Raw genomic sequence first — 265,247 nt, 5'->3', positions numbered from 1 at the left:
TCTTGTAAACAACTTAACATACTAATGGAACCGTAAGTCTAACTCAGCCACGATAAAACGAGGGCAAAGTATCAATCAAAATGTAGATTGGTATGAAGACCTTGAAAAGGTAGAGGAGAATTAGACAAGATAGCCTAAAAATATGTAAAAGGGTTATCTGGTGAACCCAAAGTTCCCTAACCCTTACATTCCTCAAATGAACCGTGGAAAAAGTCTTGAATATATGTTTGAAACCGTTGATATCTATCTGGAACCTGTCGGACGTATAAAAACGATATGCCGAACACGGGCAGATTTCGGTTTAATCCTTAATATTTACGTATTAGCTTCATATCTTCGTTCGCGGTTCGATATTTCCCAATATTGTGGTATTTCCATTCTGACCTTTACTGCCGTTGAAAAACAACGTATTTTCTTTATATTTTAGACAAAACGGTGTTATAAATGTATGTATTCCAAATGTTATACAATGACTCTATACAGAACACACTCTTTGGATCCTTATAAGGAAGTATCTAAAGCATGCCAATATTGCTTTGTGCCCGCAGAGCTATTTATGGGAGTTGCTACATTGTCAAATTCGCTTTACATAGTACATTTAACAGCATTGAAATATTTGTTTCTTTGAGATATTTCAATATTCCTTGATTAAGACCACATATTCCCTGTGGCTTTTAGGATTGTCGCAGTCAAACACAGAGGTTAGTAATTATTTGTAAAAGTAATTAATTTCCTTACAGGCCAGGAGAGTTCTCGGCTTCCTCTTGTATGCTTAATCCTGTACTGCTTCCCTGTCATTGCCGCCAGATATCGTCAAATGGCATGCCATTGATAATTTTTACTGTTTATTTGTAACAGGATGTTGTCCTATTTTTCATTTTTATTGCTTCAAACCTTTCGCTTCATCAAGAAAATTTGAATAGGGGAAATTGGAAAACTTTTGATAAAGAATATTTTGAATATCAACCTTTGTGATCAGTTGTTATCTGGGATTTGTTTACTTATCAGACAGAACTTTTTGATTTTCTATGATACATTAAGCTGAATGTTTGCATGTTTGCTATTGCGGTTTTGAGCTTTAAGTACGAGTGTTTGAGGGGCACAAGCAGCAAGTGTAAAATCAGAACGGTGTCTCGAGGACACCGACAATCAGAGTCATTTGGAAGGGTGTCAAGGGGGACACCCGACAACCAGGGTCATAGGGAGGGTGTCAAGGGGAACACCTACAAACAGGGTCATAGGGGAGGGTGTCAAGGGGAAAACCGACAGTCATGGTCATAGGGGAGGGTGTCAAGGGGAACACCTACAAACAGGGTCATAGGGGAGGGTGTCAAGGGGAACACCGACAAACAGGGTCATAGGGGAGGGTGTCAAGGGGAACACCGACAACCAGGGTCATAGGGGAGGGTGTCAAGGGGAACACCGACAACCAGGGTCATAGGGGAGGGTGTCAAGGGGAACACCTACAAACAGGGTCATAGGGAGGGTGTCAAGGGGAAAACCGACAGTCATGGTCATAGGGGAGGGTGTCAAGGGGAACACCTACAAACAGGGTCATAGGGGAGGGTGTCAAGGGGAACACCGACAACCAGGGTCATAGGGGAGGGTGTCAAGGGGAACACCGACAAACAGGGTCATAGGGAGGGTGTCAAGGGGGGCATCGACAACCAGGGTCATAGGGAGGGTGTCAAGGGGAACACCGATAAACAGGGTCATAGGGGAGGGTGTCAAGGGGAACACCGACAAACAGGGTCATAGGGGAGGGTGTCAAGGGGAACACCGACAAACAGGGTCATAGGGGATGGTGTCAAGGGGAACACCGACAACCAGGGTCATAGGGGAGGGTGTCAAGGGGAACACCTACAAACAGGGTCATAGGGGAGGGTGTCAAGGGGAACACCGACAAACAGGGTCATAGGGGAGGGTGTCAAGGGGAACACCGACAACCAGGGTCATAGGGGAGGGTGTCAAGGGGAACACCTACAAACAGGGTCATAGGGGAGGGTGTCAAGGGGAACACCGACAAACAGGGTCATAGGGGAGGGTGTCAAGGGGAACACAGACAAACAGGGTTATAGGGGAGGGTGTCAAGGGGGGCATCGACAACCAGGGTCATAGGGAGGGTGTCAAGGGGGGGGGGGGGGGGGGGGGGGGGGGGGGGGCACCGATAACCAGGGTCATAGGGGATCGTGTCAGGGGACACCGATAGTCAGGGTTTTAGGGGAGGGTGTCAAGGAGACATCAACAGTCAGGGTCATATAGGCCTGGTGCCAAGAGGTACGCCTCCAACAAAGATAAAAGAAAGACCATACGTGACAGAGCAAATCACACACACAGATATCCCGATTGTAATGATTTGGGGCAGAGAAAAATGGCCCCTTTTGTGGCCCCTGAACAGAACACAAGGACAACAATATCCGTGCCAGCAACCGATCTAGCCATGATGTGTGTATAAAAGAAAACTCTCGTCATTGACAGGATGAGATGATTTAATCTTAATTTAATAAATGTTAAAATTATATTCTGAATATGAATTGGATTTGTTAGGATACAAAACAGTATTAATTTGGAATCGGGCATCGGATCATAATCATCGCAAAACAACCTCTATTATACAACTCCTTGTTATAATTGAACTGTAATTAAAATCACCCCGTATTAGAGTGAATCGTCTATGTGATTTGTAAGAATATTGGGAAACGATTTGTACTTTCACTTCATCTCTGCAGCACTGTTTACCAAAGATTTATATTTCAGACCTAGTAATGAACTTTGTTCGGAAACAAAGTCAATTTAATCAACAACAAATCTTTGAAAGCACTATAGACTCAATTTCTAATTTTATGTGCCTTCTAAATTTAACTTTTCACAGAAAAACAACATTTACTCTAAACTGGTTTCAAATTTACGATACTTACTTTGAAATACAATATATGTGTTTCAACAAAACAAATTAGAATACCAATTTCTCTTTAGATCCAACACGGAAAATAATCGCTTCAAATTGTCTCGAGCACGACTCAAACGTGTTAATGAAGTTTTCGCCGACATTTGTACTTCTGTAAGGCAGTGGGATTTGTCCAAATGCCTATCAGGCGTTTACATGATACGTTTAATTCAACTGAATAAAAGAGCCGGTAACACTTCTCATTGTTAGCTGTGAATTTATTGACATTCCGAGTGATTTTCGGTCCTTGAGGCTTCGTTAGTTTCATTTGATAAAGAAGCATACGATATATTTCACACGTGACATAAACAGAAGTTTGTTGTGTCACACCACATGGTGCTCCTGTAATGTGTTGTAATTTACTGAGTACCAAAACTAGCACGTAACAAACCTTTCTGGTATGAAACCACTCACTATTTCAGAGGACTACATTTGACGGGCAATATCGCGTCTACAATAATCAGTTCTATTTATTTATTTATTATAATTCTTTTAATAGTAGAATAAAAAAATAATAATATCCGTGATCATTTAAAAACTCTATTCTTTTAATTTGAACTCATGAATGCCAAAACATAGAAAACCATTTGCTTCTTAAGATGTTATTTAAGCGTCAACAGACGATGGTGTAAATCGGAGCGTCATGTAAAAACAAATACAGATCCACAGATTTATTATGACAATCTACATAAACCATGAACAGTATTATAATTATAATTGAAGTGTCAAAGTTTATAGAACTTTTTTCCGCTTTATAACAGTATTATTGCGGTTGAGATTTCTAGTGTTCATCTAGTTCTTCTTCAAATTGTCTGACTGACATTGCCGTTTGCGTTCACTACCTTCGAAAGGAAGACTGTTCCAAATGTCAACTGTTCTCAGTTATATATCATTTTAGTTTGGTTTATTCTATTTAACGTCCTATTAACAGACAGGGTCATTTAAGAATGTACCAGGTTTTGGAGGTGGAGGAAAGCCGGAGTACCCGAAGAAAAGCCATCGACCTATGGTCAGTACCATACAACTGCCCCGCCTGAGTTTCGAACTCGCGACCCAGAGGTGGAGGGCTAGTGATAAAGTGTCGGAACACTTTAACCAGGCAGTCCGATCGGTTCTAAGGCCAACGACAATGATACAATGGAATGCCCCAGGGAACCGTGGTTAGTTAGGGAAATTCTAATTTTTGTTTTCTTAACAACAATTTTGTTTTTGTTGAAAATAAACGTCAGAATGTAATAAATTGTAAATAAATAAGTACAGATAGGAGAAATATGATATATTAGATAAACATTCACTTCGGTAAGTAGTATCCTAGTTAAAGGTGAGATGAATTTAAAAAAAGAATTAATAACATGCAAAATGAAAAGAAGGATAATGCCAAAACGTCTTATTTGCTATGAAGCAAACTCTCGATTTGAATAGTTTCTCGTACCAATACACTAAAACTGATATTGACTCCTTTTATGATATCATAGTTAAAACACCGTTCCTACCTGTCTTATTACCGAATGGCAAGCTATCAAATTTAAACATTATTTTCAGAACGAAATTTTCATCAAAATCAAACATAAAGGACATAGTGCTAAAATAATGCTACATTGGAACAGAGACATACAGTGAAACGGACCGTAACACTGACGATGACGATGACGAACCACAACATATTCCGAGCAGAACAGAGGCAAAAGCCGCTATAGAAACGGTAATGCGATAGACTCTTGCAGAATGATTTCAAAAAAAATTATCGGAAATTATCACAGACAATATGCGACAAAAGCATATCAGTGATTTTTTTTACCAAACTACAAAAACAATAACCATGTTTAGACACTTTAACTGTTCAGTACCTGAAATTGAAATGTTTGTGTTTTCTGATTTGATCACCATCAAAGACATTGGATTCCTACATTTTTGTTTTTGTCAAATTCGATACTACCGCCACCCTCTTTATACCGCCAATTACAACAAGAACAAAAGGTGGTGGTATAACGAGGGTAGACTGTATATCTATATATGTCCCTGTTTTATATCTATATATGTCTCTGATTTATATCTATATATGTCTCTGATTTATATCTATATATGTCTCTGATTTATATCTATATATGTCTCTGATTGGAACGCTTACATCAAATGACTCTGTAAGGAAATGCAGGCTTACTTTGATTTCAAGATACTAGATAATATTCAGAAATGTATATTAAAAATCATGCAGAGAAAGTAAAGCCGCCTCTTTATTTGTCATGGTATAAAACAGAGATGTTTACAACTGATCACACACGACAATCCTCGCACACTTTACCAAGCGTCTGGTAAAACAGAAGCAGCATGACGGAGTCGTTAAAACTCTTTGATTGAAGGGGCATGTGATGAAATTTCCGCTTGGTGGAGTCGTTAGTTGTGAGTTAGTTATTTTAGGTGACAGGGATTCTGGCTTCGTCGATGTTAGAGTGACTTTAGACCGAAGTGATTTGCAAATGAATAGAGCTCTGTATAAAACAATCAATCATTGAAGCTCGGGACGGAAGCTTTGCTGTTTAGCGTCGACATCAGCAGTTAGGAACCATCAGCACATAACCAAAACGCTTGCGATTCACCTAGCTATGTAGCCTTTTCGTATAACGTTTATCATGTTTACGGGAAATTCGAACGTGATTCATATGACGAGACCCTTGCTGGTGGATATGGAAACACAATTGAGAACATAAGCGTGTAAATATTTCTAATAAATTATTGATTTGGAATCATTAATAGTCACATTATAATTCCATGGTGAAAGTTGATTATCCTGGCTTTTGTTTTTAACTCGGATACACGATATTATAATTATCCGTGATAATCTTAATTGACGCAAAAATCATTCAGAACAAAACCACGGAATGAAACTCGATACAATTTTAACCACAACGACAGGCGACGATAATAATTGTGAAAAAAAAATGAAAAAACTAATTCAAAGATATATTACATCGTGAATCTCAACACAAAAAGTCCAACATGTTCATGGAATTTTATACCGAACGTCGAAATAACTAGGGTCAAGTAGATTTTGTCGTCTATTAGTCCATTCGGATACATTAGTTATATAATACCGTAACACGTGATGTTTGTTCATGAGGAATCTATATTTAAATGATTTTTGTTTATGGGAATTCTATATTTACACGGTGTTTGTTTATAAGGATTCTATCTTTATGTGATGTTAATTGTATATTCATGATTTGAATACATGTCCCTTAACGTCTGTGACTGACTTGGCCACCTGATTTAAAACAATGATCGTTGTATTTCTGACTACCGCTGTCAACGATAAACGGGATCATAGTGATCCCATTCAAATGTAATTACTGGAGGCCGAGAGTATGGCGGATCGCTTGTCCCGGAATACACACTAGGGATCCGATGTGATACTGGTTACTGGTATTAAATGCCCGATATGGATGACTCCATCAATTCCACAACCTACATTATTACAGTATATGATGAGGTGACCTTACTTGCGCTGGGATATTATCTCGACATTTCCCCTAACCTGCTCTTTCATAATGTCAAATTATGTTCATATGTTGATATATTTTTTTTTTTTCTTTCTTTTTCGGGGGGGATTCACGTTTCAATGTTTTGATATTTGTTTCGTTATGTCAAATCCGTCTTTTTGAGTCGGCCAGAGACGAGGAGGAACATTTTCAAAACCTAATTTCCTAGCAATTATCGAAAGCTGATCAATTTTATTATTTTAGTTATATTTTTGAGAAAACTGGTTTGAAATATCACCAGTCTTCACTGGAAGACAAGTGAATGACTCTTCGGCTCAATAACCTATGGTGGCATATTTCTGCCATCGTGTTATTTTAGGTCGCGTAACGGTAACACGTCTTGTCGAGATAATAACGTGGACAAGTCGTGTTATTAACACGGCAAGTCGTGTTATTATGACGACCTGTTGCGATAATTTATCACGACCGGTCAAGTTAGGTTATCGCGGATCTCGACCTAAAATGTGCTTTTGCCCAGATATGCCATCTACTTACGTTGTCGAGATAGGTTATAAATGGACACCCAGCCGTTTCGGAACGTCTCGTGCTTTACACTGAGACATGGGTATATCAGCTCAATTATTTGGTTTAAAAGTATTAATAATAATACTTCAGATCTGAATATTGTCAAAAACAACATTGGACAGAGCACACATTATGTTTAATAAACATTAAAAATTCTAAAACGTATTCAATCATAACTAAATTATCCATCAATTTTATTTCCTTACTGTACAGTACCTCAATAATACTCAGTCTGATTATTTATCCAAAATGGTGACCAGTATGATTTAATTTTTTTTTAAAGCAAATCTAAAAGGTATGGAAAGAAATTACAAAACACATTGGAATAAAATTAAAACAAAAGTTAATGTTCAATGAAATTTTAATTCCAATCAAAATCTGAAGAAACAGAATTTAAACCCAAAAATGAACCATATAATGTGTTCTACAAAGGAATGTTATCAATGATCAAATGTTGCATACCAAGCTATATAGGTATATATATATATAGTTAAATGCCTGTGGAAATCAATAACTTGTTAATAGTTTTGAAAACACCTGAAAGCCATCAGTATCAATTCAAAGCTATTTTTAACCATTAAAATATATATGGAGTATCTGCAAATCAATCACACAAATTTGTTTGTGTCGGTTATATTTAAAATATGTTAAGCCCGAGACGGCTGGGTGTCCATTTATAACCTATCTCGACAACATAAGTAGATGGTATATCTGGGCAAAAGCACATTTTAGGTCGAGATCCGCGATAACCTAACTTGACCGGTCGTGATAAATTATCGCGACAGGTCGTCATAATAACAGGACTTACCGTGTTAATAACACGACTTGTCGACATAATTATCTCGACAAGTCGTGTTACCGTAACGCGACCTAAAATAACACGATGGCAGAAATATGCCACCATAATAACCAGACAATGCTTACACATCAAGAGCGAGGATTAGACCTCACGTGGAAGAGAGTTCCAATCAGGGGAGGTTACTCCCAGATTTTCACTAAAATATTGACTTCAAATCCGCAATTCCAACGTTTAACAAAAAGAAGTCAAAATATGAACGAAATACATATTTGGATTTTGCCAGAGACCGTTGGATAAGTACAGTGAGGATAGGACCAAGCAATCATCACGGTGTAAGTAATAAAGCCGATATTCGTGTCAGATCTACTACCGAACAAGTAAGTAGATTATGCCTCGTGTAGCTCTAAAACTTCAGTAAAACTGTTTATTTTTCTTTAGTCTTCATTTGATTTACATATCTAAAAAATCGGGGTATTTTAAAACATCACAACTATATATCTGAGAGGTATGTGGGAGGAAACCGGAGTCCCCGGGGAAAACCCGTGTAGTGATGCATGTGACCCCATATGATTATAAGGCAACCATAACTAGAAATGAACTTTAAACGCAAATTGTAGAATACTAAGAGAGTCCAGTGTAGAGAAACTTATTCTGTTCCTGTACTGGAAAATAACTATAACTATAACTATGACTATACCTTTTCACGTCTGATCGGCGGAATCGAACCCTAGCCGCCTAGACAAAAGTGTGTTGTTACTGTGCCACCCGGGTATTAACGTTCGCGCAACCACACCTTGTCAAAATTATGCCGAAAACATTTATTTGCTGGGTATTTATTACCATGCTCTATGTAATGACCGCGAACAATAACATAATTATGTCCACCACGAATACTACCAACTGTATAATTATAATGACTAGTTGGAAACTAGCAATACATGTACAGAGCAATGCAATATATATTACGTTATTACATACACGTTTTATCAAATCCATTATATTTGACGTACGTTTGGGTTGAGTTACAACGTTATTTACAATTTCAAACGTGAATCATTCAAAATTTTGTAATTATTTTAGCTAAATTGTAATTCCCGATGGAACATTTGTTATAGACATTATCAAAACTCTTTTTTTTATATTTAGATCCTAAAACAAAAGAGTTTGATAGCATGATATGAATATTGTCATCGTTAATCGGTTGATACCATTGTCTTTGATTTAGTACCTAACATGATGTGTGTTTTTTGTGATTTTATTTGGCGTTTTTGTTTTCGTTTTTTTGTTTCCTGCTCTCTGTTTTATGCACAAAATTATATTTTGCGTTTTAAAATTGTAACCACCCAGACGGAAACTTTCGATAGTGTGATATGCGTGTTGACAGCGTAAATCAGTGGTGGTTTGGTGTAACATTACAATGCCCACTCTGATGTATCATTTTTATGATGCAGTGCTGTACCACAGAGAACAAAAAAGGGACATAATTCACGCCGAGAAATAGATTGAGTGAATTTAAGTAATTTCCCTGCGCTGAGAACTTAACAAATCTCGCAAATACAACTTAAATTAATAGATGATGATTTTAAAACGAATTTGCATTTTTATTGTTCCAACTATCTAAACTTGACACTTTAAAAGGGAATAAAAGATGAACTTTCACACGGATTTGACTGTTCCGTTAAACATGTCAGATAAAATGTCTTGTGGTGCAGTTTAATAGCCTTTTACAAGCCTGTAACAATCAGTAATCTATCTCCTGAGCGTGCGTTAATAGAGTATTCCGGTTTATGAGCGATCGAGTAATTCTATCTAAAACAGGCACAGATTTGGGACTTAGGTTAAACGATCGATACATCCAGATCAAATTTCAATTATCATTTAAAAGTTTTGAAAAAAAAACCTTGAATGAGCTGATATTGTGTTTTCAATGGTAAACTCTCATTTACTCGAGGTTTCGTCTGGGAATTTATCGCTTGTTGTAGATTATTTATACTTTTTTTCCTGTCAGCAGGCCATATCTTATATCTTCATATATACTGTAAATGTTGATACTTATACTGACTTGAAGGTTTTATAACTTGCAATATGAATTACGAAAAGCCATTCTGCTGTGTTTGATGAAATCGCAATGATTTCGTGAGCTTTTGTTCCTTTGATGTCATATCGAGGATGTTTTTGTTTTATAGGGTTTAACAGCCAAGGTCGTATGAGGACGGAGACGAGAAGTGTGGAAAATAAATCACAGAAACAGAGAACACATAGATACATAGATACCCATACAGGGAAGAAATCAGACACCGTTATAGCGTAATCACACTGCAATATCATGTCTGAATACAATAGCATAACACATAATCCGATCGTCAACAGGCAGGCCAACTGTCCTTACCGCTAACGTTAATTATCGTTCATTATTCATTTTGAGTTGATCTTCATTTAATTACCGTCGAATCTGCTCAGTTGAATCAACACTTCATAAGTGAAGTAAGCAGTAAACAACTAACATCACTGACGAGTCATAGAAGGAAAAACTGTTGTATGATATTCATGACCTCGCTGACGAGTCATAAAAGGAAAAAAACTGCTGTATGATGTCCCTAACATTACTGACGAGTCTTAGCAGAAAAAACTGTTGTATGATGTCCCTAACATTACTGACGAGTCATAGAAGGAAAAACTGTTGTATGATGTCCCTAACATCACTGACGAGTCATAGAAGGAAAAACAGCTGTATGATGTCCCTAACATCACTGACGAGTCATAGAAGGAAGAAACTGTTGTATGATATCCCTAACATTACTGACGAGTCCAAGATGAACGGAACAGCTGAATGGTGTCCAATAAATCACTGACGAACACTAGAAGGACCAAAAGGCTGTTTGATATCCGGTACATTTCAAACTAGCCCTAGAAGGACGGAATAGCTGTTTTTTTGCCCCTAACATCACTGACAAGTCCCAAAAGGACAAAACAGCTGTTTGGTGTCCCTAACATCACTGACGAGTTCTAAAAGGACAACACAGCTGTATGATGTCCCTATATGTAACATTACTTACGAGTCCTAAAAGGACAAAACAGCTGTATGATGACTCTATAGCATTACTGACGAGTCTTGGGAGGACGAGATAGCTGTATAATGTCCCCAACCCACTGAGGAGCCATGTCATGAGGAAGCAGATGTATGATGCTACCGTCATTAATGACGAGGCCTAAACCGGCAAAACAGCTGTATGATGTCCTTAACATTACTGACGAGGTCTAAAAGGACAAAACAGCTGTATGATGTCCCTAACATCACTGACGAGGTCTAAAAGGACAAAACAGCTGTATGATGTCCCTAACATTACTGACGAGTCCTAGAAATTAAATTCATTTTGGCTCTTCTAAATCTAACACTCAATTGTTTTGAATTGTTTTATTTTCTTATTTATCGTGTATAAAGTAGAACAAGTTAGCAACACCAATATACATACACACCTTCGTTTTAATATAAAAGTCATAATGTCACAAGGCCATACACTAATTATATAACAGATCGTTCATCATTAACCGGTGTTTTGTTAATTCATACGTCCACATCAAATATAAGTGTGTACAATGCTAATTGACAATACGACGATCGATGGCTTTATCAACGCCACGCGCCACAGACAACCCTCTCCTGTAGGGGGCCCTTAGATCTTAACAGTGAAATGTTGTGTTAATCAATAAGTACTCAACTCCTACTCAAAGGAAGGCAATATTGTACACTCTCTGTTAACTTATTCAATCAACACAGCACTTAAAGATATACTTAATCCACAGACTAAATTGAAACATGCTCAAAACGTTTAATTTTAGTAATAGATGGCGAAATTATCATTTGAATTAAGAATGTACAGATAAAATACGAATATTTCAGTAAAATCATTATTTCGATCCTTTGTTTTACTCAAGCGTTCACGGATGTGAAATCGTCAGCTGGTATCAGCATTGTGTTCGATTTTGTGTTTATCGACTAACATCATCATAAGACGCCGCTAATCAATACAATAATACTGAACGATTTTTTTTGTTCTTTCTCGAACTCAACTAAGTTAGTCTGCCTTCCGCATTATTGTAACGTTATAAGATTACAAAAAAAATAAAATAAAAAAATAAATAAATAAATAAAACCTCTCCTAATCTTCGGGGCGACAACAATATTTGATCTTCGATGTACTGTACACTGTACTGTATACACAAGCTCGAATTCCCGTATACGATTCGTAAGAGCTAATTTCATTTTAAAATCTGATCTCTCCTCGTCTTTCCAAATGACTTCTTTCCTTTATCTCTCTTGACGTGGATGCACACTTTTACATTTGAACTCTAAATAGTCACACAAAGAATAAGTCTTGGAGATAACATCACAAGGGAAGTAAATGCATTTGTCTGCACTCCACTTAATAAGGTGCGGAATGATAGACGCAAGCCTTCCCGATAGGAGACAGTACTTTAATATATATATATTACACATGCCTTTAGGAAAGACATTACTTTGATCAAGTATCAGTGCATACATACTATGATAATTTCATTTAATGTAAATGACAAATTGTAAGTAAATGTATTGAATTCAGCTATTATTTAATGAAATACCATGCAATGCGATATTCTGTAGAACGAGATATATATATACATGTATATATAGCTTGTTGATTGATAAGATGATATGATTGTCAAATACTATCAGTATTATTATATAGTTGTGTTATAAACATACAATGTACACAAGAAAATAAAATAATCGAAATCTGAATCATTTATCGTAATAACAATGCACGGTCAGAGTTTAACATTAGACCAATACTACCTTATTGTAACCACCCTAACACCCATTTTGAGAATATAATTTAACTCGGATTTGATCTAGTTTTGTATGGCGGGTGTCGTCCATTTAATCAGATTTGTATGGCGGGTGTCGTAGTGACCTAGATTTGTATGGCGGGTGTCGCAGTGACCTAGATTTGTATGACGGGTGTCGTAGTGACCTAGATTTGTATGGCGGGTGTCGCAATGACCTAGATTTATATGGCGGGTGTCGCAGTGACCTAGATTTGTATGACATGTGTCGTCCATTTGATCAGATTTGTATGACGAGAGCTGTCGATTTGATCAGATTTGTATGGCGGGTGTCTTCAATGAAATAGAAGACGCTCACACCATGTGACACATGGTCTTGTAATCCTTGTTTTTTTAGATAACTTTTACAACACCTTCATTTTCTGTCATATTAAGTATCGGGATCGGTATTATGGTTTCGTTATTATGTCAGTATTCTTTGATGTTCTTATCCACACTGGATCAAAGGAAATCATATCTGTTTCAGAAAAAAAAAGCGAACAGCATTAGGCAGTTGAGTGGGAGCATTTTGGGAGTAGTTGTTTGGTTTGCCCGTATGATTTGATCCTGTTTGACATCTTAACCAGTGAAATGATGAAGTACTGTAGAGACGGCATCATTTCCCCGCTATCACAAGGAAACACACACAAACATGCCATGGCAGCTCACACACGTTTGAGGCAGTCCTTTCCCTCCTCCATCTCATCAGTCTCGTGATCACAAAACCCAGACTGATGTACCCCGTATGTTGGGGTTATCTACCTTACAAAGGGCCAATGAGATCGATATCCTCGACACAACACATAACTTAGTGACGCACCTTTTAACACCAACACCGGAAGCTGACACTAATTCGAAAGGCTGAAAAATGATTACACAGTGTAATTGAGTTTGTTAAAATCAATAATGATGTTTTTATGTAATGAGAATCAAGCATCTAACATAACACTCTCTCTAACAAAACCACGTCAATTATCCCGTGGTAATGAAACAGGAAGATAGAAAAAAAACGTCACACTCGTCAAGGTAGAAAGTGTTAAAATAGTCTAGTTTTCCCTCGTGCTGTACACGCGGAGAAACTCCATTTTGTACTGTTGGTTTGGAGCCTGGTTTTGTCGCGTGAAACTCTATTTTGGTAATGTTGGTTTGAAGTGTGGTTTTGAAACGTGAAACTCCATTTTGGTTCTGTTGGTTCGGAGTCTGGTTTTGTAACGTAAACTTTCATTTTGGTACTGTTGGTTTTGAGTCTGGTTTTGTCACGTGAAACTCTAAACAGTAATTTTTATTTAAGAACGACCTTCCCGTGTATGCCAAGTGAGTGGCTGTGTCATACGTTCTTATTAGTACAAAAATAAGCACTTTATAGTGCTATCTCACTGAATTAAACCGCCAAATTCTGCCGCAACTGTTACGATCAAAGCATTGTTTCCCAACAGAGTCCAGATCTTATGTCATATAAGAGATATTGTAGTTTTCTCAGCAATATCAATATCCATTCATCCCTTACCTACGGTGTCTGTCCCAGTTTACTAGTATTCTAGCACTTGTACCAATTATCACGATTTCTATCAATGTCTTAATTCTATACATGAAGCTTGATTAATACCACGTGGACATTTTATGATCGACATTATTTATAAATAGTCTATTTCCTGATGCGGAAGTCGGACGTATTCGATACTAGTTGATATACCCAGTGGTTCATTTGATCCCATCCTGTCTCTCATTTGAGTCTGAGATGTAACCCGTATTTGACCTGGCTTAGTGTGACTGGTGTTCTCGATGAATCAGAGGACGCTCACTCCTCCGGAGCACCCGGTTCTTTTCTCCAAGTACTTTATAAAAAAATCTTCATAACAAATAGTATTTTAAAAATATATTATCCCCGTTTAATAAATTTTATGTTAGAGTCATGGTTTGTATTTATATTGCCATTTAGACTTGTTTGTCTCCCTTTGATACACCTGTTAGTCCCATAGTTACCATAGGCTCTCATTTTATAAAGGGGAAATAACCCGGATCTGACCTGGATTTACATGGCGAGTGTTGTCGAAAGAACTAAGAACATCTACTCTTCCGGAGCACCTGGTCGTCCGTGTAATTTTTTTTCATGTTTTGCATTCGTTGTATTGACAATGACTTAGAAAAAGGTACCAGTGTCAGAGTTGGTTTGGTTGGTTTATTTCGCTTTACCCCCTATTAACAGCCAGGGCCATTTAAGGATATGCAAGGTTTTGGAGATGGAGTGAAGCCGGAGTACCCGTCTGGCAATTGGGTTTCGAACTCGCGACCCAACGATTATAGACTAGTGATAAAGTGTCGGGACACCTTAACCACTCGGCCAACGCGGCCCTAGTATCAAAGTAACTTAATATAAACATATTGCTACCATTTTTAATCCGATAGTATGTCTGTACATCAAGGATACATAATGTGCCAAATGTACCGAACCCGACAGACAGATTTTCTGGGGAAATTTGGAAAGAAAAAAAATGTTACTGACGTGAAATTCATGTTCCGTGTATTGTTGATATATCTGCAGGGTAATTTGCAAAGAACACTTTCTCGTTGCACGTTAGACCATCAATTTTAACTTACTCTGATATTCCCAAAAGATACATCTTAATCAAACGCACCAATGTCATTGATGTATGTGTCTTGTAAACGCTTGTAACAGACTATTTCGTTAGACACAGGAATGACTAGTTTGGGGATCTATACTGTAGCACCAATAAGGAAAAGGTTTTGATCCCAATCTTTTTTTTTCACTTGAAGACTCGAAAAGAAATAGACAATGCCCATTGCTATTGATCTCAAACTGTTTGATGTAAGTTGCGCGCGTTCTTTAATTCTATTTTGACTGAACGTAATGGATGGTAGTAAAACGGCCGATACGGGAACGTCTCGATGGTTACCGTAACTAGATCTTGTGGAAAACCAACACTGGGATCCATTTATACGTTTCCCTTATATAGCTTTATTGTAATTGATTACCAATCAGGCTTTTAAACCACACTTGCTTTTATTTGAAAAGGGGACAATATAACAAGCTATCGCCGTCTTTATACAATAGAAAACATCTCGGAACACGTAGATAGAATTACCGAAACCAATATTATCTTTAAGACTTCTGTAGTGTCCTTCCTGCAGATAATTTAGAAGATCGTTTCAATTTTCGGGGAAAATTGTCCATCAGAGAAAAAGAAAATAAACACCGCGAGAACATCAATAGTCAAAGTCAAAGACAAAAATAAACATTAATGGTGACACGATACCATAACGAAATAACAGGGTGAGTATTTAATGTTTCAATCAAAAGTGAGAAATCAGAGGAAATAACATGGTCAGTATTTAATGTTTCAATCAAAAGTCAGAAATAACATGGCCAGTTATATTACTAATGGTCGATATTTCACCAGGTAAAAAAAATGATGAAACAATAAGAATCATGAATACATTAATTGCTTAGATCAAGGATGACGTCACAAAAGGACAAAGTTTGGATGACAATAAAGTGAAAACCATTGCAGATATCAAAACTAAAATGTTTTTGACTTTTAAAGTTCCTTGAAGTTAATTCGAATATTGACACATACAATGTAGGACAGCATTTTCCTGTAATCTGTCCACGTCACCACACATAAGACAACAGTTTCCTGTAATCTGTCCCCGTCACCACACATAAGACAACAGTTCCCTGTAATCTGTCCCCGTCACCACACATCAGACAACAGTTTCCTGTAATCTGTCCCCGTCACCACACATAAGACAACAGTTCCCTGTAATCTGTCCACGTCACCACACATAAGACAACAGTTTCCTGTAATCTGTCCCCGTCACGACACATAAGACAACAGTTTCCTGTAATCTGACCCCGTCACCACACATCATACAACAGTTTAGTGTAATCTGACCTCGTCACCACACATAAGACAACAGTTTCCTGTAATCTGACCCCGTCACCACACATAAGACAACAGTTTCCTGTAATCTGACCCCGTCACCACACATAAGACAACAGTTTCCTGTAATCTGTCCACGTCACCACACATAAGGCAACAGTTTCCTGTAACATGACCTCGTCACCACACATAAGACAACAGTTAACTGTAATCTGACCCCGTCACCAAACATAAGACAACTGTTTCCTGTAACCTGACCCCGTCACCACACATAAGACAACAGTTTCCGGTAATCTGTCCACGTCACCACACATAAGACAACAGTTTACTGTAATCCGACCCCGTCACCACACATAAGACAACAGTTTCCTGTAATCTGACCCCGTCACCACACATAAGACAACAGTTTACTGTAATCTGACCCCGTCACCACACATAAGTCAACAGTTTCCTGTAATATGACCCCGTCACCACACATAAGACAACAGTTCCCTGTAATCTGTCCCCGTCACCACACATAAGACAACAGTTCCCTGTAATCTGTCCCCGTCACCACACATAAGTCAATAGTTTACTGTAATCTGACCCCGTCACCACACATCAGACAACAGTTCCCTGTAATCTGACGCCGTCACCACACATCAGACAACAGTTTCCTGTAATCTGACCCCGTCACCACACATAAGACAACAGTTTCCTGTAATCTGACCCCGTCACCACACATAAGACAACAGTTGCCTGTAATCTGACCCCGTCACCACACATAAAACAACAGTTCCCTGTAATCTGTCCACGTCACCACACATAAGACAACAGTTGCCTGTAATCTGACCCCGTCACCACACCTAAAACAACAGTTCCCTGTAATCTGACCCGTCACCACACATAAGACAACAGTTTCCTGTAATCTGACCCCGTCACCACACATAAGGCAACAGTTCCCTGTAATCTGACCCCGTCACCACACATAAGACAACAGTTTCCTGTAATCTGACCCGTCACCACACATAAGACAACAGTTTCCTGTAATCTGACCCCGTCACCACACATAAGACAACAGTTTCCTGTAATCTGTCCACGTCACCACACATAAGTCAACTGTTTCCTGTAATTTGACCCCGTCACCACACATCAGACAACAGTTCCCTGTAATCTATCCCGTCACCACACATAAGACAACAGTTCCCTGTAATCTGTCCACGTCACCACACATAAGACAACAGTTTCCTGTAATCTGACCCCGTCACCACACATAAGACAACAGTTTCCTTTAATCTGACCCCGTCACCACACATAAGACAACAGTTTCCTGTAATCTGACCCCGTCACCACACATCAGACAACAGTTTCCTGTAATCTGACCCCGTCACCACACATAAGACAACAGCTTCCTGTAATCTATCCCCGTCACCACACATAAGACAACAGCTTCCTGTAATCTGACCCCGTCACCACACATAAGACAACAGTTCCCTGTAATCTGACTCCGTCACCACACATAAGACAACAGTTCCCTGTAATCTGACCCCGTCACCACACATAAGACAACAGTTTCCTGTAATCTGACCCCGTCACCACACATAAGACAACAGTTCCCTGTAATCTGACTCCGTCACCACACATAAGACAACAGTTCCCTGTAATCTGACCCCGTCAACACACATAAGACAACTGTTTCCTGTAATCTGACCCCGTCACCACACATAAGACAACAGTTCCCTGTAATCTGACCCCGTCACCACACATCAGACAACAGTTTCCTGTAATCTGACCCCGTCACCACACATCAGACAACAGTTCCCTGTAATCTGACCCCGTCACCACACATAAGACAACAGTTCCCTGTAATCTGACCCCGTCACCACACATCAGACAACAGTTCCCTGTAATCTGCCCCATCACCACACATAAGACAACAGTTTCCTGTAATCTGTCCCCGTCACCACACATAAGACAACAGTTCCCTGTAATCTGACCCCGTCACCACACATAAGACAACAGTTTCCTGTAATCTGACCCCGTCACCACACATCAGACAACAGTTTCCTGTAATCTGTCCCCGTCACCACACATAAGACAACCGTTCCCTGTAATCTGTCCCCTCACCACACATAGTCGACAATGTTACGTATTGACTCACGGTCAAAAAATGATGAACATTAAGTAATCTGATATCACCAACTGATAGATCAACAGTGACGTCCACAACAAAGGACAAAGTTTGGATCGAACCAGTCACAAATAAAACCATTGTCAGTATTAAATAAACAATGTTTGACTTTTAAAGGTCCTTGAAGTTAATTCGAATATTGACAACACATAAGACAACAGTTCCCTGTAATCTGATCCCGTCAACACACATCATACAACTGTTTCCTGTAATCTGACCCCGTCACCACACATAAGACAACAGTTCCCTGTAATCTGACCCGTCACAACACATAAGACAACAGTTTCCTGTAATCTGACCCCGTCACCACACATCAGACAACAGTTTACTGTAATCTGTCCCGTCACCACACATAAGACAACTGTTTCCTGTAATCTGACCCCGTCACCAAACATAAGACAACTGTTTCCTGTAATCTGACCCGTCACCACACATAAGACAACAGTTCCCTGTAATCTGACCCCGTCACCACACATAAGACAACAGTTTCCTGTAATCTGACCCCGTCACCACACATAAGACAACAGTTCCCTGTAATCTGACCCCGTCACCACACATAAGACAACAGTTTCCTGTAATCTGACCCCGTCACCACACATAAGACAACAGTTTCCCTGTAATCTGACCCCGTCACCACACATAAGACAACAGTTTCCTGTAATCTGACCCCGTCACCACACATAAGACAACAGTTCCTGTAATCTGACCCCGTCACCACACATAAGTACAACAGTTTCCTGTAATCTGACCCCGTCACCACACATAAGACAACAGTTTCCTGTAATCTGTCCCCGTCACCACACATAAGACAACAGTTTACTGTAATCTGACCCCGTCACCACACATAAGACAACAGTTTACTGTAATCTGACCCCGTCACCACACATAAGACAACAGTTTCCTGTAATCTGACCCCGTCACCACACATAAGACAACAGTTTCCTGTAATCTGACCCCGTCACCACACATAAGACAACAGTTTACTGTAATCTGACCCCGTCACCACACACAAGACAATAGTTTCCTGTAATCTGTCCCGTCACCACACATCAGACAACTGTTTCCTGTAATCTGACCCCGTCACCACACATAAGACAACAGTTTCCTGTAATCTGACCCCGTCACCACACATAAGACAACAGTTTCCTGTAATCTGACCTCGTCACCACACATCAGACAACAGTTTACTGTAATCTGACCCCGTCACCACACATAAGACAACAGTTCCCTGTAATCTAACCCCGTCACCACACATAATACAACAGTTTACTGTAATCTGACCCCGTCACCACACACAAGACAATAGTTTCCTGTAATCTGTCCCGTCACCACACATCAGACAACTGTTTCCTGTAATCTGACCTCGTCACCACACATCAGACAACAGTTTACTGTAATCTGACCTCGTCACCACACATAAGACAACAGTTCCCTGTAATCTGTCCACGTCACCACACATAAGACAACAGTTCCCTGTAATCTAACCCCGTCACCACACATAAGACAACAGTTCCCTGTAATCTGTCCCCGTCACCACACATAAGACAACAGTTTCCCTGTAATCTGTCCAGTCACCACACATAAGACAACAGTTTACTGTAATCTGACCCCGTCACCACACATAAGACAACAGTTTCCTGTAATCTGACCCCGTCACCACACATCAGACAACAGTTTCCTGTAATCTGACCCCGTCACCACACATAAGACAACAGTTCCCTGTAATCTGACCCCGTCACCACACATAAGACAACAGTTCCCTGTAATCTGACCCCGTCACCACACATAAGTCAACAGTTTCCTGTAATCTGACCTCGTCACCACACATAAGACAACAGTTTCCTGTAATCTGTTCCCGTCACCACACATAAGACAACAGTTTCCTGTAATCTGACCCCGTCACCACACATAAGTCAACACTTCCCTGTAATATGACCCCGTCACCACACATCAGACAACAGTTTCCTGTAATCTGACCCCGTCACCACCCATAAGACAACAGTTTACTGTAATCTGACCCCGTCACCACACAAAAGTCAACAGTTTCCTGTAATCTGACCTCGTCACCACACATAAGACAACAGTTTCCGGTAATCTGTCCCCGTCACCACACATAAGACAACAATTTCCTGTAATCTGTCCACGTCACCACACATAAGACAACAGTTTCCTGTAATCTGACCCCGTCACCACACATAAGACAACAGTTCCCTGTAATCTGTCCCCGTCACCACACATAAGACAACAGTTTCCTGTAATCTCTCCCGTCACCACACATCATACAACAGTTTCCTGTAATCTGACCCCGTCACCACACATAAGACAACAGTTTCCTGTAATCTGACCCCGTCACCACACATCAGACAACAGTTTCCTGTAATCTGACCCCGTCACCACACATAAGACAACAGTTCCCTGTAATCTGACCCCGTCACCACACATAAGACAACAGTTCCCTGTAATCTGACCCCGTCACCACACATAAGTCAACAGTTTCCTGTAATCTGACCTCGTCACCACACATAAGACAACAGTTTCCGGTAATCTGTCCCCGTCACCACACATAAGACAACAGTTCCCTGTAATCTGACCCCGTCACCACACATAAGACAACAGTTCCCTGTAATCTGACCCCGTCACCACATATAAGACAACAGTTCCCTGTAATCTGTCCCCGTCACCACACATAAGACAACTGTTTCCTGTAATCTGACCCCGTCACCACACATAAGACAACAGTTTCCTGTAATCTGACCCCGTCACCACACATAAGACAACAGTTTACTGTAATCTGACCCCGTCACCACACAAAAGTCAACAGTTTCCTGTAATCTGACCTCGTCACCACACATAAGACAACAGTTTCCGGTAATCTGTCCCCGTCACCACACATAAGACAACAATTTCCTGTAATCTGTCCACGTCACCACACATAAGACAACAGTTTCCTGTAATCTGACCCCGTCACCACACATAAGACAACAGTTCCCTGTAATCTGTCCCCGTCACCACACATAAGACAACAGTTTCCTGTAATCTCTCCCGTCACCACACATCATACAACAGTTTCCTGTAATCTGACCCCGTCACCACACATAAGACAACAGTTTCCTGTAATCTGACCCCGTCACCACACATCAGACAACAGTTTCCTGTAATCTGACCCCGTCACCACACATAAGACAACAGTTCCCTGTAATCTGACCCCGTCACCACACATAAGACAACAGTTCCCTGTAATCTGACCCCGTCACCACACATAAGTCAACAGTTTCCTGTAATCTGACCTCGTCACCACACATAAGACAACAGTTTCCGGTAATCTGTCCCCGTCACCACACATAAGACAACAGTTCCCTGTAATCTGACCCCGTCACCACACATAAGACAACAGTTCCCTGTAATCTGACCCCGTCACCACATATAAGACAACAGTTCCCTGTAATCTGTCCCCGTCACCACACATAAGACAACTGTTTCCTGTAATCTGACCCCGTCACCACACATAAGACAACTGTTTCCTGTAATCTGACCCCGTCACCACACATAAGACAACAGTTTCCTGTAATCTATCCCTGTCACCACACATAAGTCAACAGTTTCCTGTAATCTGACCCCGTCACCACACATAAGACAACAGTTTCTTGTAATCTGACCCTGTCACCACACATCAGTCAACAGTTTACTGTAATCTGACCCCGTCACCACACATAAGACAACAGTTTCCTGTAATCTGTCCACGTCACCACACATAAGACAACAGTTTCCTGTAATCTGTCTACGTCACCACACATATTGATAAGGCATCCGTTTCCTGTAGAGGTTTAAAGTTAATTAGAAATATTTTTCTAAATATGATAATTCTGTTTTGACGACACCGTTTCCGTTTTGACAATATGACAGTACATGATCTAGATTGGTGTGTCGTTTACGGTCGATAGGCCGAATCCTCCCGATTGCATTGTATTTCTGTGCTGAAACTTTTAAGGGTCTATTATATAAAGACATAATTCGTTCAAAGTTTGCTCTGTTTTATTGATTTCGAGTTTTGGGTTCATATGTCAATATTCATTCTTTGTCTTTGTCCAGCACGCTGAACGAATGAACTTTCTAAAGTACAGAATCAGACGATGGAAGTGTTGACTTATAAAAAAAATACCATTTTTGTGTGAATATTTTTAACTTGACAATTTTGCCTAGACTGCCACTCAGGCTGTATGTATAATAAATCTGCAGTAAAGATGTCGTCATAGTAACACGTACAGTACATTGGTCTGCGTGGAAATGGCATGTCGATCTACTCTACAGGCGGTCGTAACCCCTCGTAACGATACACTGTATATACGTACATGGTGTAAATAACAGTTATAGAAACAGGGATCTGATTGTCATCGCATTCATCAAACATATCAGAAGTGCACGTCCCCGTCTACTGTAAATCTACATTTCGCAAACCTACCTCTGCAGGCATATTCGCGAATGGACGATTTCGCGAACACTAATGTAGATATCAATTTAATATTCACGAATGCTGAGTTTCTAGAGTCAGGGACTCCTATTTCGGAAGACTAAAGGTTCCAAAAGTTGTTTTTTTTCGTATAAATATTTTAAATAAAATTGAAAAAAAAAAAAAAAAAAAAAATCGCGATTGACTCTACTAAAGTTGATTTATGTAAAGGGTTAAAGTTATTTTAACTGGTTATTTTTTCTATCTTCGGGAATATTATCATGTTGTAATACATGCATCTATACTTCAGCTGATTGTATAAGTCTAAGATAACTAGATAAGCAAGCGAAAAATTCCCACCTACTTCCCCAAGCTTTATGTGATGGATTGAAATGTGGGGGGTCATTAACCAACAATAACGATTTATTTACCTATGTTTCAATAATTACTTAATTAATTGATTTTAATTGATATTAAAACCAAATCACATTATACCATTATACATAGAGACAAGGAAGCCGCGGTAGCTCTGTCGGTTAGAATGCCGGCCACGAAATACCAGGTGAAGATCCGAGGTGTGTTGTTAGACGATCCCTACCCGTAACGATTTGTGTTTCTCGAGAAGTTGAGAAACGGGCTTGGGCAAGATATTTTACTCTAAATGCTCTGGATGGCATGGGAGGACGGACTTCCCGTATGCTAGTTAGTGAGGTAGTCACCAGCTACTACAATGAGAATGTGCCTCAGTATGAAACTGGCTGCCCACGGGGTGATAAACCTAGCACACACACAAACAAAGAGAAACATACAGACGATTCCTGGAAATATGTTTGACTCCTGTTTGTTGTTGACTAAACCGTATCATTGTCCAGTCTTTTGCTCCCCAATTTATTTCGTGTACACGTCAAATTAATTATACGTGACTATAACGAATCAGGGATGTTGAACACCAGTCTAAATATCCAATATTTGTAAGAACACGTGTAGTAAAGCCTGAAGCACGCCGCAGGTCTCCTCTGACACTCCTTACGTCTAAACTTAAATCACCATTGGTCCGTCTGTTTGTAACGAATGGCCTTTTTATTGTATGTTATGGCACAATTGAGGGTTTTTCTCTAAAGACAAGTATTAAAACTGCGCCTTACTTAAATGTCTTTTACAGACACGTGGTAAACATGAAAGGCGAATTGCTCATAGACATCACATTAAGCTCAAGTTTCGTTACTGAATGTCAAGGCCAAACATCGCCAAAGTTTACTTAGCTTGGAATACTATCCTTAAAACTCTCAAATGATCCATACTAGTTATATCGTTAAATACTAATACCTAAATGAACCACGATTTCAAAATCATCCTTTTATATTTTAATTGATGCAAGTTTGGCTGTGCCGAATTGCGATGGATATTTAATGGTTGTTTGAGAGTTATTTGTTGATAAGCTAACAAATGTTCTAACAAACAGACTGGGGATCTCAATAGAAAATACAAAGGGAGCATGGATACGTTCGTCGGTAAGAATAATAAGAGTAAGTGAGATTGTCTACAGGGAGAGGTCACAAATGGTAAGGACGGCCCTGGGACTACTTAGGCCAAAGAACATGATTGATTTGAAATGTTACCTTTGAAACACCGGCTCGAGTAGAGTCGACGAGAGTGTAGGTAGGCCAAGTACCTCATACGTTTTCTCCATTAGGAGACGGCTAAGCGGTAAAATGGAGGATGACTTTTTTTCTTTAACACAAATAACGCACCTTTCTTGTGTTGTTATAATACCTGCAAACTCGGCCGGGACCTTTGGCCCTCTTGTTATTATAACTACTTTTTAACCCAAACAGATTTTGCCCTAGACTTCAAAATACTTTTTTTAACGATAACCTCTTTTTTTTAGAGACTTTACCTCCTAACTTTAAAAAAAACAACCTTTGCCCCGTTTAAAACTTATCTAAAATCATCATTGTTCTTTCAATTTTAACAGTGTAAATTTAGCTACATTGTCGGCTTCTCCTCTCTTCTTATACTTGATTGTTTCAGATATTAGTGGTGGGATGATTACATGTTACATTCCTGACAACATCTACACTGCTTCTCACAGAAATACATTTAAAGCCATTCAAGGAGTTTATCTAAGTAACATCAACAAATGGCACCACAAGGTATAGAAATATATCTAATTAACACTAACATATGAACTCAAATTAAAAGCAAGTTATAATAAAACATAAGATTAGAAGTTCAGAATTTGGAAAAATGGTAATATATGTAGTGTACATCATTTTACTTTTGGTTTTATATAAAATATATAACAACCTATCATTGTTTTCAATCGATCATATTTGATCTTTGCCAGAACTTTCGCATGTTTAATAAATGTATCCATATCATTTTTGTCCGTCCCAAGTACACGTGTCATGACTTATATCCATATATGGAGTCTTCCACTGAGCCAACCAATCACGTTTAAATAATCAAAAGAAATATATTGATATTTACCTGTAAACGGAATTAAAGAAAACAACATACAAAGGTAAAGCAAGTACGGCATGAAATGAAGGCAGGTAATGACATATTGGTTTGGCCGAAACAAAATTCAACTTAACACGCCACGCTATTATTTTAAAAACTGATTCTTTTTCTCAGAACTTGTGTTCCTGAAATACTTCGCACTGGTTGTTCTGTACTTAATGTCCCCGCTATCGACATTCATCAGGAAGTTTAAACCCGAGGACAGTCACATGGCAAATTGGAAGACAGTTATCGTTTTTGTATTCTATCAAGAAAAGTCATTACTTGTCCTTTCTACAGCGTAATAAGCGTTCCATGAAACCAGTTATACACCACACGTGAGGTTTAGCTTGTACGGCAACATGTCGTCTGTGGCCCGAAGACATGCAATGCAAACGTTTATCGTCGTACTAAGTACACAGGGAGGGGAACACGTGTTCACAGAACGCGCAAGTCGTGTCTTGTATTCGCTTTGGCTTATTAAAGAGCATAACCGCTTAATCATCAAATTATGTTTTTTGAAAGTATTCAGATTCAGATTCTTTATTTGCTTAAGTTTTACAACTTATCACAATAACACAAGACATGATACGTTACATACAAAGGCAAACATAACAGCACGAGTATCTACCTGGCACACAACTTTCACCATACGCTTCTCGCCCATTCAATCTATTTGAAATTAGATGTAATTAGTGTGTTTGATGGAAACTTAATTACACATAACTTCAATCAGATTATGCCCATACTCACCATTCATACAATCTCACATGTATCCCCTACCCCTCCCCAGCCACATACAAACCCAATATGCACATATGAGATAGAGTGAGAGTACAAAAAATACACCTGGTCTTAAATCAAATTTGACTTTCTTCTTTCAAGGCTACACCGATATATTTCCCTAACTTACACAATTCTTTTACATTTTCTGTAGTTAATAACTGAACAAACTTGAACATACTCGGGTTCCTTCTGTAATATGGTTTCAAATATTTGTATCTAAGTAGGAAACACGTTAACATAGCTAAAGACTTGTTCAGGCGTGAAGCCGATTTTTCAGAACACTGTCGCAAAGATATTTTTATGATCTCAATTTTCTTCTCTCATGAAGAAACAAAAAAAGACTAGGAAGCACCCTGGTGGGTATGTACTCAAAAGTGAGGTTTATATAATACCCGTTTTACTGGCATCAACGTAACATCCGAAAATAGAAACGCTTCATACATTTAACAACAAATAGTGAGAAAGATCCTTGCAAGTTACAAGAAATTGTGCCAAATCTCTTTGCTACCAGTGCCAATAAAATATGTTTTCATGAACATATCTTTTCATACTTTTGTATTTTTCCGGCGCCTTTAACAATTTATAGAAATCATGATAATAGTGTTTATGTTGAAAACAAAGTTATATCCCTCTTTTTGGTAAGTTTCTCTTCCGCTTACGCAGAATACGCTATTGATGTCACTGTACACAGAAGACTGTTTTGATGTCACTGTACACAGAAGACTGTTTTGATGTCACTGTACACAGAAGACTTTTTTGATGTCACTGTACACAGAAGACTTTTTGATGTCACTGTACACAGAAGACGTCTTTGATGTCAGTTTACCCAGAAGACGTCTTTGATGTCAGTTTACACAGAAGATTGTTTTGATGTCCGTTTACACAGAAGACAATTTTGATGTCAGTATGCCTAGAATACCTCTTTGATGTCAGTAAACAGAAGACTGTTTTTATATCAGTATACACAGAAGACGTCTTTGTTGTCACTGTACACAGAAGACTGTTTTGATGTCAGTATACAAAGAAGATAATTTTGATGTCAGTATGCCTAGAATACCTCTTTGGTGTCAGTAAACAGAAGACTGTTTTTATATCAGTATACACAGAAGACGTCTTTATTGTTACTGTACACAGAAGACTGTTTTGATGTCAGTATACAAAGAAGATAATTTTGATGTCAGTATACACAGAAGACGTCTTTGTTGTCACTGTACACAGAAGACTGTTTTGATGTCAGTATACAAAGAAGATAATTTTGATGTCAGTATACACAGAAGACGTCTTTGTTGTCACTGTACACAGAAGACGTCTTTGATGTCAGTTTACCCAGAAGACGTATTTGATGTCAGTTTACACAGAAGACTGTTTTGATGTCAGTATACAAAGAAGATCATTTTGATGTCAGTATACACAGAAGACGTCTTTGATGTCAGTAGACAGAAGACTGTTTTTATATCAGTATACACCGAAGACAATTTTGATGTCAGTTTACACAGAAGACTCAATTAATGTCAGTATTCACAAAAGACGCCTTTGAAGTCAGTATACACAGAATACGTCTGTGATGTCAGAAGACAGAAAACTGTTTTGATGTCAGTATACATAGGGAAGGATTTGCTGACAATGCTTTTTTACCACTGTTTTTTACAACATGCTTGTTTCATATGCGTGTCTCTGTCTCCGGGCTGTATTACCATTGTAAGGTTGGGTTGGTTGCCTTGTGCAGACAAATGCGCAGCATCATGCAATTAAAACGCCAGCGTGAATACCATGCCAAGAAAGAAAGTAGAATGCAAAAGAATGCACGTTTTGTGTGTAAATTTAATATCTTACATCAATTCTCGAACTGTTTAACTATATTTCTGTATATATATTTAACTGGTCGCACTCAAATTTTACCGCAAAACCAAATTAAAACAGATTAGCGCGGAATGATGAAGTAACGCACCAACAATGATTGCCATAGAAACCAATGTAGATAGATTATAATTAACGCTATCATAATCCAGCGGAATGTTTCCAGCCCGTAACCTTAAAATAGCATTACCGCTAAAATAAGATAACCACTTAAATACATACAGTATCGTCGTTACTTTCCTCGTCTGCTGCCATTCATATGTGTAGTCCATCGGTACTGTTTGACGGGAGAAGACGGCTACATTTTAACCCTAACTTATTTTGTTTGTTTTATTTAACATGCAAAAGGCGCTGTATTTGGCAATGATAATAAGTTGTTTAATCGTGCGAACGATTTTAATGAAAGGAGCGGGTTCTTTGCCAAAGAATACCGAAATAATAAAGAAAAAACATATTTCAAACTCAAAGTGAAAAGAGGGCAATATATATATATATACAAAAAGATTTTCAAGGAGAAAATGAAGAAAATTACATGGGGACTAAGACCAGGTGTTCTGGAGGAGTAAGCGTCACCAAACATATCAATCAACACCAAAAACATCTGAGTTCATATCGCACAGAGGGAAATAGAATATTTCACAAATGAGAAATTGAGGTCGACGGACCAAATCTCAAAGTCTTAGTCAACATGCATCTCTCATGAAAGCCTTGTGTTATTAATTCTCAGTCAGAAGTCAATACTTGGGGGTCAAGTAATTTAGTGGTAATGCGAGCGGGGTGTTTGGCATAGGCGTTTTTTTAAGGCTATACAAAATTTCCTCCTCCGAAAAAAGGGGGGCCTGGGGGATCAAATAAGTCAAAAAAATAAAAGCAATATTCATAATGCAGATCTACGTTTTTTTTTTTATTTCCTCTGTTTTATCAGGATGCACTTACTTAGGAAATATATAAGCAGACCCCAAGGGAGACAGTAGCTAAAACGAAGAAATGAGATAAATATCGCAAATGTTGCGATTGGAGCACAGGGATATTTTCACTTTCTTCAAAGTACCCTTAGATAAAGACACAAGCTGAATAATCCGAGTCTGTAGAGACTTCCAGCTAGGTCATCTCTAAAACATGGCGGTAAAGATAATACATACATGTACTTCCTACTTGGACCGGAAGTAGTTAGCTCCAGTTCAACCTCGGTGATGTCATAATGATCTAGTTTGATACCAGCTTTTCAGACGGAAACGAAACGTGATTGGTTGGCGCAGTGGAAGACTCCATTTCTGGATATAAGTCATGACACATGTACTTGGGACGGACAAATGTTATATGGATACATTCATTAAAGATGCGAAAGTTCTGGCAAAGATCGAGCATGATCGATTGAAAACAATAATAGGTTGTTGTATATTTTATATAAAAGGTTGTAACATTTAATAAATATAGACGATAACCAGCTAAAAAATAATATTATTAATCTATTTTTAGAAACACCCAGTCAACCAGTAATTTTAACAGCCTTTTGGCAAGGCCGGTCATTGACCAATCAGAAATTGTGAACAACATGATTTTATAATAATATCTCATAAATATTGACGATAACCGAAATGTCTTTAGTAAAAAAACTACAAAAACATAATGTATTTATGCCGCCTCGACTTTTGTAAATATATTACCAAACGTCTTTTCTAAATCCCCGGATACGCCATCATATGTCTCTAGGTGTATCAGACGTTTTGTTCATTACGCGTGATTTGGCGCCATTATGTCTATAGTAAGTTGATGTAGGTATTATTCTCGGGCCATTTCACTTACAATGATAACTATACACTGACAATACGTACACAAATGGCTAACACTTACTGACTTAAACTACAAATATCTATCATTTGACATCAATGAAAAAATAGTAATATCTTATATGCATGTCTGACGAAATCAACCTCGGTTTTTTGCATTTAGAAGTGCATTGCTTGGTTAGATTTGTCAACACCCAGAAAAAAATCTCAGGGGAGTGTCGAGCTGTTAAGACAGATAACCATATCAGTAGATGTGTTTTTGGGCCTCGATTACGACGTGAGTAGCGAAAATTTGACGCCGCGCATGTAGACTGATTATATTGTGTTTGTCAACACCATCGGCCTAATCACTCACGCGGAGCTGTATACGCGGATCTCTGTGAGTGTCTCGAGAACATCACACTTAATTAGGTATCGGTAGTATCACTGTCGCCACCTCAACTCTCGCGGACTGTACTCTACCGAGAACTTAGCCTCGATCTGACAGGAAACGCAGTAGAATTGTTCATTTCAGTCACGCGTTTCATCACACCAATGGTAACGAAATCAATAAATGTTTCCATGTAAAATTAACTACAATTATCAATACAGAATCGTCGTGGTATATACATCTTGAATATGCTGGTTCCGAATGAAATCGGTTTGATCATAGGAATGTAAATTGGAAAATGAAAGATTTTACAAAAAGATAACAAACAACCAACATGCTTAGTTCAAGCAGAAAAGGCGTGAAAAATGAAAGTGTCAAAATGAAGGATTTTACAAAATGATCAATGAACAGAACGTTTTGATATGAATTTAGTAAAATATGTTTTCAACGCATATATATATAATGGACATACACCTCGCCTCTATGTCTTCTAAGCGAGAAGTTTTGTATCCATTCACCTTACATAGACGAGCTTAAACTATTGAATAGCTGGCAGAATGTCCTGGCACCGTCTGAAAAAACACAACCCTTTTATGTACTCAATTCATGTTAGTACAAAGAATTCAAGACACTTTCTTTTAAACAGTCATCAACAGTTTCCGCGCGGCGTGACAGTCTGTCGCCAACACATCTCGCGCCCATAACCACGTGACTTAGATAGATAGGTATAACAGGGTTCGCTTTGTTCCTACACAAATGGTCGATATAGAATCATATAAGGTGTCACGTGGCCGGGAGCTAAGGGAAGTCGTCAGACCGTCTAAAGTACACTCGCAACGATTTTCGTCTCGAAAAACTGTTTTTCATGAATTACAATTTGCCTTGAAAAAAAAATAAATAAAAATAAAATAAAAAAAAATACACTGTACACTTAATTAAATTGACTATGTCGATATTCAAGTAGACAGATATAAACGATAAAATAAATGTTGATTACTTTCTTACATACGCTTTTATTTTATAGGATTTAAGCAAATGACAATAAGAATGATTTGATGAATTCCATGAGACATACAAGTTGGTAGAGTGAACTGTCAGTAGTTTCTATGGAAACGACCGTAAACGAACTAAGCTATTCTGGTTTACCACTTACGTTCATAATGAGGGTTTGGCGGTTTGGCGGTTTGGCAAAGTGTACCAGAATCTTACATTTGCATTTTCGCGATACGCAAAAAATCACCATCGAAGAAATCTTTACTAGAAGTACATATACGAAGAAACCACCAAGCAGAATTCATAATAAGATACGTTTTTTTACTTTGCGATGAACCGTTCTGAGGCATTTTTATAATTATGAGGTCATGTGAATGTCATCGGGTTATCATTTACTAATGGTACATGTATATCACAAGGAGAGAATTTGTAGAGAAGGACATCATAAGATTCAAAATTTCATTTCAAAACATTGAAGCGGTGGTTCCCTCAGTCTATTATGATTCGCTGTCTTCAATAACAAAATGGTTAAATTTGAACGAAAAAGGGCAATCTTTAATCACGATAATCAGATTTTGGCAAATGCATTGATTCTTTTTATTGACGAGGTTACAAAAATGTTACAAAACGTAGCTTTTATTTCTCATTAAAACACATGTTTTCTCTTTAACTCGTAACTGATCATGATGATTGTATTCTTTAAAAGAATCAAAATATTTCATTAAATACAAACTTAAACACATCAGAATTTGAAAATAAAAATGTTAAAGTGTTTCGCATAATATATGTAGGTTCTAATCTGTTTGTGAAAAACTACTTGATATAATTCTACGGAACACACACAGGAATAGTTTCTGAAGTCAAACTCACCTTGATACCGGATAAGGAAATTGATACAGTAAATCACAAATCTGCGACTGAATTTAATCTCCGGAATCGATAGAGCATATGTAACCCTGAGTTAGGTCAAACCATGTCGACAGACCCAATACGAGTGGAATGCTCGATAAAACGTAACCCCGTTTTCGAAGTTGCTGTTATTTGTCAAAGCACGAAAAACGGTTCTCAAGTGGCTACTTCGTATCATCAAAATATTCCGACTACATGTACTTATGGAGTTTGTGACGGTAGAAAATGGGACATCGCGACCTCAAATTGGTAAAATACTGGGAAACCATGTCATCGTACGCTCAGCATTCTTCTTTATTTAATCAATACGTGGATGCCTTTCTTTGAAGGAACTACAAATGTTAAGTGGTAGTAGTATATTGGAACACATATCGTAATTAAACATTTGGTTTGGTTAGTTTTGTTTAGCGTCCTATAAGGAGCTAGGGTCATTTAGGACGTGCCAGGTTTTGGAGGTGGAGGAAAGCCGGACTACCCGGAGAAAACCCACCGACATACGGTCAGTACCAGGCTACTGCCCCGCTTGGTTTCGAACTCAGATAATTAAACATCTTCTGTTCTGAAATAATTGTGGATTTAGTATATATATATAATTTGTTTAAAGTTGACTAATACAAAATTAATTGAAATATAGGAATATAATTGAAAGTTAAGAATTCAATAACTTTTTAACGGGTCGATATAAACCCGACGTAGTTCACACACAAATACATCTATATAGATTTACAGAGTTATGAAAATATCGGAAAACCAGTAACGATCGTGTAAATAATGTTCTAAGACACTGTTGACTTTTAATGATCAATGGAGTTCAATGTTTCATAGTGAGTGTTTAACTAAATTAATTGTTTACTTAAACTAAGGAACGCTTACACCTGTTTGAATTTCGTCACTGTGGGTGGTCGGGCTAAACGTAAAAAACCTTTCACAAGCAAACTCTGGGTTCGATTGCCCGTCTGAATGTGAAAATTATGGGATATTTTATCGATACTATTCTTTAGTTCATACTACAGATTAAACACAAACATGTCTGCTTCACGTTTTTGTTTATATAAGTACATTGTACAATCATATCTTGGCGCCCCTAAGACAAACTAGATAATACCGTCGAGTAACCAATCAAACTCAAAAATGTCATAAGAAGTAGTTCATTAACAACACCCACCATGAAAATCTGGATCAAATCCAGGTAATAACAATTCCTATTTTTTTTACACTGAAATGACATACAATGTGTTACTGTAAAGCCTCAAACAGCATATTTTTGCCTTCCTCGCCATCCCACACCAGCATTTTTTTTTGCCTTCCTCGCCACCTCCCAACAGCATATTTTTGACTTCCTCGCCACCTCCCAACAGCATATTTTTGCCTTCCTCGCCATCTCCCAACAGCATATGTTTACCTTCCTCGCCATCTCCCAACACCATATTTTTGCCTTCCTCGCAATCTCCCAACACCATATTTTTGCATTCCTCGCCATCCCCCATCAACATCTTTTTGTCTTCCTCACCATCTGCCTACAGCCCATTTTTGCCTTCCTCGCCATCTCCCAACAGCCCAGTTTTGCCTTCCTCGCCATCTCCCAACAGCCCATTTTTGCCTTCCTCGCCATCTCCCAACACCATATTTTTGCCTTCCTCGCCATCTCACAACACCATATTTTTGCCTTCCTCGCCATCTCACAACAGCCCAGTTTTGCCTTCCTCGCCATCTCCCAACAGCCCATTTTTGCCTTCCTCGCCATCTCCCAACACCATATTTTTGCCTTCCTCGCCATCTCACAACACCATATTTTTGCCTTCCTCGCCATCTCACAACAGCCCGGTTTTGCCTTCCTCGCCATCTCACAACAGCCCAGTTTTGCCTTCCTCGCCATCTCCCACCAACACATTTTTACCTTCCTCGCCATCTCCCACCAACACATTTTTGCCTTCCTCGCCATCTCCCAACAACACATTTTTGCCTTCCTCGCCATCTCCCAACAACACATTTTTGCATTCCTCGCCATCCCCCACCAACACATGTTTGCCTTCCTCGCCATCTCCCACCAACACATTTTTACCTTCCTCGCCATCTCCCACCAACACATTTTTGCCTTCCTCGCCATCTCCCAACAACACATTTTTGCCTTCCTCGCCATCTCCCAACAACACATTTTTGCATTCCTCGCCATCCCCAACCAACACATGTTTGCCTTCCTCGCCATCTCCCACCAACACATGTTTGCCTTCCTCGCCATCCCCCAACAGCATATTTTTGCCTTCCTCGCCATCTCCCACCAACACATTTTTACCTTCCTCGCCATCTCCCATCAACACATTTTTGCCTTCCTCGCCATCCCCCAACAACACATTTTTGCCTTCCTCGCCATCTCCCATCAACACATTTTTGCCTTCCTCGCCATCTCCCAACAGCATATTTTTGCCTTCCTCGCCATCTCCCAACAACACATTTTTGCCTTCCTCGCCATCCCCCAACAACACATTTTTGCCTTCCTCGCCATCTCCCATCAACACATTTTTGCCTTCCTCGCCATCTCCCAACAGCATATTTTTGCCTTCCTCGCCATCTCCCAACAACACATTTTTGCATTCCTCGCCATCTCCCAACAACACATTTTTGCATTCCTCGCCATCCCCCATCAACATATTTTTGCCTTCCTCGCCATCTCCCAACAACACATTTTTGCCTTCCTCGCCATCTCCCAACAACACATTTTTGCCTTCCTCGCCATCTCCCAACAACACATTTTTGCATTCCTCGCCATCCCCCATCAACACATTTTTGCCTTCCTCGCCATCTCCCAACAACACATTTTTGCATTCCTCGCCATCCCCCACCAACACATGTTTGCCTTCCTCGCCATCTCCCAACAACACATTTTTGCCTTCCTCGCCATCTCCCAACAACACATTTTTGCCTTCCTCGCCATCTCCCAACAACACATTTTTGCATTCCTCGCCATCCCCCATCAACATATTTTTGCTTTTCTCGCCATCTCCCAACAACACATTTTTGCATTCCTCGCCATCTCCCAACAACACATTTTTGCCTTCCTCGCCATCTCCCAACACCATATTTTTGCCTTCCTCGCCATCTCACAACACCATATTTTTGCCTTCCTCGCCATCTCACAACAGCCCGGTTTTGCCTTCCTCGCCATCTCACAACAGCCCAGTTTTGCCTTCCTCGCCATCTCCCACCAACACATTTTTACCTTCCTCGCCATCTCCCACCAACACATTTTTGCCTTCCTCGCCATCTCCCAACAACACATTTTTGCCTTCCTCGCCATCTCCCAACAACACATTTTTGCATTCCTCGCCATCCCCCACCAACACATGTTTGCCTTCCTCGCCATCTCCCACCAACACATTTTTACCTTCCTCGCCATCTCCCACCAACACATTTTTGCCTTCCTCGCCATCTCCCAACAACACATTTTTGCCTTCCTCGCCATCTCCCAACAACACATTTTTGCATTCCTCGCCATCCCCCACCAACACATGTTTGCCTTCCTCGCCATCTCCCACCAACACATGTTTGCCTTCCTCGCCATCCCCCAACAGCATATTTTTGCCTTCCTCGCCATCTCCCACCAACACATTTTTACCTTCCTCGCCATCTCCCATCAACACATTTTTGCCTTCCTCGCCATCCCCCAACAACACATTTTTGCCTTCCTCGCCATCTCCCATCAACACATTTTTGCCTTCCTCGCCATCTCCCAACAGCATATTTTTGCCTTCCTCGCCATCTCCCAACAACACATTTTTGCCTTCCTCGCCATCCCCCAACAACACATTTTTGCCTTCCTCGCCATCTCCCATCAACACATTTTTGCCTTCCTCGCCATCTCCCAACAGCATATTTTTGCCTTCCTCGCCATCTCCCAACAACACATTTTTGCATTCCTCGCCATCTCCCAACAACACATTTTTGCATTCCTCGCCATCCCCCATCAACATATTTTTGCCTTCCTCGCCATCTCCCAACAACACATTTTTGCCTTCCTCGCCATCTCCCAACAACACATTTTTGCCTTCCTCGCCATCTCCCAACAACACATTTTTGCATTCCTCGCCATCCCCCATCAACACATTTTTGCCTTCCTCGCCATCTCCCAACAACACATTTTTGCATTCCTCGCCATCCCCCACCAACACATGTTTGCCTTCCTCGCCATCTCCCAACAACACATTTTTGCCTTTCTCGCCATCTCCCAACAACACATTTTTGCCTTCCTCGCCATCTCCCAACAACACATTTTTGCATTCCTCGCCATCCCCCATCAACATATTTTTGCTTTTCTCGCCATCTCCCAACAACACATTTTTGCATTCCTCGCCATCTCCCAACAACACATTTTTGCATTCCTCGCCATCCCCCATTAACATATTTTTGCATTCCTCGCCATCCCCCAACAGCATATTTTTCCCTTCCTCGCCATCCCCCAACAACACATTTTTGCATTCCTCGCCATCTCCCAACAACACATTTTTGCCTTCCTCGCCATCTCCCAACAACACATTTTTGCCTTCCTCGCCATCTCCTAACAACACATTTTTGCATTCCTCGCCATCCCCCATCAACATATTTTTGCTTTTCTCGCCATCTCCCACCAACACATTTTTGCATTCCTCGCCATCTCCCAACAACACATTTTTGCCTTCCTCGCCATCTCCCAACAACACATTTTTGCATTCCTCGCCATCCCCCATCAACATATTTTTGCTTTTCTCGCCATCTCCCACCAACACATTTTTGCATTCCTCGCCATCTCCCAACAACTCATTTTTGCATTCCTCGCCATCCCCCATCAACATATTTTTGCCTTCCTCGCCATCTCCCAACAACACATTTTTGCCTTCCTCGCCATCTCCCAACAACACATTTTTGCATTCCTCGCCATCCCCCATCAACATATTTTTGCTTTTCTCGCCATCTCCCACCAACACATTTTTGCATTCCTCGATATCTACCAACAACACATTTTTACCTTCCTCGCCATCCCCCACCAACACATTTTTACCTTCCTCGCCATCCCCCATCAACATATTTTTGCCTTCCTCGCCATCTCCCAACACCATATTTTGGCCTTCCTCGATATCTACCAACAGCAAATTTTGCCTTCCTTGCCATCCCCGATCAGCTCGCTTGTACCTATTACAAAATATCTGGCGACTCCGTGTGACCGGACTGGTTGTCATGCTGCCGTATCTAGTATATGATATTTCAGTATGGTGACACTATTTAAGGACTAAAGACCCAAAAACCCTGGTCAGTCCCCAGTGACATTAACAGTTATGATGACCAAAATCTACTTTTAAGTGTCTAGAAGTAACAATATGTTTAATAGTAAAACTGTGATCACAATCGCCCAGTGTGTACCTTATTGGTAGATATAGCACAATCATGGAAAAGACTAGTTCTGAAATGTCAGTTTTTTTCAGATTGAAATTGTTTTAAGTCGTCGTTTAATGAACTAAATATTGAGTACATATCGTATTCTATTGAAATGGACATTCCTTCGTTCGGACATCAGAATCATGCACAATTTCTATTTATGAAATATATGTCCGGGCGATGATTATATGAGTGTTTGTGCATACAAGTAATAAAATTAACGCCGAAATGAACAGGAAAAAGGCGTATCGTATACAAATACCGTATGTCTTTGCAGTAATTAGTGATACTTTGGGTCGAATTAAGAATTTTCAGGACTTCATACTCGAAGAACTTTGGTTTAACTTGAGAGTAAAACTGCCATAGTAATGTAAGAATTATAACTTTTTTCTACTTGTAAAGAATACATGTTTTCAAATAAATTTAAATTTGACGACCGAATCTTTACTCAAACGAAGGAATGCCCATTTAAGATGAAAAAAGTGATGTTTGGCTTGTTTTGCGTCGATACAGAACATAAGAATGCAATATTAACACACCTACATTGTACATGTATACATATTGAACGAATACATCACTAAACAAAAAAACAAAACAAAAAGAGAGAAAAAAAAGAAAGAAAAAAAAGTCCTCCCTACCGCCACGTGACCTGTATCTGAACGATAGAGAGCCACAGAGTGATCTCCCTTCCTCAAAACCTTTAAGGAGCCGAAAGCTGAAAAAACAGCTATAATTATTAAATGATTATCTGTCATTGATCTTAACGCCAAATGACTCGCACCAGGTATGTTTAATAGCCCATTTTCACTTTCCCTGCGTATTCAATAAAATAGCATATGGAGCTAGTAGTTACAAAGGCTTACCCGCAGACGGACCGGTAAACGGCACATCTCCGATCACTAAATAAACTTCAGTACACGTTTCTATGTGACAAAATTAGAGGCTTTCCGACTTTATTTCTTGAAAACAATTACAGAATATGTATTTAAAAGACGTTTTAAAACTCAACCTGAGAGGGAAATGTATGGACTATAACGGCAAATCTTCTTTGTAAATCGCCGCTGCCTTTGAAGTTATCACTGTGCGGCACTGTGCACGTGCTTGAATAATATTTAAAAATGAGGTTTTAATATCACTTTTCAGCGTTTTATAAGGAAAATAAAATGAAAAACTCAACAATTCCAACAATCTGTCATGTGTAAAAAATCTTTTTCTATTAGCCAATTTTTTTCTGATCTCTCTGCGGGCAAGCATCTTTAAGTGTGTCTAATTAACGAGTTCCACCTTTACACGAGACGGTGTTGTGTATATTAAGTAAACCAACATATTACTGAACCTTTGACGTTTTGATAAGGGCCGCGGTAATATGAATCAATTACGTCTCCCTAAATTGATATTTGTCTAGACTTGTATTAACATAACGGGTGTTTACGACTATAATATGTTTACTCTTGTTTCATACTCTACTGGCCATTAACCCGGAAGGAACAACATACGTCTACAAACGGATTTATCATTCCAAAGAGAATTCAATTACGTGGCGAAACACAAGTCCAGTCTAATAGAAACAATAGCGAGGTCAACGGTTAAATAAAAGTCTGATAGGATTTTGTTTGTTTGTTGGATAATGTCCGTACAATAAACAGGGACACACAGGGACTTGTGTCTAGGCCAACAACATCCATAGTTTTACCAGGACGGATGTCTAGATCAACAACATTCAGGGTTATAATAGGACGGATGTCTAGGTCAACAACATCCAGGGTTATAATAGGACAGATGTTTAAGTCAACAACTTTCAAGGTTATACTAGGACGAATATCTTGGTGAACAACCAGGTACATATGAGGACGGTCTTCAAAGGGTCATCAAATTCAGTGGAATAGAGAACAAATAGCATCGGGACTCCTACAGAAGCACGGAGACTACAGACGGTTTGGTTGTCTGTTATTGTTAGACGTCCAGGTCATTTTGGAAAATGTCTTCCTAGACAAACAACTAAATTGTCGAGCCATCTTCCGTTTCCAATTTAATGGTAGAATCACACCTGCCTGACACATCTTTCTGATGGTGACAATGGGCTTGGCCAGTTGTAGATTATCTACTTCTTTGTTGAGGTATAGTTTTAATATACGTGGTATTAACCAGTTTGGATTGAAAAAAATAGTCATTCATACAGGGGTAAACCTTAAACACTTCATTGAGACATTAGGACAAATCAACTCACCCTCAACCCTTCATTGTGACATTAGGACAAATAAACTCACCCTCAACTCTTCATTGTGAGATAAGGACAAAATAACTCACCATCAACACGTCATTGTGACATTAGGACAAATAAACTCACCCTCAACTCTTCATTGAGACATTAGGACAAATAAACTCACCCTCAACTCTTCATTGAGAGATTAGGACAAATAAACTCACCCTCATCACTTCATTGTGACATTAGGACAAATAAACTCACCCTCAACGCTTCATTGTGACATTAGGACAAATAAACTCACCCTCAACACGTCATTGTGACATTAGGACAAATAAACTCGCCCTCAACTCTTTATGTGACATCAGGACAAATAAACTCACCCTCAACACGTCATTGTGACATTAAGACAAATAAACTCACCCTCAACTCTTCATTGAGACATTAGGACAAATAAACTCACCCTCATCACTTCATTGAGACATTAGGACAAATAAACTCACCCTCAACATTTCATTGTGAGATTAGGACAAATAAACTCACCCTCAACACTTCATTGTGAGATTAGGACAAATAAACTCACCCTCAACACGTCATTGAGACATTAGGACAAATAAACTCACCCTCAACTCTTCATTGTGAGATAAGGACAAAATAAACTCACCCTCAACACGTCATTGTGACATTAGGACAAATAAACTCACCCTCAACCTCTTCATTGAGACATTAGGACAAATAAACTCACCCTCAACACTTCATTGTGACATTAGGACAAATAAACTCACCCTCACACTTCATTGTGGACATTAGGACAAAGAAACTCACCTCAACGCTTCATTGTGACATTAGGACAAAATAAACTCACCCTCAACCTCTTCAATTGGGACATTAGACAAATAAACTCACCCTCAACTCTTCATTGAGACATTAGGACAAATAAACTCACCCTCAACCCTTCATTGTGACATTAGGACAAATAAACTCACCCTCAACTCTTAATTGTGAGATTAGGACAAATAAACTCACCCTCAACACGTCATTGTGACATGAGGACAAATAAACTCACCCTCAACTCTTCATTGTGACATTAGGACAAATAAACTCACCCTCAACCTCTTCATTGAGACATTAGAACAAATAAACTCACCCTCAACTCTTCATTGTGACATTAGGACAAATAAACTCACCCTCAACACTTCATTGTGACATTAGGACAAATAAACTCACCCTCAACACTTCATGGATACACTAGGACAAATAAACTCACCCTCAACACGTCATTGTGACATTAGGACAAATAAACTCACCCTCAACACTTCATTGTGACATTAGGACAAATAAACTCACCCTCAACTCTTCATTGAGACATTAAGGACAAATAAACTCACCCTCAACTCTTCATTGTGACATTAGGACAAATAAACTCACCCTCAACTCTTATTTGAGACATTAGGACAAATAAACTCACCCTCTACACTTGATTGAGACATCAGGACAAATAAACTCACCCTCAGCACTTCATTGTGACATTAGGACAAATAAACTCATCCTCAACACTTCATTGTGACATTAGGACAAATAAACTCGCCCTCAATACTTCATTGTGACATTAGGACAAATAAACACACCCTCAACACGTCATTGAGACATTAGGACAAATAAACTCACCCTCAACACTTCATTGTGACATTAGGACGAATAAACTCAACCTCAACTCTTCATTGAGACATTAGGACAAATAAACTCACCCTCGACACTTCATTGTGACATTAGGACAAATTAACTCACCCTCAACACTTCATTGAGACATTAGCACAAATAAACTCACCCTCAACACTTCATTGTGACATTAGGACAAATAAACTCACCCTCAACAGTTCATTGAGACATTAGGACAAATAAACTCACCCTCAACACTTCATTGAGACATTAGGACAAATAAACTCACCCTCAACACTTCATTGTGACATAAGGACAAATAAACTCACCTTCAACACTTCATTGTGACATTAGGACAAATAAACTCATCATCAACTCTTCATTGTGACATTAGGACAAATAACCTCATCCTCAACACTGCATTGAGACATAAGGACGAATAAACTCACCCTCAACACGTCATTGAGACATTAGGACAAATAAACTCACCCTCAACTCTTCATTGAGACATTAGGACAGATAAACTCACCCTCAACACTTCATTGTGACATTAGGACAAATAAACTCACCCCCAACACGTCATTGTGAGATAAGGACAAATAAACTCACCCTCAACACGTGATTGTGACATTAGGACGAATAAACTCACCCTCAACTCTTCATTGTGACATTAGGACAAATAAACTCACCCTCAACACTTCATTGTGACATTAGCACAAATAAACTCACCCTCAACTCTTCATTGTGACAGTAGAACAAATAAACTCACCCTCAACACGTCATGGAGACATTAAGACGAATAAACTCACCCTCATCACTTCATTGAGACATTAGGACAAATAATCTCACCCTCAACACTTCATTGAGACATTAGGACAAATAAACTCATCCCCAACACGTCATTGTGACATTAGGACAAATAAACTCACCCTCAACACGTCATTGAGACATTAGGACAGATAAACTCACCCTCGACACTTCATTGTGACATTAGGACAAATAAACTTACCCTCAACACGTCATTGTGACATTAGGACAAATAAACTCACCCTCAACTCTTCATTGTGACATTAGGACAAATAAACTCACCCTCAACCCTTCATTGTGACATCAGGACAAATAAACTCACCCTCAACTCTTCATTGTGACATTAGGACAAATAAACTCACCCTCAACCCTTCATTGAGACATAAGGACAAATAAACTCACCCTCAACACTTCATTGTGACATCAGGACAAATAAACTCACCCTCAACACGTCATTGAGACATTAGGACAAATAAACTCACCCTCGACACTTCATTGAGACATAAGGACAAATAAACTCCCCCTCAACACGGCATTGAGACATAAGGACAAATAAACTCCCCCTCAACACGGCATTGAGACATTAGAACAAATAAACTCACCCTCGACACTTCATTGTGACATTAGGACAAATAAACTCACCCTCAACACGTCATTGTGAGATTAGGACAAATAAACTCACCCTCAACTCTTCATTGTGACATCAGGACAAATTAACTCATCCTTAACTCTTCATTGTGACATTAGAACAAATAAACTCACCCTCGACACTCCATTGTGACATTAGGACAAATAAACTCACCCTCAACACGTCATTGTGACATTAGAACAAATAAACTCACCCTCAACACGTCATTGTGAGATTAGGACAAATAAACTCACCCTCTACACTTCATTGTGACATTAGGACAAATAAACTCACCCTCAACACGTCATGGAGACATTAGGACAAATAAACTCACCCTCAACTCTTCATTGAGACATTAGGACAAATAACCTCACCCTCAACACGTCATTGAGACATTAGAACAAATAAACTCACCCTCAACACGTCATTGTGACATTAGAACAAATAAACTCACCCTCAACACGTCATTGTGACATTAGAACAAATAAACTCACCCTCAACTCTGCATTGTGACATTAGGACAAATAAACTCACCCTCAACACGTCATTGTGACATTAGGACAAATAAACTCACCCTCAACTCTTCATTGAGACATTAGGACAAATAAACTCACCCTCAACTCTTCATTGTGACATTAGGACAAATAAACTCACCCTCAACACGTCATTGTGAGATTAGGACAAATAAACTCACCCTCAACACTTCATGGAGACATTAAGACGAATAAATTCAACCTCAACACTTCACTGAGTCATTAGGACGAATAAGCTCATGTATTCGCCTCTAACATTTTAAGCACCTTTTTCTCTCCGAGGACATAGGCCAAAGCCTATGTTAGAAAGCAACTTAATAAAAAAGTAGTGGTTTTCGTCGCTTTATACTCCACAGACAATAAAACAAACATTTAGATAGCCTTTACAATCACATAATAGAGGGGAGGTCATTGTGTTGTGTTTTATTGTTCTAAAACCAATCGACAATTCGAGTAATCTAGGGCCAAACAACGCCAGATTGGAAGGATGTTCACAGAAAGACACGAATCAAACTTAACATTAAATGTGAAAACATAAAAATCTATAAATCACCGATTTCAAACATACTAGATGTACGACTAATAGAATCTTTCGACCTTTTTGGGTGAGATAGGGGATCACAACCTGAGGGGGGAGCTTGTTAAATTCCCAAACACGAGGCTTGCCGAGTGTTCGGGAACTAAACAATCTCCCCCACAGGGTTGAGATCCCCCTATCTCATCCCAAAAAGGGGTGAATGATTATTTTTCTCTTACCCTGTTTCCAATCCTAGTGTGAACCAAATCCAAACGTATGATAACACCAACACGTGGGCGGTGGATGGCCGTTATGATGAGGCTGCAGCGGACGCTTTACACCTTACGATGTTGATAGTTTATTTGACCCAACAGTTACCAAATCACAGATTTTGAACATTTTCACTACGTTTTAAATCTTTCTCAAATAGTATGCACAAAGGTAAACAAGCTGACGAACAAATATCCATGAGTGTTATCCCGTAAAAGTAGTTCCGGGTCAGGTCATAGTGACGTCACCCTATCGAGAACAAGAGCACGTTCAAAGAGCACGTGTACATGTATCTTGTCTTTTCCCAAGGGTGAGATAAGAAAATCTCATCCCGGTAAAACTGCGAATATCCCTGTCCAGGGTCAGAAAAATTATGTTCTACGGTGTAGCTCTTTGGTAAATAAAAAAATAATATAAGCGATGTATACGTTTTATCGAATCAGCATTTCAAAGATTTAAAAAGACGGTTCATATGGTGACTGGTGTTCAAATTCGGGGCATCCAAACCATTCGTGATATTTCGTCACCGGATGTCATCCAGCCGAAACCCGTTAAATGTCCAATCGAATCATCGATCTATCAATCTCTAGCAGAACGGAAACGCTACCGATTTGGCTCTTGAGTTAGCCGGGCAACGCGATTACGATCGCTTTGAAATTGATGCGTGTACTAATTAGCTCGACATTTAAAAGCCACGCCCCCTACGAACCGACCACGTGACTCTGCTATTGACGATCGCTGACAGCCTTGTAATGCATCCCGATGCAACTGAAACGCCTTTCGCAGATTTTTTTCTGTTCGAGACGAAGAGAAAGTGACAACTTTTCACCATTACCATGTCACACACGACTTAATACACTGTCAGTCATTTACCACACCCTGGGACAATATACATAGTCTTGTCACTCTCGACCCCAAACCTCAACTGATCACATCCTGAGACCTTGTATACATGTTACTCACGATGTTAAGATTCCACTTCAAAATACCTGATACATTGTCAGTCACACCCTTGGACAATATAAATGTTCTTGTTACACTCTACCCAAATAATCAACTCACGTATCACACCCTGAGACCTTGTACGAGTTCTTATCACACTCGACCCCAAGCCTCAACTTATCACTCCCTGAGACCTTGTATACAAGTTTTGTCACACTCGACCCTAATCCTCAACTCATGTATCACACCCTGAGACCTTGTACGAGTTCTTGTCACACTCGACCCCAAGCCTCAACGTATCACTCCCTGAGACCTTGTATACAAGTTTTGTCACACTCGACCCCAAGCCTCAACGTATCACTCCCTGAGACCTTGTACACGTTCCTTACCTTGTCACTCCCTGTTTTAAGATTCCACTCCATAGGACCTTATACATTGGCAACACTTTATAATACACCTGGACAGTTTACATGTTCCTGTAATACTTGTCTCTAAACTTCCACTCTTTAGGACCTTTAACACTGTCAACCCTTTATTTCATCCTGGGACAATATATATGTTTATGTCATACCCAACTTCAAGACTCAACTCCATAGAACATTGTACAGTGTCAATTCTTAATCACACCCTGGGGCGTTATACATTTTTTTTTATTACCTTGTCACTCCCGATATTGAGCTTCCACTCTTTAGGACCTAATACACTGTCAACCCTTTAGCACATCCTCAGACGATATAAATGTTTATGTCATTCCTGACTCCAAGCCTCAACTCCATAGAAATTAAATACTCGCAATTCTTATTCACATCCTTGGACCTTGTACACGTTCATAACTTGTTACAGACGACTAAACGTTATAGGACCGTATTCAATGACCCTGGCTGTTAATAGGACGTTAAACAAAAACAAACCAAACCAAACCAAGTATTCAACGTCACTCCTTCATCACACCCCGGGACGTTGTGCATCTTAAAACACATTATACGACCCATAAAGGATTATTTATGATGATTCATTTCAGGTAAAGTTTAATTTTATAAACTATTAATACAATATCTAAATCAATGATCTTTGTCGTTTATGGTTAATTGGTTCCTAACATACATATTTTGTGTATTAAAATCTGAACTGATGTCTGATTGAAAATTTACAATAACGTATTTGAATACTTTATATTTGCGGTTAGCTGTAACATGTTGGCGATCAATCAAGTTTCAGAGTTTAGACATTTACATATCACATAGCTTTGTTCGTACTCCTCGTCAAAATAAGTACCTTGAAGCAAATCATCTAAAACAATACTTATCGCGCGTAATCACAATTCTACTGGCCACGAGAAATCGTAATTTTCCACTTAGCGTTTTTCTCACTTTTGTTTTTTGCTATAGATACTAACAAAGTTATGATGACCCCCTTTCACATTTTGTTATTTATACCCATGGTTAGGCAATATAAGGTTAACGTCTCGCGATTAATTATATTTAGTGTTTCCCGGGGGAGGACAGATAATGGGAACGAGGATGGTCCATTAGCGATATGCAATCTGCGGAAAGGGACAGTGTGCGAGGTTGGCTGACAGGGCAATGATTTAAACCAAGACGGAGAAAATCAGTTCAGTCTTATTAGCTTGGAGACCGTGTGGGGTGAGTAAAGAGAATTCACAAGAAATCATTTAAGCAATGCCTATAAAAACATAAAGTAACACCTGATTGAAGTTATAGATCGAACCACCAGATAATTTTTTTTTTATGAATAACAATTATTATTTATCAAAATGATTTCATTAAAAAATAAAGGATACAATAGAATGAGTGGTTAAGCTAATGATGTTTTGGCACATAGGACCAGACAGTTAAATATGTTATTTCCCTACAGACCACTTTAGATCCGTCCAGATCAGAGGATTAGGATGTCTGATATTGCTTTTGAGGGGTTGGAGGTTAATGTCCGTAAGATGCAATCCAGGCAACTTTGGAAGAAAAACAAGACTTTGATCGATGTACAGGGGAGACTATAAACTTACAGGAGACAGTCTCGCGAACAACGAGATCTTGTAGAGATACGGCTCCAGTGTACAAGTGGTGATGTTTTGTAGTGACAACGATTGGTCCATCAAAATAATCGAAGCGGAAGTTTAGGATACGATGGACGAGAAGAGATTTGTTTATGATTAGAAGGACGGCAGATCTCGTCTGCGATACTACAGTATGGTAACATTGAGCAAGATAGAAAAACACACTTTCTTGCTCAACTGGAAACGTATAAAAAAGGGATAGTGTCAATCTTTTTTTTTTTTTTTATATTTGCTTTCATCCAAAAATGAATTCTAAAAGTTCGAGGGAATGACCTTTTTTCGAATGAAAGAAAAATTGTTTTAAAGTTTTCATTTTAAATGGAGACCTGTATAGAAATTCGTCAGGTGCTAAATTTGAAATACATGTAGTTATACATTAATTCCTTAAAATTATGAAAAAAGGTGGAAAAGTACAATTTTCTACCGTACGAGATAAAAGACCTCTCTGAACAAATTCAGTATATTAAGTGGGCGATCTGTTAGCTCTGAATGGAATATACATTTATAATAACGGTGAATTCGTCTAGAAGTTTTTTTTTATGTATATTTTATACCGTTATACTTCAATTCTTATCAATATCGAAACTGAAAAAACTCCGATAATGATAACGCGATCAAAGACAAACGTTTCTGAGAGTGCGGGTGTTACTATAGAATTATCACACCCTGACTTATCCAGGTTCCGGAGATACGGGATTCGACTGAGGAATCAAATTAATGGTGACGTTTCCACATATTGTTTCCAAGTAGGTAAAGCAGTTTACAAAGACCTTAACAGTTGATGATGTATTTACGGATCACTGATGTACTCTTCTCGTCATTGTGCTTTGTTCAAATTGCTTCAAAATTAGAAAAGACATTTTATACATTTTTATTTAGGTAAGGATATATTAATTCTCTTCTCACCATTATGCTCAGATGTCTTTTTCAAATATAAGGCATTTGATTTTATATACACTGTAGGTGACACACCATTTCAATGAAAGAAAAGGAAAACTTAACTTACTGTATCTAACTACAGTTATCTGCTGTTTTACGTTGCGCCCTACGAGAATATGTTTCTGATGTTTGCAGTTTTTTTTTCTTGGGTAATGAACATGTGGACTACGTAATTCCAATATATGAAAATAAAGAGTAATATTTTATGACTTGAAAAAAAAAATAACATCCTTCAGAAAAAAATGACGTAGTACTACAAATAACATTATTTGCCATTAAACTGATACAATAACTTTTTTTTGTTCAGGTAGCGAAAACCTGAATCTTTAATCTGATGTAAATTTAACATAATTTGAACTTCATGTGAGCGATTGAGCGGATGAGGTCACTAGTAATAACATATATACCTATACGGATAAATGTCTGTATTGACTTTACTAGATTAACAAAAAAAAAATCTAAATGCAAGTAACTAAGTCAACAGCGAGATGTTCCCTTGTACACAAATTGACGTCAGCGTCGTCCTGATTAGGAGAGACAGTTTGGTGTCACGTGGAAGCCGTCCTGTCCTTGATTACACCAGGAACACTATAATCTTGTCGTAATCTGGGTCCACGTTCTTGCAAATGTTATTTAGATTCTACTGCGCGATGTAAGTACTATCCGATGGTGATTGAGATGCGAGACGTGTGATTGAAGGCCGAATACGTAAACGCGTGTGAAGTACTATACTAACACACGGCTATGTGTTGCTGGTTATGGTATTGTTCCACGTCCTTTCAACACCTGTGGTCATTAAGAGTAAAATGAAGGACACCATAGAAAAGCAAACGTAGAAAATAGATTTACTGGAGGGCACTGACGATCAATTCCGTTCCCCATCTCAGAGATACAGGGTGGCACAGTGGTAACACGGGCCTTTCACTAAGGCGGCCGGGGTTCGATTCACCGATCGTAAGTGAAAAGGTATGAAGTCAACATGAGCAATTGATATATGTTTATATAGCTTGTTTCGCTATTGTTGTAAAATAAATAAAGTTGATGGTTACATTTTACTGAAACACTAAAAGCCTCCTCGAATCTGCAAACTTTCAGTTATAGTCATCAGGGGGGATAAAATCATATTATTTTCCCGAACTTGTATAGACAAATCTTAAACCATGGTATGGGGACAGAGGTTTTCATAATCTACTATCCAAATCCTGCAGTATGGGAAAAAAATCCTGACGTCGAATAACTGCCAGTCACTTGAATCTGGAACGTACGAAATCGTTAAATAAAGATTATTATATATAAAAAAAAAATGTAAGGGAACGACCCTACTAAGTATTTGAACGTACTAAGGCCTAAATTAGGGTCCGCAGAATGTACTGCCAGTTTGGAAAAGTAAACGAACTTTGGTTTTCATTTAATACTCGTCATCCAAGCGACTATTTTGATGAAATATGTGTTTTACATATGTTATCAAACTGTCTTTTGTACAATCCCTGGTAACGAAGATCCAACACGGACCCGACGATAACGCACGTAATTCATTATCGGTAAAACCCTGTAATGGGCGTGCACTTTGAACAGTTAGAAGTCGATTGTACTTTGTGTTAAAACAACACGCGAGTAATTATACATGTTCATTTAATAACTATTAGCATTAAAATTCCCCGTAATTTGCAAAAATTAAGTAAATTACATTTAACTATAGGGTTTGGTAGTCGATTTTTCCGTCAAGCTGAAATAAATTAAAATTTCAGTCTATAATTGAGAACGTAATGACATCTGCGCTAGCATTCTGTTGTGAAGTACAATGAACGGATTTATCAACCAAGTATGAGATGCATTAACCGCGGATGAGGTCATTCGCCGACAAATATTTTTGAATCAATAGTCCACAAATCAATAAAAGTCATCAAAACATCAAACGGAAAATGTAAATAGAAGGACGAGAGTTGATGGAAGCTGGCGAGAGCTGGCGAGAGCTGACGAGAGCTTACGAGAGCTGATGGAAGCTGGCGAGAGCTAACGAGAGCTGACGAGAGCTGATGGTAGCTGGCGAGAGCTGGCGAGAACTGTCGAGAGCTGATGGAAGCTGGCGAGAGCTGACGAGAGCTGATGGAAGCTGGCGAGAGCTAACGAGAGCTGACGAGAGCTGATGGAAGCTGACGAGAGCTGACGAGAGCTGATGGAAGCTGGCGAGAGCTGCTTCAGTCAGTATTCAGTAGATATCCGGTATATCAATGTGATTGATATCAGAACGTTGCTATCCGAAGGGGAGTCGTGCTTCCGTTCAAACCAAACTCTATACTTATTCAACCAAATGAAATCATACCATTACGGTCTAGTAGTTACCTGACAATATTACGGCATCATCGAATTAGCATTGAAGAACTCGTCTGGGTTTGTTTGTTTACCTTTTCATGTTTTTTTTCAACAGCTAAGGTCATTTCTGGAATACTTCCCACCTGTGCGATATGCATGCGGATGTTTAGATGTTGCGGTGCATTCGAGTGAGTATCCTTGTGATAGCATGGGGCTGATGTCTTTATAGTGCTACCTCAATGATACATACTGTCGGAGAAAACCGGCAGGGCACGTCATCCGGTCACATTATTCTGATAATGGGCGAACTAGTAGTCCCATTTCCAAAAATGCTACGCTCTAAGCAGGTTTGGCAACTGCCATTTTATTGGGAGAATTAAATCCGACTTACATATACATATACCACATTGTATTCGTTATATACAATGTACACCACAGAGAGGTATCTGGATTCATAATTACCTTCCGAAATAATTCTGATGCTACATGTATATTGTTACTATTGGAATACTTACAAAGCATCAGCGTATTATTTTTTGATCTTCTTGTCATTTAATATTATAGAACCTGATAAAACCTGAAACTATCAGAGACTTATCGTGATACATTGTAATGCTAATTTTAAATTAGTAATTATTTTTGTGTTTATTTGCCCACAAATTACAATAATTTAGCTTCTTATAAATAACTGTAGAATGTAGAAGGTCAACATGGCAACATATTTATTTCAGTATGTTCCTAGGTAGATACTATCACATTAAGCATTTAGAAATGTGTATATTCTGCGCATGCACAGGTTTACATCATCATTTAAGGATCGCTATGATATAACTATTATGATATTACCGTAGACACGTGCCGTTCATTCGTCATTGAGATCAGATTGAACCTAAACAATCAGGCACATTTCAAGCGTTGTAGGGACGTAGATTAATGATAAGGCGTATTAATACACTAACACGTGACCACGCGAGAATCAATCCCAGCAGATAACTATATAATTTGCATATCAACGTGACAGGACACTTCATCATTTAGGGCCGTATCAACAAACTTGCGCGACCCCTTCCGCAATCACGTGACCTTTCTCTACATCCAAACGACACCAAATCGATCATTTTCCCGCGCAAATCGACAGGCGATGGAGATACAGCAGACGATATGAAACACATGATGTTGGGAATGTTATAAGTATAGAAGATTTTACCTCGTCATCTATTACTGAAAAGACGTATTCCGTGATGTGTGGGTTTATGACAAGTATTCCATCAGAGAGCGGCGGAATCCACTTCAAATGGTCGGCGCGTTCGATATATATTACGTTCAAGTAGGTGGCGATGCGTGCATGTTGGTGACTACAAACACAACACAAGAATTGAGCAGAGATTAGTTAGACTTGAGTATTCTAGTACATTGAGTAACGAGTTGTTTATGGTTTCATGAGCCCAAAAACAGCCCTTTTGATTCGTGTATTCGTTTGGACCTCATTGTGGGTTAATACAACTTTTTTGATTTGTATATATGCACAGACCTCATTGTGGGTTAATGCAACTCCTTTGATCTATGGGTTAAGGCGACACTTGAAAAGTCTTACTGATGTATATTAAAACAGGCACATGTAGTAATAAAATACGTGTGGAGTGTCTCCGTTTGTTACCGAAATAATCGCGGAGAAATCCCATCTGGTCAGGCAGGTGACTTTTACGTGCGATCGAGAAATCAAACCCCGAGCTTCTAGTCGAAAGGCAAATGCGTAACGACTCGGCCATGTACAAGTCTGCTACTTGTAGAAAGTACTTTAACCACGAAAAACCGTATTTCTTTTTCAAATTATATAACACAACCACTGTTCGGTGGCAGAGGCTCATAGATTTCTCCACTCGAAACAGCGTGAAATCTTAACTTATACAGCGGATGTCTAACGTCACATGATTTCCCATAATTCATTGTGAGACTCTATCCAGTTCGATACCGAGACACTCGGTGTTATAAAACACCCACAGGACATGTTTATTACGTAAGTCATCCGCCATGACTAACCCCCGTCTGATAGTAACAATGTTTGGTGATCAGGTCATAGACGTACAGTCATAGAGGAACAAAATACGACATAAACAGATACCCACAATGCATTGGGAGTTAAAAGCTCTGAAGCATTAGCTTGACTCACATTACTTATGGAAACTAGCTGTGAAATACCCCCAGTATTATAGATATACTCATTGTATTAGTATGTGTAAGTTCTCGCTTGTTAACGACAAGGAATTATGTCATTATTTATACCAAAACAAATATAATTCTTCACTTGAAAAAACCCACTGTATAAGTAAGAGACAAAATGCCGTGCAATTTGATAAGTGATTTGGGTGTAGGTTCCATTATTTATCTACATGATTCACCAGCTTTTTATCTAACTAATAGTTTGTTGATATGTACATTTAACTATGAAATGTCAAACGAAGAATATTTCAGATTCAAAAATTCAAGATTCCTGTATCTGATGTCTGTCTGTCGACCGCAAATGTTGTCTGGAGAGCTCCCATTAACTTGTGAACCGATTTCAATCAAACTTCACAAATATATCGGACAATTAAGCATTGAACGGCTTTCAGTTGGCATTCATATTGACTATGAATGCCAACTGAAAGCCGTTCAATACTTATTTTATTTTTTTTATTTGTCGTGCGGTTTTTTTGTTGTTGAAATTTTCAACTTCAAATTTCAGTTGGCAGTTCATAAGCTGGTGAACTCGCAACTGAATTGGTAGGGTTATATAATGGCAGTGCCATACAATGGTAAATATTATGTAAATGAACATGCGATTAGTTAACCTCAGGATGAGCGTTCTAGTGTGAACGTGTTCTGCATATTCCGTATATGTCGTGTGTACTTTAGAAATCTGTTCGTGAAAACTGAAGGAAATAAAGAGACTAATAAAAGTCAGTTTTAAAGGCGTACACAAATTTGTGTGACGTTTACACCGATAAATCATACGTCAGCGGTAATGGCGAATGCACATTTGTGTGACGTTTACACCGATGTCCACACTCTATAGAATTATATAAACTGGTGGCCATTTTATGTTCAACAAGTGTCTTTTCCAAGCACATTTATCTCGCAATAGTAAATTGTATCGCAGACGTTTTATCGTATTATTTAACCAACGTGATTTATCATCTGATGTAGATATAAACAGCCGAGGCCATGGTTGCCATTTCTCAGAGAGTTAATGATAAGGAATCGAGTGTTGTAGAGGCAGATATTTCTGTTGCTGTCTGTGATGCTATACTGAAAGAATGATTGATATAATTTGTACAGACAAAACCCATAGTTTTAGATAGTTTTTGAATATATGTTTTCTTTTCTTTCTTTTTTTTTTATGTTAGTTACGTTCGTATTGCATGGGCTCTTTGTTAAGAAAAAGAGACTTTGATGGCGGATAAATCGATAAGACTGACTTGGTTTGTTTACTTGTTTGCTGGGTTTATCGCCCATTGAACAGCCAGGGTCGTTTAGAGGCGGTTTCTACTTGTAGTAGTTAGTGACCACCTCACTGAACAACATACGTGAAGCCCATCAAATGTTATCCAGAGCAATAAGGATAAATCGTCATGTACAAGGACACAACCACAATAGCACATGCCGGTCCATTTCTCAGCTTCAGGAAACACACAAACCTCCACGGGGAGGGAACTCTGTATTAACACTTCTGTTGATGTATTCTCAATAAACATGATAAACGGTTTAGGTATTACAGAGACTTATTAAAACTTCTGTCGATGTATTCTCTATACACATGATAAACGGTTTAGGTATTACAGAGACTTATTAAAACTTCTGTCGATGTATTCTCTATACACATGATAAACGGTTTCGGTATTACAGAGACTTATTAAAACTTCTGTCGATGTATTCTCTATACACATGATAAACGGTTTCGGTATTACAGAAAGTGTATCAAAACATGTTAAATGGTCTATGTATTACAGAAAGTGTATCAAAACATGTTAAATGGTCTATGTATTACAGAAAGTGTATCAAAACATGTTAAATGGTCTATGTATTACAGAAAGTGTATCAAAACATGTTAAATGGTCTATGTATTACAGAAAGTGTATCAAAACATGTTAAATGGTCTATGTATTACAGAAAGTGTATCAAAACATGTTAAATGGTCTATGTATTACAGAGAGTGTATCAACACATGTTAACTGGTCTATGTATTACATATACTGTATCAAAACATGTTAAATTGTCTATGTATTACAGAGTGTATCAAAACATGTTAAATGGTCTATGTATTACAGAGTGTATCAAAACATGTTAAATGGTCTATGTATTACAGAGTGTGTATCAAAACATGTTAAATGGTCTATGTATTACAGAGAGTGTATCAAAACATGTTAAATGGTCTATGTATTACAGAGAGTGTATCAAAACACGATAAACGTTATAGGTATTACAGAGACTTTATCAAAACCTCTGTTGATGTAGTCTTCATACACATGATACACGGTCTAGATATTACAGAGACTTATTAAAAATTGTGATGATGTATTATCCATACACAAGATACATTGTCTTGGTATTACAGAGACCGTATTTAAACCTCTGTCGATGTATTCTCCGTACACATGATAAACGGTCCTTGTATTACAGAGAGTGTATTAAAACCTCGACTATAATTATGGTAATTTCACCAGTGGCGTATCAATCGATTCTCCTTTTATTTCCAAAAAAAGCGAGTTATGATATTTTTGTACCATATTTTATAAGAATCCATACGTGTATGAAAATTATAGTGATTTTATTGTTCTTTTACGTCGCAAAAACTGAGCATTTTGAGAAGTAATGTACAATCAATACAAACTACACCTTGGAGAGTTTCCATATTTCAAAACCATTCAAGGCTTTCATATCTCAATGAACTATTACTTATCCATATGGGTTGTAGTTTTCAATTTCGACATTGAGGTTTTAAAGTGAGAAAAATGATGTCAAACTGAATCTTATTATTGTGTAAAATTTCCTATGGAGTTAATAACATTACTAATAACCTGGCAATAACCTATAGTCTGGGCATAAACATATACAAAACAGTAAATTAAGTATATATTTATGGTATATTTGTATACATTTTAGTGCATTTCAGTCCCATAACATCAACAGCATTGTTGTGGTTATAAGTACTGTAAACACCATCCAGCGCGGGGCTGCGGTGGCTGAGTTGTTAAGTTGTCCCGACACTTAATCACTAGTCCTCAACCTTTGATTTGCGAGTTCGAAACCTACGTGGGGCAGTTGCCTGATACTGACCGTAGGTCGGTGGTTTTTTCTCCGGGTACTTCGGCTTTCCTCCACCTCCAAAACCTTGCGCGTCCTTAAATGACACTGGCTGTCAATAGGACGTTAATCAAAATAAACCAATAAACCAAGAAATCAAGCGCGTGTCATATCACCTTAAAAATGACTGCTCTGTCTGAAGGGACAATGTCTTTGTTATTAATATCTGATCTAATTTTATCGAAATGGAATCTTTATAGCATGAGATATAACGTCGTGGCGCAGTGTAAACAAAATCGCCTTTTATCTAGGCTTGGAGATGATAAAAATATAAGTTGATATACCTTGATTGGCAATTGTAGAAAATGTAAAATAAATAAAGTTTAAATTACAATTTAGCTACATTTTCAACAAAACGCAGGAACAAGGAAGAAGAAACAAATAAATAAAGTTTAAATTGTAATTTAGCTACATTTTCAACATAACGCAGGAACAAGGAAGTAGAAACAAAGAACTGTCTGATCTGATCGGACATGCCTGCTACATATAACGTCCTCGCAACAGCCAAACTCAAGTTGGAGTTAGAGGATAACGTCACTAATCCTACAGCCAACATGCGCTGACACAAAACAGGCATTATTCCTAGGTTCAAACATCACACAAAACCGACGTAATACAGAAACCATAATTCTAACACGGACAAATCGAACGTAAAATATAGATTTACGACGTCAATGCTTAAATCCACTGATTATTGCGGCCCCCTTGTCTGAGGCTACGTACTAAGACGAAGCTCTATTCCACTGACTATTGCGGCCCCCTTGTCTGAGGCTACGTACTAATATTGCGGCCCCCTTGTCTGAGGCTACGTACTAAGACGACCCTCTAACCGACTGAGCTATCGCGGCCCCTCAAAAGAGGTTATGTGACAAATCGAACGTAAAAAATAGATTTTTATGGTAAACGTGCTGAGGAAATAAGACCAGGTGTTTTGGAACAGGCACAGTATATTGCTTCAAGGACTTCAAAAAGGTCCTTAATTAAACAGACGACAGCGGGGATCCCAAATAATTTCGCAAGATCACAATTCGTCGACTGGAACGTCATGATATACAACAGATATATTCCATTCCCGCTCCACTACGTGTTTGAATATCATCGGAAGTTTGGTTAAGCCAGCGGACGGGGTCATTGTCTGGTATAACAATGCCTCACAGTACTAGATTATTAAACTGTAGGATCTGTCTCTCGGATACAAACTTGATGCGAAATTAAATGCGATTGTCAGGTGTTCGCAATTTCAACGACATTCAGTTTTTTCGAAACCATTACTTAACATGACAGATTTGCCGTGGATCTTACTTTTTTTCTTGAAAATTTAAGGTTTGAAGGAGCACGAGCTTCACAATATATAAATATATACCTGTCACTCAGTTCGCCTGACGGCGTTGCGTCGTGCGTGAAGTAATACCGAGAAGCCCAGACGACATCATTAAGCAAGATGGATGACGGAAGGATTTATAAAACCATATATCACGTGATTAAATCGTAGGTTTCTACTCGCTCAATATGTCATAAGGGCGGATGTGAAAACATTCAAGGAAATAATTCATGTTCAGAGACCTTCAGTTTGACAAGCGAAGTATTATGGCGACGATGTATATGACTGTTCAACATCAAAGTCGTCCACCAAACGGACAATTAATGTTTGCATAATTATGTTATTTGGTCGTCTGATTTATGACTTAATCATACTTAAAAGACTTGCCCTCGTGAATTTTTAACTGATATGGCGGGTGTTGTTTCACTTACTGCGATAAATGTAGGAAATTTGAACACACTGTTTTTTTTATTTACGTACATTATTTACGAGTGTACGTCTTTCTCTGTCAGAGGTTTCAGGGTACCATGGTCCCCTCCACAGCAAGGTATTCGCGAAATCAATTGCTGAGCGAGAAAAGTTTGAAATGAAATAGAAGAAATCGTGAAACCTTAAAGTTGATTTCGTGTTTTGGCAGATATACAGTGTAGCGAAGCAATGCCCAATGGCTGACGGGGCCGAAGATGGTTACTATTAACTTAACAACCACTACTGACGAAATCTTTAATACAATAGCTTATAGTCTTTGTAAAAATACAATATATTGTTTCAAAATTCAAAAAACGTCTTCTGATGTTCCTCGCGCAGTCAGGGCTAGCCATTTGATGTCTTACCAAAAGGGGAACATGGTATAAAAACATGTATCTATACTTATATTAAAGCTTTATTACTTTTTTTGGTAAACTTTGCAATTTTGATACTTTTTAAGTAAAACTATGAATATTTTTGAAAACAATGTTATTTATTTCTGGACTAAGATTATAACACCTAATCAATTTTGCTAAGACAGTCTATGCTTTGAACGCTGTGGTGAATTTGTGTGTATCGTACCGAAGAGAAGCAAGATAGTTTTTTTTGTTTACTTTTCGATTCAATCTTCCAACGCTATACAGAATCTCCCTTGATCGTTTACAACTGGAAACATTCGAGGTCAAATGTTTAAACCCGATGCTGTCAAAATGTTATCAGCTTTTTCAATAGAAGCGAAACAGACATTCTAATTGAAACTCGATAGAGTCTTTAGGGTGGAATATTGTGTCTTAATGTTGTAAAAACACGGACAGAGAGAAAGCCAACACGTAATCGGCCCGCCCTCTACATATTCCCAAGTGTTCAGTTACGACACCACAGAAACAAGTCGTGGGGAACGGCATGAACGATAGAATGACAGACGGAGGGATCAAAAGATGAAAACTAAGATTTGATGGAATCATCTATATTGTTATTGGCTCCGAATTAATTATTAATTCGTCGATATATAACATATAAATCTGATTGATATCTGTGTTGTCAGGGCTGGATCTTAATTGTTATGTTTTCTATGGCGATGTTATTTTAATTTTTTTATTGTATTTTCGTTCTGTCCCAGGGTTGTGCTACTTGGTTGTGAATAACATATTGTGGATATGGATTATAACAATATCGAATCTACATGTATTTCTACAGAATCAATAAAAAACATATCTTATTATGAACGATGTAGAGAACAGTAAGGGTACCTAGCAGCATATGAAACACCAGGGTTTCCTAAAGTATATCCGTCCCTTATGTTTTCGAGGATAACAACCACGTTAGTTTTTTATGGATTATGAATATGTTAAATATAAACAATAATATTTTTCGTTTTATTAGACAAAAAAACATGTAGAATAAATTATATCACATACTCATACGTTCTTTACAATGGTATTTCTGCGATTATACTATTGACTTCTTTATAATCGAGAACTTTATTTCGTCCCAATGTTCCTTGTAAATGTCTTTTTTTTTTTTTTTTTTTTAAGGTACAAGAAATTTTAATGCCCCAGAACATTTAACAATTTGGACTGCTTGTTTTAGTTTACCTCTGGAATCTTATAAGCTCGAGTGACCTCGGAACAGATATGACTTATCATTTTTCTTTGAATCAGAGAACATATTTATTATGCATTGTTTCCTACTGCGAAGGACGTCTTGTCAGGTCATTACGCCTTCATCGAGGTAAAGAGATGTACATTGTCTTCACTGGTTGCAGAAAAAAAGAGAAATCGATTGGAACTGGTTAGCCTGCAGTAGGTCTAGGACAAAATTCAGAGCGACACGCTCCCTGTATTTTTATCGTCTAGGAGTGTCATCTTGAATCATTGTATTGGTTGAATTCTGGTAACAAAGGAACGAATAATGTGTCTAGAAAGTAATGAAATCTTTAAAATTTAGAAACAACTTAGAATTCCTTGACTGGATCACGAAAATTTATAAGGATGAATGATACAACATATATAGTATACAAGTCAATATGCCCCCGATGCATGTCTAGTCATGTTTGTCCTTCCATTAAAACAGGAAGAAAAATCAAGTAACCTTGTGTATTGGTATGGTATAAGAATGATTGTGATGAGGACTATTGACCGCCCTGACCATGTCATGTAATAGTATTTAGGATGTTACCCCTGCTCTGGAGAGGAGAGACATGTCTGCTGTGTATCATTGTATATCGTTAGCGGCGACTTCAAGTGTCATTCGCAGACTCTAGGATCTCTTTCCACGAGGGACACTCAATATACTTAAGTCTTTCCCCTTATTACAACACATAAGATATTTTTCTTTCATGTCTGTGGTTTGACACTCGTCAATATATAACCCTGTTTGTGATTGGTTGACACCCGTTCTGTTTGTGATTGGTTGACATTCGTCCAGATATAATCATGTTTGTGGTTGGTTGACACTTGTCGTGTTTGTGATCGGTTGACAACCGTTCTGTTTGTGATTGGTTGACACCCGTCTTTATATAACCCTGTTTGTGGTTGTTGACACCCGTCCATATATAACCCTGTTTGTGATTGGTTGATACCCGTTCAGATATAACCCTGTTTGTGGTTGATTGACATCTGTCCTGTTTGTGATTGGTTGATACCCGTCCTTATATTACCCAGGGTGATGATAGCATGTTAAACTTTGTATCCTAGACTCGGTTATAACCGGAACATGGACGTTAAACCCCATCAATCAATCAACAAGCATGTTAAACCTTTCAGAACATAACAGCACAAAGAAAAACCTCGACGATTCCGGTGTCAGTATAATAGACAGGAGAAGATGCTACTTCAGAACAATGACATTACATTGTGTCCCTTAAGTTCATCACTTATTTTATAACAACAACAGCCAGTCAAACTATTCCATTACTAACCTATTTTACTTACATTTCTTCCACTGTTCAATTTATTTTCAGTCTTATATAATATCTACATTTAAAAATATGGACATTTCATGCTAACATTACTTAAACATAATGTATGCTCTGTTGAATATCACGACAGTGCAATGGCTATTGGCATCTGGTAATAGCGCTACGCCAGGGCCCAACACACGATTATTAAACGGTGATATGTACAATTTTATATCTCATTAATGTACCATAATGATGAGATAACGAACTTGGTCTGTTCCGACTTGATGAGTGTCGTAACACTTGGTGGTATTTTGTCTTAATTACGGATATGATATACCGTTATTGTGCCAGAGTATGACACAAATTGAGATAAACTGGTCAGTAAAAACAGTTTGATATTAACACATGAAGGCCGTCGTCTCTATACGCAATACACACTGGGTTTACGGCGCGTACATATATATAACAACTGTAACACCAGAACGTCAGCCCTCCTCAACATGAGTATAATCAAAACATTTCTGTGTAATGTTAAATGATATATTATAAAACATAGACATGTAAGCATCCATATACTGTATTTAATGTGCAGGCCTTATAACTCCGGAATTATTACATCATTTTCTTAAAAACTTTTTTTTTCGATTTCTATGAATATGCGACAAACATTTTAAAGAAATTATTCCACATTCTGTCTTTTATGTTTGCGCCATCGTTACATAAAAGTACATTTGTACTCGCGTTCACTAAGCACAAGTTCTCTAACAGCTTAACGAAATATCTAATAGTGAGAGAAAAATGTCTACGTTTTAACGTCATAATTATCTACCAAAATGGTACTACTGGTGAACTGGAAATGCTGTCTTTCTAAAGAGGCTCTATTTCTCTTAAGGTTCAATAATAAAACTCCCATACACTGGAGATAAATGCGGAGGTGAAATTAAATCCTTTTTATGATATTCCCTATATCGACTATTTGAATAAAATGTTTGATAAAATAACTTAAGTTTTCCATCGAAAAAACAGAACAATCTACAGAACTTCATTACATGGATTACTTCACATGAATATAATATGACTTGTACTCAGGTTCTGTGATATCCCGTAACGTAAAATCGTCATTATGTGACAGTAACACACAGCGGGGTAACAGCTATCACCAGTCTGTCAATATTAGATTCCCTTTGATATGCGAGGGTGTTACGTTTTTGTTTGAGATGATTGCAGTTGTCGAGATTTTGAAAGTCGTAGTGTCCCATGTGATCTGGTTTACCATTCATGGTAAAATCGATTTGTAATAGTATGACCGAGTTATTCTGTACGTACACCACAAATAATATTTGGCGTTTGAATTGAAGTAACGTCAGGTAAGGATGGCGAAATTATGTCATACGTTTTCATATTCTTATAACGGAGATTACATAAAGTATCAAAGATAATCATACACAGAATATCAGGGGTTTTTGTTTTTGTTTTGTTTTTGTTTTTTTTGTTTTACGATATTTACACAAAATATGTGCATACGAGAAAGATATTATCAAACTCGTCCTCTTTATATTTGCTTGGTTAATGCGTTTAATAAAAATCAAATGAATTTTATTATTTGTTTCGTTTCTCTGCAAAACTAAAATTTAGAGACGGAAAACAAAATGTAACGATGGTAGCTCGGGGACCATCTATGAATACAATAACCGTGTTGGTATCAAGTTTTATGTTACTGACGAAACTCCTTATATCAGAATTTTGTCCTGCAATTAAACTTTATAACCGTACAATTTACTGCACTTTAACACGAAAATATTAGTCAATATCTGATTGAATTTGTCCATTACAGATAAGTCTGGAAATTACGGTCGGCGTCATGCAGGGTTCATTCAGTGCTGTTGAGGCCATGCCTTACAAACATTACGGTGATTTAGATTGATAAGGTTGTAAAACAGCCGCACAATACAAACACGTCAGTGACACAGATTGATAAAGCTGCAGAATGACCCTGCCATGCGTATAAAATACAGTCAAGATCATTTCTCTTATGCGAATCTTTGGTTCGAAAAGTTCATACAAGGCAAACATTTTCGTGACATAAGTTGATAAATCTGGTAAGAACTCTCCAGGGAATCATATCAGTTTAAACAACAGTAAAAGACAAGAATGGTATGGGCATTAACTCAATGCGTAATCTTCAAGCAGGAGGTCCAGAATCTTCCACTGGGAATTCAGACTTGTTAACCACTGAAACCTTTCGATTAGGATTAAAAATCTCTAAAATCGTACATTCCCAAAAAACAGAGCAATGCAGAAAAAAATGTTCCGATCACGAATAGAATCGAGGTAGGGAAAGCCTTTTACACAATTTGTCTTGTTCAACCCTTCGAATAACAACATATAAAAGAGAAAGAAAGAATGGCATGTTGACTAGATAGGGCTGTTGGTGGAATGGAGAAAGCATTGATGACACGAAACTCTAATATAGGAAATAGTATTAAAATGGTATTTTAATATTCAAACTTGTCTCTGAGTGTGTATCAGATACATCAATATTCAGAATCACTAATGCGTATGCCCTTTGTATAACAATCTATGTATAGAAAATCGTCAATATTACTGTAGGTAGTCGGATATTTTCTACACGTAATCTACATTGTCAAATGGCGTTAAATAGGACCATCAATAACGATGTAATGTATTCAGCAGGAGATCCATTTGTATTAGTGTAGGATAAATGTAGGTCAAAGAGACTCGTCCTAGATCCGTTTGTGTCAATAAGCTATAAATAACCCATTAAGTATCGTCTGTATTTGAAAGGTCTGACACATGACCTAAATACTTTGGTTTGTTTGGTTTATTTTGTTTAACGTCCTATTAACAGCCAGGGTCATTTAAGGACGTGCCAGGTTTTGGAGGTGGAGGAAAGCCGGAGGACCCCGGAAAAAAACCACCGGCCTACGGTCAGTACCTGGCAACTGCCCCACGTAGGTTTCGAACTCGCAACCCAGAGGTGGAGGGCTAGTGTTAAAGTGTCGGGACACCTTAACCACTCGGCCACCGCGGCCCCTAAAGACCTAAATACACATGAAGGTATAAGTAAAAGGACTTGATAATATGCACATATCTTACCCAGGGTGAATGACCTTGAAAGAGACAGAAACTAACGATGGCGGTTGATTAGAAGGAAAAGCGGAAAGAAGGAAGTAGTTCAACGGTATCATCATACGGTGTACATTGTCTTTGGCAAGCATCATTATATTATAATCAGATATTGTCTTTGAGCGTTTGTCGTCTAGAAAGAAACAAAAGTAATAAACAACAGCAGACTTTTATTCGGCCTCGTTTTGGTTCTTGCACAAAAATATAAATATTGCGTTTGGTAAAATACTGTATCAGGTGAAATATTGGTTTCTTATTTTTGTCTCCTCAAAACATTAATTTAGATATTAATGAGTACCATATGTTTAAACTATGTAATTTTTATAATTGTTTTCGTAGTTCTCCACTATCCCTGGAACCCGTAAAAATCTACTCAATACAAATTCAAGTAATAAACTGCAAATAATTATCGGATTTATGGATGCAATTGAATGCACGTATTCTGTCTTCGCATATTGTTTTTTTACTAATACCAAACATTCCGGGAAGCTTCTAGATCAGAGCATGTCTTTCGGATTAATGGTTTGTATGGTTTTACAATAACTTTCCGAATGAACAGAGAGTTCAAGAATTCAGATTTGACACTATGGCTGATCCCGAATAAAGAGAGACTTCAAGAATTAAGATTTGACACAATGGCTGATCCCGAATAAAGAGAGACTTCAGGAATTAAGATTTGACACAATGGCTGATCACGAATAAAGAGAGACTTCAATAATTCAGATTTGACACAATGGTTGATCCCGAATAAAGAGAGACTTCAAGAAATCAGTTTGACACTATGGTTGATCCCAAATAAAGGGAGACTTCAAGAATTCAGATTTGACAATATGGCTGATCCCGAATAAAGAGAGACTTCAAGAATTCAGTTTGACACTATGGTTGATTCCGAACAAAGTGAGACGTCAAGAATTCAAATTTGACACTATGGCTGATCCCGAATAAAGAGAGACTTCAAGAATTAAGATTTGACACAATGGCTGATACCGGATAAAGAGAGACTTCAAGAATTAATACTTGACACTATGGTTGATCCCGAATAAAGAGAGACTTCAAGAAATCAGTTTGACACTATGGTTGATCCCAAATAAAGGGAGGCTTCAAGAATTCAGATTTGACAATATGGCTGATCCCGAATAAAGAGAGACTTCAAGAATTCAGTTTGACACTATTGTTGATCCCGAATAAAGTGAAACTTCAAGAATTCAGATTTGACACAATGGCTGACGTATGTAGACAAGCAGTACCAGTCGTAACAGTAGCGGGGCCTTTTGAGTCTTGACGGTATCAGTCGGAACTAATCGGCTCACAAATAACAAAATACACTAGACAATATATCATGAATATCGGTGTAATTTCTTTGACAGCGAGCCAAGGGCATACAACAAATTTGAATTCCAATTCTTAAAACTTCACGAGAAATTATATTATGACAGGACCAATCCTGTGTTTTGCAATAGAAATTTGCATATTCGTTTGATTTCCATGGTGATCGTGACAAGAGAACATCTCTGAACGATCAGCGCTCCCCCTATGGGAGATAAAAATGTGTCGGTTGTCAGATTTCAATTTTCGGGCTGTCAGATAATGGGGATGTAATCGCTTTGTGATACATGTTCTATACAGCTTAACGCTAAGCTTGAGTAAAAGGCGAGTCAACCTGACATAAACGGGATATACCGTCAGGAATACAAAACACTTGGATACTTAGCTTTTCATTGGCAATCGAGAATGGAAGCACAAAAGGAAATTCTAAGCAAACAGCGAACAAGATATGTCATTATTAAGAAAATAGCCCTGCTTATACAGAAAAGCGATCGCCAGGTTAACGAAATATGTTTCTCAATATTCCTCCTATACTTCAAAGGTGAAACTCCTTTTTTGTTAGTTAAAACATAACTGTTTTTGACTTATAACGGCAGTATATGTAATACTCGAATATATTCAAGATTTGTGGCAGTATTTCGTGTTTTAGAAACCAGAAATATTGATATTACACTGCTTTTGTTTCTTTTTTGTTGTTGTTGTTTCATATAGGAACTTGCGTTATTCTTCCCCAAGAAATACACAAAGACAATAGCTTTGAAATCAAATACAGAAGAAGATATTAATCCTTGGAATGGCTGTTCAAACAGTAAAATCTAGAAGTCAAAAAGGCACTTTCACTTTAAACCTCGCCACTGTACAACCGTTCACTCTCTCTCTCTACAAGATGTCGCTACTATCCTTAGTCTTCTGCTAGATATTGGCAATACCGCCGCAGTAAGGTTTAATTATGTCCTGTGTTTACATGTATATTGAATAGAAACGGGTCACAATTGTCTTTGTGACTTTAAATTTGGTTGTATGAACTCTTGTCGGACCGGATAGAACGATGTCGTGTCGGCACTTAGTTACGACGTTCAAAATTCATTTGAATGTTTGTCGAGCGTGATGCATATTAATGATGGAAGTACATCAGCGTCCTGGGGAGGCTTTATCGATGTTGGCGGCGCGTTCTATTAAGTATTGACAGCTCGTGCGCGTTCGATTCAGGTTGACCAAACCAAAAACTTGAGAAAGGGCGAAGGAACTATCATTGACATTCATATTTCTCGTAAATCAGCTAGCTTAACATCTAGTCTACAGTCGGATGTCTGGGGCGCTCGGGGCAGGACATTGTCGGGAGCATTTCCGCATTTTATTATTACATTATAACAAACTCTATAGCGCAGGTCGTCTTTGGCCTGTAAAATAGCCAGATATTGACGAGGATTGTGTATCTCATATTGCCGCTACATCGTAAAACCTCGTCCTTTAAGATTACGTAATGGCTATTGAACCGAAGAATTGCTTTGGTCATCGACCAGTGTCTCCTAACTGTAAACCATAATTACCGGAAACACAAGATATCACAAATATATATATATACCAAACTTCACACCAACTCCGGAAGAGAAGCTCAGTCGGTATAAGGTTTCCGGATCACATGAATCGAACGTATATTTTATAATGTATATAAAATCAAACAAGAAATAAAAAAATAAAAAAAATATGTTATGTCAGTTTGGATGTGTATGGTAGCCGGATACACTGTTTATTGAAAAATCAAATATATGGTTATTTATATTTTATCAAATTTCGCTCGATTTTGATAACATTGATATTTGTGGTGTTATCGGGAGTGTCAGTAAAGAATTTTATCATGAAAGGAACATTTTCGATTCTGATCTTCAATAATTACATGTACCGTGGATGTTCAACAGGAAACTTTGTGGTATATGTAGAGTAACACCACGTGGCGTTGTTGAATATGTAGTGTTATACCACGCAACAATGTTAGATATAAAGTGTTACACTATAGGACACTGTTGACTATATGGATGATGTCTAACAGCGTCTTCCTACGGAAGATACTGGTTGATATTCTGTTTATTCCATTTTATAGCAAAATATACCGAGGCAGCTCAATCTCTCCCAGAATTCATTCCGGTCCCCTGTCAACGGATCACAAATGTACGCCAAATCTTGACGTTATGTATTTTATCTTGCATTATGACCCCCATATAACATGACGAATAATTACATGTTTATGCAAATCTTAATTTTCCCCATTGTTGTTTGTAAGCAGTGTTCTGATTGATTAAATCAGAAAAAGTGATATATTTCAAAAATATCACTTTGTAGAATGAATAATTTTTGATATTTCACTTGTGAAAACGTAATAAATAGAGGTTACACAACGAGTGGTTGTTGGATATGGAATTTATTTCACACAAGTAAGTTATTTTTTAAAAGTTACAACAGACACGAGCTTTAGCGAGTGTTTTTTGCAACTTTTAAAAAATAACTTACGAGTGTGAAATAAATTCCATATCCAACAATCACGAGTCGTGTGACCTGTTTCTACCACAATAATATCGGCTTGAATCAAAGGGAAACGTGGCCAAGTATAATTTCGCGTATGCAAATAAAGTGTACCGGTGACGTCCGGGACCCGGTGATGTGACGTCATTAGATTATTGATGACGTCAATAACACTTGCAGCTTGGGTCAAAGTTCACCGTGTTAGCCAATCAAAATGCGTACAGAGTTTATACCACGTGTGGTATAAACATATTGTTAATCAACAGCTGTAATGATTAACTGATGGTCTGAGAGTTGAATAACACAGGGTATTGTGGTAGAAATAGAGGTTACACAACGAGTGACTGTTGGATATGGAATTTATTTCACACGAGTAAGTTATTTTTTAAAAGTTACAAAAGACACGAGCTTTAGCGAGTGTTTTTTGCAACTTTTAAAAAATAACTAACGAGTGTGAAATAAATTCCATATCCAACAATCACGAGTCGTGTGACCTGTTTCTACCACAATAATATCGGCTTGAATCAAAGGGAAACGTGGCCACGTATAATTTCGCGTATGCAAATAAAGTGTACTGCGGTGACGTCCGGGACCCGGTGATGTGACGTCATTAGATTATTGATGACGTCAATAACAATTGCAGCTTGGGTCAAAGTTCACCGTGTTAGCCAATCGAAATGCGTACAGAGTTTATACCACGTGTGGTATAAACAGATTGTTAATCAGCGGCTGTAATGATTAACTGATGGTCTGAGAGTTGAATAACACAGGGTATTGTGGTAGAAAGAGTGTTACACCACGAGACGGTGTTGACTGTTAAGAGGAGTCCAAAATGATAATCCAATATGGAGCCATATGATGTCACGAATGGATAAAATGGACAATAAGGACCGTTTTCTATTGAGCCATCACACTGCAATGCGAAGTCTGAAGTACCATATGGCATCCAATCCGGTTCCATCTCATTTAACGCTTAATACTCACACGACTGAATGACAGGTACTAACTTGATTGATAATGACGGTTCGTCCCTCAGATCACATCCCGTCCCTGAACTCCGACTATCACTTTCCTCTCTCTCTCTCTCTCTCTCTCTCTCTCTCTCTCTCTCTCTCTCTCTCTCTCTCTCTCTCTCTCTCTCTCTCTCTCAAAAGCTAAACAAATAAAGAGTCCAATTCTGTTTCCCATCACCTTTTGCCCGCTCTCAGATCACTTCTTGTCATGAACTCTGACATTTAACCTTGAGTGTACCTCTCAATGAAAAAGTAACGCCCACTCTCAAAAGAAAACAAACAGTTCCGTCCACTTTCTCCCTTGCCCTTTATTCAATATCACTCATCGTTCTCCGAGTCTCCCAGTCACTGGCGTACCCTACAGGTAAGACGTCATAATTGTACCTGTTGCCCCCATTGCATGATCGTACATGTAAAATGCAACTGAATTTATGATGTTATCTTTTCTGTTCTCTCTAGAAGATTTTTTCCCTCCTAATATATCCCACATGTTCTCATTCAAGGCAAGCGAAGCAACCACTCAAGAAAAGTACCGCCCCCCCCCCCCCCCCCCCCCCCCGCCCTTCCCCTTGACTGGTCGTGTACTTAGTCAAAACGACTACTGTTTTTCTTCTTGTTTTTTCGAAGGCTCGTTGTGCGGGTTTTACACTGCGGTCTTTTGTGATTCACGTTACAATTTAAATTAAATTCGGTTAAGTAGGTTTTTCCAAAGCATGCACACAGCTACAAAACCCATATTGTTATACACCGGGCGACCATTACCAAAAATACAAAGCATCGATCATGGAGTTCTAGATCAATTTTTAGATAATTCTGCTGCACATCTCATTTTACGCATGCTCAGAGTTCGCGTGATTTCGGTTGTTTATTTGAAGTTGGAGCATTTTATTGGAAATTTGACAGGAACATATTCCACTGTTTCTTAAAACGATCAAATGTTGATATGCATAGTTGTAACTGTCACAAGGCAACGAAAAACAAATGCTCACTTCGCCTACCCCGTTAAACTGTACATACACTCTAACGACACTCGACTTATTCGACAGGGCATTTATGATTGTCAACTCTGGCAACTATTTCATATTTCAATTATACCTGTAAACAAGTGTTACTCCAACTGTAAACCTGTAATTGTACTTCAACCAATCGTAGTAGTAAATTTGTACACTATTCTACAAATATTTATTATTATTCCAAAGAAGAGCAACTTTTCGCGAGACAGCTTGACGATCATTCCATAGTCATGCCATGTTATTCTCGGAAGGACAGATTTAAGACAATAGAAATATTACATAGACAACAATGCTTGTTGTACGACTAAACATTTCTGTTATAACAAAACGGTGGCCATATATCAACTATGACACCGTTCGATATTTTATATAAGTATGTTAATTAAACCCTTAGCATTGCACACGTACGGTTAAAACAATGGTAAATTAATTTTAAGAGAATGCCAAAATTTGTTGCACTAGAAAAGTTACTTTGTGTTAAAGGAAGACTTCCGGGATTGTTACGTACATAACCATTCCCGTGAACATAATTGTTATTAACATGATTTAGCGGTGATGATTACCCTTTTCTTTACCTGTTCTTGAGAGATGCTATATTTAGCTACACTATTGATACACTTCTTTAAATATATATTAACACACACCATTCAATGTTTGTATGCAGAAATCCATCGCGATTTAATCATTAATAAGATTTACTGCAATATTTAAAGATATATCTTTGCAAGAAAAATATATCTACAAAAGAGTTATACACAAGTTTTCACAACTTATCATCGCGTCTCAATATCTCCTTAATTTGCCTGCTGTTACATAATCAAAACCGTGTGTATTTGTATCATTACTGTTGGATACGATAATGGGTAGCATATGTTGTTTGGGGGAATGGCCTAACTCGGGAACAAATCACTGCAATTACTAAAATTCAAAAACGAGCACTTAGGATTATTTTAAAAAAGTCAACAATGACTCCAAGCAAAGAGCTGTTTAATGATACCGATACTCTTCCCTTTGAATATAGAATTATGTACCACACATGTGTGCTAGTGTATAGGTCATTAAATAATATGGCACCAGAATACTTGAAAACTTGTTTTACTTCTTGCAATGAAATGTATCATTATGGGTTAAGATCAACAACACAAAATAACTTAATCTTACCTAGAGCACACTCTGAGCTGTTCAAAAAGTCCCTTCATTATAATGGAGTTAAGCTATGGAACAACTTACCAACTAGTTTAAAAACTGTGACATCACTATTTGTCTTCAAAAAGAACGTTAAAAAACACTTTTTAACAATGTATCTAACAAATTGATTTTTAATTTATTTACATGATCAAACTAGAATATATTGTCAACATTCCACATGCTACTGTCGCTCTAGTATTTTTGTAAATGATTAACAAATAATTGTTAATATGTTTTGATTTTTAATTAGACGTGTTTGTGTGAGTGAGTGAATGTGTGAAGGAAATATTGACAAAAAAGTTACGATGTTTGTATTGCTGTCAAAATGAATGTTTTTGTTTTCTTCATGTTTTATGTGAGGGCCATATGTAAGATTAGTTCTGTACTAAATGTGAAACCCTCGTGAAATAAAGTTTTATTATTATTATTATTATTATTATTATTAAAGCCGCCCTCTGATTCACACACTTTTTCGTTCTTGAATTTCCGATTCTATGCGTCTCAACATTAATGGTTGTATATTCGATATCATCAGATACATAAATGTATGGACTCTTCTGCTGTTTTTATTGTTGGCTCCAAGACTAGGACACGTTATCCAGACGCTTGTATGTATGCTACCTTAACAGACGTATGTCAAACGTTCTATCGACCAAAACAGATATCAAGGGCGTCGCCCATGTATCTATATATATTTAGTGACTTCCTCCCCAGGGAATGATTTTGTGGTTTTCTCTTATGTTTAACGTAAGGAAGTGATTTGAGACATAGCTTTTAGGAGAGTACACACTATCGATTGTAGTGTTTAAAGTTCCTGCTCCGCTACCATCCACTGCAGGCATGGCAGTCTTAACCTGGCAGGGTGTTCTTAGACCTGGCAAAAACGGATAAAATACATTCAGTATTTTAAAGACGAAAACTAATCTAACGTGGACACGAGTTTGTACTATATAGTCGTGTTAGACGGGGCATCTTATTGCTTTTCGGTTTCTATACCCATTATTATCAGGGAACTCCGCGGTATAGGGGAACAGATTGATGGCGCTGATTTGATACTAAGCCCCCTTTTTAACTATATCCGTATATATAGGTATACCCACATATAAACTATCGTTTATAATGTCATCCATTGCATCCATATCGTAATACAGTCATTCTGTACATCCTGGATTATTGACAAATACAATAGCGATATTGAACATACTGTAGCTCAAATATATCACCGCGTGACCTTGGAAGAGTACCGCGCGCAGCAGCCTTTTCTATGAAATCTAGCACAAAGTCATAAGCTCCGTACATACAATACATCTTGTTATACAATTATATACATATTATATAATCATATTTATTATACAATTTATATTCTAGCAAACTCTTTTTACTAGTTTACCCCACAGTTTTCTAAAACTCCATTGTAATCATCGGCGTTATTGGTATGTCACGTGATGTTTGCTTAGCCAATAGAAAATACTGTATTATTTCAATCAAATTACTTATCATAATTTCAAATAGGCAGTCTATCTATTAATAACCGACCGAATTATACATAATTTACTACATTCTGGTTAAGGAGTGTGGCATGCCATCTATTTTTATCTTACATTCATTAAGCTTCCGTCATTCTTGGTTTATCGTTCAGTTCGCGTCGCTCTGGGTTAATTTCACGGTTCAGAGATAATATCAAAATATTGACAGGGTCTCAGCAAACGTCTTCTGCTTTGTTATTTAACCAGATATGGTACACATGGCCTTTCTTTGCTTATCGTAGAAAACTCAATCAGGTTAAATGGCTATACAAAAGACACACGCGGTATGTCTCACTCTTCTATAAAAAATGCAATAAGCTGCACAATGTATCAGTTTCATTCTTCTTGGGATCTCAGTGATGACTTAGGGTCTGGAGTGTTGATACCTAGGCGTGGTTTAGGGCCTGGAGTGTTGATACCTAGGAGTGGTTTAGGGCCTGGAGAGTTGTTACCTAGGAGTGGTTTAGGGCCTGGAGTGTTGATACCTAGGCGTGGTTTAGGGCCTGGAGTGTTGATACCTAGGAGTGGTTTAGAGTCTGGGGTGTTGTTACCTAGGAGTGGTTTAGGGCCTGGAGTGTTGATACCTAGGAGTGGTTTAGGGCCTGGAGTGTTGATACCTAGGAGTGGTTTAGGGCCTGGAGAGTTGATAACTCGGAGTGGTTTATGGCCTGTAGTGTTGATACCAAAGAGTGGTTTAGGGCCTGTAGTGTTGGTACATAGGAGTGGTTTAGGGCCTGGAGTGTTGATACCTAGGAGTGGTTTAGGGCCTGGAGTGTTGATACCTAGGAGTGGTTTAGGGCCTGGAGTGTTGATACCTAGGAGTGGTTTAGGGCCTGGAGTGTTGATACCTAGGAGTGGTTTAGGGCCTGGAGTGTTGATACCTAGGAGTGGTTTAGGGCCTGGAGTGTTGATACCTAGGAGTGGTTTAGGGCCTGGAGTGTTGATACCTAGGAGTGGTTTAGGGCCTGGAGTGTTGGTACCTAGGAGTGGTTTAGGGCCTGGAGTGTTGATACCTAGGAGTGGTTTAGGGCCTGGAGTGTTGATACCTAGGAGTGGTTTAGGGCCTGGAGTGTTGGTACCTAGGAGTGGTTTAGGGCCTGGAGTGTTGATACCTAGGAGTGGTTTAGGGCCTGGAGTGTTGATACCTAGGAGTGGTTTAGGGCCTGGAGTGTTGGTACCTAGGAGAGGTTTAGGGCCTGGATAGTTGGTACCTAGGAGTGGTTTAGGGCCTGGAGTGTTGGTACTTAGGTGGCAGCTCAAAAACGAAAAATAGGACAAAATAAGTGTCAAAAAGAGAAATTAAAACTTCAATGACCATTAGCATCGATTTTAAATCTCGTTTTACATTTAAAAAAAAGCAAAGAAAATAAATATACAAATTGCCTGTATAAATAACTTTGGCAATAAATGGAATAATTTATTGAACTATTCGGATATCCGCACAAACTGATAGAAAGATCATTTACTTAGTAGTTTCAAAATAAGACGAGCACCATATGTGAAAAAGATCACGATTCTATAGAATATATTACTGTATCGGGCAGTGTTTTCGTGTGTAGACCCCAGACATGGCGTGTCAGACCTGGCCAAACGTCTTTATATACAATGGCAGCGTGTCCGACCCAAGTCTACCATGGCCAATATTACTTGTAAAACTACCACTTGGAAAATTGTCATGATTATGTTTGAGAAGGGATAATTCGATATGAAAAGAACCAAACCGTTTGAATTTACTCGCAATGGATGGCTGTCTATGGCTACTGTAGTCATGTTGAATACATTTGTATAACTGTACATGGTTGTCTATGGCTACTGTAGTAGTGTTGAATACATTTGTATAACTGTACATGGTTGTCTATGGCTAAGTGTAGTCGTGTTGAATACATTTGTATATTTACATTTTGGTGGTAAAACCAAGGTATAAACTAAGTAAAAAGATTTGCAGTCTGTGTAATTGTAACTAACGTAAAAAATAATGGCTCTATTAAAAAAAAGCCTATGACTACGTTGTTTTTTTATGTTAATCAAAATATATCACAAAGAAATTTTATACAATATTGTTACACAAATAATAAAAATAATTGAACATGGTGTTTTTTCCGTATTATTTGATGCACTTTTTTGTTTGCCAATCTGCACGTGACAAATGAATTTTGAATAAACAGGCTGTTCCATTTGTCGAACCCCATTGACGAAGCCGCTGAATATTTGCAATTTTAATTTTCAAAGATAGCCAAAAATAATATATCGAGAATGTAAATATAAGCATTAAACTGTCTTTGTTGGTGTCTATGGTCGATATATACCATAGACAATAAAAACGACAGTTTAATCCTTAAATAACTGTACATGGGAGTCTATCCTGGTCATCTTTGCTACTACTGGTGATTTATCCCTTTAATTTACAATTGTTATCTGAAACATTTTATTTGATTTCGTTTTCAAAACTATGAATGTTTAGTACAGTGTTCGAGAAAGAATAAAAAACCAACTTCTAGGTTACTGATATTATGTATAATTTTTTATTGATAAATTAATAACCATTTTTACTCATTTGCCTAGAATACAGGCGTAAGTACTGACGTAACAATTTGTATTATTTAAAGAACCCCCCCCCCTAACACTCTGTTTTATGACACCCCCCTCCTCGCTCACTCCCTCCCTCCCTTCCCCTCCCCTCCTCCTCGGCGACAATCCAAGTCACTAAGGGCAAAACATCACTAAACAAATGCTAAAAAGAAACATATTACACTCTAGTTTATCATAGTAATCACAAAACCATCCATACTCTCCATCACATACGAAATGGTTTAATTCATTATCGCTCTACTGTATCTAACATATCTTTTACAAGGTGGTAACTCCTTATGTCTTACGTCACTAAATAATCTAATGTAAACGACACATTAATTGTTTTCAACCACCTTTGCATCAACAGTGTAATAATTACTATAACCATTCGCAGATACGTTTAATCATCGCGTTGCGGGACGACTGGTTATCCCCAGTTTACAAATGTAGTCATCGTGTAAATTATATAAAGTAAAAAAGGATATGTGGTATGTATTCATAACGTATTTATTATTGATGAACACAACTACTTTAACACAAAATCTTACGAAAATATGAAATTAAAATAAACAAAACATTGAAGGCGTTGGGTTTGGTTTTGTTTAGTATTGTTTAACGTCCTATCAACAGGCATGGATGCGCTTGTACAAAATATATAAACTGATATTCCTGAAGCCTTCTGCTTTGCAAACCGGCATATGAACCAGGTAAAAATCACAATCTTCCCAAATAAAGACTAGGGTTAATCAGAATGACAACTTAACAATGGGAAAGACTGGTGTCCATAAATCGTGTAGGTTCCTCAGTAACCTACATTCCTCAGTTTTTCTATGTCATGACCTAGCATGCAGCCGATAAGAGTAGATTTACATCCTATAATGGACTAAAGCAATAGGGAACTTAATGATCCTAGTGATATTAAAAGGAGTTTGAACGAGCAACTTTGTGATGTAATTAGATCTTAGGAACATTATGTCATTCACGTAAAATAAGAATAATATTAAACGCTCATAAATAATAAATCATATTGATTTTTGCTATGGCAATACTTTGTTTGAAGAATAAACTGCATTAATTATTTCAGGTAATCAAATGGATACGAAACCTTAATCAATTATCACTGTTTATATATATACGTGACGTCAGTCAATTATCACTGTTTATATGCAATCTCAATCAGTGTCTATATATACATCATATATATCCTTAGCATCCTTAGATCTTATCTTAAGGAAGAACGGTCGTAAGCTGAACCCATTAATTAACTTATCAATTTAATGTCGCTATTTTGAGTGACCGGAATTTCTAAATAATTGTGAAAAATAATGCAAAAAAAACCATTGTGTCTGAAAATTGATTCAAATTTCGTATGTGTAACATATTAATATAGTCAGAACTATACGCATCTCCTTTTAATATTGTTCTCAAGATAAGATAAATGTGTTGTGATAAAAGTGTTCTTAGATTTTTCATTGATAGCTGCTATCAACTACCTCGGCATTACCATATTCGTTTGATCTGATTGCCTCGATGAATTAGCATGGTAAAGCCGTTTCCTTTCCGAATAATATCAGTCAAGAAAACGTATCGCACCAATTTATGGTGAGCTGTCTGGCTAAACACTGAAGCCTCCTGGGAGACATTATTTAACAGACAATAGTTTAAAACAAGTCATATTTCCTCAATGGTCATTTTATTTGTTCAAAGGAGGATGTAATGATATAGAGTTTATTACGGATGCACCAGAAGTTCAGCCCTAACGATTGAATGCAAATCCTGAATATTAATTTTAACCTTTCAATGGTGTATTGATATAAGACATTACTCATCGCAGTCATCGGTGTATAACGCTGGATTATTGTACGTAACAAGGACAAACATATCAATCTACATATAATTAAGCATTGAACTGCTTTCAGTTGGAAGTAATGGGCTGATGAATGCCAACTGGACAAAGGCAAATTCAACATGAAGCGCGTAACTTCCAACTGAAAGCAGTTCATTGCTTATATTTACATTTGACAACGATTTTTAAAGACTATATCCAGGAATTTTGCTCCGACGATGAATGAACAAATTATTATCGTCAAAGACGAAACAGCCTTTTCAACAGCCATCTTAAATATTGATAGATAACCCACGACAGCTTAAATACATTTAGTACGGAACTGTGTTGGTCAATTATATTGTTTATCGCCTTAATTATCTTAAGAAAAACATATGCATATAACAAACAACAAACCAACAACATATGTGCAATGTTTGGTGTCGGAAAAGACATCGAGACTCGATGAAGTAAATAAACATCACTACTACTTACGGTTAGCGCTGACACTTCCGACAGATGATCCGGTCAAGTTGGTTTGCTGATTTACGTAAATTAATAGGTTTGAATCCGTTTCCATGGTAATATCCGCCATTAATGAAAGGTGTCCAATGCTGCGTTATATATGCCAACACTCTTGACATAGGGCGTTATAAGCTATCTGTCTGACAAGTGTCTTTAAGATCCGGATTTGTCAGCTAAATCCCAAAACGAGGTCAGAGCAATCACTGCATCACTTTTTCAATTTATAAACGAACATAACTCTTCATATATATGTGCTGTGATATATTTCGAGTCATATCAATTTCAGTTTAAAATTGGATAGTATGATTACAACCTTAGTCATGTTCTTCCCAATTTCTCTTTCCTTCAATTTCAATTAGAAATTTAATAAAAAAGGTCCCTATGAAATCTTACTTCTCGTTCTCACTGAAATTGAATGCATGACATTTGAATTTGATATTGATGTATATGTAATGGTGACACACAGCTTAGAGTTAGTGTAGGGAATCTGCCGAAATCTTAATTTAAAATGTATCAACTTGAGCATTTACCTGAAATATTGCTATCGCAATTGCATGCCATAATGTATGAGCGATCGTCTTCAATGCAAATCTTTACTGAGTATAGAATACTAACAAATCTGTAGAGTAGCTGATATGGTGATTACCTAATAGTCAGTACATATACTTACGTTATTCTAATACTACAATATGTACATTATAGTCAAATTTGACCCTCTATGAATACTCGTCCGAAATATCGAGCTTGTCTAACGTTGTTATTTAATCCACGTAAATGATTTATGACACATAATCCATTCCCCGTTACGTGACCTTTCTACTCCAGCGAAACATCTCTTATGCACAAGATCAAATCACTCGGAAAGGCTACAGTATATCTCCAGATTTTGCCTGGCTATAGTTATTCGTCATCAAAGACCTACCCGCAGTGGAATCCTGGCGTCTGAGTTGAAATCATCAAATAAAAAATGTATTTTGGAGACGTCATATTTAAGGCTCAGTTTGACTCCTTATAGAAGTCAGATCGACCAGCTAGTGGTCGGAGAACTATGTAGAGAAGTAATGTATTGGAAGCGGACTCGCACTGAAGGTTCCGGCTCAAAACGTTAGTATGCATTGGTATTGGCATGTACTAATAGGGTAAACTAGAATCGTACATCTTATTCCGGACCGGATATGCAGATTACTTACATAGTTTTCATAAACAATTATAGTTTCTAGATCTGATATGTTGATGGGAATTCAAATGGAATGGAGATTTAATAACGTTAATGAACACTTTTTGCTTTAAGTCGATACCATCAAGTTGTTTCATGTTATTGCAGACTATTATGGGATATAAACAGAAACAAGTGCTGTATCATATATATCTGTACACTGATCTGTAGTTTTGTCTTGGTAAGTAATGTCTGCTTAGATGTACACTAACGTTTACCGAGGTACACAGGCAAATGACATGTGACAAGGAATGTGGAATTTTGATGGGGATATTGACAAAGGAAAATCACATAGAATATCTAGAAACATTACAGATATCGTAATTTCTCTATATAAGTCAACCAAGTATTCGTCGATTGTTTCACTAGCGCACGTTATGTAGATGCAATATTAACGATTACAACACGGAGGAGTCACCGGTTCTCAGTTTTGATATTGATGTACATTGTGTAAGTCGTACCGGACCAATCGTTTGACAAGTGATTCAACAGTAAGGGATAACTAGATCCTCGGGATGGCCTTACAATGAGCTATTATATATATATGTAAATGAGACAGGGACACACAGATAGACAATGTCGTTGACCCTCAGACTTACGAAGACAATTCCCGTCTATGATGGGTTTGGTCTCACCAAGTATTTTACCCAGGATACTCTTAAATTATACCCAACTAGCTAAAATCGGTCTCGGAATATAAACAAAATACATGATTATAACTAGTATAATATATAAGTATACCCAGTTTAATCTATATTTTTCCGAGCATAATAATATAACTATACACAATATAATCTAAATTATACCCAACTCGCTAAAATCGGTTACGGAATATAAATACTGACTTCGAATATGATGATTATTGTTATTCCTAGTGGTTCGATTACAACCGCTCTTACTCTTATATAAGACCTATTTGAATTTGACCTAGATTTCAATTAGGAGGTATTGTTGATGAAACGAAAGACGCTAACTCTTCCGGAACATAAAGCTCTTAATGCTATTTAGTCCTTGTTTAGTCGGTTTTCAGTTTCAGAATTATACAGTGTAGTTTCGTTATCATGTCAGTTATCTTCGTTTGTTCTGAATTGTTTAATTTCCAAATTTTATATCACCCAGATCGTGTGACACTAAGGTATGGATTCAAATGTTTAAATACAGTTAACACGCATTGTCGAGAAGTCAACATAATCGGGACCACAGAATGGTTACAATAAACGAAAGAAAATCCAAATATATTTGATATAAAACATCGCAATTACATGTTACCTATTTCTTGCATTTTATGTTCAGGTTTCAGCAACAATTTTCCCCTCCTTCCCTCCGTATGTCCACGCTTTCGTTCCCTTGTCATAGGCCATGAACATATGTATCAGTTGTATTCATTATTTGGTGTATTGTTGTAATATCTTAATGAACATTATGCCGTTTCCATCCAAATCTTTAAGTTTTAAAGAAATAGGCAAAACAAAAACAAAAAACAAAAAACAAAAACAAACAAAAACACCAATAGGCCAGCAGACAATTTAAATAGTTCCGTTTAATTCTCCACTCCGTCAATTATATCGACCACTGATGTGGAGGTAGGTTAAGAAAAGCAGGTCAGTGCTCATTGATTAAGAGGGGTCAGTAAGCTTAATCACTGACCACCAAGTAATGTGTGATTTACGGCATCATCAATAAGGTAGAGCCCAGAGCCTATTGGCGAGTGGCGGTCAGTTAATTGAAGCGGCAGACTCAGGTGGTTAGCGAGCTTGCGCCAACTCTCTGGCTCATTAAGAAAACATGGGTTATATGTACAATGTATTATTGTTGACAGGGTTTGTAGACACGTCTGATGTTATCAGTGAGAATAAACCATAACAACAAACACAAAGAACATCCTACACATATGACGTGGACAACCCATAACAACAAACACCCAAAGAACTTCCTACACATATGACGTTGACAACCCATAACAACAAACACCCAAAGAACTCCCGACACATATAACGTGAACTGGTGCACTAAGTATAGACAATTATGAAAATGCTACAAAACGCTTGTACAAATCAGATGTATTAAATATGAAAAAACCGTGTCACAATTCGATGAATATAAGCTTTACATACAGGACACAGCCCAGGGATTGGAATTCGATAGCAGTGTCTACCATCTGCAATCTCAAAGGAATGTACAAAAGGCACAAAAGTAAGATATTAGAATCTTTCAAAACATATTTCAGATACAGTGAAGGCAAATATGAATTAAACTGCAACATGTAGCAATTTCGTCCATATATGAACGCATTATCAAGTACCCTCGGGTGTTTAAAACTTTGGCCGTTATTGAGCAATTAGATGGATATACATGTCAAAATCTGTGGTGGGTGCGTTTTACATTTGTTATTTTGCAATATTGGATTTGAAACAAACATCAAGCACATAATCGCGTGCTAATCTAAACCTTTAAGAAGGAGATCTGCAGAGATTAGTCACTATGATGAAACATGGATCCATAATTTTATCCAAGAGGCCAAACAACAATCTAAACCATGGAAGCACCCTTGCTCTACCCTGCCAAAGAAGGCAAAGACTGTTCCAACAGCTGGGAAGGTTATGGCCTCGGCTTTCTAGGATGTAGATGGTAGAAAGAACATTTTTGAGTACTTCCGTCAATATGAGACTCACAACATATCAATCATACCTCGTATTTTCAATAACGTTTTAACCAAAATATGTTTTTCGGTCACTTTAATTAAATATTCTAAGAATTCTTATTAAACAATAGCATCCGTACTGTACTACTGTATCGAGTTTTGTAAGAAATATGATGTTTTAAAATAGGAAAATACTATCTGATCGAAGAATGATCTTTATTCGAGACTTAATGACTAACTGTGATCAAACGATTAACCCTTATCCTAGACTCATTGGGACACTGTGTCAATATAAAATTATTACGTCTTACTTTATCGGTAATGTTTAACTGTGGCAAGATCCAATAATTTAAACTTACTCTAGACTAAATGACTAACTTTGCCAAGATACAATAATTTAAACTTACTCTAGACTTAATAACTACCTGCTCCAAGATCCAATGATATGAACTTACTCTAGACTAAATGCCTACCTGCTCCAAGATCCAATGATTTGAACTTACTCTAGACTAAATGACTAACTTTGCCAAGATCCAATAATTTAAACTTACTCTAGACTAAATGACTAACTTTGCCAAGATACAATAATTTAAACTTACTCTAGACTTAATAACTACCTGCTACAAGATCCAATGATATGAACTTACTCTAGACTAAATGACTACCTGCTCCAAGATCCAATGATTTCAACTTACTCTAGACTAAATGACTACCTGCTCCAAGATCCAATGCTTTCAACTTACTCTAGACTAAATGACTACCTGCTCCAAGATCCAATGATTTGAACTTACTCTAGACTAAATGACTAACTTTGCCAATATACAATACTTTAAAATTACTATAGGCTAATTGATTAACTGTTCAAAGACCAAATGATTTCAACTAACCTAGACCCAATGAGAAACTGTGCCAAGATTCGAAGATTTTGATGTGACTTTGTTATAATGACGAGTAAAACACATGTGTACAATTTCTCAAGGCACTATTTACAATGTGTTTCTTTTGTATCGGGCTTTCGTATTGGTGAGTTTTATACATTGAGTGTTTTAATTGGCCGTTGACAACAAGAAAGATAACATGTCTTATATTATATTTAACAAGTGAAAATAAACATAAGTGTGACAACTTGTAAAAGCTCATTTTATAAATGTAAACAAATTCAATATCAGGTTCAGTAAACTGGAACCCTTTTGATGCCTTAGGTTTACATACATTATCTTAAATCACGACATCAAAGAATATAGGAATATATACTCTCTTATATGGCGGCACACAATGTCATGGGACTTATCTTACTTATGGCAAATGTATGATATGAAACATGATTTAACCAAAATGAAGACAAGCGATTGAAATATAAATATTCTTCCTTATTAATAAGATATTTATTTTGTGTTTTATAAGTTGTTTACGATTAAGCTGTCTCAATTGTATAAGGCCTGATACCGTAAAGCTATTCTTCTCTAATATATTACAAATCAGAAAAAGGAAAATTTCAATTTCGAAGCGCCGAATATATTATACGCACAAATACGTAATTCCCATCAATATTCACGAATTCTGTTTCCCCAAGGAATACGATTTTAAGGTAGAAATTCAATATGAAATCTCAGAACGAAGCGCAAGATGGCATTTTGCTGTTAAAAGCATTGTTAGCTTCTTTCGTTCGAACAGATGTTAGTTTTCAAACAAAATTATAAGGATTGAAAACAAAATTCACTGAGATGTAAAACCGTCTCATATTTTCAGAGTACAAGACCGAAGCTTAAGGATGATTTTTGACAATGTTTAGGGGCAAAGTATATAAATTAACACTCAATAAACAGCTTTATAAAGCTAACAAAACTCGTTGTTTCTGGTAACGATAGTTTCCCCAGACATATTTCGTCATTTCCAGTCCTTCTCTACGAGAATATCGACTCGCGTTCCAGGATGCCGTGAATAAATTGACAAAAAAACTTTCTGAATATTAATGTGTTCCTTGAAGCTAGACCTCCTCGAACGCGCCTTTTGTTCGGAAGCGTTTGCCTTTATCAATAACCTTACCGAAGGGACATTCTAGTTTTGTCCGCGACCTGCACCCTGTATCCAGAACGACTTGTCCTATTGTTGTCGGACATTTCATTAATCACGGACTTTTGTGGAGCGTCCGTTTGAATCTTGACATCAGATTTCTTTGTTTGTCTCATTCAATGGTTCAATGTACTACCGACCAAAACCCTGCTAACATGTACACAGCTTGTGCTGAATCAGGGAGCCGCCAATTAATCACAACACAATGGAGGTATAGAGGGAGCCACGATCAGACCCGAGTAAACATGTATGTACTTTATCAACTTACAGAACAAAATTACCATGGCAAAACTTAGGTACAAGTCCCCGTTCGAACAAGAATTCTGTCTTGTTAACCGTAATCAGAAACATAGGGTAACACGGGACTAAATATCAACTTACAGAACAAAATTACCATGGTACTGAAACCTAGGTACAAGTCACCGTTCGAACAAGAATTCTGTCTTGTTACTGTAACCAGAAACACCAAATAAAACGGGACTAAATAGCAACTTACAGAACAAAATTACCATGGTCAATGGTGAACAAGAATTCTATTTTGTTAACCGTAACCAGAAACACAGGATAAAACGGGACTAAATACGATTCAACTAATAATGATAATGATGATATACAACATTTATAAAGCGCTACATATTTTGTTCATTTTAAATATATCGCTTCACATTACATAATATAATAATAGATTTTATTCCAAGTGTAACGCAATGTACAAAACATTATATAAACAACATGTCGACACGAGTAGTTAGATGATACTGTGTACTTGACCTCTGGACGAGGTTCCTGTATGAAATGTAACACATAAAGTTAGTGATATTTGATATGTTCATCCCTTGTTTCTTAAATAATGAGTAACTGTTTAATACTATTCTTAAGAGGAGTAGGTGAACTGTTCCTATTACATATAGATCTGTGCGATTTCGAGACAGATATCGACAAACATTTACATTATTAGTCAATAGGGCCAAATGTGGTTGCTGAAGTTGATGTCTTGTTTCCGTCGAACATACAGAAGCCTGATACTTGTTTATAAAATAATTGTCGAGGTGCTCAATTACGCTTGTTTTCTATGAAGGTGCCCGTATTTTCTATTATCTCCCCAATTCAAAACTGAATTTAAAGGTATTTTAAACAGACTACCCCCTTCTGTATTTTTAGCCATATTTTCTATATTACTTAAATCGATATTCTTTGACAGAAGACAAGTTCCTGCAGCGAAAAACTAAAAATAGGATGACGTGATTTTGGTTAAACATCGTGCTGTATTACCCCTGGTATTTATATATGGATATATTGATTTTGATGTTTAACATGCAGTCTTAAACATCATTAATTCTGCGATTCCAATGTGTTTCTTATCTCTAATACCATACATTAACTTCCTACGGAATGAGTGACTTAATGGATTTGATTACTGTGACAATAATAGGTTTATACGAACCCGGTACCAAAGAATAATGCTGCCAGTGACAGACACCATCGTAGTGCCATCAAAATGACACATGGCCACTGTAGTATGACCACATGACCACGGAAGTATGACCACCTGACCAGGGTAGTATGACCGCCTGGCCACGGTAGTATGACCACCTGACCATGGAAGTATGACCGCCTGGCCACGGTAGTATGACCACCTGACCACGGTAGTATGACCACCTGACCAGGGTAGTATGACCGCCTGGCCACGGTAGTATGACCGCCTGGTCACGGTAGTATGACCACCTGGTCACGGTAGTATGACCACCTGACCGCGGTAGTATGACCGCCTGGTCACGGTAATATGACCACCTGGTCACGGTAATATGACCACCTGACCACGGTAGTATGACCACCTGGCCACGGTAATATGACCACCTGGCCAGGGTAGTATGATCGCCTGGCCACGGTAGTATGACCACCTGACCATGAAAGTATGACCGCCTGGCCACGGTAGTATGACCACCTGACCACGGTAGTATGACCACCTGACCAGGGTAGTATGACCGCCTGGCCACGGTAGTATGACCGCCTGGTCACGGTAGTATGACCACCTGGTCACGGTAGTATGACCACCTGACCGCGGTAGTATGACCGCCTGGTCACGGTAATATGACCACCTGGTCACGGTAATATGACCACCTGGTCACGGTAATATGACCACCTGACCACGGTAGTATGACCACCTGGCCACGGTAATATGACCACCTGACCACGGTAGTATGACCACCTGGCCACGGTAGTATGACCACCTGGTCACGGTAGTATGACCACCTGACCACGGTAGTATGACCACCTGACCACGGTAGTATGACCACCTGACCACGGGTAGTAAGTCCACCTGGCCACGGTAGTATGACCACCTGACCACGGAAGTATGACCACCTGACCACGGTAGTATGACCACCTGACCACGGTAGTATGACCACCTTGCCACGGAAGTATGACCATCTGACCACGGTAGTATTGATGTTTAACATGCAGTCTTAAACACCATTAATTCTGCGATTCCAATGTGTTTCTTATCTCTAATACCATACATTAACTTCCTACGGAATGAGTGACTTAATGGATTTGATTACTGTGACAAAAATAGGTTAATACGAACCCGGTACCAATGAATAATGCTGTCAGTGACAGACACCATCGTACTGCCATCACAATGACACATGACCACGGTAGTATGACCACCTGGTCACGGTAATATGACCACCTGGTCACGGTAGCATGACCACCTTGCCACCGTAATATGACCACCTGGTCATGGTAATATGACCACCTAGTCAGGGTAGTATGACCAACTGGTCTTATTCTACAAACAACGGGCTAACCAAACCTAATTGTATGAAGTATTATTGTTACTTTGGTAACTCTAAATCAGTGTTATTACTTCAGATGGGAAACACTTATATTTAAAATCCGACTATTATCTATTCTATTTTGTCAGCAGGTAAACATAGACGTTCCATAAAATTTGAAGTAGTCATCACAAGTGACTCCGATCAGAACTAAACACACAGGATACTGACTAAGTGATCATAGTACCCTACTTGTTAAATATTTATCAATTTATAGATAGTATCGAATCACTCTGTTTCTTTTGGATTCAAACATTCCTTTTCGAGATACATGAAGAAACGAAAGTATGGCGGACGTAACCACAGGCCTACTGCTGTTCAAAGTTTTCCCTGTGAATAGTTATCGACACAGTCTCGATACAAAACAAAGAGAAAAATTCAAGATTGCTATATTACGACTGTAACATCAATTCTAAAAGCGAATCTATTTTGGTGGATAAAGAAACAACAAAGGTAACACAATTATGTATTAAACTAAGTAAATCTTGAAAAGAAACAATTTTAAACGGTATACATGTATTTGACAAATACAGATGTCCTAAGTAAAGTGACGTATTCAATGTACCGGACAAAATACTGTTTATTTTCCGGTGAACTACATGTATTAACGTCACATCAAATATAGTGTAAATGTTGCGCCCTCTGGCGGGAACAGAGTTGGCTATAAACATATCCTCGCGATCGAAGCACAGAGTAATCTGTTTTCGCGTATACTTATTTCTTTGGATTTTAATTTAACAACATGCGTGGCAACACCTTAAATTTTAAACCATAGAAATAATTAATATCCGTACATGGTTTACATTGCAGAAAGTCCTTCTTCCAAGACAAAACGCATCATGAATGGACGTTTTGGTCGATTTACGAAAAATCTAAAATTACCCCCTCTACATAATTTGATGGGACTGTCTCAATGTGATGAATGGAATTGGAGATATCTGTTTAAAATGGCGATGGATCAAATGCAGTCGGATTTCAGAAACAAACCTAATATGTTTGATAAGGATAGCTGGGACCCACTTGTCTTGTATGTTCAAAGCGCCAAAGGGAGTTGATATTTCTATGAGACACCTATCAGTGAGTATCTGTTTTAAACATTTGAGAGACCTTGATGGTTCTAACAAAAATGTGCCAGGGGCTACTCAGCGTATTAGTGATACAGATGAAAACTAAAGCGCATCTAGATTTCAGACGATGATTACCCCAGTTGTCGACAGGTCTTTCCGGGAATCAGATTTCGACGCAGACGAATCGAATTCGATGAATGTGTCGTTTTTTTCATCAAAGAGATTGTTTGGCTATTTCAACAGTCAGCACACGCCTTTTATGCAATGCACATGTATGTCTACTCTATAATAACTAGTTTTGTTTTGACGGGTGGACAGCTTTACAGAAGATAAACGTCAATGAAAAAGACAAATTCAAAACACAGACTATTGATAATCTCAAGGACTAAACTATCACTTGTGACACTACTCTATATGTGTTACGTCACAGGACTAAATATTTCGCTGTTATCCTCCTCGTCTGTGGCTGCATTTCGATCGAACACAACTCTTAAGATTACATAGATGTATACGTAATGTAATCAATACACATATTATACATATTTGCTAGATATTCATTTTCGAGCTATCTTTAATGACCAGGAAAATAACGAAATATATCTCCCATGAGTATCAACATCTATACAGTTTAACTACTTAAAGTTATATTTCTGCGGTCATGTGATACTGTAACTACCATTGAGGATGATAATTATATCATTGTTGACATAGAAAACAACATGCAGACACATGTTTGAAATATAAATATATATATAACATAATAACACAATTGACGCAAAAAGACAACATTATGACCTGACCGGGCCTCGAACTCACGATCTACGGCACCAAATCGCCCAGCCAGAAATACCCACAGCTTATATCACTGCACCACATCGGCGTTCTTAAAAAAGAACGTTTCAATGGCGCAGTGATGGTCGGCCCGATACCCTGACATGATCATTGTGGAAGTCGTCTATTAGATGATATGAATACCTGGATCGCAATGTATTTATATAAATGGATGCGAATTGTACACATATTACAAATATTCATCGGGTACAACTACGACAGGAAATATATAAATCTTACATGAATAATTGACCAGATACATACAATGTAAGCATATATAGGGAATATAGCAAGGTGAGCATGCGAGTTAAAAAATATAGAAAACAAATATCACTTACCTTGATAATCAAAGATGAGCATGAAAAAGTAAAAACGTAGTTATAATATAGAAAAATCTTATAGAAAAAGAATACACCCAAAGGGCGTCATTTTCACATCATTTGTAGAATAAATAAAAACTTTTCTGATTAAATCGATGACTGATATGGATGATGTTAGCATGCTCGAAAATATGCTCATTCTGTTGTGTTGGTTTCTATAGTTAAGCCGTTTGCGACTGCTATAACAATTGTTATATGATATGAGTAGTCAATCCTGTCATATGTGACTTTTCAATGGTGGCAATAAAAAGTGGTCTCTAATCAATGTCTATAGTATTAGTATAGTAAACAACACTGGGACATGTTTGACTGTAATTGGGTCAATTTTAAAACGAAGAATGACATATATAGCCATGATTCTGTCGAGGGATACCGATTATGCTTCAATGGAAGATTTATCTTCACAGCTTGATGATTTTATCGTATATCCAATCAATTGTGTGTGAATCGGACAGAAAAAAAATCCTTCGGGAATGGAACAGATGTTCAGGAACTACGCTTTTTCGGAATTCCCACGCTTTTTCGGAATTCCCACGCTTTTTTCTTCTAGTGTGGAGAGTTCCTTGTTTCTAGGTATCATTATGTCACCTCACACATCCAACGTATCCAATATTTGTCTCTATCTGAACCTGGAGGGTTCATGCATTATTGAGAGTAATATGCCACCATGCATTTATTAAAGGTGCGATGCTGTCTAAATGTGAAAGGCAGAAACCAGTAAACAGTGGTTCAACACCTAGATAATTTACTTTATTAGCATCGGGAATATTAGCCATAGAACATCGCAGCTTTCAAAGCTGATTGTGGTATCAGGGACTAATGAAGTTGTGCATTGGCCTTACAATCAAACTCTTACACTCTCGTTGAGATATCCCTGTTCACGAGACAGACCCATGATTATTTTTAACATCCTTCATAAAATCATATTAAAATTTAAGGTGTTGTGAAACCTATTAATGGCGTCATCATCAATGTCCCATGGAATGAGCGCATAATTTGATGACGTTATCAATTTGCGACATGATTACGCTACATAAAAATGATGACGTTACGATATTGGGAGTAGCGTCATAGAGCATGTCTTTTGTCTTTCCCTACCCTAGATATCGGTGTATCCCGTCTATAGCAACAACGTGATAAGACTGTTAAATGTGAGACTATTTGTTGTTGACTAACAACATGAACCTTTCTAAGGCAAAAGGTAGCAACATTCATTACATTAACGTAATGTTACCTCCCATCTTGGTACCAAAGTAATGACGCATGTACATGTATGTAAAGCTTTAATTACCACTGAAAAGCGTAATTTAAAATCACGTCCCTACGATTAGTGAAAAAAAGATATTTTACAGAGTCCAGTTGTTCAAAAGTCTAGTAATACTAACTTGATACAATTTTATGAAACTCTATAGCGCTATTTAGTCTCTTCCTACCTGTTTATATCAGAGAATGCACACCCACAGTTTTTAAATAAAAGAAAAATGAAATGAACAACCAAGTGATTAAACCAATCATCTTTTGGACAACTCGGCCGAGGTCAGAATCTAGCTCTAATTAGTTCACAATATAACTCAACTCTGGATTTTGTGTCACGAGACACCACGATGGCATGCAATTATTTAATTTTCTGGCATCGAAATTACCTCTGTTATCAATGTGAAGATCTGATGTACGTATCACACACAATCCAGTGATCATTTATCACTTCGCCATTCGTCTTTACATTAAACAATGTTAAGACGTGCAGCAGCGAAACCAAATAGTGTTAAGGATGGTTGGGTGGTACAGTTGAAACACACTTGCCTTTCACCTAGGCGGTCGAGGTTCGAATGTCCAATCGGATGTTAAAATGTATGGGGTCACCTGCCCGACCCTGTGGGGTTTCCCCGGGTACTCCGGTTTTCTCCCACAGTACGACCCCTCGCGCGCTTCTATCCGGGCCAACAAGTGTGATTAATATAAATTGATATAACTTGTTTCGAAATTGTTGTAAAATAAATAAAGTTTAGATTTTCAAATAGTGGAATAGTACAGAGCCGTTGAGCAGCTAAGAAGGAAACGTAGGCCAGCTGTTACCTTCAGAATGATCCTCAGTATAAGCGATTCAGCATGTGCCTATGTAGAATAAGTTTTTTCCCTACATGTAGGGCGTGAGAATTGCATGTAGAATAATTTTTTTCCTACATGTAAGGCTCAATAATCATATATAGAGTTAGCTAGTTTTTCTACATGTAAAGCGTGAGAATCGCGTTCAAATAGAGAGATTAGGACGACCGCGACCTATATAGTGAAATAGAATACCGTATTGGGAGTAAATGGATGTTTTTTGGGTAAATTGATATCTTATCTACCTATATATGTTAGGTAGGTGTTAAGTCAAGCCTGATTTATTTTTATCTGCACCAAAAACTAAGCGAAACAAAACGATGTTGGAGAATTCCAAGTGTTCGTATAGTAGAGAGCTGTGGCCTAACATCAGACATGATGTCAGGGCCAGGAGAAACTCGGGTTGAAATCTGTACTGCTCTCTTGTTAGCGTTTATAGTTGATAGTGAGGACGTGTACGGCCGTTATCTCTGTAATGTTACCGGTGGAGTGGCATACTGCCGTCTCCAGGTGTCATTACGGTATGATAAAACTATAATCGCGTCTTTTAGATGTATAATGTGTTATTACGATATAAACTAATATGAATACTACATATAGACATGGAGTAGTTAAATTCCACATTATAACATATAAAGGCGGTTCATGTTATAGAACTTGCTGTATGAGACAAATTGCATATATTATTATAAAGTCTATCAGTGTAGTCTTAATCAAAGGTAATTCCGAAACAGAAATATGTCTCGAAAGAACAAACAAAATCATCGCAATACGTTTTAGCCATGCTTTAAATGTGGCTTGCTGATCAAATTAATTTACTTTCTACACGATACGGGTTCATTGCTCTTTTTCCAATCCCAGTTAAAATTTTCATTACATTTAAAAATTGGAGACACGAAACAATCAGTTCAATTACTTGTCCGGGCGGCCTCTTAAGAGAAATCTCGATTCGACCTTCAGATGTGATGATGTCATACGAAATTTCATTAGATTCGTGTTCATTTCAGTAATTGTGGGTCAAGGACATTTGAGTACAAGCGTAATAATGATATCTAAGTGTCACCAAGATAATCAGTGTAGATTACTACCCGCTCACTACAAGCGCTCAAATGAATCAGATCGCTGCGCCAGCGCAATAATTACCTTCAATGCAGTTTGCTTCTGTATTGTTATCTGATTGTTAAAATGTAGCACATATATCTCGATACGCTGTTACACATAAAACCAGGGAAAGGAAAATGTGATTTGATGTTAAACATTTCACATATGTAATGACTGCCGTCAATACAAATGAATAAAAACAATAGATTTATTTTCGATCTTTTTTTTAACTTACCCTACTACTCAAGTTAAAGTATACATATCTTATGTTACATTTCTAATTAAGTTTTATGTTATTTCGTTTTATGCCCATGTTTTCCCCTTGAACAATGATCACCTTTTTGTAGGACAAGTATTTTTAATCTTTAAACAGACACAGAATTACTCCGATTTCCTAGATAGACAAATGTGTTAAATTTATTCTACCCATAGCAGAAGCCATGTACTGTTTTTCTCTTCCAGGTTGCAAATATACAAACATTCCAACTGAAGTTCTATTTTCGACTTGTTCGTTCATTTTTTTTTTCTTTATGTAAACGTTGTCTACAATATCTGGTTGTAACGTTTTAGTTTTATCGCAATTTTTCAAACAGTACTCCGAATTTGTAGATAGAAAACTAATGGATCTTTTTACGAACAGCTTTTTTTTTTTTTTTTTTTAGCAAGGAACGCTTTTCAACTATGCATGCCATATGCATGTTAGCTCATTACGAGTGACAATTTGACTTCAGTGGATCAATGGACAGATGTCTTCATGTTCTACACAGGGAACTAGTTTAGTTACACAACATTAGTGATACGTATGGTCACTTGAACAATGGTTTTAAGATATAAACTTGTCAAATATTCAAACAAAGTGTCTTATGTCCTACAATCGACTAGGATGTTAGTCACCAGTATTACAGTACCATGTATGGTATTCCGTGTGTAAGTAAAACTAAAATAGATTTCTTCCTAATTTGTAACACAGATAAGCACCAATTATGATGAACAGTTGGCATAGATTGTTTTGTTAGTATTTTTTTTTACCTGTGCAGCGTACATGTATATGTTTATGGTTTTATTTTGTTGCAAATGACGATTTGGCTAGACAAATATGTTCTGAGGCTACTTACCCCATGGATTACTACAGCAACTAGACATTACGGATACAAGACCTCAATAAAGTATATGTTTAACTGCAAAGAAAAGTCAGTTAAACATATCTGTTGACGTATTCGTTGTACACTAAGCACGTTTAGTTTATTTGTGTCGATCGGGACGCATTCGGTAAATGTACATGGGTAAATCTGATATTATTATATTTAGCTTGGAATTGTCCTGTTTGGTGACTGATTGCATTCTATGTTAATTACTGATATGTCTAATGGATGGTGGTAAATCTTGTTTCGTAGTTGACGCTGTGAAAGGTTCGCCATAGTATGTGTGATAGCAGTTGGTTGATAGGACATCCTTCGTCAAGTGCAGTCATTATCAAAGAACCAGTCTTTAATTATCTATACAAAACAAGTGATAATCTGAATTTCTTTGTGGCTCATTACGTTCTTAAAATACAAACTTAATGCTCCGTGGTGAGGATTCGTTTAAGAAGCGGTAAGATAATGACGAAATCAGTATTGCATGGTAAAGTCATCATTTTCGCAAGTCAAGCAAACGTGTAACGGCATCTGAGCTGTGTCGATACGATGATTGCATATTTATGAAAAAGGGATTTCGTTTCAAATCAATAATAGCGACCCACTGATAACCCTGGTTCTGTATTCGGTCACATGTTCAGTGTTCTACGTAAGCATGACGTAATTATTGAGCAAGCTTGTAATGACCAGGATCAGTTTCATTCACGTATTAATTTCGGAAATTTTCGAAAGTTTTGTGAAATTACTGTAGATAGGATAGATATTTTTGTTTGGTTTTAATTTGTACAGTGACGCATCTTTTTTTGTAAGAAATGATTAAACATAACTGCATCATTCAGCTGTTTACTCTTTTTAAGAATCCTCAGTAATGTTTCGGAGACACCATTTAGATGTTTCCTCCTCTAAGACTCATCAGTGATGTTAGGAACATCGAGGACTCCTCGGAGATGGTTGGGATATCATAGAGATATTTGTCTCTTCCGGGACTCGTTAGTGATGTTTGGGGTATCATAGAGATATCTGTTTCTTCCAAGACTCCTAAGTAATGTTAGGGATATCATACAGATGTTTGTCTCGACTCCTAAGTGATGTTTGGTATATCATACAGATGTTTGTCTCGACTCCTAAGTGATGTTTGGTATATCATACAGATGTTTGTCTCGACTCCTAAGTGATGTTTGGTATATCATACAGATGTTTGTCTCGACTCCTAAGTGATGTTTGGTATATCAGACAGATGTTTGTCTCGACTCCTAAGTGATGTTTGGTATATCATACATATGTTTGTCTCGACTCCTAAGTGATGTTTGGGATATCATACAGATGTTTGTCTCGACTCCTAAGTGATGTTTGGTATATCATACATATGTTTGTCCAGGACCCGTTAGTGATTTTTGGGATATTATACAGATATTTGTGTCTTCCGGGACTCGTTAGTGATGTTTGGGATATCAGACAGATGTTTGTCTCGACTCCTAAGTGATGTTTGGTATATCATACATATGTTTGTCCAGGACCCGTTAGTGATTTTTGGGATATTATACAGATATTTGTGTCTTCCGGGACTCGTTAGTGATGTTTGGGATATCAGACAGATGTTTGTCTCGACTCCTAAGTGATGTTTGGTATATCATACATATGTTTGTCCAGGACCCGTTAGTGATTTTTGGGATATCATACAGATATTTGTGTCTTCCGGGACTCGTTAGTGATGTTTGGGATATCAGACAGATGTTTGTCTCGACTCCTAAGTGATGTTTGGTATATCATACATATGTTTGTCCACGACCCGTTAGTGATGTTCGGGATATCAGACAGATGTTTGTCTCGACTCCTAAGTGATGTTTGGTATATCATACATATGTTTGTCCAGGACCCGTTAGTGATGATTGGGATATCATACAGATATTTGTGTCTTCCGTAACTCGTTAGTGATGTTTGGGATATCAGACAGATGTTTGTCTCGACTCCTAAGTGATGTTTGGTATATCATACATATGTTTGTCCAGGACCCGTTAGTGATGATTGGGATATCATACAGATATTTGTGTCTTCCGTAACTCGTTAGTGATGTTTGGGATATCAGACAGATGTTTGTCTCGACTCCTAAGTGATGTTTGGTATATCATACATATGTTTGTCCAGGACCCGTTAGTGATGTTTGGGATATCATACAGATATTTGTGTCTTCCGTAACTCGTTAGTGATGTTTGGGATATCAGACAGATGTTTGTCTCGACTCCTAAGTGATGTTTGGTATATCATACATATGTTTGTCCAGGACCCGTTAGTGATGATTGGGATATCATACAGATATTTGTGTCTTCCGTAACTCGTTAGTGATGTTTGGGATATCAGACAGATGTTTGTCTCGACTCCTAAGTGATGTTTGGTATATCATACATATGTTTGTCAAGGACCCGTAAGGGATTTTTGGGATATCATAAAGATATTTGTGTCTTCCGGGACTCGTTAGTGATGTTTGGGATATCAGACAGATGTTTGTCTCGACTCCTAAGTGATGTTTGGTATATCATACTTATGTTTGTCCACGACCCGTTAGTGATGTTTGGGATATCAGACAGACATGTGTCTCTTCCAGAACTCCTAAGTGATGTTTCGAAGACATCATACAGATGACAGCTGGTTCCTTCCTTTTACAGAGTATATTACACACCTTTCGTCCATCTAGGATTAGCCAATGATGCGAGGAACCAAAAGTGTGGAATTGGAGAAAAAAATCAAGTGAAATCAAATATAAAGAAAAAGAATTGTAAATGAACCGCAGAATGCCCTTTAAAACAATCAAAAATGAATTGGTTACGTCATCCAATTGACTTCGATGAAATATTTCAAATAAACAGAGTAACAGATTGGTTTCCAATTTTAAAATCAGACTAAAATGTATTTCCTGAAAACCAAGGATCTCTCTCCTAGCGCCTCTCTGAGAAGCAATATGACTGTAAGATACGATCTCTCGTGCTTAGGATGCCGTCATAAGCCAACAGTGTGGCTTGAAGGCAGGATATTGGAACATTAGGATGTTCCCGCCAGGAATAAGGAATCGTCTGCTTCCACTCTTCCGGTCGGTTGCATCACGCATGCCTCGCATTCGTTCTAGCTTAAGATGGAAAGGAAGAAAGGCAAACGGATTTGGAACTCTTCTTAGGGTATTGATTTTATATCTCAGACGGTTTTCTTTTATTTGAACTTGCTCTCGACCAAGTAAATACTTTTTTTCACGAAGTTATTTATTTAACAAAGATGGCAGAGGTTTATCGAGGCGCCTCACTGTGTAAAGTTAATTAATATCGTGGACACATTTCGTTCCCCATCGGAGAACAAAGTCGTGGTACAATATCAGCTTACATTCTCTATATGTTCTATGAAAAAAATCTTCGAAGAAGAATTATGATCGATAGATGAATCTATATTGAGTACGATTTGGCCGGATATAATATTTGTATAACTTCTTTATCTAAAGATAATATCATAAAAAAAATATATTGCAGGTCATATGGCTCCTTAATTAAATATCCCTTAATTTCCTTTCCTTGCTACCGATTTATTTGCCTGAGGTTTGGTTTATTTGGTTAATTTCCTTTTAACAGTCAGGGCCATTCAAGGACGTGCAAGGTTTTGGAGGTGGAGGAAAGCCGGAGTACCGGGAGAAAAACAACACCGGCCTACGGTCAGTACCTGACAACTGCCCCACGTAGGTTTCGAACTCGCAACCCAGAGGTGGAGGGCTAGTGATAAAGTGTCGGGACACCTTAACTACAAAGCGCATGGTGTATCGATGGATGGTTTAGGGACATTTTAAATGAGTCTGGTGGTTTATCATTGTTTAATAAGCATACAATATAATGTGGTGAATGTAAAGTTTTGTTAAATAAAAGATCATTTGTTGAATGTTAACATGTGATTAATAAGTTTATAAAACATTTTTGAGGATATACATTTGTGTTAAATAAGTTTACGATATCATTTGTTGAATCTAATGTATTTGTTAAAAGCTGGAATTTCGAAATTTGGTTGGATTTGTTTAACGTCCTCCCTTGAGTGCGAAATGCATGTGTGGTGATTGTGTGTGTGTGTGTTTTGAGAGGCTGCATTATGTTACTCTTTTTCTCCATGTGAAAGTGCGGAAATGACTTTATAGTGCTACCTCACTGAAGCATATTGGACACACGAGAAGACATCCCACGTTATACTGACAACGGGCGAACCAGTCGTCCTACTCTCAAAAATGGTGACCGTTTAGCAGAATTAACAACGATCGTTTTATCGACTCTGGTATGTCTCGGCCAGGGGACAGAAGCTTTTACGATCATGCAATGGGGCAGCAGGTACAATATTTACGCCCGATCTGCAGGGAAAGTGTATGTTTTGCGATCCTAATATGGAATATATATGTAGGCTATGGAACAGGATAACTGAAATTGTGCTATATTTGGTTTAAACAGTATTTATTTGTTCAAAATGATAATAAGGCAATACATAAACAGTGAATAACAGAGAATTCGGAAAGAAGTACTTAGGTCAACCAGGTTTATGAAAAGTGCATTTTCGGCGGCTCAACAAATCACTTCCTCTAAAGGACATAATTTCCCAATTTCAGCACATAAAAACCTTATAGTCCCCGAAAAGTTAATATTTCATCAATCTAGAATAATTTTCTAATAAAAAAAAAAGAAAAGAAAAAAAATGAAAAAAAAAAAAAAAAAAAAAAAAAAGCATTATACATAACAACACTCTCCTTGTATCCCTTTTCAGATTAAAAGACATTGGCAATTTAACAATTACAGTGATATACATTAGAAATCTTACATTTTATGTATATATGGGCGATGTATACTATTGTTTTTGATATACAGTGTATACAAAAGAAGTTAAGACGGGCATGTTTGTTAAATTATTATATCCACGACAAGTAGTCAACAGAGAGGATACTGTTTCTGTGAGCCGGCGTTACACCCGACACCATGAACCTAACTGTAGTACACCTTCAGTCTGCGTCTCGCCACCTTAACAGAGCAGCAGGCAGGTCCAGCCGTTTACTTGCAGACACTAAATCTACAGACTTTTTCCCTAGGGGCACCTCAGTTACAATCAGAGCAATTCTCTGCTGACATTTCTGACCCCTGTTTTTCTTGGATGACTGACAATTGACGGTTGCCATCACCTATTCCATGTTTTATGCATGCATGCATTTCGTCAGCAATATTTCTTTCTGATTCAGTGTCTGTGAAACGTTTTGTTGGGACAAAAACCGAGTCCGTAATTACCCTTTTCCTAAACAGCTCCCCCTCCACCGCGACCAGCTGATCGATAGCATGTCCTGAGATATCAATTGAAACGCTATTTTATGTCTTACATCACAAACAGATAACCGTTTATGGAACTCTTCTTTGTGGAGGTAAATTGTGTTTCAGAGATCACGTGACCCGAACAAGCCTTCCCGGGTCTAGGATCGATAGATCGCTATCTTGTTGATATCATGAAATATCTTGAAAGGCATAGAGGAACTGTTGAAGTCAAGCGTTTCTTAGACGTCGAGTAACATTAGAAGGCAATATCTCATTCAGACTTCTGTCGTATTAATCAAAAGCACTGGATGGAAATTCCAGATGGGTTTTCTTTCCTTGTGCCTTTGCAGAATAATGATAATGGCCAAGACTTTTTACATAATTGACTGACACGAGCGTTCCCGTTCAATATCGGCACTATGCATATCAACATGCAAACGAAAATATCAGGCGAATCAGTAATGTGTCGTAAGCGAATTCAAAAATACGCTTCATGGATTTCCGAAAATTTGATTGATTAGAAAATTATTCCAGGCCAGAAATTTTATTATTCTTACATCACTACTCCATACGGGAATACGTTACTATGTGGGTAGGTCGATTTCCTGGGGTTCTTATAAAAAAATGTAGAACAATTTTGAACCATTGTATTGAAACGAATTGGATAGGAAACAAATTCAAAATTTTCGAATCACTTTCCTTTGCATTTTGTTCAAACTCAGAATAATAGTATATATAGATTGTATTCCATATACATACCAAGTAGCATTAAAAAAAACCAATTACTGGGGACTCGCTATTTTCCAAACGCGTCAATTTCGTTCAATTTGGATGCAAGTTGTACACCCGTCACCCTTGAAGTGAATTAACGTCAGAGGAGAATCCTTTGTACGATGTTTTTTTGTTTTTGTTTTTTAATTTCCTTTTTTCTAGATAAACATATTTCAATATATCGGAGTTCTATTCCCTATGGGACGCCCGAGACGATGGCTAATCAACTGAGTTCAGGAAATTAGTTATAGACGATAACCTTGAAGGCGCTTGAATAGCTTATCAGCATGATCACGTTGCAGCTTGAATGCTGACATAAGAGGCCATATTAAACAAGCTTCGTGTTGATGGCCCATTCAGGGACTAATATCTTTTCATTTCCGGTCATATTTTCGATAAAGATTCAATCATAATTAACGACCACAACCTTCAGTTCGAATCTTAATTGTTTATTTATATCTCTCTTGAATTACGTAAATCGAGCGTTATTCTGCTTAGATTGTATAATGAGAAAAATGTCATACGCAAAAAAAATAAATAATAATAAAAAAAATAGCGAAAAAAAATATATAAGCAAGGATATCAAAACATTTATAGCAAAAACAAAAAGCATATCTAAATTCCATGGCTGGGAATTGTCTACTCTGGGAATAAACTATTTTATCTCTACGGACCGCAGTTTCAAGAACGCCTGCTTTCTTTTTTAAACAGCCAACAAAACAATCAAAGAATACCGACATGATAACGTTACCGAAACTCCAAATTGGTTAAGGTATTATCATGATCAGTAATGAGACACCATATCAATACAAGTTGGAAAAGACCAGTAACTCTGAAAGGTATGTGTCATCTTCATCGACGGTACTCGCCTTACAAAGGTATTAAAATTATGATTTTAGGTATTTATCCTTAATTCTGGAGCGCTGTATGAAGGTACGTTTGGTGAGATGTGATTCAATATTTTAATTTTATCTTTCTCCTCATTCTAAACAATTTTCTTTTTTCTAACGCTTCACTAAAAACTACCTTGTCATAAGTTGGGAGTTCGGCACTGTTTGAAAGGATTTTCCCGCCATTTCCGAGCCGTACGAGGGTCTCGGAAAAGGTCGCTTAATATTCAGAAGTTTGGGAGTGTAAATTCTCGTTTACTCGCTGCCAGTTAAACACGTCCCCATTGGTATGATTCAGTGAGATAGCAATATAAGATGAGTTCTGAAATATCACAAGGTGACTCACACGAACAGCCTCCAGAAACGACACGCATTCAACACGTAACCTCTAACTATTTTCGACTGCTATCCAAATAACCTTTTGAAAAAAAAATATTTCCAATTTCACCTCATTTGAAGTTGTAATGTTTGACATTTTCCTATGTTCAGTCTTAATTTATGACCATATTGTATGTTTTATACGAAGCCCGGATGACCAATGTTGGCAGAATAAGAACGTCGACTGACTCAGCTGAAACAGGAAATATAGCATCGCTTTGTTACTACATTGTACTGTGGTTAGACATGCTCTGTTTTGATGTATCTAGTTATCTTTTTACACTGAAACGGAGACAATGTTTCTAGGTATCTGTAAACAATTCACGTTTCCCCCCATTTTAGATTAACTTCAATATACTTAATTGGTCAAATTCTAACTGATGTTTTCAGATTAGACTCTGATGTCATTATGATATGATGTCCGGTTTTATCATGTCTAAGCTGTAATGTAACGTCAATCTATATATATATCAGATTTATATAAGTGTGTGCTTCCTTTATGTGTACACTATATATATTGTACAGTATATTGTTAAATGGAAATTGTCAAATAAAATACTCTTTAAACTAAATGAAAAACGAAAATCCTGACAAAATAATAGTCATGATAAAAAAAAAAATTAAAATTAAAAAAAAAATCAATAAATAGAAAAAACACCAATAAAACATTGATGCACATTATTGAAACATCCACAATGTTAGCATATTTTTTTTTTCTCTGTAAACATTTGAGTTTATCTACCTTGGTTGCTGAGTATAATTGGCGATCAAATTTGGTTTAACGTTGCAGTGTTCCAAAATAGGTACATTCACAGTTTTTAATTCCTAGCTGATTTATGAATCAAAATAAATAAATAATGATGTGAGTTGTTAAAAAGTGGTGGTTACTTACGACAAAATATACTAGCGTCACATTTACTAAAAGACTTGTACAAATGTACGTTTTTCTTTGATGTGGAATGTCACTGGCCTCTAGTTGAGTGTTCGCGCCTGTAGGGAAGACTTTGGGTTCTGTCCCCTGACCTCTAGTTGAGTGTTCGCCCCTGTAGGGAAGACTTTGGATTCTGTCCCCTGGCCTCTAGTCGAGTGTTCGCCCCTGTAGGGAAGACTTTGAGTTCTGTCCCCTGACCTCTAGTTGAGTGTTCGCCCCTGTAGGGAAGACTTTGAGTTCTGTCCCCTGACCTCTAGTTGAGTGTTCGCCCCTGTAGGGAAGACTTTGGGTTCTGTCCCCTGGTCTCTAGTTGAGCGTTCGCCCCGGGGCCCTGTAGGGAAGACTTTGGGTTCTGACCTCTGACCTCTAGTTGATTGTTCGCCCCTGTAGGAAAGACTTTGGGTTCTGACCTCTGACCTCTAGTTGAGTGTTCGCCCCTGTAGGGAAGACTTTGGGTTCTGACCTCTGACCTCTAGTTGAGTGTTCGTCCCTGTAGGGAAGACTTTGGGTTCTGCCCCCTGGTCTCTAGTTGAGTGTTCGCCCCTGTAGGGAAGACTTTGGGCTCTGACCTCTGACCTCTAGTTGAGTGTTCGTCCCTGTAGGGAAGACTTTGGGTTCTGACCTCTGACCTCTAGTTGAGTGTTCGTCCCTGTAGGGAAGACTTTGGGTTCTGCCCCCTGGTCTCTAGTTGAGTGTTCGCTCCTGTAGGGAATACTTTGGGTTCTGCCCCCTGGTCTTTAGTTGAGTGTTCGCCCCTATAGGGAAGACTTTGGGTTCTGACCTCTGACCTCTAGTTGAGTGTTCGCCCCTATAGGGAAGACTTTGGGTTCTGTCCCCTGGTCGTGAAATACCACAGTCTCGATCAATCAACTGTCTTCCGCAGTATACTTCAGCGCGGTAGAACTATCACAAGGATACAATTTGTACACTAGCATCACAATACACATGGTTCCTGCACACAGGGAATGCAGTCCTTAAGCTGTTGATAGGACGTTAAACGATATGCGATTAAACCAAACACACACTAGGGGAGGTAATCCCTAAATGACAATGGCTGTTGACAGGACGTTAAACAATACATATAAAACATTTGAAACCACAACTAATTGGTGTTATGGTGATTTTAGGGCAACGCAATTGTATGTCACCATGTTGTTTTTCCCAGTTGATGTTAATTGTTTTCTTTGTTAATTTATTGTTGCCAGAGTATGCATGATTGCTCTAATTGTTTTATAAATGAAAAAGAGACCGTCCAATATCGCTTTCCAGCCAGACGCCTATCAGAGACAACACACATCGTCATGCAATCAATATTTTTTCTAGATCAAGAATCAAAATAGTCCCTTTGCAAGTGAAAACGGTTAATTTTATACTTTATCTAAATTCCAGTCAATCTTCTAAAGCATTAAATTGCCTGGAGAACAGCAGATTCAGCAGAAGGGAGGAAACTCCTGTTCATTCACGCCACTTGTAAAAGTTATTGATTTACCCGGGAAACCGCCACTGCAACATTTCATAGATGTATATCTCAGTTATAACTTAATTTCACCTCCAATTACTTCATATACCCAGACATTAAAGTAAATAAAATATTTCATGTTGACAAACACGATTGACTTCCTCCTATACGTAATAGCTATTTGTGACAACAGATACGGCGCGTTTAGTAAATTGGCGGTTGTAATCCTCTTTTACTTAATTTTTCTTTTCATACAAAAAGACATGAATCGAGAAGAACAAACGATTCTCAAAAATACAGCAATAACTGAAGAAGATGTTGCCTTGATAAGAGTGAGACAGCGAAAAACACTATTTTATGTTAGTAATTTTTAACGACCAATCAACTGCGAAAGGGGCCAGTATGGTTAGCAAATGGCAAACACGTGGTTTTAGGGGCAACAGCGTAAAATATAATCACAATCTTATAGATGCATTTCAAGAAATATCAGAATATAACAAAAGAGGTCATGCGTTGCCTTTGTCTTGTAGGTCGATAACTGATATTAAGTCCAATATTTTGTATATATCTCTGACATAACTTCTGGGAGTTTGAAGACGAAACGTCAAATGATGAATTATTAGATTCAAAGAGCGCAATTAACTTATACACATTCTAATGTTTACTACATCAACCATTACATTTATGATTATTCATCCTTTGACAAGCAACGCTGTGATTTTATAGTAACAAATCAATAAAGCGATTCAGTGACTAACATTACGAAGGTTTATATATAAATGATTATGTTTTGGATTGTATTGTTATTTCAATGAACCTGCTTGCAATAACTGACAACTCATCAGTAAATCGCTAGCTTGAATAATCTTACGAAGGTATCATATTTACTTAACTCATCAAAAGAGACATTTTCTCTTTGTTTATCGAAAGGGAATTATTCAAATGTAAGTGACTGACTGTCGTTTTTCTATTTAGATATTATAGTATACACTTTCTCCAAGGGGAGGTAGTACGTGGCAATTGCACAAAATAAATTGCCATGGTCAGGGCACTCAAAATATAGCGTACCAGGAAGAACACGGGCTTTACAAAGAAGAGGAAAAATAAGATTCCAAAGTTCGTTGTCTCTGACTATCGTCATATCCTTAAAGGGGCATTCCTTCGTTTGAATAAAGGTTAGGTCATCAAAATTAAACTTACTGGAAATTAAATGTTTTTCCAAGTAGTAAAAGTTATAATATTTACGTTAATACAGCAGTTTTATTCTCAAGATAAACCAAAGTTCTTCGAGTACTAAGTCCTGAAAATTCTTAATTCGACCCGAAGTATCACCAATTACTGCGAAGGCATAGTTATTTGTCTACAATACGCTTTTCCCCGGTATATTTCGGCGTTAAGTTTATTAGTTGTAGTCACAAACACTCGTATAATCATCGTTCGGACAGAGACATTGTGCATGTTCCTGATGTCCAAAAGAAGAAATGCCCCTTTAAGGAGAAATGGTTACTTCTCCATGCGTGATTACATACCGGTTGCACATTGATTCAGATTATTTCAATAATTATTTCGCAATTATAATATAACACCTCTTGGTTGTGGATAAAACAACTCATTGATTTATACTGCCGACGAAACCTAGCAGGACCCCCACCCATCCTCCCCAACTGGTCAATGAATTGTGTACACAAGTTGTCTATACAATTCTTAATTAAATGTATACAGAAATTGTCTATATATCGTTTTGTTAGAGTAAATAATATGGTACTTCAAATTAAATTCCCGCTTAGCTCATATATCGTTCTAAAAAGTACAAGTTATTATGATCCTCGAATAATGCCTTACAATATACATGTAGTTGCCATGAAAACCTATTCTCAAGTTAATCTTCTAAAGCGTCAGTTTGCCTGGAGAACAGCAGATTCAGCAGAAGGGAGGCAACTCCTGTTCATTCACGCCACTTGTAAGAGTTATTGATTTACCCGGGAAACCACCACTGCAACATTTCATAGATGTATATCTCAGTTATAACTTAATATCACCTCCAATTACTTCCTATACGCGGACATTAAAGTAAATAAAATATGTCATGTTGACAAACACGATTGACTTCCTCCTATACGTACAGTAATAGCTATTTGTGACAACAGATACGGCGCGTTTAGTAAATTGGTGGTTGTAATTCTCTATTACTTATTTTTTTTAAACAAAAAGACATGAATCGAGAAGAACAAACGATTCTCAAAAATACAGCAATAACTGAAGAAGATGTTGCCTTGCTAAGAGTGAGACAGTGAAAAACACTATTTTATGTTAGTAATTTTTAACGACCAATCAACTGCGAAAGGGGTCAGTACGGTTAGCAAATGGCAAACACGTGGTTTCAAGGGCAACAGCATCAAATATAATCACAATCTTATAGATGCATTTCAAGAAATATTATAATATAACAAAATAAGTCATACGTTGCTTTTTTCAATCTTTCGGTGCATGTATATATCTCTGGCATACCAACTTCTGGAAGCAGGTTCCTCCATCCGGTCAATGAATTGTCAATAAAAGTTTTCATTAAAAATATACAGAAGATTTCTATTGATATCTTCATTTAATGTATATACATGTACAAGTCCTAATTAACTGTAAGTATACCGAAGTTGTATATACAAGTCCTTATTAAATGTATACAGAAATTGTCTATAAAAGTCCGAATTAGATGTATACAGAAATTGTATATAAAAGTCCGAATTAAATATACACAGAAATTGTATATCTATCGTTTTGCTAAATGATATGGCAATTCAAATCCAATTCCCGCTTCGCTGATGTATCGTTCTAAAATGTCATTATGATTCTCGAATAATGCCTCAAAATATGGTTGTTATGGAAACATATTCTACGTCTCTTGTATATAAGTAGGAAAGCGTAATAGTCATTTCCTGTGAACCATTTTCTAATAGGAATATGATGTCAAATCGCTGTTATTTCAGTTGTTTATCAAGTTATCTTTACTTATAAAGCGATATTCATTGAGTTTCCATTTAATGTAATCACAACAAATAACTTCATCAATACAAGACAGATTGGTTTAAACTGTAGGTATTCAATGTATAGAAGTGTTGATTAATACATAAACAATGATGATTTGAAAACAAGTACGGAGTAATTATACCAAGTCGCCTCCCTACATGACAGGTTGTTGCGAGATTAAAGTCGCCAATAGTTGCCCGACTTTTAGCAATCAATATGTTCAAGTGTTGTGTTTGTAGTGTACGGGAGGTAACTCCTGTTCACGGCGGGATTCCTTTTTCCTAGAACATTACATGCTGTTACTCCAAAACGAACATGATTATAACGCCATCGTAAATTGTCCTAGTCTGTCGACAAATAACATACAACATAATAAACAGATGTCTCAATTGTCGGAACTTTTAGGCTTAAACTTCACTCAGCGTGAATTGAAAGCAATTAACAGGAAAATCACGAACATGTCTTACTCATAGTGCAAGCAAGAACGGCAGGGGGCAGCTCTGACGTACCATCAGGACTGACTACGTATACTTAGACCAGCAGGATCCTTCCTGTGCCTTGTCCTATTACGTCTCACGAGAGAAACACGAACATGCGATAGTTTAAATATTAATAATTAGTTCATCACATGATAGAATACTGACATCTCATTGGCTATGCACATGGTTGTTTTATTTCTTTGGCAGTATATTAATAAAGCATGAGCGGTAGAGATAGGTTCATACAAGGACGGGTGTCACGGGGTCAACAATTAAGGAAATAACGGTCAAGCAAGTATATATATTATAGAAAAATATATGATTTTCTGCTAAAAAATTTATCAATCATGAAGTACATCTACAAATATCCAAATCTAAAAAGAAAAGTGTAGTAGTTTTAAGATATTATAGATCAACACACTTTTACGTAGAAAACTTTTATTATGAAATTTCAAGAATTGCAATGGAATCATATCGTCAATGTTGCCCAACAAATCCAAGCCTTATCGATAGAAGATACAAACAGAAAACCTCGCGATTTAGAAGAACTATGTTTGTGTTTGTTTGTGTTTTACGGCCCGTCGACAATATATGTATGATAGGAGACATTTAAACGCAATTTTCCGAAAAGAAATATGTCGAATTTAAACTAAAAACTTAAAACGTATATTTCTGGGTAAATTCACGTAAAGCTAATTGACTGGTTGGACAACACATTCTTTCAATACATTACATACAAAGGTCTATTGCACGCGAATCATAAAATATACAGATTTCATAGAGCAGCGTACAAGTATGTGTCACTAGCTCGAGTTTAAGTCAGAGCTATCGATCATATAATGTTTGACAGTAAAAGGTGTTCGCAGTCATGACAAAAGGGGACGTCTTTGCTGTGTAGGATAAAACGCTGTGGTGGAAATGTAAGCATGGACGATGACCAATGGTGGGGTTGAAATAACAAAGTTACTTAACCAGTTTTCTGGAAACTGAAACAAACAGAAATGCTTGTTTCTACATCATGTACAGGAACTGCAACAGGTGCAATTATAAATCATTATAAGAACTAGTTTGAGTGCGATATTTAATTAGTAACACAGCAAACATAAACATACTCAGACCTAACTTGCTTTGCGGTAAGATAAGTAATATTTAAGTAAATTTTAGTGAATTGTGCTTATGAAAATACAAATACATAAAAATACAACTATGAAGCTTGGCATTATCATAAACCAGAAACTCTTGCCAAAGGACTAAAACGTTCTCTCACGAGAAAAAGATCCTACGTGGGAACACAGCTTGTAAGGGTTATCCCCCCTTATACACGCTGAGATACATATTAGAGTCGGTCAAGAGGTATTGGCAGAGCAACGTCATGAAACATAAGGGGAGATAGCTCCCCCTTATAGGATACAAATCACAATAGTGTAATAATTTTTCTTCCGTGGAAAGGTCGTGTTTTTATTCTTGCATAATGTAATCTCCATCATAATGTATTGCTAAAGAATAAGTTATATGATTCCATACAAGACCAACATTTTGGAAAAAAACAATGCACCTAAAGCATCGTCTATTAAACCTCAAAAAGTCTACAATATCAAAACTTTTGAATACTGTATATATTTTAACGTATACTGTAGCATTTGACACTGTTTTGTGCTCTATAATGAAAACTATCTTATCTTGCAGTCAAATTGTTCTATATGTATTCTACAAATGTACTAACATTTAATATATATGCAAAGAATGAATAGAAATATTTCAAAACCGAAAATATCTAGATTTTGAGAAAATAAGCCTCGAAAGGTATAGTCTCATTTTTTACAACAAAACAAATGATTATTTTACTTGATATCTATGAATGACTATTTCCTGATTGTGTCGTATCCCGTTCAGGAAAATAACCCCCGGGAGGATAATGATAGCTAAACCTGAAACCGAATATCTTTCTTCTCCGGAACATTTCCATTAAGATCTCCAGTAGAGAAAAATATATATCAGGTTTAGGGTTAATAATTTTTCATTGCTCATAACGTAAAAAAAATGACTCCATAGGTTTTACTATGATGTATTCAAAATGCCAGAAAAATAGATACGTCAAGGGTTTGTATGTTTGTTTGGTTGTGTGCTGGGGTTACCGCCCCGTGGACAGGCAGGGTCATTTTGAGGCGGGGTCTCCTTGTAGCAGTTGGTTACTAGCTCACTGAACAACACACGGGATGCATGTCGTATATCATCCAGAGTATTTAGGGTAGAGTATCTTTCCCAAGGACACAACTACAACTGCACTGTCCGGTCCGTCTCTCAGCTTCCCGAGAAAGACAACCAGGTAGGGGTATGGAGCGTCGAATCACACGTACCCGGGACTCAACCTGACTGAGCTATCGCGGCCCCCTGAATGTTGAAGCTTTCTGATGATAGCAATACACACCATGATGGCATTATCTGTTTTTTTTTTGTAATTTACGAACGTGTTTTTTATCATCTTATGTATAAATAAACATACCGAGGATTAATATTTTGTTGATGTGGCGACAAACATACATTTGTATGTTGTTTTTACTCTTTAAAAGACACCACATTTGTCACAATTCCGGAATTTATATCACGGATTACAGAAATAAATTAGAACAGCCGACTGTTTTCAGTGACACTAAATTGAATGAATCGCATGTTTATTGCGAGGCTGATGATAATATCGGGACAAATATAGCCTATGTAATGCTATAAATCGCTGTTCCAAGATAAGAAAAGATCAGAGTTTTCGCTTTCACGGAGCACAACAAGCTAATCACGATGGCAATGACACGCACGAGCTCTCCGCGCGCGCACGAGATATATCTATAACACAGTGACATATATACGAGAGTTAGTTTTGTTCTGCAAACTAACGTCAAGCTTCAAGTTGAACTCGTGAGCTTTTGACATGCATCATGTATTGTTAAACGCAAAATCTCATTAAATCTCGCGTTTTTCGTGACTACAATGAACATTTGTAGCGTGATAGTGACTTGTATTAACAAACAGTATCCTTCTATTATGACGATAAAGTAAGATCCGCAGGGAAACAAATTAGATGTCTATACGATGATCACATTTATAACACAAGAACATGCCAAGGAAACGATCAACAAAAGCTCAAAGCCCTGCTGGCCAAAACAGGTGTTAGTGAAATCGTTTGATGGAATATTTTCTTGTATTTTTTAACCGTCAAAAAATTTGAGTTTGTTTTCCCCAAAATCTAATGAAACCCATTTTTATACATGTTACCATATTTTTACAAACAATGCCTGATGCTGTCCTCTAAACATTTCAAAACTATCTTTACAATTAATTGAATTTAGAATAACATGAAACATAATCAATCGAAGTGAATGGAATACTCCTGATGTAACGAAAAAGATTGCAAAGCATGAAACCCCACCGCAACCTTCACCCGTACCCCTATATCTATACTTGGATATGGGTTTTAATGTTGATATTGAGTACAGGAATAAATCCAGACTTAGTCAACCAGAGATGGTACTTGCTACACTCTACTCGACACTTGTATCGGCAGTATGAAAATCCGTTGTCAATATCTTATGTAGCGCCACCCTAGCATGTTTAGGTATGGCTTTTGGGTGTGTAATCATTATAAAATTGTCCAATAATTGTCTGAACATTCCTTAATACTGTCAACGGATGACATATTTGTGCTAATACGACTTAGAATAACTACAATCCAAACCAACCATCTGTAGCCTCCCTCCCGTCAAAAACATTTTTCATATCAATATAATATCCATGAGCGTAAAATCAAAGACAAACGTATCCTCAATCAATGGGCGGAGCCAGGGTTATCCACCGGTCTTTCGAAATTCAGAAAGCATTGGGAATTCTGGTAGTATTTGATTGCTGTCTCCGAATTCGTCTAAGTAAACAAAGATAGACAATAATTCCAGACATATGTCGAGTTAAAAAGTAGCATCACTTTCGGATAAAGCTTATTTCGAGAATAAATTTGATCAAAACTGAATTTTCCTACACGTTTTTAAAATCAGTTTGAATCACTACTATATCTTATCGGAAGTGCATTTTTTCATTTCTACGATATTTCAGATTTCCTTTCAGAATAAACTAGATTTGATATCAATGCATGCTTTTGTTTGTTTTTCTCACTCACCATTAAAATGATGGCTAGAATCCTTTCTTCTTAATTAAACACATGATGTATGATATTCCAAACGCAAAGCTATAAAAGGTCCACTTCATTGAATGGTGGAGTATCACTTCCAAAGGCGGACATGCTGATTGTTTAAATGAATACATTGTGAAAATATTGATCTACAGAGCATTTATACAAATATATATAGGTCAAGCTGTAATATATAACTTTAACCCTAGTGATGGTCAAAGGCCAGGTTAAGTGTTAGACATCACGTGATTAAATTGGTTATCTGGGAAGAACTGAAAGATATGGAGGTAATACAAGGTATATCTAAAATGGCGCCTTGGCAGAGACAAAGGTCATCCGGGTTACTTCAATTACCGAGATTAATGGCATCAATTTTGCAAAATGCCGGGGATTCGACAAAATGATACCAGACATGATGGAATTGGTCTTTACACTATTCATAGAGGCTAACTTGTATGAATTCTACAAAATACGAAGTCTGTCCTTCTGAACAGGGGCCGCGGTGGCCGAGTGGTCAAGCAAAGGTGTCCCGATACTTTATCACCTCTGGATCGCGAGTTCGAAACCCACGCGAGACAGTTGCCTGGTACGGACTTTAGGCCGATGGTTTTTTTCTCCGGGAACTCCAGCTTTGCTTCACCTCCAAAATCTGGCATGTCCTTAAATGACTCTGGCTGTTCATAGGACGTTAAACAAAAAAACCAAACCTAGCATACAATGCAAAGTACCTGTAGAATACCGGCATACTGTAAATGTACAGTTGCCCCCCTCCCCCTTCCCTTTTAAAAGTGTTTCGTGATGACGATAGCACTGACGGAAACCATTATAGTGTAATCACTGTGAAATGCCACACTCTAACAGCAGGTTCGGGTGTCATCCTACACTTTGTCTCGTTACACTAATGGCGACCTAATCAGTACTTGTGCCAGATTTAATGCTGGACGATAACCATAATGACAAGGTCAAATAAAGGTCACCAGCAAACAGTGTCACGCGCGATATACAGAAAAAACATAGAAAATAACAAAAAATATCCAAAAATTTTAGTATCATACCACAATGGATGTCAAGGGTGTTTGGTTTTGTATTGATTAACGTCCTATCAACAACTAAGATCCTGTAAGGATGACCTCCCATTTGTGCGAGATGCATGTGCGTAGTGAATATGTATGATGTGTTTGCGCGTTGTGAATATGTATGATGTGTTTGTGTGTGTCTCTGTATGATAGCGTGAATCAGATGTCGACTTTATAGTACTATATCAATGGAGGATACTGCCGAAGACACCCAGCAGGATACTCCACCCGGTCACATTATATGACAAGTTGAAACAGGTATATAATTCTAACGCCCTTCCTGTCGGACATCCTTTTATATAATACAAATGCCATGGTTACATAAAGTGAACGTAAAATGCACCGTACAGCTACATGGGAAGAGAGTCCATGATAGGTTTTAAGTTTTATTTAGAGAAAAAAACAATAAATCAGTTTTGTTCCTCTTGTACTCAGAGTGTGCTCCGGAATAAAGGAGAAAGGATTTGATTGATCTGTTTTTGCCCTAGCTATTGTTCCGATACTCTTATCAGAAAGTCTCTACAATGGGAATCTCCTTTTTTCTCCATGTTCAATAATTGTATTTCTCCATCATGAAAAGGATCTCCTTTAATTGTATTTCGCAAAAAATAATATAACATACATTGAAACCCCGCTAACTCGAACTGATACGGACCATGTTGATAGTTCATCATTTATCAGAGGTTAACCGTAGACCATTATACAGGTAATTATTGTACGTATGTTACCATACTCACTAAATGTCTTCTTAAGCGAGCAACTAGTGAACATGTTTTATCAATTTTATTCACAACCCAGATCTGAACGACTACATGCACTTGCATGCTATTTCTCGCGCATAGGCACATATTATAGATCTAGACGATATTTAACCTTGGTCAAATTTACATCTCGATGCAATCTCGTCGACACGGGATCTACATGAAAGGTGATGTTCCTCGCGCATACATAGCTACAATTTGTATATAACCGCATCACTACGAGATCTAGACGAGACTTGAACTTGGTCAAATTTACATTGTACATTGTGGTGTAATCTCGACGACAAGGGATCTAGACGCAAGCTAGGTGATATTTCTCAAGTGTACACAGTGGTAAAGTCTCACCGCTCCGAGATCTAGGCGAGATTTAAACTAGGTCAAATTTACATTTGGGTGTAATCTCGGCGACATGGGATCTAGACACAAGGTGCCTTTAAATACACGTTCTGATATACGTTTAGCAATAAAGTCGATTTCAAATACATAATTGTCTGGCGGAGGTAACCTTATCACTAACGGAAGTGTCGTGTCTGGTGTAGGACTGCAGTAAATGCTTTACATTTTGATAGAGCTATCTCCATCGTCCTGATACGAGTTGGGAACACAATTTTATTGAATCACTGTGTCGTCGTTTCTCTTATCGATGTAATAGATCTAGCCACGATGATATAACATAAAGGAAAGCATGGCCTGCACGTGCTTTTCACCGAATGTCGGACAAGTACTCAATCCATTTTTGATACATGATTACAAGGCAGACATTATATTGTGGGTAGCAAATTGAATAAGAAAAATATAAAGACCGAAGGCATGATCCAATATAATATAAGATTTTTTTATTGTAACATGTGTTACGCAGGAAGTGCAAATGGAAATCCATAAGAGTTGTTAAAGGGAGAGAACTCCGATGTATCTAGTGTGTTAGCCTGTGATGATGAGTGATATATTTTGCAGAAGCAGAGGAGGAATATCTCTTCTGTATCTCACAGCAACAGTATTGAGCTCCACGTTGTGAAAACACCGATTAGTCCAGAAATACGGCCAGTTTTTACTGAATGTTAACTAAACATTCCTGCTCATTTCTCCTCTCTCCTAATTAAATCTGTTCTATCGATATGTGGTATTCAGAGAATACAGTTTTTGGTTTGGTCCAAATTTCCAAAGGTCTAGACGGGATAACAGCCTTCATCTGTTTGATCCAAGATGGTTACCTGTCTTTTTTCTGATCTGTTTCAAGAACGAAAGATCTACAGATTCTGTCTTAGGAGGGAGATGATGATCAAGATGGTCGTCAGTCGGCCAATTAGTTTACAAAGTTAGCCTCAAAATAAGAAATCACAACTAAAGGTTTCGGAAAAGTTTATATCAAATTTGAGAAATATAAAAGCGATACCAAAACAAAAAGAAATTAATGATTGTCTTTAGAATCGGGGAAGAGAAAAAAGTTTCCTTCATGCTTTTTTGTTTTCTCTGACCTTTTTTCCCCATTTCTGTCCTGTCTGCTCTTTCTTTTCCTGGTGATGTCTCCTTGACAATCTTCTCTGTTGCGGTTGTGAGGACATTGTAAGCCGTAAAATCCAACAAAACATACTATAAATTGGAGATATCGCCTTGTTTAAATTGCATCAATGAAGTTGCCGTCATTTTGAATATCTTTCCCCATAAAATATTAACTGTAAAACATCTTCTGACGTAAATCTGATTAGAATTGCTACATAAATTCATCAAACATTTCAAAAAGATCCCATTAACTCAGTACGGTTACCAGAATCGTCGCTGTGTTGCCTATCCTAAACTCTAAACCTGGTGTTATATAACACTTGTACTTCCAGAAAAGAGTATCCTGTCTCAGAAATTTCTAATTGATGGTCTTCGTGTGGGTTTTAAATCAATATTCAAGATTTTATCCCACAATGTACTAATGAGCACTAGCGTGATAGATTCGCCTGGAGCAACGTCATGACGACGAATACTTCCGGTTTTTTCAAATGATCTAAAGCAATCCATGAATAAACGCCTTATAGAGTACAATTCAAAAGATAGAACAGCAAATAGATTTGTGCTGTTACGATATGGCGATAAGGATTCACCTAAAAGACTGACAGGGTGTGACTCTTATCACCAAACTTTATCGGGCCTGTGTAATACGTCTCACACCATTTTTATACCGCGTACTCAATCCCTATAATGGCCCATGTTATCTGGAATCTATCGGCATTGTCCTGTATTTCTCTGTATCCTTCCCGTATCTCAGTAACCAAAACAAGTACGTCGACCTTGACCTACTACACGTTCCCACGCATGATACTTTTCCATGATCGTGCCTATTTCGGACAAATTGACCAACGCCAATTCAAAGGAATGTGTCAACTTTGCGACTCTAAACGAACACTTACCAGACATTGAAAACAAGACCACATCACCTTTAGACAGGAGGATGGGTTACGGTTCAGCTCAGACACTGGACCGAGACCATGGCAAATGAACTTCATGTCCGTTCTTGAGTTTAGCAGGACATACATCCTATTGTAAGACTGTATATGCTTATATGTATATACATGTATATAGATATAATATAGATATAAACAGCATGTTTATATTTTCGTGGTTGCTGTGGAACCAAGAATATAAACAGTGCGAATGAAGTTGTTATATCAAGACGGATACAAATGAAATAAGTAACGCATATATACAATGTAGAATGATATAAATGTTTGCATTGGTGGCTAGAAAATACAAGATGTGTTTGCCGCAATGAATTCCCTGGTATCTACCTCGAGTTTATAGACCAATTTTTATTTCATTTACTGCAGGCTCCAAAATTGGTCCAGATGATGACGTTCCGCCATTTGTGGGGCGCCGAAAAGTTCACACACACAAAACAGCTGCTGCAGTTTTATTGAAATTCGAATATTTTCTTTATTCATTACCAGCTATCTAACTTTTATTTTAAACTAAATTTGTACAGCCAACATATAGAAACGATACGCCTTTTTCCTTTTTTTTCTTTTTCTTTTTGTAAACGAGGGAGTATATTGATTTCCGGTCTGACGGATGATAGAACACATCCCGGATGTATGCCAATTATACATGATCTGCGCATGCGTGATAGACAACGACTGTATTGATTAGGTTAAATTATAGTTTCTCCAGCATCAGATGGGTAATTCGATGCAACATTATTGGTTTACGTTATTGGAACCATCATTCTTATTTGAAATATAATTTGATTTGATATTGGAAAGTTAGTGAAGAAGGTTGCAAACAGAGCGACTATTATCTGTACATGAACTATTTCGTTTTACGCAATGATGCAATTTATCTGATAAATTGTCACATGTAGGGTATGCCGAGGAGCAGATGTCTTGCTGTCTTACATCATTAAAGCTGGGTGACGTTGGTTTAGAAGGGACCGGAGATCAATGCCTTGACTTATCCCAGCGGACTTTAACTTCCGTGTGTTTCTGTAAAACTCTTATTGCTAGGACAAACACGTGTAAACATAGAATGTTTCTGAGTTACAAGAAACCCAGATAGAACAGCCAGTCTGAATTACAGAAAAAAAGACACGGACAGCACGGACAGAATGGTAATTGCATGTTATCTGCCTAAAAATAATATTTTTGTTTGATTCTAATTTATCATCGTAGAAATAAGCATTGCCACTTGGGAACTGGTGCCAAAGAGACACAATAAGCTAGGGTCATAATATTATGATTGCTTGGGTCAAGGAGACACAATAGCCAAGGTCACATGACGACGGGTGTCAAGGAGACACAACAGCCGAGGTCACATGACGACGGGTGTCAAGGAGACACAACAGCCGAGGTCACATGACGACGGGTGTCAAGGAGACACAACAGGCAAGGTCACATGACGACGGGTGTCAAGGAGACACAAATAACCAGGGTCATGAAAAGGACGGTTATCAGGGAAATAACACTATCCATGGTCTTATACAGAGATACCAACAGCCAGGCTAAGGTGAGGACGGATGTCAAGGAGACACCAACAGCCAGGGTTTTATGTGGTCCGGCAATTAAGAGATGGCAAAAGAGCACAGAGAGAATGTGTACATATCGTTCATCTTTTTTTACTCGGATCTTTTGTGTGACAAGTCGCTCTTAAGGCAAATATAAATGAATTGCAGTTCATTAAATGTGTCTCTAGACAACTCAATTCATCACCCATGGAATCGACCAAAGCAGGCTTCAGTCAACACATTCCTGTTACTGATTTGAAGACGTTCAGGTCCACAGCTACAAGAACATGTGCAAATCTAATGACTTGTTTAAAATAGCCAACCGTGACAATCAGCATAATTCAGGCAAAAATACAATTATGTAACTCATTGTAAAATTGTTGTACAAATAAACAAGACTTAATAAGGTATCTTTCTTTGAGTCAAACTTGAGCATTAATTGAAATATATGTGTATAGATATTGATTAAGAAAAATCAAAATTTGACTCTACATTTGTTTTTTTTGTCATTCCTTAAAATGAAATTTCCTTTCTACAAGAATGCACCTCATTTAATTTTAAAATGACGACCAGTATGCTGTGTTTTGAATGTCTATACAGGAACAGTAAAGCCATTGCTACAGTATTTTACACCAAGTCATAAACTAATTGCAATATGTAAAACACCTCTACAGTGCCAACATTTATTTGCATTAGTATTGCGATGTCTCTGGAGTGGAGACAGCGCTACATAACAAAATCACAAACTGATGAAAATCACAATATATAGCGCTGCGTCTGAACGTCACGTGGTACGTAAAATTCCCTGAACTGGCTATTTTGACTTTTAATTTGATAGAAAATCCCAGATAAAGAAATGAAATATGTGGTCTGAAGTCTCTTGACACACGTTTGATAAAAATACGGTGCCATACAACTGTATAGATATGGAATAAAGATATCTACTCTCGCTGTCAATTTCCCATGAAATGTTTTACAAATGAGAAAATATACATCAAATTCACATTTTTCACTTCAGAATCTTCGAATTCCAAAATGTCTTTTAACAGCTATTATGTCGTACGTAATTCACTTTAAATTTGAATAGCACTTCCGATATTTTAAATTCATGCTTCCAATACCATCACAGGCACTTTCTGCCGATAAATGATGCTGATAGAAACATGTACTTTAAGGTTTCCACCACCCTGGATACTACGGTGTTGGTTCATATTACGGAATGAGTGATTGAGACGAAAACGGTTTTGTGAACCAGATTTCTGATCTAAGTCGGTTGTTAAATGATAGTCTGGCGTTAAACTAAAACAATGCAACTCCGAGATTTGCATAAGGATTTTATATTCCTCAACGTCCAATCGAAACTATGATATTTGAAGAACTGTATTAGTCAGAATCCCTAAATCATTATAAGGCCTATTTAGAATATAGCAGAGAGCACAAAGCTATGGCCTGAGCTCAAATTTGATAAAAAAATGGAAACCTGCTCAATATAGGACGAAACTCTATGACTTCAGACCAGGAACAATTTTCTCCAACCAGCGGATTTTTTCATCAATTAAAAGTACTCGCTAGACAAGAATTTAGGGAGACGAAAATAACTCCAAGGTCATAACAGAAAAAAAAGAAAATCGTAGTTCTTTAAACGACTGATACGCATTTTTTTTCCACACACTTCACAAGGTTATCCCACGGTTGTGAGAGATACATCGATCTAACACAGGGGGTAAAGACAGTTGGTACGCGCCGACGTCATGGTTTTACGTTAAGTTATCATGTCGTAAATGCTGACGTCATCAATTTTGAAAGAAAAACAAAGAAATTTTAGATGACGCTGGTCCCGTCAGTGTCGTCTTGCATTGATATAACGGCGATATATATACGAGGGTAGACAGGGTAAGAGGAAAATAAAATATCCCCGTTCAGAGTGAGGAATCTCAACACTCGTCGGTAGGATTCAGCAACTTCGGAATCCCCACTCACGGTATGATCCCCAGTTTCAACCCCGAGTAGGTGAAAGAATCTACTGTTTTTTTTTTGTTTTTTTTTTAAATCTTCCTCCAGAGAAGAAACAGGTAAACGCTGGGATATGTAGTCGGTCCCCTCCATTTGTTCCATGACAAAAGAAACAGCTTTGTCATCCACATTAACTGTTGTTAATTTCAACTTTATTACCTTTTTTAGCCAGCCATGTTTTCAGTGCGGTGCCTTCCGAATGCATGGGTGCCCGAGTAATGTAAAATGACATTTCACTCAACAACATTTGTCCTGTATCTCTTTGGTCCTATGATAGTGTTATGTGGTCCTGATTAGTACGAGGCGCCAAAAATGGATAATGGATCACGTGTACATCAAGGCTTGTTCTTTGAACCTTTAGCTTCCTTAAAGGGAAAATTGCTAACTTAGACTCTGAACCAATCCTAATGTTACAACGGCTGAGACGGCATAGTAATGACTGGGACGGATGTACATGTAGCAACGGCTTGGACGGACAAACAAAGACTTAAACGGACATAACAACGGCTAAGATGGACATAACAACGACTTGGATGTGCGTTGCAACGACATAGACGGACAAACAAAGACTTAAACGGACGTAAAAACGGCTGATACGGACGTAGTGACGGCTTTGACAAAGATGTGTATTTAGAAATTACAAGATGTAATGGATTTGTTGTTAATTATTTACAAAATATTCTAAAATTGCTGAATCTCGTGCATTCACTAATTAATCATATAACACGTCGATATTTCCTTTATAATGTTCAAGGATAATGTCGTTATAGTCATGTACAAGATTGCATGTTTATCGCTCTTCATGGAAGAGAAATGTCATGGGTTATTTCCCTTTAACAGTCCTCCGCGAGAAAGCGCATGGTGATTATTGCGTTATAGTTTCCGCTGGAGCTCCCGAGGTAGTAAACAGGCTATAATATGTCAAATAACGGAGGGAACGCCATTAAAACATCTCGTTATGGAGTATTCATTCGCGGTCTTCGTTAAGAGTCTGTCCATTCTTTAAATGGCAGCTCTATATAAATTTGCATATATTTTACTGAAATAAAAACCCATTAACAAATTTAATCATGAACTATTTTAACTGATTTAGAATGCCGTCTTTTAAATGACAAAACAGTCTGATACCCTTCGGAATTTCATTGAACATTTTGTTTTTTGTTGTTGTCTTTTTTCTTGCACAGTCTGGGTCTTGGACTTTTAGTACCATCACTGTTGAGTACAAGTGCGTCATTTAAGGAAGGAAATCCCTAAATTTAACGAAAATCTGTCGTGGATGTACAGAGGATAAGTTAACAAAAATCTGTCGTGAATGTACAGTGGATAAGTTAACCAAAATCTGTCGTGGATGTACAGTGAATGAGTTAACAAAAATCTGTCGTGGATTGACAATGGATAAGTTAAAAAAATCTGTCGTGGCTTGACAGGGAATGAGTTAACAAAAATCTGTCGTGGCTTGACAGGGAATGAGTTAACAAAAATCTGTCGTGGATTGACAGTGGACAAGTTAACAAAAATCTGTCGTGGATTGACAGAGGATAAGTTAACCAAAAATCTGTCGTGGATTGACAGAGGATAAGTTAACAAAAATCTGTCGTGGATTGACAGAGGATAAGTTAACAAAAATCTGTCGTGGATTGACAGAGGATAAGTTAACAAAAATCTGTCGTGGATTTACCATGGACAAGTTAACAAAAATCTGTCGTGGCTTGACAGGGAATGAGTTAACAAAAATCTGTCGTGGATTGACAGTGAATGAGTTAACAAAAATCTGTCGTGGATTGACAGTGAATGAGTTAACAAAAATCTGTCGTGGATTGACAGTGAATGAGTTAACAAAAATCTGTCGTGGATTGACATTGGACAAGTTAACAAAAATCTGTCGTGGATTGACAGAGGATAAGTTAACAAAAATCTGTCGTGGATTGACAGAGGATAAGTTAACAAAAATCTGTTGTGGATTGACAGAGGATAAGTTAACAAAAATCTGTCGTGGATTGACAGAGGATAAGTTAACAAAAAGCTGTCGTGGATTTACAGTGGATAAGTTAACAAAAATCTGTCGTGGATTTACCATGGACAAGTTAACAAAAATCTGTCGTGGCTTGACAGGGAATGAGTTAACAAAAATCTGTCGTGGATTGACAGTGAATGAGTTAACAAAAATCTGTCGTGGATTGACAGTGAATGAGTTAACAAAAATCTGTCGTGGATGTACAATGGACAAGTTAACAAAAATCTGTCGTGGATTTACAGTAGATCAGTAATCATCGTCATAGTATAATTTTCACATCTGATCAAATAAACAAGAAACAATCTTAAACACTTTGTCAGAGGCCATGTGTTACATTGTCTTTACTGGCGCCATCATGAACAATAAGTGAAGTCAAGGCTGTTTGTGTTTATGAGTATCGCTACAAAGCTCGTTCTACTTGATAAAATATGGGATCAAATTTCTCTAGGAAACATTGCTGAATTACTGCTTTCACGCAAGTTATTCTACACGAGCTCATGTAAGGATGGATTATTTCTGTGTATGGTAGTTCAAGACAATGTTGTTTTCGTATGCAGATTTCTTTATGTTTCAAGTAAAGAAAAGAAAATGTTGTGATTTATAAATCTTTGGATTTAATTAAATAAAGAAAAAGGGAAAATCAAATTATTCATTTTCATTATGCTGAAATCGATAGAAGGTAATGGAATCATTTCTAGTAGGATGCGCATTGCATTTTGTTAAAAATACATAAATATGACATCAATATCGGTGTTTTCCCTATTAATCTTGATCGTTTTATAGTTATAGATAAAGGTACAAAAGAAAGTCTGTTTCAAAATGACCAATCAGTTATGCTCTTTTATTTTTTGCTTAGGTATTGTGTTATGTACAAATAAAATTGTAGTAAGATGGTAACGTTTGGAAAGTGCAAAATCGCACTTTTGATTCAAGTATCTCCTCGACCTAATTTGTACCCCATGAAAGGATTAGGATTGGTAAAATCGCAATATCCTGTTTTCAATGTTTTTTGACACTGATACCAGACCATATTAAGCTAACACCTTTGTGAGACACGCTAAGTGTGACGTTTTTTAACCAGGTCAACCATCTTTATGGAATTGCATTCATGACTTATTGCTAGCGCACACGAAATTGATAACGAGGCTTTTTATATATGATGACATCCTATTTGGATCTGGTTGGATCTAGGAAACGAACAAAACCAAAAACAAATTAGTCCACAACCCAACCACCATTTGGATAGGGCGCGGTTTACTTTAGAGCACTGTTGTATCCATAGCAATGAGTAAGATGCGATATAATGGAAAATAGACTTGCATGTGCTTGGGTGATAATCCTCAAAACACACTTTCATTATATCAATATGCCTGTCTGACAGCTTGTTCCTGAGATATAAAGATTTAAAAAAAAGTTACACCGCAACGCAAAATGTTTTTTATATCCTAAATGGTTTATTTTTTAATCATTTTTTGTTTCATTTAAGGAAACGGTTCTTATGTACAAGCTGCATTTGAGTGGATATTGTGTGTGTAATACTAAAAGATGCATTTTCATTCAAACTGCTCAATCCTTATACTCAGAATGCTTAGAACTGTAACTAAGAATAAAGACAAAACACTATAGAACACATGCAACATTCTGTCAGAGCTTTAATAATGGCTCTCTATCAACCTAATCCAATAAAGTCATACCCACGGGAAGCTGAATACACTAACAGCTTGGGCCTTGTTTCCGACAAACATTTTATACTAGAAAGACATCCCGAGTCAAAAGGCCAAGGAAGACAGATCGTGTTAATGCAGCCAGTCTTTTCATTTACGTCTTTTCTACAGAGCTTGACAAGGATCAGATGATGGTTTATCATACTGTATTTACTCCCGCGGTCAAACAGTTAAGTATGGTCATCTATCTTCTGCCTTTGACATCAATACGATATTCATTGAACAATGCTTTACTCCTAGAACGGTGATGTATGGATAGCCGACACTGTAAATAATGTGATTCATATTGTAGAAGGTGCCCTCCATTTTATGTCTTAATCTATTGAATAATTGTACGAAAGACACACTAGAATTTTACCAAATCTAAATACGAATTAAGTGATCAATACAGTATGTGTCGGATAATGAATAGTATAAACCATGTGTGATTAATTTTCGCGTATTTCGCGGGCAATCAAAAATCGCAAAAATCAATCACCACGCCATAGTTTCGATCACAGGTACATTAGCCCTTTTATGAAAGAAACTTGCAAGGATGAGATGAAATGATTCTGATAAACTGTTTCAACGTCAGACGTGTTTGCTGCGGGCGCGGATTATTATGAAAAAATATTAAACTTATTCAGTTCTACCACTAGGATTAAATTGAATCCTACCAGGCATGAGATGGTCTTGTGTAAGTGTTTCAGGTCGGATTTAAATCAAAGATGAAGCATACAGGGACTCTTCCTGAAATATTTTTACCAAATTTACCAAATTGGACATACGACAGCCATTTAAGCATTGGACGGCTTTCAGTTGGCATTCATATTGGCTATGAATGCCAACTGAAAGCCGTTCAATGCTTATATTTACCATCTGCGATTTTTTATTTGTCGTAACTCGTAACGGAATTGGTAGGGTTATATAGTGGCAGTGCCATACAATGGTAAATATACTGTAATGTGATTGTGTTATCAATAGACTCTTGCACCCCCTTGGGGATGAAACAAGAAGATCTCAACCCGAAGGGAATATTCTTAAGTTATCAAACACGAGGCTTGCCGAGTGTTTGGCAGTTGAAGTATCTTACCCCGAGAGTGAGATTCCCTGGTCGCATCCCCATTATTTTTCTCTTACCATGTTTACCCTCTTACGTAATTATTATGGACGTTATATCAATACAAGGAAATGTTGGAATTACGAGGTTGAATCGTCAACGAGACGTCATGAAATTGTTGACGTGACGAAATGCAATTGTTGACGTGACGTCATGAAATTGTTGACGTGACGTCATGAAATTGTTGACGTGACGAAATGCAATTGTTGTAGCTTGTCTCAACATAAAGTGAGACATACAAACCTCACACCGATACAAATGTGGATATCCCTGACCAGGGTAAGTGAACATGCTTTACATCAGGTTGCCGATTAGCCAAGTTGTCACACATCCCTTTTACTTGGGCCAGGCCAACAACTGTGATACATATTAGTTGATACAATTGTTGGTACATCCAATTGTTGTAAAATAAATGTAGTTTACATTTTATTTCGGATTTGGGAGGAGGAGAACTTTTCACCAATGCTCCTATTACCAATATACGTAATAAGACGTGTCTATATCCGTACTACACCAGTATCACATATCTACATACTCAGAAGACCATTAACGAGCTTATGAGTCTCTTATCCGTGTTAACATACTAAACAGAATACTTATATACCGTTTACAGTATGAACAAAGGCATTTCACCCGTAAGCCACCTTCAGCGTCGTTACAACACGTGCCTCCTCACGTGTTATGTTGTAAAGCCGTGTATTTGGCATTGGCTACTCGTAAACAAGGTCTAACTATTAAACCGTATTGTGTCGTATTCAAATGATGTTTCTAGCACATAATGACTCTATGTTATGGCCTAAGCTTAAAAATTCAACGTGAAATGTTTCAGTTTTATGACCGGGATCTTGAGAAGGGAAATGGATTTGCCATGTTCTGGAGTGCCACGTTCCATTATAGAACACATTTATTAGTAATTCAACTGGCATCTCCTCTTACACAGCGAACAGAGTGCTGTTAGTCTGTCATTTAAAGAGTTATGTTACATTTTTGCAAAATGCATCTTCTTTCCGAGCTATTTTCATATTGAATGCAAACTTGTTTATCTATTTGGCCTCCAGGTTGTTGTGTTCTGTACGACATGGAAAAGTCAAGGTATTGGCTTAAGGTTTACATTGATTTTCTCATTTTGACATGAATCTATACGACCAGACTCAGTGAATCTGATGTTTTGGTGATAATTAATGATCTAATAAACTGAAATATATCAATTATCAGAACCTATTTGTGCTGTCCTGATGATTTTATTGTAAACAACTTTCTACGTGTAATTATTTTCGCAACCGCTCCAAGTGAGCTTTATATGTCAACCAATCAAAACGCTTTGAACCACGTGATCAAAAAGTAGGTCTGGTCAAAGTTCATCGTATCAGCCCATCAAAACACATTTGCATTTATACCATGTGTGGTCTAAGCTGTATGTGTATAGAACAGTCATACACTGGATTCATTACTTCCTAAATAATTTCACTCGCCATATATATATATTTAATTATTACGTCACTCACTTGGTAGAGACATTATTAATTATGAGAAAATACATGTATAACACAATGCAGACGTGTCAATGTGATCGTAATTCAAATTCGAATTGAAAAAACAATGACGATTCCAAGAAGGTGCATCACTGGCTTCCTAGGAATTTTCAACAATTGATGCCCTTAGCATTATTGATGAGTTATAGCTGGACAAAACAACTGGATGATGCATGTTTGATACATTTTTGTCATTGTTTTGTCTAACTCTCAATTTGTTTTGTGTATTTTTATACGATCCTTCATCAACATCGATCTCGAAAATCTGATTTGTTAGGTTTTCTGTCAGCAGGTTTTAGCGTTGCTATGATATGAAATCAACTTTTTACTGAAATGAATAAAAACATTTAAAAGATTTGACACACTTTAGAATAAAAAGGAACAACAAGACAAAAATACATTATTGTGAAATTATGTCATATTTCATGCAGAAATAATGACATTTTTTTGTCAAACAAACAGGGTTAATGGAACGAGAACGAGATATTATTTGAGTTATTTTTAATAACTGCCTCTTTTCGCTACATCAAGACGACAGAACACATGTGGAAATGCATTTGATGCCGACAATTACCATTAATTCTGAACGTTATCATGCAATACGACCGTAAAAAGATAATATTTTTTCAAACAAAAATATAAATTATTGCCTCTTGGATCCGTCAATACTTTAGATGCGGACTATCTTGCGTGATGAATGGTTAACATGTAAATCGTTCATTCGCCAGTTATATTTGGATGGTTTGATCCGAGCTTAATATTCCCAGTAGACTCTATGATTAGTTATTGTACATACTCTGTTGTTTCCTAGCTTGAACTCAACCATTATACCAGAATCTATAAAAAAAAAATAGCAGTTCCTACTTCTGATCAGCGCTCGGCATTTTTCGGTGCGGGACGACTGTTTTACCCCTTGTCAGTGTCACGTGACCAGGTGGATGAGGCTCCTGCTGGATGTCTCCGCATTATGCGTCATTAGGTAACACTGTGAAGTTGACATCATTATGCGTCATTAAGGTAACACTGTGAAGTAGACATCAGTATGTGTCAATTAGGTAACACTGTGAAGTTGACATCAGTATGTGTCAATTAGGTAACACTGTGAAGTTGACATCATTATGTGTCAATTAGGTAACACTGTGAAGTTGACATCATTATGTGTCAATTAGGTAACACTGTGAAGTTGACATCATTATGTGTCAATTAGGTAACACTGTGAAGTTGACATCATTATGTGTCAATTAGGTAACACTGTGAAGTAGACATCAGTATGTGTCAATTAGGTAACACTGTGAAGTTGACATCATTATGTGTCAATTAGGTAACACTGTGAAGTTGACATCATTATGTGTCAATTAGGTAACACTGTAAAGTTGACATCATTATGTGTCAATTAGGTTACACTGTGAAGTTGACATCATTATGTGTCAATTAGGTAACACTGTGAAGTTGACATCATTATGTGTCAATTAGGTAACACTGTGAAGTTGACATCATTATGTGTCAATTAGGTAACACTGTGAAGTAGACATCAGTATGTGTCAATTAGGTAACACTGTGAAGTTGACATCATTATGTGTCAATTAGGTTACACTGTGAAGTTGACATCATTATGTGTCAATTAGGTAACACTGTAAAGTTGACATCAGTATGTGTCAATTAGGTAACACTGGAAAGTAGACATCAGTATGTGTCAATTAGGTAACACTGTAATGTAGACATCAGTATGCGTCAATTAGGTAACATTGTGAAGTAGACATCATTATGTGTCAATTAGGTAACACTGTAACGCAGAAATCATTATGTGTCAATTAGGTAACACTGTGAAGTTGACATCAGTATGTGTCAATTAGGTAACACTCTGAAGTTGACATCATTATGTGTCAATTAGGTAACACTGTGAAGTTGACATCATTATGTGTCAATTAGGTAACACTGTAATGTAGACATCAGTATGTGTCAATTAGGTAACACTGGAAAGTAGACATCATTATGTGTCAATTAGGTAACACTGTGAAGTAGACATCATTATGTGTCAATTAGGTAACACTGTGAAGTAGACATCAGTATGTGTCAATTAGGTAACACTGTGAAGCTGACATCAGTATGTGTCAATTAGGTAACACTGTAAAGTAAATATTATTATGTGTCAATTAGGTAACACTGGAAAGTAGACATCATTATGTGTCAATTAGGTAACACTGTGAAGTTGACTTCAGTATGTGTCAATTAGGTAACACTGTAAAGTTGACATCAGTATGTGTCAATTAGGTAACACTGTGAAGTTGACATCATTATGTGTCAATTAGGTAACACTGGAAAGTAGACATCAGTATGTGTCAATTAGGTAACACTGTGAAGTAGACATCAGTATGTGTCAATTAGGTAACACTGTGAAGTAGACTTCATTATGTGTCAATTAGGTAACACTGTGAAGTTGATATCATTATGTGTCAATTAGGTAACACTGTAATGTAGACATCAGTATGTGTCAATTAGGTAACACTGGAAAGTAGACATCATTATGTGTCAATTAGGTAACACTGTAACGTAGAAATCATTATGTGTCAATTAGGTAACACTGTGAAGTTGACATCAGTATGTGTCAATTAGGTAACACTGTGAAGTTGACATCATTATGTGTCAATTAGGTAACACTGTGAAGTTGACATCAGTATGTGTCAATTAGGTAACACTGTAATGTAGACATCAGTATGTGTCAATTAGGTAACACTGGAAAGTAGACATCATTATGTGTCAATTAGGTAACACTGTGAAGTAGACATCATTATGTGTCAATTAGGTAACACTGGAAAGTAGACATCATTATGTGTCAATTAGGTAACACTGTGAAGTAGACATCATTATGTGTCAATTAGGTAACACTGTGAAGTAGACATCATTATGTGTCAATTGGGTAACACTGTGAAGTAGACATCAGTATGTGTCAATTAGGTAACACTGTGAAGCTGACATCAGTATGTGTCAATTAGGTAACACTGTAAAGTAAATATTATTTTGTGTCAATTAGGTAACACTGGAAAGTAGACATCAGTATGTGTCAATTAGGTAACACTGTAAAGTAAATATGATTATGTGTCAATTAGGTAACACTGGAAAGTAGACATCAGTATGTGTCAATTAGGTAACACTGTAAAGTTGACATCAGTATGTGTCAATTAGGTAACACTGTGAAGTTGACATCAGTATGTGTCAATTAGGTAACACTGTGAAGTTGACATCATTATGTGTCAATTAGGTAACACTGTGAAGTTGACATCAGTTTGTGTCAATTAGGTAACACTGTGAAGTTGACATCAGTATGTGTCAATTAGGTAACACTGTAAAGCAGACATCAGTATGTGTCAATTATGTAACACTGTGAAGTAGACATCATTATGTGTCAATTAGGTAACACTGTGAAGTAGACATCATTATGTGTCAATTAGGTAACACTGTGAAGTTGACATCATTGTTTGTCAATTAGGTAACACTGTGAAGTTGACATCATTATGTGTCAATTAGGTAACACTGTAAAGTAGACATCATTATGTGTCAATTAGGTAACACTGTGAAGTAGACATCATTATGTGTCAATTAGGTAACATTGTGAAGTAGACATCATTATGTGTCAATTAGGTAACACTGTAATGTAGACATCAGTATGTGTCAATTAGGTAACACTGGAAAGTAGACATCATTATGTGTCAATTAGGTAACACTGTGAAGTTGACATCATTATGTGTCAATTAGGTAACACTGTAAAGCAGACATCAGTATGTGTCAATTAGGTAACACTGTGAAGTTGACATCAGTATGTGTCAATTAGGTAACACTGTAAAGTAGACATCAGTATGTGTCAATTAGGTAACACTGTGAAGTAGACATCAGTGTGTGTCAATTAGGTAACACTGTGAAGTTGACTTCAGTATGTGTCAATTAGGTAACACTGTAAAGTAGACATCAGTATGTGTCAATTAGGTAACACTGTAATGTAGACATTAGTATGCGTCAATTAGGTAACACTGGAAAGTAGACATCAGTATGTGTCAATTAGGTAACACTGTAAAGCAGACATCAGTATGTGTCAATTAGGTAACACTGTAAAGCAGACATCAGTATGTGTCAATTAGGTAACACTATGAGGTAGACATCATTATGTGTCAATTAGGTAACACTGTGAAGTAGACATCAGTATGTGTCAATTAGGTAACACTGTGAAGTAGACATCATTATGTGTCAATTAGGTAACACTGTAAAGTAGACATCATTATGTGTCAATTAGGTAACACTGTGAAGTTGACATCAGTATGTGTCAATTAGGTAACACTGTGAAGTTGACATCATTATGTGTCAATTAGGTAACACTGTGAAGTTGACATCATTATGTGTCAATTAGGTAACACTGTGAAGTTGACATCATTATGTGTCAATTAGGTAACACTGTAGAGTTGACATCATTATGTGTCAATTAGGTAACACTGTGAAGTAGACATCAGTATGTGTCAATTAGGTAACACTGTAAAGTAGACATCATTATGTGTCAATTAGGTAACACTGTGAAGTAGACATCAGTATGTGTCAATTAGGTAACACTGTGAAGTTGACATCAGTATGTGTCAATTAGGTAACACTGTGAAGTTGACATCATTATGTGTCAATTATGTAACACTGTGAAGTTGACATCATTATGTGTCAATTAGGTAACACTGGAAAGTTGACATCAGTATGTGTCAATTAGGTAACACTGTAAAGTAGACATCATTATGTGTCAATTAGGTAACACTGTGAAGTTGACATCAGTATGTGTCAATGAGGTAACACTGGAAAGTTGACATCATTATGTGTCAATTAGGTAACACTTGAAAGTTGACAACATTGTGTGTCAATGAGGTAACACTGGAAAGTTGACATCATTATGTGTCAATTAGGTAACACTGTAAAGTAGACATCATTATGTGTCAATTAGGTAACACTGTAAAGTTGACATCATTATGTGTCAATTAGGTAACACTGTAAAGTTGACATCATTATGTGTCAATTAGGTAACACTGTGAAGTAGACATCAGTATGTGTCAATTAGGTAACACTGTGAAGTAGACATCAGTATGTGTCAATTAGGTAACACTGTTAAGTTGACATCAGTATGTGTCAATTAGGTAACACTGTGAAGTAGACATCATTATGTGTCAATTAGGTAACACTGTAAAGTTGACATCAATATGTGTCAATTAGGTAACACTGTGAAGTTGACATAATAATGTGTCAATTAGGTAACACTGTAAAGTTGACAACATTATGTGTCAATTAGGTAGCACTGTAAAGTTGACATCATTATGTGTCAATTAGGTAACACTGTGAAGTAGACATCAGTATGTGTCAATTAGGTAACACTGTGGAGTAGACATCAGTATGTGTCAATTAGGTAACACTGTAAAGTAGACATCATTATGTGTCAATTAGGTAACACTGTGAAGTTGACATCATTATGTGTCAATTAGGTAACACTGTAAAGTTGACATCAGTATGTGTCAATTAGGTAACACTGTAAAGTTGACATCAGTATGTGTCAATTAGGTAACACAGTAAAGTAGACATCATTATGTGTCAATTAGGTAACACTGGAAAGTAGACATCATTATGTGTCAATTAGGTAACACTGGAAAGTAGACATCATTATGTGTCAATTAGGTAACACTGCAAAGTAGACATCATTAGACGTCCTTAAATTACCATAATTGTTGAAAAGACGTTAAACAATGTTAAACCAAACCAAACTATCATCTGTTGGATGGAAGACAATTATTTCAATTCATTAGAGCCAACCATCGTATAGAACGTTGTCTTGTTCAAGCTATGCTATCTGATTACAGTTAATGTGCTGAACACAATCGTAACCTTTAACAAACAACCGTCCAACAAACACGAAAAGTTGATTCATTATTTAGACTGTTTATTTATGTATTGGGGAGTTACGAACAATACACATAGAAAATTAACCAGATACATATTTGTCTAAATACTAAAATATATTTGAAAAGTTCTTAAACTTTAATTTGTTTTATTCACAAAAAAATAACGGCAGCATCACATGACAGCGGCTGTCTAAATCAATGCTGGAAAACAGAGTTGGCAGGATGGGATGTCCCAAATGTTAGTCAATCCATGGTTTGTATCTTAACATTAAGACCCTTCTCTACATAATCATAACATCTTCGAATGTGCAAGGCACCGCATACGATCAGTTATTTTTTGAGAATTTTGAAATTCATCGGCCTTTCACATCATACCAACTCTTTCTTTTCGCCATTTTTGCTGCACTTTCACTGAAATTTGATGTTCTGAAAACGGACGAAGGTGTCAATATCAAACAGCGGTAAATGCTGTTTCTATAGGTGCTGTTTTGTCAGGTACTAGTACCGAATCCATAACGGTCCGCTCCTCATGATCAGGACGTTACAATTAAAGGTCGAAGAATAATCAAGGGAAGATATAATGTATTGTCTGCGAAGAAGAAGAAAACGATCCCAGTCGGGACATCGTAATTGCTTTGGTAAATATCATGTATTTAAATAGAATAAAAAGTATTCCGAACTCTATATTACTTACCCTAATTTCAAACCTTACATGCGATGGCTATCAGTAGTTGACATTCTTATACATTTCTCGACCTGAAGGGTTTACATGCACTGTTAAATGTCGATACAAAACACTCAAATCTTAGTCACATTAAAATGCGGTTAACCCATTTTTAAACCAATGTTTTTATATCGTGTAGCTCCCCCGTTTCGTCTGTGTCCTGTACGGGGAGGCAAGTCATTGTGTTTGATTGATGCTCTTCGGAACTCCTTTTGTTTTATGCAAATCACCTTAGCTGCTGAACGACCATTTATCAGTTTTGATAATAGGGCATATCTCAAAATGTATCTTAATAAAACGCGTTATGTCCACTGGCCTAATGGTGGTGTTTAGAGAACCTATTCTATGTAATATTGATCACGCGCCTATTCATCCTGGCGTTAATAGCCGTAATTTCGTTGCTCAGTAAAATATGAACTCTTTACGTAGTGAGGGTAGTATGACGAATGAGCATCGTTATGGTTCTTGTAAGGATAACGAAGCCGTGTTTCGCTGTTCTGAGACACGCCGTAAATTTTCATTTATGGCAAAACCAGTGTTAGCCTTGCCACACCGACGTTTCTGTACCGAATCATACATAACCATCATATCTAAAGAGGTACTCCTACACCATTACTTTTCTCTCCTCGATATATATCTGGGATTATATTCTTGTCCATCTGAGTTATATGACCTTAGCAACCCAGCTCTAGAACAAAAGGAAAGTATACTATATAATTATATACTCTACGAGGGCTTAAGAGTGCACCTTTATATCTGTAGATCTGGCTAAATATGACCTGAGCGACCCAGCTCTAGAACAAAAACGTATAATATCTAACTATATAATCTAGCAGGGTTTCAGAGTGTCATTATATCTTTGATTATATCTCTGTAGATCTGACTGAATATGACATGAGCGACCCAGCTCTAGAACAAAAACGTATAATATCTAACTATATAATCTAGCAGGGTTTCAGAGTGTCATTATATCTTTGATTATATCTCTGTAGATCTGACTGAATATGACACGAGCGACCCAGCTCTAGAACAAAAACGTATAATATCTAACTATATAATCTAGCAGGGTTACAGAGTGTCATTATATCTTTGATTATATCTCTGTAGATCTGACTGAATATGACCTGAGCGACCCAGCTCTAGAACAAACAAGTATAATATCTAACTATATAATCTAGCAGGGTTTCAGAGTGTCATTATATCTTTGATTATATCTCTGTAGATCTGACTGAATATGACACGAGCGACCCAGCTCTAGAACAAAAACGTATAATATCTAACTATATAATCTAGCAGGGTTTCAGAGTGTCATTATATCTTTGATTATATCTCTGTAGATCTGACTGAATATGACATGAGCGACCCAGCTCTAGAACAAAAACGTATAATATCTAACTATATAATCTAGCAGGGTTTCAGAGTGTCATTATATCTTTGATTATATCTCTGTAGATCTGACTGAATATGACATGAACGACCCAGCTCTAGAACAGAAAACGTAACAATATATCTTCGATTGTATAACTGCATGTTTAACTACGTATTACCTGAGTGACCCAGCCTTAGTACAACGAAAAGTATAGTATATACATTATATTTTCATTTTGTGTTGCATTTGTCCATATGTCGTACATAAACCAAATTCTAGTTATGGTACTATTTATTACAATTGACAGTGAATCGGTCAACGTAGGATTACAGTTTTTGGTGGTGTAGATTAAACAAATAATGGTTGCCAGTTACTTTCGGCCTAGATAGCTTACTATTGTTAGCATTTAGTCACATCAGCCAACACAAAAAGTAAAGCAACTTCACATATTATGAGGCTAAACTTTTATCATAAAAATGCAGTTATCACAAACTTATTGTTAGCGACGCATCAATTCTAAATGATAACGGTGTATTATCGCGGAAAAAAAATGCTACAATTTTAAATAATCAGAAATTATGCGATTGTCAATCATTTTAATATATCTACACACCGTGAATAAAATATGTTATGTACGGATTGGGGGACTATATTATGCCTTCTGGAAATATCGGCTGTTCCGGTTGCAGTAAATAAAAAAAATCTTTATCGATATAAATTTAAGCAATCAACTGTTACCAACATGTAGTATACAAACGATATAATTAAAATTTTGGTGATAGATAAATATTTTTGAGGTTTACCTAAATGTGGCCTGAGCGACCAAGCTCTAGAAAAAAGGTGTAAAATATATAATAACCATTTTTACTATAAATTCGGTCAATTGAACAACCCTATCAAACGTATATATAAAAAAACTATCATGTAACTGGTAATCGCAACACTACGTCGGGTTATGATAGTGTGAAGAATGTAGATGCACACCGAAAAGAATTTTTATTTCAGAGATAAAAACTACATGTATTCTTCCTTGATATACATTGCATATGAAAAATTATCATTGAATTTTTAACGCATATTGATTAATCAAGTAACTCTTTACGATGTATGCCATGAGACCCACAAAATCAATCTGACGTTTTTAATCATTTTGCAGGAAAAAAAACGGAAAAAACCCCGCTCACATACCTGATAAAACTAAATGGGTAACTGTAGACCAGTACACATGTTTTTTGATTGTTCAGTTTTATGATGACACTGCCTTATCTTTACGTAGTTTTTAACTTCAGAATCATACATATGCAAGAGATCACAGTTATACAGCCCTATTTTGTTGCAATATTCTAGTGACAGTGGTCAATTTAATGAAAATGACAATGAAGAACTAATGTCTGTTTATTTTGTGTAGTTTTGTGTAGTACTGCGGTGTGTTCGTGATTGTCTCCTTGTGGTAGCGCGGAATATATAATGTCACCTCACTGAAGCATAATAGGAAACGTTTTTTTTTTTAATTTGGAAGACAAATAAAATAAATCAGTTATAATCTAGATGTATTCCAGAAGGTAAAATGAACAGCCGTTCCCACATCAATATTGAGAGCCTTTTATTCATTTGCAGTTTGATGGTCGTACACGAAACTTATCAGGCCGTTAAATTGTTATTCCATGTCCCCCTCCCCATCTTGTTCTTTCTGGTGTAAGTTTAATGAACCAAAAGACGTTATGTTTTTCCTTTTGATGTCAATTTAATGAACCGGGAGACGTAAAGTCCGAGTCATTGATTTATTACACATGGCTTGACGTTGGTCCCTGTACGTAGGCGCTGTCTTTAATTGACCTCAGTGTAATGATAAGGGATTTTCATGTTTTAACCGGCCAATCGAAAGCAGCAGAGAATTGTCTGTATCTATATAAGTATGACTGTATTCTGATTAACAAACACGTCCATATCAACTCTCGGAAAACTTCACAATGATTCCAGACCTGGTGTTTCAGAGGGTAAGCGCTTCCTCTTCGGTAAATCAGTGTGGATCAATCTCTAAGAGATCACCACGAACATATACCCCACCCCGAAAGCATGAATGGTGTTGATAGAGCATCATACAAAATAAAAACAGAACAATCCAAACTGAATGTTTAATCACAAACAACGCGGTACGTCATCCAAACTGTCGTAATAATTCTCTCTACATCTGTCTCCGATATTTGTCCAAACCCGACAGAACTGACAAAAATATACCCTTACTCATACTTCATGATCATGACAACATAAATTGAATACTTTCCACTTTTCAACACTCAACTGTTAAGCTATCGATTGCAAGAACTGAACCAGGTTGCACAGCTATCGACAAATCAACATACATGAATGTTTCCGTGCTTTGCTCTCTACTCTACGGTGAAATAAGTTCCAAAGTCTGACCTTAGAGTTGCTAAATCATCCCCTTACACAAGGGTAAGTAAATAATGAAAAGGGAAACGAAGAAATAAATGCATGCTATTGTTTCTGTTTTACATTTAGTGTACCCAGACGTCCCCAACCCTACAAACAAATCCGTAGGATCCCAGCTATCACATAACCAGCTGTGGTATGCTGTATAGGGTTGTTCTCAGCCTAACACTTTGAAAACCACGACGATCAGAACTGTTTGTCGTTTACTGTCTTCACTTCAGGCCAGATATGCCGACGGAGACTGTTACCCTTGTAGATGTATGTCATAGTTGATAAATAAGCTGTCTGAGGAATACACGTCCTTTGTGCCATAAATATCATATGAGTGACGGAAGGAAAATAATTAGACCCCGATTCTCAAAAACCGCATGTGTAAAGGTTTGACACGATTTCCGGCTCCAGTCGTCAAAACATACGTGTTCAAATTACACGCACACACATCGCCACCCATTATAAATAGCTATACAGATTTACATACATACCATTTATACAGGATTTAAACCTTTTGACAGAAAATTACGAGGGCTGATTGAAATGTTGTAAGCCTCATATTAAAGAATTTCAATTATCCTGATCAATACCTAAACGTACTAGCGTTTACATCATTCTAATTTTATATCTTTATTTTGTCATTGAATATTTTGGTACTTGGCGTTTTAAGTGTTAATCTAATTCAGTTTCAATTTGCTAAGCTGTCATTGTGTTCACCACTTTCGATAGGAGGTTATTCCACGCTATTTAACAATTCATAGTGTGTGAAGGAATATTTTCTGATGAATCACGCTCATTTGAACACGGCAAAACTAAGTATGTTTTTAAAGCTGAAACGACCCTGAAGTAAGTACATCGACTAGTGTTAGTGTTTTAATGTTAGTTCATTTTAGCTATTTAAGCTTAGATAAGAGTTGAACTAGGTTTGCATGACCGGTATCGTCAATCAAACAAAAGACGTTTACTCTTCCATAAAACATCGTTTTATTATTCTCGTACTTTTTCGGGAGTGTCTTTGCAAATCGATAATTTTTTTATATTTTGTTCTCGTTTAATATATTTAAAGACTGAAAAATGACCTCAAGATTCGTTTTTGTTGTGTTATCTTCATTTGTTGTCATTCTGTACAATGACGTTAATTAACCGTGTTTGTGTTAACATTCTTTCATCAAGGCATACCTGAGCCAGATGTAAGATATTCTGAAGCACCTGGCTTTATTCTCCTTGTGAGTTAGATAAGGATTCTAAACGGCCCAACAACACCATTAAGGTCATAAATGGTAGGTACAATGGGCAAAAAAGAAACATGTAAAAATAAAAATACATATTGATATAGTCACAGTTTAAACTGAAGTCATTGTACTTTTCAATGGGTCTCCCTACAATTCTATAATTTTGTTTATCATTTGCCCACGTTTATGGATTTTTTTCGATGTTTGTTGTTGTTCTGAATTTTTGATCGGGGTCTTTATGTACAAAGACATTAATAAACTGTATGTGTTGTGTTTGTGCATGGTGTCTTTAATCAAGGCATACCCGAACCAGAGGTTACATGTTTCCCTGCAACCTGTTAACAAATGAAACAAATTTACTTGTGAGTTCCAACAGTACAACTTTGATTGCTTTGTCTTCAGATGTACATTCTCCTGAAAATTCGATCGCAATGAGAAAAACTGTTGTATATGTACATTAAGTTGGAGCATTTTACGAGAATTCCTAATGAATATTTAAGACTAGTCTAACGCCAGTTAGCTGTTCGGGGCACGTGAATTACGTTACGTAGACATACCGACTAAACAACCACATTTGTTTCACCAAATAGGCAAAAAGTCGAAACTTGTTACCCAAAACGAAATAGAATTTTACGAGCAGCTGTAAGTAAAAATTAGCGTTACTATCGGATTATTTGTAAGTAAGGTTTTTTTTCCAATTCATCGGTCACTGTATATGTCGTTTACACATGCACACGTTAAGAGCAATACCAGACAATCACGAGCACCGAGCTTAAATAAATAATTGAACATGTACATGAGATAATGTAGGTTAAAACGAACCCTATTGTTTTAAGGACAACGCACTTACAGAAATCTTCGATCTAGTGTATTAACTTACGTATTAATCGGCCAATAATGTAGACTAGATCAAATGATCTAATGATAGTGAGTTGGTCTCCTAACGAAACGAAATTTGAACTTTAATGTCCTGCAAAAGATGTTTATCAGGTAATCGTCCAGAGTCCGATACTCTCGTAACATCATACGATGTAAACAGAGAGTGGGGTGGAGATGTTTAGGTTTGGTCAGTTTAAGCATTGTTAAAGGTCATAACATCATTTAAGGTAATTTAAGAACCGCGTCCCCTGTGTGCGATATGCTACGCGAGGTGTATGCCTGTTTATTTTTGGAGGTTGCGGTATGTTTGTGGTTGTCTCCTCGATATAGCACACGAAATGTCCGGTGTTCGCTAATGGTCGCGACATTGACGGATACATTTATAGTTGTAACATACTGCAATGAACAGACAGTCATGTATGGATGTCTTTCTAATACATCCCACTAAAGTGCAGTACCTAGATAAAGTTTAATCCCGACATTATCTTGTAACATAATACTGAGAAAGGGCAGGCACAATAGATTGTCACGACCAGGGGACAGTTTGTTTGTTTTAGGGGTTCAACTTCCTAGTGATAGCCAGTGTCATATAAGGACGGATGTCCGGGAAGCACCCAGAATCAGAAAACAAAGCACAATACAGAAGTGAGGAAAGTAAGTAATACGTTCAGAATCAGAAGTTTGGTCCCTTTAATGGTCGCCTCGTACGACATGCAGTCAGTTACAACAGGTAAATTCTTTCCCTGCTACTGTACGGGTCTTAAAAGACAGAACACAATTCTCGTCATGTGTTACTAGGTGTTAGGATGGCATCATTCACGAACACTGTGGCTATGGCGGGACGTTCGACCTTCCATTTGTAGGCCTGCTTCTAATGAACGCAAATATGTTTAAGCTAGTAATCGTAAAAATGTGTTTAACTCGTACTAATGTGACACTGTTTACCATAAATTTGTTCTAAAGTAGTTCAAAATGAATAATACTTGAAATTATTGATATGATCAACTCATTGATGTGATGAATCATATTGAAGCGATTGCGTTATGGGAATATTTATTTCATTTATTTCCGATATTTTGTTACAAATTTCACGAACAAAACAACCCAAATCATCAAAATTCAAGCATGCGTCAGGATTTAGAGATAGTATTTGATTGTGGTTTATTCAGGCTGGAGAAAGTGGTTTGTTTTACGGTACAATTTTAATTACACAGTCATTAAATGCAGGCAGATGGAAAGTGACAGATAATTTTAATGACTTTATTAGGAGTTGCAGGCATTTATCCGTCAATCGTTTACTCGACACTCCTAAATCCTGTCGAGTGCGATGATAAAGGGGGCCATACATTCTGTACAATAAGGTGATGTCATCTGTATTTCCAAGGGATGGAGAAAACCGATAATAAGTTTTGATTAAAATGATTTCCGGATTTAGACACCACTCACCAAAATCATATTACATAATCACCTTCTTTGTTTTGAGGGGTTAACTGTCCCCAAAGCAGTCAGTGTCATATGTGGACGGGTGTCAGGGAAACCCTTACAGAGGAAATCAAAGCACAAAAAGAAAGAAAATAATACAAATGCTTTTGCTTATTTAAACCGTTTTTACATAAGCATATGGATGTTAACTGTACACATCCTCCTCCTCCTCCTCCTCCTCCTCCTCCTCCTCCTCCTCCTCATCATCATCATCATCATCATCATCATCATCATCAACATCATCATCACTATCACCATCATCATCATCATCATCATCATCATCTTTTTCTTCTTCATCATCATCATCATCATCATCATCATCATCATCATCATCATCATCATCATCATCTTCTTCTTCTTCTTCATCATCATCATCATCATCATCATCATCATGACTTATTCTTATAGGTTGCTGGATTTTTCCTGTCGGAGGAAACCTGAGCAGTTTGACAAAACCCATGCAATCGTCCATGTAACCCAATGCCTTTTCGCTTTCAAACAGGAAATCAAACCCATATGCCAACCACTGTTTAACTAGTCCACCCTATATTCTAGTTATTTAATTGATAATTACGAAAACATGGCATTGGCCTGTTCTATATTTACATGCAGATCAGTACTTATTGAGTAGAGGACAATACCCTTCCCTTTTCTTTATTTGTGTACAAGGCTTTCCATTGTTCATATAAAGATTTCATTTTCGTTTTACAATAGTTTGTGGTTTGTTCCAGACGACTACAATTCCCTTATAAGGTATAACCGAGATGATCAAATGACCATAAAATAGAATTCCAGAAAAAGTGCAAATCATGGTAAGTTGAAGGTTAGTATGTTACAATGGACTTCTTTATAAAATGCTTTATACAGAATGCAGTCTGACGATAAAACAAATACTTCAGAAGGATATTTTGTATGCTAAATCAATTTTCTTTTTTTACAACAAGCATATCAACATTAGCGTATCAGGATGATTTCTATAGGCCTTTTGACGTGTTTTGACTAACTCACTCCTCTGAGATAATAAGTAATCATGGAGTGCGATCGAACGTGTTCAGCAGCCATGGTTTTGATTAATACCGATAATAGCCCTGCTGTTGATAGACATGTCCGAAACCAGGCATGCTAAAACGATCAAGCTAGTACTGGCCGGGCCAATAAGTGACCAACACAAGAGACGACCGGATCTCGAAAATTGGCCATGAAAAGGCTAGTTATGGGCCGGCTGGTCAAGTGCAGTTGACCATACAATAGCCACAAACCAGATAGGATCTTCTACGTAATGTGATTTTCGTATGGAAAGTAGTTGGCGGGAAGTGGAATATTCCATGCCTACCATGGACACAATGCACTGTTAGTTTACATTGGAGCTCAATGTTTTAATAGAGTTACTGTTTTCTTCTTCAAGAGTTACACTTAACAAAAAACCAATATATTCGTGTCGCCAACAACCTCATCACCAACAACTTCTCTACATTTAGAAGCATAACAAAAAACGCAAATTTGACTCACAACATTGAAGCAAGGGAGATTTGACTGAGATTACAATGTCATATTTTCTGGGATTTTCAGAAGACGTGAGATAAAGTTAAATACTTAATTTTGATTATGACGGTACCATAAGTGACAAACAACTTTTGAAAATCAGAACAAAAAGAAAAAGAAGAAGAAAAAGGGAAAAGATACTTGCTTTAAAATTGTCTAAAATTTACAGAATATTTTGTTAAGTGTGACTTATAACGCAATCAAAGTCTACATTTATCCATGTTGACTAACAAGACTTTGTGAAACATAAAATGTCGGTCGCGCCTACCCCTTAGTAGTCACCCCGCTAATTTGATTGCACATGTAATCTGATTTGGTCGAACACACTAGGTTGATGACCAAGGGAGAGAATTAGGTTATTGTCCCTGCTGTATATAAGTGGTCTTATAAACCAAATGGCTAGGCCTTTCTTACACATTAACACAGATGCTGTATATATGCATAAATATAACGGCTGATCAAAGCATGGTCCAGACTTTCTGACATTGGAATCCGATATCATGTCGACGCTAAGAGAACTTGTTAGGAGGCCGGCTTTATATCCTGCTTGGCCACATTGAGAAAGACCTCGGGAAGGATTTAACGCCAGATGAATTCATTATGATATTACCGGACTAACACAAAATCATTATCGAAAGATTTTAGTCTATTTCTTTGGGTATTTTCTAACCTTTGAAGAAAAAAAAACTACGTTTACGAAAGTAATGTTACCGCTTGGATGGAAACGGAAGTAATCATTGCAATAATTCTACAATAGATTAACTATAAAAAAATACCAATCATATCACATGTCGATCCAGAGTTAATACGTTCTTGCAACATGCAAGTTCAAAGCAATGCAAATAATAGAAAACTCAGTAAAGCCTATTAACCAAACTGCATGTTGGTTAATAAAACATCATATTACAGACTATTGGACATGAGTAATTCAAGTATTATTGATTAGATCAACACAAACCAGTACTAGAACAATATGGCTCCCTTCATTAAAGGTAATAAACATGTTCTTTTGGGTCTGTTGCTTTCAGTCCCTCACGATAGTTTTTTCGGAGAAAAACATTAGCAAACGGAATACATAAGAAGTATTGAAAATGTCTTAATGAACAAAGACTTATCACCAATAGTAAGATAGTCATCTTTGTATATAGGCCAAATAATAATCAAGCCTTCCATTATATTAGAGTGTGTATTAAAAGTGTGAAAAAAACACCGTGATTGCAGAAGTTGACGTTACTTGTGATTAAGGATTAGCTGCGATATTTGTTTTTATTAACATGGAGATATGACACAAAAAATGGAGTGTACTGTAAATAAACTGCGATGCGAAAGACAAATTAAAATTCCTCATTATAATTCAATATATTATACACGATCCCTATACCACTTTTACTAACGGACACCTTTCTCTTGTCTTTTCCTATAGCGCCGCGGTATCAGCCTTTCAAAAGCGTCGTTACAAATTAAGACGTCCTTTCGTACGTATTTGGCTTATAACATAAAATGTTTAGCCAATGAAAGTGATTGTTATCGGAATGATGAAATTATTGAAATAACAGCTGAAATAGCTGCTATAATTATTTGATTATAAACCGTCTATCAACACGAAGAATATGTCTTTATAGTCAATACATAGTCAATACATTGAACACAAACTAAGACGTTATATGAAAACATCAAATGAGTTAAAAACCTACATGTAAATCCGGATATTCGCACAAACGAATACCTAATTCAATTTAACATGATTAATAATATGTCCAGATTTTTTTCGATCTTTTCAAAAAAAAAATAATGACATTTTCGTTTTATGTTGAAATACCAAATGTGGGTCTATTAAGTGCACATTCCCTGCAATATCATGCCATGAGCACGGTGTCACAAAAATCACTCTGGCTATAGCAGAATTTGATAGAACTGACACCATGTTAAGTATTATGGCAGGATGTAATGGTACCGGAGTCATGTCTGTTAGCTTGGTGACACTATGTAAAAGTCTATCGGTGGCCCCATTAGCCGTAGACAAAGTCCTCACATAACCTTGTTAAGAAGACGTGGAACCGTCCCCAAACTCTGACATCACATCCCCTAAACATGTTCAACACGATCGTGCATGCATTAAGGCGCACGAGGTTGGGTCTATCCTCCATTCTAAGGGTTCAACTTGGATGTGAATTATTAGCAGTTCGCAGGCCAATTACGATGCATGGAATAACTCGGGTGTGTTTTATCCAAATCGAATTACCAAAATGTTCAAAACCTAGAGCGCAAGTTATAAAGTATTGTCAGTTCTATTTTAACTACACAGCGAACATCAAGCTTCAAATGACGAAAAATTGAAATCCATTGATTATGAATTCTGCGACGTTTATTTAAAAATATGCAATCGTTAACAGTAGGCAAACCTGCTGAAAACAATGATACTGATATTGTTTATTTCTAAATGATTGTGTACCTAAAGTGACTTTTAGGAAATAATTCTGATGTTGCACCAGCATGTTTTACAGAGGGTCAATTAATTACCAGATTTGTGAGCTTGACTGCCGTGGAGCAAACAATTCATCATTAATAATTCCCTCTGTACTGCTTTAGAAGGCAGAATCTCACAGCGAATAGAAAACAGAAGTCACAAGGGACTAACAGAATGGCACAGGCATTTTAAAGAAGATCAATCGTTCTAAAATATTCCATTAATCATTCTTTTTTTTACCAATGCCAGAAAGGTTAAGTTTTGCTTTGGATTAGATTAACACATACCGGTATGGAAACAAACAGCAGGTCACATGTAATACAATATTCTACAGCAGGATTTTTCATCAGCAATTATTCGTTCCCAAACAATCGCGTCAAATATGCTTGGTTGTTTTCTAGGACATTTGTCATCCTTGCAAAACATAAGATCTGGAATGACGTGGCCGCTGATGGACGCCCTTATAGTGCCTACACAAGGTGGATAGGATATCCCGACAGCCTGAAAGTAATACCTTACTGAAGAGAAGCTTATCGGTATTTACAGCCAACTTTGAATATCTCGTTTTTCTTGATCTTAGGTTTATGTTGAGAAGCAAGAATGTTCTCGAGCGACGGAAGCAGATTATAATCTTTAACGACCCATTAACACGAAACAACTATACTAACACAATTGCAGCCGTTAAAGGAAATACATAAAAAAGTTAATCTTACTAAAACAAACAGTTTAAATAATCACGTGTTGGACAGCAGGTCGTTAGTATTACTGTTGTTTACAATCTAGTTAACGGTTCAGGAGACATATACGACTTATGATACATGTTAACTGGTGTTGGTTGGAAGTCAGGAGATATATAAGGCTGATTATACAAGATATCTGTGTTAGTTTAAGGTCAGGAGATATAAAAGACTTATGATACATGTTAACTGGTGTTGGTTGGAAGTCAGGAGATATCTTTGACTGATGATACAAGATAGCTGGTGTCGATTGAATGTCAGTAGATATATAAGGCTGATGAGACCAGATAACTCGTGCTGGAGGAAGGTCAGGGACTAACTAAGACCTGTAATACAAGATAACTTGTGTTGGTTGAAGGTCATTGACATCCTACACTTGTGTTTTACTATTGCTCACCCTGACCATTATGAAGTCACTTGGACAATTTGAACGTCCTCTTTTGTTCTCCGTTATGAAATTGCATGACTTGAACTTGACCATTACTATATATTTAAAGATACTCTGATATCAGGATTCATTTTACAACTGGTTCGGTAATTCTGAATGGAATTTGTGACTACGTATCGACGTATTAATTTTAGGTCATAGGCATGTTGATATGTACCTAGTGGTCCTGCATATCTCGATTTGTTAATTTGCCTAAAGACCCGAACAGAAAAATCCGAAAGCATCAAACTAACAACAACGTATATCCAATTAAACAATGTACAGATTGCGCACTAGGCCGCAATGTGTATATTATAGTAGTTTGTAGAAATCAATTAAACATGTTGCGGACGGAACCACACTAATAACATAATCTCAGAAAATGCGTTTCAGGGACCAAAACAATGCTGCGCTACTGAGTGGTTGGCGGTAATAGACACAATGTCAGGTAATTAGAACGGATATTTAAATTTGTTCTACGTAATAAATATGAATAGGAACATTGTAATTTCTTGAAAGCAACCAATTCATTAAATGGAAAATATTAGACAAATATATTATAATGGATTTTTTTGTTTCAATTATGGCAGCAAAATGTTGTTTAATGTCTGTAGTGGTTCTGTAGATTACAGCAATACATTGAAGTTACCATACATGGGATGTTTGAATTGTTTTATTTCGTTCAAATCGCATACTTTTTATTGACTCAACAAAAAAATATATCTGTATAGAAATCTTCATCATTCAATAATATATCAACTGTCCGCATGTTACATTATTTAGTCTGATCAATCTCAAAAGACAAAACGTCCACAAGTCAAATAAAAAAAAATCCATTAACTTCACTACAATGCTAACATTATACTATGCAATGGTTAGATGTTCCAATAGAGCATTCGATTAACAGATTAAGGTAATTTACGAAGGGTTTCTTCTTTACGACAGGCAGTTGGTGAACCGTTGTATGGTGACATTCCAATGAGATTGATAAAGACCACGTTTGTACAGCGTTTATTCCTATACGGAGAGCATACCGGGTCAATATTGTAATAAATATCAACTAGCATTAAATTGCTTGGGGGTACGTTCATCTTGAAATAAAAATTGATGAAAATTTGGTAGGACATGCAAGTATAGTGTTATTTGCAATAGGGCAAAATTAGATTACAACACTGGCTTAATTTTGAAGGAGAATGGATATTTTAGTGTCGAAGCTAAGCCTGCTCCTAAAACCCATTTTCGATCTTTAGTTGTCACTCCCGCTTTCGTTTATAGACCTCGCAAGTAAATAATCGATGATAAATTGACCAGAGATTCAAGGACGAGTGAGCAGCCCGGACATTAATCCGACGGAAAAGAGGTTTATAGTGACGTAGTTTACAATAATGTCTTATTAAAACCAGAGTGACTGACGATAATATTGCAGTTGTTAATCTGTAAGGAGATAAAATCCCAATTTTATGTTGACTTTTCCCATACAGAGAATGGGTAGCACATCAAGCGTAATTCATATTATTACAAAAACTAAAATGTAATATTATTTCCACAATCATAATGATACCAAGATATTTGCTGATGTGTGTAATTTGATTTCAATGTGCTCATCAAATAACACAGTCGTTGTGGTGAGTTTGTATTGTACATCGATAACAAGGGTTGTCGTTTTCATAGCCGAGTGTAGTGTCAGAGAGAGAGAGAGAGAGAGAGACAGAGACAGAGACTGTGCTTGGAATGTGTGCTTGGAATTCACTTTAAATCACCTAGCAAATGAAGGCCAAGACAAATCACCAACTGAACAAAGTGTTATTTAAATTAAATGACTACATATATATGCCAACAGAAAAGAAATAAATTTGTCGTTCTTGAAACAAACGTGGAATATTTGACTGATTTGTCATCAGTAATTGGTGAAGGGAGACTTATAAGGGGCGATGTTTTTACGACTCGGCAGTCTAGCGGCCTTGATCAGTGTCGTACAAGACACTCCTGTAGATAAATACCAGCAGGCCTATATGTGTTTGATTGATAGTCTCGAACCATCGTCACTAGAGAGAGACAACGTTTTGGTCTGCTCTATACAATTCATCACAATAGTGTTCACTAGGTACGCGTACGTTTGGTATAAAACGAGAAAATACTGTAAGTCCCCTGTTTGTGAATTTGAAATCTGTATATCTCTTTCATAATATCAAAAATATATGACTCCTTGTCAACGGCTGGTATTTGTCATTAAGCGTTTGACATGTAAGTGCGCTGTCCCCAATCCTGGGCATGGCAGGGAAAATCATCTTAAACAAATTTGTGTTTTAATTGTATATTGTCCAAAGGCACGGACATGCCAAAAAGAAAAAAACAACAAAAACAAAAACATAAACACATATGTGTTTTGATAGTATACTGTCCCAAGGCTGGGCGAGCCAGGGGAAAACATCTTAAAACATATAGCTGTGTTGTACTGTCTCCAGGCCGAGGCATGCCAGAGAAAACAACCATCAACATATATGTGTTATTTTAGTGTGCTATCTCTCAGGCCGGGGTATGCCAGGGAAATTCATTTTAAATCATATGTTTTTATTGTACTTTCCCTTGACCGAGGCAAGCCAGGAAAAACCATCTTTAACATATATGTTTTATTGTTTTTCATTCCTGATGACGCAAGTATTTTGGCTCAACGTTGGAAACAAAGGCCGTCCAATTTTGTCTACTATGATCTGCGTTTTATCTCAGCAAATGACAAAACTGCATGTATTACTTTCTATTCACCACATGTAGAGGTAGCGACTTGATTTTCAATTCCATCCACATCGAGATGTCATTTATTTATTCTGGTTTTTTTTCCGTGCTGTGCGTTTCGCTGCAAAGTTCATTTTCGAGTGTACATTCTACATCCTATTAATTTAATACTTGTTTTATATAAACCTTATTCAAATTGGATAACCAATAACATCAATTCATTCTGAAACAAATCAAACGGTAAGCTTCCTCGACGGGTGTCAATTACCCTTGTTGTTTTATTTTTGCTACATTAAATAAACAATTAATCGGGAAATGTACACTCTTAACTTAAATACTATTAACAAGAGTCCTGTGGTATGACTATTTACGTTAACATTATTTCAATATATGTTGATATAACATATTCAAATGTACTGCGACCGTCTGATGAAGCTGACGGTGCCGTCTGCCTTCCCAGTCCTTCAGTACATTACATAGAAAATCAATCACCCTATTCCGTATTACCATACGTTACAGAGTTAGAACAAGCGGGAGTTTATATACTACCCGTATGTCTGAACAGTTCATCAGGTACAGAAGCACATGGATAACCACTTGATTTAATGACAAAATACATGTACAAGGGGAAAATCGAAGCCGAACTGCCACCATCCGACATTTTCAAAGCTTCATTAGCCTAAATGATGTTGCACTACGAGCTTTTCTCGTGATCATATAGCACATGGTTTGACTGATTTCAAACTTTTTTTTTCAATGACGAATACATGACAATCATAATATCTATACAACAGCGTAATAGTCTGTGTTAGCTTAAACAAGATACCTCAGGGGAGCTGGGTCGAAAGAGTTGTCCTAGCAAATGTAGATTAAGTATGAACTCGGATCATTGGCATGTCAACAAAAATAACAGAGAATCGCTCAGAAAACCGACAGAATAACGAAACCATTAAGTTGACAAACGAGAGCTGAATATATTGGCATGGGAACCCTAAACAAAACTTCATTGAGGCTGGTACCAGGTGTTCAGGAAGATGGGCCGTCTCCTGACTGGTTAATTACAATCTGACTAAATAAGTACAACACGTAATTCTGACTCAAAATCGATCAAACGACGAAATATATTAATTAGATATAGATTTTCATCAATAACCTACAAACGGTAATGTGTAACTATTGCCTGTACCTGCCTCAATCCTAAGAATCATTTATTAGGTATAAATAAACGTCTGGATTGCCAGTGTATTTCTCCCTTTCTGACATCTATGACAATATCAACACGAAAGGATCGAGACATAAATACCTAAATCCTAGACGACGACAAACGAATCAGATTGATATCCTATATTTACAATCACCAGACGTAATAAATCGATACAGAGGTCTGTTGTAAATGGTGACGTGACAGGAAGTGTCGATGAAACACGGGTATCAGGCAGAACATTATACAGAGGAATTAACGTGACGGCGGATTACATCAAAATCCTATAGACTGACCAATGAGATTTGACACTGAATCAGTAGATGGTGTAACAGGTAGTTTGTAGGTTACGGCTATGCTGTCAAAGAACGCAATATTAGCAACATCGAGGATAGTTACAGTGGGTTTGTTGTGTAACTTCTGCGTGATGGACATTGAACACATCCCCTACTGTATCAATGGGACCGGGTGAGGTATCATGCTTGGTAAAATAAAAGTAAACCAAGCACTACCCACACAGAGAAGGCCGTCCTTAAGTGACCTTATCTGTTGATAGGACGTAAAGCAATTCTGAACCAAACCATACCCAAATAGAGGAGGCCTTTCTTAAATGACCTCAGCTGTTGATAGGACGTTAAAAAATACAAAACCAAACCAGTCCCACATAAAAAAAAAAAAAAAACACGGTAAATGTATTCGTTATTATGTGTAATAACAGATATGGAGTATAAATTATGAATACAGTCATAATTCAAGGTGAAACAACGTTGAATATTATATAGAGATATCTTTAGGATATCTATCAGGTCAATTTCATATTAATTGTGATGTAAGTAATTAAATAAGTATTTATATAATAATCCGAATTTTTATGTTAATAACCGTAGCGACTAAACAACAACTGTTCTGAATACGTATTGAAAAAACTAGATGATCTGACCACACGGGAACATTGTACGATGCTTACTTGCCGAAATATACGCAATTTAATTCCAATCCAAACCGCCTGACAGCTTCAGGTCGCCATCTTTGTTCAAATCAAAGCATCTGTGCGTTTGAAACAGTTAGTACTGCAAAGCTTCTAAATGATATTGTGATCATAAATTTTAGGATTATCAAAGAAACGAAAAGTGAATTTTAAATCATTTTAATTTGATTTGTTAAGATTTAGGTGAGCAAATTGAAATAATTATTTACAAAGGGAATTAATTTTCTACTCAAAACTGATAACTTTTCTTTTATTTAGATAATCTTTATTTCTTTCATTTCATTTCATTTTAAAAGGAAAATTAGATTCCCAGATATATTCGCGGGAAATGAATTTGATGACGTAACCGGAAGCGCATGCTTTCAGAACGTGACCCGGAAGATATGTTCACCTGTAAACGACAGAAACTTGACGATAATAAAAATAGAAGATTATCGAATATGACTGGATTTTTTCGGTATTTGTTGAGACACCAATGTGCTAGAATACAACGACAGGTAACACTTATTTAATTCATAGCTATCGTATCAAATAAAACGAACAGTCATTGCGAAATAGCAGTGTCCGCTTGCTGAGCTAGACCTACTTTCGTTTTACAGTTTACGCACACAGTCATTTAAATACTTCATCTTCACAACCATTGTCTATATAAATGCTTGTCCACGACATTGTTCTATGTAGGAATATTTGTAGTTCTGTACATTACAGTGTAATTACTTTTTTTAATTGACTGGTCTGGTAATTAATTACCCCGACCACAGGGCCACGTACATGTAACTACATTCACGTTTTGAACACTTGTCTATTTAGTGTTTACCATACGACTCATAAGCTGGCTTCCGCAGGTTATGAGTTATTATAGGTTAAAGAGACATATCAAGTGTGGCTCAGGCTAATCATGATTGATAGGGTAAACATTGAGATGTAAATGTATATCAAAATGCTTCAGGTGTTTACAAAACGAAAAGATTGTGACGAGGCCCTGTGCCCGACTGACATTGCTTAAGGCACTAAGCCCAGGGGTTGGTGTTGATAACACATAGCTCTATTGGGAAAAGTTATTTTTTATTACAAGATCAATTAAATTTATTTCAATGCCTCCACTGTAAGTACGGATTGAAGTTGGGACCTTAGGAAAATTACTGTTACAGGCTAGGAGAAGGAGAAAATGTAGCAGCCAGATTAGGGTTCGAACCCGGGACCCTCCGAACTAAAGACAGACACTCTACCACTGAGTCAAAATAAATGTCTGGTTATTAATACATGTTTTTGGGAGTCTGCAGTGTTCATGTTTGTCTCCTTTTGGTAGTGTGGAACTGTGGATCTGATGCCAACTTTAAGGTTAACTCACTAAAGCGAACCTAAATTGCTGAAGACACCCAGCAAAAGAAAAGAAAAGACACATTACAGTTTATTATCGAACCTCTGTATCTAACCGTCTTTTCTAACCAAAGGTTGATTATTTTGTATTCAACCTTGGCAGATTTAGCCTTGCATTTAATTCCCCTCATCCGCCACATAATAGTGTAACTTTTTACTATAAAAAACTTTGGAACTTATGATTGTTTCAGCACTGGCCAACTAGTCTTTTCCTTTGTTGCCATTTACATTAAGAATATAGTCAATTTAATCTTTCCCAATTGATATACATACAGAAAATTTTCCCCGAATAATTTCAGCAAAAAATCTGACATGTTGCACAAATCACCTCAGTACTGTGTGCTGTCATTACTATTTACACTTCCAGGGACTTGCCATGAATTCGAACCCATGGTCTACCTATATGTAATACACAATTTCATTAGATACTCTTAAAAAAGACACACACTAATTGGAAAGCTTGTTTGTTTCTATGACCAGGTAAATGGAAAAGAGGGTAACCAGTTAATGGTGGGTAGGATATTTTTTTTAAATCTCGCAAAAACAATTCAGCACAGGAAAATTTGAAATAGTGAAACAATTCAACACAGGAAAATCTGAAATAGAACAATGTAACAGTTCATTGAACTGTTTAAGCAACAGATATAACCAATGGATGGAAAACCTGGAGATATATATATTTTAAGTGTAATTCATCTACATATACATTGTAAATTTGTATTACTGACAGTTAAACAGGAATCAACTACACAAAGGTAACAAATATTTGCAATTTAGGAAAAAAAAATGGTTTGGGTGAAATCTTTTTAAGGTTATGATGGGTTAGTAGAAACAAAGATTTTATTCTATTTGGCCTATCAAGTCTAAGTCATGAAAATATGGTTTTAGAAATAAAACTTTGGCCTATCAAGTCTAAGTCATGAAGATGAGGTGTTACATACTGGACACAACAGGGAATGACAACAGTAAAAGCAGAAGAAAACATATGTATGTATGGAATGTTTTTCTCTGTCAATTCTGACAGACTGTAAATTTAACACATTATGAAGATGTAAAATTAAGATCATTTTACACAAATCACCAGATTGTATTGTCTACATTTTTTAATTTAGTTCATCTTTATTTCCACACTATTCTCTGTGGAATTTTTTTTTCTTTGTTATAAATCCTCACTACAACTATTAAAGTCAAATATGTATATATATATACATTGTATGTAAAAGGATATGATTCTTGACAACTTGACTACAGAGCAGGAATTAAGCTTTCAACATCCAATGTACTCCACATCATATTGTGTGTTGACATTTTTCTGTGACAATTATGATTCATACACCTATTTTTTTTAGAATACTGTGTTATATCTCTTGGATCAACTTAAACATAAGCATTTCCTTCAATTCTGAAATCTGTAATGAAAATAATTACAGAAAATATATAAGTTTGCTTTAATAATACGAAAACAATTTTGTTTTAAACATTGGTGGATCCATCCAAAAACACTGCAATACTTTTTTTATCAGATTTTCTTATTCGATCTGGCAATCTCACCTTCTAACACGTCAAAGACCCTTGATGAGAATGAGTAGCCAGAGTTTCCTCTGGCCCAAACACCGAAAGTTAGACACATACAAGCTCTCTTGACTTTGGTTTAGGAACACATTCTCAAAAGACAATCATCACATATTAAATTCAGGGCTGGATTTCCACTAACTTGAAGAGTTGTGTCCCTTTATTTTCTTTCCTATATATGTCTTATAGGGTTCTAGCTATTCTAGCAGTTTATAGTTCATTTTTCCCCATTGTTTTGCACTTCATAATTAATATACATCTGATGATACATATGCAGCTGGAAGTGTTTATTTTGTTTAGTGTCATTGACTTCATTTCTCAAATTTATCAAGTTCAAGAAGTCTTAAAGTTACAGAAGATTCAAAACTTTACAAAGTCATTTCTGTTTCCATGATTTAATTATGGTTGTTTTACTTTCCATTGTGGGATAGGGGACTTATTCATATCAATCAGATATAACTTTTATATAGTAAGGTTCCCACTTTCTTATTTGTATATTTCTGATTATTTTTTTTTCATAATATCTCTTTAGTTAAAGTCCCCCAAAAGATTCTTTATATTTCTTTCTGTTAAATATTTTCTTCTCATTTCTATATCTTCCCAGTTTCCTTTGGGTAAAATATGGTCATATTTAGGTGAATTTTGAGAATTGGTTGTTTTGCAGAATTCCTTTTTGTTTTGCAATACATCAATATTTTGCATGGCTATAATAAATATAGACATGCTCTGTCACTTCCTTTTATGTTGAATGTTTGAGTTTCTTTAAAAATTCCCATACTGATGGTGTTGGACATCTTGAATTTGCTGATTTGTCAGATCACAATGTTTTCAAACTTGTTCTGGAGCATTTCCTATTATAGGGCACAGGGGCCAAACATGCAAACATTTGAAAATCTTCTACTCAATAACCCAGAGGCCAAGTGACCTGATATGGGGCCTGTAGTATGCTGTGGTAAAGTGATGAAAAGTTTGTTAAAATGAATGACCTTGACATACATTCACAGTCACAGAAGTCAAACATGCTAAAATATTGAAACACTTTTTTCTCAAATAGGCAAGAGGTCCAGAGAAGCAGGTCATTGATACAGGTGCATAGGGCATCTTGTTTGGTTGCTGCACAATAACTTAATTACTCTTTCAGGTCTGCAGGTCAATGGTACTATTTCTATAAATTGAAAATCAGTTGAAGTACAATATATTATGAATTCAGCTGAGCTGATTATGCTTATTAGAAGTTAAAATTATCAAGTTCTATCTTGTGCCTGCTTTCAAGGATAACTTATAAGGGCCCGATGGTCAAGATCACTGCTACTATAGAAAGTATGTGCTTAGAATACTACATGTAGCTTCAGGCTTGAAAGTCAAAGATCAAGGATAATGTTACTATAAATAGAATTTTTTTTTTTTTAAATCATGTACATCACTTTTTTGTTGGATTCTATGCACTCAGACTTTGTCGAGTGCTTTATCGCAGAAAGACTTTATTTTCCATGATTACACAGATTGTTTTATTCTTCAATGAACACAGGTGATATATACAGTAGTTTTTTTTAAATATATAAATACTTATTACCGGTTAGCTTGTAGTCATTATAATAATAATAGTAATTCAACATAACCAGTATTTCCTGTTAATGTCTGAGGAGAGGATATCTAGAGGCTTTGCATGTTTCCAGATTCATTTTGCTAAGATATAAGCAAAGAATTATTTCGGTAATGAAATATTACATTTTTTTTATATTATACGTGCATATTAATAAAGCGTAGGTCTCGTTACACTGTTGTATGTTGTATGAAACTTTATAACAATATCAATATCTGAGTTTGACTTTGGTAATATCTAAAGCACGTTTGCTTCTTGATCATCTGTGATATTTTACAGGATTCCTAAGCGTCGTTGTTTGTATGATGACGAACTGATGTTTCCCGAGTTCTAAAACACTATAAAACATGTGATTTAGAGTTGTTGCTTCTTATTTCAATTTCGCTGTTTTATTTGAAACACGCCAAATACCCGTTTGTCTCTCTTACGCTATGTACATTTGTCATTGTTTCTGCTTCTTGGTGGCAAGACGTCAGTAACACGTTGAGTTTGTTTAACGTTGAAAAAGTCAGAACAATTATACTCAAAATAAACGTGAGCCACAGAAAGGAACAATGGCAAATACACGTGAATATCTAATACTGAATGTAAGGACCTTCTGACTTGAATGTCCCGAAGGTGTCTTTATACACCGACGTCAAGAAAGACATCACCTTTGCCATACATCACTGTATGTAAGTAAGACATACGTTATCCCCGGTATCGTTCGGCTGTAAGGCCGTGACCAGCGGCCATTAGCGAAGAGACGCGGTAGTCAGTCGTTACCGTTAAATACCATCGAATGAGACATAGGCTTTACATCTTATTGCTGACTTGGAATGGGATCGTGGTCTCAAGTGTCCAGCGCTCCGACAGTATGGTCAGCTGGGATAGTCAAGATATACATTTGGAGATGACTCAATATTGGATGCAATGTGTTATCTTGGCCGGTACTGCTTTAAATGCATTAGGGTGGGAAGTCCTGGCAACTGCTTAGATTACAAAATCAAAAACCAGTGTCATAGAAATACTGCATATCAAAAAAGTTATATAACATATACAAATAGCCCAAACAACAACGATTGCTTCAGATGAATGAGATACAAAGTGCATTTTCATCCTCCAGATATCTGGAATTGATTAAGAAAATGATTAACTAGTGTTTTGTTAGATCAGATAATCAATCGTGTTTTGAACATGCAGGATAATTAAACGGGGTTATTAAGTCCTAAAATTTGCACAGCGGACATGGTAGGTTTCACCATCTACAAGCGATAAAATGTCTATATAAACCAGGAAGAATATGTTAACGAAAAACAAAACATCAAAATCAAACAAACATAAAAGCAAATTTTAAGTCATTTAAGCTCGTAAAAAGAAAAGGTGTTACGTATATCTTAGTGTCTTTTGGTATGTGTAATATCCAGGTTACTTCACATACTAAAGATGGGAACGAGGCTGTTGACAATAAAATCGTCAGGGATAGCAATACGACATTACTTTAAGTATCGAAAATCTTTCTGAGTTTTTTTCCTTCTGAGAAACAGGTAGCATCTATATAACCATTGTTACCTTGTGTTGTCAAAGAATTGGCAAGCTAATTTTTCTTAATTTTAGCTCTGTTTATGTATTGCTGTAGGAACCGTTAACAGTGATATTCTACCAAAACACCACTTTTTCATATCATACCAAAAGCGTGGGCACAAAAAGGTTTTGATAGAATTAAAACTAACAATCGGACAAATACATTTTTTAAAGTACGAAATTATATCCTGATTTTTTCATTATTTTTTTTCCACCTAACATTTGATATTTTGAACGGGCTACTGCGGTATCACGCGTACATAGCGTTTCAAAACGAAAGCTGACCATACATGTGTAGGTTCATGTATCAAGTATGTCTGTCCATAGCCCATGTCGGATTTAATGGAACAATTCGTACCCTTACATTAGCAATACAATCAGATTTAGCCACCGTTTCGTATCTTCATTGCAACCATACGTCACTATTGAATAGTTGTTTCTCTCGTATCGCTTGATGAAAGTGTTAGTTTCGTATGAAAAGCTAAAACCTTTATCACGTCTGAGAGTGATAATGGAAATGAGAGAGGAATCTTTGTTGCTACTAGAGACAAAGTCCTCACTTTTTTGCTATCGACAGATATCCGTTTATCATACTAAATACAAGGTCAGGCAATGTGGACTAAGATGAGGCATTTTGACGGCTCCTTGAACACGTGCAACCTATGTATTGCTACTGTATATCAAATTTGATTAGATACCATGTATATTATCTGGATAATTTTATTCTGCAAACGCTGATTTCACCTAAACTTTAACAGAACTTTAATAAGATAAAAATCAAGTATTTTGTTAACTATTCTCCAACAGAATACGAAAGCAAAATAATGAAATTGTACTTAAACATGCTTAGCCTAAATCATTCCAGTTATTTCCGGTTACACAGGTTCCGACTCTTTATATTATAATAGACATGCGATGAGAGGACGGAACACATTTAACCCATTTCCGACCTGACAACATGCTCTTGTGACGACTTCTAATCGTCACGATTACTCTAAAGAGCAGATACAGTCGGTTAATGCATTTCCCAACCCGTTCTTGTTCCTTTGTAATCGTTTTAGTGGTAGCCCTCTTCTTCACGAAACATTGAAACGAATGAAGTTTTATCACACAGATGTTTTTAAATCCATTCGACAAGCATGCAAGTGAATAATCCTGTGTCTCGTAAACTCTTGCAATCATCAACAGTGTCTGTTCGTGCATATTGCACCGATAATCAATCACGTACAAATAGTTCATATAATTTATGTGTACTTTTAACATTTTATCTTCTGCTTTCAGGTTGTGCTACGGTTTGTATTTCGAATGAGAACGTACATAAATAATTCGACTGAGTGTTTAATTTCTCCGTTACGACAGCTAAATCTAAACTATTACTACTGAAGTAGCCGACTTCAGCCACAAACTAAGGTTTTTTTTGGCATACAAGTCAAAGACAAGACCTTGCGCAAATCTCGCGAATGTCCTTATTCATTATTTTCCCTTAAACAACGTACCCTGACTTAAAACCGCTATGTTTCTCCTTAAACATCATCTCTTGTCTTAAACATTGGTGACTTTTATTTTTCTCTAATGAATTCATACCAAGTTCAGGCGAAAGGTCTAGAAATATATGTTTCATTCGTTCAGGATAGTATTGTTATAGATGGCTTGGTTCATCTGGATGATTTTGAGTTTCTTATGCCTTAGCGTACCACTTAAATCCCGGATTTGTTAGAGCCAGTAAAGCCGAAATTTTTCACATAAACGACAACACACAGTAGCATAGATCATACACAACATTTTCGTTTGTTTAATTAAGTTAGCCCTAAATGACGACAAGATGCTGTATAGTAATTGCTAATTAGAACTGCTCTCTCATATATATTCGGATAATGACCGCACCAAAAACAGTATTGGCTTTGTTCGTTTTTAAAAGTATAACGTCAACAGCGTCCTATGATGACGGGTGTCAAGGTGACACCTGGTATATGACGATAAAGTACAGATAAACAGAGAAGTAAGGAAAGAAAGGAAAGGTTTTCAAGTGTTGCAATAGAGACAGAGGATCTATTTTAGTTTCTTTAATGTCGACTCAATAGAAGACATGCACGGAAATGCCCGATTATCTTCGGAGGAACCTAGGGTCCGCCATGGCCGAGTGGTTAAGGTGTCTCGACACTTATCACTAGCCCTCAACCTCTGGGTTTCGAGTTTGAAACCTACAGGGGCAGTTGCCAAGTACTGACCGTAGGTCGGTGGTGTTTTTCTGGGTACTGCGGCTTTCCTCCACCTCACAACCTGGCACGTCCTTAAATTACCCTGGCTGTTAATATGGCGTTAAGCAAAATAAACCAAGTTAACCAAAATTCGGAGGAACCAGATTTAGCCGCCTTCTGCATAAAGTGGGATACAGTGACTCTCATTCTAGATGTCACCAATATCCCCGGGATATAAGACTTTGTACAATATTGACCCGTCCGGGAAATGTCGCAGACCTATTTGATTGCCGTACTAGAAACAACTTCACAGGTAAGGTAGTCGTATGGAAACTGAGATAACGCCGTGACATGGACAACCTGTACTAATCATTGCCTGTTTAGGAAATAAAGCGTGCAACAGTTCGGAAGATCAAACGATCGCATCAAATCAAACAGCTCGAAAGGGCAAATAAAAACGTTTCAGAGAAAATACATTTATGCTGATGAAACGTAAAATAATATATATTCAGGTAGACGACTCGAATCCCGAATGGAAATTAAACTGACGCAGCTAATGGTTATAGGGATAATTTTTGGCGGAATCCTGTTATTTTATTCGATGAAATACCTAGCTATTTCAGGAATTAGATTTATTTTTCAACATGCATGAGGTCATAGTGATATTAGCTTTCCGGACATATCTACAATGAATCGAGTATACATTATGGTAACATTTGATTGTAACTATTAAGGCATCCGATAAGAAAAAACAAATGCATATTTATGTTAAGTATGGAACGTATCAGACAGTCCTTGGCCCGGTCTAAGTAACCATCATAACAACAACACAAACAAAATGAAGTTCAAACTACATAATTTGTTCTGTAAGTTTTTTTTTAGTTATTCTTATGTTTTAACATTTACGAGACCGTAACAAAATTGGAGTTATTTAAATATTACATGGCAAGTGATTGTTTAAAAGAATACAAGAAGACAAAAAGTCAGCGACGGAGAGCTACCTGTGGTAACGCGGTCCCCAATATTACGACACATCGTGATGAGGCTAATATTGTTATCAGAAACGAATTCAATTTTCGTCAATGCCTTCAAGCATACTGATTGTATACCAAGGAGATTCCAACAGCAAGTGACATATGATGATTGGTGTCAAGAACGCACCAACATCCAATGTCACATGAGGACGGGGTTCATGAAGCACCCACAACCAGTGTCACATGAGGACGGGTGTCAAGAAGCCACCCGCAACCAGTGTCACATGAGGACGGGTGTCAAGAAGCCACCCGCAACAAGTGTCACATGAGGACGGGTGTCAAGAAGCCACCCGCAACCAGTGTCACATGAGGACGGGTGTCAAGAAGCCACCCGCAACCAGTGTCACATGAGGACGGGTGTCAAGAAGCCACCCGCAACCAGTGTCACATGAGGACGGGTGTCAAGAAGCCACCCACAACCAGTGTCACAGTAGGAAGGTTTTCATGGAGCACCCACAACCAGTGTCACATGAGGACGGGTGTCAAGAAGCCACCCGCAACCAGTGTCACATGAGGACGGGTGTCAAGAAGGCACCCGCAACCAGTGTCACATGAGGACGGGTGTCAAGTTTACAGCTATATAAGAAAAAAACAAACAAGGCAAAGAAAGACAGACCTATGACAACAGAAATAAGAAAAACAAACAAGGCAAAGAAAGGCAGACCTATGACAACAGAAATAAGAAAAACAAACTAGGCAAAGAAAGACAGACCTATGACAACAGAAATGAAAACACAAGAGTAAAGGAGGAGACACTTCCATTTGGTACTGGGACCACTATAACATCGTTAGGTATCTTGAATGTGTCATTAACAGAGGAAATGTTGATTAAAGCAAATATATTGTTCTGTTATCCCTTGAAAATATAAGGATAAATTGTGATGAAATTTGATTTTCCCGTTCTGTTATGATGTTTTATTCAATGCATTTTTGACAAAATAACACTTGGCAGTCATAACAATTATTAACATAATACACATATGTAGGTATATGAGGTTTCCTTATCTTAATTGGGTGTAAATGCAGTTTTGCTTCTTTTCCGTTATTGTGATATTTAATACCGGGATATATATATATGTTATACAGTCGTTTTTGTTATCACTTCATATCTTTCATGTCTTATTAACAATATTAAATATTAGTTCTATGATTTGATTTCTTATCATACTTTGAAATCACAGACGAGTTGCCGTACTTCCGAAATCCATAAATGGTACCGTTGTTATGTGGTATTCTCGCTATTGAACCACGACTACCGCCGGCTAATGTAATGCCCTAATTGGTACCTGTCGGTGGACCTGATGTGTTTTAATTACAACTGTTCTGTTATACAAGACAAGATTATCGACAGGACATCACCATATTAATGACATTTTAAGTGCCTGGTAAATGTAAGGGGTTGAACGTCCTCGAACAGCGAAGGTCACGGGGAGACGCAGACTGGCTGCCAGATCCTCAGTTCTTTTTGTTAAGAATTACCAAGCTAAGTTCTGATACTAGATTATCTGCCCCTAGTGTCAAACTTCAGACGTGTCCTAGGGACCAAAATCATGAAGCTCAATTTCATTTATAATTTCAATATTCTACAGACAGGGGGCCAGTCTAGGGGACACGAGGAGATGGTGCTCACCAATGGCATTACGTTAGAATGTATGTGTGAAAGCAAGCAAATGTACAAAACATATAATCTCGTCATGTTCTGCCTAAGATGTTTATCACAGGCATATGTTATAAGAAATGAAAAAAGGGTGTTTTTTCGTCAAGTTAATGATATATGAACAATTATCAGGAACTCTGGCGTATACGTGAAAAATGTATTTTATCAAGACACTCTGAAACGGCATTAAAGATCACGTTATTGGAAACTTATCAATGTCAGTATCATAAAATACAAAAAGCACCTTTGGTAAACTTACATTACATAAGTTAAAAGTAACAGACGCATATATACCCATTCTTTTGTAGTTAATATAAAGTGATCAATTTCAACCTGACAATGGATAATAGAAGAGACACAGGTTGACCATTCTTGCTCAATGAACAGGTGCTTCTCCCGTCATTCATAGACGATATGCCATCTATCGTTCCTTGAACAGGTGTTTCTCCCATCATTTATTTGCGAAATAAATTGACATTTCGCATTCCACGGAAAGGTGTTCCTCCCATTATTCCATGGCGAGATAAGTATATATTTCTTGTTCCATGGACAGGTGTTTCGCCCATCTTTTATTAATTTGTCTCCCGTGTAACATCTTAGATTCTTTAAACCATTCAATTATGAGAGATAGAACGTACAAATGACAATGCAATAACGTCACAATAGCAATACAATGAGGTACGGACGAAAATATAATCACTTCCAAGAGAGTGAAAATAAATATTATTCCGAATTCTGTTTTGATCGTCATAACTATACCAGTCTTGGATTATACCTCGTTCAACACTCGCAGCAATAATTGTCATATGAGGACAAGTGACAAGGACAACAGCAGAGGAAAGCAAACATAGACAGAAAAATGAATTGATTAAATTACTGCTTTTAAAGCACATCAATCTGCAACATCAACACAAACGCATGATTTCAATAGTCCTATTTTAACGGAAAACAGCTGAAGGGCCGTAAAATATAGCTATCATGTGCAAACTACGTATTTCGATTGTTTTGAATGTCCTCAAAACAGCAATAACAGCGAGATTCGATCCCCAAGTTGATATCGTATTGATTGCGTACTACAATTCATAGCAGACAAGGGTATTACTCAAAATTACTATTTGAATAGATACAGGTAACATTGACTGAAAAGGGAATATTCAGGCTAAAAGTGCTTTTTGTATGATTGGAAGGGGTCTTGTGTGTACTGTAAAATTAAATGCAGCGGAAAACATACTTGAGCGAGTTTCGCTTTTTGCTTGTTTAGGTTTCATCGTACACGCATTTAGGCGTTCAAAAGAAAAAAATAATTAATGTATCCAATTGGAATGCAAAGCAATACTAAATTACACGCGGCTAATTAAATAAGCGAATAATAGTACAGACCATTGGACGATCTCAAGTACATTTAAGCCAGACGGAGGTCATTTCACTAAGTAAAGCGACGTCCTAGCGAAGGCTTGTTTCTATTGTTACAACTAAAAGGACAGATATGAAGTATTGGCAAGTGTATGTTGAAATGTGCGACACAATTCTAGTCTCATTTTCTTTGAAAGCTAGACGAACACAGCAGACATGATAGTAAATAAGTGGCGTTATCAACGCCATCTATTGGATTTAGAAAGTCAGCGCCATCTATAGGATTTATGAAGTCAGGCAAGGGCGCTTCCGGCCCGAGTCGTGCGGCCATTAATGGAATCAATATGATCTGTAGACAGTGTTTATCTGGTAGATTTAGAAAGCTGACGGACCCGTCGTGACTGTACGAGGACATAACAACATATGTGTTCTTATCGTTAGTCGAGACCCCCAAAGGATTGAAAACATACCTTAATTACCATGAAAAAACAAGATATGAAGTATCGATGCCCCATGGTAATGTCGGGGAGATTTATAAAACTGACGACGATATTTTTCTTTGCTACCGACAAGAACAGTATGCTTATCTCATGTAGTGGTCTCACGTGTATCGTTATCGGAATTTCAAATTGAAGGTCAACCATTCCATCTCGCCAATATAAAAACACATATACGATAAAAAATATTATTATTAAGCTATAATTGTTCTTGTGAATAAACAAAATAGCTAGCAATATTGCGTTACTATTTCGGGGGATGCCATGCAAAGTTAAGGTTCCATTTACTCTAGAGAAAATGTTAAGTCTAAAATGATAGATCCTCTGTCCAAAAGATTATTGGTAGGTGTAGAGGAAAATGCTCTCGTTCTTGGTCGGAGCTTGAATGAGGTTTTTGTATTGTTCAGCTTATATCGTCATTAAAAGGGATGTCTGTCGTATGTGCGAAATGCATGCGTGGTGTCGTCGTGCCGCCCGAATACCACCAGAACTATAGTGTTATCTCACTGAAATATACCGCCAGCATACCACCAGACCTATAGTGTTTCCTCACTAAAATATACCGCCCGCATACCACCAGACCTATAGTGTTATATCACTGAAATATACCGTCCGCATACCACCACCACACCTAGTGTTATATCACTGAAATATACCGCCCGCATACCACTAGACCTATAGTGTTATATCACTGAAATATACCGTCCGCATAACACCAGACATATAGTGTTATATCACTGAAATATACCGCCAGCATACCACCAGACCTATAGTGTTATATCACTGAAATATACCGTCCGCATACCACCAGACCTATAGTGTTTCCTCATTGAAATATACCGCCAGCATACCACCAGACATATAGTTCTTCCTCACTGAAATATACCGCTTGCTACCACCAGACCGTGCTATCTAACTGAAATATACCGCCTACATGACTCCGCCTATTGCTATGCTTTCAGCCTCACCGATTTTAGTCAGTGTTCTATCATCTATATATGCATCAATGTTAGTAACGTATGTCCCGCCTACATGACTCTATAGGTAGTATTCGCCTCACTGATTATAATCCGTGTTCTGTCGGCATTACATGTAGTTAGTTACTAGACTTATCGCCAACATGACCCTGACTCACCGACTATAATAAGTGTTTGTCGCCTATATATATATATTGGTAGTTTAACAATATTGTATTAAATATTCATTTAAGTATATATACATACTTATTTATTTGTTTGTTAGTTACCTATGCCCCGCCTGCATGCCTCCGCCTATTTCTAGGATTCACCTCACCGGCTATAATTAGTGTTCTGTCGGCGTTACAGGAGAGATTAGCTAGAATCACCAGACGTTATATTATTTAATGTAACACAACTATATTAACGTTGAACGGTAAAACGATCATGTATATCATATATCAAACTTAATATAAACAATTTGACAAAATATGCAAGTAACATCATTACGTTTGTAATTTCAAACGGGAAATAGCGGGTCAACCAATTTTCTGCAGGGCAATGATAAATGAATATGTTTATAAATGTCGCTATTTTCTAGAAAACGTGATGAATAAAACAAGATTGTAATGTACATGTCGGGCATTTAAACCAATGACGCGTGAAATTAAAAACATTCTTTTATCAGAGAAGTATTTCGTAATGCCAATAGAGAAGAAACATATCATCACAATATACATAATGTATCTTAGGTCCGGCTGACAAATATTTCATATTACATTTTTTCCTGAGAAAGAGAGAAAAAAGGTTATAATATTAACCGTCAAATCAACAGCTGTAGTCAATTAAGGACGGCTTTCCTGTGTTTGTCTCCTTCTGAGAGAGTTGAACTAATGTAGAATTTAAAGTGATACCTTACTAAATCATACTGCCGAAGACACTCAACAGGACAGCCCACTCGGTCACATTATACTGACAACGGAAGAAGAAGTCGTTCCACTCCTATGAGGCTGAGAGCTAACTAGCAGTAACATTTTTGTAGACTCTGATATGTCTACTGCGGAGACTTTATTATTTACCTATACTAAACACGTATCAAATGAAATTTATTATGTATACTAATATTCATACATACCTATTACAACACTGATATGATTCTCAATTTTAAGAATCGGAACGAATAAAAGTACCTTTCAAAAAAACAGCACCTTTACGACGACTCATTGTCAGTACTATGTGACCGAATGTGGTGTCCTGTTGTGTGTCTTTGGCAGTATGTTTCAGTGAGATCGCACTATAAAGTCGACATCAGTTCAGCGCTATCAATCTGACATATAACAGCCATCTGGAACACACACACATAAACTACACACATACATTTCGTCCCCAGGGAGGCCTTAGTTGTTGATACAGTACTAAACCGACCCCCTCCCTCTTCCTACCACCCTAATTCCAACACCACGATTTGAGTGACACTTTTATTCGAGGAACATGAAAAAGCTTACTGACTTATCACCACAGTACGACATCAACACATGGACAATTTCAGAAACCGCAAAACAAAAAAGTAAGAGAGCTTGTTGATGATATAGACGTTTGGAGGTAGGTAATGTGTATATGTATTGGCGAGTGGGTAGGTTTTTTGTCTAGAGTTAACGGTGCCTTTAATTGGTAAACAATATTCTGTAGTAATAAAGTCAATCTTACTGAACTTGAGTACGACAGTGCTGTTTGTTGATACCAGACAGATAAGAACGTCAGCAACGTTACCATATTTAGAAGTTTGAGTCAAAAGTATGACTACCACTCCTTTATATACTAACACATAGAAGGAAAACCAATCCTTATTGTGACACGGAGTACAATGCCTCAAATACTTAAAAAGAAATAACTGACTTTCACTACCAATGGGATCCTTTAATGTACAATTTATGTTTCACATTCTGCTCCGACGTTTTGCTCAAACGCATATAACGAGAAATATATATAGGTTTGATCTTCACTTAAATATGGATGTGAGGGATTGGCGACCTTGCGTTTCACAGCAAGTGGTTGTTGAAAGCGTACATATTTTCGAAGCGAGTTAATTTCGTACCGTGCCACTCGAAAACCGTGAGGCAAAATTCAACGAAATTTTACATGAGTGTTCATGTATGACCGGCGGTGCGGAAGAATATTTTTGTATTTTTCGATCGGTCATCCGACCGGTCAGCTTGTTTTAATTTAGGTATCGTCCGATGATAATGAATTTTGATGTATAGGTGTTGTAATAGAGTAGAAACGCTGTTGTAATATCAAACACTTTATTCACGACTGAAGGGTCGTTTGATGGTCACATGATAAAGGACCCGTTACAACAAGCACCTGTGGTTTCTATAGATGGCATTTCTACAGTAACCTTGTCAGAAGCCCTAGTTCCTGATGTTGCGTATCTGTTTTACTTTGGTTTTGCGCTTAACTGAAGACCAAAATAGGTACTTAAACAGTTGATAAAAGATATCCAGATGTTATAACCGCCATGAAACCAATTTGGGGACATCACACCGAACTACCATGGCCTAGACATCATGTCATTAAAATACCCTAACGAGACATTACGTTGGTTAAGTTATCTCTGTCTTAGTTACAGTCAGCTTGATATGGACACGTGATACGGCGTCTTTAATTTCGTTGGTTTAGATCGGGTTCAAGATACACTACAACTTTGAAGTTACTGGGAAATATATTTTAAATGTTTCTGTGATTTTATAAGCAGCAGGAGGATTTACACATTTTTGCTCTGAAGTACTTGATATACAGACTGGTATGGTTTAATCAATGCAACCGGGACTTCAACCCAGAACCTCCTGACTCTAGCCAGCTCTCAAACCAGTTGAACTACCATGCCCCGACGTTTAGTCTGGTCCAGGTTTGCCAAATTCCTCCCTCCTTCAACAAAGTCTTCGACCCCTACAACACACACGTTCGGCGCCAAATGTAACAACAATGGTCATTCTAGGACGGTCGACTTTCGGTGTTCGCCGATGGCTGGACTGCTACCGAAGGTCTGTATGGTTCCGTCACAGTGCACTGTCTTACCTGGACATAGTAATATCACACTAAGACCGGCCTTATCGTACAGACAACGACATAGTCTGTCATTACTGTCACCGAAAATACCGAATGCCAAGCAGTGAGCACCAATCTTATTGACTTCCGTTTGTCTCGGTCAGGAAACCATTCACGCGTAAACAGTCTAAGGCCAAAAGGCGAGCAATTGTCCAGTGAAGCATTAGTAAGGGAAAATGATGACGTATTGTTCGGACAGGGGGCTAATTGGTCCTAAATGGGATTGTCTATGGTGAGATCAGATACATAATGATGTAAGACAGATTGTCTCATAGGATATATGGTCAGGTAAGATCTATGACCAGATACGATCTACTGTCAGATAAGATATTTGGTCAGATAAGATATATGACCAGATATAATATGTTGTCAGATAAGATATTTGGTAAGATTTATAATATCGATGGACATATACTATATATGTTCAAATGAGATCTTTAGTCAGATAATATATATGGTCAGATAGTATATATGGTCAAATGACATGTATATGGTCAGATAAGGTATATGGTCAAATAATCTCTTCGGTCAGATGATATCCATGGTGCAAAAAGATCTGTAGTTAGATACATGATCAGATAATATACATGATCAGATAATATACATGATCAGATACTATACATGATCAGAGCATATCTATAATCAGTTATGATATAATTATGATCTGATAGGATGTATAGTCAGTTTGGTTTGTTTGGTTTGGTTTGTTTAACGTCCTATTAACAGACAGGGTCATTTAAGGACGTGCCAGGTTTTGGAGGTGGAGGAAAGCCGGAGTACCCGGAGAAAAACCACCGGCCTACAGTCAGTACCTGGCAACTGCCCCACGTCACAGGCGCTTGCATAGGAAATATGACTTTCAATTATTTTTTTTTGATATGACAGTGGTATGTGTAATCTGTTAAGCTGAAGGTTGGAAACTAAGCCACGAGCGAAACGGCACCCCATCTCGCTTCAATCGACTAAAAAACACATTTATTCAAACTGACACGGTGCACACTATATGCCACCGTCATCAGGAAACATTCTTCTTTAACCTACGGTGTCACTCAATACGAATTGTTACATCCAAAACACAATAATCCGTCAAAACATCGCCGACTTCCTCGCTCTGAACGCCATTTTTCAAACGGCTCCCTCAGCCTGTCCAGATTCTTCATTTACATGAGAAGTTGAAAGGTTATGCGATTATATAATCGTCAGTCGTCGGGTACACATTTCGGAGTCATCTCCGCATGCATTTTGTCCGGAAAACGGCTCGCTGAAGAGTTTCGTCTAATTTACGATTATATAATTTAATTTTGTATGAAACACGCATTTCATTGGCTGAAATAAATTTGTTATACCTCCATAACAAAACTTTTGACGTTGCGAAATGTAACGTCATTTTTGATTGGCTGATGACGTTGCGTATTATTTTTTCTGTTATACAGTCATAACACAAAAAACTGGGGTGTACTCTTTTCATAAACCGCTTCGCGGTTTATTTAGAGTACACTCCAGTTTTTTCTGTTATGACTGTATAACAGAAAAATAATTGATGTTAATCCTTCATTGAAAAGTTTCGTCAATGAAACTCTCGCTCGTGGCGTTGTTCCCAACCTTCAGCTTAACAGATTACACATACCACTGTTATATCAAAAAAAAATGAAAGTCATATTTCCTATGCAAGCACCTGTGCCCCACGTAGGTTTCGAACTCGCAACCCAGAGGTGGAGGGCTAGTGATAAAGTGTCGGGACACCTTAACCACTCGGCCACGGCCACCGCGGCCCCTTTGTATAGTCGGATAGTTATCTATGGTAAAATAATCAAATACATGTGTATTGAGCAATAACACAAAAAACTGGGGTGTACTCTTTTCATAAACCGCTTCGCGGTTTATTCAGAGTACACCTCAGTTTTTTTGTGTTATTGCTCAATGACGTAAAAAAAATATTATAGTTAACCCTTAAATAAACAGCTAAGGTCATCTAAGTTTGAAAATAGATATATGAATTGACACTTTAAATGTAGTAGGGCATGTATTAAAGGTTTCATTTCCTAGCAGATCAGTGCTTAGTGCTCATTATTTTTGAATATGATGACTGGTACGCACGTTGTCAGTATAATGTACCCGGATGTTGTGTCCCGCTTGGTAATTTCAACAGTATGCTTCAGTGAGGTAGCATTAAAAGATTTTCCCGAAGAGGTATTTTATCTATCTATTTATTTATTTATCTATATTTTTTTTTCCATCGAACCAGTAGGTGTAAGATTTTACACGGTGCACAAATAACCATCATATATGCTAATTATACAAAATATTGGAACTGGCAGGGATGTAAACTAATTAACGTCAGTCTGTACAAAACATGTATATGATTGACAGGATAATGAGGAACGTAGCGAGAATTATCGTTAAAATTCCTAGAAACACGGAAATAGAAATGCTTAAGGGGTTTTACGTATAATCACGCTGAGTGAGTCATTTCTAGAGAACTATAATTCACACATTCGTGTCGTAAGTTAGTTTCCCAGTATGGCGTAAAACTTGTTTTTGACAACACGCTGAAGCCACCTACTGCTGGTCTTGAATTAAATTTATACATAACCAAATTAAGACGTTGTAATCATACGATCACGGCAGATAGAGTACGAAACAGCCTCTGTATCGGTAGAGTGGACTGTGGCATGATATGATAGTACAATGATAGGAAAGCGCATCATTATTATGGCGTTGTTATTTAGAAACAGTATTTCGCATTTAAAATTAATTTAATGGTAAAATCAATGTAATTCAAATCAAATTTTGATCTACGCTCCCGTTCCGTTAACTACACTTTGAGTAATCAGATTTTGGCAAAATATGCTTTAAAACACTCACATCAAGAGCTGTCGTCAATTTCTCCTTCTGCTTTTTGTTTTTGTTTTTTGTTTTTTATTTTTTTGTGGGGGGTTTGGTTTCAACGTTTTCGCAACAGCAAGGGTCATATGAGGACAGTTCTGACATTTTAAGAACACTAACGAAGATGTGTGATAAGTTCCCATAGTTAATAATCAAGTTGTAGATATGCATTGCAAGTCCATTAACATGTCGTAATTGATTCGATATCGGACTGATGTTGCCGATGCCACGATCTCCGTGTTAGTACGATACAAACGTTCTAGCACCAAGGATCACATGGTACATGAAAACGGGTTTCAACAGACTTGGTAGGTTAGTACGGAACGGTTTTACGTCATATAAAAGTATTTGGATATTTAAAGACAACTTTCAAGAATGAGGCTACTGACATTAACATTTAAAGTGTCATCACTCCGAAATGTAACAATGCCCATACTACTGACAGCAGGCGTAGTAGTGCTTATCAAAAGACTTCGCCATAAACCAGAAGCACTGTATATATTCTGCATTGGTTATTGGACCTTTGATATACAGTTATAGTGTCATCATAATGAAATGTCATACCCTGTCGCACTGACTTACATATTATCACGCCACCCCAACCTATCACATTATACTGTCAGCGCTCGGCTGTTTATCACACGTCAAATTAGAACTAGGAATCAACTAGGAATCAACCACATGAGAAGCCATATAAATCGTGCAATGTAAAGATTGAACGAAGGCAATAATCGACAAGGTTTCTCATCATTCCAACACCCCGCATGCATTTATTGATGACGTTGGGGCAATTTCCTCTATTTTTTTTTTACACATTTCGTCTTATACACAATGCATCCATATAAATAAGCCTCATTAAGCAACACAATTTATTTCCAAATTAAAGATTTTTATTTATCAAACTAAATTAGGAATCCATCGATTAAATATTCATTACCGTCGCGTGAAGTTTGCGACACCACATTCATTGGCAGATATGCATTAGAATTGATTCCTTTTTTTACTTAATTGATATTTTTTGTAACTGTAATTAATTCTCGAATCTAAAATCACAGGGGGAATAAAGTTGTTTGGTTCCAATCACAATATAGACAGTTAGAGGTTTATAACCATCAGCCTGTCAATATCGTAACCTTGCTTTAGAATTAAGATATCACAGCGACACAATTAATTCCAGTGTTCCCTCAGAAACACTCGGATATTTTGTTTTAGCAGAATGTTTCCCTAAAACCAATGGTTTTTTCACCATAAATGTCAAAGTGCAGAGAAAGATTTTGGTTTCTGTCCCTTGGCCTCTACTTGAGTTATCGCCCCTTTGAGGAAGGTTTTAGTTTTTGTCCCCTGACCTCTACTTGAGTTATCGCCCGTGTTAGGAAGGTTTTGGTTTCGGTCCCCGGCCTCTTCTTGAGTTAACGCCCCTTTGAGGTAGATTTTGGTTTCTGTCCCCTGGTCCCTACTTGAGTTATCGCCCGTGTTAGGAAGGTTTTGCTTTCTGTACCCGGCCTCGTCTTGAGTTAACGCCCCTGTGAGGTAGATTTTGGTTTCTGTCCCTGGTCCCTACTTGAGTTATCGCCCCTGTAAAGAAGGTATTGGTTTCTGTCCCCCAGCCTCTACTTGAAGGGTCCGCCCATGTGAGGAAGATTTTGGTTTCTGTCCTCTAACCTTTTGCTGGGTTTTCGCCCATCTGAGGCAGGTGTTATATTATGTCCTCTGACCTTTTAGAATCATATAAAGTCATCGGGCGCTAGAATTAATTAGTTACCCTGTTTTACCCAAATCATCAGATTCCATGATTTCCGTTTATACAACACAAATAAAATCTAAACATTTTTGGGGTGTTTTCGCTGTTAAATGACGTTGTTTGAGTAATATTATGTTAACATTTGTTCAAACTATGGACGAAATAGTTCAGACCCCCTTTTCTAACCTCTGATACTACTCGCACAGCATTTCGTCTAAGGCAGTATGTTGGCCTATATTAGACAAGATAACCTCAATAGACGGATGGGCATCCTGTGTGGCGTCCGCCCCAACTACATCACCGACCTTTGCTTGTGAATAAAAACAGTAAACAGCATACCATCCATCTCGTGGATAGATATTCAAAAGTATCGAATGCTAAAATGAAAAGGTTGGCAATGTCTCCCCCGCCGACAATAAAAGAATGATGACAATTTCTGCGACTAATGAAATGAAAAATGATGGCAAGGTTCCCCGCTTTTACAAATAAAAAAAGATGGCATGGTTTTCGACTTATAAAAAAAAGGATGATGATGATAATGATGGCAAGATCCCACGCTTTTAAACATGATGGCACAGTTTTCGGCTGATAAAGTAAAAAAGGATGTCAAAGCTTCGAAGGGTAAACTAGGAATGATGATAATGTTCACCGTTCTTGAAAATGAAAAGATAATTGCAAAGTCATCGACTTCTACAAATCACAATAGACAAACTAGTCATCGAGATGTTATAAAAAAACGCAATCATAATTAAATGGGTACTCCGATCATCTTATCACGGAAAAATCGATAACAAACAAAATGCACAAGACCCTTTAGCAGAAATACAAAAGTTAAAAATTCGAACGAAATTGATCGAAAATTGATTAAACTAGAATATGAAACGAAGATAGCAGTAAAGTGTAGCGCTGAATTATGTTTAAATTCCCGTACAATTTACGTCCCAATAAATCTGGCGCCGCTATATTTGAAGCCCGTGTGTAGAATCTCAGCGCTTCTTGATTGTCACAGTTGTACAATTCCAGGTTCCGGAAATACTGGTCTCTGGTGAGCTCTTCCTCTGTATTGCACTATAAATTGATCACCAAGGCTACGTAATGGAAACAGATATGTGAGCACCATATTAATCGCAAATTGTTCGACAGTTTTTTCATTAGGAAATCAAGTGTTAGATGCGATGGGAATTGAAACCAACATTTGCATAATATTTGGCTTAAACCGCGTTGATTATTAGAATGAAATTCATTTTACCAGAAATTTAACGATGCCTTTTTAAAACTTTGTTATCTCTTTCTGTAACTAGCGAGAGGTGTAATTATTCAGATTTATTAGTCGAGAAAAAAAGTCCGCAAGAAATAAAATCAAACGTATGACAATCCCGTGTCAAATTAAGTTAATACGTCGCAGGCACGTCCTAAACAAGGACGAGAGAGGGCAGCACTAGAATAATGAGACAAATCCTGTGATCAACTGCTACTTCATTTAGAAAGTCCATTTGTTTAAATCATGTCTTCATGAAACCCATACTCAAAAACGTTTTTTGTACTCGAAGTCTTTTGGTGTTAAATCTGATATGATAATTAATATTTTGTTATTGATTTAAATAAAATTCCAAAAGAATTAAAATTGATATTATTTTCAGCGTTAAGGTTTTTACTTTTAGACAGTTATTTCATGATTTAAGCTCGTTATGAGGAAATTGAGTTGAGTAGAGATCGCATACATTGGGATAAAATGATTTAGGAATAGAGACGCTGACGTCACACTGACGTCACACTGACGATAACACGGTGATAAAACAACGATAAAGCAACACGTATCACTATGAAATCTGTCATAACAGGAAGTACTGAAACCCCAAATTAACGAATATTTATAATTGGTATACATTACCGTCTCAGATGTGAATACGTGAACATTAACCAATCATTTCTCACACTGATTCAGATGGTCCTACATGGGGGGCCGCGGTGGCCGAGTGGTTAAGGTGGCCCGACACTTTAACACTAGCCCTCCACCTCTGGGTTGCGAGTTCGAAACCTACGTGGGGCAGTTGCCAGGTACTGACCATAGGCCGGTGTTTTTTCTCTGGGTACTCCGGCTTTCCTCCACCTCCAAAACCTGGCACGTCCTTAAATGACCCTGGCTGTTAATAGGACGTTAAACAAAAACAAACAAACCAAATCCCTACATGGGCGCAAATGTAACATAGCGCATGACTGATTAAATTTGAATCACTGCCGCCGCTAGGTTTCCAACCCGGGACCTCTGGCTTACTAGTCCCAGTCGACTGATTGAGCTAAAGAGATATCTTTACTCGAGCGGTATTATTTTGCGGCTAGTATTTACCAGGGCTACTCTATGTGCTGAAAAATATGGACTAAATAAATAGGCAAAATATATCATATGAGTATTCTAAGGGATATTAACTATATGAGTAAACGTTTATTGTTCGAGTTTATGATAATACAAAAAATCAAGTATATACAGCTAGTAATATCACAGCAATATAGCCAAAGTGGAAAAAAATAGCTGTTTCTAGTCTTAATTAAAAAAATTAGCTTGTTTGTAATTTAATATCCTGTGACAATCACAAGTTTCTGAAAAAATCTTAGTCTTAATGGAAAACAATTCAGTTTTTTCCTAGTAAGTTAACATCTTCATACATGTCTAAATAACAAATAAAACAGGGTCTGTAACGACAGATGAATAAGACACAATCGGTACATAGGGAAAAACGGAAATAAAACTACAATAACAGAAAGAAAGGAAGAGGGAAGAAAAGAAAAAGATAATTATGTTCACCGCTTATTGTTTGGAGACATATTGTTTTTGCTCCGTTTCATATTAGTATCATTATTCCTAATTCTTTTACTTTCTTCCGCCGTCCAGGCTTCCGACACTTTCCTCGAAACCTTCTATAGGGCGGAATTCATCGATACATTGAGATTTGTGTATGACAAGCCGTGCCGAAGGGTATCTTTTGCTATTTTTGACCGGTCAGCCAGAGTAGACCGAGGCTTTTGATTGGTCAAAATTTAGTTATTGTCTGTTTTTGAAGATATTTTGTATATTGTAGTATGACACTACAAAGACTGCTGCGATGTCGGCTACATTTTACTTTACGAATGCGTGGATGGTTTGGAGGGACATATAACGGTTACCCAAAATACTATTGGACATCCGACAGGTCAATTTTTGTATGTTTTGATCGTGGTTTAATCGATGACATTAAGGAACGTCCCCAATACACCGAAGTTATTTTAGGGTAACGTTACCTTGGTAAGAGACAAGAAAGAAACATTTAATGCCAATTCAATGTGATAAATGCGTTATAGATTCGATAAAAATATGATGCATTATTTTATATACTTTTATCAAACAGATAATCAAAATGCCGCTGACGTATGTATTTCTAATAAATGATTCCAAGGGGAATGTTAGGATTGTGTGTTAGCTTTGTAGAGGATTTAGGCCCTAATATCAGTCACACCATGATAGGGGAAGGTTCACAAACACACAGACGTCTTCTATATAGACAATGCATCAAATACGGCTATGTCTAACCTGATTAGACTTTTCCTTTGTCAAAACTATAAGACAAATGCTCCCTTACAAAGTAACCTCTGTGGATATGACAATAAAACGGACCACATAGTATGGTTGGTATGATGGAACCATTTAACAATCGATTATAATCTGAGACTACATTCTACTAGGCTACACTAACATGGCATGAGAACGATATATAAAGAGATGGTATGGAACCCGATAAAGGGATTTATGACATATATAAGGCACCAAAAGGACGTGGCAATTCGTGCATACACATCAATTATTACCATAGTTGGCCTTGGGTGACTTCTTGCTCTCTGTAGCACTACACATTTAAACGTTAGATATACAACTGTATTGTTGGTTAATTCATTTTTGAAATAGAGACAAACTTTTTACATGGTTTCTGGTGATATTAAGACAACCATGTTTTTACATTTTTAAATCATTGTTTTATGATTAATTTTTCTTTGTTTTCATGGTAAATACTCAAATGTTTTTGGTCGAAATATTCTTTTCATTCTTCTGTGAAAGAAATTCCGAGAATGGCGCGAAAAATGTGACGTCACAATACGACAATTGCCGTTGCGTATTGATTTGAGAAAAAGAATCCCATTTAAAACAAATAAAATTGTACATAAAACATGTTTTAAATTAGAAAATCATTTTCAAAAATTAATTATAAGCGTTGATGTCATTTTTTTTTAGTTTCATCGCGATATGAAACAGATTTTGTTCGCAAACTTCTGTAAGAATCCGCTACGCGGATTCATACAGTTTGCAAACAAAATTTGTTTCATACCCCGATGAAACTAAAAAAAAAATAACATAAATGCTTAAGAAGTTAATAAGTATGTGCGATTATTGTCTATTCTAAGAGAAATCTATATTTGATTAAACTAGCCAGCTTTTTACACCTGCACATGCGTTTCACTGGTTAATGATAGTACTATATATTATATTATTGTATATACACACGTGCTATGTATCAATGTAATCATTAACACATTCAGTCAACATATTCTTAATGAGACAATAAAGAAAAAATGAAAACCTGATTTCCAAGATATCGTAAAATCATGTAAATTAAACTAAATGATTTTCAGTGATGATGTTACAAATTCTGATTACAGAAAGCTATTTTTCCAACATTCCTGAACGGTTTCGTATTGATTTGTGACGTGATATGCCGACGACAATCCATCGAAATAAAAACCAAGATTTCTACTCCAAACGTTCAAGTGATATTGATCAAGCAGGCAAATAATCCCTGGACCGGCGTCAAAATTTTATCCGGAATGTCGCAGTTTTTAAAAGCTGTTGAACTTGGCTGCAGACTTTCATATCTTCTCTTTTCATTAATACAAAATGTGTAGAGTGTGTTCTAATTTCTTTTAAAGTCAATCGCACGAGAGCAGTTGCACTTATATTACTGAAAATAGTAACCGATTTTAAGTATGCAAACCTTATAAGCTAATCAAGTTCAGCTGATGACGTGTCTGGGAGGACGACTTGGTTTCAAATGGTATCGGGTTCTCAAGAATTTTACACGTTTCGCTGAGCAATCATATCTTTAACCCTTTCAACCCTAAAAAACTTAAGTGGACTCTTCTATACAATCATCATTTTAAGTCCAATATGGTTAGAAGGGGTGAAAGGGTTATTAGTGATATGTACCGTGCATCCGTCGAGACGACTGTCCTTTATCAAAGATATCACTGTCCTATCTGGCCAGATATCATAGGTAACATAATACATGTTATCTTCGCAGACCTAGGTAATTATACTTGTAATATCATGATTTTTATTTTATCATTGTACGGCACATTGGCAATTAAAGGCATTCAGCTACAAGGATTTAAAGAGGACACAGAGTCTACTTGTATCTGCCAATACAAAATAGAGTTTGATGCAGAAAAAAATTAAATAAATCAAACTGCACCGAGATGCAAACAACGTCATAACATAATAATTAAAAAAGGGGTACAATCATACGAAACAGGGAAACATCCACATCAAGGTATCAATAAATAAGGGGGTCATAAATTACATCGACACCGAATTGTTGTTGTGTTTGATTTGAAATGTCCTCAAACATCAGAAAAGCCTATATTAAATTCTAGACAGGCTTGAAAAATCAAGATATTGACATGTAACGAAGCCGTATAGGGGATTTACAGAACTGGTGCCGTCTCTGTATTCGCTGTTCTTACTAGTGGGGTGACACCTAAAGGAGTGTCACAGAAAGAATGAAGTGTAGTTAGGGAAGATAACTCTGGATGAGCACGAAAGACAGAAAAAAATAAATGCTGAGGGTGATACAGAAATGTCCGTCTTGAGTTCAGAGGTTCCATGCACGAGTCCTGGTTTACATCAAATCGTTCAATGTCAATATTTCGACCAATAAGAAGCATCAGCGTGGTTATATGGCAAGAAAATCCGTGAGGTTGAATTTGCATCTAAAATTTGACCGATTGCATTCCTCAATATGGTTGCTATGGCAATGAATCCCATGTGGCTGAATTCGAATTCCCCTATTTACAAAAATGTACCATTTTGCATCCAAATCCATTGTCTAAACTTCGACAAATCAGAAGCCTTGATATGGCAATGATACCCATGCAATGGAATTCGCAGTCCCCTGATACCAATATATACCATATACCAATGGTAATCGAAATCAAACAATATCTAAATTTTCACCAGTCAGGCAAATAAGTCTGTGGCGGCCATCTTGGCTGACCGATTGGAAAATAAAATATCAGTTGCAAACCCCATGACATTGAAGAACATTTGTGTCAATTTTTTTTTTAAGTTGAGCACTTAATAGATTATTGGTTATCTTATAACACTGGTAGCCCCAAAAACCTTTATTTCCTTTCCTTTAGCATAAATACCTTCACTTGCTCTTAATTTCCTCACTTTCACTTAATTTTCTCACTTGCACTTAATTTATTCGCGCGACATTTAAAACTTTCAAATACGTTTAAATATTAATACTGGCGCGAGGAAATTGAAGGTTTGAGGGTTACCACTGTAATAATTTTCATAATTCTTCAGTTTTCTGGAATATGACACATTAATTGATTATGAGACATCAATTGGCATCTATGCAAGCATACGTTAGGGTCTCTCGTGTGTTGTTGTTCAGTGAGGTAGTCACCCACTACTATAAGGAGACCCAGCCTCAAAACGATCCTGATTGCAATATATATACACGTGGTGATAAAACAACCAAACAATCAACCCTAAGTTCATCTTAGTAACAGATGTACTCGCGGTATTCTAATCGATAAATAATTACATATACGATCAAAGATAAAAACAAATGTCATGTATATCATTATGATGTCAAAATCAGGGCTTCTAGGGACCACAGCACCAAATCAAAAAATAGATTGTGGGTTTTTTCCCGTTTGGGCAGAAGAATTAATAGGAAGGTGAATGCATCCGGGCCTACTGATTGGATATTTAGGTGACTGGTGACGTACCATCCGCCACCTCTCGATAAAATACGACCCTTTTTCAAAACCCTATTGTGGCCGTTCTATGAAAGATATAGAAAAACTAAAGATACGCTTTTCTTCAGAACTATCTCTTCTTGTTATGTTTGGAGTTTTAGATTTTTGGATTGAAACGCTGATTTTTAAGGACCGGTTAAACAGAAGCTACCGGTCAAAGTGACGATTTTGGCATGTTTGACCCAAAATATCTCATAAATACGAATTTCCACAGGGATACCAAATACATCCAGACCTAGATCGAGCCGAGTTTTACAATGGTTCAAAAGACCATCAAAATTGTATGTGCCATTTTTTCCGCTCCCAAATCGCTACAATAGCCGGCAAAATAGGCGAATTAGCTCATACTATCATTACGTTCCGTAAGGAACGATAACGAGTTATCGTCCCTTACTACATTTCATTCTTTACATTGGGGAGTTCACATCAGCTTCTAGTCATAGAAATACTCGACGCTCGAGTCTGTCGTTAGGGGATATTGTCGTTATATGACCTTGGCTGTATTGACAACAAACCACAAAAAAGGCTGAACTCAGGGTCTGGCATATATGTACGAATACTTGTTCAGCAACTCTCGCAATGAAACAGTCGCCTTTTACATATATAACCGATATACAAGACTTTCAAATGGAATCATGATGACCTGGTAGTCATGCACATAAGCGTTTCCACCACGTGTAGCAAACATCATTGTCTAGCAAACTGTTTTGTATAGCAAAACATTTTTCTGTGGCAAGCATTTATGTATAGCAAATGTTATTGTGTAGAAAACTTTATTTTGTAGAAAACATTAATGTGTGGCAATAATCCCTGTGTAGCAAAACATCATTGGCTAGCAAACATTATTGTGTAGCAAACATCATTGTCTAGCAAACGTTATTATGCAGCAAATATCATTGTCTAGCAAACTTTATTATGTAGCAAAACATATTTCTGTGACAAACATTTATGCATAGCAAATTTTATTCTGTAGAAAGCATTATTGTGTGGCAATAATCCCTGTGTAGTAAAACATCATTGTCTAGCAAACGTTATTGTGTAGGAAACTGTGTTGCAATAATATCTTTATGTAACAAACTTGATTATGCAGCAAACATTACTGTTTAGCAAACACCATTATTTTGCTTACTTCATTGTGTAGCAAATCTTATTGTGTAACAAATAGTTTAGATTCGACTTCTGGCCTTATCTCGGCCTAAGTTTGAATATAAAATGAAATAATAATAAAGTTCATGCTCCTCCTCAACTTAAGTGTATTTAGGTCCATTTTGATTGACAGCTTTCTTCCTACATTTTAACAATTTGGACTCATGTATTGCCTTCACCAAAGGACACCTCACAAATATAGTCCACGTTTTAATTCATTATACAGTATTTGTTTTTACTAACTGCGTATTAAAATTGGTATTTTTTGATGTACACTCCTGAATCATGTAGTTCCCATGTTAGGTTGTAACGTTATCCAGCCGTCGTTCTGGTCCACTTTACGTGGCGAATAATGGATGACTTTAAGTAGTAACGCTAAAAGCTGTTGAAATATTACACTACATCGACATCTTCAAAACAGCGGAACTGTGAGTCATCAGAATGTCGTTATGTCAACGTTCAATGAGCGGGAATATAGTCATTCCCAAAAAAACATGTTTTGGCAGTGCCATTCACTAAATACAAAACCCAGAAGGGTTTGAGTTTGATATACAGACTTGGCAGCTTTTACGATTAAACAACACTCACTGTCCCATTTAATAACATTATCGGCAGCACCTGTTTTACATTAAACTGTCTTTATTTGACCTTGTTTTTTCGAATACAGATGGTTTACAAGGGAGAAAAGGTGGCATTGTCAACACCAACCTTGGGTAACCTTTCGTTATATATAGGTCGTCGTTGTGCGGTCATAATGTTGTTGAAAATAAAACAAACCTCAGTGCTTTATAGAAGACATTTATATGATCACCGATAGAAGTTATGGGTTTCTTGTATAAAACAGCTTTGTATCCCTCTCCAATTGTATACCGTATACCCATTGTTTTTACCTTAATACAATGTATGTGAGTGACATGTTTTTTTTATTAAATCCTACAGGCCTTATTCTACGTTGAAAATATAACTAAACAAGAAAATCTTTAAAAAAGATAAATGTCATAGTTTTAATGCTGGTGGTTATAATGTAAAACTGCTGCTTAAATAAATCAAGAAACTAATGGGTTTCAGCACGGATAACAAAATCATATCAGTTGGAATCATTTTTGGTGATAATAAGACTTCATTTAAATCAGGAATATCATTTTATTGATGAGTCATTTGAAAAAGTACATCCACTTATTCAGCTTGCATTCAATCTAAACTTTGTTTCGTTTCGTTTTTAACTGCATGTCTGCATTTTGCATTTACCACTACATTAACGAATCAAAATCTTCATCTTGTCCAGTAATATTAGACTGTACAAATACCCCTCATTTAATATCTTAATATTCTTTTCGTAATGCAGAGTTTAAGTTATCTGCTCTTGTCAGCAGGTACAGTATTGGTGGTTACGTCATTTGTAGGTGAGAGTATACGTAACGTCATCAATTTTTGGGAACATGACCTAATTCCTCATGTTGATAACTCTATTACGAAAGGACGGATTTGTATCCACTGGTTTTCCCGCTTCTAACCTCTAGCACCGTAACAGGAGAAGACACCACTGTATGAATCAGGTCAATATTCATTACTGTAAACGTTACTCAATTCCAGGTTTTATTACATGTGTATTTTGTAGAATTCTCTTACCTTAACCTTGACCGATATATCAATTGGAACCGCGGTACTAATGGATTGGATCGACTTTAACAATAACTTATTGATCTTCCAGAAACACATTTGAAGGACAGATAGTTTTGATAAAATAGCATGAAACATCACATATGTGGAGAGTTAGTCTGACTAAACTCAATGCATTTTACTGATTTTATTATTGTGAAATATATAAACTTTGTGATTTTTACATAACATGACAGTCTTGAAAATGATATACATAAACTATTTAGTTAAGCTTGTCAGGTTTTCAGAAAATAGTCATGATGTCTTTAACAGAACGATTGAACAGTGACATGTGATTCATATCCACACCAATACTAGACAAACAGCATACCTCTCAGTGCTTGTGTCCCTAAAGCAAATAATCAACACGGGGAGCTCGTGTTTCATCGTCAACGATTTGTAATGAAAACATTACAACTCTTCTGCATCGCTAACGGATGGAGCTTGGTATTTTGTCACACAATTATCAACCGTACTGTCCTCTGTAGGGCGCAGAACCCAGTACATTACTGCCCTCTATCGGGCACTGAGAAAACTATTGTTCAGCCCCTGTCGGACCCAAACAGCAATAATATACTGTCCTCTGTCGGGCACAGATAGTATGAACATACTGCCCTCTGTGGAACCCCGAGAACAGTACCGTTCTGCCCCCTAGCCGACCGGGAAAGCATTATATAATCTTTAATTGTAAGATATTATCAATGAGTTTTTAATAAGTAAATTGCGTTAATGAGATTGGTTGTTTGCCTGAAACAAAGGTTTGAATAGTTCCGACTGTGTAATGGTTAGAATCAGGGTTAGGGTAAATCTAAGGTGGCGAAGATATACTTTTTTTTGTAATTTTTTTTTATTTTTCACCATTTTTTTGCATATAAACAAAAAATACATACGACCTCTCACACACACACACATACACACCATCAGCATTATGTATAAAATCAAAATATCACCTGATTTCATCATCATCCATGTATGATAATCATCATCTTCAGCATCATAATTAAAGTATATAATCATCATCATCATCATCATCATCATCATCATCATCAAGATATGCATCTTCTCATCATCATCATCATCATCATCATCATCAAGATATGCATCTTCTACATTATCATAATCCTATCATCATTATCCTCATCATCATCCTCATCATCCTCATCATCATCATCATCCAGATACATCTACATCATCATCATCATCATCATCATCATCATCTTTATCATCCACAAGGCGAAGATATTACTGACATATTAAAACGTAGGAATGTGACAACAAAGAAGCCTGTACTGTTGATCCATTCTGACAACGGAATATCCCTTTATTGTCATACAGTCTAGACAGCATCAGAAACAAAGACAGTTCAATTGAGGAAGAATGACGAACTCTATCTTTTCTCAAGCTGAAGATATTTGTAATTAAAATCGTTCTTGTGTATAGTAAATAGGAACCGACCTAACAAAACTTCTCCCACCGAAACACTGGAGGCTAGCTATAATGACAGTGATGACACTGAAACACTGGAGGCTAACTATACTGACAGTGACGACACTGAAACACTGGAGGCTAACTATACTGACAGTGACGACACTGAAACACTGGAGGCTAACTATACTGACAGTGACGACACCGAAACACTGGAGGCTAACTATACTGACAGTGACGACACCGAAACACTGGAGGCTAACTATACTGACAGTGACGACACTGAAACACTGGAGGCTAACTATACTGACAGTGACGATACCGAAACACTCGAGGCTAACTATACTGACAGTGACGACACTGAAACACTGGAGGCTAACTATAGTGACAGTGACGACACCGAAACACTGGAGGCTAACTATACTGACAGTGATGACACCGAAACACTGGAGGCTAAGTATACTGACAGTGACGACACTGAAACACTGGAGGCTAACTATACTGACAGTGACGACACTGAAACACTGGAGGCTAACTATACTGACAGTGACGACACAGAAACACTGGAGGCTAACTATACTGACAGTGACGGCACTGAAACACTGGATGCTAAGTATACTGACAGTGACGGCACTGAAACACTGGAGGCTAACTATACTGACAGTGACGACACTGAAACACTGGAGGCTAACTATACTGACAGTGACGACACTGAAACACTGGAGGCTAACTATACTGACAGTGACGACACTGAAACACTGGAGGCTAACTATACTGACAGTGACGACACTGAAACACTGGAGGCTAAATATACTGACAGTGACGACACTGAAACACTGGAGGCTAACTATACTGACAGTGACGACACTGAAACACTGGAGGCTAACTATACTGACAGTGACGACACCGAAACACTGGAGGCTAACTATACTGACAGTGACGACACCGAAACACTGGAGGCTAACTATACTGACAGTGACGACACCGAAACACTGGAGGCTAACTAGACTGACAGTGATGACACCAGAACACCATTTTTCCGACAGTAATTCCAACACATCGTTTTTCACACAATCCACTTAACTCATTAATCTCCCAAGCGGTTTAAACCCGACACGACGTGAGGTGAACGTAATACGGGTTTATAACTTATTTAACTCGTTAAAACGTAGAATTGCAAATTCCTTGTAATGGCTGATGACTCGGGGTCCATAGTGTATTATGTTACGTTCAGTAACACTATAAGGAATGTTGAAATTTATACAAATTACACGGCACGAGATGTCGTACAACCGGTTCTTCAAGTCACATGTCAAGGTTTTGGCAACGTCCAACATCACGGGAGAGTAATTGTTAGTGAGAAAATTACAGTAGCTGTTGATAGGACCTTTAACAATAATACACCAAACCTTCTTGTCCTATACTTTTTACCCCTACCGGCATTGATGTAAACTATCATATCTCGTTTATTCCATTGGTTTGATGTATTATCAAGTAGTTATCGTCAGTTCAATTATTGTTTTAGGCATGTAACGCAACAGCCATTGTTATATTAGGAGGTATGTCAAGGAGACAAGAAAACAAAACAAAGAGACAGAACAATGAGGAAAGAAATGACAGAACACCGAATCTGTGAAATCTCCTAAATTGCAGATATTGATGGCAATCCCTGATACTTTAGGGGACCAACTTTTAGTAGTCGCCTTTTACGTTAAACATGCAGCTGGATACAGCGGGTCTTATTATAGGTCTCTCTGATGTCCCCTGTACATAACTATCCACGTAATGATTGTGATAGTTAGATATACATAAGCTATGCGTGTTCAAGTGTGCAGGGAGGACAAAAACGAATTAATTAGGCCAAAAATAGAAATAATTGTGTTAAAAAAACATTATCAAGGACTGCATAATTTAGAATGACATGTCGGTTTCCAAACAGTAAACAGCAATTGCTTCAAAATAACGATCGTTAACAAAAATACCATCAGTTATCCTTTTGGAATTAAAAAAGCGCATTTAATTAATTAGTATTTTTTCTTGTTCATTGGCAAGAATTTAATTAAATTTTGCGGTATTTGATTGATATGCTCCATCGGTCATTACGACTGTAATGCTGTTTAATTCAATTACATAGAAAGTCGTGTAAGACCTAGCTGTGTAATGTCAGTCTTAAGGTCTCGTTGGCGGAAGACGAACAAAAATTAATGTCACCTATCGGATCCGAGGGATGAAAACAGCAAGACGGATTTATCTTTCGACTTTTAAATCATGATAATTTAGAGTTTGGTATTTTTTTAGAGCCATATCAACAGCTATAGTCATAAAAGGAAGATCTTCATTGTCTGTGCTTTGTATTATTTCAACGTCCAATGAACAGCTATGGTGCAATACGGAGGGCCTTTTCTGTTTGGGTATGGTCTGGTTTGGTATTGTATTAACGTCCTATGAATAGCTGGTATAATACGGACGGCCTTTTATGTTTGGGTATGGTTTGGTATTGTATTGTTTTAACATCCTATGATCAGCTTTGGTGTAATACGGGCGGCCTTTTCTGTTTGGGTATGGTTTGGGTTGTGTTGTGTTAACGTCCTATGAATAGCTGGTGTAATACGGACGGCCTTTTCTGTTTTTGGAATGGTCTGGTTTTGTATTGTTTTAACATCCTATGATCAGCTTTGGTGTAATACGGGCGGCCTTTTCTGTTTGGGTATTGTTTGGGTTGTATTGTGTTAACGTCCTATGATCAGCTTTGGTGTAATACGGGCGGCCTTTTCTGTTTTTGGAATGGTCTGGTTTTGTATTGTGTTAACGTCCTATGAACAGCTTTGGTGTAATACGGGCGGCCTGTTCTGTTTGGGTATGGTTTGGGTTGTATTGTTTAACATCCTATGATCAGCTTTGGTGTAATACGGGCGGCCTTTTCTGTTCGGGTATGGTTTGGTTTTGTGTTGTTTAACGTCCTATGAATAGCTGGTGTAATACGGACGGCCTTTTCTGTTTGGGTATGGTTTGTTTTTGTGTTGTTTAACGTCCTATCAAAGCTATGGTAATTTAAGGACGCCTCCGCTGTGTGCGATATCCAGGAGTGACTTGAGTGTATTTGTTTTTGGAGAATTTGGTAAATCATAAAAGATCGTATGAAGATGGAATCTTTGCAATATTGAGCCAAAATTAAGCACAATACCACACTGAAATGACAAGACATGTATCCAAGTTGGTTTGTTCTCACGGAGTATACAGCTACAGCCAGTCTTAATATAAACGACGACAAAAAAACAAAAACAAAAAAAATCATATCAGAAATACGGAAAAAAAACAACAAAAAACATCAGAAATAAGGGGTAGGGAGGACATGAGTTCTATTAATTATTACCTAGTAAACTTGTTTATGGTATTAACTGATATTTGTGATGTAGAGAATTTCTAAAAGGGTCTTCTAAAACAGTAAAGAGCTTTGAATGATGAAATGCCGTATCTTAGATGTGGAAAACGGACACCATTTTGCATTGTGTAACACAAGTGGCTGTGTAGGTTTAATATTGCATTCAAAACAAATTGTGCAAGATATCATTTAAATAAAAGTCAAAGTAGATCGCTGTATCTAACTTGACATACTCCATTCATTTCATTCCTTGTACTACCGAAATTGATCGTAACAGTCCCAGATAGGAGACCAGCGCCAATATCAATGATACATTTCACACGAGGGTTTCCCTAGTTTCCAGTACAGAGACGGTTTGTCGGATCCCTCATTAAATTACAAAGCAATCTTTTAACATATCAATTCAGTCTAGAGTTTACCCCACAAGACGTATTCAGGAGACAAGACTTTCCAGGGAGCGGCAGCATACGCTAGGAACGTCGGCGATATTGGGCTGGCTTGAGTGAAGTGTACCGAGTAATATTATTAGATTTATCAGATCTCTACTCAAGTCAAAACGGATGTTATACGCGTAACATTTTGACGTTAGGTTTAGTATATTCTTAAACTATACATTGTTAAAAAACACAAAGCCGTCCTATATATTGTAGGAAGGAGAAATGAAAAATAGTAATCGGCGGTGAATCTAGTGTACAATGTATATTTTATTTATAGAAGACAGGAAAAAGGCTGTGGTATATTTGAGAAAATACTAAAAGCTACATGCTCTAAGCTATTACCATACACCAAAAGCTTAAGCTTCCCGTTTTGAAATTTAAATATTAAATTTTAAAACGATCTTTAACTTACACACAAACACACACACACACACACAAAAAAACAACAAAAAAAAAAATATATATAGCGCCGGTATTTGACATTGAGATATCGGTCGTACAAGTGATCATGTCTGCGACGCTGAAATTCTAATTAATCTTTCCATTAATTGATTTTAATTAGAGATATGCAACACAATATAATATGTCGGTAAACTTGAATACCCCTATCTTTTTGATCTCAGATTTCGTATGTGATGATTATACACATTTATTGTCAGTATTGATACCAGTGTTAGCGCGTCCATGTTACAGGCAGTTATAATGTTGATATACATTACAATCGGTGGAGGGAGTGCACGCAATGAAAATAATGCTCGAGGTTCCAAGATATTTCAAAATGTGAAATATGCTTATTTGTTTCAAAATTCTATTGCTGCCTGTAACTTAGACATTGAATTCATTGCATGCCAATATATGCAATATTCCACTAGTCAGGGTTAGGATAACGCTTTATTTCTACGATTAAAGACATTATAATTATAAAATAAAATCCTAAAAAGCTGTTTTAAGGATGAAATTCAAATACGCAGGCCTGCTACTTTCGTTTTGCATCTCATAACAAAATGAGTTAAGCGTTTTTATGAAATTTAACATTAACTGTTATGAAATGTATTGACTTTTCCATGTACTCATTCATATTTTGACGTTTTCTGATCGCCTGATATGGTCTATTCAGAATCTTGGTATCACTGAGGAGTCCTAGAAGAACGCAACAATTGTATGAGGTCCCTAGAATCCTTGATGAGTCCTTGATGGACGAAACAGATGTATGATGTCCATAACAACACAGACGAGTCTCAAAACGATACACCTGTATGGTGTCCCTAACGTCGCTGTGGAGTCTCAAGGACGATACACCTGTATGGTGTCCCTAACGTCGCTGTAGAGTTTCAAGGACGATACACCTGTATGGTGTCCCTAACATCACTGAAGAGTCCTTGAAGTACAAGTGTATGACATAATCTAATGCAATTAAGCTGTTCTATATCTCTCAACTTGTTTCGAATGGTGCTGCTATATATTGGGCAACCATTGTAACGATGGCGTAGAACTACTACTTGTACGCACTAAGCATGTCATGAGATAATAATTTAAATGAAGTCATACATTCAACAATTATTACATCAATATCTTCTATTTAAATCAATTTTCTGTAATTTCTTACAGAGTTTGGTGTACAAACACAGAAAACATCCTTGATGAAGACTGGATAATTTATTAACTTTATATTTCAACCAAAATATTTATAACGTTTTCATATTAAAACTTTGCATTTTTTACTATACTTGTTTGAAGTCGTTTTATGAAATAGAATATTACGTTGTCAAAGGGTGTATTTTCGGTATCACCAATGGTTGTATTTACCAGTTAGGAGGGAGCCGGTAACACTCGCATAAACTTCAAATCCGATTCGGTCTGTTTTCCAAAAAAACAATCAATGCAAAAGACGAAGACAGGGTAAGTTTTTTTTACTTGTAGCATGACTTAGAATTTTACGATGTCAAAGGATGAATGTTCAATACTACCAATGTTGTTGGTATTTACCGGTAAGGAGGAAGCCGGTTAAACTCTGAATAATAAAGATCTAAGGTTCAGTCTGCTGTTCAAACAACCAATGCAAGAAATGAAGAATGCATAAGTTATGTTCATCTTTCTTTTTACTTTTAGCATGAAATTAAATATCACGTTGTCAAAGGATTCATTACCAGTTATACCAATGCTGGTATTTACCGGTAAGGAAGGAGCCGGACAAAATCTCACATAAGCTTCATATTCGTTTCAGTCTGCTGTGCAAACAACCTATGCCAATTCTCTAGATAGCCAAGATATCAGTAGCAAATTTAAACTGTACATATATATACTTTTTTTTTTTTAAATATCCTTCTTTTGAATCTGGTTTGTAAACAATGAACAATTAGCAGGGCATACTGAAGTCATGAGAAATGTTACTGTGCCGGTGGGTCATTAAGGATAATACTGCTTTGTATTATTTTCTTACTGACATAAAATATAATTATGTCATGTTTATCTTTAGATGCTCAATATCAATTTCGATAACCATTCGGTAATATCTAAGTAATAACAAACGCTTGAAAACCTATATACGATACATCTTATAGTAATATGACCACTTTATGACGCAAATATTTGATGACATAACAACTACAAAATCTTCTTTTAACCTATTTAAAGGGCCTGTTTCCAGGAATGTTAATTCTCCATAGGAGCCTGCCCCCGTATAATTTCTTATCTAGCTCAACTACAGTTTTTTTCTTTTCCGAAGAATAATTTTACACCTTTCCGACACCCAGATTTCATAATGTCAGTGAAAATGTATTTTCATAAAGTTGTCATTTTGAGCATCAAAGACATAAGGTCGTAAATAAAATAAAATAAAATAAAATAAATAAAATGGTATTTTTGAGATTGTTTCTTCCACAAAACAGCCAAATGGCGTGATGGAAACATGATTTTTTGTCACAATCATGCCATGAATGTATTCTTTACGATGGCCATCATTTGATTAGATTTTCATTGATATACAAGGTACAACTTTGAGGAGCCATAAAAAACAAACCAAGTGACCTAAATCTTTATACTTTATAGATTTGTGACCACAACGGCATGGACAATGCACCACAAACAGGAAATTTGAATCAAAGAAGGGGCCATTTTGGAAACAGGCCCTTATTAAACTCCCTATCAACACAATTATCTACGCTGAGCCACCTACTTGACCGTCATGTTGGAGGACATTTTATGCTCGATTTACTAGAACTGGTTTTGTAAAATTGGTAACACAGATCATGTATATCGAGGTTATGGTGCCATCTTGTTCTTGTTTATGGTTTATTGCTCCGTGAACAGCCAATGTCTCCAAGTAGCAGCTTGTGGCTTATTCCCTGAACAACATGCAGATGGCCAAACGCATGCAATCTAGTCAAATTAGTGTAAAATGTCATTTCCAAGGACAAAAACACGACAGCACACACTGGTCTGTTTCTCAGCTTCCAGAGAAACACAAACAGTCACAAGCAAGGGACATTGAACTACGCACGTTTCATCTTCATCTGAGGTTATGTAGATATACTGTCTAACTGAAACTGAACTATCGGAACCCCCTCCCGTCTCACTCTATCCCCCTCTCTCTGTCGCTCTCTGTATATACTATCATTTATTAGTATTAATTGGTAATTCAGAAACGCTTTTTCACAATGGCTGTTAAATACGTTGTATACGTCTTGAAGGATGCCATCCTCCAATCTACAGGGAAAGTATTGAACTGTGATATCTTATTGGATCTTTATTTATCGACGCCCTCCACGCACGAGATAACATACCAGGTACATACACCCCATAACTCACATCATGCACACAGAGGAGGCCATCCTTAAATGACCATTACTGTTGATAGGACGGTACACAACTCAAAACCAAAGCAAAGACATTTCGAAGATGCAGTCCTTAAATGACTATAACTGTTGATAAAACGCCAACAGTACATTTTTTATTTCCATCATGTCTTAAAATACCAACTTAATTGATTTTCAGTAAAGAACTGGTACAGCCATGACTTTGACGTATGTAAAACCTACCATTGACAAAGACAGATATCTCCCTATCCTAACCGGCAACGTCGCTCCATAATTGAGAAATTCCGCTTTTGGCAAACGGCAAACACTCCTGTCAACATTTTAAGACGAGTCATGAGAAAGCCAGTCAAATCCTGGCTGACACAGCTTATAGAGTGTCACCGACAGAAAAAACAAAATCGATTATCTGCGATTGAAGTAAAACTACTAACTCCGGAACTGTCTTCACTGACATCCGGTCCTGACAATTAGCGGAAGTGTCGGAGATATAACACAGGAGAAGAACATATCAAAAAGGCCTTTCCTAGTTGGTTTGACATTTTAATGAAAAATGTCAAGTTTAACATTTTAGTTTTTGATATTTCTATCTAAGCAAACATCTATATAGCGACACATTGACAATACAAACTCCGAAAGAAAAACCCGTATCATACGAAGTGATGATTTGTCATGTCAGACCTAGGTTTCGACGGATCAACTAAGCGGCAATATAAATGGTTATTGAAGGGCTTTGTCATAACTTGCTTCTATGATGTAAATTCCGAACATACAATATTCCATTACAAATGTCTATATATGATTGAGACAAGAAAAAATATTCTGGTCATGTATATGTAGTTACGAGAAAAGGGTCAAAAGCAATGTTATTGAATTAATCCATGGATATGAAAAAGGGGACTAAGGCAAGTTCACATCAAAATGATATATACACTACAGTAAATGGTTCATCATTCATTAAGTACGAACTGACTACTCCTAAAGTAAACAAAATATCCGTAACAGGGTATAAGAGATTCCACTCGTCATCAATATGACAATAGGATAGCCATGAGGGAAATTATCGCCTACCATGGAATGATCTGTATTGGATCTATACAGGCCTGTTTTGGGTACTTAACACAATGTTTCCTTTAATTGTAATCAAGTGAATCCCATATACAGTATGAAATATGAGAAAGACACATCATGAAATCTCAGAGAGAAAAAAACGATGATAATATCCATAGTATACAAGTGGAGCCTACTTAAGGAATTTCAGACAAATTTAGGAACTTTCTGATAATTTGTTCCAATTTCAACTTTTGAAAATTGTAATGGTCGCCTATCATACTGTCAATCAATGAACTGTAACAATGGACCTAGGGTGATTTGAACATCTGGTGATGGTGGGCTGGATCTAGTGCCAGGGCAATTCCTTGAATGTACACATGACCGAGTTGTGTTTATGAAATAAGGAAGGAGTGACCGATTTGGCCGCCTAGGTAGTCTATTGACGTGTTTGATGTCATATTTTGACCCATCGGGTTAGGTACCATCTATTTATGGAACATGCAATTAACCAATTATATACCCGTGGATCCCGTGTGTATAATCTGAGGCAAATATATGCGAGTCCCTAAAGAATATAGAGTTGTATCTGGTTTTCTCCTTATAACTAGTTTCGATGTTAACCTGTCTAGCATTCCCGATACCAGGATAAATAGATAATATAAGAATTGAAACGAAGACAGTATTAAATTAGACCAAATTTGGTAGCAGATACATTTCGGTTTCCTCCGTCTAAGCAGCTGTATCCGATTCTGGCCGGTGAAGACTTCGATAACTCTGTTTTGACGGAATGATAAATGTGGAAGTATCAGGCTAACTAACCAGTCAGGTGACCATCAGTCACATCCCTGTTACGAACCAGACCCCTCCTGAACTCAGCAACGCTCGACCGATGAGAGTGTTAACTGTTACTTGGCCAAGACGGCAAACAAGAAACGAGCTTTCTAGTAAAACATGCAACGTACTGTTTAAAGGCACTATAACTTAACAAGCTACGGAAAGTAAATCCTTTCATTATTATTGAAACGAGGATCGGATAATCTGGAACGACAGAAATGTCTTCCCGCGTGTTACGTCAATTCGGGTATGAAGGATGGACAGACTCAAGTAGAAAGTTGACCATGCTAAGATGAAACCGGTCGCAGATTATTTATAGCCAGCTAATCAATCGAGCTGCCCACACAATAAATATATTGATTTGGAGGATATAAGACTGTCCTAGAACCCTGACAGTAATTCATTGTCAATAAAGACATGTTTCTCCAGAAGCGAAGCCATTCTGTAGTAAATTATTTCCGCCTCTATTCAAGGAAAAGCAAAATATTCATATACATCACAGCTCGAGGATATTTGTTTGTCAGGGCTGTTAGCAATCTAGCAATAAAATGATGATATGATGACAGTGAAGATAATTCATTGTTACAATAAAGGGTATCAAAACATTCATACCTTTACAATGGATACAATGTGTAATGTATCGCAATGTGAAGTAATTTCCACAGAGGTATCAGTTTGGATCGGTAATATTTTATTACCTATATAACTATAGTATTATCCAACTGCAATAACACAGAAAACAGTGGGAACGGTAGCCTGATACGTCATTTAGTATCATTTGTATTTAATTAACCTAATTGTTCGTGTCAAGACGGTGGCAAAGGATGATGGCTATAAAATATGCATTACAAAACTTGTGATATGCCTCCATCTACCTTTCTGAGCGAGAATAATTCACAAATATCGCAGGTTGTATGTTCCCGGTCATACGAAGACAGCGACGAATGATGAAAATGACAACATCATCCAATTACCATTTGACGACCGACGATATGTTTCTTTGTGAGATTGATATCCCACCGATGCTATTTTTGTTATTTAAGTGTTGAACATGTTTTTTGTAATGTATTTGTATATTTCTATAAATATCTAAAAAAGTTGAATGTTTCATTAAAACCATTTAAAAAAACCCAGAAAACGTAATTATAGAGAACATTTACAGTACCCGTATACAGTTTATCATTGTTTAAACGTAACTGTACGTACTGTGTTTGGTATTACACTCACATGACGTCTTGTCAATTGTTTACCTGTACAGTACACGTCCAATGCTTACCTGTACAGTACATGTACAATGCTTACCTGTACAGTACATCTCCATTGTTTATTTCATAGCATAAATTCTATTGTTTTCCTGTACAGTACATGTTCATTGTTTACCTGTACAGGACGTGTGGAATTTTTACCTGTACAGGACGTGTCCAATATTTACCTGTACAGTACATGTCCATTGTTTACCTGTACAGTACATGTCCATTGTTTAACTGTTCAAGACATGTCGTATTGTTTAAATGTACAGCACATGTCAGCTATTTACCTGTAAATACAGGTTCACTGTTTATTTTATAACATATGTTCATTGCTGACATTGTATTGTTCCTTCTATCGATGTATGAATATATCTTAAGTCAATCGGGCGGAATAAGATAGTATTAGGCATTTTCGAAAAGGTATCAATGTTATAGGGATTCAGCTACATAATAAGTTCTTGTAATATTACAAACTCTTGTGCTGACGTAGGTGGATCAGTATTAGCAAATTGACCATGATACCAGCACGTAAAATGGGGTAATTAATTAATGGATATTTTTTTTTATTATTTCCAGTACGCGGCCATGCTACTTTGTAGAGGAAATACCTATTATACATGCTCGAAGCAGCCGGGACAAGGAATAGTCGCTTAGCACACCAGAGGACCAAAACAGAAAAAAATGTATATCTTAATTACAAGAGCGAAGGAAAGGCAAATGTCTGAAGATATTTAATGGGAGCATAAGATAAATCGTAAAACATTTTTAATGGGACGTTTATGATCAGACGTTTGTGGTAGTATATTTATATAAGTACACAGCATCCTCATGTCTTATCTCTTAAAGTGACGGGTCTTCTAAAACATCAGTCATAACCGTCTCATTTCCTTCCTGGAACACTGGGATGTACATAAATGGAGCATTTCGTAGGCTATATGTCCATATCATAGAGTAAATTGACACTGTAATATTGAGTATAGATAGTCTGATCGCGTGCCAAGTCCGAATACTTTCCAGCTCGTGAATAATCAATTAGCCGATAGCTATCAGACAAGTGACCGTAGGTTAAGCCTCACAAACCAAGATGACTGAATGATTACATGTCATAAGGTTAAAGGAAGGGAGGCTGATATTAACCGTTTAGCACGTGCGTTTCACATTACACAGATAGGTACAGCGCGTAATGTTTTGTTTAAATCGTATGTGACATTACACAACATCCGACGAAACGGAAAGGACAATTTGACATTGGGGTGGTAAAATGTACGTAAACATCAAATCAAACGAAACGGACGGTGCATATAGTACAGAGGACAACAAATCGAGTGCATCTCAATTGTTAATGTATTATGAAACCACAGGAGGGATACTTGGTTTAGTACAGATAGCAACAAATTGGATACATGCACTTGTCAATGTATTATGAAACCACAAGAGATACTGATCTTAGTACAGATAACAACAGAACAGGTACATCTAACCTAGCAAAGTATAATAATAAAAAAAGAGTTCGTACTAACGCGCGCATTCAGAGAATGGTACGTAATACGTACATTGCATTGTGTTTTGGTTCGTTAACCTTTCACTCGGGATCATAGTATTTTAGAGTGGCTTACAATGGTAATTTATTTATCATTAATACACATAAACACGCGTATTTGCTGGGGGAAGTAGACCGACCTGACCATACCACTATACCTGGTGAATAAATATCAGAGGATACAAACTTGTACTAAAGAAACCCTGTTACACAAAGGAGGTCTGAAAAGAGGATACGAAACGGGTTTGTTCGGCTTTAAACGTCTCGACTGCAAAAAGCAACGCAATATCGACATACTAATGAAATCATAGTTCTAATTCAAAATCAATAAAACGACAAAAACAATTGTATAGATACCCTTGAAAAAATACAGGGAAGATAAGACCAGGTACCCCGTAAGAGTAAGCGCCAACATGTGTCACGAAATTGTAATATTGGGAACAGGCCCTTTGATATCGAATGAACAGGGGCACGCGTTAGTTTGTAGGGGCAACATGTATGTTATTATCTAGACGTAGATAACTAACAATAGGGAAAATAACAATTTCTCGCTAAGATATATGTTTGCCTTTATGTTCAATGTCAATGAAATAGTAAATTGTTATTGTCCGTCATCCCACCAAATGATTATTCGTAGGAAATACAGCATCCGTGAACTAGGTTTATTTTGTCCTTTCTGTTTTTGTTTTCGGTAGAGTTTTGTATATTTTTTGTTTGTTTTGTTTTTTATACTTTTATTCAACTTACATAATCCCATTTGAATAACGTTAAATTAATACCACGACCACATAATGTAATTCGGTTGAGTGAACGTGTAATTGTGGATGCATAAATGTGAATGCTTGTCTTTTTTCATGTATTTTGTATATGTCATGTTTTGTAAACAAAATTTGAAAAGGAGTTAAAGATAAATTCAAAACGAAAGGTCATTCATCCATGCCTACTGAGGACCGACGACCAGCAATTCAATGCAAATAAAATTCTACCGAAGTAATTAAACTATCATCATAATGTCTCAATAGAAACAACATCGACACATGTTAAACGTTGATGTCAGATCTCTCACGTATTTTGTATAAAATAAGTTGGTAACAGTAAAGACTGGTCAGCCTGTTGTTGGTTTGTGACTGGGTGGAGTATCACCCTATAATACTCTATCGGCGACACTATAGAGGGTCATCTATCTAACATGGAACTTCAAACAAACAACCAGTGGCTGAACTAAGTGAAAGTCATATGAGAACATAATGTTTGACAGGACATCTCCAGACTAACTTCTCAGGGAAAGCCCTTAAGCTAATGATACACTACTACTTCGTATTACAATACAAATGCATATTCAGACGTGCCGGGACATAAAATTGGGAAGGAAGGAATAATGCTAAGGTTCAATATCCTCTCCGCAGTAGACGTAGAATTCCCCTATGGTGGTTTTACTAGGGGCTATACATTCGTTAAACAAATATGCGGTGCGACACAGCCAGTCGTTCCAGAAACACATTATGTACCGTCAAGTTAGTTTTAAAACTCATCAAATCAAATTTAGAATGCACTAAGTAAATCAACTCTTATGTCATTACCGTAACTGTCAAACATTTTAAAATGCATGCACCATCTCGACAAGAGTAGCACTGGCAGTTCAAGGCTGTCTGATAAAACATGATGGCTCCCATGACGTAATATTTGATGGAAAATCGCAGACAAAGTCACGTATGTCATAATGAGATCTGCCACATAAACAAGACTTGACAAACCAACTTACCGACATTTATATGGTGACATTTAATATGATTTGTCGATTCGAGAAGGAACGGGAAGGTTCCATAGGAGTGGACATGGGGAGTGCTAATAACAAACGTTCATTACCTTATGATGATGTTCCATGTTGGAATTATCATCTGAAGTAAAGCAGAAGGCACAAAGCGTTATACCATACTATGTCTGTCACCTTCCATATTCGCTCAGGTAGGGTCGATTAACATAAGTCATTTTGGGCATGTCGTAATAATTCCGGACACAAAACCGGTTCGATATGCGGAATTCAGAAGGGTCTGTAGTGGCCAGTTTATTATTACCACAACAAAGAAGGATTGATTCCGTACATCACCATTTAAATAGGTATTAAGAGGTGATAGGGTTTTGGAAGGCGCCATTTGTATGCTAATAAAATTTCTTCCTCAGAAAGGATTCATAATATAGAACTATGTTTATGTCAAAGCCTTGTCTCATGATATTCAAAGATATCGAATATCCTCGTGGTAAGAGAAAAAAAGTCAAGCCTAAGGGGAAACGTCTGCTTTGAAAAAAGATCTTGCTATTCGACTTCGTCAAGAGACCCTTTATCATCACACCGCCACCTGCTTATCCCATTTGACGTACAGTAAGGTGTTACATAGTAAGGTGTTACATAGTTCTATATACCGCGTAGGAATACGTATGTCGGTTTTACGATGATTCGTGTCCTTCAGACTTTCATATAGGTTTCGTTTCTTGCTTGGTTCAGCCTGTGATACACTACTGTCGGTAGGGAGTGGCTGACTCCACACACACACACGTGGTGCCGCTGATTTGAAGAGATCGTGAGGATCCAATTACGGGCTGTAGACGACGTCGGGAGACTCCCGTTGTAACACAACGCGGTCATTCCGGGAATTGCTGACGGCATTATATATAGACATGACCAGGGCCAAGTACTCGAAACAAAACCCCGATATATCCCCGATCTGTAATAAACTCGCGTGCTCCGACTGCTAATAAAATGGATGTGTTCCGAATAAATACGATGCGAATTTCATAACATATTGAACGGCCAGTAGTAAGTATATAAGTATTTTAGAGTATTCGAAAGTGACTTCCGCCATATAACCTCGGCCTCGACGAGGAAGCTTCCATTTTGTAACTAGGGAACTATTTTTTTTTTAAGTTTTCTGAAAACAGTGGTAATACTGACAGGGAATCGTTTCTTTTATGGAAAACATCATATTTGAAATGTTTTCGCTTTTAGATCCATCGTTATTATTCATAATTTTACACGAACTCTGTTTTTACCTTAGCGCAATTTGGGAGTAAATCGTTTTCCGGCGAATGAAACGCATATATTTCTTTCATATTCATACAGCTATCACACCCAAGGATTTCCTGTTGGGTTAATTTGTTTTGAAGGAGGGATAATAAAGAACCCAAATATGGAAGTCACCAATCGTGTCTCTGTGTTACATTGTATACTTCCGAGATTATAACAAATCTCCGTTATAAGTTACACAGACAAATAATCCCTGATGTCCGTGGAAGGTAATTCCACAATATTCCCTCTTCTGTTTTGATAATGTGTGCGGATTGATTTTTTTTTTTACAAAGCTGACGATAAATCAGTATATCAAATAGGATTTTCAAGCCAATCGTAAACCAGCGAGCTGTTACTGCTATGTACGACGTGATTGTGTAATATATCACGTGGTGGATGCGGATACTTCCCAACAGAATGAGCAAACATGCATTTTATCATGTCATCGATTTAAAGGACACATCAATGTTACAAATTAAAAATATCAATGATGCTGACATTAAAACAATTGTAAACTTGGATATCAGTAAAAATATGAATTCATCCTGCAATCAAAATGATCCTGGATATTGTTTGATCTGGAATAAAATGCTACATGTACCATGCCCCTAACTGTTAAACATGTTACAACACCGACATTGTATACACTTCTCACAGAAACTCTTAAATTGGCTTCCAACCTACAGAACTATAGTTAACAGAAGCAAAGGAAAGAAATAATAATACCGCTAACGATATTTTACGTAGTACGATACTGTTTTGGATCATTTTCTTAGGAGAAATTATTTTTCCAGTTAATATAACGTGTAAGTTTCGCGTAATAATTAAAAAAAAAAAAAAAAAAGGGAGAGAAACAAAAAAGGAAAGAAAACCCGAGTCAGGATATGACGCGTTAGTTCCGTGTAATATTGTAATAAAGCAAAAAATATCATTTTCTCCTACAAAGATGACCCAAAATCGAACCTCAGAAGTTCAAATATTTGTAGAGTGGTTACAATGTAAATAATGTATATTGTGGTACTGCATATAACTAATTTATATAACTCATTGTCGGAAATACGTCATCTTTAAAGAACATAGTACAAATAATAAACAAAAATCAGTTGCACGTTCGTTTAAGTAGCATATTTCAAATGTATTTCAGAATAAGTAAGAAGTCTTTCGATTGATTTGAAAAATATAGAAAGCAAAATAAATATCTAAAATCTTTTTCATATTAGATATTTATTCTGCATATATAGACATCGACTAGGTCTCATTAAATAAGAATATGTTCCTACCTTTTGGATGAGCAGGGCCTTCGTGCCTCCAAGGATGCCTTTCTTGAAAAGTTTCATATCGTCCGAGCCATTTGGCGTTTTCACTGACCCGTTTGGGCTCTTCTGACTATGTACAGTGTCCTTGCTACTGGACCTAGTATCCACTGACATGCTCCGCTCGGGTTTTATTCCATTCTTGTCCAGCTGTTTGGGGCTTGTTGGAAGGGTTTTCTTGGGAGTACACTTTCCTGTATCCCCAATGCGTTCACCTCCTTTGCCTTTAGACTCCTTTGGGTCCTTTTCTTTGATAGACCCGACTACTGAGCTCCATTTCCTAGGCGACCCCCCGGGTTGGACTACATTTACTGGGGTGGAAACATAACTTGTTGGTTTTTCTTCAGCAGTTGGTGTCCTATCGTCATCATCCTCGATATCCGGCTTAACGCCGTGATTTTCATCCAGATGTCGTTCTAGGTTCTCCGACAATTTATCCATGGACGATTTTTGCGATGAAAGAAACTCTTCATTCGCAGATAGGTATATATCGAATCCACTCAGCGAAGTAAACGGTGTCTCATAGAGAGTTGATTCTAAAGATGGCGCCATCGACATATTTGCAGATGACAATGCCGCGTCATAGTAAGAGGAACCACGTGACAGATGAGATCCGGATATGGACGACCGAAGGTTATCACCAACATTCGGTCTATCGACCTGACTGAAGTCATCCGTTTTAGACATTTTGATCATAGTAGCGTAACGTTGTAACAGAATAAGTGATGTTTTCGATGTTACTTTCTAGATGTCGTTCTCTCAAACCCCTTGCCCCGAGAAAGGTGTTCTTCAGTAAAAGTAAACTATCTTTTATTTACCTTTATCAACTTATTTCGCAAACAAATATGAATCGTTGTATTAGTATAGGTTGTTCAAAAGCACATTTTGCACAAAATTTCACAACCTTTTGTGGAAATACACCATTGATATGTACGAAATATCTCGTTGATCTAACTCCGATATATATCCCTTTTTCTGATAAACGATATTTTGTTTCGTGTATCGGTGATGGCTCCTAATAAGAGGATGATCTATATATAATCAATGTTGTCTCCTTTTAAACTGTCTTGACAGAGATCGCGGAAATACTCAATTCCTGAGTTTACACTATAGGTTTGAAGTCGACACACAATTCAGATATTCTCGTAACCGGATATTTGATTTCTGTTCTCAAATCCTTAACGATGCACAATTTTGTTAGATTTTCAATACATTAGAAATTAAATCCCAATTCGTATTCAGGCAAATCCAGATGAAGCCAGCGTCAGATGGTCCTAGACTCACAGTGGTAGATCCACTCAACCTGGAATGGAAAACGAAAGAAGTGTTACTTATCAAAATACTTCACAAGTAACTATACACAAGAGGGTTTGGTTTGGTTTGTTTTTTTCCATAGTTAACTAACAACAGCTATGTTCAATTAAGGACGGTCTTTGTGTGAGATGCATTTGGGCAGTGTACATTTGTATGTGTGTTTTGGGAGGCTACGGTATGCTTTGTCTGTCTCTTGTAGATAGCGCGAATCTTCACCATTCCCTAAATTGCTGAGCGTTAAGCGGGAGCAGCAACTACCATTTTACATAATCAGGTTCATCCCGGTCAGCGGGCAGACCCCAAAGTCTCCCTCACAGGGGCGAACTCTGAAGTAAAGACCAAAGGCGAGGCAGTGTCAAGGGAAACATTAGGAAAACGTGGTTTAGAAATTTTGGTTTGGTTTATTTGTTAAACGTTCTATCAACTGCTGGGATCATTGAAGGGCGGCCTCCTGTGGGTGCGAAATGTATGTGTGTGGTGAGTGCTTACATGTATGTGTGTTTTGGGAGGCTGCGGTATGTTCGTGTTCAGTCTCTTTGTGATAGGCCTGAACTTTTGCCGATTTATAATGCTACAAGATATGATCCCAAATTTAGTCGCCTCTTATGATCATGCAAATAGAGCCGCAGGTTTAATTCTTACACCTTATCTGCAGCACAGACAAAAATGGAACAGTGTTATTCAGAATTTTTCGAAGCAAATATGACGAGTAACTAACAAAAAGAAAATGAAAGGAGTGTCAAACAATATTTATTTACATATTTACGAGAAGCTATGCAAAATGGTTTTCGAACGTATATGACCAATATATATTTTGAATCCTCGTGATAACAGAGACGTCAGTCATATTCAAGTGTAATATTGTAGTGTTATAGAATATATAATTGGTGAGTATATAAATGAAATCACATCACTAAAATGAGTTTACTTTGAACTGAAATATGAAGCTTGAATGTCTCATTTTTTATCCGTTTCTAAAAGTGTAGGTCTAAGGAATATAGTGTTAACCGTTTAATGGTCCAATCAAAGTCGCTTGTTTAATCACCCAGTGATAACATACTCTAGACGGGTTTACTGCAAAATCACTGACACTCTTCAGCCCATTTATACCGACAACTTCACAGACCCATTATGTATCTATATGTACATGTATGTTTTCCATGATGAACGTCCTATAGCGAACATCAGCAATATTTTACGTACTTTAGTATGTCCTTTTGAAATCACTTAGCTATAATAGCAATCGCCACATGTAGGAGGAAACACTCCAAAGACTTGTGAAAGTTTCAAGTGATACATCAACGGAAAGCTTGTTTATAGATAAGATATGATATTTTCTGTGCATTTAAGCTCTCCATTCGGTTTCTAGCTCGATAGCCGTTTCTAAAATGTTTTTTAAAATTTTGTTTTAGTTCATTTTTGCAATTGAAAACATCCTGCGCAGTCTTCAGATTCTGAATCATCATCATGGAATACCAATTCTATTAGAAATATGTCATATATAAACTATGCATTAAAACTTCACACAGCGAGTTTCAAGTCAATACATAAGATGAATTATATACTCATGAATATACTCAAACGGTCCATCAATTACCGCTCAACTGACAGGCAGGGTCAGACAGAAGCTTTACAAAGTCAGACAGAAGCTTAACACCAAGGGTCAGCTTGGTGTGTAAACTTCAACACGGTAGCGGATGTTAACTACGTTGACCTGTGGTACAAGTCTACTTCCGCTGGGTCACTGATCATGTCGACAGATTTGATATATAGGTTTACCATTGTAGATCTGTTTACAGTCGTCTTCTGATCGAACGTTCACTGATGATACATGGACGTGGCAATACTACATGTATCAATGTTTTCTGGGTTTTGATGTCGAGTTTCCAGTTGATGCAAGGGCGGGATATTGGTTCTCCACCCTATGTTTGTTACACAATGTTGTAGGTTTTAAGTCCTTGTCATTAATAAAAATATATATACGAAGCAACGTAATAAAAAAAATATTTTCTTCAAGGTGTACGTATATTTGCAGCTTAATCATTACGTTAGCTCCTAGGTAATGGATCTCTTTCGTCGTTTTAACAGACAGTACACTCTACCCGGTCAAATTATACTGACACAATACACTCTACCCGGTCACATTATACTGACACAGTACACTCTACCCGGTCACATTATACTGACACAGTACAATCTACCCGGTCACATTATACTGACACAGTACACTCTACCCGGTCACATTATACTGACACAGTACACTCTACCCGGTCACATTATACTGACACAGTACACTCTACCCGGTCACATTATACTGACAACAGGACACTACCCGGTCACATTATACTGACACAGTACACTCTACCCGGTCACATTATACTGACATAATACACTCTACCCGGTCACATTATACTGACACAGTACACTCTACCCGGTCACATTATACTGACACAGTACACTCTACCCGGTCACATTATACTGACACAGTACACTCTACCCGGTCACATTATACCGACACAGTACACTCTACCCGGTCACATTATACTGACACAGTACACACTACCAGGTCACATTATACTGACACAATACACACTACCAGGTCACATTATACTGACACAATACACACTACCCGGTCACATTATACTGACACAGTACACTCTACCCGGTCACATTATACTGACACAGTACACTCTACCCGGTCACATTATACTGACACAGTACACTCTACCCGGTCACATTATACTGACACAGTACACTCTACCAGGTCACATTATACTGACACAATACACACTACCAGGTCGCATTATACTGACACAATACACTCTACCCGGTCACATTATACTGACACAGTACACTCTACCCGGTCACATTATACTGACACAGTACACTCTACCCGGTCACATTATACTGACACAGTACACTCTACCCGGTCACATTATACTGACACAGTACACTCTACCCGGTCACATTATACTGACACAGTACACTCTACCCGGTCACATTATACTGACACAGTACACTCTACCCGGTCACATTATACTGACACAGTACACTCTACCCGGTCACATTATACTGACACAATACACTCTACCCGGTCACATTATACTGACACAGTACACTCTACCCTGTCACATTATACTGACACAGTACACTCTACCCGGTCACATTATACTGACACAGTACACTCTACCCTGTCACATTATACTGACACAGTACACTCTACCCGGTCACATTATACTGACACAGTATACTCTACCCGGTCACATTATACTGACACAGTACACTCTACCCGGTCACATTATACTGACAGTACACTCTACCCGGTCACATTATACTGACAGTACACTCTACCCGGTCACATTATACTGACACAGTACACTCTACCCGGTCACATTATACTGACACAGTACACTCTACCCGGTCACATTATACTGACACAGTACACTCTACCCTGTCACATTATACCGACACAGTACACTCTACACGGTCACATTATACTGACACAGTACACTCTACCCGGTCACATTATACTGACAGTACACTCTACCCGGTCACATTATACTGACACAGTACACTCCACCCGGTCACATTATACTGACACAATACACTCTACCCGGTCACATTATACTGACACAGTACACTCTACCCGGTCACATTATACTGACACAGTACACTCTACACGGTCACATTATACTGACACAGTACACTCTACCCGGTCACATTATACTGACAGAGTACACTCTACCCGGTCACATTATACTGACACAATACACTCTACCCGGTCACATTATACTGACACAGTACACTCTACCCGGTCACATTATACTGACACAATACACTCTACCCGGTCACATTATACTGACACAGTACACTCTACCCGGTCACATTATACTGACACAGTACACTCTACCCGGTCACATTATACTGACACAGTACACTCTACCCGGTCACATTATACTGACACAGTACACTCTACCCGGTCACATTATACTGACACAGTACACTCTACCCGGTCACATTATACTGACACAGTACACTCTACCCGGTCACATTATACTGACACAGTACACTCTACCCGGTCACATTATACTGACACAGTACACTCTACCCGGTCATATTATACTGACACAGTACACTCTACCCGGTCACATTATACTGACACAGTACACTCTACCCGGTCACATTATACTGACACAATACACTCTACCAGGTCACATTATACTGACACAGTACACTCTACCCGGTCACATTATACCGATACAGTACACTCTACCCGGTCACATTATACTGACACAGTACACTCTACCCGGTCACAATATACTGACACAATACACTCTACCAGGTCACATTATACTGACACAGTACACTCTACCCGGTCACATTATACCGATACAGTACACTCTACCCGGTCACATTATACTGACACAGTACACTCTACCCGGTCACAATATACTGACACAATACACTCTACCCGGTCACATTATACTGACACAGTACACTCTACCCGGTCACATTATACTGACACAATACACTCTACCCGGTCACATTATACTGACACAATACAGTCTACCTGATCACATTATACTGACACAATACAGTCTACCTGATCACATTATACTGACACAGTACACTCTACCCGGTCACATTATACCGACACAATACAGTCTACCTGATCACATTATACTGACACAATACAGTCTACCTGATCACATTATACTGACACAGTACACTCTACCCGGTCACATTATACTGACACAGTACAGTCTACCTGATCACATTATACTGACACACTGTTATTCATATAATTTCATCACTTTCTCTTTGATATGTTATGCCAATAAGTGGCGCTATTTGTGTATTTTCACGTGCGATTGGTGCATGTACGAGCCTTCACGGCGTAGAACCTGAGTTCGTCGACACAGGTAGTGTGGTACACACACACACACACACACACACACACACACACACATGTATATAATATATATATATTTTTATAATTATAGGGTTAATTTGTTGTCGGTCGTTTGACGGTAAAAACTCAATAAATGAGAGTATATTTAATTTGGTGGAATATAATAGTTTTTAATAGCTTTATGGAACGATAGTATTAATTATATTGTCTTTATGTTTTACAATGTTATTTGATTTGATTAAACATGCAGAACCTCTGTCGCTGTAAAATGCATTTATATGTTTGTGCTCTGTTACCCACATTGGATAAGTTAAAGGAGAAGCTTAATGATTGCCGCATATATACAGTGAATGATTCAAGAGCTGCTGCTGAAACACGAAATACTCATACCCTCCATAAACCAATCTTTAAGTTGGAATTTTAAAAAGTTCAACAATGAATAATAAATGAGAAAAAATCGAGGAAGCGTTATAAAACTAACAAGACGTTGACGCCATTGACACTCGTGTCTGCGTCTCGCGGTAGTGATATTGATTGTCTGGTAATTAGGAATCCGATAAATCGATCTGTGACGTCACCTATTGTAGTAATATATCCATTGTTATCCAATTGAGAGTGTTTACTTGTAGACGTCTGTGATAATTGAGAACCAACGAGTACACAGGAGGCGATAATCTTGTCGAGACATTGTTGAATTCAGGGCTATTTTCAACACATTCCACACGTAACTTTGAGGATATCTCAAACCTTCTGTAAATATCCTGTATCAAGTCATTTGAAGTGATATGAATAAAATCACCTTAAATAATTTTGTTTCCAATCACTTGGAATGGTATTAATAAAACGACATAGATATAGTTATCTGTAGAATTAAAGGTTGTTTACGACATTTTAGACAATACATTGGTAAATTCATACCCCAGAGTTGTGCTGAATTCGATTTCAACGATTTCAATACCCGGGAAACGTATCTTCGGGTCTCCCATCGTTATAATAATCTTTGCGTGTGCGCAGAGGTTTCACATATGTGAATTGACTGTAACTCATGTGATGACGGTCACAGAACAAGGGACATCTACTGAATACTCCGGGAAATCTACCGAATACTCCGGGAAATCTACCGAATACTCGGGTTCATCTACCGAATAATCAGGGACATATACCGAATACTCGGGAACATCTACCGAATACTCCGGGAAATCTACCGAATACTTGGGTTCATCTACCGAATAATCAGGGACATATACCGAATTCTCCAGGATATCTACTCAATACTCGGAGACATCTACCGAATACTCGGGGACATCTGCCGAATACACAGGGACATCTCCCGAATACTCGGGGACATATATCGAATTCTCCGGAATATCTACTGAATACTCGGGGACATCTGCCGAATACTCGGGGACATCTACCGAGTACTCGGGGACATCTACCTAGTTCTTAAATAGGTTATCACACAGCAATTCATAACTAACAACTATCGTATGAAGTATCAAGACTAACCTTGATAATCATTGACATATAAACGTTAACGTCAGCCACACAACTCCAACAATCATTTGAATGTAAAATCATATGTTTGAAACATCCCTCGGAATGTCGAGAGGGTCTCGATCACACTTGTTTGTATTTAACGAAAGAGTGAGTCCTATACAAAGCATTAGAATATTAGATTTTTGGTTAATAGATAACCACATTTTTTTTACTTATCATTAACAACCGTTTGTTTGGACCATTTAATTATTTTTTTCATTTATTTATTTTTTTAATTTTTGCCCTAATAAATGAAATGATTACCTCCGCCTGTAACCATGGTAATTGCTTGAGAATTGTAGACGATACGAACAGGCGACACCCCAAACAAGCCGAAATAACACCCAATAAGTTAATTAATCCTACACTCAAGGAGTTAAGTAAGACTGCGCAGTCGTTAGGAAGTTTGGGAAGTTGTGTATACCAGAACGTGACGTGTCTACAAGGTTCCGGAACAGCCTTAGTTGTGTCCTCGTTAACGATCAGCAGTTGACTTAAGGAAGCATTATTGTAATGAATTATTTCGTTCAAGGCGTGCGTACTTGTACTTGCAACAACAGAAAACATGTATTTAGGCAGGCGTCCTGGAAAGCACGATAAAAAGAAGAAGAGAGATTAAGAGGAAAAAATACCACTTACGGGAAGTTCATTTGGTTTATTTAAGCAAGACTTTTATGTAATCATGTTAAGAAAGCGGAAGTGCATCTTAAACTTAAGTAACAAGATAAGAGGCCAAAACTGTTAAATGGCAAACCACTAAAGTAATTAAGACTTAATTAAACAACCTTTTTAGAAGCAGGTATTATGTACTAATAGGTAACTCGATACTATAATCTGTTTAATTAAAAATCCATTATCCACAATCAATAACGTGTATTGTTACTGGAGAACCTACACAAGTCAGGCGCTAATACATATTATTCTTTTTTGATAAACTGCTGTGTGTCTGTAATACTTAAATCGGCTGTACATAATTCTGAACTGATCTATTAATTACTAATTTACTTATCATCGGGCCCTAAAACAACTTAAAGATATATCATTTCTTCGCCCACATTAACTAATATTTTTGTTCAATTTCAGTCGAATAACCTTGAATCAAAACGGCTTATTTTGCTCTAAGTGCCGTAGATTCTGTTATAGTTTATGTATTTCTATTCTGTGTAATGATAACTGTTATTTGGTCCTAAAAGTCCCAACCTGCCCTTGGACCATAACACATGTCAAAAAGAGATAATTTCTTCGTCCTTATCAACTTAAATAAATATTTTATCAATTATGGAGTACCTGGTTTAGACTTTAAATCACAAACAAATCATCTTTAGTCTAACAACTCTTTAGTTTAACGGTTTGTTTTGCTCTCTCTAGTTCTGGGTGACGTGGTGGTGTTGAGGGAGGTCAGTGTACTAATTACGTGTTAATCAATCAGTGTTTATCGATCTCGGTAACTAGGTGAAGAAGTTTTAGCTCCTCGACTTCTCCTGTACAATCAATTTTATAAGATTAACTACCACCAAAGGCAGAGAGGACGTACATATAGACAGTTGTACTCAATTTAGTACCTTATTACGCATGCGCTCTATAATGATTTTATGTTCGAGTTAGGGAGGTATTGATGTCATGCAGATCAAGTAGAATCTATCAGACAGCGGCCCTTGTTTAGGATTTCACGATTGTAAGGTTTATATATTCGCTGAAATTGATTTGTACTGGTAATTTAAACATTATTTCTACACAGGTCCGATCGATTGTATCACTTTTATAGAATTGTTATGAAATAGATACGATACAATTGATAATGGTCCTATTGTATGGGTCAAATGACAATGTGATTGTTATGACAACGTGTTATACAACCACCCATTGTAATTTGTGTCAGTTTATCACATATGTGCTATAATATTTACAGGGTTTAGATTTGGAAATGAAAAAAATAAATAAATAAAATTTCGTGTTATACTCATGACGGCATATAACAATAAGTATACAAATAAGTGGTATGGGCGTGGTTGGTAGTTTTTGAAAAAATCTTATTAAAAATGAATCATTTATGGACATGAATGGGGTAACGTCATATTAAAATTCATCTTTTTATCGTTGTTCCTTTGTTTTATCTAAACACGAAAACTCCCGTCAGGACTGTGCCGACGAATGACAAGGTCACTGACAGGATTACTGACACATTTATAGTGCTATCTCATTGAAAAGTACGACATGACAGTCACCCTACATGTTATAATATACTAGTAGAAAAACGAAACGTAATAAAGTGATCATTTTACATGATTCTTGGATATGTGTTAATAGTTTTGGTTTCACGATTATTTCGTTTTTTTTACAGATACGTTGGAATGATTTTGCGGTCCTATCACAGGCGGTGTTTTCGTGAATACCGTTAAAACAAGCGTATCCTACACCGTATCCTGATCCAAATCAATAGCACGTGTGTTACCCCTGGTATCAGTCGCTGCTCTTACTCTCCTTAACATTGACCCCTCTTCAAGGTGTTTATTGCCCTTTGAGGGATATTATTCGACTCTTGGATAAGAACCTGCGTGAGTTGAGCGACGTTATATGGGACGTTGACGCGCTTCCTAACCCCTGTCTAGCTCGTCCAACGAACGCTCGATTGGGGACATATCAGGATTGTATGGTGGTCAATTATGAACTGGAATGCTGCTTTGAGCAAGAAAGCCACGGCAAACCCTCGCAACACGGGGTCTTCCGTTACCCTGCCTCAACACGAGGTTACGTTGATGGATAAAAGGAAGAACGTGTGCACTTAAGACCTTATCCCGATATTTTACTGCTGTAAGATGACCCTGGATAAAGACGAGTGGTGATTTCAAGCCTAGAGATATCCCTGCGAATACCTTAACAGACACTCCCCTAAACGGTCGCTTTCTGTTACGCAAGCATCAGAATAACGCTCACCTCGACGTCGATAGACACGTCGTCAATTGACGTGTAAAGCGAGACTCGTCAGTAAACAACACGAGTCTCCAATTGGCCCCAAGCAGAAGAGTGGTGTATTTGAAGCAGCCACTGCATTTGACGTACATGTAGGCATCGCGTCTCCGTAAGTTACGAACCAACAAAGGTACGTCGCGGCCTTAAATGAAACTCTCGCAACCGATTCGTAACGTTCTTGGACACACTGGCCGACGATGAGTGCCGACGACTTGACGTGCCGTCACCGCCTAAAATCAGTTATGGAGGCGCGAGAGACGTATGCCTCTATCTCGACGTCGCGACGTAATGCGCGGGCGTCCGCTCCTGTTACGATCACCAAATCTCCCCGTGGTCCCTGGGACGCCCAACTAAACTGGATACTGTTTCTCGTGTACACTATATTGCTGGGCTGCATGACGATACGAATGACCCTGTATTATCAAGCTTCATTCAATAACCGCAATTCGCTGTACAATCGCTTCGAAAAGAAATTTTGTGGAACTGTTCTGTACTGTACGTATATTCGATCTGTAATTATTTACCAGCATAATTGGTGCAGGAGTACCCCAGATGCGCGCTTTCTTGAACAATCTACTGAAAGCATTCCGCGTCGAGCGGAATTAAGGTTGACTGAATTTTAAATAAAGAACACTTTTACAATGCACGGAGCTCAGTGTGAAATTCAATTGAATTTAAACCTCGTGTCTAAAATTGATATTACACAAGCCGAGCTACATGAACAACCGGTGAATGCGTGCCGTTGCTACAGATTTCAAAAGTGAAGGCGAGAGCACTAATACAACTGGTACACCAAAGTAGCCGAATCGACCTCTACACTGTTAACCAGAACAAACACTTTATACCGTACAATTGCTGCACTGGCTATTATCTTACTAAGGTGACAGAATATGGTCACCGAACCGTTTAGATCTTTATCCACACTAATCACCCTGACTTACGTAGCATGGGAATAACTCCCTCGCAAGGACAAACCATCGACTGAATGCCTACTTAAGGTAGATTATACTGAAGCAGCAGTAGGTCGCCTGTCATTTTTAAGTGTTCCAGTTTCTCCGAAGAGGTTGCAATACTAGTAAGAGCAAGGTTTATTTTCTAAGTCGAGTTTATAATTTGTATGAAAGTGAAAATTTCGCCTGTTAAAGAAAAACATCCGATATTAGTAAATTTGTGAATGAGTAAAAATGTATCTAAGAATATGATCTGCAAAATATGTTCCGAAAGTATGTATCACATATCCCATTCTTATAATAGTAAAAAAAAAGGTACACTTCTTTTTAAGACTATAATGAAAAATAATGAAGATGATTCGCCTCATTAGGTATGACTTGCTTGTCGTAAAGCGAGCAACACGACTCAACTGCCCGACATGGGGTTTTCTCCAGATAATCGGTTTGCTCCTTCGCTCTCTCAATACGGACCAAAAAGCGTTAATGGTATAGGTTGATATACCATGTTTCGCAATTGTTACATTTTACTGCAAAAGACTAATAAATACCAAATTACAAGTTTTCATTGGAGGTAAGTAACCAATTACACAGGACACCCGTACAATATATATCTAACGCGTCTTTAAAATTATCACTTCTACTCCTGCTTTACGCAAAGCACCTTGGGATTGAGCTTCGGCAGTATGCTTCAGTGACCTTGGTACCATAAATCGACATCAGTTTCGCGCTATATCTAGGAGACGAAATAGAATATGCCGTAGCCTCTCAAAACACACAAATTCACCAATACAAGAATTGTTTATGCATCTCGTACACAATTGAGTCAGTCCTGAAATGACCACAGGCCAGTTGCTCACAAGTTGATAAGCTTTATTATTAATGAAAATATCATTTCTCCTTCATTTCAAAACATATGTATGCATATTTCTGAAATAGGAATGGACAAGGGAGATCTAGATTTTCCTTACACATGTCAAGCTAGTTTTACCAGGAAGGATTTCAAAATTGTTGTTTAAGTCCGATTAGCCTAATCACAAACAATTGGACCCCTATTTGTCGGTAGAAAAAAAATAATAAAAAAAAAAAATTAAAAAAAAATTAAACGACATAGGAACACGATATACTAGAATGGCTTTGTCAACCGTCGCTGGAAAACCGCTGGCTGTTACCAATACAAGTCGAAACAACCTACCACAGTACAGAGTGTCTTAGTCTAATAGGAATGTACTGGTACTAGTCTAGGTAGGTCGTTGTACCGCACGAGCGCGTGATTCATTTCGCGTTTGAGTGACATAATCAGGGGGTTCATTTGAACGTTTGAAACACAAGTGCTAGCTGAGATTGCTAAAACGTTAAACTGGCTCAGACAATGGTAAAAAGTTCAATTGAACTCCAGATTTATTGTGCAAATCTGTTCTAGAGACATGTCTGTGTTTCGGAACCGCCAATCAGTCAAGTCTGTGTACACATGGTAGCTTATTTAACTTCACTAGGCACACGTAAATACAAAATGTTAACATGGTAGTTGTGATTGTTCCTCAATGCAATATATACTTTTTTTAATTTCATCTGTGTTAATCACATTTAAAGCTGTAATCTATATGTTATTTATACGGTATATTAACCTGCTACAACCAGGAGCTGGAATCACGTTTGACATTTCAGAAGCCAATAACACACATGGAAAAACAAGTATAGATACATTATATGGTAGGTCAATGGAAATCCTTCCACCTAAGCCCTCTAGTGACCCGTTTGTTGAATTACCTAACACGAAATTTTGACTAGAGTACCTGCTTCTGACCAAATATGTGTTCCGTACATTACATTGGATGTTTGTTTTATTAAGACAGTTCGGTCTACAAACACCATCCATTATATATGACGAACGTGGGTGTGTTTAGAGACACGGAACAAATACATCAAGCAGTTAAGGTGAAATATTTAAGATCTTAACTCTCGTAATAAAGGCCCGTGATTAACCCTTAGCTTATCCAAAGTAGTAGCTCATTCAAAAAGATATATATCTTATGCAAAGATATACCTTATCCAAAGATATAGCTTATCGAAAGTGGTAGCTTATCCAAAAAGATATCTTATTCCAACAGGTAGCTTATCCAAGGGTTAACTTATCCAAAAAGTAGCTAATCGAAGGATCTTGCTCATCGAAAGCGGAAGCTTACCTAAAAGGGTAGATTACCAAAGGAATTTGCTTATCAAAAAAGTAGCTTATACAAACTGGTAGGTGATCAAAAGAGATAGCTTATCCAAGAGATTGATTACTCGAAGAGGTGGTCTACATGTATCTACAGAAGTTGCTTATCCAAGGAAGTTGCTTATCCAAAGAGGTGCCTTATTCTAAGTGGTATTTTATCCAAAAATGTAGCTTATTCCTCTAAAGCGGTAGCTCATCCAAAGTGGTAGCTATTCAAAAGAGGTGGCTTAGCCCTGTACAAACTACACCGATAGCCTTTTAATATTCCAAGGATATGTCAAAATTGAGACAAACTAAATTGCGTTCAATTACGATCATAAGATGCCGTTCCAAGTCAAAACTATGAAAATGTTGTAAAAGACAGAATAGTTAATCAAAGTATTCGTATCGAAGCTGCAATTCAGAATATATTGTATATATTAACTTTTATTTTAATTTCATCATAATATTAGTAACAAAAAGGGATTAATGAAATATAGAAAGTATGGATGCAAATAACCTTAGTACTTCACTTGGACACCTCGTTAGGTTTCGTCAGTTCAATAGAGGATGTGGAGGTAGGCCTCTTTTGTCAGGTATCCACACCTTAATCATAGTCATAATGCTAACGGAAAATTATTCGTCATGATTGTTTAACTTAATACTATACTGACATTGTTTCCTGTATCATGGAGACAAAATACATTTTTACGCACGACATACATATCGAAATGACATTAAAACTCGCAATTACGTCATGTATATCGCTAGTGTCCATATTGGAGATACTAGAAGTAAGCAAGTGGACAATAACAGCATTGTTTCTGGTATGGATCAATGCATCGGGGTTAGATACAGTAGAGCGAAAATAAATTAAACTGCATCATACAGCTGTTTCGTCCTTCTAGCACTTGTCAGTGATGTTAGGGACATAATACAAAATTGTACAATTGTTTCGTCCTTCTTTGCCTAATCAGGATATGCAAAGCGCCCTAAATGTTGACAGAAAATCAATGAATTAATGCAAAGCAAGATAAAATAATTCGAAATATTTTGAAAGAAATCTTAGAATTTGGATGAGGAGCTATAAAACGCCATAATTCAACATTAGCAGCAAAGAAATTATATCATAAAAACGTATATGATTAAAATAAGTAAACTTGTTTATAAAATGTTGAATAGGAAATTACCTATTGTAGGTAAGACAAAACATTTTTTTCTTCATTTAGTGACAACGAACGAATGATGTGAGTATAGCTTACAGCGTTTAGTCTCGGTTTTGTATGGTGGCTGATTTCGGCCATGTCGCATTGACGCCCTAGTTTGAATATAATTGAGGCACAGAAAGAGCTGTTGATCAACCTCATTTGGTCCGCATTTCGTGACCTGCAGTCAAAATACACCGCCTTTCCTCTATTCTACACTGGGCTGATTCAATAGACCATTGTTAGGTCATCAGGGTCAAGGGAGCGAAAGCTGCGGTTTAGCATGCAGGTCTCCAAATATGGTTAATTCTTGTCTGTGGAATCCAACGCCGTCTACCTTTGAACAACACTCACGACGACAAACAGTTCCCGTAACACAGATATATGTAAGAATATTTCAGTATCTTAAGATTTCTTTATCTTATTCATAATAGATTATAACAGAAACACCAAAAATGAGGAATTGTACAATATAATGACGATATAATGTTATAACCGGTACTGTGTTTGTTCCATAATTGCAATAAATACCGGCACATTACCAACTGGTTAAAGGGAATGTCTAATACGATGTTCCACTCTCTCACAAGCATGCGCAAACCGGTTTGCTTTGCAAAATGGCGGGCTGGCGATCATAACAACGCACCAGAAGCCCAATGTCAATCAGACGTATTGTAAATCGAACGAATTTCTAAGATATAAAAAGACAAAATTTCAACCTCATCTACAATTTACAAAGTGAGTCTGATAGACAAAATAAAAGATAGGTTAAACGTTGAAATCCATTTTAAATTGACAGTACTAGTACTACTGCTCGAAAAGAAAGAAAAAATGATAGGCTTCAAAGCGACTATTACTGTAGATTCTATAATATTCAAACATAATTTTGTCTTATAAATAGTGACATGGGTTTAAGATATAGCGATACACGATCCTATACCGTAAATACAAATACGTTGAAGACTGTTAAACTCCGTTATGTTTGTAGTAAATGCTATATGGAAAAAGTCAAATCCCGTGAAGAGTCCGCGCAGCGTTTCACTAACGGGCGGTAAAAAAGAGTCTCTACAAACGAAAGCAGCATCAAAACGTTTTCTCTACAAACGATAGCAACACCAACAAGGTGTCTCTACAAACTACCTTGCGGTAAACATGTTTATGCATTCTTGTAGGACACACTTTTAGTTTGGTTTGGTTTTATCTGTTTAACGTCCTATCAACAGCTAAGGTAAGTTAAGGACGGCCTCCTGTGCGTGCGATATGCATGTGTGTGGTGAGTGCTTAAGTGTGATTTCGGGAGTATGGGGTGTGTTCTTGTTAAGTCTCCTTGTGATAGTTCGGAAACTTTGCGATTTATAGTGCTACCTCACTGAAGCATACTGCCGAAGACACTCGGTTGCACACCCCACCCGATCAAACCAGTCGTTCCACTCCCTAAAATGCTGAGCCGAATTGTACTAAGGTTTAATACTAATTTTGGTATTTACAAAACATGGTTGCGTAATTAATGGAATGTTATGATAAAACAAAAGAAAAATGCCTCATAATAATTTCCTATGGTGAAGTTTACTGTTATAGCCACTTTAAGTAAAACACAAATCTACAGACATGTGTTTGATTGGTTATTTTATATCGTGACCATTACATACATCCGTATTAAAACCAAGGAAGGTACAGCGGCAAAATCGATATACAGAGAAATCAAGTGTTGTAATATTTAATGTGACGAGTTTGATAATTTGTGTTGACAGGTAATCAGTTTATTTACTGCAAAAGTTGACATTTATATCAAGTTGTCTCTACAAACGAAAGCAGCACGAACATGTTGTATCTACAAACGATAACAGCACCAAACAGTTGTCTCTATAAACGATAGCAACATCAATAAGTTCTCTACAAACAATAACACACCAATAATTTGTCTCTACAAACAATAACACACCAATAATTTGTCTCTACAAACAATAACACACCAATAATTTGTCTCTACAAATGATAGCAGCACCAACAAATTATCCTTACGAACGAATGAACATCAACACGTTGTCACCAATACAAACGATAGCACCCCAACTAGTCGTCTCTACAAACGACAGCAGCCTCAAAACATTGTCTTTACAAACGGTAGCAACACCAACAAATTGTCTCTGCGAACGAAGGAACATCAAAACGTTTTCTCTACAAACGATAGCACCACAAACATGTTGTCTCTACAAACGACAGAAGCATTAATACGTTATCTACAAACGGTTGCACACCAATAAGTTGTCTCTACAAACGGTAGCACACCAATAAGTTGTCTCTACAAACGGTAGCACACCAATAAGTTGTCTCTACAAACGGTAGCACACCTATAAGTTGTCTCTACAAACGAAAGCAGCATCAATAAGTTCTCTAAAAACATAGCACACTAACACGTTGTCTCTACAAATGACTACCCCACCAATAAGTTGTATTCAAATACCATGAAACACGATATGTACTATTCTAATCTTGAGAGCCAGGAGTTCAAAAACGCCTAATCGATTAGTACTAGATATCTGTACCATATCAATGTCCGGAGAATTGGCGTTATTTATTGTACTGTACAAATTAATACGTTTGCATACAGTTCAGCACGGAAGTGGTTCCCTCCTGGGACGACTTGTATCGATGGCCGTGGCACTACAGTTGACAATATATCACGGGTCTATTGTTGAGAGACCTAGCCGAAGGTTTCACGTTGTTAGATTAGTATAGTATGACTGGTCTGTGAGAATTATATAGAATACAGATTAGGAATTGCTCACTTCCTCCTTTGACTGGCCGTCAAGTATGTTTTAAGGTAGATACATTCAACAAATTGATGTAAATGATGACCAGAAACAAAATGAAACTCATATAAATGAATAATATTAACCTGTAGCTATTAAATGCTTTGTGATTTTATGTCGACTTTTCGCGATTTTTGGATTTTTACTGAACGTTTAAGGTATTCATGAAAAAGTGAGCTTTGGCTCCACACTGTATCATCTAACATACATGGAGAGGTGCATTCGCGAAATAAAGTATATGTATTCGCGAAATAAAGTATATGTATTCGCGAAATAAAGTATATGTATTCGCGAAATCTAATCGATTCCTTGTATATCACATTTATATAGATAGATATACATTATCACTGTCGTAACTGCCTACAGTATAGGAAGGTGGAAATGACAACCAGGATATCATTTAGTGTATGAAAACACGAAAAGGTAATAAATAGTCATTTGTATTAAAATAAAATATATACAATGTTGTTGATATGTTGGATAGTTATGATATATCTGAAAAGATTCATATTTAATCAAAATTGATATTAAACTCGCATATCTGACAATAAAACACATTGCAGTATCTATACCGAACGATGTCACAAGTATATTTTCAGCCTCACGCACGCTATATACAGTATATTGTTTAAATTCCTAGATTTCAATATCGACAGGTTGTCAAACGCACGACAGACTTCACCTGAATAATTTAATATAGAAACAAACATTAACGGAAAATTAATCAATTCATTGACAAAAGTTTCTAAAACAGATGTATTCACCGACAACTGTATAAAGAAGATGATTTACAGCCATATGGTCACAAAGCATAATGTGGGGTCCTATTCTATCAAAATGATTAAAGACACAACTGCTGTGTTAAAACACGCAAACGAATTTGATAAAGGATACAGAATTAGTGGTTAGAAAATAAAGATTTTTTGTTTGACCTTCTAGGGCTTGCGTCCTTGGTAAGGGGAATCAGATGTCATAGGTATTTATCAGATATTGTTGACAATAAAACAAACCAGACATCAACGCAAACCATATAATTCTACTTCAAACTCGTTCAAAACAGGTCAAATACGAACATAGAATACAGCTGCAGTACAAAAAGATAGCCCCAGGTATCTCATAAGAGTGAACGTCTTTAGTAGTACTAACGGCATCTGCCATGTTCCAATACAAGTTATGTCAATTCTCAAAATAGGAACTAGAGTTTCATGACAGGCATATTTAATTGAAATACAAACAAATATCAATACAAGATGGCCTTCTAGGAAACGTTGAAGACTAATTGTTTACATTAGAAAACCCCGAAAAGGGCTTAACACTTTTCACACCGGGCACATTTGACACTTTCTTTAAATCTGTCATAACAACAAGGTAATTATGTGGCAATTAAGATGATAAACTTCGAGAAAATGAGAAAGATCTTAAATAGAACTAATCGACACAAATATAGGACAATAGTTTAAAATGTTGCTTTATTAACATTTTATGATTAGAATTGCCAATATTATTCAAGTTTAAGTGCTATTTTGTATCACTGTCATTATTTGTTAATGTAAACTGTATTTATTTTACAACAATGACTATACAAATTATATCAACTCATATAAATGCTTGTGTTCCTAGGTTGAAGTTTACGATAGGTGATACTGTGGGAGGAGTACCCTGAGAAAACCCACGTGATTTGGCAGGTGACTCCCATACCTGTTTACGTCCAATCGGGGAATCAAACCCAGGCCGCTAAGTTGAAAGGCAAAAGTGTTACCACTGTGCCACTCGACCACTGCTATAATTAGATATACATTAGGCAGGTTTATTTCCCTATGCAGACACATAATACAACAGCTTACTGACTAGACTGGCTAATCATTAGTCAGTTATTTCAAGGTATAATTCCTTTTCAAATCTATGCTCTTATGATGGTCGATATTGCACACCGAGATGTGTTGCGGGGTGTCGGTAAATAGTTTATGCGAGTCCATTTAGTGTTAGTGTAGTTGTGACAAGCATTGTAAACATGTATAAGTGATTCATAATGTATTAGAAATCCCCGATTAACAGAGAAAGCAAATTGCCTTATAGACGTGTTGCTGTTGTCACAACAAAGCTCACGTAAATGCTATTATGATACATGTACTCTGACTGAATTAATCAAAATTAGAATATGTAAGGGTGAGTTTGATGAAGTACAGAAATGAAGCCCTTAGAGCACTGGCTTACTTTGGCTTAATTAGCGCACATACGTATAGGACGTTCAGAGAAGAAACCTAAAGTCAACCGGTAAGGGACCAATGATCAACCTTAATCATCGTGAAATGTTACATCACTGTCTCACGCGCTTAACGCGTTTTAAGGGAGCGCAAAACTCAAACGAAAATTCCGGGGAACTTGATTTTATGAACGTTTTTTAAGGAATTGTTTGGCTCTGGCGAAAAAATCACAGAAAGCATATCCAGATCATCTAGCACTATTACACAACGACCTCGAGCTGAAACGAAAGTTTAATTAACTGTAAATTAAGTGTGTAACCTGATCGTTACCAAACTACAAACCATTGCATTTTATAGACTGGCACAACCATCTCTAAATGGAACCGAATTGAATCTGTTTCTACTTGTAGCTACGTTGCGTTCTGTCAGCCCGATAGAAATTACAACAAATTTGAATTATGCACAAAAGCAATTTGTAAAATGACAAACATGTTCTTCTCAAAGTACATAGCCATTTCGTATTAGCAGTCGGTAGCGTAATTCCTAATACTTCCGTAAGCGATTTGCCGTAAGCTGTACTTTACCGTAAAATTTGGAGGAAATCGCGCGATTCAATGCTGTTTAATTATCAGCGAACATTACAGGAAACTCTCAGTCAGGTAATTGTGTTGTCTAAGTACAAACACATGGTTACACGGCACACCGCAAGTAAAAGGTCGAGGCAGGTATAACATCTATAGCGTTAAAGTTTAGTTCGTTTCCACTTTTCCAAACTCAATTACCAGTTTATATATATATATATATAATTCCTATTGATTGAAATTCCTCACGGGAGGGTTAGGGTTGTTTGTTTGTTCTGGGTTTGAACTCATTGCTATTGTATCCTTTGCATCTATCCTCAAATTAGCCGGCTTTTGAGAGGACATTAAACCCCTTAAAACTAATTAAATCCTCGCTATTGTCCTTACTTGAAAGCTTCACGAAATTACAACATAACATGACTACAGAATCCCTCTAAGACTATACATTTGATAAACACGTCACAACACTTTAAAACAAGTTTTTTGTCTGTTCTAGAAATAATTACTAACCGTGGCGACTTACGTATTTCACCTCACATCCACATTTAACATCTTTCAATTTGCTTCATTTTGCTGACTTAGTCTTACTCTTATTGTTTATTCTTAAGTGTATAAACTATATTTATTTCGTTTATAATTGAATGGCGTATTATTGTTAAAGAATAGTCAATTTGTCTCTTCAAATATAATCATACCGTCTTTTCGTAAAGTTTTCTGCCCTTCTGAGCAAGTATTGGTTGTTCATCAATGCGTGAATGAAACGTCATACATTTGTTGAGAAATCGACGTAATTTTCTCACACAAACTAATGACGTCACAATAAATGTCGGCTTACAAGAGCAGATAATTACAGATACATGCTTGATATCTTAAATATTATAGCGATTCTGTCCAGGTTACTTTTCAAAAATACTTCTTGAAAGTAGCATTTAAATCTTGTCTACATTTAAACAAGGCAATTTTAAAAGGAAAATATTTCGAAAATAAAGGATTATAACCCTTAATTTTTTATCTTATTATCTATGGTCTTTTTAATTTAAAGGTAAAAACTTATGTCACCGAGATAAGCCTGAATTCCCTCCTCGAATTAATTAATTCTGTTGTGAATCTCTTGTATAATTTGAGGCCATGCGCTTTATTATCATTGTCATAAACCTGTCTAACGTGTTAGCATGTGCTCCATTGTTCTGACATTGTATACAGCTATAGATCTAGCCACTAGTAGCATCAACTAACGTACAAATTTACGGATATACATACACAGATGTTATGCATGTTGCTTTAACATCCGTCGTATCGAGTTTCGTTATGAGGAGGAACAAAGTCGATATGTAGACGAAGCAGCTTTATGACATATGTAAGTCCGTCACGCAATGCCTCCATTATATATTCCCTGATGGGCATATACAAATCAGCACTTTTAATCCAACAAATGAGTCGAATGTATTTGATACACAATGTATACTCAATACATTTTATATATCTTTGTTTTTTATTCTTTGTTAGAACTATGTTTTTGTTGATTATGTAATGCTTTCTGAGCAATTATTTGAAGCGCACCAACCTGATCTTTGACCATTTCAGAAACTGCTTTTAATTATGGGCTTACTTTCAAGCTATTTGAAAGGATTTTGTATGCTGTTCGTTCACAACACTGCGACAGAAGAGCATTTCTAATGTTTTCTAATGTACCAATGCATTACAAATGCATATTTGTACTGTCAAATCCCATACCGCGTCATTACAACGGTCTTACCAGTCTGTACCGTGGATTTAAAGGAAATGGCAAAAAAATGTACAGATGTTGGTTTGTCTATGTTTAGGGACAGAATCCATTTACTCTTTTGCCTATTATAGTGATGGGGTCAAAGAAGCGTCCGTCAAGGGGACCATCATTCGTGAACACCATCCACTCATGCCATTCTGGTGTTAATAGGACGTCAAATATATCAACTGTCCTTGGCTAGGCTGACGGGCATATTGTCCCAATGATCTTTAGGAGCAAAAAGGGAGTTAGGGATACCCCAAATGCTGTAGTGGTCGTTTTCATGTCTGTAGCCGAGTCGATGTTATATAACGCTCCCGTTATATTGTATATGCAACTGCACTTCATCTCTACCCATTGTTTTTGTAAATTCCAACGCAAGATTCACGTATAGAACGAACCCACGCTACATATCATTATTCCGAGATCGTTACACTATTATACAACTTTCCTGATCATATATGCAGCTATATTTTGTCTTTACCTTGTATCTTTGTTATCAGATATTTTATACGCTTCGTTTCATGCATTACTGAATATTCACGTACAAGTTTCTAGATACATATTTATAAACACACCATACATATATAATATATACCATCAGCATTACCGGCGCTCGGTATTGAAGTATGCAGATTATTATTCTGAACATACATTTATCAATCGTGAGATGCCTCCTCCAAAACCTTTATAAATTATTCTTTTATAAAATAAATCCTGATTGGAATGTGTGTCAATTCCAACTATAAATACGTTAGGCTGTTGAATATGTGCGAGTGCGTACGTCCTATGCGGGTCGAAAAACAAGAATATCGACATACTTACCAAATCATAATTTAAATCAATTAAAAAATCGATTAAACCAGGGCAGATATAATCATTGATATGGCTTTCCATGGACACGCATGAAACAGTACAAGGACAATAAGACCAGGTGTTTCGAAAGAGTAAACATTTTCTGCTGTAACCACGACACCCAGCATACAAATTAAGCTCAAATTTTAGTTTAAACATATTTTATTGTATCAAATATATACAATATGATTGGGCACAAGTTTTCCAACTTATATCAAGCCCTTTCCATACAATATTATATAACACATACAAAATATACAAGATGACATTAACAATAAAATAATTATTTAGTGTGGAAGTGTGGATAAGGGAAGGGTAAGGATGGGGTGTAAGAAGGTGCAAGTATGTGAAAAGAAGGTGACAATCTCCTTCATTTTAATTCTTTTATGAAATAATTTAGACATTTCCACTAGTAATTGAAACATCTTTCTTTCAAATCTTAAATAGGGATGAAGACGACATAGCATTACTAAAGATTTCCCTTTCCTAGTTCTGAAGAGATATCGCAAAGAACCCACTTGTGTCAAAATATAAAATGACAGCTCAAGGCTATCTTGAATATCTGGGTTTTTTTTTATTTAAAAACTGCGATCAGGCCACGGGCGAACACTGATGTAAAAAAATTCACAATTATCTCGCTAAAATACCTTATTACCATCAGAAATAATTGGTACTCACTCCAAAAATAGTTACTATTTTAGAAAACATAGCCAGATGGTGTTTTGTATTTCAACTCTAGAAAATAACTATATTCAATATGAATATTCTAGAAAGGTTTAAGTACAGAGCCATACTTCTCTTAGTAATATATACCATAATGCTATAGGAATTTATTCTATAAGGTGTCTGAAGACGGTCTACTCACGCTCGTATCGAACGCATCCTGCCAAATGATATCTGCTGGATCGAACTCACAGTGCCAATAATGGCTGATAGATGGTATTTTAAACCCCTGCTTTGTTATTCATGATAATCTGGGAATGTTTGCTTGACTATCTAATGGTTCGATTGCATGTATGATATCACAGGGTCAATATAACTGGTGTGTGGCGCCCGACAAATTGACAACCATCTGACCAGCTATGTAAAGCGGGTTATATTATTCCATTAGAGCGAATCATTATTGAATAATGTTGCCTTGTGTGTGAAGTTTGTTATTGAGGCGTAAATACATATTAACTAGGCATATTTGTATTATTCATTATCCGATATTAGCCGCTGCTATGGAAGCACGCAAAAGAGCATTCCGTTTGTCGTTTATGTACACAAGTCCGTTTTAGGCTGGAAACCTACGAAAAGTTTTCATAGATACCAGAAACACAAAGTAAGCGCATTAGAATACAAACGACTCATGCATCCTACATTTGTAAATGCACGTATATAAATGTTGTAGACGTGAAAAATGCATATTCATGAATATTAAATCAGTATATAAATGATGGAGGGAATTTTAGGGAGTGGAAGGACTTGTTCGCCCGCTGTCAGTATAATGTGACCAGCTGGTATGTCCTGCTTGGTTTCGTCGGCAGTATGCTTCTGTTAGAACGCACTATAATGTAGACATCAGTTCTGCGCTATCACAAGAAGACAATCACGAACATACCGCAGCCTCCCAAAATACACTCGCATTCACTACGGGCATATACCACAAATGAGAGGCCGTTTACCCCTCTATCGGTGTCTCCTTGATCATCCCATGACCCTGGCCTCCGAGGACATTGAAGTCTCAGAAGAAACAAGCAACACAACACAAATGTATTTGAGAATACCGTAGAATTAGTATATATTTATTTCACATTAACTCCGGAATATGTATTTATTTCACAATTATTTGTATAACGGATATGCGTTTACTTCACAATAACTTGTGCTCCGGAATACGTATTTACTTTATAATGTTTGGTTTGGTTTGTTTTGTTTAACGTCCTATTAACAGCTAAGGTCATTTAAGGACGACCTGCCATGCGTGCGACATGCATGCGTGTTGTGAGTGCGTATTAGTGTTTTTGGAGGCTGCGGTATGTTGGTGTTAAGTCTCCTTGTGATAGGCCGGAACTTTTGTCGATTTATAGTGCTATCTTACTGAAGCATACTGCCAAAAACACCCAGCAGCATACCCAACCAGGTCACATTATACCGACAACGGGCGAACCAGTCGCCCCACTCCCAAAATGCTTAGCGCTAAGCAGGAGTAGCAACTTTATGATAATTTGTTTTCCGTATTATGTATTTACTGTACAATAACACGTACTTTTGAACATATTTACATTACGATATTTTGCAGTGTGAAATATAGTTTTACTTTACAATTACTTGTACTCCAGAACATGTATTTACTTCATAATAAATTGTACGCCGGTATATATATTTACTTCACAATAACCTGTTCTCGGAAACTATCAGCCTTATTATCTATGGTCTATAGTCTTAGGTGTTGGTACGTAAATAATTCAATCCTACGTGTAGCACCTCTCGGTACGTATGTTGAATGTGATAGTTAGTCGACAGGGGGATGGAGCAAAGGTTGTTGTTCCGATATAGGTACACATCTGTGCCGCTTGGGATTTTGTGTTCATTTCTTATTAAAGCATCAATAAATTCTTATAATTTATTTACAGAATTTACGCGATGATGTGCTATGTTTAGGTTTAGCATCGTTTAACGTCCTAGCAAGAGCTAAGGTCGTTTAAGGACGGTGTCTACAGTGTGCAAGATGCATACGTATGGTTAATGTGTGTTTTGGGAGGCTGTGGTATATTTGTGTGGGTCTCCTTGTGATAGCGCTGGACCAATAACGACTTTATAGTGCTACCTCGCTGAAGCATACTGCCGAATATATCCAGCAGGACATTCCACCCGGTCACATTATGCTGAAAACGGACAAACCAGTCGTCACATACTCAATGTAGTGCGAAGCATTAATATGAAATGAAATCCGATTTGACTACATATATAAGTTACTGTGTCAATCCATATAGTTAGCTTCAGACATGATTGCAAACAATATGTTAGTTGAGTATTCAAAAAATGCAGGTGATCGCTCAACATAAATATTTCAAATATTAACACAGAGGTTGGAAACTTCCACTAATAGCTATCTTAGAGAATAAACCCTCTTTCGGGAACAATATAAGTTTGTCCAATACCCAATTTGACAAAAACCAGATGTTATTTGTAGCACCCTTATAGTGAACACTTGAAATAGGTTTGAAAAATTCAAAAGGTCCCCGGGGCCTGTGTTATGGCCCAAATAAAGTTGCCCACTTGAGTTGTACAGCAGGGGTTTCCATTCAAAACCGTATCAACAGAATATCTTATGTGGTCTATTGATTTTATTTTTTAGGAGTATAAATTACTGCAAATTATGAATCAAAAAATATATTTTGGAAGTTATATATATGTCAACATTTGTACAGTGATATATAACATCGGTGAAGCCAAATCAATTGATTTAACTACTAAAATGAATAATGTTTTTCTGCAAGTGCACATTACCATTGTTTTATATTTCATTACATTATCACGTCAGGACTTAATACTGAATAAAATTCAGTGTAATATAATCCGGTACTCTTTCAAACTCAATTTTTTTTTTATTTCGTTTATTTATTTATTTTTCTTTTAAAATTCTTTTTTTTAATAAAATAAACATTCCTTTTTTTTTTAAATTTTATTTATAGATATTTTTTACAAATTTATTTTTATGCTGGCTTGTCTCCATCAATATCTGTTTGGTGCTGGTAATCATGCAGATTACATTTATTTCGCGCAAAAACAAATCATTTAAGTGATTATGCAAATATATTTAAATGCATACATACACAATTAGGTTTTTATCAAGGGCGTAATCAGTTTGTTTATCTTAAATGTTCCGAAACCGATTTCTATTTGTGCAAACCTACAGAACTACAAAATGAAACCTACATACTGCCCGTAATCAATAAACATTGCGTGTACCTATACTGTCGCATTTTAAACTCTTTCTATTCCAATATGCATAGACGTTTTTGACAAATGTATTGATTATCATTAAAAACTAGTCATAGAACATTATTCAACATTTCGATTACTTTGTTGTGAAAGACACGCTATTGTAGGAGGGCATTGATTCCGGGATTGATGTACAACAAGATCTATAGCGTTAGTAGAGAGAACATGTCCAATAAACCACTAAGATTAGACTCCTATCATACGTATTACGTAACTATACACTATATTATAGTCATCCATACACCGTTCGGTTTAACAATAAATAATATTTTTTTAGTTTTATTTTATTGACTACCTACACTTTAAATCGTTCTGTGGAAGAAATCAGCAGCTAAAGAATACCCATCAATCTTTAAATGAAAATGCAGACGTAAACATTGCATTGAAAATGTTATAAAAAAAACAAATTAGTATATCAATTAGTAGCCCATTAATTAAGGAGATTTTAAAAAGGCCCATTGCAGAATTGGTGATATTCTCTTCCAAATGGACAGACTGAAGTATATGAGCCAAATAAAATAACACAAAAAGAGGCCAAATCTGAACGTTATACGTCTACTGATCATGCTGAAGCCGAGGAGACCAGGATTCCCTATTCGTCCGTCCAGTACGTATGTATGTATGCATGTGATGCCAAAGCCTGTCATCGCTCTAGCGGCTTCAATCCTGGTGGGATTTTGATCAATCTTCACACAATGATAACAAACCTTGATCTCGGATCAGTTCCAGTTTCAATGGTTTTTGGTCAAGGTCAGGGTTGTTATTTAGCTGGGACATATAGATGACATGAATTGCTTTATCAATACCTAATAAGCTTGTTTAAATATTATTTTTTATAGAAATATGAAATCAGCCTGCTTCCCCTCCGAATTTAAACACATAAAAAGTCCTTTCTGTTATCTTGTCTCTTTCTATAATTTGAGTAACCCGTTTGTTCTCATGACAGTCGAACTTACTGGTTACTGAGGGGACAATGATACCCCAAAACAGTTATCTAACAATGGCGCCAATTTGAGCATGACCAAATGATTTGTCCTTTGCTAGAGTGTAGCCATTCCTTGGACATTGCTTCACAAACACGAATAACAGTACGTAAAAAAAATAGAGAATGACACAAGTGCAAACTGTGTAAAAGAAGGCTATCACACTCACTTATGTCACATATGTAGTTAAATATAATAAACTGGACCATGGCTATACATGTCCTGCTTTGAGATAATCTACCGTTTCAACAAGAATTTTCATAGTTGTTATACTATTGTAATTTAATCATTTTGATACTAATCTTTTTCATTAAAGTAGCCACCCAATAACAATGCCGTGATCCCTTGCACTGTCTCTTTTGATTGTCTGATACTGCGACGTAATGCTTTCTATGAGAAAATAGTCCAGCAATAAAAGGGTTAACTCGAATATACATTTTCTCATCAAAACCACTGATATATATCTGAGGTTTATTTAGAGTACACTATGTTATTTAGTTGTTGTTTATCTCCATAATATAAAAAAGATAACTCTATTCAGTTTAGTTTGCTACTTTAGTAGAAATCTCAAACGACTGCTGGTCAATGTAGTAGAATGATAATTATTTATTATGAAAGGTCATATTCAGCCCAGCGCATATTTGTGATAAGAATGGGTAATGGATATATTACCCATCCAAAAACGCAAACGACAACCTCATTTCGGCGTCTACAGTACTCAATTACGATATTGATAAACATTGAAATTGTATGAACGATAATTTACAGACAAAATGAAAAGAAACGAAAATAAAAAAGACACCAAAACATAAAGTAAATAGTAATTGTGTTATAATGTAGACATATATCAGTTACTATTTTCCAAAACGAGGAAAAGCTTTGTAAATCACGCTCTAACCAGACATTACACAACAGTCTAGTGTACCAGACGAGAGGTTACACGACTGGTACACACTGGAAACGTTTACAGACGTCTTGGTTATATAGTTCACTGATACTAGTACTGTCTGTGTATGGTGAAGTAGGATGAGGATATCACATTAAAGGTATACGATAATAAACCAAGTCATTCACATATGAATACCATATATCAATAACCATTCGATGGGTTTTATCGAGTCAAGACAACGGCGTAATAAACTGATACAGTTCTATATATTTTAGTACAATGCTATACCAACGTATATACATCGGTCATTTGCTGCATTCAAGAGCACTTCCCAGGGGCCCGGATATCAAAATGATTTACCTGTAAAACCGATGGTGTGTATGTAGCATCTGGATACGTTCCTCTTCTGCAACCTTTATGGTAAGTTAACACTGTTTTGGATGTAACTATCATTGCAGTCAGCCAGCACGCTAGAACCAATGTTTATACAACCACAATCAGATAAAAACTGGCGCAGAGTGGTACGACAGAGGAAAGGGCATACCTGCCAGACATACAACAGGGATCGTTACCTGTGCACGAGAACCGATACAATCAAAATTGTACATAAAAGGATATAAAATTAATTGACTTCCATCTGCAGTAGACTATTGTTGTATAGAGTCTGTGTATATAAATCATTACCTGCTCCAGAGCACTGATATGATGGCGTCAGTACAGACGATATATGTCCTGTTTCTGTATTCAATACACTTTGTTTCAAACGAAATTTGTATCTTTGAAAATATAAATTCAAGTAACTTCAATTAATGTAACCATGTAAGACATTTCTTCTATTGCAGGAAAAAATATAAACCTACTTTGAAAAAAAAAGATCTTTTAATGTTTTCCACTACAAAAGACGTTCACCTTATTCGCTCTACGTTATTGCAATATTGATTGCGTTTCTTTGAAGTGTAATAGCATTTCTAAAAAAACAAAACAAAAAAAAAAACAATGGAAATGGATTCAATTAAGATAACTACTGGAAGTCGGCAAACAACATATTATTTTTTTTGTAAAATGTTCAATTCCAATACCAAAAATAGATATGCTGGTAATTAGTATTTGCACTTTATTACCATTAAACATAGTTAAATTAATTAATTTTTTAAAATCCGATATTGAAAATTATGAAATTTATTCTTTTTTTAGACCTGTTTTGATGGCCTCCTCTACTCAACCTTGAACATCACTGACGAAAAAGCTGTAAGAAGTCCCTGACGAGTCCTAGAAAGACAAAACAGCTGTATGCTGTCCGTTGCATCTCTGAGGAATCCTAGAAGGACGAAACAGTTTGATGTCCCTAGCATCAGTAAGGTTTTCTAGAAGGACGATTAAGCTGTATAATGCATTTAGCTTTTCCTTTTACTGTATCTAGCTGTTATAAAAATTTGTGTCTTTTTTTTCAAACCTGATGAAAATCCAGCATACATGTGTTATTTCATACCTTGGGATGTGCACGTTGAAACCTCGTTTTAATGCATATATTTTTATAATTTGTATGAATGAATAATACTTTAACTGCATAACACACTGAAAAACATTACCTTGATTGCGTTTATGCATCTTTATAAAAGAACTTTTTACCTGTGACTCATTTTGCGATTGCGAGCTGTCCGAGATTTATTCTATCGTATGGAAAGTATGATAAGCTTATTATACAATCCTTTACATAAAAGGGCATATTTTGTTGATGTGATTTCGGAATACCTATATTCATTCAAATTCATCATGTTGTAAACGTACTTAATTTAACAAACTCATAATCTAGTGAGAAACAAAATTACAACAGATTAGTGGAATGATGGATCAGCTCACCAGCAATGATCGCCATGGAAACCAATGTAGATAAACTACAATAATGATTTAGCGGAATGTGTGAAGCGCGAAAAACGCTCAAATAAGATTACCACTAAAGTTGCATTTTCAAATACTTGAATTAGAACTACTTCAGAAGAACTCCATTTTATGTCAGAGTTAAGAGCAAGAACATAAAATGAAGGTAAGAAAACAACCATCTCTCGAGAATGAAAGACAAAAGAGAATTAATAACATGAATTGTATGTTGTATATTGCTATACACCAATAGTCAGTATGACTCGTATGTCGTTACTGACAGTGACGCCGGTAATTGTAATAGCCCCCATAGGGACATTATGTCTCCATCCACAAGAGTAATCGTGAATTGTCGATAATTCCCGCTCTTGTTTCACACGGAAAGTGTCCGGAGCCGACCACATCATTAACAGATTTCATTAAGAGGTGTAAACCACATATAAGTCGATATTCAGACGGATATATTTCTTTCAAGACTGCAGTCACCTTAGAAATCGCTGTGTGGAAAATTAATTTCTATTCAATCCATAGAAGATTCCTTATTTTGTCATACGCTATCGTAACCTAATGACAAAGAAGGAAAACTGTTTTTCCGATTTTTTTTTTCTGATAACTGCTTAACGTCCTATCAATAGCTAAGTTCATTTAAGGGCGGCCTCTCGTTCGTACGACATGCAGGTGTGTTGTTAGTGTGTAGGTGTGTTTTAAAGCAGCAACAAAGGTCATATTGGGAGGGGCTCAAAGAAAGATATAATGGTTTTAATTGTCAGGTATATATATCTTAGATATGAATAAATGCAGCTCCATCTGTACAATGCAGTTTTCTTAGTGTTGCATATATAGTTACAAAACCGCGAGACATGTTAAATGGAATCACAGAGCCCCGAGTGTGTTTGTCATTAGGGGTTTAACGTCCCCGCAACAGCCAGGGTCATATGATACTATGAAGCGAGATACAGTGGGCATATTATCCCGCTCTTTCCCGGGTTCTATATGTTCTATAATTTCCGGGACTATTAAGTGAATATGCATGCTGATATAGTACTCTATGCACGTAAACTGTCACATTTGATAATTATATAAATCCAGATTCTAACTCTCTAACAATAATAAATACCAAGAGTCCCATTACACACACCAATCGATTTACATACATGTATATAAATACAATTTTCTCGACTTAATTGAGTAACTACATCAATATGGGACTGATATAAATGACCTGTTCAAGGTAAGAGGTGATTATTGTAGTCTCTGGTTGGAGATCTCTTTGGTAATAACCGTCTGATGAGTGGATTCCCAACCCAGTATACATACAAATTATACATGTATACATCTAGAATTAAAGTATTTATTCTAACATGTAAAGCCATCATTGCCAGAGGCGACTAAATGTAAAACCCTTTACGAGGGAGACTTTTGGTCATTCATGTCCACTGATTTAGAATGTTTGGTCTATTTAAAGTCGAGGGTGTTTTGGGATGTAGTTGGTACATGTAATTAGGAAGATAACTTAATACTTTGATATACAACGATATTTATCACAATGGTTACTTTTACTCTTTTGAATGTGTTGTGTGTTGATCGGCCAACAAGGGTAATATTATTGGATTAATTCGGATTATAACGTCTTACATATGACACAAACTATTAACTATACAATTGAATAATCATTTTTGTCACTTAATCTAATATAAAAGTGTTTAACGCTACGAATGGAAAATAATGTGTCATTAATTATTTTATTAGTTAACGTATACTGATGTTAAAATCCGAAAAGAGAATGCACATGTAGCAATTCAACTCAAATAATCCGAGAACTAATGCTAACTGAAGCCGTACTTTCGTATTTTCGTCTGTTCAATACGTGTAACAGGATAGATGCATTAAAGAAATATGAAGGAAACAAAAACCAGAAACCGACTAGACACCAACACAAAAAAACAAAGATATAATCAACCTTCGCACGTAACCTTAAGCGGCACAAATTGATCCCGAGCCGCGTTTACTACATCGCACATGTCATGACAAAACGTGGACAGTTCTCTGTTGGTACCGTGGTAAGGTATATCTACCGACAAATACAACTCCACATTCCAATCTGTCATAAATAGTACTGTGTATACAATGGAAAATAGATATTGTCAATGTCACTGATGGATGTACATACATATAAGAACGGTATTGACAACGAATTGCATTTCATTTTGCTGATTTTTTTCGAGGACAAAACCAAACGCAAATCCATTGTTATTGATAATGTAAATACGCACCTTCCTGTAACATACACATGTTCATATCCAAACTTACCTTGAACGTTCTGACAGGTAAACACTTGACACGGTCTGAATGATCCTAAGGTAAATCCCAAGGGAATCGTTTTCCACGGCCTTTGATCACAAGACAATCGTTCCGCACCTGTGCATCCTTAGATTCAATATTCCAAGGTTGAACGAACACTGCCGATAACACTGTTGATACCACACTGTTGTTTCCCCCTGAGAATGGAAACCGTAGATGTGTATTTCAATACATCTGATTAAACAATGCCATGTTTATTCTGGAAGTAATATATCTCATAAATGAGTCGAACCAAATATAAACCAATTTTACGCGTAATGCGACAATTTTAGCTACATGATATTAGTAGGACATGTCAACCCGTTTTAATTACTTCCGGTCTTAAATAAACAATATCCACGTTGTAATATCTTCACTAGAGACTATATCTGTACCTTTATAGTATAATCGGTAAGTATCTCTTATTTTACTTGGTATAGACATCATTATTTTACCTGTTTTATAATAAGCTTTGTCGTAAATATAGACGTCGGGGATAAGACATGCTATTTCACCAAGAACCCTTTTCCAATATAACATGAACCGAAAAGTATTGCAGTCAAATACACTAAAATATCATCGAGATATTGATATGTCACCCGCTGAGTGTATTAAGACTATTACCTTTAAGAAACGCTAGGTAATTTCTCTTATCCATGGTGACTGCCTCAGTAAAATATTCCCAGGTGTATACTGTAGGCAGTCAAACATAGTCCCGCTCTATTAAGCAACTAATATAGAAAATGGTAAGTCCAAGTGCCCCCTTTATTTTTACAGTATATATCCGATTGTTTATTATATATAAAATGTCACGTGGCAGGTCATATTTCGTTATAAGAAATGAGAACATTTCGTTATTAAGTCTGTACATACTTCCTATCTTGACATGTGGCTTATCCTTGCAGATTGGCTGCACAGTGCTATCCCTATAAGCTGTACTGTACCAGCGGCACTGATGCAACGTCCAAGAAGTATTGTTAACCTGCTTGTGTATAGTACAATACTTTGGTATTTATAAGTATACCGCATGAACCGTCACATATCCATATATGTTACAAAAACGGTCATACAGACTTACGCTCCATTAACTGAATTTGTATGGTACACGTCGAAAACATCTTATTGCTAAGTGTGTTTCTGTATTCTTCTATAATATCGTATTATAAGTTTCGATATAGCTCCGGTGTGTCAATATGACACCCACAAAAATCGGCCGAGTTACTAATGTAACCTTGAAGTATTAATTAGATATCCAGGGTATTACATTCCAATCAAACACTGAATTTTGGTATCGCATATAGCTCCATAATGAATCATATCGTAGACAAACCAAGCATACCTAGCCAAGCCCAGTCCGTTCATAAAGGCGTCATAGAACTGCTCAATATAGCGATACAAGGGAACCAAATCAAGCGCTGTCCTTTGAACATGTGAAACACCTTTTAACGCAAAACCTGCATCATTAGGACGCGCGATCGATGGACGGTCTCGCTCTATACCAGACGCGAGGTATTCAGGGGTAGGCAGCAGTCCCGGGAAGTTCGATGTATCAGAATGCGGTTTGTTGCTACTATGAAAGGTAGTAAACGCTCTTAGTTCACCAGTAAAAATTGCTTGACTACTTTTTATGTACGATGTGTTGATATGTTGAATTATAGACGATTGTCTTATACGTCTTCTACAGATATGTTGAATTATAGGCGATTTTCATATACAGATTAAAAGTTCGGTTCTGTTACCTATACAGACATCCGGTGTCGTCACTATCACACGGCATTGAATGAACAGTATTAGTTAAGCGAGGTGTTTAAAACATGAGGGTTAATATGCATAACACAAACTACACCATATACTCCAAACACGATGAACAGTAACATTACATAAGAAAAAAAAAGAGAAAAAAAACCCACTATTATTTATTTTTAACGTTTTCGCTTAGAGATTATGGCAAGATATAAACTATATATTAGAGTACGTCAATGCGAGTTTTTATTGATTTCCGTGCCTTGTCACAATACATTTTAATTTAAGTTTGCACACTAAAGACTTAAACTTTTTCATTAAATATCCGTGCATCGATAACAGTGTTCTCTCAGATATGCAAAGGGAGATTTGTCATGCAAATGGCATTGATATAAACGTGCATTCTGATGTACTTTTGCAAATGTGTAACTGTAGCTAGAGAAGGGTTATACATTAAGATATCAATCTGGTATAGTTTTTTGCCCTATACGTGCGGCATTCCCACTACGAACGTTGTTGTTAAGTATAACATTATCTTTGCGACGTAATATACGATCTGTATTTACGAGAACACAAGTTTTTTCCTGCCTACTATAAAATAACGCCGATAATGGCTTCAATAACTCACGTGTAACCCTCGAGACTGCCATAGATATACCAGCCCGAATCAACAGTTGAAACAATTGTTTTAGTGACGAAAATGTTATCAAAACAACAGGTATCGTATATACGTAACAGCCGGATAACGGGTTGTCTAAATTGGTGTTATTTTATATGTACTTACTATTACAATATGTGTTGTCAAAATTAATCCTTACTTTCTATAATAATATAATTTTCTGTTATTGTTTTTATTCTTAATAACACCCCAAATCGAGCACATCGTCATCCATATATGTAAGGAAATGTGCATTTAAACAAAGACCATTGGAACTCTCTGCCAAATGATGTCCTTACATCACTGACACTGACAACATTTGAAGCCCCGCTGGATGAGTACTGGGGACAACCAGAATGATTTTTCAACCATGAAATAGAAAATGATGAACATTTGATCTGGATATATAGGCATTTGCCTGCGACCAGTATCATTATTATCATTATATATATAGCATACTTTGCACTATAAACGAAGCAGTCAATGATGTTTAGGCATTCCTAAACCAACACGGCACTTAGCTATGATTAAATCAGAGTCATTTTGCAGAGAACACTCACGAAACGGAAGTAAAACTCTTTTTAGAACGAGCATTAAACATATACAGCTTATGTATAGGAATCGCCAAAAATTAAATAACAGCTGAAATGACACTGTTAATACCCCCCATAACCAATTTTTCTACCTCTGAATCTGAATTATAGATAGAATCACCTGTTGATGAAGTCTCCTCTGTGGAATTGGTTACATGTGTGTTTGCCCTCTCTGACTCTAACAAGATACAAGCTCACACGTGTTGGTATCATTGGCTTATCGAGCAGAGCAATAGAAAAAGAAGCTTAACACTCGTTGATTAGATTCGACCTTGTATAGCAATGTTACCAAATCCTTATTAACTATTCCCTAGTCGGTGTGGGTAGAACAAACACTTGGGCACGAATTCCATGATCTGCTCTGGCTGTGGTTGATTTAAGCTTGATGTCTCCTAGTCGTTGTGAATTGGCATGTCGAGCTTGTGTTGGTTTGATAGGATTATGACAAGCTCCGTCAGACAAAGAGATGTTTTAAGGTTGTGCATCTCGGATTTGAAGACGTTTTGAAAACAAGCAACATTCCGTGGTGTATCTGTGGTTATAAGTCAATAGAAAAATACTGAATAAAGCAATTCCCTCATGAAAATAGTCTAACTACTGTACTTCATGCGCAGATGATTAGAAAAAGAACGCAATTGCAGAAAAGGACTACACACGTGCAGTATATCCACGAAACTTTTTCCGTCTGATGTCAAAAATGACAAATGGACTTCCTCCTCACTTAAAAAAAGTTTCTAGAACATCATTTCCGGTCACTTTCCCGACATCTACCTGTCACTCCAGGTGAATAAAACCGTCAAACGTAGTTATTTGACGCCAGAACGGAATCAGCAGTTTAATTAAAATATCCGGCGATCTGCTTTTTTCCCCAATGCGTTATGTGTTATGTTTTATCAGCAATGTGACACTAGAGTATATACGACAAGAAATCCGTAGTACAGCTATCCCTGACACCGTAGTATACCTTATCTATGACGACTTCAGGCCATTAACGTCTGGTGGTTACAATTAAATGGTTCATGCTCTATACCGATACTCACTTCCATATACAGTTGGTTGTTTCAAATCCCAGTGTTGTCAGTATACATACATACACAACACCAATTAAATTACTTTATATGATCACACACCTGATTAACCGTTTTGTTCCACCGACCCGCCACATCAGTAATGTCAATACCTATCGATTAACAGTCATTTTTCGCACACCTTTTCTCAGTTAACATTATATCTCCACTGTCCAATAGATTTGTTTGTCCAGATCAATTGATGATGAGAGGAGATTAACCTTCACATCATACTACAATTATCCAATTATCAGATCTCGCCGATCCACCTGTGGTTGTACTATCAGCGGAATGTTCCTGACCTTGCGGTCCTTCAGGCTGAGCCGGACACTTCTAGTCAGAGCACAGAACGTGAGTCGACGAAATCAAGCGGACACTATTCTATAAGTGCGTTTTCGATATAATACGTCTGAATTGTAGCAATTTTTGATGTAGTGTTGTTAATGTAATGGCAGGCACGAGGCTCGTGTGTCCATGTAATCAATATATAGTGGGGAGTATACCGTCGGAGAACGTGGGCTGCGGTATGTCACTGTTCTCATACCTCTGTGTAAATCCGGGGAACTGAGGGTACACTACCTTTACGTCAGCTAAATCTGATTGCAGGATTTCGTAAACAGGTATAAATTTTGATATGTGAAGCTTAATTTAGCTGTTATAATACTCACCAGCATAACAAAGACAAATATATCAGATATAGATTCAGATAAAATAATAAATAACCTTGACAAAGATGACAGGAGCTAGCATCTGCCTCTGCCCCCATTAAACTTCGATCCCTCGGTGGTTACGTCATTCTTTCAAGTGAAACGCCACCTGCCGTCAACCATTAAAGTGACTCATATGGACAGCAGTATGAAAAGCAGATATTGGTTTAATCTACTGTTATAATCAATGAAATAATATATCTATGAACCTGAATCGGACGAAAAGTGATATCAATGGATGTATGATGGTGGTCGGATTGCACAGTGCTAACACACTTTTACCTAGGAGGCCGGGATTCGCCATCAGACTTGAAAAAGGTAAACGTGTCACCTGTCCAACCAGGAACTCCGGATTTTCTCCAACAGTTAGAACGCTTCCGGCCGGCCCAGCAAGCATACACAATACAAGTTGTTACTTTTGTAAAACAGATAACGGTTACGTTTTACGCAGTAAATAACACCTTTTATATACCAATTCAGCAATGGCAAAATCTGTCATTGATCTGTATAAATGTGACCTCCAAAGTAATTCGGGGGGAAAACATCATTTTTATATATAACAAACCCTGTCGTAGAACAGCATAGCTCGTCTTGCAAATGTTTGTCAAATAAGTTTTGCATATTGATGTATGTCACTCAATATTAATTGACACCATTCATGAATAGCTGAAAAATCTTGCATTTTTTCAAAAAAGCAAAAATGGCCGAAATATTTCATCAAGCATTTTCTTTTTATATTTTCTTTTCAGTTCAACTCCGGCATGTAACAGACTAACCCCCTAGTGCCCTAGTACTATTATAAAGTGATGTGTGAAAGGCTTTAAACACTTGCACTAACAACTTAAAGTTTTTGTTCAAATAAACATTTAAAGTTCAAAATATGTCAAAAAGCGGATCCCCCCCCCCCCCCCCCCCCCCCCCAATAAAGTCACATCTTTTAGTTCCACTCCGGTGGAGGATAGTATAATCCCATTGGAACCCTTCTGTCAAATATCAGTACTTAAGCATTGATGTCATTTTTTTTTAGTTTCATCGGGGTATGAAACAAATTTTGTTTGTAAACGATATGAATCCGCGTAGCGGATTCTAACAGATGTTTGCAAACAAAAGTTGTTTCATACTCCGATGAAACTAAAAAAAATATTGACATCAACGCTTATAATTAATTTTTGACAATGATTTTCTAATTTAAAACATGTTTTATGTATAATTTTACTGGTTTAAATGGGATTCTTTTTCTCAAATCAATACGCAACGTCGATTGTCGTATTGTGACGTCACATTTTTCGCGCCATTCTCGGAATTTCATAGAAGAATGAAAAGAATTTTTCGACCAATCACATTTGAGTATTTACCATGAAAACAAAAAAAAATTAATTATAGTCGTATAATTACAAAATGATGTGTAAATGCCGTTCAACCTGAGGTTTTTGTTCACATAAAATGTTTCCAAAAAATAGTTCGACTACAGGAGAGGATAGTATAACCCAAAAAGGACACCGTTGTCAAATATCATTACCTTAGTACGATTATAAAGTGTTGTGTCATTGCAGTTTAACACTTGCACAGCATGATAATATAAGAAAATCAACATCAACGCCAACGATGAGGTGACAACATTAACTGTCCCTCTTCTTAGACGGAATGAGAAAAAAGAATGAAAGAAACAATTACACTAAAATTGAAAAAAACCCAACATAAGCAACAAATTAATAAGTACCTGTAGAATTCTCGGATATTTTCAAAATCAAAAAAGGTTAACATTAAGATTTAGCTTGAAAAACATGTAATAACACATGGTATTAAAATCCAATAATAAATATAAATTAAAATCCAATAATAAATGAAAATAAAAAACCGAACTGATTAAGGAATGAATCCTTTACGCATCAGCGGACCATGACATCAACACTATCTTATTCAAAACTAGAATATGTAATACTATATTAATCAACAACCAATTGAAAGTTTTGTTCCCTTTGTATGCAGTTTGTTTAAATCTTTCCAGACGACACCGAGACTACTGTTCCTGATGTGATCCTCAAACACGCATGTCTAAACTTAATGGGTTATATTAAATAACCTGACAACCTCCATCGGTGAATGTATAGTCTTGGCATGAGGCACATCACTCACAAATTACATCCGATGGAAGTTCTTCTGTTTTAATAGCAGACAGGAAGCATATGTAGTTTCTAATCGCTTTTAGCTAAATAAGACATGCGTACCAGCATGGGATTATGTTTCGTTTCGTCTAGACCTTTCTCTGGTGAAATTTATTATATAAGGTTGAAAACAAAATATTTGTCTTCTAACAAGCATGACAAGCTTAACAAATAACTTCAAGACATTTTCAGAGAAGCTTGACAATGTTTTATGGCGTGAAGTTGGATGAAAAAAATGAATCAGTACTTATACCGTTGGTTTTATCATGATTTTCCTATAAAAATCGAAGTAAGTTTTATAGTTTGGATATATTTCCTTGTGTAATTTGGTCAAGCTTCTCCTGATGTTGTATAGTGGACACAATCTATATAATCCTCAAAAATAAGCGATTGTTCTGGTTGATTTCCTCGCAAAATACTTGCAAAAACATCGCCAAAATAAAAATAGCGCTATATTTACTCAAACATCTTAAACAGTGTAACACGATCTTCAATCTGACCATGTGAACTGCTTTTGAAATATGGGCGGATTTTCCTCAACTGTTTCTGACTAGAACATGGTCACGTGAAGATTACTATGTTGATATATTTAATGTTATTTCATATTTTAGAATCACCTGGTTACAAAATTGATAATTAATACGAAATGATACAGTGAGGGCAACAGATCGAATGTTTATCTCCAATGCTTTACAGTATCCAAAAGAAGGAGAGGTTTTCGTAAGTGTAGTCTTTGCCTTATAAGATAAAATTTTAATAAGATGATATGTCTATACATAAAGAACAATTTATTATTAAACCCGCTGTTTGATATCGCATGGCAATGGAACAATGGGTATACATGATCTGTAATTGTCTATTAGGTAACACAGAAGCAAGAAAATGCTTCGCATATTTAAGATCTTTAATTAAATCTGTGACAGAAACTAGGGGCTTCCTTGAATTTGTATGTATATATTCATTGTTTTGAACATTGAAGAATACCTCATGAGCCTGATGCATATCACCAAACCTTTCCGTCCTGTTTGCATTCTAAAGGGTACACGTAAGAGTTTAGTTTATACAAAACACTAGCGTCCAATGACTTTACGGTTATTTTAACTACGTACATGAATTACATGTTTTTTTCCGGATTTAAGATTATCGGAACAGCAAAGATCACAACGCAAATGGAATTTTACCGGTTTAAACAAAGACTATCTAAATAATTGGAACAAGAACGTAGGAAGATGCTTAACCAAAAGACAAACATTGGTGCCAAGCATATTACGAACAATCTATAGTAAAATACTGTCAGCTTGCTTTCTTTAACTATATCTTTAATGAGAAAGATACAACGATTTATTTTTCAAAAACGAATTATGATAGTACTGTTGATTAAGGATCGTAAACGAGTGACAGGTGTCACTTTCCTCCATGTTATCTACATGAACATGCTAACCTCCCAAATCATGTCCTAGCGTCAATGTAATGAAACGATAACTGAAATTTCGTGACTTAAAAAAAAAAAAAAAAAAAGGCATTTCATTCGGTCATTTTATATTGACAACTGTTAAGGATCATCAGGAATCAATATTGGTTGTCGTTGTCAGGGGACATGAGTATTAACCTCTTTTGGTTAGACTAATAAGGTGTAAAGTTTAGATATGCTCGTTATCGCATGACAGCGGCGAAATGGCAGCTCCGGCTTTATGTACCCAATAACCATAGATAATGATTTGTGATCCACGTTGAGAAGGCTATGTTGCTGTGATAAAGCGATTAATAAAAGTTCAATTGATTAATCATTATTGTATTTCATTTCAGAATATGTTATTGTGCAGATCGTTTCTACAATGGGAATTAGGCAAAAGCCATAGCCTATTTAAGCCCCCCCCCCCCCCTCCCTCTCATTATTATATACGATTCGTGTACTACGACGTAGCAGTATTGTAATATTTGCCGTTCCAAGTTGTCCATGTTAAACACTACACCCTAGCTTCAATCCAATACAAAATACAATTAGCAATTAATTACAACAATCATTAACATCAAAAGCTCTGGTGGTATGGTATCTCTATGACTTTGACGGATTAATTGATCTCGAAAAAGCAACAGCAGGCAGACCCGATCTGATGTGATCGAGTGGGACAGCCGGCTTTCAATCACAAAAACCCTTATTTTCTTATTCACACTCAGAAAAGTGGATTCCGGTTTATTCGTCAAAATGACAAACGTTAGGAGGCATATCGTAAAACATTGTAATGGACTTCCGGATCTGTTCCGAACAAGCGTTCTTATGATGCCGACAACACGACATCTCAACAGGTTGCCGCCCTTCAGATCAGACGATAATTAAGTATTTGACAAGTCTGATGTCGGATTACGTCCGATCAGTTAAGTACCTGATGGAGTGAGATATCCGCTGTCACAGGTCGATAGTATGTTTGCCTTAACCCAGTCTATATAGGTGTTCGCTTCTTGCCGCATTTGACATACACGTTTTTTAATCATACAGTTTCTGAAATGTTCTCACAACTTGATATAATGGTCCATTTCCTGTGCCTTTAAGAGACTATATTGTACATACCGACGATCTGATATAGTATAGGGTTCTCACGCTTATTTGGTATCACATAAACCAACGCATTGTTTAGGTTCTCAACGCGGTCCTGTTTGTTTTTTACAGTCCCGGTATCTAATTACTACATTCAATAGAAAATGGACGATATCATTAACGCACTGAACTGCTTTCAGTTCTTGTTAAATTTGTCTTTGTCCGGGTTTTTCCCCGCAGACCATAACTGCCAGATGTAATGCTTATAGTTACCACTTTATGTTTAAAACATCACTATAATGAACGGAATTCAAGTTTCCCGGGCATTCTTGGCTGTGAACTATGTTGTTCCGCGTAAAAAAATACGCAAGATACGAGAAATCCAGACAAGATAAAAAAAAAAACAGATGTAAATTACCATTATGAAAATACTAAATATAAACTTTCCGTCTAGTTTTTGTTTTGTTTTTGTTTTTTCAAAATAAAATGTGAATTTGTTCCCGCAACTACAGTGTGCTTTTCTTGACATATTATTAATGCGCCGGTTTGCAGTATATGAGATAGCAATGCTTAACTACAGTTAGAAAGGTTATATAGTGACAATTTTAAAGAATGGTAAAATATAAGACTTAACAGCAAGATAATTGGCTGTGTAGCATAGCATTTGTTAAAGTGAATTAAGTAGCATGTTATGGATGATAGCATTTTAATTCCATCACAACGATACGGTCGGATACATATTAGGCCCCTGACACAATTTGTAGTGCCGGAACACTGGCCAGCCAACCCTGGTCACAGTCACGTACCTCGGAACTATGACCATATTAAACATATACTGACAAAGGAAAAACTACTCGTTCCCGTCAAATTGAAAGTTTAAAGGAGAAGAGCAAGTTCAAATACACTCCGAATATATTAAGCAGTGATTATTTAACAATAATCCTCTGAATTGCCGGTCAGTTGTAGTAATTGTACCTGCATTCCCTCCCCAAATGACGTAAACAGTTGCCACCGAACATTTGAAAGTGATTTTCCCCAACCTTATGTTGCTTCCAAAAGTACTTTGTGCGAATTGAGACGGTGAAATAACCCACTGCCCCAATTGTCCGCTTACACCTGAAAAGATCGTTTATCTAGTACATCGCCAACATATCAACGTCTCTCATCACGCGAAAGATTTTCACATTCATGACAAAATATCGGAAATGAGATGGCTAATATGGCCAGCGGACATATATCCCATCACTTTAGTACACTCTTGTGTTATTATCTCTGTACGCGATGTGTTGTAAAGGCCTGCGAAGACGATTGTGACTCGAGGGACTCTTACAAAAACAATGATAAATTGTAGATTAATAGCACAGAGAAAAATCGATTCCTCAACCCCTGAGGTCCTACCCTAATTGAAAAAATAATTTCAGTATTCTTGCAAAAATGCGCAAAATTTTAAGATAACTCTACATAGCACATTCGCTATATCAAATGAGCTTTAAGTTTTTTTCTTCTCAATTTTGATGTAAAAGACGGACCCCACAATGATGAGACAAGGACAAAATACAAGATACAAGACTCTTTATTTAACGTGTCATGCACATACACGAAAAACAATAGCTCGTGCGCGCTATCATTGCGACAAACATGAGTACGATACTAGAAATATCACAGATAAAGAAAAACTTTAACAAAAGTTAAAAATAAAAGTTCCTCATAAATTACATGATTTCAATTAAATATAGATTAATCCATATTCAAATGTGAATACCGTTGATATGCAAATAATTATATTTTAAGTAGTGTAATTTTTTTTTACTGGCAAAGTCAACTTTTAAGAAGGCTGAAGATTGTATTTGTACAACAACCAATTAACATGTGTTTGCGAAAAACCTAATTGGTTTTTTTCCGGAATTGCATTTCTATAATAAAAACATCTTTCTTATCTTATCGCCTAAGAAAACACATTTGGCAGGTAAAAATAATGAAAAGCAATTCCGGGTCTCATCCACTGAATTTGCTCTCGATTGATTTTATTTATCATATAGACAGAGTGATTGAAGGAGTTTGTTTCTAATTCTTCTGCTTTCCGAATATTACAAATTTACATATTGAAACGATTCTCTCCCAAGATCACTTGATTAATTCAGGAAAAGAATACGTGGAAATGTTAATTACTTTTTCGTTTAAGGTCCCTAGGGTGAATATACTTTTTGCTTATTGCATCGGCTTTAATCAAATCAGCGTCCAAAAGATATCGATCTCGAAAAGGGTTTTATTCAAATTGCTTCAAATACGACTTGGTAATGTGAAATGCTTTTAAGACCGAGAATGATTTCTTAGATTTGGCAAATGTCTTGAAAGGTGTATGGCTTTGTTATTCACTCGAGTGTTTTATAGGAAATTGTCAAGGGAGTGTCGGGACCCATGTCAGGGTTTGTCAGTGGTAGATCTAGCAAGATTTATCGATTCATTGATAAATAATCTCTACCGAACATCATCAATGTACAAATGAAAAGGTTAGATTTAAAAGTTTAACAATATACAATAAGAATAATAGTTAGTTTGTTAAAATTAAAAATGGATGAATATGAATTTATTTATAAATATGATTTTTATATACAGGTAATGATATCGATATTACAAAACCTTAATTCCTTCTCAAAGACGATAAAACCACGCCAACATATAATAAAAAGATATATTTGGATGCAGATCCCTTTAAAATTACAAGGGTAAGGGTCAGGTGTTGTGGAAGAGTAAGCATCTTCTGCTTCACCTGGTATACAAATATAGGTCTATCCGTCGTATGTCAAACTCTCAAAGTGAGAAGTAGGTTAGTAACAACGGTACCACCTGATATTTAACATACACCAACCAAGTCTTACTTCATATCGCAAAAGGAAATATTATGTTTTTTCAAATGTGATCATGATGACGACGATAATTTTTCTCCCTATGTCTTTTTCGAGGGATTTTTATTTTGTGTAAAACTGTTTCAGACAGATTGAATTAATTTACACTCCATATCGTGAAGTACGTTCTAGTAAATCTTGCATCACATTCTCTCAGTAAATATCAATCTGTATTTCATAGTGTTAAAGATCAGAAAAAAAGTTATCCAAGAAATCAATAAAAATCGAAAGTAGCCGAAAACGATTCTCTCGGCACTGGCCTACTGCTCATACGACATGTTTTTGTTAGTTAAATCCCGACAGGGCCAGGGGCCAGGGGCCAAGACCAATATAATGTGATGCTTTATTGTTTTCGTACTTTTGCTCTGTTCTATTGGCATTATTTTACTTTTTCTGATATAGTACTAAATGAATGAATGGTGCCCACCATAGGGTAAATGACGAACACGATGAAGTTCCCTCATTTTAGACGCAGAGAAAATGTCCATGATATAGTCAACTCAAACAAGGTAGGTAGTGGGGGTCTCAGTAACAATTTGTATGCCCTATATGCAAGGCAATAGAAAGTATTAGATACTTAAACAGTATTATTGTTTGTGGAATTACAAAATTAATTTGAAAATGGTGAATACATATAAAAATGTACCCTTAGGTCCTATTTCAGATGAATATTAAAATATTCAAATGCAAGTGCTCTGTGTTTTTGCCTTCTTGAATGCCAGACTTACTCAAATGCCCGTGCTGCCCTCTTTTTTTTTTTTTTTATCTTAATATGAATATATGTCTACGATTGCTACTGTTTGGTAATGGAACTATGTCTTTGAGCTTCATAAGTTGCTATAATTTGTGCCTGATCCTTTCATCGATTTTGGTTAATAAAATGTTTAAAGTCATCGTGATCAAAAAGTTCCACCTCGATAATACTTTGAGAAAATACTGTCCTCTTAATATGGCCATAATAGTTAAGAAAAATCTAGGACTAAATGGTGTTTTTTAATGTTTAAAGATAGATTTGCTGTAACTGGTTAACATCCGATCAATGCAGTGAGCAAATACGATGTCATCGAGTTTTAGCCAACAGCGACCCCCTTTATATTGCCATTGTACAGAAATACTATGTAACAGGCAGACGGTGAGGTCATATGAGGGTGGTATCCAACGACCAAAAGGTCCCGGGCACCATGACGCTGCACCACCACAGTTTGACACGTTGGCTTGATACCCTGAACACTAGAGGGGCACTCAGAGTTAATGTAAACAAATCCGCAATTTTGCATGAGGGTTTCACATTATACACTGATGTAACATGCTCCACAAATAGCAAACTATCACATAAACCAAACTAAGAATTAACTCCTTATACTTTCGGGAATATTTCGGAGACAATTCGAAATTACACATGTCGCTCGCACGGCATAGGCAAGATTGCAAACAGAACATGAAAATCCTTCGTCTCGGAGGCCATTAGGAAATACACCACGGCACTTAATATTTGGTTATAATGACATGCTATCAGTAGAACAGTAATTCTCAACGACAGGTTGTCTAGAGGACTGTCATACTAACCACTTGATTTTCTACATCCATCCAATTACCCCTTTCTTCCTCCTCCCCTCCCCCTCACGATGTCACTCTTCATCTTCCACTTCCGGTCGCCCCTTCATCTCTAAGAATTAGGAATTTCGTTTTCATCAAGGCTGTATATGCCGTAAATTGTGTAATAACTTGTGGTACCGATATGGTTATCTTTTTTGTGATTTTTGTATTTCGTATTCGTAACGACAATGATATTTGCATAACTATTCTCCTTCACCTTGGTAACATATGTAAAATAATTCCACAAATATACGTCATCGTGTTAAAACATTTATTATACCTTTACAGATTTTTTTTTATTATAATATATTATTTGTACATACATATGTTGACAACTTGAATGCAATTTTACTAGTATATTATTTTTTCTCCAAAAAGGTTTACTAGTTTAATCAGAGAAAGTAAAATGTCTTGAAAATGAAACCAGTGATACAGAATATATGATATTGATAATAATACCGTATGTCAATGACAATATACAATTATCAACCTTCAGGTGTATTAATTGTTTCAAAGCAAAAGTTGACATTACACAGTAAGTCAAAATTCATTTGGAGGAAGTTAATCGTTAATGTCCTTTCCTCTTTGTAGGATCGCGGGGCTGTGATTGCCGTTTCTCCTTGTATTTTTTGCATCCTTTTCGTTCCAGATTCTCGGTACTTTCTCATCGGATGTCATGACTGAAGCCACCAAGAAATCTAATTTTTACTGGTGTCTGATTGGTTATTTTTTCACAGCGGGTGTTTTGAATTTAGTTATTATTCTAGGAACTCACGGTGGGGTTTTTGATTTCAAAATTAACCTCCTTTGCAAATTTCAACATAACATGCTAATATCGCATCCAAATTTGACCTGTGGCGACTGTTTAGACCATTCAGCGTCGAGTAAATAGTGCAGTCATAACAAAATACCGAATATTACTAAAAATACCGAATAATAGCAACAACATCGAAAAAATGATGATACCGAATATTAATGACGAAACTTAGTATTAATATCAATACCGAATATTAATAGGAACGAATATTAATGACAATACTGAATATTAATGACAATTCTGAATATCAATGACAATATTGAATATTAATGATAATACTGAATATTTATGACAATACTGAATACGGATTAATATACTGAATATCAATAACATTACCGAATCTTCATAACAGGAACGAATATTAATAACAATTCCGAAAAGTATTATAATTGTGTTTAGTTGTCAATTTCAGGAATTAAATACATTTCAAACATTATTAGATATAAACACAACATATACTGACATAATAAGGACATAATTCAAATCCCAATTTGATAAAAACTGAAGAGTAATACCATTATAACGACACTATAGTTCCAGTCTAAATTCGATAAAACAGTAACGAATACTGACGTAATAACGACACTATAGTTCCAGTCTAAATTCGATAAAACAGTGGTAATGAGGTCAGGTTTTCCGGAAGAGCAAGCGTCTTCTGCTTCATCGACGATAGTATCAAGGTGATTTCGAATGAATGTGTGCATAAGCGTATGGAAAACTGATTAGCTAAACTAGATACAGTACACGTGTATAATACATGAAATCTTACCTCCCTCTCTTGACGAATACAAAATGGGATATTCGTAGTATCAATAGCACGGCATTCTTCTCAGGGAAAGGCTAATCGTGAAATAAGAACAAATGATTTAAATGGCATCAAGATCAAACTTGAAATGTGTTCACAGCGAATATAATTCACGCTTACATTACAAAATTTAGAAAATGACCATGATGCATTGGTATATTAATACGGCTTAACGAACACGTCGAATGGCTCATAACATAGGAAGTCATTATGTTCAACAAACCAAGTTATAAAAAGAGAATACTGTCGACAACATTAAACACGCAAACTACAGACTGGAACAACACAAAACAATCTAAAAGTTGTCGGACTGTATCACAAGATCTGAATAGCCAAAGCCACTTTTCGATTTAAATAAATTTTTCGTGTACCAATATAATTTTTTGAGGTCGGTTTCTCTCTCCCATGCACATGGCCTCAGGATCCTTGATTTCTACATTGAGATTTAGACCTCCGCTCGAGTCAGTTCCGGCCAATGGTTCATTGCGTGTGTGTCATTATATATCTATACAATATCTTCTCTTCTTTGGTGTCTTGTTTACTTGAGCTAGTACCATCTCATATTTTACGTACATATATTGTTGATATGGATATAGAGGCTTCCAGCCTGCATCCATTAATTATCCTAATAAATCCTAATAAATAACATTAACGATTTAGAGGGCAATACATAACAAACATTGTTTTACTACTTTGCTTGTATATCTGCCGCATACATTCTAAGCAGAATATACGCACTGCCCGCGACAAAGAAAAACTCAGTTTTAAAATTACCTTGGTATACTCAACATCCTAGCAGAACATTTAGACTACCCGAGACCAAGGAAAACATGCACATTCTGAATGTTAAAAAAGGCAATTAAATGTATTTGCGTTCGCCTTTTATATATTGCATATTGGTATTTTAATGTTGATGTAAGACCCCCGTATGGGTTAGCCCTTTAGACATAATCGTTATTACATTGGGTACTTGCGACCTGTGCTATATATATAATGTACGCCCGGCGTTTACTAATTACATTTGACATTCAATCTCGTCGATTTCATCTAATATAACAGCTTGTCACAGCAGAAAATCAATACCCTACCCTTTTAATATAAAGGACATAGTAAAATCTAGAATTAATTTGAGACAATTTAGTCTTTTTTGATTAACTTTAGATTGTATCAACCTACAAGACTCTATGGCCATAAAAATGGCCCATTAACACGTGGTTTATGGTTTATACAGGTCTGCCGAATATTGGTACGTAATGGGGGGGGGGGGGGGGGGGGGGGGGGGGGGGGGGGGGGGGGCTAGTGGTTAAGGTGTCCCGACACTTTATCACTAGCCCTCCACCTCTGGGTTGCGAGTTCGAAACCTACGTGGCGCAGTTGCCAGGTACTGACCAAAACCGGGCACGTCCTTAAATGACCCTGGCTGTTAATAGGACGTTAAACAAAAACAAACCAAACCAAAGTACATAAGGGGAAACAGCTAAACTATGTAATGATATTTAGAATTGTGAAGCGAACGTACAATATAGGGGAGGATGGAGGGGGTGATATGGTTCATGCATATATTCGATATTGTCCGACTTTCCTCAATTCTCATTGGCTAACAAAGTGTCACGTGGAAGTTAACTGTTTTGTGATATCGACCTGTTGTCTTTATTTTCAGAAGCATCAACAGAATATTGCGTTTATGATGCCATAATCATTGTGATGTCACAAATAATGCCCAAGTATATAATTTATTCAATCAAGATTAACATTATGCAATTCAACCTCATATCTGATATACAAATTAAGGACCTTGGATTCGGTCAGTAAGTTCTTATACCAGCCTGGTATAATTTAAAATATTGATCTCTGGCTTCGCCCTCAGCTAATAATTGATTCTACCAGGCCGGTCAATATTATTGACTTTCTGTATCATTAGTTTTTATGATCATTTCTTAAAAATGAATTAAGTTTGGTTTATTAATTTCGGTTTGGTTCTTCCTTTCAGATGTTTTAATATAATATAATATCTCCTCTGGCGATTATGGTCCGTGAAAGGCTGATTGGTCTGGTTTTGTTTTACGTTAATACAATAAAGCCATTGAAGAACGATGCCTACACATGATGGGGGACTGACTGACATAGTACCATTGATCTATGTCGACAATGGTAACATATGGTTTAGAGACACAGGTTTGGCTTGCTCCTTATTTAATATTAAAACTAGGTCACCTGCCCATTGGCTGATGCACTCTAACTGTATATACACAGAACTATGAGAATTAGATTATCATACTTCACATCTTGGTCAAACCAAATCTTATTTGGCGGCTTCTGTGATATCCCTTCTCTGTGCCTTGTTGTACTACAGTGTAACATGACCTACTTCTTAATGTAGGCCCACGTGCAGATTGGGGAATATGTTTTCATGCGCTCTGTCTAGAATATATTGGCAGAGAAACCCAAACAAATTCAGCTTTTTCCAAAACATGTCGGTCCTTAGGGACGAATAAGATTGGAACCGAAACGGGATTTTTTCAAGGATATGATTTATTTATAAGGCATTAAAGAGGCTATATGTTATGTCACCATAACAGCGCTTTCTGTCTTTTTCTGTGCTTTCTTTTCTTGGTGTCGCCTTGACAACAGTCTTTGCTTGGATTACGTTTAGCCAAACGGAAACGTTCTGGTTCTATTTCGAGATGATTTTCTTATTATCAAGTGATAACCCTTTTGGGTATAAAGTTCTGTAAAGAATGCATCAAGAATAATACGTATAAACTATGGCCCAATAACACGTGTTTATTGGGAGGTAACTTTACTGTCAAGGTTAGTGCGTATACTCTGCTGGCAGTAACACGCGATTTGTAGAAGGTAAATTCACTGTCAATGTTAATACGTATAAACTACCAGTTAATAACACGTGTTTTGTAGAAGGTAAATTCACTGTCAAGGTCAACAATAGTTATCGATCAAATTTACATAATGGAAATGATTCCTTTGCTGAATTTTACTCCTCATAAAACAACATGTCATTTCGTAAACGTCACAAACAACTTTGAAATTTATAGATATCATGTTTCAGTTTGTATCATTAGATCGAACGGACCAAGGACATAGGGTCGAATCACATCCTGGCCATGTAAATGCTACCTTCAGCCGTAGTTTATACGACTACCAATATGGACCATATTTCCACGCACGCGCAAATCCCTTTGCAGGTTCTGGTTAAATTCTTGATTTGACAGAAAAGCAAGGCCGTTAATTTCATTCATGTCTTTCGTCGTAATAGGATACACCATTTTCGAATATAATGCCATGTACGTGACTTACTTATGAATAGTGTTAGACAGACACGATGGTTCGCCATACATCACTGTTTCTGTGCCCGTCTGTCCGTAGACGGGGTCCGAAGAGTGAAACATGATCAGAACCTACAGCAGGTTGCCTCTGGGATTTATTTCGATTTTGAGCTGCTTTGTTAGTCTATCATACTACTACATGTATATCAATGCTGTTGTTACGAGATATGCTTACTTCTACATATTTTTTATTTACTAGTTACAATTGTTGCGATTCGGCAAGAGTTATTCCCCTTTAGTGAGTAATACAATTGCGTGTTGTAACTGGACAGTGTGGGTAACAACATAAGGTTTCCTATAACTACTATTGGTATATAAAAAATCGTACACGCCTTTGTAGTACTAAGTGAATAATTGAGCTGTCAACGTCTCATATTTGAAACTGTATCTCTTTTATATAACCTGAACACCTATTGTAACTATATTCCTCAAACTATGAAAAATGAAACAGGAAAACCCCAATACTCCACATGAGCATAATGCCATGCTATTGGTGTATAACAAGTCATTAGTAGTGTCTGACAATTATTTATCTGTGGTCAAAGTACGCAAATCCGACGGTAACATCGAGATGAACTAGGATTCTCAGCCTTCGTCTGGCATATGGTAGCCATATATTCCGGATTTGGAGAAGCCACTGGATTGCCTTCCGGATTGATTTTTAGTCAATCCACGCCACCTCCTGTCTGGCGTCAGACATGTTCCGAATTTTGTGTTGGATGTTAGTTGCATATCAACTGTATGGAAGCCTTCACAAATACTAAATCCGCATGTGGAAGCCCATTATCAACATTTACATTGATATCCGACCAAGAAAACTTCCCGAAACTGTCAGAAAGGGCATCGAATGAGACAAAAAATGTTTGCTTTTTTGCCACTTTTCGATGCGGAATGACATTCTGCGTACTCAAACGGGGGAAAGCTTACGTTTTGATTTGGTTCAGTTAAATGTCATATCAACGGGTTAGGTCATTTAAGGACGGTTTACCATTGTCTACTAGATGCATTTGTGTGGTGAATAATGTTTGTATTAGGAAGCTGCGGTTTGTTGGTGTTTTTCTGTTTGCGATATCATACAACTGGTACCAAATTGTAGTGCTATCTCACTGAAGCATACTGCCGAAGATACCAGATAGGACAGCCCACCGGGACATATTATGCTGACAACGGGCAAATCAGCCGTCTCTCCCTGTTAGATGCTTAACAGGAGTAGATACAACCAATTTTATAGAATATGTTATGTCTCGGCCAGGGAACAGAACCCAAAGCCTTCATCACAGTATCGAGCGCTCAACTGAAGGCCAAACATGAGGTATTGTCAAGGGAGACATTGGTAGAAATTGCTGGAAAGAAGAGACAATTTAATAGCCTAAAAGTCGCCTCCTATGATCATGCAAGTGGGAGAGCAGGCACTATCCTTAAAGTTAAACTAAAATATACATTGGTGTGACTTGTTTCATTCTAAGTTTGATAAGCTTATGTACATTTCCTCTGGTGTTCTCTTATAAAGGCCAAAAAATAGTGAGCTGAAGACGCTTACCCTACCGAAACATCTATTACCATTCACTTGTGTCATTTTTCTAGAGTCTCCATGCACATTCATATTCCCAATTTATGTTTTGACCTTGTTTTAATCCAGATATAGTAGGGATTATTTTCTTTATGTCGGTAAACAGAATCGATTGTCGAAATAACTAGTAACTCAATAAACCGAATCAGTTATATTTCGATATAAATACACATTTTGTCATAATCTAAACCTAGACCAGTTCTGCGGGTCAACGATCGATGGTATATACGCTGTACCATCCTTGCAATAAAACGCAGTACAAAAATATCAAGATGGATGAAACGGACCTTCACGTCCATCAACCTTGAATCAATTTGAATCAATGAAGAAAATGCTTACTGGGATCAGATCTGTTTGACCTTTGTGTACTCCCTAAAATATCTCTGTTATGTTTGTTTGACTATTACGTGACTGTAAATATAGATGTTTAATCATAGGTTTGAGGGCGAGTAAAACGCTACCTTGACATACACAGTATATTTAGTTTTAAGGAAAGTGTCCATTTACATAAACGTGCTGAACCCGACACTAGTGAATGTCTGTTAAAGGATCGTTTGGCTGTTAACACTTCCACTTTCTTCCTGCGATACTCAACTTAATTCGGTTTTGTTTTTGGTGCCTGGCATGTCTTACAATTGAAATATCACGCCACTTTACACTAAGTCTGCACGATCTTGAAGGCCATAGAAAACTGGGTGATAATTGTTATCACACAAGCGTGCGCATGACGGACAATCGACGCCCGCTTCTTTTATTTAAATTATGGAGTGCCTTGTGAAATACCAATGTACTAAGGTTTGGTTTTGTATTGATTAACATATAATATTCGTTAGGAAAAATAAAAATAAATAAATAAATTATTCGTGAGGCTTGCACTACAGTTTAAAGTGCTTCGGTCAGTGTATGTGTTGTAGGTTAAACAATGGCTGCCAGTTACTTTCGGCCTAGAGAGCTTTCGAATTCGAACATTGATTTTCATAAGCCATCACAAAAAATAAAGCAACATCACAATTTATGAGAGTGAACATTTATAATAAAAAAATGTAGTCAACACAAAATTATTATAAGCGTCATTCTTGATTTATACGAAATTATCAAATGGTCAATGTCGTCACATTTACAGGGGCTGTTTTACGAATTTTCAGAAATGTAAGACACGACAACATAAAAAGTCCAGTATTTAAAAAGAAAAAAATATAATGAAAAATCGTGAGTATCTACATCGTTTCTGGTTATACACTGATTTCAAAGGCCTGCCTTATTCCAAAATCGAGCCCCCGTGAAGTTGAAAACCGTCTGCTAAGTTAGCGACACTGATGTAACAGGTTAGACTGGAATCTGTTTCGAACGAAATATCCTTGGAAGTGTTTTCTCCTACTGTTAAGACGACTTTCATTTAGAGTTGAAGAGCTGGTATTCTTCTTGATATAACGTAAATCCAGTCGAAACAAAAATAAGTGTTTCCGAGGAATCGATCCTATCAGTTGGAAAACATATCCGTTCAACGCCGCATCACTTATAAATGTTAACCTATATCATTGTGCAGACAAAAGACTTTGATTTTAAACAATCAGAAATTATGTAATTTGACGATATCTACAAATGTATATGAAATAAAGCAAAATTTCTGCAAAAAGCATTTTATGTGTTTGTAATTGATAACGAAAAGAGGGACTATATTATTCCTTCTTGGAATGTTGTCACAATTTATACGAACACAACTGTGCAAGTTTCTAGAGCACGTCACATAGCAATTTTGAATTATTCTTCTCTTGGATAATTTGGCAAATGCTTGTATTATTCATTTAATTATTGGCTGCTTCATGCCTTTTCCTCCTTGTACTCCACAAGTGTCTCCACTCAATTAAACAGTTCGTTACTAATTCCCCCTTTTTATTATTTTTTTTAATGATAACGTTTGTTTCGATTACCTGTTGGTCTTCCCTTTTGTATTAGGATGCACGGGTTTTAACAACGACAGTCATGATTGATACAGTAAACACCGCCAAATAAATCTAGACAGGCATTGAACACATTGACACATCTATACAACTGGATGTGAAAGATTTGTTATATTATTAACTACGTCTTGTCTCGTGTAAGGTGTCGTGTTATACTCTAAAACAAGGACATAGTCGTCAAGAGTCCCCGCCCATGCAAATATTGTATACATGAAAGTAGGCAACATGCATAAAGTTATGAAACACATGAAATAGCATTTAGAATCATTACATGTATTTGCGTTCAGTCATCAAGTTCATATGAAAGTAATCAACATAATTAGTTACAAGTATACCAAGCGAGTTTCATCAAAATCCGATCATTCCTTCAAAAGATATCGTGTGAAAAGCGAACCCGGACGGACGGATGGAACTCATTTGTATATCATATATAATAAAAGGGGTTTTACTTTGAATGTCTGCGTGACGTCAATAATGCTGGTCATCCCATTTCGGTATTCAATGGTGGTTAACATGCAGGACCATTAGACTTTTTTTTGTGTGTTTTTTTTTAATTATAACGATTCTTGATTTATTCAATCATCGATTGTATCGCTGTACGTGATTTACAATGAGTTCCTAGTGACATTGTATATGGATTTTGGCAACTTGGTATTTTATAGAATCATACATGGCATAACCGTGTCTTTACTTTTTCATTTTTGGCCATGCTGTCGTCACGGTTTCGACAACAGTGCTTTTTGATTAGGGAAAATATCTTGCTAAAGAAAGTTAGATAAATCTGATAATTTGTAGATCGGGCGTGTTTGTTAAGGCACAAATAGTCAAGCTTGCACGCGGGAATGGTTAGGGGTGACCGTTATAGTTCACACTTTAATATTCGATTCCATGAGTTTCCATTAATGTAATATTTTTATTCAATTTTTTCACTCTTGTGTTATCTTTGTTTAGGTAGAAAAAACAAATAAATAAATGTTTTGTGTTTTTAAAAAAAAGCCCAATCTACGTCAATACTATCAGTTTAAATCATATAGGCATCCATGCAAAGTATTTGGGATTCGCGTCAGAAGAGCTTACCTCCAATCGTCTGTCGTCAAGACAACATACGACTTTATTAATCCTTTGATCTGATGTAAGAATCTCCAGTGTCGTTTGATCAAGCGGGATTATCATCATAACAATCGGGATAATGTCATCATACTAGGAAATTATCATTCGACAAATGCTGAAATAATAATCCCCGCGATAGACAGCTATCACCATAACCATGACAACGCAGCGTGTCAAATGCCGGACTTTCCAAATGAAGACGAGCTTGCGCTAAGGCCATTATCACTTTTACGAGATGATATTAAGTCATTAATGATTTCTTTTTTATGATTTATTTCCATATCGCAGGGATGTACGGAAACTCAAGTGCCACTTGAGGTTTTACATGTGAACTTTATGCGATATTCTCTAGTATAGTATTAGACGACACAGATACACGTTGTTACCCATAAAATATACACGAGTCGATATCAGTATGGAGTTGTTGTTGTATGTTATTCGTTTACATACAACATGTTGCTAAAGAAACTCGCACCATACAGCGATAAGACAGATATTTTTTATGGCCGACATCATGACATCACAAATAAGTTTTCTGCTACTTCCTATTCAATATAAAGTTCAATAAGATACTGTTTCGTTGCTCATCCATGACATATATACAAGATGGATTTGTTGTCAACTCACCGGCTTTCACTTTGTAAACATGACAAAGTACATTTGACAAGATTGCCATGATAGATGTTAAGCTTACTTTTTAACATCATTTCGCAGCTATGATCATTTTCGGACGGCTCTCCTATATAGGTGTGTGTATAGCTGTGTGTGATTGGTTTGGTTTGTATCATTAAACATCCTATCAGCAGCTATGGCCATTTAAGTAACAATCGTTTGTAATTCATTCAATGTAAATATGTTTTTCATGAAGAGCTACGTTAAATATTATAGTATCTGTATTTGTTTTCAGTCTCATTTTAAACTAGACATTCCAAGACCGAGTAAAGTCAAATTGGTTACCATTGTCATTAAACATACAAACAATATACAAATACATGAAGCTTTTGAGGAATGTATCGATTGTGTGATTTAGCATACTTTTATTTCAATAATATCAAAGTCAGACATTTTACATTATGTATATACCCAGTTCCTGCTAGTTGGTACACTTTTTTATTAATCGGAAAGGTCTCTTGAACTGTAAAGTTAGTATATGATGCTCTTTGCTTTACATTAACCTTACAAGTTGTTGGCAAGGACTGGTTCGCCAGTTGTAGGTAGAATTTAACACAAGGGAGCGCATCCTTCGATGACACCCTCACACGTGGACACCGTATTCTCAAATTCTTATGACGTTATCAGGACGTCCAATGTAAAACATTATTAAACTAGGCCTACCCTTACCTCCTCTGAAGCTAACAAATCTTGCTCTCGAGCAGGCCTGTCGCTGTTAGGTAATGTGCGCGTGCGGTCGGTCGATGTGTTCAATTTCACACCGGTATATAACTTTAATTGAACTGGGGAAGCCAATACCTTCGTTTATTTGAAAACATTTGTTTGATAGACTTACATTAGGTTGATTAATTTGCTTTATCCGCCAGATTTCCAATTTACATCCCAACACCATTATACCAGGGAGCTGACCACATTCATTTCTGTAAGAAAATCCACTTATCGATTCAACAAACCGATTTTCAGTTTCTCTAATATTTACTAATTTCCCCTTAACTACCAGTTTCATAAGATAAGATATTACGAATTGAGAATTACTTGAGCACATGTTGGTAAAACCAGTTTTGATTGATCAATTATCCGCACTGAATAAAAAAAGGATATCGTGTGTGCTTCTACCCAGAACGTATAATAATGTGTTTTTTTAATTTGTCTAGAGTGCAAGCATATCTTATGCGTCTTTTAGAAGTTCGATGCTCTCGCAACAGCGAGGGTTATATTAATGAGGCAGCCGACAAAAGACTTATATAGACAAAATAAGAGTACAGAAACACAGCCAAGGAGGAATGTTTACTCTTTATGAACTTTCATCTGATTTCTTTATGGTATACCGTTATTACAGCACAAAATGTCATAGGACGTCTTCTTATGGTACATCAGATTGAGAATGAAAAAATATGGTGAATTAAATATGAACGACGATAAGAACGCAAAGGAACAACAGTTTCATGTTACATTAAAGGTTTTATCAGGCTTCTGAAGACTTGCCACTAATAAAAATTGTCACGAACCGTTAAGATTATGCCATACCATTACGTTCAGCTATTCAGATATTCTTCTGTTACTTTTCAAAAGGTGTAGAGCGTCTTAGAGAATATTTGTTACTCAGTACAACAAAATGTAAACATATTAAAGTATTTCTAGACGAAATGGTCATTGGGATCATAAACTTACTTGCAGAAAGAGTTAAACAGGATAAAAATATCACAGAGATAGCAAAGGAAAGATCTGACATCATTATCCTCAAACCTCAATAACTATCCTATATATAGTACATGTAAGTCCAATGTGGCTGATTTTGATCATGTCGCAACGGCACCCCCATCAATCCAGGATCGACAGTGCGCCATGCAATGGAATGGACGCTTTCGCTTGGCGCATTGTCGCTCTTCGCAAATGCGACATGGTATAAATCAATCACGACATCAATATATTGTAGTAGCATAGTTGGACTGATTGAAGGCAATCTATAATACGTAATATATATACCGAGCCAATGTAGTATTTGTGTTTAATATCGATCGTGTTTAACTTTATACATCATGTTAAAATTCCATACATTTGGTTTTTAAGGATGTGTATACAAGTCCATGATATGATCTTAACACTTAAAGGCAATATCAATTTTATTATAATTTTCTTTTGTTCGTGAACTTAACCAAATTCCATATCTGATTTGACCTTTTCATAGTATTATTGTTGAGAAGCCGTTAGGAATCTGTAAGCTTGTTACAATCCATCGCTTTAATAACAGGGACAAATCCACTGAAAACGATGAAATATCCTATGTATGTGACCGTCTTATCTCGGTCACGTTCTGTTGAAACCAGTACAGCTTAACATCAAGTGGAACCTTATCCTGTCATAAAGACCATCAGCCATGTCGATTTCGTATTCTATATATGGCCTGGGATTTTTACTCGGGCAATTCCTCAGCAAATTGGCTTCATTATACAATCTCCGCGGTTCCGAACTGCTGTAGGATCTTTAACACAAAACCTGTTGCTGACATCGCGCCATAATTATTCCAGCAATGTGACACAGTTTGATCTGCAGGATGCCAATTTGCTGAAAATGTCACAGATCCTTCAAACGGGTATTAAAGGAAATTATGCCGTAAATTGGGTCCATGTGTTGTCTCAACACCTAGCGAAGCTGTAATATCCTCACCCCATTGGGGATGCATTTCCCTAAACAGTATCATTTTCTTGTCAATGCCGAGAAAACAAAGGAACTACACCAAATTGGCCAATAATTGGTTCCATATCGCTCACGTGACAGTTGTTAGGTTTGATTGGTTGCGCAATGGATGACCTCTTGATAATCCTGGATCGACTTAACTGGAAAATATTTTTATTGAGACAGTTAAGGTAAATTATTACTGGCGGTTCTTGATGGATAATAAATTACAAGTATTGAAGACCTGTCTGAAAACACGATCACAAACTCGCATGGCAAACCTCACATATGTTTGTGTGTAGTGGTTTTGTATTGTTAAACATCATAACAACATCTTAGGTCATTTTAGGATGGCCTTCCCCTGTGAGGGTATGGTTAGGTCTGGTGCTGTTTAATATCTTGTCAACATTTAATGTCATTTGAAGACGGCCTCCCGTTCGGGGGTGGCTTTGTTTTGTGTTGTTGCGTTGTCCTTAAAATCGTATTTGGAGGGTAAATATAACAGTTTTAATTGTCTGTCAACACTTGACACAATGAGGTGCACTGAAAACTGCCAATGAAACAAACAATTGAAAATGTTTAATCAAAACCCACATCATCATCAAACGGAAAAGCGAAAAGTCTTAACACAACCTTAGAAAGGCTGGTATTGTTTGTCAAAACTTTTTAAAGGACCAGTATTGATAAATATAGTCTAGAGTCCCTGTAATGGTACGCAACACGTTACAGACTCTCACCAATAAAAAAGGGTTGTAACGAGGCAAGTAGTAAGACAAATGTTTAGGGTTTGGGCATGGACGCGTGACGCACCCCACGACCTCATTGTGCAGGAGACAAAATCTCATTTTACTTACAGGGGCGAACTAAAGGCAGTGTCGATGGAGACAACGGGAAGTTTAGAAAGACGACAATGGAAGGCGACTAGGTAATAACTATTGTGGCTACCAGTGTTTTACAACAGACTGGTAATATGACCGACACAAGCTCCAGACCTGATGAAGGAACAGGAGGGATTTGCCATATATCACTACATGTAGTAATAAATAAAAATCTAGCGATATATATCTATCAGGCATAGCCAATGTTATTACATACACTGATATATCAGTCTGATCTTGCCAGACATATATACGGTTAAACGGGATCATACAATATCGTGTGGCTGACACCTAATGATACCGGCTATACCGACAGACGATAAGTCACCACAGGTTTTAAAGTTGCCAGATTTTTTTTTCTGTAGTTACGTAACTTCCGATATTTGACATTTTGGTAGACGTGTTCCGAAATTCTTTAGAATTATTACGTTGAAATCTCGTTGATGTCAAGGCGGTTAAGTTGGTTATATTCTCAGGTGATTTGATTTCGCCTTTTAACGGTCATTGAACATATCGAGCAATTGAATACCCAGCGAATATATATACATAGACACAAATACATAGGAACGGTTTACTGCAGACTATTTAAAACGGTGATGTCGTGCGAAAGTAAATACTATATTGTTTCGACTGGGACAAACGCAAGGTCTTAGTATATGTTTTCCCAATTACACATTAAATTTTGCTTGTTTGTCCTATGTAGGAAGGTGATATATTTGCCGTATTGGTTCTGTACTATCATTTCATTCCCCAAAAAATATACCGACACTGTCAACATGTGTATGGTTTATATGGGTACCTTCGTCGTTTCCCTGCGTTTTTAACCTTCCTACAAATAGACCTGTAGCCCGGAACATGTTTTTCACAATTCCTGTGTTATCGATATACATTTTGTATCATTACTTATCAATCATTGACCTTTGATGAGGTCATTAAGGAGTTATATTAATGCATAAAATCAAATATTAACCGAGTACGAAGCCCGAATATGTTAGATTATTCAAGGTGGATATGACACCATATCATTTATATATATATATATATATATATATATTATATTTCAAAATATTGACCATGTTTAAGTAAATGAAAATGGAGAAAAACAACAATTCCCTATATTAATATATTTTATTAACTTTAATATATGTTGTTGCTTTTCAAAAGCAGATATAGTATTATCCATTGACTTAAATGAATAAGCACATCAAGTTAACAACCCAAAATATTAACTTTAACGTGACTATGTTTTAGACAATCAGAATTAAAGAAATCGGACGATGTATATGTGTAGTTTTAATTCAGCTCCACGCTTTTACGGCATTATATAATCCCAATGACTATTTTAGACGTTGCTACCATTAATGTTATAAAACAAGATAAATTAGTGAATACTTTCTATTATCATTTCATACCTTAGGTTATGATATTACACATTTATGAATTATTTCTAGCAGTTGTTTGTTGTCGATTACAATTACTAAGGTAATTGTTCATTTTTGTGTTGTGTTTTGTTTAATATCTTTTTTTTTTTTTTTTTTTTTAAAGTCGAATGATATATTTAACTAGCACAAAATGTCCACAGAATGTGAATAGACGAGGAATACGTGGAGACGCCAGGACAAACTTGTTTTAAATGCAAGTCGGCGGTGCGTCGACAGAATCGAGCATCACAAATTGGTCCATACATTATAAGTCGGTCGAACAGGGCTCGTAACACCAAGGTTCATACTGACCCGATGCAATGATCACAAATGATGATCCCCTAAGGGATAAGACATGCATGTCCAGTAACACGTGATGGATATAAGAAGCTAAAAGCTAGTCAGTAAATAGGAGATGACCACTGCGTGAAATATTAGTATTATCTTGGTCTCAATGACTAAACCATACTCATATTAAGTTAACCATATGGATACAATGGTCTAAATGCAATTTTATCAAAATATAAGAAAGAAAATCTATCTAACGCAATCTAATTAAAATCAAATTTATAATGTCCACTCCGTTACGATACTCTACGATACACTGCAATACAAGATCTAACGATGCCCAGTAGGTCATCTCAGCATGACCTTTGTGCTCAGCCAATCAACGCGCCACCTATGAAATTGTCGATGTGGTTTCACTCTTTGGAAGTATAAATACTTGCAAACATTTCCGAGGTATTCCGATGGTCGACGGTAAACAACATGGCTTCAAACACTCCGGCTCACCAAGATACCTCAACGAATTGATAATTTAACAAACGTTTGCTGTCCGTTTGGTTTTTCCTTCATCGTGCGAGAGTTTGGTTTGTTTTTGTTTAACGTCAAATTAACAGCCAGGTTCATTTAAGGACGTGCCAGGTTTTGGAGGTAGAGGAAAGCCGGAGTACCCGGAGAAAAACCACCGGGCTACGGTCAGTACCTGGCAACTGCCCCACGTAGGTTTCGAACTCGCAACCCGGAGGGCTAGTGATAAAGTGTCGGGACACCTTAATCACTCGGCCACCGCGGCCCCCTAATCGTACGAGAGATGGACAATGAAGGTAACAGCGTCGTAAACATATTAGTTTGAAAGGGATTACTGTATAATTATAACGTGTACGGTAACGATTTTCGAAATCCAATGCAACACAATCCGTCCTGTCGACGAGATATTGTCTATTTGTTTTCTGTTCTTTCAATGTTGTGTTTGGTTTGGTTTTATTTCAACAGCTTAGGTTATTTAAGGACAGCCTCCCGTGCGTGCGAAATGCATGCGTAAGGTGAGTGCGTTTGTTTTGGAAGGCTGCGGTATGTTTGTATCAAGCCTCCTGGTGGTTGGCCGGAACTTTTGCCGATATATAGTGCTACCTAATTGAAACAAACTGCCGAAGACACTCAGCAGGCAGGACACTCCACCCGGTCACATTATACTGTCAACGGGCGAACCAGTCGTCCCACTCCTAATATGTTGAGCGTTAAGCAGGAGTAGCAACTACCGTTTTTAAGGTCTCTGGTATGTCTCGGCCAGGGACAGAACCCAAAGCCTTCCTCACAGGGGCGAACGCACAACTGAAGACCAATGGAGACATTAGGAAGGAGACAGTTGTTCAGAAAGAAGAGAAAACATAAGATCCTTAATTTAGTCGCCTCTTACAATCATGCAATGGGGGCAGCAGTCAATGTAACGTCCAAAGGATAAGAGATATTTTTATTACCGTAGCCATTAACATAATGCAGTTATTTTGCGTATACGTATTTCAAATCAATCGCTAAGTTGAGTCGCAAATACTTAGGAGACGAAACCGAAGGCTCGTATAGGACTCTTTGTCATTGGTTGATTAATGACCAGTGTTCATTGGCTTATATTTGAAGCTCAGAGGTCATGCTGAGATGCCCTTCTACGAGGTATCGTTAGATCTTGTATTGAAGTGTTTCATAAAGTATTGTAGAGGTGAGGAAATTACAAGTCTAATTTTACTTAGATTGCATCTAACGCTAATGTATTTATTTTCCGTGAAATAAATTACATATGTTCTATACTCTGATGTACCGCTCATAATCGACCTTGGTACATAATTGTATGACGTTTGTCGTCAATTTAGCAGAAAAAAACTTAATTTTCCTGAACACCTGGTTGTATTGTCCCGGTATTTTGTTTTTTATTCATATTTTCTTTCTTATCGTCGATGTTGTGTAATACTTTTGATTACGTTAGAATGTCTGTATTTTCCTTTTTTCCCTTATTTGTTTTGTCCACCTTAGCCGTTTTATCAACATAAATTTAAAATTTGGTTTGGTTTGGTTTATTTTGTTCAACGTCCTATTAACAGCTAAGGCCATTTAAGGACGGCCTCCCGTGCGTGCGACATGCATGCGTGTGGTGAGTGCGTATGTGTGTTTTGGGAGGCTACAATTTAAGATGTCCAGGTTCTCCGTACCCTGTAGTATCTCTAAAACAGTCCTATATTATTATTTCTATAATTAATACAACGTACAAATATACAATGTTTATCTATATTGTATACTTAAGTACCATTAACCAGACAGACTGTTCCTCTGCAATAACCTGATCGAGAACAATGAATATATGTTATCCTGTCAATAAAGCTGGGGAATGCACTCCCCGTTAAGTCGATCCTGCCACAGGTAATGATGACAAATTCATCAGCAATGAACTTATAGACACCACAAATGACCTAGCGCTCGCCCTAAACAACTCTAATAAAACGTTCGGGATGTCTTTGGTGTAAGATCTTATATACTAAACACATTCCGAATTACGCAATTCGGTCTATACACTTGGTTCCGGAATATATCTTGCCGACGTTTACTCCTGACATTTAACCTCACAATAGATGTTCTTGATGGCCCGGGCCATGTCGAACAGACGCTCTTGTCATGTGTAACATGTAATGATTATCTTCCGTGATTTGAAATGTTCTCTCTTACTTGCGGTTTAATGGAAAATGGATCGAAATCTATTACAAAAGGTACAATTAAGGAGATATTTTATTTCCCAATATCGCGCGAGACTTGCAAAATGCGAGTGTAACTTCGGGACATTATATAATTACAGTCGCGTTACGGTATTGGCCCGATACAGGACAAATCCATCCGTCCATTGTCAGCTTCACAAAACAATGATGTTAGCTTTGTACACAATGCGTATCCTCAAGGGATGGTGAAATGGAGTATGCTGGAATTATGTTGTCCTTCCGTCTGTCTGTGTATGGGTTTATTTCGGACATGTAATAAATCTATTGTAAAACCACGTAGATGTAATTATTTTGATTTACCTAATTTATGACAGTCATGCCCTTTTAACTAAAATCTGGTCCGCACTACTACATCTTTAACATTTTGTGAACTATCACTGAAGTTATATTTCAGTCGGTCAATGCAATCACGCCTCTTCTCAATGCCTGTACAGAAAATCGTTTTGATTCATGTTCTATCCGCATATTTCTATGATAAGCTGTGTCATTTTCTCTCCATCTATAGAAAAACTCTTGCTAATATGCATTTCTTATCTTAATTAACAAGCAAGTTTTGAAGCGGAGACGAAAACATTGCAGATTTGAGATCGCAAATGCTGTTCAGTCGTCATGGTGACAGTTCTACTTATTGAAGGGGTTCCACGCGACAATGGACGTTTACTGAAGATTATGTTAGACATGTGTAATTTTGGTGACAACGGGACACTTAAGTTTGAAAGATCTCGCAAATATTCAAGTAAGGAACTCGTATGCGTGTGAAGGGAAGAGGGAAATACACAGAAGGGCAATTATGCAAATTAAAGGTAAGAATAAATGAATTACAATCGATTTCCGACTTCAGAATAGAACAATGCTTCACCACGTATCAAAAGTATATCCGGAATCAATCTCAATAGCTCGGATGTTGTCCCTGAAGGAATTTATTTCTCGTTTGATGTCTTAGTTTATGACAAAATTTCTTGAATGCAAATCAGATCGAGATCAAATTACAAGTTGCGTTTGAATTGGATGGATATCTCATCTCTACAGCATCTGAGTTTCACAATATCTAAACTCGCTTTTCTGCCGAAAGGATTTCAATTTGGTTTGTTATGGCATCGTTTCCATAAGTTAAATAAAATCATGTTGACTGAGCCAAACCACTTAAGTTTGCCTCTTCATTGAAATGCGATGTCGCAGACACACCGTCGTGCTATTTCTGTCTGTTAATTCCAATGATACCTGAGTTTAGTTTCCCTGTGTATCCATTTCACTACTCAGAGTGGAGTTGTGTATGAAAGTATGGTAGCTTCCATTGCCATGACTTTGGTACTGAACCACCACCTTCCACCGTCGGGCGTTCACCTAGTTTGAAAATCCAATAAGACGCAAGATTTATATTGATATTACCAAGAAAAACAGTTGGGACAAAGGTTAGAACTCAGATTGAGTTGTTTTTATTACAGTTAGCAATTTGGTTCAGATCTAGTATGTAGGTTTTTGACACTAAGAAACCTTGCGACTACTCTTATCGATTGCGGCCAAAAAAGTAATTCTTAACGGCCTATC

At 37.0% G+C, this 265,247-nt stretch overlaps 3 protein-coding genes across 3 annotated transcripts; 1 reads left to right on the top strand and 2 right to left on the bottom strand.

The window, feature by feature from the left end:
- Positions 1–35,560: 35,560 nt before the first annotated feature.
- Positions 35,561–37,606, bottom strand: LOC117315281 (perilipin-4-like). Its single transcript, XM_033869429.1, has one exon. It carries the CDS (start codon positions 37,604–37,606, stop codon positions 35,561–35,563), a length of 2,046 nt encoding a protein of 681 aa, XP_033725320.1.
- A 35,184-nt stretch (positions 37,607–72,790) lies between these two features.
- Positions 72,791–97,945, bottom strand: LOC117315280 (formin-2-like). The gene is made up of 2 exons (XM_033869428.1): positions 97,791–97,945; positions 72,791–73,709 (listed from the first exon to the last, which is right to left on the bottom strand). The coding sequence occupies exons 1-2, from the start codon at positions 97,943–97,945 to the stop codon at positions 72,791–72,793; spliced, it is 1,074 nt and encodes a 357-aa protein (XP_033725319.1).
- Positions 97,946–104,361: 6,416 nt separating this feature from the next.
- Positions 104,362–182,376, top strand: LOC117315279 (protein starmaker-like). The gene is made up of 2 exons (XM_033869427.1): positions 104,362–104,461; positions 181,385–182,376. Exons 1-2 carry the CDS (start codon positions 104,362–104,364, stop codon positions 182,374–182,376), a joined length of 1,092 nt encoding a protein of 363 aa, XP_033725318.1.
- Positions 182,377–265,247: the final 82,871 nt, after the last annotated feature.

This window comes from Pecten maximus, chromosome 17 (genome assembly GCF_902652985.1).
Source record: "Pecten maximus chromosome 17, xPecMax1.1, whole genome shotgun sequence".
NCBI lineage: Eukaryota > Metazoa > Mollusca > Bivalvia > Pectinida > Pectinidae > Pecten > Pecten maximus.
The sequence above is the reverse complement of the archived record's forward strand: the minus strand, read 5'-3'. Positions and strand labels throughout refer to the sequence as shown.

Excerpts from the sequence above, each read along its gene's own strand:
- LOC117315281 (XM_033869429.1), bottom strand. The coding sequence starts at position 37,606 with ATGACAACCAGTCCGGTCACACGGAGTCGCCAGATATTTTGTAATAGG.
- LOC117315280 (XM_033869428.1), bottom strand. The coding sequence starts at position 97,945 with ATGGCAACCGTCAATTGTCAGTCATCCAAGAAAAACAGGGGTCAGAAA. Across the intron at positions 73,710-97,790 it reads CTGCCTGCTGCTCTGTTAAG|CTGCCACCTAAGTACCAACA; the intron begins GTGGCGAGACGC and ends TTCGTTTTTGAG.
- LOC117315279 (XM_033869427.1), top strand. The coding sequence starts at position 104,362 with ATGAAAACCTATTCTCAAGTTAATCTTCTAAAGCGTCAGTTTGCCTGG. Across the intron at positions 104,462-181,384 it reads CCTGTTCATTCACGCCACTT|TAAATAGGAACCGACCTAAC; the intron begins GTAAGAGTTATT and ends TCTTGTGTATAG.